This window comes from Eleutherodactylus coqui, chromosome 13, assembly GCF_035609145.1.
Source record: "Eleutherodactylus coqui strain aEleCoq1 chromosome 13, aEleCoq1.hap1, whole genome shotgun sequence".
Taxonomy (NCBI): domain Eukaryota; kingdom Metazoa; phylum Chordata; class Amphibia; order Anura; family Eleutherodactylidae; genus Eleutherodactylus; species Eleutherodactylus coqui.
This window is the reverse complement of record NC_089849.1, coordinates 47,036,647-47,325,004: the sequence shown is the minus strand read 5'-3', so window position 1 is coordinate 47,325,004 and position 288,358 is coordinate 47,036,647. Positions and strand designations below refer to the sequence as shown.

The following is a 288,358-nucleotide window of genomic DNA, read 5'->3' as shown; positions in this document are numbered from 1 at the left end:
CTATCCTCCTGTAACATATATAAAGGTTTCCATCATACCCTCCCTCTCCCTTCTTTCCTTCTGTAACATATATAAAGGTTTCCATCATGTCCTCCTCTCCCTTATCTCCTTCTATAACATATATAAAAGTTACCCTCATGTCCCCCCTCTCACTTATCTCCTCCTGTAACATATATAAAGGTCTCCATGTCCCCATCTTCCTTATCTCATACTGTAACATATATAAAGGTCTCCATCATGTCCCCCTCTTCCTTATCTCCTCCTGTAACATATATAAAGGTTTCCATCATACCCACCCTATCCCTTCTTTCCTCCTGTAACATATATAAAGGTTTTCATCATGTCCTCCTCTCCCTTATCTCCTCCTGTAACATATATAAAGGTTTCCTTCATGTCACCCTTTCCCTTCTCTCCTCCTGTAACATATATAAAGGTTTCCATCATGTCCCCCTCTCCCTTCTCTCCTCCTGTAACATATATAAAGGTTTCCATCATGTCCCCCTCTCCCTTCTCTCCTCCTGTAACATATATAAAGGTTTCCATCATGTCCCCCTCTCCCTTCTCTCCTCCTGCAACATATATAAAGGTTTCCATCATGTCCCCCTCTCCCTTCTCTCCTCCTGTAACATATAACATAGAAAGGTAGTGTCACGTCTATCTCCTGAGATCTGTTGTACTACAGGTTCTCTAGAGCTTTCCTGCTCAGGTGTGGGGAATTGTGCTTCCTGGGCGTGTATGTGTCTCTAGTCAGCCAATCACTCTAAGACAGTACACATAAAAGCTGTCTTCCCATGTGGGGGAAACAACTTGTGCATATGTTATAGCCAATGTGATAACTATCAAAACTGAAAACCATTATACCTAAGATTACATTTTTATTCTGAAAAATCCTTCCAGAGTACTGGCCACTAGGGGTTTCCCTTCCTTCTAACTTGCTGTCCAGAGCATGTTATCAAGTAAATGCCATCTCTAGTAACAGAGACACCAATGCAAAACCTGAAGTGGAAGTGGGTATTGTGTCATGCTGTCCATAGAAAACTATGAAGGAGGAGAAGGAAGCAGCTGCACAGGGAAAGAAAAGAGAATTGTACAGACGTGTTGCCTTAAAGGGGTTGTCCGCCGCCCAAACTGATTTTTTTTTTTCCCCAAGAATGCCCTGTAGAGTAGAAGCATCACACACAACAGCCTTTCCCATAAAAATCGATATTCTGCTTACCTTTTTATTCCTTTTCTTCCTTTTATAAAGTTTGCCTGAAGAATTTTTCAAAGATGGCGCCGCTGGGTAGTTCCCATGATGCACTGCTGCCTCTCTCTCCTCAGCGTGCGCGCTCCCGATGACACCGGTCACATGACTGGAGGACCGGCGTCATAATGCAAACGCACGCTTCACTGCTTTGAATGGAGCCGGTAGCCGTCCGGCCCCATTCAGAGCAAGGAGAGGGCAGGGAGAGCAGTGCGATCTCCTGCTAGAGCTGTGACAGCTGTTAGCAGGAGATTCCTTCATCTCCTCCTCATCATGTCCCCTCATCACTGGACACTGTGACAACAGTGTCACAGTGTCCAGTAATGAGGGGACATGCTGGGGAGATGAAGGAATCTCCTGCTAACAGCTGTCAGAGCAGTAGGAGCAGATCGTGATCTCTAGCAGCACTTTCAATAGCAGAGAATCGCGATCCTCTGCTATTGAAAGTGAAAGTAGCACCAAGCATGCCACACACACACACACATGCCCCCCCTCACAGTGCCCACACACAGTGCCCCCTCCAGTGCCCACACACATGCCCCCCCCTCACAGTGCCCACACACAGCGCCCCCTCCACACTGCCCCCACACACATGCACCCCACAGTGTCCCCCTCCAGTGCCCCCCCCCCCACTGGCTGACAGCTCCGACCAGCAGCCCCCCCTCACCCGCAAGCCACCAGCTGACAGCTCCGACCAGAAGCTCCCCCCCCCCTCCCCACTGGCTGACAGCTCCGACCAGCAGCTCCCCCACCTTCCCCCTCACCCCCATCCCGGGACTACTGACTGACAGGTCTGTCACCCCCTACACCTCCCCACCCCCACCCCTGACTACTGACAGCTCGCAGCACCCCTCCCCCATGAGAGACCGGCACTCCACTCCCCCTCCTCCACTACCCTTACCTGTCAGCTGAAGATCCCGCGGCCGCGCGCCCCCTGCAGGCAGACCAGAGCTTCCTGAAGCAGCCGGCAGAAGAAGATCTACTGCGCATGCGCGGAGTAGAAGAAGCGCGTCCCCGTGCAGAGAACACCTGGAGCTGGCCCGACAAGAAGAGGACAAGAGACTTGTCGGAACCAATGGCAACCGAGGAGCAACACAGGGGGGGGGGGGCACTCCAAAAGGTAAGTGAATAACTTCTGTTTGCCTAATTTACAATGCACAATGTATATTACAAAGTGCATTGTATTGGGCAAACAGAAGTAATGAGATTCATTCTTTATAGCCGGACAACCCCTTTAACTAATAGTGTTTACTGTGTCACAGTTACTGGAATCACATTTCCACTGCTCAGTACTGCTGTATAATATCCTCCATTATGCTGTTATTTTTCTCTATGCTAAAGAGAGTTGGAGCAGAATCTGCATCACAGTAGCTAGTTTCCACCCACTAGTTCAGGGACAACTCAGAGCCTGCAGAAGTAAAAACAGGTGAAAAATACATGATACAAGTTTTATTTTAGTCAAAAATAGTGTTATTCCTCATGTATTCTGAAAAGTCACCTTTTTGAAAAGTGTGTGCATGCTATACGCTTTAATTAAGCAAGAACTACAACTAAGTAAGATGCAGATGCAAATCTGAAAAATGAAATGTGAAAAACAGGACCCTGTACATTGAAATATTTACAACCATATTGTATTTAGGGTACACCTCTACCTTAAAATTTGGTATTGCATATAAATGCACTAATTTCATTGGTAATGAATAATAAAACAAAGACAAAATTGCTCTGTGTGCAGCTGCAGGACATTGAGATCAAGTGCTCTGCGTTTCAATGAAGGTGTCATGATGAAGTGCCAGTCATATGTCCTTCAATAGGCTGTCTTCTTAAGTAGTGCTAAGAGAACCAGAACAATCGAATCCTTTCTTTCGGGTCAAACTTTGCTCAAAGTTCCATTTCGTGCGAACCTTAATCTTGGTGTTAGGTTGTGCGTCTTGGACCTGTGGTTCCACCTGTTTTATATGAGAACACAGCTTCACAGGTGAGGGCTAATTGAGCTGCCTGGGTGTGGTGTTTCTCCAACCAATCCCCTCTGGTCTCCTGCACTTAAATACCAGCATCTCTTGGTAGAAGATGCTGGTCATTTTATTAATTTGACTGTTTTACTCTATTGTAAACCCACTCAGAGATGGTGTTATGCAGACTTATCTGTAGTGCCTCTCTCACCCTCCCTGAGGATGGTCTGGACACCTGCTGTTCCTCCCCTCCATGTGTTCTTGGGTGCGTGCATCGAGTAGCGTGTGGTATGGTGAATGCACAAGTGCATAAACCCGCAGGTTTCTCCCTATCCCTTAACAGGTGTGGCCCCCAGACGTCTGATGTCTTATGTGTGTGTCAGGTAGGTGATGTCTGACACTAATCCCTGTTATTTCAGCATGGTGGCTGACTATCCACTTGGTATGAGGACACTTGGACTAGCTATAATTTGCTACCTTTATGCATGTGCGTTCTGCATGAGGTTCCTGTTCTATGTGGTATGCATAACCTTGTGTGTTGGTGTGAACAGTGACATATTTTGTATGTCTGTGCTGGTGGCCAGACATCTGGTGTATGTGCAGTTCTGTACTGTGTGGTATGCATGACCTTGTGTGTTGGTGTGAACAGCAACTTGTTCAGTATGTCTGTCCAGGTGGCCAGACATGAGGTGTGAACTGTCATGTTCTGTGTTTTGTACTTCTCTCCAGGTTCAGGAAAAGCCATGTCCCAGATGAAGACAGTGGGGCTGTCCTTATCGGGACAATCATCCTGCTTTTAGGCAGAGGTTCCCCACTTTCCCTGATGAGTAAAGGGACAGGGATCCTATCATCTTTACCTGGAGGGATGTAATTGGCCTATGCAACATTATGAGAGTTGTGGTTTTACTAGGACACCATCTTGCATCCGTTCTGAGGTGTGGTGCTTTTGTGAGCTGCATGAACATAATACTTGGGTCGTTCATTTCAGCTGAACTCTCTAAAATGGCATCTGCTAAATGGCAGAAAGGAGAAGGGTAAAGGATCGCATGTAGAGATGAGCAAGCACGGTCGTTTAAGGCAGATACTCGAGTGAGCATCGCTCTTCTCGAGTAACTAATTACTCGTCCGAGCAAATGCGAGGGGGGGGGGCAGCGGGGGTGAGCTGGGGAGGAAGAGAGAGAGAGATCTCTCTCACGCTCCCCCGCATTTGCTTGGATGAATAAGCAGTTACTCCAGAAGAGCGATGCTCACTTAAGTATCTGCCTTATCTACCTTAAACGAGCGTGCTCGCTCATCTCTAATCGTATGACCTCAAGGTCACCCATAATGCCTTGCAAATAGTTTTTCCTCTTCTTCCACTTTTTTCCCCTTTCTTCTTATTTCTCTTTTTCACTAACATTTCCTTAAAACCAGCTCAAAAGAACTTGAATAACCTAAGAGTTTTATATATTTTTTATGGCTCTTAGACAGTGTTATGCACCAGTTTTCATGGTATTGGTGAAGTTATGGTTCAAACTAATTTGAACTGGACCAAAAGTTTGCCAAAATGCGAAGTTCGCTCTTCACTAATCTTAAGCATGGGAGTGCCATCCAAAGAAATCCAGACGAGTGGGAGATGGAGCTTGAAAACTGAGGACATCAAATCACCATTACAATAAAGACTCTTTTAGTAAGTAACATAAACCCATGACGCCCACATATTTTTAAAGACTCTTCTAAAAGTGGCCAACCCTGTTAATGAGCCAAAGGCTGAAGAACCATATATGCAGCAATGCACATTAATTACTTTTGAACTATTTTAGTCCACATATCTCTGCATGTATGCTCCTTTACGGAAGAGTGCCCAGTTTTGAAAAATATTTGAAAGCTAGTCAGAACAAGGGTGAATCTCACCCTTTATGTCCAGCCTAAATCGGCTCATTAAAAATAAATAGAAAAAATGGAAAGAGATAAGGCAGTACGGAACGATTGGGCTCTTGACACCAATAAAACCTGTGAGCCCCATACATGCCAGTGCTATCCTGTTACTTAGCATGCCTAAATGGTATAATTATCTTTTCACATGCAATTATTTTCCCCCAAAGGCAGGAAATAGTTGAGTTCAACTGATGTAGTCATTTATGGTCCACTGAAGTACTATAAAAGGAATTTTGTTTCAGTAACTGCAAACTGCAACACTTCAATTCACAAAGGAATAATGCCAGCTATTTATTTCTGGCATTTGTTAAACGAATGTTTATACGTAAGTCTCTAATTTGTAATGTTAAAAAAATATTGAGCTAATTTAGTGGGCATAAATCCTAGTGGAAGATTAAAATACTAATATTATGTAAACGAAATCGAGGCTTTATTGCAGTCATGTCCGTGTTTTCTCTCACTCTTCTTCACTTACAGAAGTACAGCCATTCTCCGTAATGATGATCTAATTTGGCTTCTCCCCTAAATCTATCTCTATTGATTTCTTACATCGCAGTATATGTGAATTTGAGTCTGAGTTAAGAGGGTTTTCCAGCATTTTCTATAACCTCAGTATAAAATATATGCAACTAAAAATAACAAATTCACACAAACCCACTGACCGGAGATCCACTGTGCCAGAGATTGGTTGGGATTTGGCCCTTTAACCCCTTGAGTGGCGGGTTTCCTACCACCCTGTCGTGCCCACCAGGGCAGGTTTTTTTAAAATGGTCTAATCATTGAATTTCAACTAGTTTTGCAGTTGCGTCTCAAGAGCCATAACTTTTTCATTTTTCCATTGACATGGCCATATAAGGGCTTGTTTTTTGCGGGACAAGTTGTGATTTTTTAAACAGGGGGGAGGAAAAAAAGAAATGGGGAAAAAAGAAAAAAGGGGCCATGTCATTAAGGGGTTAAATAATGTATTAACTTCCTTCTCTGGGTCATTACGACGCACATGGATACCACATGTGTGATTGTATTTTTGATTTTTTACAAAGTAAAGAGAGACAAGTGTTTTTATTATTTTTTTAATAATTTTTTTACTTTTTTTTTTTAAAAATTTTTTAAAAACTTTTTATTTTTTTTGGTCCCTTTAGGGGACTTCCACAGGGACCCATCAGGACCCCTGATCACATTCCAGGGGTCCGATGGTGACAGCCCTTTACATGCTGCAGTGACAGCCCTTTACATGCTGCAGTCACATAGACTGCAGCATGTAAAGGGTTAACACAGCAGAGATCGGAGGTTTTCTCTGATCTCTGCTGTAAGAGCTAGTACCTAGCTGTCCTCTGACAGCTAACAACCAGCTCTCCCTGCCACAGAGACCATCGGCTTGCTTCTGACAAGCCGATGGTCTCTATGGCAACCTGTAAACAAAGCAGGACATTGCCGACATGTCGGCAATATCTTCTGCTGGTTTTTCAAAGCCCTTGCTTTGTTCTCTGTGGGTCTGTGCAGGCAGAGCACACTGTCACAGCTTGTGGCATTGTGCTCTGCAGCTCCCATAGTGATACATAGCCCGGAAATCTTCCGGGGTATATCACTATGGGCAGTGGAGCTCGTCATGGAACTTTTCCGGGCGTGCCACTCAAGGGGTTAAGTGCACACCTGCATAGGAGAATAGGACATGCAATGATTAGATTCTAGGATGCAACTTGTATACAGCAATCTGAATTCAACCTAGCACTGGCCTAAGTTTGTTTAACCACTTCCTAACCAGGAGCTTTTCTACCCTTCATTACTAGGCATGGGCCATCTGGCTGCTTAGGGAATGTTCATAATTGGCAGATTTGGTGCAGATTTTCACGTAAACATCCACATTATTTGCTGCAGATCCAGATGTGTATCTGCAGCATACCTCACCCCTTCAGTTGAAGGTGGGAAAATGGCTGTGAATCTTGAGTTAAAAGCAACGCTAACGCCACATTTTGGCAATCAGGTAAAGCTAGAATCCTCTGTGTAGAACTGCAGTTTCTTTATGTGCCAGGCATCTTACTCTGTATGTGCATGGAGTCTGGCTTTGCTTTTAATTCCCAGTCATTGTTACAAGGCTCGTATAAAAAGTCTGACTTTGGCTTGAAGGAATGCTGCCTTCCAATAGGTGGCACTGTAGAGGTTTTATTCCATCTCCCTTATTTGCATATTACCCAGAGGAGCGTGCATGGCCATTTGAGTCTCCTCACTCACCGTCTAGGTGCTCTCCTTAAGGAGAAAAGATAGCGTTTTTGACCCCCGTCCCAAGCCTCTCATTAGCAAACCCAGACTCCTACTGTACACTGAAGGGCAAAAACCCTGAAACAGCTGTCTGTACATGGAGTCTGGCTTTGCTTTTAATTCCCAGTCATTGTTACAAGACTTTTATAAAAATATGACTTTGCCTTGAAGGAATGCTGCCTTCCAATAGTTGGCACTGTAGAGGTTTTATTCCATCTCCATTATCGGCATCTTACTCAGGATACCCAGGAAATGGCTGTCTCTTAAGCTTAAGTTTATATACGTTGTATATGATAATCTTGCTAATATAAGATGCACAGTATACGCATGTTCAAAATGAAACATTCATATATATATATATATATATATATATATATATATATATATATATATATATATATATATATATAGTAGGTAATAAAATTAAAAATGCAAAGTATGGGCTCACCTCTCTCACAATGTCTTGGTAGTTTTAGAAAGATACAATGGAAGCTGAATCCTCAAATGACCAGTTGGCCGAAATGCGTTCAGTGTTTTTAAATACAATGTTTGCAAGCAGATTGCCTTTGTAATTGATTAACAAATAAAGAAGAAATAGTTTTTCATGGTTAAAGCTGTTCTCCACCTTTTTTTCTTCGGTATTTATATATATAGTAGGTAGCACAGGATAGGCCATTCATAGTCAATCTGCAAGGGTGTGCCGCCCGGGACTCCCACTGAACAGCTGTTCACCAGCACAGAGCTGATTTTTGCAGAAAGCAGACAGCTCTGTTTCCACTGCAGTGCTCAGACTTGATACCATACCCATGCATTTGAAAGGTAGCTTTGTATGTAATACTAAGCTTGGCCACTGCCGTGGTAATGGAGCTGTCTGCTTCCTGAAAAAATCAGCTCAGTGCATGAGAGCACCAGCCCCACAAACAACTGATTGGCAGGAAGTCTGACGTGGCAGGCCCCCACTGATCTACTATTGATGAACTACAGATACTACTACTCAATAGTTTACAACGGGACAACCCCTTTAATTTTTATGGCAGGGGAACTTGCTTCATCTCCATCCCCTGTAGAGCTATTGTGCAACTTTTACCATAAGTGAAACTATAAATTTTTAACCGCTACATGGTTGCCCCTGAGAGACTGTGAATTAATATCGCACAGAGTACTTAGGCAATCTTTTGTAAGAAGAAGACTGAAAGACACTTTGTTACAAGAGTATTGTATACATTGAATCACACAAACTCAGTGAGATCAATAAAGCGCAGTGACTCTCCGGATTGTGGAATGTGTTCTTTCGTGACCTTTGTTTATTTTTCATTATTCGGCTCAGAAAGAGGAAGGAACAGGTAGCGCTTGGAATGTCAAGGACATGTCCAGAATGATGAGTTGATACAGTCCTGATTGAATCTGAATTCAGTTATTTCATATTGCCTAATACTACAAAGTCAAGAGGCATCAGAGATAGCCATCAGAACAACGATAATGAACATGTATGACAAATTCTTGAGTGTTTTCTTAACCTATTTAACCAGAGTTATCCACACACGCAGTTCTAGGAATCTCAGACCTATTCAAATATAAAGACTGTGTACACCTCTGTACTATTGTTTCTCTTAATTAATGCGGTTTGGGAAATTAAGACTTCCTGTAATTGGGTTTCATTAAAAATTTGATTGTTTGATTTCTATTCTTGTATTGTTTTTCAATGCTCTGAAATCTTAACAGATTTTGTCAGTCACAGACTGACCCCTCCTCTAGCCCGCTCCCTTTTTGTAAATGTGCATTCACTGTCTTTTCACTGAGCTATTACAGAGGGCTGTATGACAGTATTGATGGATGGTGGAGAAAATTAGGAGGACAGAGAAGGGAGAAAGCTACCATTACAGAGGGCAGTAATTCACTCTAGGTGAATTTTATGCTCCTATCAGTAGTACAAGGAAGCAACCTGCAGCTATTCAGAGAGAAAATGGAGAGATACCTGTGTAGTATTGAGTGGATGTGGTTATGCAACACAGTCGCTGAAAGAGGACAGGGAAGGGAGAGCTGGACTTGTGTCCTTTCATGAGAGTCCAGCTGATAAGAGTCAGAAACTTCAATGTAGGAGAGCTTACAAACCAAGTATGAAGCTTTCTAAATGCATGAGATGGAAAATGAAATGCAAAAAAACCCAAAAAAACAGATAAGTGCATCATTTTTTTCTGCAGAGACTAAAGGTGCTTCTAGATGGAACAATTATTGTTCAAAAAAATCATTCAAGCAAGCAAATGTGAACAATAATTGTTTGCTCTAAAAACGAGGCAATAGCCAAAGGATGAGTGATAATCATTCAAGTTTTATTCATTGTTCATTTTATGCAAGAATAAAGATCATGGTTGACTCGTTCACTTATCATTTGGTTTTAAACAGCAATCGTTTTGTCCCTCTCATTCACTTATACAGCGAATATAAAAGACTGAATGATTCTGAACGATTCTCTTTTGAATGAGCCAACAATGTATCGGCCTGTCTAAACAGGCTGCACCAGAGTGAATGAGCTATCACCGATGTCACTCACTTGTTTGCTCATTCAAATGATAATTGGCTCATCTAAAAGCACCCTTAGGGCTCTTTCACACGGGCGTAATGATTTTTGGCTGGCAGTGTTATGGCCACAGTGTGGCCGAAAATCATGTGAACGGGCGTTAAAACTCCCATTTTAACGCCTGTTCAGGTGGCTCGAGTCTGGGCATAAACACCGCACCCGAGATACCATCAGGAGGGGGGAGACAGCTTAGCTCTGTTAAACTGCCTTTCCCTTTTGGCCCCCTTGTCGGCTGCCAGCAATGGGAGGGGGTGGGAGCTTAGCAACTAGCTCGTACCCCACCCCCTCCCATTGCAAACAGCCGGCAGGGAGATACGCTGTTAAACTTCCTCCCACCCCCCTTCTCCGTTAGCCACCATAGGCTCTTATAGGAGTCTATGGAAACCGCCACCATATTCCTGCTAGAAGATAGTTCCTGAACTATCTTTGTGGGCAGGCGTAGAAGTATCCGGCTGAATGCGCTATCTTAGCCAGCAGGGTGCTTTTACCCTGCGGGAATACGCCCATCTAAACTGATGCATTGTAAATCAATGCATCAGATGGACAACATATATCGTCCGGGCATGAAAGCACTGGCCAATATACGATTGTGTGAATAAAGCCTTAGTAAGATATATGTGCATTGATTTTTCATGCACATAGGGTTCCATAGTCTTCAGGTGAATGTTCAGTAACATCCAAATTGTTCACTTTAGAAGTAGCAGTGAATCTAACACAGCACAGTACAGCAGGGTTCGCAGGAAAAATTTAATTCCAGGACTGGTAAAGATAGCAGGCTATATAAACAGCACTTGATGAGTGTTATACACATGACAAAAACTCTTCTGGACACTCGACAGTCATATATTTGCACTTTGCACTGCCCTTAAGAGTCCCCGCCACCATTGATTATCCCAAGCTCTGTGTTACGTTTGTGTGGACAAATAAGCACAGGGCCAAACAGGTTGGGTATAACACAAACAAGGGAACCTAAAACAGAATTAAGACTGGACGTGCTGAGAGAAACACCAACTGGACAGAAAACTGCATACTGCGGACTGGACCGATGGACAGGCATAACATTGGGAAAGACAAATAACCAAAACACTCACCTTGCATACCTGTACACATAAGCAGATGATATAGCTATAAAAGTACAAGGTAGTGGTTCGTATATTGGCAAAAATACCTAAGCCCGCAAGCCACGATCAAGGCTCCTCGTTGTCTTGTGGGTCCCTACACTAGCAAGACAGCATGTACCAGAGGACTCTAAGGGCCACCCTAGCCCAGAAATGGCAAACAACTTAGCAGGACAAAGCTGAGAAAAACTGACAGAGAATAAACGTAAGAACGGACATGAACCAACAAGACACCAAACACACAGCAAGCTGCAACGGACAAGGACACATGACTGCTCACTCTGAACACCAAACAGATACTGACAGGATCTGGGTATATATGTGAGCAAATACCTGGGAGATTGGCTAGCAGGAAAACACCATACCCAGCCAGCGCAAATCATTCCACATCTGATGGCTGCTAGAAACCATAGTACTACAGGTCCCAGCAGCACAACCTCACACTCTGTTTGTTCAAAAAGAAAAGAGCATTGCAGTTTTGAATGAACAGAGCACATTGTACTTCAAATAATTGTATCTCCTGTTACAATCTTGGCTTTAAAGTGAGACCAAAAGTTTGCCTGTAGACATGATCTATATGGAACTAAAGCCGTTTGAAGTGCAGTTAGGAATACTGAATTTATTGCTCTCACTTCAGTCTATATGCAGAGCAGAGAGGTAGCAAGGGGAGTGAGTGGGCAGCAGAGATGATTTGTAATTCTCATGCCTGCCTTTCTATCCCATAGGAAGGGTGACTTGAAATTTTGTTCATGTTATCACTCCCCCCTATCAATTAAAGACCGTATTTGCTCTCTGATTGTCACATATGGGGGCCTATTTTTCCCATAAAAGGAGTGAAAAGATGAGAACTATGTGATTATTCTCATTAATAATCTTGTAGGTATAATACCTTTTAATGGCTAACAAAAATACTTGATGTTACAGCAAGCTTTTGAACCTACGCAAGATTCGTCCTCAAGCATAATGGAACAGATTTAAAGACGCATTTATATAAATACATATACACATGCTCACATGAAGGGGTACAGACATGGTGTGAGTAGTTAGCACTTAGATAAATAACAGAAAGGGATGAGCAGAACAGTAAATAATCCAGTGACAAGGGATGTGAAAGTTTTATGGTCTCTAAATTGATGTTACAGGGTCACCAGGCCAGCGTGTTACCTCTGCTCTAGGTTTCTTATATTCTCCACTGATGCAAAAAGCCCCCTCCGAGATTTTCGTTTTTGATGGGGACTTGCTTATCTAACTACTCTTCCGTGCTGTTTAACCCCTTTGACTCCTTAATGCCTCAGGGAGTATATGTACGTCCTGTGTACATGCATGTGGTTAATATGGCACAGGCTTAGAAGCCAATCCTACTGTATACTTGGTTTTCATTGACAGCTGACACCCAACTGCAATAACTTTAATCACTGTTTTTTGCCTATCATGGCTGTTCACCATTTAAATCCCTCAGTCAATTCTGACAGCAGCATTTAAATCTCATGATCAGCGATTAATGACTTTAATTTGCATTCACTTTTTCAAGCTAATTATTTGGTCAATGGGCATCTCATGTAAAGGTACGCTAAAGGGGATATTGGGGTTACCTGACGGCATAGCTGAATTTTCAGGATATAATAGGAGTTGGACCTTTTCTTGCTCATGTAATAAATCCCTTTAATAAAATGCAATGTTGGGCAATTTCTAATGTCAAAGGCCATATGTGGAAAAAATTGAAAAACATAGCAAAAGTTGGATAAAAGATGTAAGAGGAATGAGGTTCATGCTAGCCGTGTGCAGAGATAATTGTTATGTGGAGGAAGAAAATAGTGGTACATTCCTTATAGATAGAATTAAAATAGGAGACACTGGGTGCTCTCCATAGTCCTGAAATAACAATTGAAAATAGTTATGACGAATGGACCGACTAAAGATAATATTCTCTTAGCATACATGAGATTTTATTTCCTCTTGTTGGATTTGTGACAGCTAAGCATTTACAAACAATCCAATCATCACCTTAGATATTCCTAATCCTCCATCGCAATCCCCTGATTATTTTAGGGCTCATTCAGGACTTTCAGTACATGGACTTTCATTGATCCGTTCACATTAGTGTGTAAACACTGCATGTAGATATAGTTTCACCAGGTATCACGAAACGTGAGCTCTATTCTTTTCTGTGGGTAGTGTATGCAATGCTGTCCATACACAATACATTGCGTATGGGCGGCGATACATACACAACTCCGCTATAAGACAAAGCAGGGAATTAAAAAAAAATACATAAGTCACTCGCTGACATACGTGTCGACAGCCGGCTCTCCCCCAGCTTACACATGCGGTCGTGTGAATGAGCCTTTATTATTCTTCGTAAGTTTGGACAGGCGATTTGTTATAAATTTGTCATACATGTTAGATCAATATTGGCTCAACCTGCCAAACTCTGCAGGATCAACCAACCATCTAATGTGTATGGGGGGCCTCTTGAGTCTCCCACAACAACTGATATCAGGGTAGAGAAGGATCGGAGGGTTGCATTTAACATGCTCGATCCTTTTGTTCTCAGGTTGGGAGCCTCCTCTAGAGGAGAACGCATGCATGCTTGGCCAAGCATACATGTGTCCATATATAAGCGGGTTAGAAGAGATAGCTGAGCATTAACAGCTACCTGAAATGTATGGCCAGCTAAAGAAGCAGTTGCCTCTAACACTGCAGATTTTTTTTACCTTGTAACATGGAGTTGGCATAATTTCTGTCAGAGGAATTTTATATATTTTTTTTAATAGATTTTTTTTATATTTATACTTTGCTATATTGTCTTTTCTCATATTTTACTGATATCTCATTCAGGGATTTAATTGTATGCTATCATTTACTGATGGATGGAGTTTTGACTTTTCCTAGAAATGAGTGAGCTATAGCACTAGCAAAGCCCAGTGGCTCCTTCAATAATCTCTTTTTTTGAATACTGTTTTTTTCTTTGACCATAGCCTGATCAGGAGCTGCATTATATAGAGGAAAATCTAAAGAACCTGCCACCCCTGTGCTTTAGGGATCAGAGGGTTGGACCGCCACCAATCACCAAATAATGGCATAGACTACCAACATAGGATGTTTTTTCTTGGTCATACCAATCTCTATATATTCTCCCTTACAAAACCCTACACGGTTGGCCATGTATAAACTCCCGGCCCCGGCTAGTCTAGGACCGATGACCAGGCATTGTTGGAAGTCACTCAAATCACTGGATTCCTCCCATCTAATGTGAATAGACACTGAAAATGATCCACGGAAAACTTGCTCACGTAATTTTTGCACTTCAGGGTCACGGGTCTAAATTTCATATATGGAAGCTCCAATCATGAAAGGGCTGAGGCTCTAATAAAATGACTAATCTGAATATATTTACCCATGAAGCTAGATTTGGGGTTTGAAAATATTTTCAAGAAATGCAAAACTCTAAAAAATGTAATTTAGCTATGCTGGTTATTGCTAATCTAAAAAGAGAAACTGATTGAAAAGTCAAAAAGTAATTCCACAAGCTTGTTCTGCCCTGTGTTACTATATCTTTCTAGTTCTGTCATTTTTTGATGACTACAACACCAGTAATTGATGAGCAATAAGGGATACTTATAAGGATTACAAGCTTGAAAAAGCAAATGTATCTGGTTCCACTTTCAGCAAGTAGGCCGATTAAATTTCCACTGTCGTCATCAGCCATGATAGCATCCAAGAATTCCTGCGGCTCTTCATCAAGCACACTAAAAGTGTCAGCACATTTAATATGCTCAGAAAGTTCATTTACTGCAATTCTTCCAACAAGTTTTATTTCGACCAAGTAGAACCAAGAATAAAGCTTAACATTCATAATACTTCCATTGTGCACAATTATCACACACATCCAGCATAAGACATGTACCAGTAAATTCTCCACAATTATCAAGATCTATGCTTGCTGTCAATGAAAATATTTAGTGTTATATCACACCAAAATTTGGCACAAATCTTGGTGTAAACTGTAATTTCGGTGCAATTTTTGCTTATTTTACAGTCCATCAGCATAGCAACATTTTTAACAGTTACACAGCAGATGTTTGTTACAGAGTTTCGATGTAGGTGACATCTGCGAGGATGGAGTCCAACACAGCAAGGCCTTGAAATACAAAGTATATTAGAAAGTTTAAGAACTTCGCATTACAGAATTTCAAAAAGTGGAATAATAGCAGAAAATGCATAAAACTAATAAAATAATTATTACTCCTCCATTAAATGTTACCCTTGCTCCAGCGTCACTGCTCACGTGGTCCGCATTGGTTTTCCAGCGATGGCATTGTGTACATCTTTCACATGACCAAGGCCATCAACCACTGGCCTCAGTATTGATGTACTTGACTGGATCTGTAAAGACCACTTGAGCAGCAGTGCTGAAGCAGCAGGGTATTTAAAGGGGTTGTCCAGTTGCAAATTATTGATGGCCTAGCCACAGGGTAGGCCACCAGTATTAAATCAGCAGGGGTCTGCCACTTGGTATCCCCGACATCTAGCTCTTTGATAGGCCAGTGCGCTTGGGCACTGAGCGGATTTCTGCAGGAAGCAAACACCTTTATTCCCACTGCAATGGGAAGTTTGGTATTACAGGCAAAGGTCCCTTTGAAGTGAATTGAAACTTTGTCTGTAATACCAAGCCTGGCCTCTGCAGTGGAAATAGAGCTATCTGCTTCCTGCATAAATCAGCTAGGTGCATGAGTGCATCAGCCTGATGAACAGCTAGTCAACAGGGGGTCTGTTCTAGTATTGGTGGCCTATCCTGAGGATAGTCCATTGATGGTCTACAAGTAACAACCCCTTCAACAAGCAAGTAAGTAATGGTTAATTTATTGTTTTAATACATTTTCTAGCATGAACCGATGTTTTTTGTTAAATCTTAGACAATAGCTTTATATATTTACCTGATGCAGTTGTTATCCTGTATGGACAGTAACATAATTAGCAAAGCAAGGTTGTTCTATATTCACAAATTTGTGAACTGTACAGCTGACCCTATAATCTATCCATAGTATGGACACTAATGTTATACACTTCTGGTATCTACAGTATAATATAGGTCTCCAGTCATATTACTACAAGGAGGCGTTTTCACTTAAACTATAGAGTGAAACATTTTCTTTTTTCTAATTTGTTTTTATTTTTTGATTGTAGATTTTCTCTTTTCTATACATGACTATGAGGAATGGCTATCTTGCCTTAGCTGCTGTTAACTGCATGCAGAGATATGATTTACAGCAGCTACATGGACCTTAGAGACCTGTAAACATGACTACTGGCAGCTAGACTTACTGGTATACTGATACAAAATACAAAGACAAGTATAAACACCACATATAGCTATATGGAGGAGCATGCACAGGTGCTAAATGCTGGTGAACAACCACTCACCCACCTACTGCATATTGAGGGAAACGGCTGCTTAGTATTATACTTGCACATAGATAAGGCACATAAAGAGTGTCAGACCAACTGATACGTGTAGTGCACCATACAAGCTTATATAAGCCACATATAATTCAACTTGGTTGGTTGCCTTGCACTTTCACAGTGAACCACACTGTCACTGACACCCTAGGTCCCCTGAGCATTTAAAGCCAGACTGCTTGCTGCAAAAACAATAAATACAGATAAATATGGGGTATTAGTTAATATTTTGCCAAAAATACCCAAACTTGGAAACCGCGTCAAGGCTCCTTATTTTCTTGCAAATCCCCACAGTCAGGGCCAGATTGAATACCATAAAGAGAAAAAGAAATAGAGAAGCTCACCTGTGCCTAGGAGCCCGCACTACACCGCTGTTGCAGATACACTCCCTGTATCAAATCCAACCTGCCCAGTCCTGGCGGCTTCCAGCAGGATAATTCACAGTAAAAACACTTTGATATGACCCTTGGGAAAAAGTGTATTTCTGCTTTATTGAAGAAGTGCCTTTTAAAAAAGGAACAGAGAACGCGTTTCGAACTACGCAGAGTTCTTGTTCACCTTCTTGTTCAGGAGGTGAACAAGAACTCTGCGAAGTTCAAAACGCGTTCTCTGTTCCTTTTTTTAAAAGGCACTTCTTTAATAAAGCAGAAATATACTTTTTCCCAAGGGACATATTAAAGTGTTTTTTTACTGTGAATTATCAATATTGAATATGGTGCAAATGCAAAACTTTTTCCTGGGCCCATACGGCAGTCCCCCTATGTTCAAGGAAATTCTGAACTGTCTGCTTTTCAGCAGGCTGAGGGGGCCCCAGATGCTGGCTTAGCAGATCCGGTGGGAAGGAATCAGCCCGAATTTTGCGGTTGTATAAAAAACACTGCATACTCCCCTCTCACATAGTGTGCCCCCAATCCACTTTGGATCGGTCTTCTTCTCTGTCTCACTGCCTTCCTGTTACTGTTTACCTACCACATATTGATGTGAGTGGTTGGTTAGTTTAATACTTGCACATAGAAAGCACACACAGGGTGCCAGGTCAACCAATATGTGTAGTGCAGCATGAAGGATGCCAAGCTGAATTGTATGTGTGGAGAGGGTTGAGTCATTGTGTTTATTGAGGTCTATAAGAGCAGAGGGAAGGGAGGAAGAAGGAGAGACACACACATATGCTGCCTGCCAGAGCTTATGGTGGGTTAATTCCTGCTATTTATTCACATCTTCACTGCGTAATATTGTTCTACAATGTCCTACATAATGATGTTATATGTGTGTGTGTTACAATTAGAGACCAGAACTGAAGTTCTCTGTGCACAATGTATAGAAGACAACACAACAGCCAGGCTCCTTCCTCCAGTTCTGAGAGAATTGAGAATCCGATGTACACCCTGCAGTGGGCAAAAATGGGGGGGAAAATGCAGGATACTGGCCATAATGGCCAGAAAGAGTGCTATTTCAAATGTGCACACACTGCAGCTTATTCTCAAAAATCATCTGAAAAATGATGTATGCTTCAAAGAGTGTTGAATTATGATGTGGGTTAGCAGCCACACCAGAGACACTTATAGACGGTACTGCTTTAATGTCTTTGTTCCTCATCAGTACAGTGTACGGTTCTGATGGCTGTGTAACATGTTAGCAATCTGGAGATTCTACAACTAGGGATTCTTTAAAGATGACCTGTCCTGAAATACGCAATTCGCCCATGTGGAAAAACCCTAAGAGAACACATGTGCATGGCTCAGAGTTAAATGTACGCCTCTTTGTTCACGTATTACTTTTCTAAATTCTTGCTTGAGGAACTTTGGTGTCCTTAGGAGGCCATGCACTCTATGTAGCAGAAACTTTCCAAATTAGTCTGCCTCAGTCACAGGGCTTGTCACTCGGCCTTTTGATATTGGAGCAATCTATCATTCTACCAGTCTATATTATGATGTATTTTGCTTTTCAAATTCATCATTTGCTTTATTTGGCATAGATACCAATTTGCAGCATCATGTAGGCTACCCTGGGACCGTAGGTCAATGGGGTTATAATCCACCTGGATTTCTTGGTGGCTAAATTGTGTGTTCTCAAGCCACGGTTGCACTCAAGCCTTGGAAACCCTCCTTCCTACGTCAATAAATGCCTTATGCCTTGCTCCCCAGTGGTCCTACATGCTGATTGAGATATTGCTGCTGTAGCTTTTAACTGGAATGCCGACTTTCACATGTGGGAAGGAGAAAAGGAAAAGATCCATTAAAGGAGATGTCCCGAGGCAGCAAGTGGGTCTATACACTTCTGTATGGCCATAATAATGCACTTTGTAATGTACATTGTGCATTAATTATGAGCCATACAGAAGTTATAAAAAGTTTTATACTTACCTGCTCCGTTGCTAGCGTCCTCGTCTCCATGGTGCCGACTAATTTTTGGCCTCCGATGGCCAAATTAGCCGCGCTTGCGCAGTCCGGGTCTTCTCCTCTTCTCTATGGGGCTCCGTGTAGCTCCGTGTAGCTCCGCCCCGTCACGTGCCGATTCCAGCCAATCAGGAGGCTGGAATCGGCAATGGACCGCACAGAAGCCCTGCGGTCCATGAAGATAGAGGATCCCGGCGGCCATCTTCAGCAGGTGAGTATGAAGACGCCGGACCGCCGGGATTCAGGTAAGCGCTGTGCGGGTGGTTTTTTTAACCCCTGCATCGGGGTTGTCTCGCGCCGAACGGGGGGGGGGGTTTAAAAAAAAAAAAACCCGTTTCGGCGCGGGACATCTCCTTTAATGTGCCTGGGCTGTGATCACACCAGGATCAGACCGTGTGTTTCCTGGAATGTGATTGTCATTGATGTATGATCAGAGTGAAGTTTTCACTTTTGCAACACATCGTGTTAGCGGTAAAACATCATGCTGGATGATATGTAATACATACATGTATATACATACAGAAAACCATACTGGAATATTTATCTTAAATATTATGCTAAATCCCTTACACTTGTGCCTCGAAGCTTCTAAGATTCGCTTCTTTTTATAACTGTTGAACTCATGTCAACTGTTTCATGACACAAAAGCCAGATCACATTATACTGCTGTTCCGAAACCCTTGCTGTCACTTCTTTTATTTTAATATACACTGAAGCGCCAAATGTCATGGGACATGACCCCATTTGGCCCGGCGAAGTGGAGCAATTCAACATGGCATCAATTCCACAAGTGGATGGAAGATGTCTGGAGGGATGTTGAGCCATGCCATCTGCACAGCCTCCCACAGCTCCATGTATTTGTAAGCACAGGATCTTGAATGAAATGGACCTCTCCACCATATTCTATAACTGCTTGATTGCGCTCATATCAGGTGAACATGCATGCCACAATATTCATAAAACCTCTTCAGGATGCTCCTCAAACCAATTCTGGACAAATTGGGCTGATGGAATATCCCATCATTGTGGGAGTACATGGAGGGCTGCACATGGTCATCAAACAGTGACATGTTTGGGTGGACCAGTGGAGCCAACCCATGATATGGGAACACACCCCACACCTGTATGGAACGACTACCAGCCTGCACAGTGCTTCGTTGACAACTGAGGTACATGTGAGGGTCTGGGTCGCACATGGACCCTCACATCAGCCCAAAACAATTGGTACCGTGACTCATCGGACCATGCCACATGCAAACTCATAAGCCTAGATGTGTCTCGTATTGTCGTGTTAACAGAAACCCTCTGTTAGTCTTCTGCTCCCATATCCCATTATGAAAGCTTAAGAACACCGCACTGGCCTGTGGGATATCCATGTGGGGCCTCCTGCATCAAATATGGATGTGATTTGTGCCAAAGTCTTCTGTTTGTTCGCAGAGAGAGTTCTACCCAGATGCTGCCATTTAGGATCATCAAGCATCTGTGAGCACCTGTCCACTTTAGGTTGTAATGCCTTAAATGATGTTTTCCAGAATTACATGATGCTGTGGATTGAGGAATATTAAATGCCTGCACAACATTGGAAATGGAATGGCCCATCTCTCTAGCACCCACTATTATGCCTAATTCAAGCTCCAATAATTCCCGTTGCCTTGCTATGAACACACTGGATAGTGTTTAACCTCACAAAATAACATCTCACAACTTATACAGGTGTGGGCAGTCCCAAGCTGTCAGTTAAGGTAACGCCTCTTCATAATTTACACACTCCTGTCCCAGGACTTATGGCACATCAGTGCTTTAATGCAAGCAGTGAAACACATTTTCTGTAGATTGAAGACATATTGAAAAAGTCTGGATTCATTTCAATAGAGTTCTGCGATCTGGACAACCTTTACTCTAAATGTAAGAAGACCTTCTGATCCAATCATTATCCTTTTGATTAAATTGCCATTTAAACAAAAGGCTAACAATTGCCTCTACAGTGGGAGATGCTCTTTGCAGTGGTTCTCAGCTCTACCTAATTGGGCATATGGACAGGACCTGTCCAAGTGGAGCAACCTCTTTAAGGTCTCATACACACAACTGTGTGCATTTTTTGTCCATAATATGGTGTACATGGTTAATACTGGTTATCATCGAAACCATTTTGCACCACATTTTTCCATAGAAGAACTGAAGATGGTTCTTCTAGGTTAGAATATGGTTTCTAATGGAGCATAATAATATTTTATTTGTAAAAACTCTGTTTTAAAATCACCATCTTGTACCACCATATGAAAATATGGTAGTGTGCATTCCTTAACTAAAATGTATGGAAGCCATATTCAATGTGCCTGTGTGCAAGAAGCCTAAGCACCAATTAAAAGGAACCGGACACATCTTTTCGACCTACTAAACCATCCCAACGTGCTATGAGTCACCAAAGCACCTTTCCTAATGCAAATCCATTATTGCCAATAACACCGCCACGCTTTAAAAATGTATTAAAACTCTGGCTGCATATTCTAATAAGGGCTTAATAGTCTGGTGGGGGTGCCTGGACTTTGAAGCCATCTAAAGGATTCTTTGAAATCCCACCTCTCTGGCCTTTGATTGATATCGATGACGTCCTATATGTCATCACATGGCTGTGCAAATCTCAGGGCCACATAAAATCAGTCTCATGGCTTGACCCCAGGACCTACTGCACTCTAGTCAGCAGCTCTCTCCACTAAGCCATCCAGGACAGCTCCTCTTCTGAACACCTAGCCATGCTCCAACATTCCCTGTGTTTCCCTGCCTGGCTCCACCCACAGTTTTCCTGTTCTGGTTCCACCCTGCTCCTAATCAGAGACACTATTTAAACCGGCCCTGTGTCTCCTCGAGCGCGCAATTATTGTGCACCACAGCCGTGATCTAGCTCCTCTCCTCCTCCGCCACAAGTAAGTTGAAGACTCCTGATAACGTCTCCTGATTTTCCTCCCAACAACACTACTCACATCCTCCATCTGTACCATGACCCAAGACTTCTGAAAATGACTCCTGGCTATCTTGACTACTCTCTAGTGACCTGCACGATTACTACACCTGCGGCTCCTATTCAGTGCCAGAAGATGCTACAAAATAATTGCGCCCAAATATGGACATTGCTACGCTTTCTGAGGTATTATGAAAAGGGGTTGTCTTATGGTCCCTTTTACAAGGGCAGATAATGAGCTGTTTCTTATAGTTGACATCTGCCTGCAACAGCTCCACTCAGCATTGCTGCTAATCGGAGCTGTTAACCCCTTGAATTCCACTGTCAATTCTGACAGTGGCATTTAAATGCCCCCAATCAATGTTCAGGAGTGCTGTTTGGTTGCTATTGTAGCCATGGGGTGGCTTGATTGCCTGTCAGATCGCAGTATAATGTAATGCTGTTGTATTATGTCATACTGCAGGACTGATCAAACCCTTGCAAGTTTATGGAAAAATCAGTTTTAAAAAAAAGTTTTATTATTAAAAAAAAATAAAAGGTAACAAATTTTTTTATAAAAAATCTTTTTTCCATATTTGTAGAAGACAAAAAATCCTCCTGCGCTCTTTGTTTGGGGCTTTTTGCAATCCGAAATAGGGACTTCCAAATCACCAAAATATACAATCAAGTATATTTTATTTATACAAAAAGGACTATAACAGTCTTGCAACGCGTTTCGACGCTATTCAGAGCGTCTTTTTCAAGCATGAAAAAGACGCTCTGAATAGCGTCGAAACGCGTTGCAAGACTGTTATAGTCCTTTTTGTATAAATAAAATATACTTGATTGTATATTTTGGTGATTTGGAAGTCCCTATTTCGGATTGCAAAAAGCCCCAAACAAAGAGCGCAGGAGGATTTTTTGTCTTCTACAGATTGTATTTTCCCCATTGTAAGGTGTTATCACCCACTGGGGTTTTTTCCTACTGCTGCATCTCCTTTAAGGATCACTGGGGATCTTTTTTTGCAAGAAGAAACATCTTTATTTCTACAGGCAAACGGGGATCATCGGTGCAAGCGGGTTCTTTGCGTTCACGAAGAATCCCGCTGTGCACCAGGTGAGTAAAAATCCCCTTTACTTCGGTTCATCTGTGTGGTGGCGCGGATCTATATTTGTGATTTTTTCCATATTTAGAATTTAAAAAAATCTAAATAAAACCCCCAAACATATTTGGTAGTGCTACATCCAAAAAAGCCCAATCTATCAAAATTACACTTTAATTACCCCACGTGATCAATGTTCTCAGAAAGGTAAAAAATTTGAGAATTGCGCTTTTTTGTTCACCCCCATCTCCAAGAAAAAAATGTGATAATAAGCATTTAAAAATTTATATGTACTCCAAAATTGTACCAATAGAAACTACAGGATACCCATCAAAAAATGAGCACTTGCACAACTATGTCAACGGAAAACGTTATGGCTGTCAGAAGATGGCGGCAGAAAATGTTATATTTTTCTAAAGACATTTTATATTTTAACAGTATTACAACATAAAACTATATAAATTTGGTATCATAGTAATCGCACTGACCCACAAAAATAAAATGATTATGTTGCTGTTGCTGCGACATGTACACCATACAAATAAGACCCCGCAAAGATGGCGGAATTTCATTTTTTTTTTCCATTTTACTCCACTTACAATTTTTAAAAGGTTTTTCAGTACATTATATGGTACATTAAATAGTACCATTGGAAAATACAACTTGTCCCACAAATAACAAGCCTTCAGACAGCTACGTTGATTGATGAACTAAAAGAGCTACGATTTTTTTAAAATAGGGAGGTAAAACCAAAAATGGAAAATAAAAGAGCTGAGTCCTCAGGGGTTAGAATGTTAGTAAACCCCTTTGAATTTAACAGTAACACTGAGCCGCCAGTGCCTACTTCTGCCTGAAACGAGACAGACTCATTTTTTGGGTGCTTTCACGTCACCAATTTGCTGCAGATCTGCAGCAGAATCACCCTTTTAGGCCTCGGTCAGACGGGCGTTTTTTTGCGCGATTTGCGCATGCGCATGCGTCAGGCGATTTTTATAAAACCATTGCTTTGCAATGGTATCGGACACATGAGCGCTTTTTATGCGCTCGTCCGATAAATTATAGGACAGAAATCGCAGATCGCACCTATCTGCGATCTGCGATTCCTGTTCTCTTCTCTATATGCGCTCAATGGGGCCGGCGGCAGCAGCGCCGACCCCATTGAGAACATAAAGTAGACAAATCATTCTTCTTTGCCACAGCTGTAACAGCTGTGGCAGAGAAGAATGATGTTTGCCCATTGAATTCAATGGAGCCGGCAATACAGCCGGCTCCATTGAAAGCAATGGGCTGCCGGCGATCGCACGATGAATTTTCGGGAAGGGCTTAAAAATATAAGCCCTTCCCTGAAATTCATCCAGAAATGTGTAAAAACAAAAAAAATATATACTCACCTTGTCCCGGCAGACGGAGTTCAGCCGCGGCCGGCCGGCAGTTCTCCTGAACTGCTCTGAGTAGTATTCAGCAGCGGGGGATTTAAAATCCCCGCCTGCTGAATGAGCTGCCTCTGATTGGTCACAGCCTCAGCAATCAGAGGCAGCTCTCACTTACCCAATCATGAATTCATGAATGGGTGAGTTAGTGCTGCCTCTGATTGGCTCAGCGCAGGGACTAATCAGGGGCAGCTCTCAGCTGAATGAACGATTTTTTGGCCTCGTTCACGCGATTTGCGGATGCGCATCCGTCATGCGATCTGCAAATCGTGGGAAAAAACACCCGTGTGACTAAGGTCTCAATTTGAATTCCGTTAAATGGGTGAGATCTGCACCAAAATCTGTCACATGTGAACACATCCTTAGATGTTTTGCTGGCTTTGCACTACATACACATACATTACTCAGGTCTACATATTACATGCACATATATTACTCATATTAGGGCTCATTCTAGTTAGGGCTAAAGGATTAGTTTTTCCTTTTTGTTTAGGGAGTAGCATTCCCCGACCAAATGCATCAACCGAACGGACCCCACTGACTATAATATGGTCTGTGGGGTTTCAGTCTTGCATTCTACAGGAGGCTGCCGTGTTGCCAGGAGCGTGGTATTACATGATCACTCACACATGTGTGTGAGATGCCAAGACTGCTGATGCCAATACTGTTATCCTTTGTCTAGCAATATCTATTGTCTGACCATTCGTGGGCAGGAGCAGAAGGTGGACTTCAGGGCACAATGAAGGGACGTTCCTGGAGCTTTCATTGTCAGTAGGATACATGGAAGAGAGGGGTCCTCCTATTATGGTCCTGAGGTTCAATACCCAGGATGGAAGGGCCTGGTGTTTGTTTTTCCTGAATGTCCTTTCTGTAACTCTTACAGGGGTTCTTCCAGGATTGAAAGTTATCCTCTGCCCACAAGATAGGGAATACATTTCAAATCACTAGGAATTTGACTGCTGGGGTGTCACCAATTCCCTAAACAGGGGTCCCGTGCGTCCACTAATGAACAGAATGGCAGTCACTCATGTATGCTGCTGCTTCATTAATTTCAATGGGACCATTGAAGATAGCAGAGTTTAAGGGCTCAGTTATCCATCTCTCAGTTCCATTGAAATTAATGAAGTGGCAGGGTGTGTAACGTTCTGTGAGAGAAGCCAAAATTCTTGTAACAACCTATGGGAGGCGCTATATATATCAGTGTCACAAAGAAGTGGACACTGTGGGTATGGCCGGAGGCCTAGACCTTGACACAGTGCTAGCAAGTGGTAACACAGGGGTAATGCTTATGGAAGTATATATGTATATCACGTCATGACACCACCGTCCCCACACCGTTATTTGACATTGACTTGCATTGGCTTGTCCTATTTCTTATTCGTAGAGCAGACAGGAATTTGACATCCCATGAGTATTTCCATGTGAACCATTGGTCCGTCTAAAAAGTCATCAATATCCTCATAAGTATATAGTGGGGCAGTGCGTTGTTTGTGGATTGCCATGAACAACACAGTAATATGGATGACACACAGCCCAAAATACACTAGTGTGCACGGGGGTCTTAGGGGGCTTTCACGTGTTACGGAATATTCTGCAAGATGTTGCAGAATTAACCACTGTCAAAATGCACCCCAAAATACAGATGTCTCCAGGAATATTTTGATACAGAATTGCTGGCATGCGAATTTTATCACACACAGAATATTCCAGTATATGTGAGAGCATCCTTAGACATGAGTAATTCTGTCAAAAACTGAGGTGCAGCATTATCAACCAAACGTCAACATTTATAGTAATGTCCACCATAGTGCATCTCTAATAACCTGAGCTATAATGTATACACAGTCATGGGGAAAACAAAGTGCAAACCCCCCTGCCCCCTCTATTCTGTACCTTTATTTCTCATGGCCTATATAACAACATTGTTCTCCTCCCCAACATCTACAGTAGATACAGAGGAATAACCTCTAGGGACATCAAAAAACAAGTCTGATTTCCCCATGTAATCATTTATCCCAAAGAGTAAGTCTAAGCATTGTGGCAAGTTGGGGTCTGCTTGCCACAGGATCACTCCACTTTGGGATACCCGAATGGCCACCTCAGATGAATTATGCTCCAGAAACAGAAGTTTTTATTCAAATCTGGCTCCTGTTAGCCTTTATTTCACAGCACACAAGGAAATTATATACAGTCCACAAAAGTAAATAGGGTTCGCAACTCACAGGGCTCTGTCACTAACCCCTCCTGGGGTGTCTGGAGGGCATCTCTTCCTCTGTCAGACGATGTGACAGACCCAACTGGTCCACGCTGGACCTCAGCTTGCAGCCTGTCCTGCACTGCCAAGCTGTAACTTCCCCCTGAGTTTGTTAGAAACAGAGCTTTTATCTAGTTCCTGCTCCACCCCTTGGTGTTAACCCTAGCACCAGAAGTCCTGTCTGCAGCCCTCTACAGGCCCTTCTGTGTACTGCACTACTACAACATTCAGAAATCAGGTGGGGAAAATAAGTGCAGCCAATAATTCAGTCACCTGTAGAACCATTATTAGCAACACTGGATGAAATTTCTTGAGGTACTAGTACCAGATTTCTGGTGTAATAAGTTAGAAAGTTTGGCACACACCTTTTTTGTGCAAAAATGTGCACCTTTTTTGGATTTTTACACCACGCTTGGCACTTTTCAAAATAGTGGGTGGTAGGAGTGTGGCCTCCTGTGATCCAAAGTAATTTGCTATAATTTATGGTAGAAATAAATTAGAATGCAAATCTACCCCATCTTATAGCTTGAATAGATCTAATTTTCTGGCATACAAGCAACCCAAAGATGTTCCCAATTTATTAAAGGACCTCACTGGAGTCTGAAATGGCGTCTGTTTTTATTTCAAGGGATTTTCTACTTACATGCCTGCTAGAGTGTATGGTAACATTGTCTGTGTTTGTCCTCCACAGATGTTATCCATAGTTTGGCTCCTACGATCAGTACATAACATCAGAGAGTCAGTAGGGCTTGAAGAAGAGAACACCAGTGCCAACCGCAGTACAGAGAGAGAACCTAATACTACAAAGCAAGAACAGCTTACCGCGGTGGTCATCAGTCTCTCCTCTGCAGCCTCCACAACTTTTTAAATCTGGAGGCTAAGACAACCTTTATTTTTGTGCCTACTGCTCTGCTACCCCTCAATTTGCTCTGGACCTCCAGTCTTCTGTTTACATTGGCTGCAGCGGTCATGTTGTTGATTAGGAGTCTCCAAAAGGGACGTAATCAGTGGTGTCCTATAAACCTACTGGGGCTTCTAAATTACAAGCCCGCATGACATGTTTACAGGAGGCACCAGATCAGAAGACCTTGTAGATACCTCTCAGATGCTGTGTGACGATACGCTGGTGAGTATATTGCTCCTATTAAGTTTTGCGCACTATGGTGCTCACCCAAATGCGGCAGCCACTTCAAACAGCTGATTGGCGGGGGTCCCGAGCAGCAGACCCACATTGATCTGATAATAATGGCCTATCCTGAAGATAGGTCATCAACATCTTAGTCTCAGAAAAGCCATTTAAATTGCTAGAAAAGGTCCTGTGAACAAGGCTTTATAAGGTTAATGATCATAATGAGCAATGTGGTTTTAGGCCAGATAAATTGATTGATGATAATATGTAGTATCAAGGCTTCTCTACAATAAGGGTGATTGTCCAATTCCTTTACGTGAGTCATCAAAAGCATTTGATTGCATGGAAGGGAAGTATTTGTGGCTTGTAGGAAATATAATTCACTATATCATAATTAGTAGTTTTTAAAAATACGACTCTTTTTCTGGTCTATCAGTTCATTGGCCGAAATCTGTCTGGTCTTATCCCAACCCTGGTACACCCCCCTCAGATGTTCCCCTACAAGATATATCACCAAATGCATCTTTCAAGTATTTGGAGGTAATAATTACCTGAAGGGTGCAGCACTAGTCAACACTGAAGAACCGCTCTTGTGAAAATTGAGCGATTGCTGCAGGTGATCTTTATCCCAGCAAACAGTCCTATCTGGACCCCACTGAAATTTTTTAAAACCTTTGTCCATCAGCAATTTTATACCGGAGAAGATTATGGCCTCAATTATATCCCATTCTGTTAGGTGAAATGATGTCATATAATGGGAGGAGCTGGGAGGGCGCAGTTTGTCATACTGAAGAAATCAGAATGTCCCCGACAAAATGACACATTCAGACTTCTATCCTGAAGACAGATATGGGAAATCTTATAGTCACCACACACGTCATCCGGGAAATAGCAGCGTCTCCATAAATGACGGAAGGTTTATAAAGTAGTATTATTTATACTGGCCATATATCCATTATCAGCCCCCTTCATATGTCATCTATTAGCTGATATACCCCACCTGAGTTAATTTGGAATAGGTGTTTACCTGTTGTTCGCATGGAAAATTTTACAAGTATTAAGTCATGGTTACTTCAGAGGAATAAAATATGTATACATATAAAGGAGAGTTAGATTCTCCTCAGACTGCATGTACTGATGTCCCTCTGCAGAATGTGCCATCCCTCCCACTCTCCTCACTTTTTACGATTAAAGGTAACACCCCCCCTTTTTATTCAAATTTACCCCCAGACTGGAGGTTGCAGCCCCTTCTTAGGCTTAAAGGCTGCAGTCCATGGCTGCTTACTTATGTACTTTACAACCTTTCAGTATATGCACCCAAAGGTCAGTTAGATTCTCCTCAGTATATACACATAGAGGTGAGGAAGATTCTCTTCAGTATATACATATAGAGGAGTGTTATAATGGATTAATCAACCCTTTTTCCCATTTAGGATCTAAAAAATGCTCATGTCAAATTATACATTTGTGTGACACCGTGAAGTTAGAGAGTTAGATTAGGTACATTACATAGGTGGTCATTTACTTTGGTGCTTAGAATTGAATAATCAAGTTGTGACCCTCTTTACTTTTCCTATTTAGGACCTAAAGAATGGTTATGCTAAATGTCATGTTTGTGGAGTACAGATGTGTGTTATTAGTTACATTACATATGGGGTCATTTACTTTTGCGCTTAAAATTGAATAATCAAGTTGTGACCCCTTTACTTTACTTTTCCTATTTAGGACCAAAAGAATGGTCGAGCCAAATTGTACGTCTGTGCGACATCAGGAAGTTAGAGAATTACTGGTGAGTCAGTCAGTCAATCCAGTGTTCTGCTCTATGCACTTTTTATCCCCTCGGCATATCTGAGTGATTATCGTGGATCCATCAGTGTTATAATCACTAGAAATGACCACACAATTAGTCTATAGAAATAATGACATTGTTACCCCTTGTACAAAGTTTAGGTGGCTGAGGGGGGAGATTTAGAGACTATTTTATCTATACAGAATATGATTGGCTGCTTGGGCTGTACTGGTCCCTAACAGCTACAATGTGTGATGTCACAGAATATCGTGGCTGTTGGCCCCCTCCGCACATTATCACATTATGATGACGTCTCACAGGCTATATAAGAAGCTGCAGCACCAACATTCAGTAAAGGGTTTCCTTTTTCTTCTGACAAACATCCAGTAATTACATGTGATAAGTCTGGAGTGTGATACTGATCGACCAGCTACAGATAGTAGGGGGTAAATCACCGGCCTATGATGCCAGCAGTCAGGGTGGAGTCCAGAAACAGATTATGATTGTATCTATTTTATGTTTTTTTGTTACTTAGTGTTATATGCAGTATTTAGTAATACAATATGTCTAGAATACATAATTGTAGCAGTTTGCTTATTTTTATATCCCCTATTGCCTAATTATAACATCTGTTACTATATTATTATGCTTTGGTTGATTCAGATTCTATTAGGTTGCATTCACACTTGGCAGATTTAGTGTGGATTTTCAAATCCATATGAAAATGTGTGTTAAAATCCATACTGCTTGCTACAGATCCGCAGCAGATTTTAACCCCTTCAATTAAATTGAATGGCTGAAAATTGCTGCCAATAGCACGGATTTTGACATGGATTTTGATGTGGATTTTCTGCTATTCTTCACTGTCTAAGGTAAAATAATGGATTTATTTCAGCTGATAAAAGTGAATCCGACCTCAATGGAAGCAACAGGGTTTGTTTTACAATTATTAACATATCACATTTTAATGATCATATGCCACATTTATCTTCAGCATTTCTAATGCTCACTACGCAGCGGGTAATTACATGGCTTGTCAGGCAGCTTGGTTATTAGGTTTTGGTAACTAAAGTGAGTTACGATGGCCGGACTTAAAGAACAGATAAACTGGATCTCATATTGCCTGGAATTAATCAACCAAATACTTTCTTTTCCTTGATTACTGCTTAGTTGACTGTAATCTATAGTTGTACTGGGGGACGAACATCTTACTGTGTAAGGCTTCATTCACACGAGTGTGGTTTTAGCATAGTATAGGTGCACGAAAAAATTGTGCCTATATTGCGTTAAAAATCATGTAAATGGGCAGCTGTTCACTGGAGCAGCTGTGATTACAAAAGCACAGCTGCTCCAGGAGGAGAGAGAGAAGAAGCATTGCAGGGCTTTGGTATTTCCCTATAGGTCTGTCTCTAGCTGATATGGGTTAATCCCCCATAGCCCAGCTCTCTCTCTCTCAGCTATGAGGGATTAACCCATAGCCCCGCTCGGTCTCTTCCTGCTCTGGGGATCCTCGAGAGATATCCCTATAGCACAGAGAGAGTAAGCAGGGCTAGAGAGAGGGGGTGATGCTTTAGGGATTCTCACAGGGATCCCCCATAGCAAAGAGAGGTGGCATGGCTAGAGGGTAGATCCCTCTAGCCCTGCCATCTCCTCTCACGCTCTCGGGGAAGCCCTGTAACCGCCGCCCCCCCTTTTTCTCCCTGCTATAGGGAAATCCCTTGGGGAGAGAGGTGGAGGGAATGCCCTACTGCCTCCCGCTGCTGAGGGGAATTGCCTAGCAGTAGGGCTGGGGGAATTCCCCAGAAGCACATTTTAAATGTCCCGCTGTAAATCTCTGTTAGTCCCCGCAGGGATTAAGGGAACCCTCAGGGCTTCCCCTCATCCCCGTGGGGACTAACAGGAATTTACAGTGGGACATTTAAAATATGCTTCTGGGCAGCATGTTTTAAATGTCCTGCTGTAAGCAGTAGGGAATTCCTTCAGTCAGCAGAAATCCTCCTAATGAGATTTGTAATCTCATTTTCCTGAACAGCAGTTTACTTAGACCCCTGCTCGCATAAGAGTCAATGGAAACTTCTGCACATCGTGCACCAAATATAGGTTAGGTCTAGAGATGAGCGAGCACGCTCGGATAAAGCAGTTACTCGAGCGAGCATTGCTCTTCCCGAGTAACTGCTTGCTGGCCTGAGGGGGGGGGGGTGAGCGGTGGGCGGCAGAGGGTAGCGGACGGGGAGAGAGCTCACTCTCCCCTCCCTCCGCTATCCCCCGCCGCTCACCCCTGCCGCCACCCCGAGCACGCTTGGACCAGTAAGCAGTTATTCGAGAAGAGCGATGCTCGCTCAAATAACTGCTTTATCCGAGCATGCTCGCTCATCTCTAGTTAGGTCCTATCTTTTCTCGCAGCTCAGACCTTAGATGCGTCATTGTAGCCATGCATGTCCTATCTTTGATTGGTGTATTTATTGCGCCAAAAATTCCTTCATGTGAACGCTCCTAGAGGAAACCATTGGTTCTTATAGAAGTGCACTTTTCACGCACCTCTAATACGCAAAAACACCACTCGTGTGAACGAGGCCTAAGACGGTTTTATCTGCCATTTTGGTCAAAGTGAGTTATTGATAATCAATTTTTTAACCTCTTAAGGACATAGTCTATTTTGACCATGAAGACTTAACAATTTTTGTGGGAGTTTCATTTCAACTGTTCAAAAGCCACAGTTTTTTAAATTTTTCTGTCAGTATGGCCAGTATAAGGGCTTGTTTTTTGCGGGGCGAACTATAGTTTTTATTGGTACCATTTGTGTATCCATATAATGTATTGTAAAACTTTTAGGTTTTTTTTTGAGAGCAAGGAGAGAGAACACATCAATTCTGCCATTGTTTTTTTACATTTTTTTTTAACAGCGTTCATTATACAGCATAAACGACACAATACCTTTTTTCTGCTGGTCAGTACATTTATGACGATACCAAAAATATTATAATTTTCTTAGGTTTTTCTACTTTTGCACAATAAAGCCCCTTTTTTAAAAATTAAAATTATTTTTACATTGCTGCATTCAAAGTCCCATAACAATTTTTATTTTTCCATGGACTGAGCTATGTGTGAGCTTTTTTGTGTAACGAGCTCTAGTTTTTATTTGTAACTTTTTGGGGGTACATATGCCTTTTTTGATCACTATTGTTTTTTTTGTGAGGTAAATTGAACAAAATAAGCATTTTGCCTTGTTTTTTTTCACTTTTCTTGTTGTGCATGATAAATAGTGTGTTCAATTTATAGTACATGTTATTATGGACACGATGATACCAAATATGTGGGGGTTTTTTTGTTATTTTTTACGGGAGTTTTTTTTTACACTATTTTTTTTACACTTTTTATATCCCTGCAGGGAACCTGAACCATAGCAGCTATGATTACTACGATAAGGAATTGTAAGACTTATGTAGGACTTATAGCCGGGACGCATGTATCTGTTGCCATGGCAATCCATCATCCATCACGGGGTACGATAACATCACGGAGGTAGCGCCATCCATTCTACATAGATCCTGCGCGATCCACAGGGCATAAGTTTACATCCAGTTGTGTTACGTACTCTGCAGCCAGGACATAAACCTACGCATTGTGGCGTTAAGGGGTTAATGATCATATGCAACATTAGTCTTCAGCATAACTAAAGTGAGTTACGATGGCCAGACTTAAAGAACAGATAATCGAGATCTCATGTTGCCTGCAATCAATAAACCAAATACTTTCTTTTCCTTGATTATTGTTTAGTTGACTGTAATTTATAGTTGTACTGGGGGACGAACATCTTACTGGTGAAAGTGGGCTATTACTCCTCATCAATTATTATATGGTAGTATTATTTATAATGTACAGTCCTATAAACCTGATATGTATCAATTATCTTGATATCCATCATCTAAACATCCAACATCCCCTCATCCATCCTCCACAATTACATTGTAGAGAAAGGACAATGTGGCCCCTTGTACAGGGTGGAGCGCGGTAATTTGCTAATTTGGGAGTGAAATAAAACAATAATGAACTTGTAAAAACTTTATTTTATATTTTATTTACATTGAACAGTAGTGGAATTTACAAATTGTTTGGTTTTAAATATTGTATCTGGCAAATGTTGACCTTCGCTATCCACACACTGCTGCATACGTTGCATTGCAATGATCGAGTGGTTATTTGAAAAATACGCTTCAACACAAAATGAACGCTCCTCACGTGTCCACTGCATGATGGCAACTGAAAAGCAGCTGCCGACAAACTTCCCGTCAGCCACTATAAGCAACGCCCACTCTCACCTCTCTTCGACCAACAGCGCTGCCACAACCTGCAACTCAAAAAAGCAACACCCTGGAAGACCTAAGGAACAATATTGACACTGAGATTGCCAGAATACCAGTCGACATGCTTGAAAGAGTGCATGAGAACTTCAGAAAACGTATGCAGCAGTGTGTGGATAGCGAAGGTCAACATTTGCCAGATACAATATTTAAAACCAAATAATTTGTAAATTCCACTACTGTTCAATGTAAATAAAATATAAAATAAAGTTTTTACAAGTTCATAATTTTTTTATTTCACTCCCAAATTAGCAAATTACCGCGCTCCACCCTGTACAAGGTTCAGGAACCTGGGGGAAGAATTAGAGACTATTTTATCTATCTACGAGATTTAATTTCCTGCATGACCTTGTCTCGTCCGTAATCGCTGTCGCTTGTGATGTCACCAAATGTTGCAGCAGCTCTACCTATTGAGCCATCAGCCCTTTGGACAGCTCCCCTGCATAACCTTAGTCTTGTTCCCTTTTCCTGCAATCCAGTCCCTATTTTAGCTATGCCCTTTTAATTGAACATGGTATAAAAGCCTGGCCCTTCCACTTCCTCTTTGAATAATTATTGTACTTGCTGCCTTTAGTCTAGCTGTGCTACTACTGCTCCTCTCTATGGAATTGCTGATATGTGTTACCGATTTCTGGCTTTTTTCTGACCACGTTCCCTTCCTGCTCCCTTTGTACTGCAACCCATACAAGTTATTACCTGCCCATAGCTAATCCTGACTACGCAATTTGTCTGCTCAGGTTACATTAGGCTCCAAACCCGCTCCAGGTTGTTACAGAATAATCACTCCCAAACATGGAGTCCATTGTGGCCACCCTGACGAAACAGGTTGCTGTGCTCCAGGTGATGTGTACCCCCTACCAGGGAAAAGTGGGGGATTTACAAGGAGAAAGGGCTCAGTCAGACAGGCGTTTTTTCGCGCGATTTGCGCATGCATCCGGCGATTTTATAAAACCATTGCTTTGCAATGGTATCGGACACATGAGCGCTTTTTATGCGTTCGTCCGACAAATTAGAGAACAGAAATCGCAGATCGCACCTATCTGTGATCTGCGATTCCTGTTCTCTTCTCTGTATGCGCTCAATGGGGTCGGCGGCAGCATGTTTCCCCATTGAATTCAATGGAGCCGGCAATACAGCCGGCTCCATTGAAAGCAATGGGCTGCCGGCGAGCGCGGGATGAATTTTCGGGAAGGGCTTAAAAATATAAGCTCTTACCTGAAAATCATCCTGAAATGTGTAAAAACACACAAAAAAATATATACTCACCTGGTCCCGGCAGACAGAGTTAAGCCGCGGCCGGCGGCAGTTCTCCTGAACTGCTCTGAGTACTATTCAGCAGCCGGGGATTTAAAATCCCCGCCTGCTGAATGAGCTGCCTCTGATTGGTCACAGCCTGACCAATCAGAGGCAGCTCTCGCTCACACCCATTCATGAATTCACACCCATTCATGAATTCATGAATGGGTGTGAGCGAGAACTGCCTCTGATTGGTCAGGCTGTGACCAATCAGAGGCAGCTCATTCAGCAGGCAGGGATTTTAAATCTCCGGCTGCTGAATAGTACTCAGAGCAGTTCAGGAGAACTGCCACCGGCCGCGGCTGAATTCCGTCTGCCGGGACCAGGTGAGTATTTTTTTTTGTGTGTTTTTACACATTTCAGGATGATTTTCAGGTAAGGGCTTATATTTTTAAGCCCTTCCCGAAAATTCATCGTGAGATCGCCCGCAGCGCATTGCTTTTAATGGAGCCGGCTGTATTGCCGGCTCCATTGAATTCAATGCGCTGGACAACTCCGGCCCGTTTCTATTGAAACGCGGCTAGGAGCAGTTTTTTCGGGCGATTTTTCGGCCCCGGTCACACGATTTGCGGATGTGCACCGTCATGCGATCCGCAAATCGCGGGAAAAAACGTCCGTGTGACTAAGGCCAAATAGACGAGTTACAGTGGCAACTCCTGGAAGTACGCAATGCAGCTTTAAACCTCCGCATACCACTGCCAGCAAAATTTGGTGGAGATCGTCGCCAATACCAAGGATTCTTTAACCAGTGCCGTATCTATTTCTAGATGCAACCTACTCCATTTACTAGGGATAGAAATAAGGTATTTTTTTATCATCAACCTCCTCACAGATGAGGCGCTTGCATGGGCCTTACTGTACTTGGAAATCAACAGTAACCTCCTCAGCAGTCTTGATAACTTTACTACTGCTGTGGATGAAGTTTTTGATGACCAAAATCACTGCGCTATAGCAGAAGGTAGATTACATAATCTGTGACAAGGGCGACGCTCTGTTGCCCAATATATGACAGAATTTCCTTGCTGGGTGACTGACTAATTGTCATCCTTTTATTTAAGCATAGTTACTCGAGAAGAGCGATACTCGCTCAAGTAACTGTCTTATCCGAGCATGCTCGCTCATCTCTAATTAAGATGTGCATTTTTTTTAAATTACATCATTTGTGGGGATATCTTTAATTCTGATACCTATGAGCCTGTGCAATATTGGCTTGGTGTAGGAAAATAAAGTGTTCCTCAAAATGTTAATAGTTAATGTTAAATATGTACTTCTCCTAAATGGTTTTAAAAAACTAAAGCTTTTCCAATGTTCTTCCAGAATAAAGTAAACAGAGGGAAATATATACCTAATCAAAAAATAATGTTTGCACATATTTTACACATTGCAGTTGAAAATGTGAAAAAATGACAATTTTTTTAAATGTTCCCAATTTAATACACAAATTCTATCCGTCTATTTTTACCACCTAAATGAAGTACAACATGTGGCAAAAAAACAATGTCAGTCACTTGGATATGCAATATCTTTATGGTGTTATTCTATGTTAAAAAGTGACGCATGTCAGATTTCCAAAATTTGGCCTGGCCATTAGGACAAAAACAATCTTGGTCACTAAGGGGTTAAGACATGCCCTATTTTTATTCTCTTCATTTACCTGATGTGTTTTCCTGCTCTAGTGGTTGTATATTCTGTGCATTACATTTTTAATGTGTATTTTAGGTCTGTTATATATTTCATGTTGTCCTCGTTTACTATATCAAGAATGAATTTAGAAAAAAAAAGAGTAATTTAAGAGGCAGAATATATTTGTCTTCAGTTTGAACATTTTTATTAGTTTTGCCCATGTTCTTAGAAAAACAATATCTTTTCACACCTTTTATTATGCTAGTGTCGTGGGATTTTTATGTTTCTCATGGTTAAGTTCATATGGTCCTCACAGAGGTTTACTACATCTCTTGAACAAACAAGTACATTTTACGCAGGAAATGACATAGACACGTTAAAGTGTACATAAGATTTAGGATCACATTCACTTGGTAATGGGAATGTATTGTTTAGAGTGCCATACTGTGTGCTTTTACGTTTCTAAATTCAGAGCTTGCCTTAAGCCAAATACAACAGACATATCTGTTTTGCTGTGTTCTGCTTTTTTGGAATAGTTCCCTTTCTAATGGCAAGCTATGAATGCTAAAGATCACAAAATGCCAAAAAATACTCCGAAGGCTACACATAGCTATTAAACTGATGTGTTACTTGATGCACAGTAGCTATTTTGAAAAGCATCGGACTTTACCGAGGCCTGCAGTACACCTAAAGCAAGAAACTGAGTCAACAGACAGTCACATGGGATCAACAACCACTACAGCCACAGTTGTTGTTGATAGGATCACCAATGTGCTCGTTTCATGGTGTTTGTGCAAGAAAGTGATTGGGCTCATGGGAGCTGCTTCAAGGTATTGCCATTGGCTTAGGTTTGAAATGTTCTTCTTAGTTGGTTTGATTACTAGGCATCTTTTGCATTAAAATATCTCATGGTAGAGTAGCAAATTAAATACTGTGTTATAGAATGCTCTGTGCTTCTTTATGTACTCCATTGTAGAGATAAAGAAAAGTCTTTAAGCCTATAACGAAGGTGCTCCTCAAAGAAATATAGCATTAGTCCTGAGAACCTGAACTGTCACTGATAGCCGGCCTCCCGCTGTTAACCCCTTCCCTGCTGCGATCTATGTAGATCGCGGCATGGGAAGGGTTCACAGAGGGAGCGCGCTTCCTCTGTGACATTACCGGGATCTCGCGATATAATCGCAGAGAGCCCGGCTGGTTGCCATGGCAACAGGATGCCAGATACCGGCATCCTGTATTGCCAGTGCCTAAGCTATAAGGCATTGCAGGACATAAGTCCTGCAATGCCTTATCATAGCGATCAGAGCTGGTAAGTTCCAGAGGGACACAAATGGTGTAAAAAAAAAGAAAAGAAAAATATACAAAAAATAAAAATGTTAAAAAAAAAAATGTTTAAAAAAAACCCTTTTTTTTCTATTAGCATAAAAAAAACAACATACCACATATTTGGTATTGTCATGCCCATAATGACACATTCAATAAGTTGAACATGCTTTTTATCCTGCACGGCAAAAAGTGTAAATAAAATTGCTAAAACAACTGAGGCAAAATGCTAATTTTTAGCATTTTGCCTCCCAAAAAATGCAATAAAAGTGATCAAAAAAGCTGTATGTACCCCAAAATGGTATCAATGAAAACTACAGCTTGTTTAGCAAAAAATAAGCCCTCACAGAGCTCTGCCCATGAAAAAGTAAAAAAGTTATAGGACTTTGAATACAGCGAATTAGAAAAAAAGATGTAAAAAAAAGGGGGTTTTATTGCAGAAAAGTGGAAAAACCTAAAAAAAAATAAGAATTTTGGTATTGTTGTAATTGGATTGAACTGCAGAAAAAATGTATTGTGTCATTTATGCTGCATAATTAACGCTTTTTAAAAAAACCAAAAATGTTATCGTTTTTATGTGTTTTCTCTCCCTGCGTTCATGAAAAAAATTATAAAAGTTTTATAATATAGTCTATGTACCCAAAAATGGCACAAATAAAACTACAGTTCGCCACGCAAAAATCAAGCCCTTATACGGCCGCATCAACGAAAAAATAAAGTTATTTAAGCTTTTTAGCTTTTGAAAAATGGAGATGAAAATCCGTCAAAAATTGTTGCGTCCTTACGCCCAAAATAGGCCATGTCCTTAAGAGGTTAAAGGGGTTAACCGTGTGCGGTTTACCTTGGTTGATTTGTCACGGGTGACGCCACCTTTCCATCCTCTGCGGTGGCTTCTTGATATTGGAATAAAAAGGTTAAAGGCAGAACAGGTCGGTAAAGCCATTCACTTGAACACAACTTGGAAATACAATCCAACATAGTCCACAATTGACATCCACTGGCAGGGTACTTAGTGCACGCGAACATGTGGTGTGATAGGGAGGAAGCACAGGAGGTCAGAGTGACTTGCACAGGCTAAGTTATCTGTGGATCTCTGTTCCCAGACACTGTCTCACCAACACTAACCACTCTCTACTGGTATACACTCACGGAATTGATGAATGCACCCAGCATTGCACAGTGGGAACTCGTACTTTTTGCGGATTTTTGCTCTCACTTAATCTTCCAGGAGGGAAAGAATAAGGTGTCCAAACCACTCATTCGCTATCCTTTCAGCCTCTTCCATATTCACCACACACAGAATTAAAGGGGTTGTCTCGTGAAATCAAGTGGGGTTCAGCACTTCTGTATGGCCATATTAATGCACTTTGTAATATACATCGTGCATTAAATATGAGCCATACAGAAGTTATTCACTTACCTGCTCCGTTGCTAGCGTCCCCGTCGCCATGGATCCGTCTAAATTCGCTGTCTTCTGGCGTTTTTAGACGCGCTTGCGCAGTCCAGTCTTCTCCCTGGTGAATGGGGCCGCTCGTGCCGGAGAGCTGGTCCTCGTAGCTCCGCCCCGTCACGTGTGCCGATTCCAGCCAATCAGGAGGCTGGAATCGGCAATGGACCGCACAGAGCTCACGGTGCACCATGGGAGAAGACCCGCGGTGCATCGTGGGTGAAGATCCCGGCAGCCATCTTGGTAAAGGAAGAAAGAAGTCGCCGCAGTGCGGGGATTCGGGTAAGTAATAAACTTTTTTTTTAACCCATCCCTTGGGTTTGTCTTGCGCCAAACGGGGGGCCTATTGAATTAGAAAAAAAGCCGTTTCGGCGTGAGACAACCCCTTTAAGGTGTCTGTGTGCAAACCGACCCTTCTCAGGACAGTCCAAAAGACCATCTGACAAGAAAATGACCCACTCATGCACCTTGCATCCACATATATAAAACAAGGTCACATGACATACAAAGAGATACTTTTCCAGACATAACCCAGACAGTAACTCATTAAGTGCTGCAGCTATGCAATACACATCGTACTCACTCACGTGAAACACATTGAAAATACACGGAAGCACAAGACTACATAGACCATTCAGAAACATCCAGAAGCTTCCACACTTTAACTTCTGTACACTACACATTTATATGAATACTATGGTTTTCAGTCATACCTTTCACGGATGACACTCAAATCTCCCTCTACGACCCAGATGTTATCTCTTTTCTATCCAGAATCCCTAAGTGTCTATTAGCTACATCCTTCTCCTCTCATTTCCTAAAACTTAACATGGAGAAAACTGAACTCATCATCTTTCCCGCATCTCACTCAACACCCTCATCAGACTTATCAATCACAATCAATGGCTCTATTCTTTCACCAGTCACACAAGTTCGTCTTTGCAAGACCTCCTTCTCTACTCTCCTCTAATATGCTCTTCACATCATCGTCTCTAGAAATTATCCCGTGCATCACCTACACTTTGGAACTCGCTACTTCAATGCATCAGACTCTCCACCACCTAGAAAAACTTCAAAAAGCACGGAAATCTTCCTGTTCAGATAAGCTTATAATCTACAGTAACTTTGCTCCACCACAACAGGAGTGTCTTCTACCCCGATCTACTGTACCTCTGTACATTGTAGGCCCTTGCAGGGTCATGTCTCCTTCCGTATCAGTTTCATAGTCATTTAGTAGATGTTTATCGTTCCTGTCATTGTATATGTAATGTGGTTATATATGTAGTAGTATATATAATTTATATGCTGTTCAATGCCTATTTTTTATTTGTACAGTGACCTGGAAATAATGGCGGTTTAAAGGAAGTAGTAGTAATAATAATAATGTGACAATAATCTTTTCATAATTTGTATTACTTTAGAGACAGCATGTCTTTCCTTCTAACGGCTAGCAAATGCCTCCTTAGACGAGCAGAGAAATATCAACAAACAATTTTTAGGTCATCATAAAACATTCGCTCAACCATAAACAAGCAACTTCTGACCGATTGTGCAACGCAGCACGTTTATGCTGGACAATGACTGGAAATATATACCTGATATAATGATTTTTTTACACTATAATTGCTCCATGTACAAGGCTCTTTTCAAAGCAGAATGTCATTTCACTACTTAGTAACATGGTTATGTCACTAATAGGGATGAGCGAGCGTACTCGGAAAAGCACTACTCGCTTGAGTAATTTGCTTTATCCGAGTATCGCTGTGCTCGTCCCTGAAGATTCGGGTGCCGCTGCGGCTGACAGGTGAGTCGCAGCGGGGAGCAGGGGAGAGCGGGCGGGAGAGAGGGAGAGAAAGATCTCACCTCCGTTCCTCCCCGCTCTCCCCTGCAGCTCCCCGCTCCGTGCCGGCACCCGAATCTTCAGGGACGAGCACAGCGATACTCGGATAAAGTAAATTACTCGAGCGAGTAGTGCTTTTCCGAGTACGCTCGCTCATCTCTAGTCACTAACCATATGAACATACAATGCAGAAGCCAGTGAAAATATGTACAGGATACATTTGATATTTGTAAAACAGGCATAGCATTACTGCTATTTTTTACTTTTTGTGTTGTAAATATGTGTTTCATAGGGCACCATTTTTTTCAGTCTTTTTTCAGGGTCCCTGCACTATCTTTTTGTATGAAAGGAATACTAAACAAAAGTGCCATAAGTTAAATGACAAATCATCAATCGATCTCAGCTATGATCTGTGGCCTGTTCTGGGCATTTCTTGATCGAATACAGATCCCACATGAGCATCTTTTTAATTACAGCAACAAAAAAATTAAACTGTGTAGATCAACCTCTTAACAAATATCTGCCCTTGGTTATCTTTTCTTATTTGTGCTATGAAATGATACAAAATCTTGAGTGCACAGCCAGCTACGCTCCAAAGTAGATGCTTTTGGGAATCTGGCTATTTATTTAAAATACATATTGCTGGATAGGAAAAGTGTTTCAATAAGTATTTAGTCCACAACCTTTTGCATTATTGCCAAATAATAATAAGAACCTCACTTTTATTCCAACAAGTTAGAATTCTCAATAACGCAATGCCAATTAATATAAATATTATCAAACATGTAAATGAAAATGTTAAAGGGGTTGTCCCGCGCCGAAACGGGTTTTTTTTTTTTTCAACCCCCCCCCCGTTCGGCGCGAGACAACCCCGATGCAGGGACTTAAAAAAAAACAGCACAGCGCTTACCTGAATCCCCGCGCTCCGGTGACTTCTATACTTACCGGTTGAAGATGGCCGCCGGGATCTTCTTCCTCCGTGGACCGCAGCTCTTCTGTGCGGTCCATTGCCGATTCCAGCCTCCTGATTGGCTGGAATCGGCACGTGACGGGGCGGAGCTACACGGAGCCCCATTGAGAACAGAAGAAGACCCGGACTGCGCAAGCGCGGCTAATTTGGCCATTAGACGGCGAAAATTAGTCGGCTCCATGGGAACGAGGACGCTAGCAACGGAGCAGGTAAGTAAAAAACTTTTGATAACTTCTGTATGGCTCATAATTAATGCACAATGTACATTACAAAGTGCATTAATATGGCCATACAGAAGTGTATAGACCCACTTGCTGCCGCGGGACAACCCCTTTAACAATATCCAGTCCCCTTGGCTGTACTTCCTTGACTTTCTCAATAACAGTCCAGTCAAGGTGATGATACTCAAACTTTAAAGGTGCTAAACAAATATTAGTTTGAAACGATTGATACTAGTAATGATAATGATCATAATGATTATGACCAGTTCTGGGGTTTGGGGAGCAATATTAAAGCTTTAGTTAAAGATCGCCACACAGATTTGTTAGACGTAGGCATCACGTTCGCACCTGAACGTAAGACTCCCCACATCCCAGAACAAACATAAGGTTGTGTTCACACTGGGTGGAGACTTCGGAACAGAGTAAAATATCATATAATCTAAACAAAAGGAGGAAGAGACATCCTGACTACTGAGACAAGAACCGCCCTGCCTCAATTTAGGCATGCCCACATCTCGTGCCTCGGCCACTAAATCTCGCAGCTGAAAGAAGGAAAACACAAATGAACAAACAAAAGCTTCACTTAAACTTACAGCAGAACTTTTATTGCCATGAACACATCTTTTCTCCAGCAAGACTGAGAAAATAGTCAGCAGCAACCAGACTAAGAAGCAGATTTAAATAATGACTTAGGCAATGCAATTGGACAAACAGAGTTCCACAAACATCAGGGTAAAATCCACGAAACAAAAGGACAATATCAATGACAGGGGAAACACTGTGTAAAAACAGACAAATGCCCAAAGTAACGTCTAAAGAAATGAAAAACCACAAAAACATAAACATCAACCTATCGGACAGACTGGAACAGCGCAGCCAGTCCATCTCCACATCAAGACCATAATGCGACGCGTTTCGGCTTGATAACAAGCCTTTCTCAAGCTTTTATGCATGAGAAAGGCTTGTTATCAAGCCGAAACGCGTCGTATTACAATAAACGACTACTTCTTTGCTATACCTGCGATATTGCCTGCTTTCTGGGACTCAGGGGTGCCTTGTCCTCAGCACCCCTGTGAAGTAAGTGCTTACATTTTTACAATACTCCTCTTCTGTACACCTGCACTGGAGCTCTGGTAACTTTTGTTTACTTTGTTGTTACCTATTCACATTCCGTGGCTGTGTTTTTACTCCTGGAATCTACCATGACGCTCTCCTGAGGATGTCTTAACTGACCAGTGCCTATTGTTATATTGGATATTTGGATCCTTGTGAAAGATCCAGTGACCTATTGGAGTTATACGCTATCCTGGATTGTGACGTACCGGCGCCTCTTATGGTGCCCCGGTGACGTCAGGTGAGTCTCTTTTAGTTTCTTCACCCTTATATCTCGAATTTATCCACCCTCTGGAGCGCTATCCACACCTTACTGATTATAACCTAGTATTAATGATACCCAGATGACCCGCTAGAACAACACTATGCATTTCAAGCAGTAACTGGAGTCTTAGATATATTGAAACAAAAAGCTTTCCCTCTGAAAGGTTTGAATGTGCAAAATCTTGTACCTTACTGATCTGCTCCTCCAGATCCAAAAAAACGGAAGATACAATGACCCCTTCAGACAAAATGGGTGCAGGAGGTTCGTCGGAGACTACCGTAACAAAACTCCTAGAGAGAGTATCTGCTTTGACATTTTTACAACCATATGTGGGCGATATGTGACAAGAAAGTCAAAGTAAGAAAAGAATAAATCATAGAAAGGGAAATAAAACAGACAAAAAAAATCACAGAAAGAGGCCACATACTTACTGATATACTGATACCAGAGGGCAGACACATATACCACTTATCCCCCAACATGTAGACAGCTAGACTGCTAAATGGAGGAGTAAATAACACATGGCCGTTTTCTGTGAATTTTTTTTGTCTGTTTTATATTTCCCTTCCGTGATTTTAACTGATGTTAGTGTAGGGACTCACAATAAATGAGAACCCTTTTTGCAGGATGTGAGCTCACGCATTTCGGCTAAAATATCAACCAATACCTTTTATTTATCAGTATTTGTCAATAACATGCAGTGCGGTTTTGAATGCTGGGAGAGCTCAGGTTGCCAGTACCAGTTTGGTTCACCTATGGGATGCAGGGCAACCCACTGGATTCAAATATGGCATCAGTAATGGGTTGTAAGCCTGCATGGTGCACTACACGTACCATGAGATCTGACATCCGAGCCTGTCTAGGGTAAAGTCTTTTAGCAGAGTCCAAATACACCAGATTTTGTTGTCAGTAAAAGCTGTCACCTTATCTTGAGCTCCCTCCAAAAGATGCCAATCCTCAAAAGCCCACTTAATAGCCAACAGTTCTCTCTCCCCAATATCATAATTCTGTTCAGCTAAAGCAAACTTCCATAAAAAGGAAGCACAAGAATGGAGATTTTTTCAACTCATTAGTGACCTGAGACAGAAATGCTTCCACTCCTACCTCCGAAGCATCCACCTCCACCACAATCAAACTACTAATGACCATTTGTTCATGAGTATGTATGTATGTGTGTGCGTGCTTCTCAGGCTCCGCCCCGGTGACATCATCGCTCTTCCCCCTGGTAATGTCATCACAGGTTTTATGATGTATATAAAACACAGAGCCTGACCAACAAAACAACAGCTAGGGCTCTTGGAAGGGGAGGACAGAAATAACAAAATGAGAATGCAACTAAGCCATTACTATTTCAGACACAACTCAGCGGTCCTGACAGGAGACATCGACCTACCGCCAGCATAGAGATCCAGTGGGCTGAAGGACCTGCGGTGACATCACTGCGGTGGGAGAAGCCATTGTGCAGTTTGATAGAACGTACTGAATACTGGATAAACCAACAACAGCCACCAGGACCTGTGATGATGTCACCCTCATGTGATCACTTGTGTGGTTGGAGTCAGGGATCACATGACAAGGGGCTGATCAGTGTATCCAGGAGTCTGCTGAGCTGGTGATGTCTGGAAATTAGCATGGATATACCACAGCTGTGTGTGTATGATGTGTGTGACTCAGTATGCATGTAGTAGAGCTGAGTGTGTGATGTTTGTGGATCATAATGGATGTACCATGTAGCACAACTGTGTGGAGCATTGCACCACCAGAAACACTGGTACTATAATTTCCTAATAACTACTACCGGTAGTAGGTTTAGAAGAATCAGGTTGAATACAAACAGGAACAGAAGAGAAACACACCTTCAGAGTATTGAAAAAGTCCACTGTGCTGGAGGAGCATTCTGAAGAAAATGATTATATAGACTCAAACAGTCTGAACATATAGATTACCTATTAGGTGTATATACACTTTATTAGGAATGGTGGAGTTAGCGCTCACTCCACTGACTCCAGCACAATGGCTTATGCACACTGAGTCATAGAAACCAATATGACCATGTAAACTAGTGCATATATAACACTAGTCACTGAATGGTATCAGTGGCACTAATATACTGAAAGCACCACAATCAGTAGTGAGGGGATAATTGCCTACAGCACGGATATGAAGTTAAAACATAAAACTAGAACTGCCCTGACATGTTTCGCCAGACAACTGGCATCCTTAGGGGTACATAGAGCTATTGAGGACCCCTGAGGATGCCAGTTGTCTCGAGAAACATGTTGGGACAGCTCTAGGTTATGTTGGAGGGGTGCAAATATACTGAAAGCACCACAATCAGTAGTGAGGGGAAAAAAATTCATACAGCATAGATCTGAAGCTAAAACATAGCACTAGAGCTCCCCCAACATGTTTTGCCAGACAACTGGCATCCTCAGGGGTACATGGAGCTACAGAGGACCCCTGATGATGCCAGTTGTCTGGCAAAACATGTTGGGGGAGCTCTAGGTTCTATTGGGGTCCATGCTAAAGCAACCAAAATGCACCTCACAAAGGAAAATGAAAAGCTGATTATTCTGTAACGTTTGCCCCGAGCGTAGGATGCACCACACCTAGGACGAACGTAAGGTTGTGCTCACACAGGGGGCAGATGGTAGAATGGAGTAAAATATAATCTAATCTAAACAAAAGGAAGAAGAGACAACCTCACCTTGACTACTAAGACAAGTACCGCCCTGCCTAAATATGAGGTTATTGCCTCGATAAAGACGGCCCCACATCTCGTGCCTCGGCCACTAATTCTAGCTACTAAAAGAACAATGCAATTGGACAGACAGAGTTCCTCAAACACCAGGGTAAAATCCACATATGAAACAAAAGAACAAGATCAGTGACAGGGAAAACTGAGGGATTACAAAAAACCAAAGTAACACATAAAGAAATGTTAAACCACAAAAATGTAAACATCAACCTGTTGGACAGACTAGAATAGTGCAGCCAGTCCGTCTATGCATCTAGACCACAGTGTCACAACCCTGTTGCAGCCAACAGATCGTGACAGTAGGTTGGTGCATGACTTTGGGCCCATGGATGTATTTCTCATCCATGTGCTGTTCGTGTATTTCACAGACAGCACCCTGACCCAATATAGCCTATTAGGCTATTTACCCAAGTGTTTTTTCACCTGGACTGATGGTCCGTGTAAATAAGACTTGCAGCGTGTCCTATTCTGGTCTGTATCATGGACGAGAATCAGACATGCAATGTCCTTTGCCCACAGGGATTGGGCAGCACATAGACAGTCCAAAGCAAGTTGTACCTGAGAATCTCAAGTGCAACTCACATATGCTAAAGTAAATGGTCCCTAACTGTTAAACTGGCCAAACTGTAAATGGTCAATGGCAACAGACAGGGGTGTAGCCAAATGTTCAGGGGCCCAGGTGCAAAACTTTAGTTTGGAGCCCCCCAACTTCACTTCACGGCCATGTCTATCTTAAAGGATCCAGGTCACAAGCCTCTACACATATGTTTTACTCACCTCACAAAAAATTATATTAAAAAAAAAGATAGATACACACACCTTGTGCAAGTGCTGAGTGCTTGCCCCCCCCGGCTAAAATTTGCCAACCAGCCCCTGCATTAGATTTTGTGTCCCAGTTGAAAATTTAGCAGCAACCATATGTCATCATCAGACATTTAATTCTTTATGGCTGACCTTTATGTTCATTGCACAGTGGTTGTGAATACTGAGATTATATATAAACACTCTATCAAAAAAAAAAGAAGTATGTAGAAGAAATTGCCCTTTTGCTGCTGCAACTCGATATGCAGTTATATCTCAGGTGGATATACAAATGATTAGAGTTGTAGTTCGATTAGATGAATGGTCTTGCCACCTAAGGCCTTAAAATGGTTCCTCGCTTGGCTTTATAAAAAGGCTCTCAGAGACTACTTGTGTGTAGTGGACCTCTTTTTTCTTCTTTTGTAGATCTTTTTGACCACTAGACGCCTCTACAACGCAATCAATAGATTTTGCCTAGTGAACAGAGTTTGAGAGGGGGCGAATTATTGGAATGTGAGAAGCTGGATGATCGTATCAATGAATTGTCTGCCACCTGGACCATTCTGATCAGACAGTTAGGAGGTGTTGGGCCAGTGGATGCATAAGGGCACACAAGGTGACCGGGCTCAGGTTGTCCTCGACAGACCACAATTAGTGTCTGACTGTCTAGTCAGCTCCAACTGTTTCGTTGTCTGCCATCCAGAGACAGGTGACACCATCTGTGTCTGTCGGAACCATTTCCAGGAACTTGTTTGAAGGACATTTGGTTTGACGGTTTCCATTACGTGTATTGCCTTTGACACCCACCGACCATCGCCTCTGATTGCAGTGGTGTCGTGAACCATGAAACTGAACTACTACAGAGTGGAACCGGGTTGACTTCAGCAATGAATCCAGGTTTTGGGCACTGATGTTGGCCATGTTCATGTCTAGAGACCTAGAGGTGCCTATCCTGCTTTTGCTATGGAGCAGCACACTGTCCCCACTACTGGTGTGATGATCAGGGGATTCATCGTCTACAACTGTAGGTCATACTTAGTAGTGGTACAAGGGACAATGACATCTCAGTGATATGTCCAGGACATCCTGTAGCCACATGTGTTCCTCTCATGGCGGCTTCCAAAAGGCATTTTCCATCAGGATAATGCTCAGCTGCACACAGCAAGGGTGTCACAGGAAGCCTCTACAACATTGCCACGCTTCCATTGCCTATCCGGTTGCCAGACTTAGCCCCAACAGAACATATATGGGACCATCTGGGATACCAACTTCAACAGCCTACGAGTTTGCATGATGTAGGGGGTTAGTTACAGCAAATGGATACCATACAAAACCTGTATACCTCCATGCCTGCCCGTATCATATCTTGCATCCTAGCTAGAAGCGGCCCAACAAGGTACTAGAGCCTCCCTTCAAGTGTCCCGTTTTCTGCAATAAATTTTCCTTTTGCTCTGATGTTGTAGTCACATATCAACATTACAATCACACAGAGAAAGTTTGATTTGATTCCGACAACTCCTTCTAGGTGCTTGATTTTTTTTTACAATAAGTGTGTGATAAGGAAGATGGAAAAATACCTCTGCAGCACCCCTATTGGATGACAGCATTCCTTCAAATCAATGTACAACCTTTTAAACAAGTCTTTAAAACAATCCTTTGGAATAGGAAACGAAGCCAGAAAACCTATATATATACACACATTGGAGACATAATATAATAATAATTTACACAATGGAGACAACATAAGATAACTTTTATAGCACATCACACTCCAATATAGCTCAGCTTTAGTATACATCTAGTAGTGAAATTAGCAGATGATAGTCAGACAACAGCTCTACACAGTGATGGTGATTCGGTGCATTTAACACCAGTGAATACAGGTGATGTTGTATCTGTTTATTGTTGTTCACTTTTGGTCTTCTCCTCTATTTGATCCAGAGTGACATGACGATTTCTTACAGCCACCACTTGATTTTGCAGAATTTGCAACACAGACATCTTTGGCTCCATGTTTTCCAAGCATATGCCCACACTATTCACAACCTCCCCCCCCCCCTCATCCACCTACCCCCTCTCATCACACATGATGGCCATTATGGTTCTGCCCTCCCACATTTGTCATGCAGAACGCCCCTTAGGGTATGTTCACATGTAGCAGAAATGGTGCATTTCAGCATCAAATTCATGGATTTTTTTGTGGATCTACAGCAGACTTCATCCCTTCTGCTGAAAGTGCGAAATCAGCTGCAGATTCACACTAAAATCTGTGTCAAAATCCACACCAATAGTGCGGATTTTGCTGCAGAAATGGTACGAATTTTGGTGTGGATTTCCTACTGCAGATTTTCCACTACATGTAAATTAACTTCTATAGCTCTTCCTCTCCCCTATCACACACAATGCCCCTTACAGTTCTTCCCTTCTCCCATCACACAGGATGCCTCCTATGGTCTCCCCTCCCCCCTTACCACATAGGCTACTCCTTCCTGGTTTTCCAGTTCCGCTGTCACTCAGAATATTAATTTTGCCCCCCACTTCTCCTACCACCTCATGGTGCTCTCCCCTTCTCTCCCATGTCACACTGCTTCTCTCAGACAGTGTAGGCTACTACTTACACTGCCTGTTGCATTGACACTGCAGTGCCTAGTACCGGGGAAGCATCCTCACTTTCTCTGTGTCTGAGTGATATGAGCGCTGCGCTGTGCTTGGTGCTGTGTCGCAGCACTCATCGGTCATTGCAAGACACAGACCACAGCGAAAAAGGTCAAAATGGGGGACAGAATGGAAACAAATGTTTGACTGACTGCATGGTTTAGCACTATAAGCAGGTCCTCCATGCAGCACGGGGAGCTTCTCCTGTGCTATATTGGCCGGCCAGATGCTTTTACACCGTGGGAATATGCCCATGTGATCTGATGCATTGGAATCCAATGCATCAGATGGTAGTGTATATCAGATGGTTGTGAAAACAGTGGCCGATATACGCTTGTGTGAAGAAGCCCTAAGACTAAGCAAGTTTGACTAACTTAAAGCAGCTCTGGCCAATCAAACAGCAGGCATAGTGCATTGGTAGCCTAACACTACTAATGCATTGTGGGGATTAGGTAGTCTGAAGATTGTGTCGACTATCTTGGATGGCTGAAAATGGGACCTGGAATAGATGCAACAGATTGACAACAGAGACGAACAACTGCAGGTAACATAGCCCCCACCTCATACCATCCCGGTACAAAATGTTGTCCCATATTCAGAGGGTTGCTTTAATTATTTGAGTAACAGCAACTTCAGTACATAAATGTAGCTGTTACTGAACAGTGAGGAGAGTAAGGGGAGGGGGAATATCATATATCTCCTCTGCTATTTTGGCATGTCTTACATAAGCCGTTTTGGTTAAGCGAGTATTAAAGGGGTATTCCGTCACAAAAGGGAATTTTAAAGTTTTCCCCCATCACTGGATGGGTGAAAACTGATAGATTGGTGGAGTACTCTGACTGCTTGGACCTCACTGATCCTGAGAATGGGGGTCCCATTTGTCCTGTCCCCCTCACTTCCTGGTTACTTCTCCCATGTCATTGAATGGAGGGCAGATGACTCTTGTGCAGTGCCACTCCATTCATTTTTAATGGAACTACCAGAGATGGTCAAGTATAAAGAGCTCAGCTCAACTGAAAAGAATACAGTGGCATCTATGCAAGTGTGACCAGCCCTCCATTCAATGATGTGGGAGAAGCAACAAGGAAGTGAAGATAATTGGAAAAACGGGAACCCAAGTCTTGGGATTGTTGAGGATCCCAGTGGTTGGACTCCCAATGACCTATCAGCTTTCACCCATCCAATGAATGGGGGAAAAGTTGAAAATTCATCTCATAAACAGAATATCCCCTTAGTAATTTGGGAAGCAATTTCACATTTTTGGCAGAGTTTTGGTCAGTGATCTAATGTATATGGTTGCAGCAGACTCTCACCTAACAGAAGATGTTGGGGAAAAAAGAGAATTTCAATAGGCCTGATTCTTTGATCGTACAGGGAATAAGCTGCTGTAACTGGGGTCTTCCTATTGGTGAGAAATAGCTATGAACTGAACAACAATTTGAAAGACTGCTATCTCACATGTATTTACAGCTTTAGTTCACAGTGGGAAGGAAAACTATAAGAGAAAGGTTTGCATGGTAGCCCAAAAGCATGACACAAGCTAGGATTTCCATTTATTTCAATGGAGCGCAAAGCCTGAGCATAACTCACTATAAAATATGGTAACACATTTAATAAAAAAATACAGCCTTTTAATTGTGTACCCTTAAGCATATCTCTACAAAAAGTGATGAAATGACAGAAAATACCAATACAACTACTGTAAAATGAATATATTGACATACTTAATAACATCTCTCCTTGAGAAGCTTATTGCTGTAAACTTCTGAGAGTTTGAATAATACTTTTATTTTAATTTTTTTTTTACATTTTATTTTACAGTTCTCAAAACTTTTATCTTTTTTTAGGAGGATGACAAACACCATTATATCCACAGTAACAATTGAAGAAGTATATATGTCGGCACTTTATAATAATTTATCGTATTCCTTCAGACAATTATATGAAGTCAAATCATTCTAAACCTATGAACTATAGTCCAGCCTTACAAGCTGCTAAAAGCAAATTTACAAAAGTTTTCTTGTGCTTAAAATATCAGTTTGTTTAAAATGCAATTTCGGCTTAATGGACACATCCCGTACTCTTTGCCCCTTTTCATTAAGAGTAGTGGTTCCTTTTTTAATATGAACTAGTTATAAGATTTTCTTTTCTTAAATCCCGACTCAAATCTTAACTGTGAATGTCCAGTATGCCCCATTACCAAAGTGCTGAAGACAGTTTCTACTGACAGTATTAAGCCAGTAAAATTCACAATTAAGCCAACTGAGGCAAAAAGTTAATAGGAGTCTTCTACTTTTGGGTAGCCCCTTCATAAAAAAATACAGAAGATGAAGACAAAACCTAATATTCAGCCCAGCTCCATTAATTACATTGATCAGCATCAAAATAGAATTAGTCCAGCCGCCATACACACAGCTCAGCACTTTAAACGATCCATCCCCTTATCCGATAACCTCTTCCTATTCAAAAGTGGCCCTTAATGTCCAATTTTAGACAACCTCACCATGTAACAATGCATTTCCTTTGAATTCAGCATGATTTTTGAAATAAAAACAGACAATTTCAATTTTATTTCTTGGCTGAAGACATTAGCTGATTCAGTTATCAAATTGCATCCAGGCACTCAAAAATTGCTACGCAATAGAGAAATACTAGCGCTTAGATTTGAGCTAGAAGATAATCTGGCTCTTAGATTTAATTAGAATAAGTTTTAATAAAAAGGAGTTAAGATATATAAAGTGTCTTTGAATGAAAATTACATCATGTTAATTAGTAAGGGCTATTTTGTACTATTATTTATTCATTTACTATTCACTATTCGTACACAAGGTTGACATTGGGTTTCAAAATTTGGTACAGAATCCAACAAATATATTAGTAGTCATGGTGGATTTTTTTTTTTGCTCTGTCAACACTGCCCTCATCCGTGACACAACCATATTGCAACCAGGTTTACCGGTCAATAGCGCAAATTTTCACACAAAATTATGAAAAAATCTAAAATCCAAACCTTCTATCACTGCCTTCAATCATGGAACAACAATGATGCAACTAGTTTTACTGCTCAGTATTGTACATTTTCACAACAAATGTCAGACAACCTCTAAAATCTAAGCCTACTTTCACAAAACAATAGGGTGACTATTGTTGACTATTCTCATGGGATATCTTTTTTGAGGAATTTTGGCAAATTTACAGACAAATTCAAGAATTTAAATACATGGTAGCTACATAAATCTTTTAGATTTTTTTCATTGAATTAGTTGTGAAATAATTAGTTTTTTTTAACCCAAATACTCTAATCTAACTCCTTCCTATTGAGTACCCTAACAAGGCGCCAAACAATTGACATTTTTTACATTTTACTTGACTTCGTGCAATAAACATTTCAAGAAAAACAATTTTTAGAAATTATTTCACTTGGAAAACATTTCATTATTTATATTTTATGTACACCTTCTTACACAAACTGAACCAGAACATTGATTACACCATTATCATCTCTACATATTCCTTTATTGTTTGAAATTGTTGTAAGTTCATTTCTTGCTTTGTGCACAATTCTTAACAAAGTTACTCCCAAAGATTTTTCTTTTCCAAAAGTTTATCCATTTATTATATTTTCATAATATGGAATAATTGTTCAATATGTCATATGGATTTTGTACAGTGGTAATTTTAATTCAAAGTGCGTCATATCCCTTGCACCCCAGTTTTATGATCCTCTCATTTGGGTTAGTCATGTCCTGTAGATGCATATGCTGTAACACGTCTCGCTACCTGCAACCACAAGACTCAACAACCATGTCCTCATATTGCTTGTAGACCACATTGTTGGCAGAGTCTATGTATAGTATGCTAATTGGACTCAGCCTTGTTGGAACACAGCATGTAGGAGGTGTCGTTTCTGGGTCCATTGAGTTCATCAAAGTTTGGATTACTGCATGGTTTGTTGGTTCTAAGTGAGATCTCAAAGGAAATTCACAAAGACCTTCACAATGATATGCCTCATACTCCAAAGGTGCAATAATCCAATCATCCCACCCCATGTCCTTGAAGTTCACGTGAAGGGGCTTTTTGCTACATCTGGCTTTTGAATTCTTGTTTGGCCTCTTTCTCGCTGGAAATGGAGCCCTCCTCTTCCTCCGTTGGTTGAATAAATACTCATAGACAGTTTTATCGTCTTGGCCAGACCTGGCTTTAATTTCATTAAAAAACAAATCTCTCTTCTTTGTCCTACCAAAGACGAGAAAAATAGCTTTCTCATTAGTCTGTCGACCAGTCCTGTTAAACCCTACGTTTTTTAAATCAACAGCTTTTCCCTTTTCCAATACTTCTAGCTCAAAACACAATTGAGCGGAGTTCTTAAAGTTTTTGAAAAGTTTCCATATATCAAAAACTTCCCACTTTGGTATGTCGCTATTGCTGAGAGCCCGGGAATCCAGGAGAGTAGCTGGCTTCTTGTTTGCTGGACAAGTATATAATTTTATCTGTGAAAATTTTCCAGACAGCTGAAATTTAGAATCTAATGTTCTTTTTCTTAAAATACGGAGTTCTGCACCCAGCAAGCCATCTTTTTCCAGAGCAGTGATGTCAAATACATATTTTTGTCTTCTGGTCACTATCATTCGTTCATCTTGAAGAAAAGACAACAATATTAATGGGGTAAAGTTAGACAATGTTTATAATGGTTCTTTACTGAAAGGACTTGAGAAGTCAACGGTAATACCACATAACAGACTAACAAGAATTACTATGCACACATACTTTAGTTTTTGTAATATATATATATATATATATATATATATATATATATATATATATATCTGTGTTAACTTTGAGCTAGGAGCTTCCATCCTTTACTGACCAATGACTACACCTGGTTTTGTCACATTTTTAAAATTGCTGACTTTTGCCAATTCTACAGATAGACACTGTGATATTAAGTACAGTCATTAGAAAATGAGCCATTTGCCTTTATGGCCATAATGTAGCGTTATTGGAACATCAATTTCCTCTATAGATGGGGCACCAAGCTTGTGGAATCTGTTTGCTTGTTTTCACTGCTATCATTAAGGACTTATATAATGGGGAAATTCACTTGATTTACTGCACTGCAGGATCCAAAGTGCTTGACGCTTTATTAGCTACAGGTGTTTATAATATGCAATATACAATACTTTGCTGAAAATGCCTCCATTGAGTTTTAACATGTCCTGCACACTAGCGAAGTACCTAAAATTGATTGTAATTAGAAACATGATGGATCATAATATCCTACAGAGACTGCGGAATACAACCTTTCGTTATTGAGGTCTTTTACAAGTAACTCTTACAAAAATTGTAAAATAGGCAAAATGTGGGTTCTGGCTTAGCAAGTCTTCCCTTTAAGCCCATAGCACAATGTTTTGTCTGTTTCAGGAGTTATTTTCTTTGCTATAAATCTGTTAGATTAGAGGAGCAGACAATTTGTTTATTTTGACTTGGAAGCCGAGTGAGTTTCTGTCAAGCTATACAATCACACACAGTTCCTGTGCAGAAAAACCCGGCAGCTCCTAATTATATTAGAACGAATCAACATTTAGATGATTACATCTTGTTAACAATTCTAAATCTAGAGCTGATCCACAAGATGAATATTTGCATAGTTGGAACAGTGGCAGAAGCTTGGGGGAATAATAGCAATAAGTTAATATGTAAGTTTAATTAATGGAATCCTAAAAAAAATGCAATTCCATTCAAAAAAATTCAAAAAATTATTGCATAACAATGCTAATATCTCAGCAAATTTGAGTCTAATTATGTGACTTTGAAGGAAAAATAATATTGTGAATATAGCAATACATAAAAAAAAAATCCAAAACGCAGAAATTAATAGAAAACAAGATGCATTAGATAATAGAAGAATGATAACAGGTGCAAAGAAAATTAGAGCCTTGCTGCCTGAAAGCAATGACTGATTTTCTTTGCCTTCAGAAAATCTTGATCTGAATCTTAAAAAAAAAAAAAAAAAAAAAAAAATACATATTTTAATGTAGGACTCATAATAAGGACCAATTTAGGTCTAAAAGAAACTAAGGCAGTAAAACTGGAGGAGATAAAAAGCAGGTGTCATGCAAGATTCTCTGTTCTAGAAGAGGTCGGTGCAGGTTTATGCTTTTACCCTTTCTACTGATAAATAATATCAAAAAGTCCCTCTGGAACTGGCATATTCTTACCTTGACCTTTGTCTATAAAACTGGTGATAGTGTTCGCTAACCCTGCTTCAAGTTTCAGGCTCCCATTCATGCCTTTTCTTTCAGCATCAGAAAGAGTTCTGTATAGTGAGAGCATGTACTCATGGGGAGTGATGAGTGGATGCTTAAAAGAGTCCTTTTGCTCCTTCTCAGCAATGGGAGTTGAAGGCTTTTTTGGTTTGAATCCAGCAGAATCTGCATGGACATTGACAATTTTGGTAGAGGCCTTTCCACCGAGAAGTAGTGGCCTTGCGTTCACAATTTTCGCTGCAGGTTGCTTATTCTCAGTGTTTCCATTCTTGTTTTCTGAAGTAGGTCTTTTTGGAGCTTCCTTCTTTGGTTCCTCAGTTTTAGCTTGAACAACCCTCGTTTGAACAACGGGACTCTTAGCTTTAGCCTTTGCAAGACCAACTCCATGACCAGCAATTCCAGCTCTAGTTGCGTTGAGCTTCAGTAGAGGGATCTTCTCCTTCCCTGCTGCTACAGGAATCCCTATTTTAGTTCCGGGATGGGTATGTCCTTGTTCAGAAAGGCCCAGTACCAAAGGGACTAAATTGAAATAGTCCCAAGTCAGATACCAAAGCAAGTAAGGGAAAAATCTCAGTATTTTCATGTTCTGATTTTCCTTTGAACATCACAGAAGAAAAAAGAAGCAAAGGGTCCACCAAACTGGCATGCGAAAACATGAAACAAATGAAACATCGGTGTTAGCAAGAACAGCTTTCTTCTTAGTTTCCTCTTTAAATCTGTTTGCTTTATGTTGTTATCCAGTCCCATAGTGGAAACTAACATGAATTCTGCTCTAATCTTTTTTCTCCAGTGAGCAGCTGTGAAGAACTTGCTCCTGAAAGGTAAAGTTTACCTCCCGCTTTTCTGCTTCAAAACTGTCTGAATACTTGAAGGAGTCTTGTTTAAATCTGAGAGTTTTTTTTCCAAGGAGGAAGAATGGCGTAATGCTCTGCCTCTGTGTAAAACCCTTTTTTAAAGATTTGAATCCTTTCCAGTGAAAATATTTCACACACAGCGTCTTGCAGGTGCTCAGAAATCTTTTACAAACCTGAACTCAGGAATTGGAACCGGAATTCCAACCAAAACCAACTTAATTACTCTCTGATGTCATGCTGTCTAAACTAATTTAAGTGCGATATATTTCTTAAAAAAAAAAAAAAAAAATCTTTAACCTTTCCATTAACGTGACTCATGCTCTATGTGAAACCATTCTGTAGGACCAAAACGTCAAATTATGTCATTTAAAGAGGCAAAGGGTCTGTATTAACCTTACGTGAACCTTGGGGGAATTACAATATAAATAGAAGTAATCTTTGCATGCGTTAATTAGAACGCTTTTAATACGAGAACACTTAGCAAGTACTTAGTCTCTCAGAGACACAGATAACAAGCAGTTATGTTATTAGTATTAATGACTTACAATTTTTTTTATTATTTCTCCAGAATATTTTGGCTTGGCGCTTTCATACTATTAAAAAGCGAAGTGAAATGACATGTTAATGTGGTAATGCTGTAGCACTTTCAAAATACTTTATAAAATGATCTATAAAATTAAGTAACGCAGCAATGAATAAATGAGAATTTAAGAGGAAAAATGTCCCTGGTTCTTATAAAATGCACTCAGGATTTTCCAGATGTTTTCTTCCCCTGATCTTGAACAGCAGTGTCCCCTGCAGTTTGCATTTAAAATAAGAACTCCACTAAAAGGTTCACCTATTGTGCGTCTGCTAGCGGATTAGGGAAGTGCATTATTAGCAATGTCCCTTCTCCTATCTGCATTGATCAAAGAGCTGATAGAAGTACTGGTTCTGCATAATTACTTGCTGCTGAAGTGGACTATTGCAGGACTTAAAGAGACTCTGTCACCTACTTTTAACCCTATAAGCTACGTTTATGGGCTAAAAGTAGGTGATCCCGAGTCCAGGGATGTAAGTGTTATACTTACCTACCCCGTCATTCTCGCGGTGTCAGAGCTGGAAGCGGCCGTTCAGTGCGTTGAGCGGTGCTGCTAAGTAGTCCGCCCGTTCTAATTTTATAATGGGCGGACTACTTAGCAGCTCCGCTCAATGCATTCACTGGCGACTTTCAGTAGTGACACCGAGAGAACAATGAGATAGGTAAATATAACACTTACATCCCTGGACTCAGCGAGTCACTTACTTTTAGCCCGTAGGTTTAGCTTATGAGGCTAAAAGTAGGTGACAGAGTCTCCTTAAAGGGGTTCTCCGAGACTATTAGTGTTCATGACCTATCCCCAGGATTGGTCATCAGTAGTTGATTGTGGAGGTGCAACACTGGGCTCCTCACTAATCAGCTGATTCCCTGCACTGCTGTCACTAGAGACAGCTCTGGAAACAGGCAGCACTTTCCGTATTGCAGCCCCTGGGAGTCTCATAGAAAATAAATGTAAAGAGGCCACACGTGCAAAAGCCACTCCATTCAATCTCCTCCTCGCGGTATTGGGGGTGCAGTGAGCTCGCAGTGAGAAGGGGGAGGGACACAGGACCCCATTCTTGGGATTGGTGGGATCTCAACGGTGTAACCCACACTGATCAAACTTTTATCACCTATCCAGTGGGTAGGTGATAAAAGTTGATTTTAGTACAACCACTTTCAAGAGGTTGTCACATCTGGAAATCCTCTTCTCTAACTGAGGACACAGTTAGCTGACAGTCAGTTGATGATAGCTATAGGCAACCTTTTTTTTTTCCATTGTCCTCTGTAGGAGAATTTTGCTATATTACATGATCTCCAATCAAATAAATAGATGATACATTCTCATACTATCTTCTTCAGAATAGAAGCTAAAGTAGATATCTCTTCTGGGTAAAAAAGAGGGTCCCAACTGGGATACTTCCCTCTTGGATATGCATATGTCCTTACAGGGCATATACATATGGCTTGTCCTAATGGGACCTGTGTGTCATTAATAGAAATACCCCTTCAATGGGAAACACCATTACAAAATGGAGTTTCTTCTGGTAATTACTCATTAGTGATTGTGGTAGGCAGAGCCCAAATGTGGCAACACACCCAGCCATAAGAAGGGACTACACTGGATCTCCTATTTTCTCTCTGACTAAAGTGAGTCCAAGTGAGTAATATTTCTCCTTGTGGAGAGCACTACACATAGTTGTAGGAAGTCTTATATAGGCTGTGCAATGTTTGCTGGGAAAAAAAAACATGGAAATGAGTGAAGGAATAATTCTTCACAGCGCCACCTATTGGATTACTAAAGTGGTAGCCACAGATTGCTGACATAGGAGTAGCACTTTCAGGCTGTGCTTTTTTAGGAGTTTTTGTATTTTTAAGGGGTACTGTCATTAGAAAAAAAAAAATCAATACTTACCTGTTCCTCCCCAGGCAGGCTTTTTACCACATCTTCTCCTTACTGTTCTTCTCCAGTCCCCTGGGTCATGTCACCACAAGCCATGCGATTCTTCTATTTCCTGTGATGTAGCATCCATTCGCTGCATTCTGCTTCCTGCAAGGCACTGTACGCTATGTCACTAGTGATGTAGCATTCACTGCCTAGCAGTAAATGTCAAATGCTCGGCAGTCTGTTTTAGTGCGTAGGTGCAGCATAGGAACACTCGCGGTGTGACACTACGCCTGCGCACTAAAACAGGCTGCCGAGGATTCGGCATTTCCTGCTAGGCAGTGAATGCTACGTCACTAATGACCGGGTACACTGACCTGCAGGAAGCAGAGTATGGCAAATGTGCGCTACATCACAGGAAATAGAAGATTTGGCTGGCTTGCTGTAAAATGACCCAGAGGACTGAAGGAGCCAGGAGAAGATCGGTGAGAATATGCGGTAAGAAGACTGACGGGGGAGGAATAGGTAAGTATAGAATTTCTTTTGTCTAATGACAGAACCCCTTCAATCTGTTTTTTAAGATTTTTTTTTAAGGACTTCATGTAATGCCAATGATAAAGCATACATGTTAGAGTACAAATATGTATCCATACAGGCACAATCATGGGAGCAGTTCATTCGGAGGATCATTGAAGGAATCACAGCTTATGCTGCAATGGTATTTTCTGTGAAAACTCCTTTAAATAAAGGCCATTTTGAAGGTATCAGCTCCTTTATTCCTCTCTCTGAGCTTGCTGCATAATTCGACAGCCTGCATTAGTACCGCTTTGTCATATGATTTGAAAGTAGTAGCACAGTGACACCTAGTGGACAATGTGTGAAAAAGGACAAATGTCAGCAGTGGTTTACTTTTAGTGTTGTATAGCAATGCACAAAGTCCATATGGCTTGGCATTATAGAGCTGTAGGTGCACCATGTGCTGCAGTTTGATGCCTCTATATGGCATTATATAGATGGCATTATAAAGTGCAGGAGTTCTTCCCTAGAAGTGTTTGGAAATAAAATTTCAATCAATTTTGCCATCATTACAAATATCTGATTGTCCAAGATTTTTTTAAATGCTTGCCAATAATATTTTATTTCCCATTGAGTTCTTGGCAGGTGGCACCTTACAGCCTTAGACTAACCTGGCCAAAAGGTACACATAGGCACCTAACCTTATCAACACTGCAGGTTATCATTGAATTGCTTAACCCCTTAAGTACATGCCCCTTTTTTTTCCTTTATTTTTCCTCCCCCTTCTAAGAAATTGTAACTGCTTTATTCATCCATCGATGTCGCTGTCTGAGGGCTTGTCTTTTGCAGGACGAGTTGTATTTTTCAATGGTCCTATTTAATGTGCCATATAATGTACTGAAAAAGTGGAGTAAAATGGAAAAAAAGCACTTTTCTACGGCGCACACACTGCAAAATCTGACATGAAAAATTTATTCTATGGCTCACTGCGATTACTACGATACCAAACTTATATAGTATTTTTTTCTTTTGCTGTACTACTTTTTTTTTCAAAGATATTTAATTTTTTTCAATTATTTTCTGCCGCCATCTTCTGCGCACAATAACTTTTCTATTTTTCGGTCGACATAGTTGTCTAAGGGCTCACTTTTTGCAGGATGTCCTGTAGTCTGCATTGGTACCATTTTAGAATATATGTGACTTTTTGATTGATTTTTATTGCATTTTTTTCTTGGAGACAGGCCGACCAAAAAAGTGCATTTCTGTCGTTTTTAATATTTTTTTCTGATGACGTTTATCATGCGGGGTAAATAATGCATTACTTTGATAGATCGGACTTTTAAAGATACAGTGCCAAATATGCATTTTTGTTTTATTATTTAGATTCTTTTATTATAAATATAGCAAAAGGAGTTTTTTTTAAAACTTTTATTACTTTTTTTAATAATTAGTAAAACTTTATTTTTATTTTTTTTTCTTAGTCCCCACAGGGGACAACAGCTTGCAATGCTTTGATCGCTCCTGCAGTGTGATGTAATGCCACACCATTAGATCATACTGTGATCGAGCAGGCAGTCTATCAAGGCAAGCACAATCGCCGTAAGGTAGGTGCCTTTGCTGTAAACCCTAATAGAATGCAGTGTGTCAGACTATGATAAGTGTGACTGCTGCCTCTGATTGGCTCAGCGGGACCAATCAGATGAGAGGCAGCAGTCACTCACCCATTCATAAATTCATGAATGGGTGTGTGAGTGGAATCTGCCTCTGATTGGTCAGGCTGTGACCAATTAGAGGCAGCTTATTCAGCAGGCGGGGATTTTAAATCCCCGGCTGCTGAACACTACTCACAGCTGTTCAGAGCAGTTCAGGAGGACTGCCACTGGCCGCGCTGAACTCCGTCTGCCGGGACCAGGTGAGTATATATATATTTTTTATTTTTACACATTTCTGGATGAATTGCAGGGAAGGGCTTATATATTTAACCCCTTCCCGACAATTCATCCCGCGATCGCCGGCAGCCCATTGCTTTCAATGGAGCCAGCTGTATTGCTGGCTCCATTGAATTCAATGGGCTAACATCGTTCTGCCGGGACAAGGTGAGTATATATTTTTTTTAATTTTTACATATTTCTGGATGAATTGCAGGGGAGGGCTTATATATTTAAGCCCTTCCCGACAATTCATCCCGCGATCGCCGGCAGCCCATTGCTTTCAATGGAGCCAGCTGTATTGCCGGGTCCATTGAATTCAATAGGCTAACATCGTTCTTCTCTGCCACAGCTGTTACAGCTGTGGCAGAGGAGAACGATCTGTATGCTGACAGTGCGGGGGGGGGGGGGGTGTGTGTCTCACTCTTGCCACTATTGTGGCTTAATAGTCAGACCTGGGAACTTGAGATGCAGCCCAACATGTAGCCCCTCGCCTGCCCTATCCGTTTCTGTATCGTTCCCATCACTTTCTTGAATTTCCCAGGTTTTCACAAATGAAAACCTTAGCGAGCATCGGCGATATACAAAAATGCTCGAGTCGCCCATTGACTTCAATGGGGTTCGTTACTCAAAACGAACTCTCGAGCATCACTGAAAGTTCGACTCGAGTAACAAGCACCCAAACATTTTGGTGCTCGCTCATCTCTACATGTAAGTTGACCACCCAGTCACAGCCTTCTTCTAACCAGGTCTTCATTATTCCCACTATGCTATAGTTTTCCTCAGACATTGCTACTTCAAGATCATCTACTTTATTGGTCAGACATCTAGCATTAGCCACCATACAGTTTAAAAGGTTTTGGTTTATTATATTTTTTATTCCTACTAACTGTTCTGACAGTTCTAATTGTACTAACCCCTCCTACTGCTCTGCCCTGATTCACATTACTTAGTCCCAGGTCACTGTCTACACTGTCTTCCCCCTATCTCTGTGGTTGCCTAGTCCCTAGTTTAAACACTCCTCCAACCTTCTAGCCATCCTCTCCTCCAGCACAGCTGCACCCTCCCCATTGATATACAGTCCATCCCTACGGTTGAACCTGTAGCCAACAGCAAGGTCAGCCCAGTTCTTCAGGAACCCAAACCCCTCCTTCCTACACTAACTCAGGAGACACTTGTTTACCTCCTGCTGCCTTTCTGGTGTTGCACGAGGAACAGGTACTATTTCAGAAAATATTACTTTGGGGGTCCTTGCCCATAGCTTGCATCCTAGCTCCCTGAAATCGTTTTTAAGGACCTTCCACCTACCTCTAGCTTTGTCATTGGTGCCAATGTGTACCATGACCACTGGATCCTCACCAGCCTCTCCTGGTAATCTGCCAACCCGATCCGCAATGTGTTGAACTTGAGCCCCAGGAAGACAACACACCTTTCCACGATCCTGCTCTTTGCAGCAGATTGCCCTGTCTGTCCCACTAATAATTAAGTATACCACTACCAGGACCTGTCTAGCCTGCCCTGCACTTCCATTCCCCTTCTTACTGGAGCAGACTTCCCCCTGCTGGTCAGAGGTTATGTCGTGCTGCAGCAGTGCTAATCCTGTAATGGCATGCCCCTTATCTGCCAACTTTACAAACTTATTGGGGTGTGCCAGTTCAAGACTAGCCTTCCTGAATCTCTTTCCTCTACTCCTCCTTATAACTGTCACCCAGCTAGCTGCATGCTCATATAAAGGTTTCCATCATGTCCACCCTCTTCCTTCTCTCTTTCCTGTAACATATATAAAGGTTTCCATCATGCCCCCCCTCCCCCTTCTCTCCTCCTGTAACACATATAAAGGTTTCCATCATGTTTCCCTCTCCCTTCTTTCCTCTGGGCAATACAAATTACATTATTTAAGGCTTTCCTGATAAGTTTTGTAACTCAGTTTGCCACCACTCTCCAATAAAAGTCGGGAAACAGAAGGAGGAAATATCCAACTTCTCTTTTATTAAATTAATTAAAAGCCAGAAGAAGATACGAGTTTCAGGGTGAACCTCTTCATCAGTCAAGCTGGTGTAGTGTACAAGAGTTGCACACTCCATAATTGCAGTGTGGTTATCTCCTTAATGTATGTATGACTTTAAGAGATTTATTGTTCATTTGTTTGTCACTCATATTTGCCTTTGCAACCTAACCCTGTGTCCTAATGGTTGTTTCCCCTAGTAAACTATCTAGGCCATCATTCACCCAAATATAGCCCAGGTATTGGCTAGCAAGTTGAGAAGTTGTTAGCAGACCTGCAATTGGCAAATAAGACCTGCACGCAGATTGGTTTAGAGTAAGCAGATAAAAGGAGAGAGTGATGTGACAGTAGTTAGTGAGTGCAAAACAAGAGTCTAGACCAGAACAGAGAGAGAGAGAGAGAAGAAGTAACATCAGGAGGAAGCCAGTGTGGTGGGAAGGAGGAAAGTGTGAGAACAGAAGTTGCATAATACTTGAGAAGGAAAGAAAACAAGATTCAATATAATAAAGAAAGTTAGAGAAGGAACTTTATTAAGATGAGAAGGATATAAAACAAAGGATTGTATTAAGAGTGGAGCTATTAAGACAAGAGTTTATATATATATATATATATATATATATATATATATATATTAAAGAAGGTTAGAGATTGAAGATTACAGAAAGAAAGTTAGAGAAAGATGAATAAATAAAGGAAAGAAAGTAACATCCTAAAGTAACAGTAACTAACTAATGGAAAAGCTTCATACTTAAAGAAATAGAAGACTAAGAGAGAGAAAGAAGCAGGACGGCAAAACACAGTGAACAGAAAGGAGTCTCGTGCTTCTTTTTACTATTATAGAGCCAAAAGTGTACAGGTATGATTTCTGCACTTAATACCTGAATATGTACGTATATATGTAACTGTATTTAATAAAGAAAGTCTACCTTAAGATGTAAACTAATGCTATGTGTATGCAGAATGGAAGATCCTTTTCTTTACGGAAATAAAACTGGTTTATGGTTTCACCATTCATCCCAATTCCTGGAGTCCCTTCCCACCACCATAACATCTGCACTGAGGTACCACACTACACTCCAGGGAGAAAGGAGAATTCCCTTTTTATTTTATTTTTCCCATTTCTATTATTACTTTGTCCGGCACAGGTCTTGGCCTGTATACAGACTGCCATCACGAATATGACAAATTTACCATTGTAATCTATTTGACTCTACGGGTAGCCTTATCACCCCTTAACATAGTCTGGCAAACTGCATTCTATGAGGGTCTATGACGATTGTGCCAGCACTATGGTGATTTAGCCTACCTTACGGTGATTGTGCCTATCAGGTATTGCATTTTCTGGCTCTTTCAGTGAATGTCTACGGGTAGCCAAAAACGAAATTATTATTTTTACAACTGCATACTGCCGTCCAGTCATGAGGGACAGCCTCAGAGCCACCGTGACTACCACCATTGCTGCCACCTCCATCTATCCCCCCCCCCCCCACACACACACAGTCTGGCATGTTGCACTGGGTAGTACATCACTCAAGCATCCTACTTGCTTTCATTGCTGCCTACCGCACTGTGGACTCTGATATCCTATAACCAATTGCAAAGCTACCAATCAAAGAATTAAGTCCAATTTTTCCATAAGCTCTTTATGTGGAACTGTGTCAATGGCTTTACTTAAATCCAGATAGGTGATATCCACAACACCAACTTCATCCACTACTTCTATGACATGGTTAAAGAAATCAATGAGATTAGTTTTACATAATTAGCCCTCAGTAAAGCTGCACTGTTTTGGGTCCAACAGGTTGTTGGTTTTTAAGTGGTCAAATATCCTCTTTTTCAGCAGAGTTTCCAATAGTTTAACCCCTTAGTGACCACCCTATAGTGTTTTTACGTCCTGCAGCTGCAGGACGTGTATGGAGGGAGGTAGCGCCGCTATCTCCCTTCACACAGCGCGGGCGTCAGCTGTTTATTACAGCTGACACCCGCGGGCAATAGCCGCGCTCGGCCATTCAGCTGATAGCGGCTATTAACCCTTTAAATGCCGCTGTCAATTCTGACAGCGGCATTTAAATCCCCCGAACGCTGTTTGGGGGTCCCGCACGGCCCCCCCCGTGGTGAGATCGGGGGATCCGTGCAGGTGTCATGGCAGCCGGGGGCCTAATGAATGGCCCCAGGGCTGCCTTAGCAGACTGCCTATCAAGCCATCCACACAGGGTGGCTTCATAGACTGCCTGTAAAAAAGCAGTATGACGTAATGCTATAGCATTATGTCATACTGCAGGAGCGATCAAAGCATCGCATGTTAAAGTCCCCCAGGGGGACTTCAAAGTAAAGTAAAAAAAAGATCAATAAAGTTTTTTAAATTGTAAAAAAAAAGTTATAAAAGTTTAAATCACCCCCCTTTTGCCATATCTATTATTAAAAAATCTAAATCATAAAATAAAAATATGTATTTGATATCACCGCGTCCGTAAAAGTCTGATCTATCAAAGTAGTGCATTATTTTTTCTGCACGGTGAACATCGTCCGAAAAAAAAAATAAAGAACGCCAGAAATGCATTTTTTTAGTTACCCTGTCTCCCATAAAAAACGCAATAAAAAGCGATCAAAAAGTCGTATGTATTCCAAATTGATACTATTGGAAACTTCAGGACATCCCACAAAAAATGAGCCCTTGCTCAACTACGTTGACGGAAAAATAAAAAAGTTATCGCGCGCACAAAATGACCGCAGAAAATAATTGAAAAAAATTAAATATCTTAAAAAAAAAATACAAGTACTACAGCAAAAACAATACTATATAAGTTTGGTATTGTAGTAATCGTACTGACCCATAGAATAAAAATATAAGGTCGTTTTTGTTGCAGTTTGTGCGCCGTAGAAACAGGACGCACCGAAAGATGGTGGAATGTCATTTTTTTTTTCCATTTCTTTCCGCTAAGAATTTTTAAAAAGTTTTTCAGTACATTATATGGTACAATAAATAGTGCCATTGAAAAATACAACTCGTCCCGCAAAAAACAAGCCCTCATACAGCGACGTCGATGGATAAATAAAGGAGCTACGATTTTTTAAAAGGGAGTAGGAAAAAACAAAAATAGAAAAAAGCAAAAAAGCCCGGTCACTACGGGGTTAAATACTACAAATGTCAAATACGCTGGTCTGTAGTTCCCAGCTTTTCTCTAATACCCTTCTTATAGATGGGAATGATATTGACCATTATTCAGTCATCATGAGCATCACCAGTTAGAGTTGAAGTTCTCTAAGAACTATGTGGTGGATGTCACCTGGACCCATCACATTATTCAACTTTAAACGTGCAAGTTGACCTAGAACATCAGCCACCCACAGTCTCTATCAGCCTTGTGATCACATCAGTGATCATAAGAATGGGGATCCTGTGTTGTAAATGCATGGAGCAGTGGCTGAGCATGCAGGTTGCCACTCCATTCTTCTCTATGGGACTGTTGAAGACAGTCCGAGTACAATGTTTAGTTATCTCCTGGAGTCCCATAGAAGTGAATGGAACAGCAGTATGCATGCATAACTACCTTATTCAAATTTTCTCACACGGAGAACCCCTTTGAAACGTAGTATTTCCAATAGGAATATTAAATCAGGTAATTGCTAGTTAGGTAATGCTTAAAGGGGATGTCTCGCAGCAGCAAGTGGGGTTATACACTTCTGTATGGCCATATTAATGCACTTTGTAATGTACATCGTGCATTAAATATGAGCCATACAGAAGTTATTCACTTACCTGCTCCGTTGCTAGCGTCCCCGTTGCCATGGTTCCGTCTAACTTCGGTGTCTTCTTGCTTTTTTAGACGCGCTTGCGCAGATGCATCTTCTCCCTTCGGCTGGTCTTGGAAGCATCGGCGTTTTGGCTCCGCCCCCTTGTACGCATCATCGCGTAGCTCCGCCCCATGACGTGTGCCGGTTCCAGCCTCCTGATTGGTTGGAATCGGCACATGACGGGGGCGGAGCTACGCGATGACGCGAAAAGGGGCGGAGCCAAAACGCCAATGCTTCCAAGACCAGCCGAAGGGAGAAGATGCATCTGCGCAAGCGCGTCTAAAAAAGCAAGAAGACACCGAAGTTAGACGGAACCATGGCAACGGGGACGCTAGCAACGGAGCAGGTAAGTGTATAACTTCTGTATGGCTCATATTTAATGCACGATGTATATTACAAAGTGCATTAATATGGCCATACAGAAGTGTATAACCCCACTTGCTTTCGCGAGACAACCCCTTTAAATTGGACTCAAAATATGAAACCAAAGCTTAGTCATGAGTGAGGGTGGCTTCACACGAGCGTGTACGTATATAGGTGCGCACCCCTGTATGCGCAAAAACACACATGTGTGAAGGTCCGTGCATTGCCTTAAATGGAGCCGCTCCATTGAAGGCAATGGTGTGCCGGCACCCCTTAATTGTTTTTCAGGGGAGAGCTTTAAGCATAAGCTCTTCCCTGAAAATAATCCCTTTTAGTGTAAAACAAAAATAAAAAAAATATATATATTCTTACCCTCCGCCGCTGCCGTGTCCCCTGCTGGAATGAAGAACACATCTGCCACATGCGGCAGACGTTTTCTTTATCCCCGCGGGGAATAAAAAATTCCCTTGTGCAGCTGTCACAGATTACAGCTGCGCTAGAGGATCCAGCTGCCGGCACCTCTTGTTTTTCAGAGAAGGGCTGTAAATATAAACCCTTCACTGAAAAGCAAGGCAAACTAGTGTAAAAAATAAAAAAAACATACCCACCTTTCTTCAGCTGCCGGGGCTTAGCGGCATCATGTCTCTGCTGTCCCCATTTCTGCACTAAAGTCTTTCAGCAGGCGGGGAATTAAAATCCTGCTGAAAGAGCTGCTTCTGATTGGCTGAGACGCTCAGCTAATCACAGGCAGCTCTCGGGCATTCAATCATCTGGCTGAGCGGCTTATATTTAAAGCTCTTCCCAGAAAAACAATTAAAGTGTGTCGGCAGCTGGATCCTCTTTCGCAGCTGTCATCTGTGAGAGCTGTGCTAGAGAATTCTTTATTCCCCACGTGGATGTAGAACTGCTTTGCCGCATCTGTCACATGTGTGGCAGGTGCAGTTGGGAATTCTTATTCCCCTCAGTGATGAAGAAAACATCTGCCGCATGTGGCAAATATGTTCTGCATCCCCGCGGGGGACACGGCAGCGGCGGACAGGTAAGTATATATATTTTTATTTATTTATTTATTTTTACACTAAAAGGGATGATTTTTAGGGAAAAGCCTATGCTTAAAGCTCTTCCCTGAAAAACAATTAACGGGTGCTGGCAGACCATTGCCTTCAGTGGAGCCGCCGGCAGCAGCCACTGCTCAATTGAATGCAAAGCGTGCATTCTCTATGGTACATGCATGTCCTATCTTTACAGGCGCACGCCTGTAAGGGCGCCCACCCACTGGCGTTTGCGTTTTTCCCGCGTTTTTCGCCGCGTTTTTCGCCGCGTTTTCGCGGCTTTTCCATTAATTTCCATTGACTTTCATGGGTGCATTAGGAGAAAAATAAGGACACATATGCAACTGACAGTTCCTATGTTAAAAAACGCAACGCAACGCAAAACGCCAGTGGACAGGAGTACATTCAATTCTAATGGCTCTGCAGGAAAAACGCAAAACGCAAAGAAAAAAAAATCGCCAGTGGGTGGGCGCCCTTAAACACGACTATGTGAACACACCATAGGGAATGGAGTGGTTATAATAGGTGCATGTTTTTTTTTATGCACGAACATAAACACGCTCGTGTGCAGGCACCCTCAGTGCACCCTCATGAATGCTCAAAATGTGTAGGATGTTACCAAACTGACTTTTAAAACATACACTAATAAAGCCTTGATGTTTTATACTATATTTTTTTTCTTCCCAATGATTTTAATTGGTATTTTCAATAACATAACATACAAGTATATTTATCGTAGCGGACTATTATGAAGGATAGACTATACATTCACATACAGCATATGGTCTGTGAATACAGATTTTGTACATAAGTTTATCTGTAACCTGTAGTGTTCAGATTGTTTTATAGGCCATACTTGTTTTCAAGCAAAATAATTTATCAGCTATTCACAGGATAGGAGATAAATAATTAATTGTTGGGGGTCCAACTGCTGGGACCCCCAGGGATCATGAGAACAGCACACCCTGAGTCTGCAGTTGAATAGAGAGGTAGTGTCTATGGAGAGAGCTGACCATAATGCTCGGCTATCTGTGTCAGCTCTACTGAACTAAATGGATGGTGGTTACGTATGCCCTCCACTGCTCTGTTCACCTGGCAGACTTGGGGGTGTGCCATTCTCACGATTGTTAAGATTGGCAATGGTTAAACTCCCAACAATTAATCATGTTTTACATATTCGGTGGACAGTTGATAAATAAATTTAAATTTTGCATTCAAATGATAATACAACTGCTGATAAGAACGAGTCACATTCGGTTGCTTAACCCCTTAACGACCAGCCCATTGCCTTTTTACGTCCTGCCCAAGTGGGCTTTATTCTCTGAGGACGTAAAAACATGCGTCCTACAGAGAATAAAGCCCCGTGGGCTATAGACGTGACAGCTCCATGCTGTTGGTGCCCGAAGGTAGCCGACAGCATGGAGCTGTCATCCCGGGCTGCGGGCAGTCCCCCTCGGCATTGCGATCGGCACTATCCATGCGCGCCAGACGAATAACGTCACGTGCATGGGCAGAAAACTGGGAACTCCGGTGAGTTTAAAATATCATGGTTTGCGGCTCCTGAAGGTAAGAGAAGATGAAACTTTTTAACGGAGGCCTCCGTATATGCACCCCGACGCGATCCTCCTCCGTGAACTTACCCGGATTCTGCACATGCGACCGCCGGCAAAATGCCGGACACATGCGCAGGAGTTGGGAAGCCCAGGAAACTTAAAATCTCCTTGCTCAAGGCGACCAATGGTCGCCGAGAGCCTGGAGCAGTGACGGGTGGCCTTGTTGAGCGGTCCCCAGTCACGTAATAAAAAAGTAGCGATCTAATATAGATTGGTCTCACATGACCGGATAGGAATTACGGATTCCGCATGCATCTGATCCGCGGTATTACGCAGATCAATCGCATTGGATTACACAATTCCGCTCACATTAGTGGGTTGGAATTGTGTAATCCACTTGCAGAAAAAAGAACGCAGCAGGTTCTATTTTACCGCAGCTATCCGCAGCATAGAGCCTATTGTGCTCTATGGTCGTGGATATACCTGCTGCCCAATCGCAACTACGTTGTGTACGGGCTGCGGGTACCCGTGTCATCGCTAAGCGACGGTGCAGGAAATACAAACAAACAAAAAAAATTTGTACTGCGAATGACCGCCTGTGTGAGTAGGCAGTTATGCGCAGTACATTACGCGGCCGTACGCAGGGTCACAGCCTGGCTCACAGATGGGATCCGCTGTGGGCCTCCGCAAGCGGATTTCGCCTACGGCTGCGTGAGCCGGGGCGTTATTCAGACCGCTACCTGTAATATGTATTTTACAAGAAGCCCCGGGAACACTTGCCTTCCTGCAGTTCCAGGAGCAGCTTGTTGTGCGTCTTCTGTGCGAGACCGCCGCACCTCCGCAAAAGTACAAAGACTCACGAAATGCTACTTTTTACACCCCATACCCGCCACTGAGGTCAAGAAATGACCCCCAAAAAGCATGAGAGGAGGGGGGATACCGGTTTTATTGTCCCATGTGCCCATTCCTACCAGCCTCTGTAATTACCCCTGTCTTCGGAAATACCACACAGTTCCCATTATTACTTTTATCTAAGATTTGGGGAACACCGAAAAGGGCGTGGAGGGGGGGGGGGGGATATTTTTAGGGAGTCAATTTTTATTCAGTACAAAGGAGCAATGGGGCCTTGAATTTATTCAGTTGTGCCCTGCAATCCAACGGGTGTTCCCTCCATTATGGGCCTTGCCATGGGCCCTGTAAGTAAATTAGGGCCACAATGGGTATGTTTCTGAACTCGGGACAAATGGAGGTATCCATTTTGGGGTAAATGTCTTCATTCCTATGTACGCTGTAGAAAAAAAACTGTTTTTAAATTGAAAAAATTGCCAAAAATATTGAAAATTGTAATTTTTTCCTTCTGCTTTGCTTAGATTCATTCAAATACTGTGGGGTCAAAATACGCAGTACACCCCTAGATGAATTCGCTAAGGGGTCTAGTTTTCCAAATGGGGTCATTTGAGGGGGTTCCTTCTCGTTTTGGCCGCCCAATGGCTCTATAAGTGGGCAATGGGGCCTGGGATTTATTCAGTTGTACCCTGAAATCCAACGGGTGTTACTTTCATTATAGGCCTAGCCATGTGTCCTGTAAGTCTATTAGGGCCACAGTGGGTATGTTTCTGAACTCGGTACAAACGGGGGTATCCATTTTGGGATGAATGTCTTCATTCCTATGTACGCTGTACAAAAAAACCTGTTTTTAAATTGAAAAAATTGCCAAAAAAATTGAAAATCGTAATTTTTTCCTTCTGCTTTGATAAGTTTCAGTCAAATACTGTGGGGTCAAAATGCGCAGTATAACCCTAGATGAATTTGTTAAGGGGTCTAGTTTTCAAAATGGGGTCATTTGTGTGGGTTCTTTATCGTTTTAGCCGCTCAATGGCTCTACGAGTGGGCAATGGGACCTGGAATTTATTCAGTTGTACCCTGAAATCCAATGGGTGTTCCTTTCATTATAGGCTTAGCCATGTGTCCTGTAAGTAGATTAGGGCCACAATGGGTATGTTTCTGAACACAGGACAAACAGGGGTATCCATTTTGGGGTGAAAGTCTTCATTTATATGTGTGCTGTACAAAAAAAACCTCTTTTTAAATTGACCCAATTGCCCAAAAAATGAAAATCGTAATTTTTTCCTACTGCTTTGCTTAGATCTATTCAAAAATTGTACAGTTAAAATACACAGTACACCCCTAGATGAACGTGTTAAGGGGTCTAGTTTTCAAAATGAGGTCATTTGTGGGGGTTCTCTATTGTTTTGGGTGCTCAAGAACTCTACAAGTGTGCTATGGGGCATAAAAGGCCTTCAAGCAAAATTTATGTTCTAAAAGCCACCGACTGCTCCTTTCATTTTGGGCCCTGTTGTGCATCCAGACATAAGATAAGGACCACAATGGGTATATTTCTGAAAACAGCACAAACAGGGGTATCCATTTTGGGGTGCAAGTCTTCATTCACATGTGTGCTGTACAAAAAAAGCTGTTTTGAAAGTGACAGAATTGCCAAAAAAATAAAAATCACAATTTTTTCCTTTTGCTTTGCTTGAATTCATTCAAAAACTGTGGCATCAAAATAGGTAGTACACCCCTAGATAAATCCGTTAAGGGGTCTAGTTTTCAAAATGGGGTCATTTGTGGGGGTTCTCTATTGTTTTGGGCGCTCAAGAACTCTACAAGTGTGCTATGGGGCCTAAAAGGTCTTCAAGAAAAATCTATGTTCTGAAAACCACCGATTACTCCTTTCATTTTGGGACCCATTGTGCATGCGGACATAAGATTAGGGCCACAATGGGTAAATTTCTGAAAACAGCACAAACAGGGGTATCCATTTTGGGGTGCAAGTCTTGATTTATATGTGTGCTGTACAAAAAAAACTGTTTTGAAAGTGACACAATTGCAAAAAAAATGAAAATCACAATTTTTTCCTTTTGCTTTGCTTGAATTCATTCAAAAACCGTGGGGTCAAAATGGGCAGCACACCCCTAGATAAATTCATTAAGGGGTCTAGTTTTCAAAATGGGGTCATTTGTGGGGGTTTTCAATGGTTTGGGGCGCTCAAGATCTCTACATGTGTGCTATGGGGCCTAAAAGGACTTCAAGCAAAATCTATGTTCTGAAAGCCAACGATTACTCCTTTCATTTTGGGCCCCGTTGTGCATCGAGACAGAAGATTAGGGCCACAATGGGTATGTTTCTCAGCACAGGACAAACAGGGGTATCCATTTTGTGGTCCAAGTCTTCATTTATATGTGTGCTGTACAAAAAAAGCTGTTTTTAAAATGACAGAATTGCCAAAAAAACGAAAATCACAATGTTTTCCTTTTGCTTTGCTTGAATTTATTCAAAAACTGTGGGGTCAAAATGGGCAGTACACCCCTAGATAAATTTGTTAAGGGGTCTAGTTTTCAAAATGGGGTCATTTGTGGTAGTTTTTAGAGATGAGCGAGCATACTCGTCCGAGCTTGATGCTCGTTCGAGTATTAGGGTGCTCGAGATGCTCGTTACTCGAGACGAGCACCACGCGGTACTCGTCTCGATTAAACGAGCACTGACCATTGAATTCAATGGAGTCGGCAATACAGCCGGCTCCATTGAAAGCAATGGGCTGCCGGCGATCGCGGGATGAATTGTCGGGAAGGGCTTAAATATATAAGCCCTTCCCTGCAATTCATCCAGAAATGTGTAAAAATAAAAAAAATATATACTCACCTTGTCCCGGCAGAATGATGTTAGCCTATTGAATTCAATGGAGCCGGCAATACAGCCGGCTCCATTGAAAGCAATGGGCTGCCGGCGATCGCGGGATGAATTGTCGGGAAGGGCTTAAATATATAAGCCCTTCCCTGCAATTCATCCAGAAATGTGTAAAAATAAAAAATATATATATACTCACCTGGTCCCGGCAGACGGAGTTCAGCGCAGCTGGCCTGCAGTGGGTGTGAAGGGGGTGTGAGTCAGACATGCCCCTGATTGGCTCAGCGCTGAGGTGTGCCAGCGGACCATTGTCTTCAATGGAGTCGCCGGCAGCAGCAGCGGCTCCATTGAAGAGAATGCCTGCATTTTTATTCTTTTTTACACTAAAATCTTTCTTTTTCAGGTAAGGGCTTATGTTTTTAAGCCCTTCCCGAAAATTCATCCCGCGCTCGCCGGCAGCCCATTGCTTTCAATGGAGCCGGCTGTATTACCGGCTCCATTGAATTCAATGGGCTAACATCGTTCTTCTCTGCCACAGCTGTTACAGCTGTGGCAGAGGAGAACGATCGTTATGCTGACAGTGCGGGGGGGGGGGGGGGGTGTCTCACTCTTGCCACTATTGTGGCTTAATAGTGAGACCTCGGAGCCCGAAATGCAGTCCTACATTTAGCTCCTCGCCTGCCCTATCCATTTCTGTGTTTTTTACATGACTTTGGTGATTTGCTAAGATTTTCACAAATGAAAACCTTAGCGGAGCACCAGTCATATACAAAAATGCTCAAGTCACCCATTGACTTCAATGGGGTTCGTTACTCCAAACGAACTCTGGAGCATCACTGAAAGTTTGACTCGAGTAACGAGCACTCGAGCATTTTGGTACTCGCTCATCTCTAGTAGTTTTCTATGGTTTTGGGCACTCAAGAAGTCTACATGTGTGCTATGGGGCCTAAAACAACTTCAAGCAAAATTTCTGTTCTGAAAGACACTGACTACTCCTTTCATTTTGGGCCCTGTTGTGCACTCAGATATAAGATTAGGGCCACATTGGGTATATTTTTGAACACAGGACAAACAGGGGGATCCATTTTGGGGTGTAAATCCTCATTTTCATGTAAACTATAGAAAAAAATATGTCTTTAAAATGACATATTTGCAAAAATATGAAATTTTAATTTTTCTCCTCTAAATTGAATTAATTCCTGAAAAAAAACTGTGGGGTCAAAATACTCATGACCCCCCTAAATGAATACATTAAGAGGTGTAGTTTTTAAAATAGGGTCATTTATGGGGGTATCTCTTATTCTGACACCTATGAGCCTTTGCTATCTTGGCTTGGTGCAGGAAAATAAAGTGTTCCTCAAAATGCTGAAAAGTATTGTTAAATTTGTATGTCTCCTAAATGGTTAAAAAGACATAAAAGTTTTTCAAATGTGCATTCAGAATAAAGTAAATAGATGGAAATATATATCTTAGCAAAACTTTGTACAGTATGTTTGCACATATTTGATATATAACAATTGAAAGTGTGAAAAAACGATATTTTTTTCAAAATTTTCCCAATATTGGCACTTTTAATAGATACACAAATTATGTTGGACTATTTTCACCACCTAAATGAAGTACAATATGTGGCGAAAAAACAATGTCAGAATCACTTGGATATGCAAAACCTTTACGGAGCTATTCTATGTTAAATTACTCATGTCAGATTTCCAAAATTTGGCCTGGTCATTAAGGCGCAAACAGGCTTGGTCACTAAGGGGTTAATATACAAGCCTTTTTTCAGTCAAAGAAATATTCATATATCCATATTATGCTGACATCTAGTGGTCATTTTTAAAACGACATATAATGAAGAGGGAAAGTAGCTGTAATCTTGGTTTTCTGAAAAAGCAGAATTAGGATAATAAGGAATAGGCAGTTTACGGATTCTCATGCTACCATGCTTTCCCAATACCACAACATTCACTTAAACCCCCCACCCTAAAAAGAAAATGAGTCATATCCTCTGATCCGGGGGGCGACTGCATATCTTTGCCCCACGGACTCCATCAAACCTCTTCTTTTTATTCGGCTCTGTTTTCCTGTTCCAACCTCAATTACATTTGGCTCCCGGTGCTGTCAATCAGTCAAGTGTCTGGTCTCCTTTACTGTCTGTGAGTGACGTCATGTTTCCAACACCCGTTTACAGCGAGCGGTGGAGACCGTCCACTTGGCAGATTCAAAGTGACAAAAGACAAATCCAAGCAATGCTTCTGGGTGCGAGGGACATAGAAAAGACAAGTTGAGATAGAATTAGCAGGATAAAGATGTGCAGCCGGAATCCTGCTATAAGGTCATTAATAGAGATGAGCGAGCGTACTCGGATAAGCACTACTCGCTCGAGTAATTGGCTTTATCCGAGTATTGCTGTGCTCGGGTCGGAAGATTCGGGTGCCGGCACGGAGCGGGGAGCTGCAGGGGAGAGCGGGGAGGAACGGAGGGGAGATCTTTCTCTCCTTCTCTCCCGCCCGCTCTCCCCTGCTCCCCGCTGCGACTCACCTGTCAGCCGCAGCGGCACCCGAATCTTTAGCCCCGAGCACAGCGATACTCGGATAAAGCCAATTACTCGAGCGAGTAGTGCTTATCCGAGTACGCTCGCTCATCTCTAGTCATTAATAAATGTATTAAAAAGAATAGAGCCCAACATAGAAACTCTGGAGGTATTGGCCTATCAGACTTCAAAGCATATTACAACTCTGTACACTTAGCCTGAATAACCGAGTTAACTCATCTCTCCAATAACAAACTCTGGGCCGAACTTGAACACCATCCTCTAGGGACCAAAATCCATTCATTATTCTAGTCAACCCCATATAATAAACCTTTGCTAAAAGAGATCAACAACCCCCTTACTGCAACTTCCTTTAAAATATGGCATAAACTAAATAAGAAAAGGCGACTTATACATTATATAAGCGGATACACCGCCCTCTTAAACGTAATGCAAAACAAATTGAAACGTCTTAAAAGCTACCTTTTCATTTCATTACAAGACCTCCAAGAGACGTTAGGTTTTCCACAAATAAATAAAAGAGATTATGGGGCAATCACAGACTCGATATCTCTGTTCCAGACTGATAGGCTTAATACAAATCACGCTTTGCTTATTCATAAGATCTTGGAGAAATGCTTCCCCTTTAAGGGAATCATCCTCAAACTATACCACACACTCACACAAGATAATAAGTACCCCTCATATATCACCAGCTGGGGAAAAGATCTTGAGGGTGCATTCCCACGAACGTATATCGGCTCAGTTTTCACGCCGAGCCGATATATGTTGTCCTCGTGTGCACGGGGGGGGGGGGGGAGGAGGCTGGAAGAGCCAGGAGCAGGAACTGAGCTCCTGCCCCCTCTCTGCCTCCTCTCCGCCCCTCTGCACTATTTGCAATAGCGAGAGGCCGGGCAGGGGCGGGGCTAATTATCGGAAATTAGCCCCTGCCCCGGGTCCGCCTCTCCCCATTGCAAATAGTGCAGAGGGGCGGAGAGGAAGCAGAGAGGGGGCGGGTACTCAGTTCCTGCTCCTGGCTCTTCCATCCTCCCCCCCCCCCCCCCTGCACACGAGGACAAAGTATATCGGCTCGGCCTGAAAACCGAGCCGATATACGTTTGTCTGAATGCAGCCACATAGTGTATTCTCGCAAAACGAAATTAAGGCTATCTTAAAGAATTAGCACTCAAATTAAACATCAATACTATACCAAAAACTATATAAAAATGATCTCCTGATGCTACAAAACCCCAGAGCTCCTACATAAAATTGATCCAAAATACCCTTCAATTTGCAGGAGATGTCTCAAAGTAGAAGGTACACTATTACATATTTGGTTCTCATGCTCATATCTCCACACGTTTTGGCCTGAAGTACAAAAGATACTAAATCTCATCTCTAAATATGAAGTAATACTCACACCTAAACCTTTCCTACTCAACATAGTCCCCTTGACCGATACAGGAAAGAGAAACACCGCTCCCATTCTTCTTAAGGCCTATTTAGACACAACAATTATTGCTCAAAATTCGCTCAAAAGCCATCTTTTGAGTGATAATCTTTGTGTGTAACTGCACTGAAATCGTGCAGTTTTTGTTATCCCATTGCTCATTGAAAGACAACAATGAGTCTTACCAGGGATTCACAGCGGGACAGCTGATACTATTGTTTCAGCTGTATCCCGCTTCCTGATGACAGCAGGGTATGAAGAACAGAGCGGTCCAGCTCTGTTCTCCATACCTGGCACGGAGCGCTCGGCTGTATAACAGCTCCTTGCAGAAAACATCTGGATGCAGATGACAAGCTGGGACACCCCGCTTGTCTTCTGCATCCTCCACTCTGAGCACCGGGCTGTATAACAGCCGGGCGCTCAGAGCGGAGAAACAGCTGTATGCAGTAGACAAGCGGGGACACCCCGCTTGTCTTTTGCATACACCGCTGGCAGTGCAAGGTGATCGCTCATCTTGCGCTGTAAATGGCAAAGCGATGATCACTCAAAAGTCGTTTGAGTGACATCTTTTGAGCGATTATCGTTGCATCTAAACCATCCTTTAGACGCAGCTAAAACCTGAGTTCCTAGACACTGGAAGGATACTACTCCCCCCCCCCCCCGGGATTCAAGAGTGGCTTAACGAGATCTGCATACTAAGTAGTCTCGAAAAAAGCAGATATCTCCAAGAAGGAAAATTGGAACAATACCTTAAGCATACATGGTATAGAGCAGCAACGGAGGTGCAAAAAGAGGATGAAGATACTCACATCCAATCCTTCATGATACAAACTTTATTCTAGACCTCAGTCCACTGCATCACCTGCAACGTTTCGACTGGGCACTCTAGTCTTTGTTGAGCCCAGTCGAAATGTTGCAGGTGATGCTGTGGACTCAGGTCTAGAATAAAGTGTGTATCGTGAAGGATTGGATGTGAGTATCTTCATCCTCTTTTTGCACCTCCGTTGCTGCTCTATACCACGTAAGCATTTGGGCCTGTATTTTATGGATCTTGAAGTCCGGATCCTGCCTTAGAGCGTGCAACTCTATATATTTTCTTGCCCTCCCAGGAGGGATTGGATTGTGGTGCTGCTGTTATAGTTTTTTTGTGTGTGTGGAACAATACCTTAAAACATGGTCTGAATGGCTATCTTACTGGAACAAATACTTCCCTTCACACACTTATGCTTACCTGTCAGGTGGTATATATCTTTAACTTAATGCACTTAGTACATAACTTTGTTAAAAGATCATTGGAAGAAATGACAACCCTGTTGTGCACTTGTACCCCACCTGTTGTTACTTTTATGAGATCTGCAGGTTTCGGCTTCCCAGTTTATATCCGGATAGTTAAAGTCCCCCATAATTATCACCTCATTGTGATTTGCTGCTTCATCTATTTGCTTCAATAATAGATTTTCAGTAGCTTCTGTTATATTTAATGGCCTATAGAAAACCCATATGAGGTTGTGAGATCTGCAGGCTTGACCAAAAAATTGCAGATTTATTCTAAAAAAAAAGAGTAGCAGTGCAAATATATATACAAAGGATATACAAAAAGGGTATAAGGGCACACACAACAATACAGTAGATTAATCCCTTAGTGATGGCCCCATTGCCTTTTTACATCCCAGCTAAGTGGCCTTTAATCCTCAGACATAAAAACATGCTTCCTCTGAGGATTAAAGCCTCGTGGGCTGTGGACGTGACAGCTCCTGCCGAAGGTAGCCGACAACCTGAAGCTGTCATGGGGGGCCAGGATATCGAACCCCCGGTCATGCAATCGGCGCTAACTAATGGATAGCGACGATAGCATCAAAATAAATAAAATGTGAAAAAAAATTAAAGTTTCAGCTCCCCTCACGGAATGCATCCATGAGGGGTATGTTACCATGCAGCGGCTGCCGAGCCGCGGGTGGCTGGTCAGCGCAGTGTGCACGCTCGTGGGTCCGGGCAGCGACGTGCGCTCGTGTGCCTGTGAGTGCAGTTCTATGCACAAGTCCCTGGTTATGGGATTCTGCTGGGAGGTGGTCACCTCCCTCTCTCCGCCCCTAGGCGGAGGCTTCTGTTTATAAGGCTGGCAGTGGGGTCCATTCACTGCCAGTCATTGGTTTCTGTTCAGTGTGTTTGCATCCCGCCTCTGTCAGTCTCCTGTTTGTCAGCTTTGCTTTATCTGCCAGGTTATCCCATCTGCCTCCGTCTGCGTGTATTTTCCTTTTGGTTCTCCATCTGCCCTTCCTGTCGGTATTCTACCTTGTTACATCTTGGTACGCCAGTCCCCCCTCTCGGTTCCTAGTGAGAGCAGGGATTGCCACCCAGTTGCCCGCCTGGGGTTAGCCAGGAGTGGAGGCAAGCAGGGAGGAAAAGGGGTTTCAGGTAAGTTCTAGGGCAATGCAGACTGGCGTATCATTGGGTAGGATACCGTAGCAGGGTGCTGAAACTACTCACCCCCGTCCCACAATGATCTGGTCTGAAAAGAACCATCGTCCGTCTTCTGCGCACCAAAAAAAGATTGGCGACGCATGCGCAGAAGACCGGATCATCACGGGACATTTAAAATCTCCTGGCTACTGAAGGATAACAGTGATTATGTAAAAGTAAAAAAAAAGTTCAAATTTCACCTCCCATCACGGATCCGATTCATGAGGGGAGGTGAAATTACTTACCCAATGCCTCTGGCAATGTCACTCGATAGGATCTTAATCGGTGGACTTTTCCCCAACTTCGGCACATGCACCCATCAGCAAAATAGTGGACGTAAGCACAGAAGCTGGGGAGGGCCCAGAAAGTTTAAAATCTCCTTGCTACGGGTTACTAAAGGTAGCCGAGAACCTGGAGCAGTGACCATGGGCCACGGTGAGCGGTCTCTGGTCACGTCATCGCCATTATCCAACCGATAATGGCGATCACGTAAAAGTTAAAAACAGTTGAAATGTAATGCTCTTTTCGGTTTGGTCCCCATTATGCATACAGAAAATGTTAGGGCCACAATGGGTATGTTTCTGAACACAGGACAAACAGGGGTATCCATTTGGAGTGAAAGTCATTATTTTTTTCCCTCCTGCTTTGCTTAGATTCTTTCAAAAACTGTGTGGTCAGGATACGCAATACACCCCTAGATGAATTCGTTAAGGGGTCTTGTTTTCAAAATAGGGCCTTTTTTGGGGGATTCTCTGTTGTTTGGCCGCTCAAGAGCTCTACAAGTGTGCAATGGGGCCGAAATCACCTCCAGCAAAATGTCTGTTCTGAAAGCCACCGGCTACTCCTTTCAGTTTGGGCCCTGTTGTGCATATAGACATAATATTAAGGCCACAGTTATCTGCAAAAATATGAAATTTTATTTTTCTCCTCTAAATTGCATTAACTCCTGAAAAAAACTGTGGGGTTAAAATACTCATGGCACCTCTCAGTGAATACATTAAGGGGTGTGGTATTTAAAATGGGGTCATTTGTGGGGGTATCTATCATTCTGATACCTATGAGCCTTTGAAATCTTGGCTTGGTGTAGGAAAACAAAGTGCTTCTCAAAATGTTGATAAGTATATTAAATTTGTACGTCTCCTAAATGGTAAAGAAAAAAAACCTAAAGTTTTTCAATTGTGCTTCCATAATAAAGTAAACAGATGGAAATATATATCTTATCACAAATTTGTACAGTATGCTTGCACATTTTCGAGATGTTACAGTTGAAAATGTGAAAAAATATATTTTTTTCAAAATGTTCACAACTTTTGCACTTTTAATAAATATACAGAAATTCGATTGGTCTATTTTTACAACCTAAATGAAGTACAATATGTGGCAAAAAAACAATGTCAGAATCACTTGGATATGCAAAACGTTTACGGAGTTATTCTACGTCAAAGGGACACATGTCAGATTTCCAAAATTTCTGATTTATGCAGAGCCACTGCAGCAATGAGAAGGTCCTTACGCTGGGCGTATCTCCGTAGGTCTCTCTTAGTCGCTTAGTTTTAAAGTTTTCCCAGAACACACTTTTGCCCGCCCCCGCTGAGGTCATGCAGAGAAGGGTGGGGTGAATGTGTTTGGACCTGTGGAAAACAATAATTCCCCATTTCGGCCATATCTTCGCAGGAGATTCTCTGATCAGGAATATATGCCTGTCAAATCTCCGGTCATGATTTTATTTATTCAGCATTAATAAGCATGACACGTAAACTCTAACCAGGTACAGAGATATGCCACTTGTGGGTATTCTAGGCCCCGCACACTAATGAGTGTAGATGCATTTTGTTCAGCTGGCCTGCCCAATCTGAAAATATAATTCATATTAGGCTAGGACCTTCACACAACTAATAATCTTTTCTAAAAGATTTTTCCTTAATTTGCATCCTGGCTCCACATTGTCTGCGAGAATCCAACTAGGTGAATGATTTTCCTTAGATTTCATTAACAAGCAAATGGTCACACAATTTAGTTTGCTCATGCTAATTCTACACCAACAGATACAGGTGGGAGAAAAAAGTTATGGTGTTATTTACTCACATCACAGCTATTATCCAGGGAAATGTCAAGCAATGGCCTTTCTAAAAGTGTATATCAACAGGAAGGCATAAGGAACTGGGTGAAAGGTCGACTGAAAGCTACAAATGCAATCTAACTACACACAAAATGAATAACAATATAGCCAGACATCAGACAAGAATAATGGTGTGGCAACACACAGGAATCCAATAATCCTTCAGATAGTTTTCATATAAAAACCCAGACTTTATGCAAATCCAATACATTCCAAGATGTGACACACATATAACCAGACGTAACACATGCAAAATGGCTGACAGCCTACCAGTCTCTATATCACAATGTGTATCCCTACTAACTATTCTGCCACTTCTAACTGTACTAAACCCTCCCACAGCTTCACCCCATTTTCATTACTTAGTCCCAGGTCACTGTCTACAGAGTCTAGCTTTTTGATTATGACATGTAAGAAGTATGACTTGCAAGTACATTTAAACTTTTCTACTAGGCTGAACAGAATTCAGGAACACTAGTATAGCTAGGGAACACATACATAACTCTTCTCTCCACAAATAAAAGGAATGAGACAAGTGGAATGACCATCACTTTCTCAGTAAAGAACTGAAACACACTTATACTAAACTACAGAATAGAGAAGGGTGACTGGCAGGAAAAACAAGAGACGAGTGGAATGACCATCACTCTCCCTGAAAAAGTAGTAGTCTACGGTACAGTCAGTTGCTTACGTCTATACTGATGCCTGTGACCAAAGAGAAAAATGAAAGGAAGGCCCCGCCTACTGGGACAGACTAGACAGAGGGCAAACACTGAGACAGCACATGGGGACACAAAAAACCTCCTGTCATACACATAAATCATGCATACCATACACACAGTTTCACTCACGGTGACATATTTAAATTAAACATTACTTTTACTTTTTAGGGGAATCAACTTTCAGTATGAGAAGAGCATTAGAGCAACAAAATAATAGGCGCACTAGAACAAACTTCATCCTGCACATAACTTGAACATTATAACATTGCAAACAGTACATAACATTTTCAATATGAAAAACATTGTAAACAGACTATAAAAAAGGGGACAAAACTGTTGAGCCCTTTTATAATAAGGGGCTCAACTGGGGAAAAACACAGGTGTCTCTTACGCAAAGAGTCCATTATTACAGGCAATGAAAGTGGTTAGCGGGCACCAACAGTCCACCGTTTGAGATTCTCTGACTTTCAGCGCTCTCTGAACCTGTCAACGAGATAACGGATGAGGGTTGGTTACTCACGGGTACCTCCACAACAGAGCCTTCTGACGAGCTGCTCTGCAGAAGCTGGATGACTTCCTCATCACACTCCGATGTCACAAAGCTGGTGGTGGAAGGAGAGACTTGCACGGAACTCCCTTCTGAGGATGAAGTGTCTTGAACAGTGATCGGAGACATTATGGGTCTCCTCAGAGGTAGTCGCAGGGATGGGTGGGAACAACCTGACATTTTCACATAAAGGGAAAGGCAAAGTTTTAGTCCTCAAATTCTAAAACAAAGGACCTCAAACATTCTGGGATGTAGTTCTTCAACACTGAATTACGATGGTGGATGAGTATCCACGGAGGGTACTCCGTCTGGGCAATAACATTGTCTCTCCTGAAAAGGTAGAGGGGATGCAAGGATTCTGTAGCATCCCCAGTCGCCACATCAGGTAGTGGAACAGTAGCAGAATTGGTGGGCAACCATATAAGCTGGGGATCCTCTTCCCAATACAAAGGTTGCTTCCTGGGAGACGGTCTGGCTGCAGCATCTGAGGTAGGGTGTAGCCGTAGGTGTCTGCGCACTGGATCCATCTTGCCCAGGTGAAGTCTTCTGACTGACTGACATAAGGAATCTGCCACTGCAGTTAACTCCTCCCCTTGGGGGCTGTCTCGAGGTTGATTCTCAGCACCGCTGGCAGGGGCAGTCGTCCCCCCTACTTCGTGCTCAGCTAAGGCACGGTCCTGTTGGCGCCAAACATCTGGCGGGAATGTGGGAGAGAGATGAGAGTGATTGCCGATGGGCTCCATTTTGAGCAGTTTTGGCAGGAACATGAAGTGCAAATATTTGTAATTTTCTGAAACACTGTCCAACTTTGCATATTTTCTTTTTGGGTAGTATCTCTGTGATATCGCAGGCAGGATGATGCTGCACAGAGGATGCTATCTTGTTCATGATGCCAAGAAGAAGTAGGCTGCTGCAGCATCCCGCAGGGTGACTCCAGACACAAGGCACACGTTCAGCAGCTGGGAGGGTAGAGTGGTCACTTGTTATGGTGGCACTTACCAGAGGGGCACACGTAACCTCAGCCAGAGCAGTCCTGGGCCTCTTCCGGACACCCTAGGATAGGGATGCCCAATAAACTGGAGGACAGGGGTAGCAGATGTCACGGGTGATACCACCATTCCATTACCCACCGGTATGACCCTCGGCGGTAAATAATGGAGCCATAGACAAAAGTAACATACCTCAGGTCCTAGGAAAGGTCAGGATCTGGCAAAACTTTACTAAACATAAATTCCAGCTGATGGTACAGTTTACACAGAATTGGCACTGCAGGTAAAGAAGTAGACTTAAGAGTACCTCCACCCGGTGATCCCAGACTTCAGGACGGACGGATGGGAAAAGCAAATGGATGTACCTCCACCCGGTGATCCCAGACTTCAGGATGGCCGGATGTGAAAAACAATTGGGTGTACCTCTATGCGGTGATCCCAGGCTTCAGGACGGCCACGTAGAAAAAATAATCACGTAGTACCTCTGCACTAGGCCTGGCTGTATGCACCTTCTCTTGCTCACACTCTCTCTCCTAAGGGACTCACTCTGCCATGGTTGCTGTCACACAGGTAAATGGGAACCACTCTTCTGCCTCTATTTTTCACCACATGGGAATTGTCAGTTCCCCCGTGTGGCTGGCACTCTCAGGAACCCAAAGGAATCTCTCTTTCCCGCTCTCACACACACCTATTTATATTCTCACTCATACCATATGACAAGACAAATTGATACATTGCAAGCATCACCCACACTTTTGCAGACACTTAAAGGGGTTGTCCAGCGCCGAAACGGGTTTTTTTTTTTTCAATAGGCCCCCCGTTCGGCGCGAGACAAACACAAGGGATGGGTTAAAAAAAAAAACAGTTTAGTACTTACCCGAATCCCCGCTCTGCGGCGACTTCTTTCTTACCTTAGCAAGATGGCCGCCGGGATCTTCACCCACGATGCACCGTGGGTCTTCTCCCATGGTGCACCGTGGGCTCTGTGCGGTCCATTGCCGATTCCAGCCTCCTGATTGGCTGGAATCGGCACACGTGATGGGGCGGAGCTACGAGGACCAGCTCTCCGGCACGAGCGGCCCCATTCACCAGGGAGAAGACCGGACTGCGCAAGCGCGTCTAATCGGGCGATTAGACGCTGAAATTAGACGGCACCATGGCGACAGGGATGCTAGCAACGGAACAGGTAAGTGAATAACTTCTGTATGGCTCATAATTAATGCACGATGTACATTACAAAGTGCATTAATATGGCCATACAGAAGTGCTGAACCCCACTTTCTTTCGCGGGACAATCCCTTTAACTCTTCATTTGCTGCAGCTGTGCAATACACATAACAGAATGACAAGACACTTTTGCACAGCGCATCACAAGACATTACATATATGACATTTATGGAGGGGGCTAGGAATAGATGTACTGGGCCATTACATAATATTTATCAAAACATGGTTTTTTAGGTGTGCTGAAATTTTCCTTAAAAAAAGGTTTTATATTGCTATGTGGATCTAACAATGGCACTTTGTGAAAGCTCTCCTACTATGGCAAATAATGATGAGTGAATTTTTCAAAAGTTCGATTTGGCTACTTCATTGAATTATGCCAAAAAGTTCTGTTTGACCCAAATTAGTTTGAACGGAACTGGAACTTCACCAATACTCTTAAAACTGGTGTAAAACAAAAGTAGAGGAAGAAGTGATAGAAGAATAGAAAGAAGAGGAAGATGAGGATGAAGAAGAGGAAGATGAAGAAGAGAAGGAAATTTTAGTGGGTTCGGCCAAAACAGACCTCCCAAAGCTCGGGTTCATGTCAAAACAAATGTTTAGCAAAGTTCAACCAGCCTGTAGTGGCATCACTTGACCAGGATCATCTAATTAGCAGTGCTGCACCTGACCTGGTTGCTGGGAACTGGAAGTCATGGAGCGCTGACAGCGGGAAGATATGCAGCTGATTTCCAGTCAAAATCCACACCAATGGTGGAAATGCTGTGGAATTTGCAGCAGAAATTTCAACTAAGGACATTATGCAGCATTTCTGCCACATGTAAACATGCTAAATTGCTTGAGGTTTGCTGCCATGTGCAGAGTGGCCTCAGTATTAATCGTGTCCTCTATTTTAGCCCCAGTAGTAATGGTGTTCCCTATATTGTCCTCTGTAGTAATGTTGTTGTTGTTAGCCGTTTAATTGTTCACGACCTTTGGCGACTCTAAAGGCGAGCTTCCTCCAGCTAACCTAAATAAATTCAAGTCTCAAGGTCCAGATAAATTACTTCCTAGGATACTAAAGGAAGCAGTGGAGGTAATTGCTGAACCACTCGCCATAATCTTTGAAAAATCATGGAGAACTGGAAAAGTCCCAGAAAATTGGAAAAGGGCAAATGTCTCTATCTTCAAAAAAGGGAAGAAGGTTGATCCAGGAAACTACAGGCCTGTGAGCCTGACTTCTATACCAGGAAAGATCTTTGAACAAATTATTAAACAGCATGTATGCAAGTACTTGGATAAAAATGGAGTAATTAAACAGAGCCAGCATGGGTTTGTAACAAACAAGTCATGCCAGACTAATCTAATTTCCTTCTATGACAGAATCACCAACTGGGTTGATCACGGAAGTGCGGTGGATAAAGTATATCTTGACTTTGATAAAGCATTTTGACAAAGTATCTCATACCATACTTATTGAAAAAATGACCAAATATGGAATTTACAAGGCAACTGTTAGGTGGATTCACAACTGGCTGAGTGATCATACTCAAACAGTGGTCATAAATGGCTGCACATCCAAGTGGAAGAATGTATCAAGTGGGGTACCATGAGGCTCTGACCTAGGCCCAGTGTTGTTTAACATTTTTATAAATGATCTGGAGGAGGGAATTGATCGGAAATTGATCAAATTTGACGATGACACAAAGCTGGGAGGAATAGCTAACACTAGGGAAGAGAGGGAGGGTATTCAAAAAGATCTAGAAAAGCATGCACAGTGGGTGGCAACTAACAGAATGGTATTTACCAAGGAGAAATGCAAAGTCCTACATCTGGGCAAGAAAAATGAAAAAAGCACATACAGAATGGGAGGAATTAGGCTAAGCAGCAGCACATGTGAAAAAGACTTGGGTCTACTAATAGATCATAGACTGAACATGAGTCAACAATGTGATGCAGCAGCCAAAGAGGCATACACAATTCTGGGATGTATTAAGAGAAGCATAGACTCTAGACCACGTGAGGTAATTATTCCCCTCTACTCTTCCTTAGTCAGACCTCATCTGGAATACTGTGTCCAGTTATTGGCACCCCACTTAAAAAACACAAAGACAAACTGGAGCAAGTTCAGAGAAGAGTTACTAAGATGGTAAGTGGTCTGCAAATCATGTCCTATGAGGAATGGTTAAAGGATCTGGGAATGTTTAGCTTACAAAAAAGAAGGCTGAGAGGAGACTTGATAGCTGTCTACAAATATCTGAAGGGGTGTCACAGTGCAGAGGGATCAGCCCTATTCTCATTTGCACAAGGAGAGACTAAAAGCAATGGGATGAAACTGAAAGGGAGGAGACACAGATTAGATATTCGAAAAAACTTTCTGACAGTGAGGGCATAGGCGTACAGGCAGGGGGTGCCAGGGTCGCAATGGTGACCCAGCCCCTGCGCTTGAGGGGGCCCAGAGGCCGCCCTCCACCATACACTTTCACTTCACACTGCACTGTTGGCGGCCGCATGCATATTGCGGTCAGGCCGACAGCACGAGCCAGGGAGGACAGTAGGAGAAGGGAGGAGGAAGGACTTGGAGAGACGACAGGGGAAGAAGAGGGGGGATGGGGGAAGGAGCAGAGAGGACAGAGATACAGACTCACGGGCACAGCACAGCACGGCATCCAGTGGACCAGGGATGATGATGTCATCTCCCTGCTGCTTCCCTCCTGCTGACACAGCTGCTCTGCTCACAAGAGAAGTAGTCCGGGCACCAGGGTATTTATCTATCTATCCATCTGGTTGTCTGCCTGTCTGTATGTCTTTCTATGTGTCTGTCTCTCTATCTTGCCTGGTCCCATATCTATCTATCTATCTATCTATCTATCTATCTAATATCTATCTATCTATCTATCTCATATCTATCTTTATATCTATCTATATCCTATCTCATATCTATCTATCTATGTATCTAACCATCCATCTGCTATCTATCTATCTATCTCACATCTATCTTTCTATCTATCTATATTCTATCTCATATCTATCTATCTATGTATCTATCCATCCATCTGCTAGCTATCCATCCATCTGCTATCTATCTATATCCTATCTCATATCTATCTATGTATCTATCCATCCATCTGCTATCTATCTATCTATCTATCTATCTTATATCTATCTTTATATCTATCTATATTTTATCTCATATCTATCTATCTATCTATCTATCTATCTATCTATCTATCTATCTATCTATCTATCTATCTATCTATCTATCTATCTATCTATCTATCTATCTATCTATGTATCTATCCATCCATCTGCTATCTATCTATCTTTCTATCTCTGAATCTCTCTCATATCTATGTATTGATCTATCTCTTTCTCTTAGACCTCATGCCCACTTGCACGCACGGATTTCACTGCTGAATCCCACAGTGAAATCCGTACATGCCCGCAGACATGGAGAGGGAAAATACATTATACTCACCTCTCCGGACGCTGCGGGGCTCCACTCTATGCAGGCCGGATTTTCTTTCTTCTGGTCGGCGGATGTGCTCGGCACTCCGGCAGTGGGCTGCGTGCATGCGCACCAATATTTTAAAAAATTTCCTGTTCTCCCGCGTATCCGCGGCACAGCACAAAAACAGCTGCGACTGTACTGCGGATACGAACGGCTTCCATTGGCTTCAATGAAAGCTGCAGGAGCCATCCATGCGGCAGATCTGCAGAAAAATGGAGCATTCTGCGATTTCTTCCTGTGCGTGTGAACAGCACGCTGGGAAGGAATCCCGTATGCAAGCTTTTAGCTGCCCTACGGATGCTAATGCATCCCTATGGGCAGCAAGATGCACAAATCATTTGTGCGGGTGCCACGTGCAGATTTTATATATAACATCCGCACGTGGATATTAGCCCTCAGGCATAGGTATGAGGCGAGGGGGAAAAAGGGCCCGGGGTGGGCACGAGCTGAACTTTTGCACCTGGGCCCCTGAGCCTTTAGGTACGCCAATGAGTGAGGGTGATTATTAAGTGGAACAGCTTACCACAGGAGGTGAGGAGTTCTCATTTATAGATGAGCGAGCACGCTCGGATAAAGCAGTTACTCGAGCGAGCATCGCTCTTTTCGAGTAACTGCTTACTGGTCCGAGCAGGCTTTGGGGGGCTGGCGGGGGTGAGCGGGGGTAGCAGGGGGGAGAGAGATCTCTCTCACTCTCTCCCCCGCTAACCCCCACTCCCCGCTGCCTTCCCAAGCCTGCTGGGACCAGTAAGCAGTTACTCGAGAAGAGTGATGCTCGCTCGAGTAACTGCTTTATCTGAGCGTGCTCGCCCATCTCTATTCTCCTTCAATTGAAGCTTCAGATGAGCTTCTGTTTCTTCAAGCAGAGTTGTGTCATCCACATAACGGAGATTGCTGATGTTTCTTCCACCTATTCTCACCTAGGTTTCCAATTTGTCTAGGTCCTTTTTCCACATGATCACTTCCGCATATAGGTTAAACAAGAAGGGTGAGAGGATGCAGCCCTATCGGACACTTTTGCCGATCCCAAACCAATCTGTGTCCCCATTCTGTGTTCGTTCAGTTGCTTCTTGATTGGTATAAAGTAATTTTATCAGCTTGACTAGATGTGCCGATATGGCCAGCTCTTGTAGGGCGTGCCCCAGATTGCCATAGCCAATGCAATCATAGGCCTTAATGTAGTAGATGAAGTAGATGTAGATATTCTTTTGGTATTCTTTAGCTTTTTCTAGTGTCCATCGCAGGTTTGTAATATGGTCACGGTGCCGCGTCCTTGCCGGAATGCTGCCTGCACATAAGAGAGTGCCGCTTCAACTACTGATCTCAGTCTTTCCTGTATAGTTTTGAGAAGGATCTTGCTTGCATGTGGAATGAGGGCTATTGTTTAGTAGTTGGAGCAATTCTGGGAGTCCCCTTTCTTTGGTAGAGGGGTGAAGACAGATCTTTTACAGTCCTGTGGCCATTGTGTGTATGCCCATACTGCCTGGCACAGCGCTGTGATGGTTTTCACTGTTACTGACAGCAATAGCTCTGCCGGTATGTTATCTATGCCTGGTGCTTTATTTTTGGCAAGTTGTGTCATTGCCATAACCACTTCTGACTCCATAATTGAGGGCTCCAAGTCCAAAGACTCCACTCACGCAATGGTCCAGGTATGTGGTTGCAGGCATATAGTTCCTCTGAGTATTCCCTCCACCTATTCTTGATACTCTGCGGTCATTCAATTCCATCCCATTTCTGTCTTTGATTGTGCCATTATGTGCCATGAAAGGTTTTCGGGCCATCTTGACCTGTGAGAATAGGCCTCTAATGGCTTTTGCTGCGAGTTATTTCCAACATTGATTCCAGTCCATTTCCTTGTCTTTCCTTGCTGCTTGCTGAAAATCGGCATTTAGTTGCTGAACTTCGTCTTTGTTGCCAGACGCCTTTGCTGCTGTTCTTTTATCAGCTATTCTGAGGGTTTGCTCAGACAACCAATAGCGTAGTTTTTACTTCTTCTTATGAGATGCTTACTGGCTCTTTCCATAACTGTGGACTGTACATTGTGCCATGTTCCTCTGGATGCTTTTCGATGTGTCAAGCAGTTCGTATCGGTTTGCTACCTCAATAGTGTATGATTGGGGGATTTTAGAGGTGTTGAACGTTCTCAATGGAGCACCTTTCTTAATTTGATCTTGATCTTAGCTGCAAGGAGTTAATGATCAGTGCCGCAGTCGGCGCCAGGAAAGGTTTTTATTGCAATGACTGAACTTCAGCAACGATGATGGCACAGGATGTAATCTATCTAATTTTGATGGAGGCGATTGGGAGGTGTCCACCTGTACAGTTGGTGTTTGGGTTGCATAAACCATGTGTTTGTTATCCTGGGCCCATTTTCTTGGCAGAACTGTACCAGGCGATCACCGGCCTCATTTCTTTCACCAAGCCCAAATCTTCCTGTGATGGTTGCTTCTGGCTGGCTGCAAACTTTTGAATTGAAGTCGCCTATAATGTAAATGATGTCGGCTATTAAGACGGCTGGGTTAATAGTACTAGTCAGTAGAATTAGTGTTCCCTATATTGGCCTCCGTAGTAATAGTGTCCCCTATACTGGCCCCAGTAGTATTAGTGACCCCCCCCCCCCCTCAGTGGCCTCAGTAGTAATAGTGTCCTCTATTACTAATAGTGTTTTCTATATCACCCCCAGTATTAATAGTGACCCCCACAGTTGCTCCCCTGAGACCGATATACTTACCTTCTCATTTTTGTCTTCAAAGTACCACTGCTTCTTTGCCTGGCACTGCTGCGGACAGAAGTGTGTGCGCCCAGATGCCTCCTCCCTTCTCCTCTCCTACTGTAGAACCAAGGAGAAAAGGTCAATGGAGAAGGATCCTGGGTGCACACACTGCCGTCAGAGTGTGTATCTCACAGCAACAGCGCTGAGTGATTACCAGCCGGGAAGCAGTGAGACCCCAGCTGGTAATCACCTTCACCCAGCGAAAGTGAGACAAAAGTCTTTTCTGCTTTGGGACCTTGCAGAAAGCAATCAGGACACAGGGTACCAAAGTGGGACTGTCCTGTCTAGATCGGGATGTCTGGTCACCTTAGTAAAAGTTTTTTGTTACTGGAATCGCCCTTTAAGCGTGTTATAAAAAGACACAAATCTTAGACTTGTGATAGTGAACTATAACATCATGCCTTAAGAATCTCAGAAGAATTTAATGTTCCTTTTTGTATCCGCTTATCACGCCTTCTAACATTGAGATATCATTTTGGGATGTTGATATCTGCTCTGTGACACTCCAAATGACAAATGCTTGACTGAAAGGTGTAGCTGATCTTGATATTACACAGACTGGTAGACACTTAAACAAGCGGCACATTCCAGGACAAAAAGGTCACCACCTGACTGGTAAAACTAATGCACGACAATTTAAGTGGAATGTTGATGGTTGAGATGCAGTATCTGCATTCTATCACTAGATGGCGCCCTAACATTTAGTTATTAGACTGCTGCATTTTTTTTGTAATGAGCATTTTCTTTCTTCTTGCTATAAAATTGGATAGTTCTGCATCTATTTGTACCTTGCAATCTGTGGCAATTTAGATCCGTTAGATAATATACACGGGAATGGCCAGGTGACCTATACTTATCCTCTTATCAAATGATAATAAATGCAATGAAAAGTGACTACAGACAATCCTTTTAAGGAGATACATTGGATATAAACTCTACACACATCTGTTAAAATGCCATGATTTATCATGTTCAAAAATCCGACAAAGATGAATCATTTCAGATGTATTTCCACCTTGAATGCGACCCATTGTCTGTACAATTCCATTGAAAAACAGACCGATAACTGCTAATGTGGAAAAATGTATTTAAAAAAATCTAAAGTAATGTGGTAACATAAATATGCACACTCTAAATCTAATACTTTGTTGATGCACCCTTTGACTTTACGACAGCATTGAGTCTTTTTGGGTCGGTGTCTATCAGCATGGCACATCTTGTCTTCGCCCACTCTTTCTTGTAAAAGTCTTTGAAATCTGTCAGATTGCAAGGTCTTCTCTTGTGTAGCGCCCTCTTCAGTCACCTAGTTCTTCAATGGGATTCAGGTCTGGGCTCTGGCCGGGCCATTCCAACACTGATCTTTTGGTAATGCCATTCTCTTGTTGATTCGGAGATATGCTTTGGGTTATTGCTGTGCTGAAAGGTAAAATTCATCTTCAGCTTTTTAGCAGAAGCCTGAAGGTTTTGTGCCAAAATGGGTTAATATTTGGAATTAGAGATGAGCGAGCATACTCGCTAAGGACAATTGCTCGACCCAAGCATTGTCCTTAGCGAGTATCTCCCCGCTCAGGAGAAAAGGTTAGGCTGCCGGTGGGGGTGACAGGTGAGTTGCGGCAGTCAGCAGGGGGGAGAGAGGGAGAGAGAGATCTCCCCTCCGTTCCTCCCCGCTCTCCCCCGCCCGCCGCCGGCAGCCGTATCTTTGCTCCTGAGCGGGCAGGTACTCGCTAAGGGCAATGCTCGATCGAGCAATTGCCCTTAGCAAGTATGCTCGCTCATCTCTATTTGGAATGGTTCATAATTCCCTCCACCTTGAATAAAGCTCCAGTTCCATCAACAGAAAAATAGCTCAAAAGTATAATGCTGCCTCCACCATCTTCACGGTCGGTATGGTGTTCTTTTGGTGATGCACAGTGTTGGCTTTGTACCAAACATATCTTCTGGAATTATGGCCAAATAGTTCCCCTATGGGCTTATAAGACCATACCATGTTCTCCCACAAACTGTTGGCAGACTTGATGTAGGTTTTGGCAAAACATAGCCAGGCATGGTTGTACCTCTTTGTTTGAAAAAAGCTTCCGTCTTGCCCCCTCTACCCCACGCCCCAGAGATATGGAGAATACGGGAGATGGTTATCACATGCACTACACAACCAGTACTTGCCAGAAACTTCTGCAGCTCCTTTAATATTACTGTAGGCTTTTTGGCAGCCTCCTGGACCAATTCCTTCTGGCCTTTTCATCAATTTTTGAGGAACGTCCAGTTCTTGGTAATGTCACTGTTGTGCAAAAACTTCATCCACTTCTTGATGATCGTCTTCACTGTGTTCCATGTAGATGTAATACCTTGGAGATGTTTTGGTCCCATTTTCCTGACTGATACCCTTCACCAATCAGATCCCTTTCATGTGCTGTAAGCGCTTTATGGACCAACAGGAAATTCCTCCTAGAAGATCTGAACTTTATATGGGGGAAATCAGAATCCCTGTAAATAATGGCAGCAAAGTACTGACTGCTACCCTGTTTCCCTAAACATAAGAACTACCCCGAAAATAAGCCCTTGCCTGATTTTTCAGAGAGACTTGAAATATAAGCCACACCCCGAAAATAAGTCATAGCTACACTACATTTAAAAAGAAAAAAAAGGAATACATTACCTAGCAGGCTCAGTTCAGGTCCCTCCAGCTGCTCTCCGGAGATCCATTGGTTTCTGCAGTCCTCAGCTACTCGTACAACATCCCTTCCTGGTTATGGGATTCATAACTCCCTCCTCCAGGAAGTCATGACTATGATTTGGTTCTTCGAACGCTGTTCAGCCAATCAATGCAGCGCTGGATTAACCAATGTGATGGCTGTGATTGGTTCATCCAGCTCTGCATTGATTGGCTGAGCAGTGGTCGAAGAACCAAATCACAGCCATCACTTCCTGGAGGCAGTATTTGTGAATCCTGCAACTAGGAGGTGATGTATGAGCGTCCGAGAACCACCGGACCTCTAGAGAGCAGCGGGAGGAACCTGGACCGAGCCTGCTAGGTAAGTATAATAAGACCTCCCCCGAAAATAAGACTTAGCTCACATGTGTCAAACACAAGGCCCGCAGGCCGAAACCGGACTGCTGCCTCATTTTATGTGGCCCGTGGCATGCTGACGGCCCCACAGCACTGTAGCGATTACCAGCTGGGGTGCCGCAGCTCCCCACTGTTCATCACGCTGTTAGCGCTGATCCAGGCGCACACTCTGACTGTGCAGCCAGGATCCTCCTCCCCAGAGTCCTCTGCTCCTCAGTTCTGCAGGAGAGGACTCAGGGAGTAAGCGTTCCAGGCGCACACACATCAACGTCATTGTGCACCCGGGCTCAGCGCGAGCAGAGGGGGAGCGGTGCTGACAGCAAGGAGGAGGTAAGTATATGGGTTGGGGGGGGGGGGAGAACTATTATTACTGAGGGGGGTTATTATTACTGAGAAGGGTTCCTATTACTGAGGGGGTTAATATTACTGAGCGGGGTTAATATTGCTATGGGGTTTTTATTACTGAGGGGTTTAATGTTACTGAGGGGGGTTAATATTGCTATAGGGGTTAATAATACTGAGGGGGGTTAATATTACTGAAGGGGGTTAATATTATTGAGGGGGGTTAATATTACTGTGGAGGTTAATATTACTGAGGGGGGGGTATTATTGTAATGGGGTTAATATTACTGATGGGGATAATATTATTACTGAGGGAGGTTAATATTATTACTGTGGGGGTCGCTATTACTACTGGGGCCACTGTGGGGTACCCTGTTACTACTAGGGCCACTGTGGGGTACCCTGTTACTACTAGGGCCACTGTGGGGGTCGTTATTACTACTGGAGCCGCTGTGGGGGTCGCCATTACTAAGTGGCCCACTGTGGGGGTCTCTGTTATTACTGGGGCCATTATGTGGGTCACTATTTTTTACTGGGGCCACTATGAGAGTCACTATTTTTACTGGGGCCACTATCAGAGTCACTATTACTACTGTGACCACTATAGGGGTCACTATGAGGGCTCATTCACACGGGCGTAATCGTATTTTGGCCGCACAAATACGCTGCGTATTTGCACAATCGAAAATTGCTTATGCCTGCATATTTGGGTACGCAAAAAAGAATGCAGATGGGCCCACTGAAATGGTGCACAAATATGCAGTGAATACATAGGTTTCCTACGCATTCACCACATATTTGCGTGGCCCATTCACTTCAATGGCCTATCGGGGTGCGTAGTACGCAACAAAATAGGTCATGCTGTGAAAATATACATCATGCGAATGAACTCATTGAAATCAATGGCTTCTATTCACTGCATATTATGTACGCAAGTAAGCATAAAAATGTTCGTTAAGGCCCATTTAGATGGGACGAGTGTTGGGCAAACGATGCCCGACACTCATCCCCGCACATACTAGCTCCAGTGTACCTGCACGGGAGCTAGTATCGCTGGCTCACAGCGGGGGCGGCTGGAGGAGATTTCTCTCCTCACTCTCCCCCACCCCTCTCCATTGACTTAACATAGCAGCATAAAGGATGAACGATGAGCTGATCGCTTATCGCTCAATGTAAATAGCAGCCGTTCAGTACTGAACAGCCGCTATGTTAAGCCAATGTAGAGGGGCTGGCGAGTGAGAGGAGAGAAATCTCCCCCAGCTGCCCCGCTGTGAGCCAGCGAAACTAGCTCCTGTGCAATAGCACGAGAGCTAGTATGTGTGGGGATGAGTGTCAGGCATCGTTTGCCTAACACTTGCTCTGTCTAAACGGGTCTTTAGTGGCAACACATCTACCTGTGTAAACACAATGATGTGCTACTGCCGAATGTAGTCCATATGGATGGGGATGAGTGATCGCAGTAATGATTGTCATCAGATTACAGATCATATGCCAATAGAAGGCCGACTGACACGCTCATAGTCAGTCATTGATCATGACCACACAAAGATGATCTGCATCTGCCCATGTAAAACCATCATGTAAAACACATTCAGATGGCTGTATGTGAGTTGTGCCTGAGATTCTAAGGGATTTGACAGACAAACATATGCGCAAATACGCTCCCCGCAATGGAGTGTAATTGCGCATCTCCAGGTCACAGCCTTCGCCTTGTTTTTTTCACCTGCCACAGACTTTTATGACAGCTTTTTGGAGGAATATAGGTTGAGTCCTATCTTTTCTTGCGTGCAAGAATTGTGTACAAGAAACACGCTCATGAGAATAAACCCCCTGAAATCCATGCATTTACTTTACCATGTTTTGCAAGTGTGAGCTTCACGCACACAAAAACATGCGCAAATATGTTAGTCTGTTTAAGCCCTAAGGTGCAACTCGCATTGAACAGCACATTGACATGTGTCTATGTGCTGCATACTTTCTGCGGACAGTAGACATTACATGTCCTAATGTCGTCCAAGAAACAGACCAGAATAGGACATGCTGTAATTTTTTCCATACAGACCATTGAATGAGTCTTTTATATATATACATACTGTGGCAAGTCGGGGTTATTCACCAGTGGATAGCCAACCTCTCGGTTTGGAATGGGCTCGACACATGTAAAAAACACTCCAGAAACGTGTTATTCTTTAAGTCTGGTGCCTGCTAGAGATGAGCGAGCGTACTCGGATAAGCGGTACTTGCTCAAGTAATTGGCTTTATCCGAGTACCGCTGTGCTCGGGGCTAAAGATTCGGGTGCCGCTGCGGCTGACAGGTGAGTCGCAGCGGGGAGCAGGGGAGAGCGGGCAGGAGAGAAGCAGAGAAAGATCTTACCTCCGTTCCTCCCCGCTCTCCCCTGCAGCTCCCCGCTCCATGCCGGCACCCGAATCTTTAGCCCCGAGCACAGTGGTACTCGGATAAAGCCAATTACTCGAGCGAGTACCGCTTATCCGAGTACGCTCGCTCATCTCTAGTGCCTGCCAGTTTTATTCCACAGTAAACGTATGTGCACAGCATATAACACAGTTCATATTCCGCACGCCACCTGGGTGAGGGATCCTAGGGCTGTCGTCCCTGTCAGACTTCAGGCCTTCACTATGGGGGTATGAGTTTAGGGTCGCCCCTCCCTTTCAAATTCGAGGCCTCCACTGGTCCACACTGAACCTCCAACTTGCAGCACTTTCAGCTCTGCTGTGCTGTCACTTCCCCCTGAGTGTGGTAGGAACTAATCCTTATTTCTTTAGCTCTAGACATGCAGGTGCTTTCTCTCACCTTTCAGGTTAGCAGAAAGCCTGTCTATGGCCCTCTGCAGGGCATGCTCTATACTAGTACCCTATTGGGCCGCCTTTAGCTTTGAAGCAAGATGTGATGCAAGCAAGCATGGAGGCTCTAGTACCGTGTTGGACCACTTCTAGCTTGGATGCAAGAAATTAAATGGGCAGGCATGGAGGTATACAGATTTCATATGGTATCCTGCAGCATTTGCTTGAATTGAGCCTCTAGAGTCTAGACCGTGCAAACTCGTAGGCTGTCGAAGTTGGCATTCCTTTTGGTTCCATACATGTTCTATTGGTGATAAATCCGATAACCGGACAGGCCACAGAAGTGTGCCAATTTTTTGGAAATATTGTGTGACCCTGTTGTGTGTGGCCTAGCATTATCCTGCTGGAAAGTGGTTCTTGGAAGCCCTGCTCTGAGAGGCAACATATGTGGCTGCAGGATGTCCTGAACATATCCTGAATTACCATTGTCCCACTACTAGGGGTGACAGTCTGTTGTAGACGATGGTCCCCCAGACCATCACACCAGCAAGTAGGGGCAGTGTGTTTCTCCACAGCAAGGGCAAGGATTGAGGTCTCCAGACATAAACACTGCCAGCGTCAGAGCCCAAATTAAACCTGGATTCTTTGCTGAAGACAGCCCGGTTCCACTCTGTAGAAGTTCAGTTTCATTGTTCATGACACCATTGCAAATGAAGGCAATGATGGGTGTTAAAGGCAGTACATGTAATGTGCCCCATGAGACCAAATGTCCTTCAACCAAGTGCCTGACATACACAGGGGTATAATGATGGTGCCACTTGCCTCTGGATGGTGCACATCAAAACAGTTGGAGTTGCCTGTGCTTGCCAGACCCTCTCTACTGGTGGTCTGTCAAGGACATCCTGAGCCCGGTCACTTTGTTTGCGAGCTCTCAGGCATCCACTGGTCCCAACACCTCCTAACAGTCTGGTCAGAACGGCCCAAGGGGCCGGCAATTCATAGATACAACCATCCAGCTTTTCACATTGGGTAAATTGTCTTTCATTGCATCGTAGAGGTGTCTAGTGGTCAACAGGCTCTACACAAGTGTAAAAAGAGGTCCACAACAAGCAAGTAGCCCCTGAGAGCTTTTTTTTATAGGCCAAGGGTGGAACCAATTTTAGGGTCTCAGATGGCAAGACCGTTCACCTAATCAAGCCACAACTCTAATCAACTGCATATCTGCCTGCGATGTAACTGCATGCTGAGTTTTGCAGCAAAATGACAACTCCTTCTAGGGGCAGGATTTTTTTTTTGACGAAAAGTGCTTATATATAATCCCATTATTCACAACCACTGTGCAGGGAACATATAGGTCAGCTATACAGAATTAAATGTCTCATGATGACATATGCTTTGTGCCAAATCTGCAACTGGGACACATAATCTAATGAAGGGGCTGGCTGGCAAATTTTAGCCTGGGGGTCAAGCACATGATCATCGCCCTATCCGTAATCTGTTTACCTCTGTCTTCCGAAACATAAATACAGAACCAAAATAACCTCGGTGTGTAAATAAGCCACAACTCCCAGAGTAACTTTAAGAATGGTAAGGGTATGCTGGGAACTCTTTTTTTCACAAACAAGAACCTTACAGCCATGACTCTGGTGATTACAGTACTGCTCAGACACAGAAGGACAATAAACATTTATACTAAAGTGACTCACAGGTCTTCTCTGATTGGAGCTCTTCTCCTTTTCCTCTTCATCCACCATGACGACTTCTCCTAGTCATGACTCCTGTTTACAGAGTTTGGTGTCCAGATGTCTTCTGCTACTTGCTAATGCAGCACATCTCCAGACTGTGCCTTTGGAAATAACAATGTCACATATAATGTCCCATAATAAAAGTATGCCCTACCCTGTGAGCCTGAATAAGAAGTCCCTGCAAACTGCTCTCTTACATAAAATTATGGCCCACACTGTGACGGTGAAGAAAATCTGCCCCAGGCTGTGCCTTAAGAACAAGAAAACTTGCCTCTTACTTCTCTCCTGGATGAAAATAAATAGATTAGGATAGCGCTCCACTATTCCAAATAAATACGTAAATAAACTATATATATATATATATATATATATATATGAATAGGGACTCACCTCCCGGATCCTCCACTAGCACCTCCACATCCCGGTGTGCATATATAAACGTCGTACCTCTATCGTGTATCCAGGGGAGCTGCCGAGTAACTGTGTCCTCTAACATAGAAGACCCAAAGCACGAATTGACAGGGACAGAGAAAACACTCCGCGCTCCTAGGGACAGACTCCAAAAGTTCCTCCTTATTAATAAAACACCACCATGTCATCACGCTCCGTGGAACGCAGCGCCACATTGGGGGCCTGTTTGCGTTCCATACTGAATGTGATCACATCATTCATTCGGCTCTATACCCGTCAATTACAAATATGCATTGTGGTGTTTCTGGGTTCACGGTGCGTACACCACCACTGGTACACCACCACTCTCTCCTGGATAAAAGTATGCACAACATGTATGTGCCCAATGAATAAATGTGCCTCCCTCTGTGTACCAAAATGACTCGCTGTAAGAAGGCCATGTGAGAGGAGGAAGGGACGTGGTTTGTGCATGGCGCTTATGCGCTGTGTCAGCAATGCTATGGCAAGTACTAATGATAGACACAACACCGTGTGACTAAAACACCCCCAAAAAAGTGCTCCACCTGGTAGCCCCAAGCAGCCCCTGGGAGACTGTCCCTGCTTAGGCACATGGCATTATGTCTACTGGCCCAGCCTGCCCCAGATCTAGTGATGCTCCTTTTGTATATCGAAAAAGGTTTGGTACCGTGTTAGCTAGTAGAGCAAAATGTGATTGTTCTCAGTAAGAGAAACCAAATAATCTTGTAGATATGATAGCTTTTAATGGCTAACAAAAATACATATTGTGAGATTGAGCCTTTGAACCTACTTTCACATCCTTTATTAGTGGACTAATTAAGTATTTACTCCTCTGCTCATCCTGTTCTGGGATTGTCTTAAGTACAAATTAATAACACCATGTCTGTGCCTTGTCATATGTATGTGTATATATAAGAATGTGTCTTCAGATCTATTTCATTAAGCTTGAAGAAGGACCCTAAGTAGATTTGAAAGCTCGCTATAACATAATAATAATATTAATCTTTATTCATATAGTGTCAACATATACCGCAGTGCTTACATAGACAGGGGGAATACAGAAAGTCAAAAGTACAGAAATTACAGAACCACGGTTACATAGTAATCAGTTGATGGAAACAATTGGAGCAGGACCCTCACCCCTACGAGCTTACATACTACAAGTAATGGGGTGATACAAAAGGTCGAGGGGCTGGAGATGTGCACGGTATGGAGAGGTGGAGAGTGAGAGATGCTGTACACAGACAATGGTCAGACATTTTTGTTAGTCATTAAAAGATATCATATCTACAAGATAATATTTTGTACATATATGATCATGCTCAATATCTTCCTATACGTGGCTTATCTTATTCTCGATCCACCCTGTCAATCGGGCAAAATACTTGCATTAGACCCAGGGGCAGATTGAGAACTAACAATGTCCTTGGAAAAAAAATCTAAAAATTCCCTCATGTGGTAGGTGGCTCCAAATTATTAGCCTAGGGGGCCAACACAAGTATTACCTAATGCTAAATCTGAACTTTGTCATCTATTTATTGCCTATTTTTCTGGGCCTGGATGAGCTGGGCGTAGTACACACTTGCACCAGCTCTTTGTCGTGCCAAATAGGAAGCAAAGGGGGATGTTGAAATTAGAAGAGATGCTACAGCCACCTGATGATGACATAAATTACAGCCACCTGATGATGATGTAGGTGCTAGCAACACCTCCATATTGCCTAATAAAAGGTCCACCATAGCAGAAAGCCTGCAGAGATCCATCTTGCATCAATCCTAATTCAGCTACAGTGAGCCCACTGCCAAGCAGTCGGTACGGGCATCTGCGTAGCTGCACACATCAGCCCTGTCTGACCAGACTGGTCCATGACCTGACCAGCCTACTGGGATTTTTCCCAGTAGGTGTTTGGATACCTAGATGCAAGTCATAGACATTACACCTAGAAAACAGAATTGCTTTTTCCACTCGGCACATAACAATGCAGTCATCTGGGTTTAGTTATGTGACATATGTTGATTAAGGTACTAAAAGAAAACTATGTGCATATGTAATATAGCAAGCTATTAAACATTTGCTCACTCACTTCCCTGACTTATGTAAGGGGCTAGTTAAAAGAAGATCCTCCGCAAATCTCACACTATATAACCTTTCAGGTAATTGTACATTTCCTACAGAACTGAGTCATCAAGACTCCTTTGGCACAACTAAGAGCTCCTCAAGCTTTTACCTGGAAATGATTGCACTATGCTTATCTCTAGAGACCGATATCCCAAGTGATTCAAAGTCATAAAGTGAGTAGATGCCAAGATCAGTAGATGCTCAGCCGTAGATGTTACACTTTGAAGATCATTTACACAATAGCAACAGACATTTACTAGTATGAGCTAAGGCTTATTCAGACATTACAATGTAACTTTGGTGTATATCACCATTTCTCAATAATGCTACACCAAGTACTGCTCAAATAATGTACACCAAAGTACCCTCAAGACTATGAAGATACACATTAAAAGCGTAATATGAAGACTATTTTAGTGCCCTCTACAGCGGGAGTACTCAACTGGCAGACCATGGCCAGAATCCAGACTTTTGCTATCCAATGCCCTGCTGTCTGGACATGGAGTGCGGTGATGAAAAATAGGGGAAGAAGGAGAGGACTTAGGAGGACAGTGATCCAGAAGAGTAGGGAAGAAGGGGAATCGAAGAGAAAAGAGAAAGGTGCCAACACTCAGGGGTGAGCAGTAGGGACAGAGCAGCTGATCTGAGTGTATTTACTCCTTGGCTGTGTGCTGAAAATTTTGCATCAGCCATTCCCTGCCAGCAGTACCCAGCCTCTTTTCATTACAGCTCACTAGACCACAAGTCCACTATTGCCCAGTTAGGGCCTATTCACATCACCTATTAGCCCCAGGAGAAGCTCCTTGCAAATATGCTAAATATATCCATAGGGCTCAATTCATCCAATGGAGGTCAGACAGAAATGTCCCTTTAGCCTCCACTAGGTTGGTGTACACTAGTATACCTTTTTTCTTACTATTCAGAAAAGCATAGTCAACATAGGTATATATATATATATTTTTATATTGGGAGTCTATGAGGTCCATATACAACTTTGTGCCTATTTAGTGGTATACATCGGAGCCTTCTATCAGGGGTATACATCAGACAACACTCCTGAAATATGACTGTCTACAGGTCTGGCATGTTGTGAATAGGTCTTTAGGCTAAGCATTGCCCTTTTAGCCAAGCTACAATCTGGCCTAAGAATTGGCGTTCAGCTGGCACCGTCACCTGATGGCTGATCTAGGTAAATGGACCTTTACTGCAAGCCATTGAATATCTATCCAGAAAGTGAGTGTGGTTTTCTTTGACTTGTAAGTTACATATGTGGACCTTAGGGATTGTCCACTGATTAAGGCCTCCATGTGCCTGATAGGCTGGGGCGCAACTTCCATCGGACACCACATGGGCACCGGTCAGCGTGCTGTCCAATACATGGACATCCCGCACATTGACATGCATTTGCTTGTCCTAATTCTCATTTGTGATATGGACAAAAATAGGATATGTGATGAGTTTTTTCATACAGTCCGTGCCTGCGCGAAAAAACTCGGAAGTATGTGCTGCTTCATTGAATATTACAGGTCCGTGTGCTGATCATGTGTCATTCCTTTTTTTTACATCCAACACAAATGGATAAAAAAATGCTAGTGTGTTGCAGGCCTTAGGGCAATGAAAAGGTTTTTGAAACCTTTTAGTTTTGGAACCTATAGGGATCTCTAAATGGGCGGGGACCATTCACTTTGGGGAGACCCTGTAGATGGGGAAGGTGCCTCCAATGGAAGTTTCATTTTGCTAGAAAAAACAGATGCATTCAGATTTTCATGTCCATCATAATGAGTCTTCCATAGACATAGTTTGATCCATTAACCCCTTAAGAACATGGCCTATTTTGGGCTTAAGGACGCAACGATTTTCATCTCCATTTTTCAAAAGCCATTTTTTAATTCTTCCGTCGACGCGGCCGTATAAGGGCTTGTGTTTTGCGTTGCGAACTGTCGTTTTTATTGGTGCCATTTTTGGGTACAAAGATTATATTGTAAAACTTTTATTATTTTTTTATGATAGCAGAGAGAGAAAACGTATCAATTCTGCCATAGATTTTTTTTTTACAGCGTTAATTATGAAGCATAAATGGTGCAATATATTTATTCTGAAGGTTGGTCCTATAATTTTTCCATAGACGGAGCTCTGTGAGCTGTAGTTTTTATTGGTACCATTTTGGACTACATACGGCCTTTTTGATCACTTTTAGGGCTCACACCCACTTGCGTTTTTTTTAACGCTGCAATAATGCTGCGTTTTTTTTTTACGCGCTTGTCAATGGGACTTTCTAATGGTAAAAACGCATCGCAAATTGGTGCTTTGCAATTTTTGTGTTTTTAACATTAGAAAGTCCCATTGACAAGCATGTGAAAAAAAACGCAGCGATATTGCGTGACAAAAACGCGCAAGAAAAACGCAAGTGTGCAGGAGCTCTTATTGCATTTTTTGGGAGGCACAATGCTGATTAGCATTTTGCCTGTTTTTTATCGTTTTTCTTTACACTTTTTGCCGTGCAGGGTGTTCAACTTATTGTACGTGTCGTTACAGACGTGACGATACCAAATATGTGGGAGTTTTTAAATTTTTTAATGCTATTGTGAGGAAAACCACAAAAAAGTATTTTTTTTTTTACATTTTTAAAAAATATTTCTTTTTTGTACATTATTTTTATCTTTTTTTTACATCATTTGTGTCCCTGTGGGGGATTTACATCATAGCACTGATGATCGTTATGATAAGGCATTGTAGGACTTCTCTCCTGTAAAGCCTTATCGCTTGTTACAGCGATCATAGGTACAGGCAATACAGGATGCTGGTAACTGGCAACCACTGGGGCTCTCCGCGATTATATCGTGAGAATCTGATGATGTCACAGTGTGAACCCTTCCCATGCAGCGATCTACATAGATTGCGTCAGGCAAGAGGTTAACAGCTGGGGTCGCTGCTCCGATGCACCCCTGCTGTTGCAGCGAGAGGTCTCTTCTGATCTCGTGCTATCCACAGGACGTAAGTGTATGCCCTGTTGCGGGAAGGGGTTAAGGGTCCTTTTATACGAGCTGATTCTAGTTTGAATGAGCCAGTGACATCACCGCTAACTTGGTTGCACTTGTTTGTTGCCTCGTTCAAGTGAGAATCCCTCAGTCCCTATATAAACGAATGAGAGGGACTGAATGATTGCTGTTTAAACCGAGTGATAAACAAACAAGCCAACAATGATTTTTATGCTTGTTAAGGCCCCCTGTGCACGGATTTCAATCACGCCGCGTGAAGCTTTCCATAGCGTGGCTATGGAAAGCGCCGGCCTCGTGTCCACAAGCAAAGAATCATTGCGATTCTCCACTCACGGACGGCAATACGCAGCATGCTGCGAATTGCAGCGATTCTCCGTGTTCAGTCTATCTGTCAGATAGGCTGACCGGCGGAGATTCGTCTGCCGGCTCCTCCGCCACGGGGTACCGCAACGCCCGTGGACAGGGGGCCTAAAATAAATGAAGAATGGAATATAATTTCATTCAGTTTACCATTCATCATTCAGTCGCTGGCTCACGTTTAGACTGAACGATTAACATTCATTTTTGCTCGTTTGCGCTTTGTTTTTCAACCATAATTGTCCAGCGATGACCAAAGAGTTACACTAGAGCTCCAGAGAAGCTTATGGGTTTCACATTACAGCTCAGTACAACTCAGTGGCTGTAGAGCTATAATACGGCCATGTGCATGAGGCTTTATAAAATAGGCTTACATGTGAAGGCTTACATGTAACCGGCATTCCACTTTACAATACTGTACACTTTTTTAGGATCCTTATTTCTTCAGAGGTCTTTGATGTACAGTAAGACGTGCTCAGGAAATGCCTATGACACAAGGGCAAAAACTGTAAACATTAGCAAAAGTAATTATTGTGCATGACTCCTGCATGATAAGTCCGGTGACTCACCAACGACTAAGACGTATTCTGAAATACTTTAATCCTTATAAACAGAATAGAACGGAAGCGAGAATTCCACAGAACAAACTCCTGACTGATAAACTTATGTGCCTGATTTCAAAGGAAGCAGAAGGAAATTTCTCTACAGTCCATGGACCCATATATGACCACTAGACATATTGTGTTGGTATCTCGTAGATTAGATAAGTAACTGATCTCCAGTCCCATTGCATATGTGTAAATATCCGTACCTCAAAGGTTGTCCATTCACCCATGGATGTACTCTAAGGGACCTCCCCATAACAGAATTAACAAATTAACTATCACATGGGTGTCCTCAGCTGAACTGCTAATAGCCTGCAGATGTTGGAGAGCAGCGGCTGGACAAACTGTTTGGGTGTTTAAAGGCGTTGTGGGAGTTATGCATCCTGTGTAAAATGCATTCTCCATGCAGTAACATAAGGGATAGGCTTGTATTCACCTCTCGTCATTCCGGTTGTGGCCTGTGGCGTGTCTCAGTTGTCCGATCCGGTGTTTGTTTAATGGCTGAAGTCTTGCCCGCTTTACGGGACGTCACAGGCACTGCAGCCAATAACAGCTCAGCAGTTGATTGCTGAGCTCTGTTATTGGCTGCAGTGCCTGTGATGTTCCGTAAACCGGTTGGAGCAGCCTGTAAACGTGACGTCAGAGGGGACATAGCAGGACATAGCGGGAACAGGGAGAGGTGAGTGTATTATACATAGGATCTATAATTCAGACAATCCTTTTTAAGGCAGGGGTTTTAGACTGCAACACCACTTCCCCTGCTTCATGACTCCGAGAGAACCCGGCATATTTAGCTTCCATTTTTTGGCCTGTTAAACAATCACTGAAAACGGCCATATACCTACTGATACAGGAGGGCAGATATCTGCACCACCTCAGCATGCAGGCAGCCAAATGCCAAATGAGGGAGCCAATTACATCTGTGGAGGACACCGATGAGACAGCTACGTCAAGGCTAGTCGCTTTTTGCGAGTCTCTACACAAAGCTTGTGTGAGTGGCTATCTCATCGGTGTTATCCACAGGTGTAACTGGCTCCCTCATTTTGGCAGTTTGGCTGCCTGCATGTTGAGGGGGTGCAAACATCTGCCCTCCTGTATCAGTACGTATATGGCAATTTTAACTGATTGTTTGTCTGCTTTTACATCTCCCTTTCAGTGAAACATTTTTATTAGTGTAGCGAATCTCAAAAAGGGAGGAGCCTTGATGTTGGCTTGTGAGCTCAAGCATTTTGGCCAAAATCCATCTAATACCTTGCATTTATTATCTATTATTCACATGCAGTGTGGCTTTTAAATGCCGGGGGAGCCCTTAGTGCCAGTACCAATGTGGTTTACCTTTTGGGGTGCAGGGCAGCCCGCCGAAGTGATATTGCATCACTAATAGGTTGCTAGTCTGCATGGTGCACTACATGTATCAGAAGATCTGACGCCCTATATAAACTAAGCAGCCACCCCCCTCTATATTAAGAGGTTGTGTGAGTGGCTGTCTCATTGGTGTTCTGCACAGATGTAATTGGCTCCTTCATTTGGCATTTTGCTGCCTGCATGCTAAGGTGGTGCAAATATCTGCCCTTATGTATCAGTAAGTATATGGCTGTTTTCATTGTTTGTGTGTCTGTTTTTATATTTCCCTTTCAGTGATATAAAGAATGTATTAAATCACTTTTTGCTCTGGGGGTATGATTGTAACTTTGGGTTCTGCAGGTTTTGGGTTCAAATCATAGCTGAGGGCTCGTTTCTAATGCATTTATCCCTTTCCAGTTCCATGAGTTGCATGAAGTTATGTTAAGGACCGCTACACATGACCGGTCACATTAACCTTTCAGGCCTTGGGGTCCAAATTAATTTGTATCCGGTGCACCACGGAGGCCAAGAACCACACAAAGAGTCGGTTTCCAGTTCTCCTCATATACGTAGAGAGAGCCCCGGCAAGTATATAGCTCACTCTGCTTAAGGCGTACGTACTCTGAGTGTTTATTGACTTGCTATATAGTTCTAATACAGGAAAGGAATACGTCATTAGTCACGGGGTTAATCTTATTGGGTTAGAAAAGCATTAAGAATCATATATTGTTCAGCAATCAGCGTAGTGAGAATATATCTGTTATGTTCTCAAGTGTCTGTTTCTCCCAGCGTTATCTGGTCCTCCCTGGTCCTCCTTTGTATTCACTTTGTTATTCAGGTGGCTGTAGTACAGTCAGTTCCTATGTCCAAGTCTCGGAATGGAGGTGTGGGAGGACTTCTTCTGATAACTGTGTCCAGACTTTGTTCTCATGAAAAAGAACAGAGACACATCATTAGACATTGCACCGAATCTTCTGCTCTAAAGTTATTTCTGCTTGAATTATTGTTTCACTATGCACAAGGTTATTTATATATTATAATGCTCCATTTTGTATCTAGCGGCCATTTTGAGACAGATTCTTCCATTTTATGAGCCTGTACCTTCTCAATTATGCCAATAAACGTGGTATTGGCAAATCATGTTTCCGCTTGGCTTGTTGGTCTAATGCTATGATTCTCACTTTAGGTGCGAGTGTGACAATGATTTAGGAAAGCTTAATTTAGCTTGGAGCCTTTGTGAAGTCTGATTCTGAGAGATGCCATCATGTTCTTCTTTGAAAATGCAAGCCTCATTGCTTTGTTGATCTAGCAGGGTGATTCTTGCTTCAGGTGCAAGAGGTCCTGGGTTCAAATCACTGATGAGCCCTGATAGGTGTGAGTTTGGCTTCCCTTTCCCTCACTATGTGTAGCAATGTATTTTTGCTGGTCTGCCATATGTCATGGACAGAAATGTTTCTTGAGAAGCATTGTTTTCAGGGCACCTTAGTTCAACTCTCTCCACCCAGTAGTGTTGGATTGTTGGTCTAGTGATATGATTCTCACTTTGGGTGCAAGAAGGCCTAGGTTTTTACACTCCAGATGAGCCCTAATTTTGAAAGCATGTAATTTCTTCCAGCTCCATGAATTGCGTAGTTTTTTTCCTCGTGCCTTTTCTGACACTAATGTCAAATTTCTGTTTTGCTCAGTTGTTCAATTAAATGTGATGTTGGCGAATAACTTTTCTACTTGGCTTGCTAGGCTGCGAACATGAGATACCCATTGAGCTCTTGCTTTTGAAAGCTCCTGTTATATTTGAGCTGTTCTGCTTCTGCTATGTTTTTGCATCTGTAGCTACCAAGGTCATTGGGTCATTGTTCTGGGGATGTGATTTTTGGTTTAGGTGTAAGAGTTGTTTTTAGGAAACCAAATTTACATTGAAGCCTTTCTAAAGCATAAATCAGAAAGAACCTGGCATATTTGTCTCCAAAGCATACATTTTGTTGGCTTGTTGGTCTAGGGTATTAATCTAATTTAAAGTATGAGAGGTCTTGTGATCAAATCCTGGATGAACATGGCCATGTATGACTGCCTTCTCTTGCCTTCCTTATAGGTGGCAATGCATTTTTCCTGGTATTTACCAGAGTTGTCTGCCATATGTTAAGGACAGAGTTGTTTCTAGAGAAACATTTTCTTTAGAGTACCTTAATTCAACTTGGAGCTTTTTGAAGTGTGACCTTGAGAGAACAGTATATATTTGCCTCCACACAACATACATTGTCAGTATGTTTGTCTAGGGTTATGGTTCTTGCTTTGGGTATGAATGGTCCTGGGCTAGATCCTGGAAGAGGTGAGATTGTTTTTTTTTTTTATCTTTGGCAACTTATTTTACCTGGTTTACTATATGTCATAGACAAAGATGTCTCAAGAAACATTGTTTTTATTTTATTCAACTTAGAGACTTTTTGAAGGCTCCTTCAGACTATGACCTTACTTAAAAGTTCTTTACCTGCTACAACCTACCTGCATTCGTTATCATGAGTGTATATCATGTCCAGGGTTTCCAATCTGCTTTTTTCTTTTCTATCTGGACAATTTATCTGAAAATCACAGACAGCCGACACTTTTTATGGACACATTGTAAAACCATAGTTTATCATAAAGATTGTGAGTGATATATGTCTACAGATCAGAATATTGATATAAATACATCACCAGCATTCACTGTGAGCTATAAAATGATGATAATTACAATCAAAATAACTTACACAGACTCAGCCAGTTTAAAGAAATCACAGATGCATCTATTTGTTTACGAACAGAGGAAAATAGTGCCCTATTTTTACGGACTGTGCAGGAATTTGCAGACAGTTGGCAGCTTTGCTCATGCCTGCCTTTAGCCAGTGCCAGCCAAAATTACATTTAAAAAAATCCACTACATCTATGACTAATGATTTTTGTTTCAGCTCCTTGCTCATTTCAATGTCTCAACTTCCTTTCATTGAATTGTAATGTTCTTGTTTACTTCCAATGACTGAAAAATACTTTATACAGACCTAATACTTTTCACAATTGAGTTTGCAAATAATTGTATTCTGCAGCTGCAACAAGATAAATGCATGGCCAACTGAATCTTCCCCTGGCAAAATCGAGGTTTTGGGATTGCCAGTTCATCATCAGTAAGGTTGTATGGGTTACTTGTAGATTAGATCATGATTAATAAATCCTAAAGGGTATTCCAGTGATATTAAGTTATACTTTATCCATAGGATAGGTGATGACTAAATGTTTGGTGAGGGTCCGACTGCTGGGACCCCAACCAATCACCATAACGGGGGTCCCGTATTCTTCTGAGAGACTGACAAAGTGTGCCACTGCTCCATTCATTTTAATGGGAGTGCCAAAAATAGCTGAATTGAAGTGCTCAGCTATCTTCGGTGCGCCAATTCATTTTAGTGAGAGCATCGGAGATCGCCAAATCTTTGAACTCAGCTATAGTATAATCAGCACTTCCATTAAAATGAATGAAACATTGGCTGAGCATTAAAGCTGCTGCTCCATTCAGTTTACCAGTCTCTTAGAGGCATATGGGACTCCTGTTCTGGTGAACGGTGGAGGTCCCAGCAGTTACAGTCTCACCGATCAGCTAGTTATCCCCTATCCTGTGGATAGAGGATAACTGAATATCATCAAAATACCCTTTTAAGGTACTTTCAAATTGGCCAATCATCAGGCCCGAATGTTCCTCTAAAGGCTCATTCACCTCACACTCAGGTTATGTAAAGGGACCAATGATCAGCTGACAAATGAGCGATCGAATACTCATCAACATGCGTGTCAATTGACACTCGTTACATAGGGCCAAGAATAGTTAGTGATTGGCTGCAAAGTCAGGTCCAAATGTTTTTGACTGCTTCTAGACTTTTTGGGCCATATTGTATTCAGGATCTAGTTAAACTCTGTGTTTGAACATAGGCCTACTTCAGGATTCTCTGGAACGTTTGTAGGTCAGTCTGACTCTGAATGTATACGTAGCATAGGTCAATCTCCTCTATCAATTTGCCAATGAACTTCTGTAAGCAGTGGCATACCTAGAAGAGATGTGGACCCATAGCAAAATTTAAATGGGACTCTCATTATGGTGTTCAATTTTGTCACCCAGGACAGGAGGATCTTGTGATTGTTCTCCATTCCAAGACCTTAAAATGACCCTTGGATAAATTCTCTACCTTCTAATAATGTAGTCCCTATTTGGAAGTCTTTGTAGGAAAGTCCTGCATATGTTCTTGCTGCCCAGCAGCAAAGGGGGTTGATGCACTCATCTCCAAGGACCCCATAGCAGTATCATGGTTTGCTCTATGGTATGTACATCCTTGTCTATAAGATATTAATATTCAATGTAAAAAGAATTCCTTCCCTAGAAGGAGTTGTCAGAATTGAATGAAACTTTATAGGTGTAATTCTAACTTCGATATAGGTAAGTGATTACAATATCATAGCAAAAAATAATTTATTATGGAAAACTGAACACTCAAAGGGAGGGGCTAATACCCTGTTGGGCCACCTCCAGCTTGGATATAAGATGTGATATGGACAGGCATGGAGGATCTAGTACACTGTTGGGCCGCCTCTAACTTGGATATAACATGTGATATAGGCAGGCATGTAGGCTCTAGTACCCTGTTGGGCCACCTCTAGCTTGGATTAAGTTGAGATACATGCAGACATGGAGACATAAATGTTCTGTATGGTATCCTGCGGTAAATTGAACCACATTTTCTGTAACAGCCTCTAGATAGTGTAAACCTGTAGGCTGTCAAAGTTAGCTTGACAGATCATCCCATACATGTTTTATTGGTGATAAATGTTTCCACTAGGAAGGCCACATAAGTGTGACAATATTGCAGAAGCATTTCTGTGACCCCCTTGTTTGTGTGGCCGAACATTATCCTGCTGGAAAATGCCTCTTGGAAGCTGCCATGAGAGGAATGCATGCCACTGCGAGATGTCCTGAACATATCACTGAGCTGTTATTATTTCACATACCAATAATAGGGGTGAAAGACTGGTGTATGCGATGGCCCCCCCAGACCATTAAACCAGCAGTGGGGAAAGTGTGCCGCCACATAACAAAGGCAGGATTAAGGCACTCACTCCTAGGTCTCCAGACACGAACATGGTAGTCATTAGTGCCCAAACTAAACCTGGATTCGTCACTGAAGACAACCTGGTTCATCTCTGTAGCAGTCCAGTTTCAACGTTCACGACACCACCGCATATCGAGACAACGGTGGGTGAGTGTCAAAGACACTACATGTAATGAGCACTGTGAGAACAAATGTTCTTCAGCCAAGCGTCTGGAAGTGGATCTAACAGACATAGGAGGCTGTAACGATAGTGTCACCTTTCTCTGGATGGGGGACAACAAAACAATTGGAGCTGCTTGTGTTTATCGGATGTTCCTCTCTTCTGGTAGTCTGTCAAGGATGTCCTGAGCCCGGTCACCTTGTGTGTGTGCTCTTATGCATCCACTGGTCCCAACACATCCTAACAGTGTGGTCAGAAAATCCCAGGCAGTAGGCAATTTATCGATATGACCATCCAGCTTCTCACATTCCAATAATGTGTCCCCTTTCAAACTGTTAATGGGGCAAAATCTTTTCAATTGCATCCTAGACGCATCTAGTGGTCAACAAGCTCTAAACAAGTGGAAAAAGAGGTCCATTAGTAACCTCCGAGAGCCTTTTTATAGGTTGAGGGTGGAACTACTTTTAGGCCCTCAGGTGGGAAGACTGTTCATCAAATCACACTATAACTCTACTCATTTCCATATTAGATGTAAATGCATGCCAAGTTTTACAGCAAAATACAACCTCTTCTAGGTGCTTGATTTTTATTGACAAAGAGTGTATTTGACTAATTTATAGTATTGTCTAGAGATTGTAATCATGTACATCAGTCCCTGTCCCCAATGGTGCTCAAACTCTAAATTTTAAGTTAAATGATAAGTTTCTTATTGGCGTGTGGGAAGAAACCTACACGAACATGTGGAGAGTATACAAACACCATACAAAAGTTATCTTTGGTCAGATTTACACCCAGGATCCTAATGCTAACTATGAAACCACCGTGCAGCCCTATCCTGTTACTAAAGGGAACCTATCATCAGCTTTGAGCCCCATAAACTATGTTATGGGGCTCAAAGATGAGGGAACAGGGAGTCTGAGGAGTGATGCTTCATACTCACCAGGCGCCCCATTCCTGCTCTGTGCTCCCATGAAGTTGGTGCGCGCACACAGCATAACTCTTTTCGGTCGGTTGTGCGCACACGCTCTCCCATAGAAATGAATAGGAGAGAGTGTACAAACAGCTGGCTAAAAGATCTCTTCAAACTCCCCATTCCATTACCTTTGAGCCACATAGAGTAGTTTATGTCGCTCAAAGGTGATGACAGCTTCCCATTAAACACAGCCATGGACGCTTTCTTCTACTATTCAAATTGCTTGCAGTAGAGATCAATTTTGGCAATGATTTTACAATGTAACTGTTTAATAGATTATTTAAAGCATTTACGCAGTTAAGGCTTTATACGTGACGTTCCTTGTACTTTCCCTGAAAGAAGTTATTCATTGGGAGATGTGGGCAAATGAAGAAACATCCCAAACTACTTAACTGATTTAACATATTTACCTCCAGGGTGTCAGCATGCACCCACATGCAGTGGAAATAAAGGATTTTGCTGTTCTTCTAAAGAGTCAACCTGGCAGTAATTTTTCCCTATTTGGTTGTTCTGCAGTACTCTTGCTAGTACATAACTCCACCGGATATTTACAAATTAGAATATGTAACAATGTTGTGTGCGGGTTCCAAGAATGTGTTCACATTCATAATACTAGATTGACGCGATGTTTACTACATGAACATAAAATGAGTTCATTCACATTTGCGATGTTTTCCTCCATGGCATCACGTTGTGATGCTATGCAGGGGAAAAAATCGCAGCATGTCCTTTCTTTTTGTGATACCGCCCATTAAAAACAATGGTAGAACATCGCGATCCCCTGCCACAGCTGTGACAGCCCCGCAGGGATGTGAAACTGTTTCCATGTGAAAACGCCTCTCATCCAGGGGTTTCCACATGGATTGTGAGGGCGATATTAGACTGTGAATCACGGCCCGATATCGCCTTTGCCAGTGTGAAGGAGCCCTGACTCCTTGGCTGAAGCACAGCAGCACCGCTAGACTTAACATAGGAACTTTGACCTTGTCTCACAGGTCACTCAATGTATCAGACTCAAATTTTATGATTTTACGGCAGTGGTGAGGATGTCACAAATCTAATGACATCAAAATCATCCACCAAAGGTCACGCAAGGCGGTCAAACTGTGGTGCACGAAAAGTCTGTAGACTTTTTTTTATATTAGATGTTGTTATCACTCCACTTTTTGTCTCTCTGTTTTGTTTTTGGAGCAGTAAAAACAGAAATGAAAGAGGAATAACACTTTTCCATTTCCTCCCCTCATTGACCTTAATGGGTTTAAAAAAAAAAGGAATGCTTTCCGTTTGCTTCTGTTTCATTATATTTTCTTTTTTAACAGAACAAATAGAGCACTATTTGTTCTGTAAGAGAAACGGAAACAGACACAAATAGAAATGACATCACTGGGGAGGAGATTAGAGTGTAGATGTGAATAAATAATGGTAAATAGCTCTAACAGCACATCCATGTATGTCTCTGCTTCACTTCCTGTTCTCTCCCTCCTCTATATTGACTTCTATGGGCAGCATAAGTCATCACCCTGTTCAAATTCCTGCTCTCCATCCTGCTATTTCTGCTACTAGGGACGGACATCACTTGACAACAGGCAGTGGACAGCAGATTAGACTTTGCAGGTTTCGGTTGTGTAAATAAACTGTGCAAAAACGCAGCATATACGTATGCACAAGTGCGTGTGTTTTCACTCAGCATTTATATATGCTTCAAATACTTAAGACAGTATTTCAGCGCGTAAATATGCACAAAGATAGGACATACCGCTTTTGTTTTACGCAACCAAAATACGCCACAGAAATACACAGATATGAATGAACCCATTGAAATCAATAGGGTTTCTCTGTAGCAGAAGAATCATTTTTGAATCCTATGAGAAAATTTCACTGTGTTGATTATTTTCTTTTTATATTAAAATGTACATTTTATTAGTGAGTTTTATTAAAAAATATAAGAGCAAATTGTCAATTAAGGGGAAATATTCACTCAAACCCTCCAAGAAGGTAATGACTTCTCGCAATTGACAATGTTTTCTTGTGCAAACTATCACCTCAAATGTATGAGGAGGACATAAAGAAAACCCTTTTGGAACTATACCATAGATTCTGACTCCCCTAACACAGGTAATCAGATAGAAAGGGTCAAGAACACATTTGTGCGCATCAATTTGAAAGTGCACAAAAATACCTAGAATCCAATTAGCTCCAACTAAAACATCACGCTAGGGGGGTTATGATTATAAAAAGGTCATTCAAGAATGTAAAGGAAAGATAAATCCCCAGTTTCCGAGGAAACAAAGAATGATGGGGAGTAGTTTACCAATGACCAAAATCCAAATTGTTCTAGATAAAGCAGTGGATGAAACTCGTATTAGTTTTCTAATTCCTAATAGTACACTGGTTCAACGCGTTTCTCTTGTAGTGACACAACCTCCTCAGGAACCAAACTGATAAACTTCATAGATTCTTTAGAACGATCCCTTTCCGTTTTTGCAAAAGGAGTCCCCAAGAACAATCATTATTGCTGAACTATGGTGTGGAGGTATAGTTCAATGACTTAGAAATCACTAGTAGAGATGAGCGAGCATACTCGCTAAGGACAATTACTCAATCGAGCATTGTCCTTAGCGAGTACCTGCCCGCTCGGAAGAGAAGGTTCAGCAGCCTCACCAGCCTTAAAGGTAGGCTGGAGGTTCGTCTTCCCTAATACTTCGCTGCCTCAGACACCAACATAAACGATGGACGATGAGCTAATCGCTCATCGTTCAGTGTAAATAGCGGCCATTCAGTACTGAACGGCCACTGTGTTAAGGCAATGGAGAGGGGCGGGGGAGCGAGAGGAGAGAAATCTCCTGCAGCCTCCCCACTGTGAGCTAACGATACAAGCTCCCGTGAAGGTGCATGAGAGCGAGTATGTGCAGGGACGAGTGTCAGGCATCGTTTGCCCGACAGTCATCCCATCTAAAAGGGCCTTTATGTTCCCAAGGAGATAAGCCAGAGCTGTCTGGCTGCGGCTTACCTCCCTAAAAACATGGAAGCTTGGTTAAGTCAAATGTTCATGCGTATGTGGCAGCTGGAGGAAACAATTCTTGGCCCCATGATGGCTCGGCCGAGAACTGTCAAAGGTGTATGGGCACTTTAATTGTGCCAGTAGTGAAGGTGCTAAACTTTAAACTGAACCACCAGGAACCACCTTCTTCAAATATAGGCAAATTTAACTTGACTTTCAACATATAAAATAACTTTTAATGTGACAATTTGTTTACTCTTTCAATAATTTTACAATGGGTTTTATTGTATTACGATAACAATAGTTTTTCAAAGGCAGAATTTGTCACAGAATGTTATTGCAGTTGGGTTAAGCTTGGCTACATCCATATGGTTTATATAACTAACTATCTATAGAATCATTAAATGGTACAGCTGGAAGGGACCTCCAGGGTCATCGGGTCCAACCCGCTGCTTAATACAGGATTCACTAAATAATCACAGACAGATGTTTATCCAGCCTCTGTTTGAAGACTTCCATTGTAGGAAAACTCCCCGCCTCCCGTGGTAACCTGTTCCACTCAGTAATCACCCTCACTGTCAGAATTTCTATTCTAATATCTAATCTTTGTCTTCTTCCTTTCTGTTTCATCCCATTGCTTCTAGTATTTCCTTCCTCCAGCTGCTTAACTCAGTTCCTCCAATTCTGTATGTACTTTTTCCATTTTTCTTGCCCAGATGTAGGACTTTGCATTTCTGCTTGTTAAATACCCTTTTGTTAGTCGCCGCCCACTGTTCAATTTTTTCTAGATCTTTTTGAATACTCTCTCTCTCTTCACTAGTGTTAGCTATTCCTCCCAGCTTTGTGTCATCGGCAAAATGATCCAGATCATTTATAAAAATGTTGAACAACACTGGGCCTAGGTCAGAGCCTTGAGGTACCTCACTTGACACATTCTTCCAATTGGATGTGCAGCCCTTTATGACTACTCTTTAAGTTCGATCACTCAGCCAGTTGTGACTTCACCTAATAGTTGTCTTGTCAATCCCATATTTGGTCATTTTTTTTCAATAAGGATGGTATTGAGGTACTTTGTCATATGCTTTACTAGAGTCAAGATATACTATGGCTAACGCATTTTCCTGAAAAGAGAAGTCAGTGATTCTGTCATAGAAGAAAATTAGATTCATTTGGCATGACTTGTTTGTTACAAACCCATGCTGGCTCTGTTTATTTACTCCACTTTCATCCAAGTACTTGCATATATGTTGTTCAATAATTTGTTCAAAGATCTTTCCTGCTATAGAAGTCAGGCTCACAGGTCTGTAGTTTCCTGGATCCACCCTCTTCCCTCTTTTTTAGAAGATAGGGACAACATTTGCCCCTTTCCAATCTTCTGGGACTTCTCCTGTTCTCCGTGAATTTTCAAAGATTACAGCGAGTGGTTCAGCAATTACCTCTGCTGCTTATTTCAGTACGCTAGCACGTAATTCATCTAGAGCTGAAGACTTGAATTCATTTAAATTAGCTAAGTGTTCCCTCACCATCTCTCTGTTTAGATAGCCTGCATTCTTTATTCCTACAATAGCAAAGGGAAGGTCAGCTGATGTTAATTTACTTTCTGAGAGAAAACAGATACAAAATAGGAATTTAAAAGTTCGGTCTTCTCAACATCATTTTTAACCAAATCAACCTTTTCCAACCTGTAAACATCCTATAGCATCTTTGACTTTTGTTTTCTTTAGACATACCCCCCAAATCCTTTTTATTGCTTTGGGCATCTCTTTTCAATTCATTATTAGTTTTCACTTTTCTGACACTTGCCCTACAGTTTCTGCAGACCACATTATATTCTTCTCTGAATATTTCCCCCAGTTCCATTTAATAAACATATTTTTCTTCCTTTTTAGCATGTGTGTAAGTTCTATGTTCATCCATTCTGATCTCTATAAATGCTTCCCAATCCTCCTTCTTTTAGGGATTGTTAACAATTGTGCTTTGAGAATCTCATTCCGCAATATTTCCAAACTTTCTTGGACATTTCTGCCCCTAAGAACATCCAGCCATTGGATCCTTCCTACCCTTTTTCTGAGTCCATTAAAATCTGCCTTTCTGAAATTAGTTCCTCCATATCTTCTGCTTATCCAGGCGGCCTATAGTAAATGCCTACAATGGTGTCCTCTCTGTTGTTCTCTCCTTGTATTCTTACCCAAACAGTCTCTATAGAACTACCATGCTCTGAAGCTTGAATCTTTGTAGATATGTTATGTTTTCCTGTATTATCTGAGCTACAATGAGCACGTGTTTCCAGTTGCTGAATGCTAAGTTAACCTGACACATGTCAGATATGTTTTTAAGATAGTTCTTATACAAAACTCAGATTTAATCTGCCCCAAACACCCATCAGCTAATTACCCTTTCAGAACGAATTACACTGTCATGGTCTAATAAGCGAATCTTCCCAGCAGCACTGGGTGTAGCTGAAGGTTATTATGTTGTCCAACACCTGGCTCCATTATTGTAATGTTCCAAAGATAAACATGAAAACACCTGCTTGGCATTTTGGGGTCATTTATTCCACAAATCATAAACACCAAAAGAAAACACTTTTAGTATGTTTAAGATGTGGAGAAGGGTGGCTCCATGGAAAGACTGCTTACTTTATGTGCTCCAAAATGAGTAAAGATTTCTTTATAGAGCTTTCATACTAAAATACTAAATAACCCCCCTGAGAATTTCAGGTTGCAAGACCAGCACCAGTGTACTTAGACACTTGGGTTTACTGAAGCCGGTGGATAGTCTGTGATGGCACAGTGGTAAGAGACAGACCGGGACTTTAAAGGGGTTGTCCCGCGCCGAAACAGTTTTTTTTTTTTTTTTTCAACAGCCCCCCCGTTCGGCGCGAGACAAACCCGATGCAGGGGTTAAAAAAGAACACCGGAGAGTGCTTACCTGAATCCCCGCGCTCCGTTGACTTCTTACTTACCTGCTGAAGATGGCCACCGGGATCTTCTCCCTCGGTGGACCGCAGGGCTTCTGTGCGGTCCATTGCCGATTCCAGCCTCCTGATTGGCTGGAATCGGCACGTGACGGGGCGGAGCTACCAGGAGCTGGTCTCCGGCACGAGCGGCCCCATTCAGAAAACAAGAAGACCGGACTGCGCAAGCGTGTCTAATCCGGCGATTAGACGCTGAAAATTAGACGGCTCCATGGAAACGAGGACGCTAGCAACGGAACAGGTAAGTGAAAAACTTCTGATAACTTCTGTATGGCTCATAATTAATGCACAATGTACATTACAAAGTGCATTAATATGGCCATACAGAAATGTATAACCCCACTTGCTTTCGCGGGACAACCCCTTTAAGCAAGAAAAATAACCTTTACTAAACCATAAATAATATACATAGCACTTTATAGGACGGCTCACATTTTACACTACCAGCTATAACCCTTCAGCTGGCATACCGTACCGCCATCATTTCATGGTTCCTCATAAAATGGCAACAGCAAAGCACATGGCATTCCATGCCTTTTCCACTTACACCCGATCAATCTGAACTTTGGCAATGCACTTTTAACTGGTTCTGATAAGTCTGCATGCAGGGCTCTAACGATACTTTCACTCATCCTGGTAGCTGCTGGGATTCCACATCCTACTCCCTTCTGCCATTGTTGTGTGGAAGCTCATTACCTGCATACGCTTAGCATGCCATAGGCACAGCACCAGGGGGCATTCCATGTCCCTGACACCCTTTTAGCACATAATACATACAAATAAGCCTTCACTTAAATATGTGCTTCTGATTACTTATTTCTGTTGAATGTCTCAGCCCACATTGATGGAACCAAACATAACAACTCTTCAGTAGTATGCGGAAGCCCCGTCCTCCATGTCGATGGTCGTGGCTTTATCACTATGACACGTATGACTTAAACCATGCACTGTTACTTGCCCCAGCTACCTTGGTGTGCCATATCCATTGTAATACAACATATCATACTAAATCATCATATCTATCCTCTAACTGCACAAGGACCTGCACTAAACTATGTTGCCAAATTTAGCTCTGTATGCTAACATCACCTTGTTCAGCCAGTTCCACAAGTCCATGACCCCAACCCTGGCCAGGAATTTTACAAAAAACATAACTGTCCTGAGGGCAAGAGTGCACTCACAACCAGAGTCATCATCCACTGCTGGTCTTTGTCTGCGTTGCACCCACTGCACAGACCCCTTCAACACTGCCACCTCAGTGCTGAGTAACAATGGGGAGAGAGACTGCGGCGGGGTCTTCGACCCTGGTGGTCCAGCTGGTCCTCCATTTCCTCGTGACGCTGGTCCGCCTGCTGTAGTAGCTGCTCTGGCAGGTCTTTTCTTCATTGCTGTGCAGACCTTTCACAGGCGCTCTCTGGCAGCAACCTGACATTGGGAAACTGCCACTATGCTGCTGCCTTGAAACACAGCCTCTGCCACTTTAAATGGCCTCTGCTCTGTTGCTCATTGCTGCGTCACACCTCTGTTAGTGGCGCTGTTAACAGCCTTTTATATGGTACCCATCCATGCCTACAATGTTCTGATGTTCTCCAATGCTATTCCAAGGGTTGGGGCTTATCCCCTTCACATTCTCTAATGTGTGATGAGCTAACCATGTCACCACTAAATCACTGAGGGGGCGGAGCCTCCTATCAGCTCTCTCAGTGTCTCTGAACTCTCCCCTGCCCGGCCACCTTACTGGGGTCATGGCTTAGCGTGGCCAATGTCAGAGCGGCTCGGGCGCGCTAAGTGTGGAGGGAGCGGAGGAAAGCTCCCTCCACCTTGCTACATTACCCTATTCTTAGCTTGTCAGGAGCACGATTGTCTTGGACCCTACAAGTTCAGTGAGCCTTGGCATCTGTCCAGGTTTTCCTGGTACCGAATCTGGTCCATTTAGGTTGTTAAATGCTGTAACCATAACTTTATAATATTTGTTTGTGTTAAGGCCTGTTCCATATGAGAATATTGAAATGTTTCTGTAATACGGATCCGTATTATGGACATGTCACAGATTTCATCAGTATTTGATCTATTTTTCCCTCTGTATATTTTATTTCCTACTGGGCAATTACTCATCAGCATTTGCCCAAAAGAACAGAATTCAAACACAAAGATAAAAAGGCAAAAAATAGGTCTTGCTGCATTTTTAAAAAAACAGCCATAAAAAATACAACCATGCGAATAGATACAGAGATTTACTTAAGTCCACAAAACATGGGCCAAACACGGAGTGAAAATACATTAATCTAAAAGCAACCTAAAGCTGTAATACAACCAATATAGTCACCATTACAACTTCCATATTAGGTTATCACCCAACTGTTAAGAATCCTAACCATTAACTCTTTTTCTGCCAAAGACAAGTGTAATAGTATCACCTCTGTGCTCCATACAGTAAATGCCCTCTTTCTACCTCTATAGAGCAATAGTGCCTCCATACAGTAGGTACTTTCATACAGTATGGGGATCGAGTTGAAAAACGGCCAGTGATCCAGGCAAGCCACATTCCCCTCTATTCATGGCACAGCCTCCTGCACATTTACTAATACTGGCAAGCCAAGCTGTATGCCAGTAAGTTATTACAGCTATAGTATATGCTATAGTCCCAGTTCAGTGCACATCTACAGTATCTGGAAAAGTAGTGCATCTACTGAACTAAAGAAGGTCACATATACATTATACCAGATAATGTGAGCATTGCAGGTGCTTGTATAATGTCAGAATTCTGTTTAGTAAAGGGAGTGGCTTTTTTCCAACAGATACTGTTATTGAGCAGCTTGAACTGTAATTGTAAAATCAATGGAAACAACAATGGAGACCTTCCAGTAAAAAGTGAGATCACTTATGAAATTTGATTGCAATTATAACATCAGTCTAAGGCCTTAGTCAGACGGGCGTTTTTTCGCGCGATTCGCGCATATATAGAACCAATGGTTCGCTATGGTATCGGTCACATGTCTGCTGTTTATGCGGATATGCGATAAATTATGGGACACGACGATTCGCAGATCGCGCCTATCTGCGTTCGGCGTTTTATGTGCGCACCAAAATCATTTTTTTCGCCGGCCAGTCTAAGTTTCATGCGCATTTTGATGCGCACGGCGATTTTTCTCTGGTCAGACGGGCGTTTTGCTGCGACGATTAACGCGGCTAGGTGCAGATTTTTCCCGCGATTTTTCGCCCCCGGTCACGCGATTTGCGCATGCGCATCCGACATGCGATCCGCAAATCGCGCGAAAAAACGCCCGTCTGACTAAGGCCTAAGTGATGTAGGCATAAAAAGTTGGAGGACTTATCATGTAGCTAACTTCCCAGAGGCATGGTGTCATAGGATAATGCTAAAGGCACAATACACTGCAATACTGAATTCCAGTGTATTGTAGAAGTTATCGTGAGAAAAAAAAGTAGATAAAACCAAAACTTTATTGAATGTTTAAAAATAGAGCACACAAGCCCCGTGTATATAGTGGGTAGAACATTGTTGTTTTTTTCATTGTTGTATGCCCTATCACCCCAGTAGAAATTGGGGAAGAAAGGGTACTGGTCAGTATGTCTGAGACCTACTATAACTGCAAGATGGACAAATGGTGGGTGGAGCAAAATACAAAAATCAAGACTTTTATGGATAGATCCTATGGTATCGCTGCGTCTGTAAATGTTCGAACTATAAAGGGGTTGTCCCGAGTTTTTAAATTTTTATGTAAACAGGCTTCCCATGTGTAAAAATAACGAACAAGCCTATATGCACCTCTCCCGACTCCCCGCTCTGTCCAGTGTCATAGCTCCAGATTTTCTGTCACTTATTGTTTGCAGCTTGCAGAAGATGGTGTACTGGACATCATAGGCTGCTGCCAATCATGTAGCTCAGTGCTTGATTGCTCAGGTCTGTGCGCAGACTGCTGGACCTTATACAAAATAATTCATATGGGAGATCTAGAGCTGTGGTGCGGGACACAGCGGGGAGTTGGTAGAGGTGAGTATAGGTTTGTTTGGAATTTTTACACATGAAAAGCCTGTCCACATAAAAATAAAACAACTTGGACAACCACTTCAATATATTACATACAATATATTATTATATCCTACGTTGAATACTCAATGCCAGAATTTATGTTTACTTTTGACATCTTGACATGCTAAAAATGGAATTAGAATTGCTAAAAAAAAAAATTAATCTGTACCCCAAAATGTTACCAATAAAAATGAATGTTCACCATATAAAAAGTTTCGTGGACCGCACAGAAAAAAAAAGTTATGGGAATCAGAATGGCAATATTTTTTTATAAGTAGTAAAACATAAAGGAAACTATATAAATGTAGTTTTGCTGTTATCGTACTGACCTGCAGATTACATTTGACATTTAATACTTACCACACAGTGAATGCCATAAAATGAAAACCAAAAAGCAACAGCGGGTGGATGTTGAAAATCAAGGTCCTAGAAATGTTTCCTCTGGAGGAGATTCAGTGTTTATTCACCAAGACAGCATGAGTGGAGAAGTACATGGGTACTCCTAGGCAGAACGATGTTCACAGATGTAGAATGAAAACAAAGGTTTGGTACCGTGTTAGCCAGTAGAGCAAAATGTGATTGTTCTTAGCAAGAGAAACGACGTAATCTTGTAGATATGATACCTTTTAATGGCTAACAAAAATACATGATGAAATGATAGCGAGCTTTCGTAAAAACGCAGGGTACTTCTTCAGGCTTATGTGTAGATATGATACCTTTTAATGGCTAACAAAAATACATGATGTAATAATTGCAGAATTCCTTTTAAGTGCGAACCAATCACATCCATATCTGTGCCTTGTCATAAGTATGTATGTTATAAGTGTGTATAAATATGCATGCCTCTTCAGATCCAATCCATAAGCCTGAAGAAGTACCCTGCGTTGGTACGAAAGCTCGCTATTATTACATCATGTGTTTTTGTTAGCCATTAAAAGGTATCATATCTACAAGATTACGTGGTTTCTCTTGCTGAGAACAATCACAGATGTAGAGACACAGAAAGGAGTTGTGATGGCAGCAGACTTTCTTTATTACAAGGGGTTGAAACTTTTACACAAAGGAACAACAAATTTGACATGATTAATTGACTTTTTCAGCAATTTCTATTCACGCTATTCTTCTCTATACAGGTCTTCAATATAGGTTGTAAATATGCCAAAGCCTGTGATGTATGACTAGCTCAGTGACATATATTGCCATCTAAGTTTACATGACACATTAGGCAACTTCTTTGGCCTTTGATAAGTCAAGAGGTCCAGTAATTCTCTTTTTAAATCATTGCTGAAGAATGCTTAGTTAAAATAGAGATACAATTACTACACAAGAATCTTTGTTAACTCATTTGGTTGTCAAAATGGCCGACCAAAGACATGATGGCTAAATTAAGGAAAACCTGATTCTCTTTCAGCGGAATTGCATTTTATTTCCCATTCTTCCCCACAAATAATAATAATAATCAATTGATGGAAACAATAGGGGTGCGGGTCCTGCTCCAACGAGCTTACATACTACGAATAGTGGGGTGATACAGAAGGTAAAGGGGCTGGAGATGTGCACTGTATGGCGAGGTGAAGAGTGAGCGATGTTATACACATAGACAATGGTCAGATGTTTAGCCGTGTGACGGCAGAAACGGTATGACTGCAGGAGCGGTTTATGATGGCTGGCAAGGATTGCAGTCAGTAGGTCAGGGAGCATGTTATCAGGTGGCGTACAGAGGGGTTTGTTTAGGGAATGCGGTATGCCTCCCTGAAGAGGTGCGTTTTTAGAGCAATTCTTTATACATATCTCAATATAGTACTTAAATACAAGGTGCATTCAAGGTCTCCTAAATTCTTTCCAAAAAACTACTTACCCCAGAAAGCTGAAAGTATTGTCACTTCTCAAAATAATCTCTATCTTGCCGTACACATTTTTCACAACATCAATGCCATGATTGCATGAACGTCGTGAAGGCTTCTTTAGGGATTTGCTTTGCTCAGAAATAAAAAAAAAAAAAAAAAAAGAAATCGCTGCTGCAAGAACTGAAGCAACAACTGGAAAATGTGCGACCACAGAGCGTGTCCTTTATCATTAAAAGAAAGCCCAAAACTGCTAGGTGCAAAGTCCTGTGAGTAGGGAGCCTGATGAACCACTTTTAAGTTGTCATAAAGAACCCCCCGAATAACGGCCGCCCAAAGATCAGGAACATTGTCTTAATGGATTCGTGGCACCCACCTGGATGAAACTTTCCACACCTTCAGATCTTCATGCAAGTGAAGCAAACGGATGAATACACACTGTTTTTGGAACAAGAATGTTGTCATTTTAAATATTGAAAGCCGCTGTCACATGGGTTCTATGCACTGGACGATGCTGCCATCTGTCTCACTCATCCCCGAAGAATGCCCACGTCTTCTTAAATGTGTCCCCATGTTTCTATCTGCTCCTATTCCCAAGACAAAATAAGGAGCCCTTAGAACTTGAAAGCAACTTGTAGTATAATTTCATATTACAACTTGTCCCACAACAAGCCCTCATATGGCTAGCTCAATGGAAACATTAAAAAGTTATGGCTTTGAATGACGAAGTTGAAAGAATGAAAAATGAAATAAATGGAAATTGGCTGTGACCTCAAAGGGTTAAATGAAAGCGATATCAGTTATTGGCTAATAGGATAGGTGGTTGTTTCAAGCTTATGAGATAGATAGATAGATAGATAGATAGATAGATAGATAGATAGATAGATAGATAGATAGATAGATAGATAGATAGATAGATAGATATGAGATAGATAGATAGATAGATAGATAGATAGATAGATAGATAGATAGATATGAGATAGATAGATAGATATGAGATAGATAGATAGATAGATAGATAGATAGATAGATAGATAGATAGATAGATAGATAGATAGATAGATAGATAGATAGATAGATAGATAGATAGATATGAGATAGATAGATAGATAGATATGAGAGATAGATAGATATGAGATAGATGGATAGTAAATCATGACTTCTGGAGAGCAGTTTGTTGGCCCAGTTAAAACTGAACTCTATACTTCTTAAGTTGAAAAGGTTGCCAAAAAAAAATTCCAGAATCTATTTACAGAAATATACATTTTCTTAAGGGCTTCTCAAAGATTACAAGAGATAAAATAACAAAGCTTGAGACGCATGCAATTTAACAAAAGGGAAAATTTAGAGGGGTTATGCATTTTCGACAACGCATTTTTATGAAGCTGGTTCCTCAGCAACTACTCAATTGATGTCCCCCTCCTTTAGCTGTTATCATACGATGAACTGCTCAATAAATTTGCATTTCCAGGGAAACTTAGAGATTACATGGCATGCATTGACATTATTTATTGAGCGTGGACAGTGCAATTTCCTAGCATTCATACCGTATAAAAAGACTCCTACTAGAGTTGATGTGGAGCCACTAACAGATTTAGCGTAGGGCTAAACCAGGAAGCAAAGTCTTAAAGATTGTAGTTCTTACATACTGTATGCATATGACCCTGCGTATATGTACCACTAGTATTGAGTAACTACCCAAAATGAAGGCCAGTGTGTCAGATTGGCAGATGTAGATCAGTATTGCCATACACCGGTTTGACTTAGGGCAATATAGGGAGGCAACACTTAGGAAGCCCCGCTTTTTACGTTTGACCTCTCCAACTGGCATACACTTTTTGCTCCAGAGCCCCCAAGCCGTTACCTATCCAGATAGTCCCGGTAGTGTGGATGCTGATGCTGCACAGAGCTAAGATGCAATACTGCATGTTGTGAACTGCAGTACAGGGGTGAGATATGTGATGGTCAGAACGGATGGCATAGGTGCAGGAATGAAGTCCAGATAAAGTCAGGGCAGGCAGTAAGCAATGGCAAAGTCTAGAGCTGAGTTCAGGGAGCACTGAAGTCAGCATTCTCAGAAGTCAAGCATGAGTTAGAACTGGAGCTAACACTATCAGGGGCTTTGTCACAATGGCTGGTGCAGACCAATTGCTTAGGCATCTTTCTTAGGTGGTTGATGCCTAATAGGCAGAGGTGAACTGAAATTAGTAGGGGACCAGAATAGTAATCACATGTTGGCCTTTTAAAGAATGGAGCAGGAGTGCTTGTGCACTCTATGGTCAGCGAAAAGTGAGCGAGCAAAGGCTGCATAGCATGGAGTGGACAGAGCCTGGTGTGCAGGTCAGGAGGAACGGTGGCGCCCAACTGCGACTCCAGCAACAGGTCAGCCGTGACAGTTGTACGTTATGACACTACCTCCTTCGCAATCACCTTGATATTTTTAATGCACTGGTAAAGCCAGTAGCATCTGATTTCCGATAGACAGTTCCATTCTGTAGCCAATATTCAGTGATAGGTTTATGTTACAGCTCATTGTTTACTATTTAGTTACTTTTTTGACATTTTCTTATTGCTACTTGATGACCTAATTGCTTCAAATATTGGAGATCTAGTAAGATAAACGCAGAGTCTTAGGTGCTGGTGTCATCCGAGGTTATTACACTTCCAGTAAGTGATGGAAGCACTTCTAAAATGTGCTTGCAACTACAAGATCGACTAAGTGATGTAGGGATAAAAACAAAATAGAGTACTTGACATTCATTTTGCTTCCCAGAAGAGTTGAAATGTAAGTGATATCATTTGTTGGCTAATAGTATAGGTTATAGTTACAGATTTTTAGATGGCTTCACCTGGTATTCATTTATTGTACCACTGATTTGATCTCTCACAGTAGGAAAACTAAGGTATTGTAGGATTTTGAGTACTTAAAGGGGTTGTCCCGAGAAAGCAAGTGGGGGTAAGCACTTCTGTATGGCCATATTAATGCACTTTGTAATATACATCGTGCATTAAATATGAGCCATACAGAAGTTATTCACTTACCTGTTCCGTTGCTGGCGTCCCCGTCTCCAAGGTGCCGTCTAATTTCAGCGTCTAATCTCCCGATTAGACGCGCTTGCGCAGAAGGGTCTTCTCCCTTCTCTTGGGTCTCGGCACGAGCTGAGTTCTGGCTCCGCCCCTTCTACGCATCATCGCGTAGTTCCGCCCCATCACGTGTGCCGATTCCAGCCAATCAGGAGGCTGGAATCGGCAATGGACCGCACAGAGCCCACGGTGCACCATGGGAGAAGACCCTCAGTGTATCGTGGGGGAAGATCCCGGCGGCCATCTTGCTAAGGTAAGGAAAAAGTCACCGCAGCGCGGGGATTCGGGTAAGTACTAAACGTTTTTTTTTTTAACACATGCATTGGGTTTGTCTCGCGCCGAACGGGGGGCCTATTGAATAAAAAAAAAACCCGTTTCAGCGCGGGACAACCCCTTTAAATCTTAAAATGTAAAGCAATGACTTACATAAATGTATTATACTACAATCTCTTTAGGAACCTCAATGGGAACCATTGTACCTCCAGAGTTCTTCAGGGCTTAGAGCACCATTTATTTTGGACAGTGAATGTGAATGACTGAATGATTTATCTGCCTGTATAAACACTCTGCACGATCGAACTCTGACATCATTCCCTCATGATAAATCATTACGTGTAAAAGCACCCTAAGGGTGCCCACCCACTGGCGTTTTTTTTTACTGCGAAATTCGCAGGTTTTTTTTTTCTGCAGGGGGTCTATGGGACTTGTAATGTAAAAATCGCGATCGTGCAAAATCGCGATTTACCGCGATATCGCGATCGCGATTTTAGCTTTGCATGTCCCATAGCCCAAAGACCCCTGCAGAAAAAAAAAACGCTGCGAATTTCGCAGTAAAAAAACGGGGGTGGGCACCCTAATGATTCAGATTGCATAGTTTATTACAAAAACGAAATACAACCTTAACTGAATGATCAAAAATTTAAATAAATGAGTAAATAAAATTACAGAACAGGTCAGAGGAATGTATAAATTAAAGGGGTTCTGTCATTAAAAAAATCAATACTTACCTATTCCTTCCCTGTCTTACTGCATCTTCTCCTTGCCGATCTTCTCCTGTCTCCTGCAGTCCTCCCAGGTCACGTCACCTCCAGCTGGCCGATTCTTCTTCTTCCTGTGACGAAGCATACATTGTTGGCTTTCTCCCGTATGCAAGGCAATGTACGCTACATCACTAGTGACGTAGTGTTCACAGCCTAGCAGGGAATGCCGAGCTATTGCCGAGATTGTGCATGCACGCTCTCTCGCTGCAATAGTATGTGAACACTCGCGACAACACAGTGTGCATGCACAGTCTCGCTAGTAGCTTGGCGTTCCCTGCTCGGCACTGAAAGTTACGTCACTAGTGGTGTAACCTACACTGACCTGCGGGAAGAAGAATTCTGTGAATGGGCGCTTCATAACAAGAAGAAAAGGATTCAGCTGGCTTGTGGTAAGGTGACCCGGGGGACTGCAGGAGCCAGGAGATGATCGGCGGTGAGAAGATGTGGTAAGAAGACTACCTGAGGAGGAATAGGTAGGTATTGATTTTCTTTTTCTAATGACAAAACCCCTTTAAGTTCAACAACCTGAATCTACCAGCCATATAGTAACGGGTTTTCTGGACAGTGACTCACAATTGCATAATGAGAAGTGAGACCTAGTTGAACTTGAATGTTTTGGAAGAAATTTAGCAGCAAGATAGAGAACAGTTCTAGGAGACCATTATTTGGTTGACGCAGGCTAAACCGAGGTGCAGAGAACAAGATATCCTCAGTTCTTCACCTTTAATCCCCACAAGGAAGTGTTGACTTCACTGGTTGGATACCCAAGTTGCGGTCCCAAGTATAGTTGCAAATAGACAGTCAAACAGTGGATATCAGGTCAGGTTAAAGATGTAGTCAAGACAAATCCAGGTAGGCAACAAGCAGGAGACCAGTCTTGGTTCAAAATTGGTATCTGAAGGTCAGAAGTTCAGGTTAAAGTCTGTGCACAGATAGTTGGGTCAAGTGAAATCAGGTAAGTCGGAACAAACACAGAAAATTGAAACTAGAAAATAACGAGAAGATCACCATAGAGCTGAAAACAAAGCACTGGAAGATTGCAGAAGGTCCTTTTAGGGTCCTAGGAAAATGACATCATAAGCTGCACTGAATCTTTTTCCTGAGGCTGGAGCCATGCATTGCATGTAAAGAGCCATAGCATTAAATTGTCATAATGACACCATGGCTTTTCATGGGCCACGGGACTACCTGATAGCCAAATAAAGCACCATGATGGCTCATAAATTCCACTTCATAAGTCATAACATGTACAGACCCCCTCAACTAAGTTGTTTCAGTTTGACAGCCTCTTTAATTTGACCTATTAAGGCATATTGTTGCCATAGTGGGTATGCACCACTTGGGAATCCCCACTATCAGTCAGAGGAAAGACACACAAAGTGGCTCTCTTAAGGTGCTTTTACACGGAAAAATTATCTTTCAGATTCCCACAAAACAGGGAGAATCGGAATGATTATCGTTCAGTGTAAATGCATGTACCGACTGAACGACAAACAAGAAGTCTTCCACTTCTCATTCATAATTTAATTTCTGCATGCAGAAAACTCAACAACGTATTGTTCCATGTAAAAGGGCAGTTGTTCACTTATGAACGACTGCCTGCTTACTGTGAATGGAGGCGGCCAGCTTGAACGATCTCTGGCTCGCTCCACCTCCATTCAGTCAGTGATGCTTGTTCATGTGTAAAAGCGCAGGAACTATTATCGCTGAGTCAGCCTGTGGTGCATCTGTTGCCCCACAGATTGCCCCATGTAAAAGCAACCTTACGCTGCCCTTTCCAATCTGTACAAAAAAACTATGGCCAGTGGTAATGCTCCATGGCAATAGCAGCTAATTACCAATGGTTTCTGAAGCCACACTCAAGACATTGAAATTGAAAAATATGGCTTTGCTATGAGACAACCCCTTTAAAAATATTTAGTCGATATTTTGGACAATACAAATGTTCAGTCAGGAAGATGTTCAGTATAATCAGAATGATACTGAAATCATTGTGTAATGGAATTAGAGTCACAGGAAATCTAAAGTTGGAGTCTTCCTTAAGGATGGAATCATAGGACAAAGACATCCTCTCTGCCTTAACCTAAATTTGGCCATACATGATGAGATGCTTCACCAACATTTATACTTCCGCGTTCTATTTCATAAGAAATTAAGATTGATCAGATATTAGCTAAGATTTTCTAAGCATAAAAGTAGCTCTACAATTCGACCAATATCTATTTCTTCCGATTCCCCCATACACATACACACTCGGTCAAAAGGGAGAGAGGAATAAGCCGCTGCCAGGCACCTCTGACAGTGGCTTAGCTCCCTTGAGCACAAAAGGATCAGGTTTATTGAAATCCAGCATGCCCAGACCCTTCTTTTTCCTAACATCTGCTGTCAGGGGAGATTCGGGATACCCTTGTACACATGAGATGGTTGGCTGGTTCCTGCCAAAATCATTAGGTTTGGGCAACATGCGTCTAATATGTATGACCATTGACCACCTTATTACTGGGTTTTCCCCCATACATGTCCTAGAATCTGGCTGTAGGAAGGCTGCCTATTAGGGTTAACTTGGCAAAACAGAACCTAGCTGTGAATAGTATTGATATCTTGTTTCATCAATGTCTGTACAAGATTAAGGACGGAACAATAAGCTATTAACAATGAAACAATGCTCTACATCTAGCTTTGGTTACATCCGATGAATGTTCTCAGCTTCTCTACTATAATAAATAATGTTGGCATTATCAAAAGAAATGAACGGATGAGAACATTTACAACAATAGGATTCAATTTTACATAGGATATCATATCACTTTTCCACATCAGCGGCTCAGTATTTCATTCTAATATCTAAACCCAACAATAAAATCAATTTGAGCTTGGTGAGTTACTGAACTACAGATGCCAACCCATGCTATTTACTGACTAATGTTCATCTATCGGAGTTGTACAGGCAATAGAAAATGATTAAAAAGTAGTGAGAAAAAATGTGGCACCCAATACAACAAATCAGATTAAATGGATAGCAAACTACTAGCTGAATTCTAATGCATTGTAATGGCGAGAGAGTTGGTGAATTGTTTAACACTGGGATTTTCAGTATTTAGACTCAAAATCTACTGCACACTGATAAGGGGTAAAACCCCCAAAACAGTCTGTCTGTGCATGGTTTATCCTTTTCTTCTGGAGAAAACTCTGGCTTTGGCTTATATTCTGAGTCATGTTACAAGGATTTTTAAAAGGTCTAACATTGACTTGCAGGAATGCTGCCTTCCAATAGGTGGCGCTGTAGAGGCATTGTTCCATCTTCCCATTTGCCCAAATTTGTCATGGAGCATGCATGGCGTCTAAGCCTCTTCATAGGAGGACCCATACCCTTCCTGAGATAGATCATATGTCTCTCACCTACCGAAGCCAGCAACTTACTTCACAACAATGAAGGACAAAACCCCTAAAACAGCTGTCTGTGCATGATTTATCTTTTCCTTCTGGAGAAGGCTCTGGCTTATATTCCCAGTCATTGTTATAAGGCTTGTTAAAAGGTCTTGACTTGCAGGAATGCTGCCTTCTAATAGGTGGTGCTGTAGAGGCATTGTTCTGTCTTTCCATTTGCATAGAGTCAAAACAGTAAATCTCTCTTGAGTTTCTCTATGGTAATGATAATTTTCTTTGGCCATTTAGGTTTCTTCCACAGTTTAAAAACAAGACCCTTCTGAAGCATCCTATACTATTATTTGCCCTGACCACAGCTAATATTGTCATTTAAAGTTACAGGAATTTTGCCATTCACTCATGTGCTCTAGTCCTTCTCTAAATTATTTAACCCCAGTCAGAAAAAACATTCCACTAGATATGTCATAGATTTTACCATGGAAATTGATCCTAGCCTAGCAAAAATCTATTTTATAAATTGCTTGCCTTGCCTGTCATCAAAATTCAATTTTTCGTTAAACATTATGCAACTAGCTAGCAAGAAACAATTTTATGCACATTTGTCAGAATTCCCTACACATAACTTTCTGCCTTTTAGTCTAAATGAGCTGAAAACATTCTTTCTTCACAGCGTGCTGTAACTCAAGAAGGTCTTGCCTTACTAGTCTGTGGTATAGTCAATTGTAATCAATAGGAAAACTGCTAGACTCGTAATTTGATGTCTATATGCATAGAATCTGATTAGAGTTTACCTTTTACCCCTTAAGAACGCAACCTATTTTAGGGCTCAGTCAGATGGGCGTTTTAACGTATGAATTTATGTGTGCAAAAATGCATGGCAAAAAAAATTTGTGTGACCAAGCGGGCGCCATGCAGAAAAAAAATGCACTTGTCTGCGTTTTTGCGCACATAAAGTGCACTGCCCGCTGTCCTTGGATGTGAAATCCCTAAATGCTGTCACATCCAGGGGTTTCACCTTTGGCCAATGGAGCTGACGGCAGTAGCGGTGGCCCCATTGACATACAGAGAACATTGCGATCCTCTGCTACAGCTGTGACAGCTGCAACATGCGGAGAGTCACCTTGACACTGAATACTGTGACAGCATTGTCACAGTATTCAGTGACAAGGGAACTCCCCGCGGAGGTGAAGAAATCCTCTGCCACAGCTGTGACAGCTGTAGCAGAGGCTTGCGATGTTCTCCCATTGAATTCAATGGAGCCGGCGCTACAGCCGGCTCCATTAAAAGCAATGGGCGGCCGGCAAGCCCTGCAAACCCATCTGGGTTTTTTCCTTGCACTGCTCTTAAGTGCTTTCAGCAGGTGGGGATTTAAATTTCCCCCCTTCTAAAAGGGCTGCTTCTGATTGGTTACAGTGCTCACCCAATCAGAGGAAGCCCTTTCAGCAGGCAGGGATTTTAAATCTGCAAGGACTGGCTGGAAACCACAACTGATGCACATAAAAAAATGGAGAAAGTCCAGCGTTGGGTTAAATAGAATATGAATAAGACCCATTCCTGATTCAGGGGTCTTTTTGGATTCCAGGGAATCTAAGCTTTCAGTCTTCATTAAAAGATTCAGGCAAACATAAAGCAACATGTCCTTTGTTCCTTTATGTCTGCCTGGATGATTTAATAAAGACTGAAAGCTTTCAACTCAACGCTGGACTTTCCCCATTTTCTTCTATGCAATTTAGTACACATCCTCCAGGAGCGGATCGGCCTGGAGAACAGGAATAAACACCGCTGTTGGTTTTGTATAAAATAAGTGATGTTACAAAAACCAGTCAATTACACCCAAACAACTCTGGGTATATAGAACAGACAGGGATGGAAAAGATGGAAGGGGGAAAGCAAATAAGGAGGACTGGAGACTATCTAGACATATCTATCTCTTCTTAACCTAAGATGGAGTATAATCATTATAGGTCATTCGATACTTGACTTATCCAACTTTGAAATCTCTGTGAGGTTTGAATCTGTACCCATGGCTGCCAAATGGTACAGAAACCTGGAAAGAGTTTTCTTCATTAGCTCTCCTTTCCTCATATCTCAGGAGGGTGTTCAGGGTTTCCACCCATGTCGCTCTAGAGGGAGCAGTTGTGGTGCGCCACAATGTGGGGCTAATCTGTCTAGCTGCCAAGACAAAGAAGCGTAACAGACCTTTTTTGTTTTAGAGATGGATCTGGGGAACACCAACAATAGGGTCAACTCTGGAGTCAAGTCAGATGACAGACCACAAGTGAGATTATATAGGAACATAATATCTCTCCAAAGACTGGCTACCGAAGGATACTTCCACCATATGTGAAGCATGTTGCCTACCTCAGCAGAGCACCTCCAACTTAGGGGGAAAAGCTGACTATATATTTTATGTACACTACCGTTCAAAAGTTTGGGGTCACATTGAAATGTCCTTATTTTTGAAGGAAAAGCACTGTGCTTTTCAATGAAGATAACTTTAAACTAGTCCTAACTTTAAACAAATGCACTCTATACATTGCTAATGTGGTAAATGACTATTCTAGCTGCAAATGTCTGTTTTTTTGTGCAAAATCTACAAAGGTGAATAGAGGCCCATTTCCAGCAACTATCACTCCAGTGTTCTAATGGTACAATGTGTTTGCTCATTGGCTCAGAAGGTTAATTGATGATTAGAAAACCCTTGTGCAATCATGTTCACACATCTGAAAACAGTCTAGCTCGTTACAGAAGCTACAAAACTGACCTTCCTGTGAGCAGATTGAGTTTCTGGAGCATCACATTTGTGGGGTCAATTAAACGCTCAAAATGGCCAGAAAAAGAGAACTGTCATCTGAAACTCGACAGTCTATTCTTGTTCTTAGAAATGAAGGCTACTCCATGCGAGAAATTGCTAAGAAATTGAAGATTTCCTACAACGGTGTGTACTACTCCCTTCAGAGGACAGCACAAACAGGCTCTAACCAGAGTAGAAAAAGAAGTGGGAGGCCGCGTTGCACAACTAAGCAAGAAGATAAGCACATTAGAGTCTCTAGTTTGAGAAACAGACGCCTCACAGGTACCCAACTGGCATCTTCATTAAATAGTACCCGCAAAACACCAGTGTCAACATCTACAGTGAAGAGGCGGCTGCGGGATTTTGGGCTTCAGGGCAGAGTGGCAAAGAAAAAGCCATATCTGAGACTGGCCAATAAAAGAAAAAGATTAAGATGGGCAAAAGAACACAGACATTGGACAGAGGAAGACTGGAAAAAAGTGTTGTGGACGGATGAATCCAAGTTTGAGGTGTTTGGATCACAAAGAAGAACGTTTGTGAGACGCAGAACAAATGAAAAGATGCTGGAAGAATGCCTGACGCCATCTGTTAAGCATGGTGGAGGTAATGTGATGGTCTGGGGTTGCTTTGGTGCTGGTAAGGTGGGAGATTTGTACAGGGTAAAAGGGATTCTGAATAAGGAAGGCTATCACTCCATTTTGCAACGCCATGCCATACCCAGTGGACAGCGCTTGATTGGAACCAATTTCATCCTACAACAGGACAATGACCCTAAACACACCTCCAAATTGTGCAAGAACTATTTACAGCAGAAGCAGGCAGCTGGTATTCTATCGGTAATGGAGTGGCCAGCGCAGTCACCAGATCTGAACCCCATTGAGCTGTTGTGGGAGCAGCTTGACCGTATGGTACGCCAGAAGTGCCCATCCAACCAATCCAACTTGTGGGAGATGCTTCTAGAAGCGTGGGGTGCAATTTCACAAGCTTACCTCAACAAATTAACAGCTAGAATGTCAAAGGTGTGCAATGCTGTAATTGCTGCAAAAGGAGGATTCTTTGACGAAAGCAAAGTTTGATGTAAAAACAATGTTATTTCAAATACAAATCATTATTTCTAACCTTGTCAATGTCTTGGCTCTATTGTCTATTCATTTCACAACGCATGGTGGTGAATAAGTGTGACTTTTCATGGAAAACACAAAATTGTTTGGGTGACCCCAAACTTTTGAACGGTAGTGTAGTTTCTCCGGCATTCTGTACCATCCGGTTAAAATCTTAAACTTGAACTCCTGCAGCCTAAAGGCTACTGTTAACTTCTGTGATGGGAAAAAGGCCTTTTGTTAAAGTTGCTAAAGTTCCATAGAAAAGCTTCTACCTATTTCCATCTTCCATACATCTACATAACCCGTCCAGGTGTCCCCTATTTTCCAAGTAAGCAGCATTCTATAGATCACTGAAATGGTGTGTCTGGGTGATTTTGAGGCTATACACAGTACTTTCATGGGTGTCAGGGAGCTCACAAAACTTCTCAACTGAAAATATTGTAACCATGCCCGAAGGAAGCCCCTGGTTCTCTATAGAAGTCTTGAAAGGGCCACAATCCTGAATGGGAGAAACATCCCTCAGGTGAGGTACAGGAGAACTAGGTAGAGACAACAAAACAGAATTCTGGTAACTCTGAATTGAAGATTTCCTAATAATCGGGTAAGAGGTCCCGGAGAGCTAACTAGACTTTGTGATTCAGCGAATCCAGTCCAAATTTGCAGGATCTGCTCCCCAAGTGGTAGGGCGACCCTGAGATCACCGAAACTTCTCCTCGGAATTCAAAAAGACCCCTGAATCAGGAAAGAGTCGTGTTCATATTCTATTTCTACCCATAGCTTACTTCCCCGATGATGTGGAATAGTGTTTCCCAACTCCAAAACTCATAAAGGCTCAACAGGTCATGTTTTCAGGATATCCTATAGTAAGAACAGCTGTTGCAATGTCTGAGGCGCCGACAATAATTACATCACCTGTGCAACACTGAGAAAATCCTGAAAACATGACCTGTTAGGGCTCCATGAGGACTGGAGTTAGGAAACACTGATGTAGAATATCAAGGACACAGTTGCTGATACAAGCCCTGTAATATAGGGCAAAGTCAGGTAAAACCATTCCCTCCTGGAGCCTCTCCCGTGTCAAAATAACATGTTTTCTTTACATTTTTTATGTCCTTGTCCTTGTAGAGGAACCTGTGATCTTATGATAGCTCATATAATATACTGCCTTACTTCTATACTACAGTGTATTATCACTATTCCTGCCTTTGACAGATCTGGATGTCAATCACATTTCATGGAAGGCTGTTGGCATCTTAGAGGAAGCACCCTCCTATTGTTAACCTTGTAAATGCCACTATCAACATTGATTGTGGCATGTAAGGAGTTAACAGAGGGGATCGATGTTCCTGTTGCAGCGGGAGGCCGGCTGTCAGTCACAGTCGGATCCTGCTTCAGATGTTTGAGACCACACCATCTGCATACTGTAAATATATGTCATTTCGCATTAACCTCCCACCTCCACATATATGTATGGAGAACAAAGAGGTTAAAGGTGGCCATACACATGAGATAATAGCTGAAATAGTCTATTTTGGTCATTTTCGGCAACCATTGCTTGAGAAAGTAACAAATAATAATTTCTGAAGATCAGTATCTTAAACTGCTGAAGCTATGGACAGCTAATCTATTCCATGTATATTATGAGCCTCTTAACATGATATAAATATCGGGTTGGCATGTACTCAAAGCCTACCTTCCTTCCTAGTGTATGCAATGGGTCTGAACATGAGAATAAGTATCCACATAACCAACCCAGCTGAAATATATGCTGCTTTTCAATATAGTGTGTTGTTGTCAAATCTACTTTCTCATTCTATGACTATTGTGTTTTTTGCATTTCATACTGTGATATCTTCAGATTATCAAGTGGCTGTCTTAGTACTGAAGGCTTATGTTCTTTGTACAAACCTTAGGCTGGAATAACCTGGCTTTCCACCAGGATTGTGGGTGAGTAACTTAGGAATTTCTTCGAGGCAATGAATGACAGCCATGCAATTTAATGAAAACCACAACCATATGCACTGAAACCTGACAAGACCTTTTCATTTTTATTTCCCAACAAAAGGCTGAGAAGCTCAAAACATTCTGTATGAAATATGAATTTTTCTGCTTTACTACATAACCATATAAAATATACACACAGACAATAAAAGCCCCTTCGGTTCGAGGGAAATCTCCAAACATAACTCATAGATATATTTTGGTCTTTATTGGGGTAACTTTATCAGTGCTCCTTCCCAGTACATGAATCATACTATATAAAGCACTACCATATAGATAACCTAGTGACTAATGGGACATATTTTGGAGGGAAAGTCCATAAACAGAAGTTTTTTGGACTCTGTGGTTTGGTTTCACCCACCTTCCAAGTATTGTCCTTTTCCTATGCACTGTTGGAAACACTGCCAAGTGGAAATTCAGCTTAGCGGGACTTAATGAAGGTTGTGGAAATTCCTCGGGCATACTCTTGTGCTGTGTTTTACTTTATATGTACGTCTACTTTTTAATTGCAGCCAAGGACATTGCTGTCTGTTTGTGCTGCTGAATGTTTAGGAAGCTCCATATGATTCTATGTTCTCCATGTTGTATATTGGGTTTTTCGAACATTGCATGTACGGATATCAAACAACTAAAAGAGGAAGTGCAAAACCAAAAAATATGGAGGGAGCTTACCTTTAGGGTCGATGAGGGTCGTGAACGACTAAATGGCAAACAACAACTATATACGAGTGTACACTAAAATGTTAAAATGTTTTCAATCCCCCTTAAAGTGACCCTTCTGTTTTGGGACAAAATTCTGCCTTGGAACCGCAGGAGGCCAGTGGTGTATTGTCTGTACTTGTTCTTCTCTCCCATCAGTCTGTTCTGCTGGTTATAGGTCCCATTTTTGGTTACCTAAAATGGCCAGTGCAATCTTCAAACTACCTAATCTCCACAGTGCATTTGTAGTGTTAGACTACTAATGCACTATAAATGCTCTCTGATTGGCCAATGCTGCTCACATGATCAGCACTTGCCAATCAAATAGCAGTGCACAGCGTACATTAGCTACAGATACTTCAAATGTACGTTTGATTGTGATAGCGTGGCACAGAAAGTCATCTAATTCTAAGGTCGAATTTACACGGACGAGATTCCTCATTGTTTTCAATGGGTGTATTTACATGTGTGATTTTTCTCCTGCAGCGATACTGCAAGACAGAATAATCATGGCATATTCTGTTTTTCTGCAATTTGGCAGAAATCTCACCCATTATTTCCTATGGGCAAGTTAAAAAAAAAATTGCATCTCACTCGCATGTACATAAGAGTATGGTGTGATTTCTTTACATTTTCTTATTGCAAAAAAATGCGATTTTCCCGCTCGTGATTTTTAACCCAAATTTTCTCACAAATCGCATCATTACAAGCGCAATATCGGTCTGAGTATGTGTAGGTAGAAAATTGAAGCTGTTTGCTTGGACAGCCAAAATCTGGGAGCAGAACGGGCAGACTGACTGGATGGCAGAATAGAGCAAATGCAGGCAATATACTCCCAAACGTTCCGGTCCTAGGATAGAATTTTGTCTTGAAAACATAGGATTACTTTAATTTGTTTATGGAGAGCATTTGTAGAGCTGTTATTACATTTGTTGTACAGCAGGCACCTGGTTTTCCCTTACTGATTGGCTTGATGGTATTTTGGCATCCAGTTGCAACGCTGACCCCACAGAAAAAGACAGCCCTGGACGTCAGTATTAATGGAGGTGGTCTTGTTAGCTCAGGGCCTATAAGGGAGCCCTGTAAACCTAGAAAACACAGAGGCATTGGGATGCTGTGCTTTGATTGGCTTGGAGGTGGAATCAAAGAGAATAGAAGTGTAATGAATGGCAATGGAAAAATGCCTGTTGTAGTTAAGCGGTCCCATAGATAAGAACAGGTCAAGAGTTGTGACACAGTTAAGAGGGGGACTGTGGGAATAACCAGAGAGCAAGGACCAGTTATTCATCCGTAAGGGAAGGTGGGTAGAGATGTTCTAAGCAGCACAGTTTCTATGTAGGGCGCTGAGCCAAGACATGATTGTTAAACGAGTTGTTTAGTGTGCCCTAGAAAGAAAAAATAAATGGAAAGAGGGCAGCAAAATATGGAGCAAAAAGCATCCACCAGGATGTATCTTTATTACCTCATTGGCATAAAAGCAGACGACGTTTCGACTCCTGTCTGGAGTCTTTATCAAGCTAACATTATATAAAAGACAACCAATCACATACAAATACATAATTAAAAACATCACTGATGCAGGTTTAAACCTACCTAATATAACCATAGTGTGGGCTGTGGCCATCACCATGCACTGCTCCATTCTGAAGATCCAAATCCCAGTGTCCCGTCTAGCCAACTGAGCATGCGCGATACTCACCAAGTCTCGCCTTGCACCTACGTCACTCCAGCAATTGCCAACACATACGAAGCCCATTCCCTGGACCGGGCATGCGCAGGATAACACAAATCGCGTGTTACCTGATCCATATCTGTTGACAGATACAGAGTAGCGGTATAAAACACAAACCCATTCTGTAGAGCATGCCAATACATATTGGGGACTAAAACGGTATCCTGTCTGCCTAAAGATTGTAGACCGGGCTGCTTAGATTATAGCCCCATATGTATCCCTCATCTTAAATAGGAATAAAGGTATTCCAGGCAATAATGAGAAAAATGCATCAGATATGATTGTATATATATTTAATAGATCTACCAAGCATTTCTTATTAATTATTATTTTTATTTTATATCTTTTATTGTTTACCATTTATTATTTGGGCCGTGTTAGAGAGATCTTGCTGTAATCACACAGAAAAAGGGAGTTATTATTACATGGCATACTATTTGACAACATCATGAGAGTAAAAATACATCCTATATCTATAGCTATGTATAAACATATATGCGAACAAAAATCTCAAAGTAACGCCATATGGCATATTATATTATCCCACGTATCTAAGGTAATCCAGATATGATACATCCATGGATACAAAATATATAAAGCCATATATAGGCAGAGATCTATCACAAACCAAAATAGCAATTAGTATAGAGAACATTTCCCACCATTATCCCCTATATATAACCCTAACAATGTGGAGCCGTTAACTCATTTAGTGCATATATAGGCGAATTTAGACCATTACCAATCAATCAAATTATATATATAAACACAAATAATATTGCTAAATTGATGATATAGGCAACTTGATATTTGAAAGAGAAATCTCTTCAAACACATATGTATGACACCAGATCACAAACAAATGCCAAAGTTCCAAAGTGATTAAATCATAGCGTGATTCGATTACAAGTACAAGTATCAAAGATGGAGCAGAAACATGGATGATACCACAAACCCTCTAACGAAACAATGGTTCCAATGACCTAAAAAATGCATAAGAGAAAAAGATATATGTCAAAAAACACATAGATCTAGTAGACAAATAATTTGGTCTTTATATGTATTAAAACCAGTGATGCAAACGTTACTTCTACTACAGAAATGGGAGTGTGTTGTGTTCTAAATTAAGTCAGTGAGGGGAGAACACATGTGAAAAAGACTTGGATATACTAATAGATTACAGACTGAACATGAGTCAACAATGTGATTTAGCAGCCAAAAAGGCAAGCACAATTCTGGGATGTGTTAAGAGAAGCATAGAGTCTAGATCACATGAGGTAATTATCCCCCTCTACTCTTCCTTAGTCAGACCTCATCTGGAATACTGTGTCCAGTTCTGGACAGCCCACTTTAAAAAAAAGACATAGACAAACTGTAGCAAGATCACAGAAGAGTTACCAAGATGGTGAGCGGTCTGCAAATCATGTCCTATGAGGAATGGTTAAAGGATCTGGGAATGTTTAGCTTGCAAAAAAGAAGCCTGAGAGGAGACTTAATAGTGGTCTACAAATATCTGAAGGACTGTCACAGTGCAGAGGGATCAGCCCTATTCTCATTTGCACAAGGAAAGATTAGAAGCAATGGGATGAAACTGAAAGGGAGGAGACACAAATTAGATATTAGAGAAAACTTTCTGACAGTGCGGGTGATTAATGAGTGGAACAGGTTGCCACGGAAGGTGGTGAGTTCTCCTTCAATGGAAGTGTTCAAACAAGGACTGGACAAATATGGCCGCCTGCAGACGGGCGGGTCGGAGTCGGCGGCGAGAATTCTCGCCGCGGGACCCGACCCGAGCGCCTGCAGGGACCAGCGGGTACTCACCCGCGCTCCGCAGCTCCGGCTCTTTCATGTGCTGGCTGCCGGGCAGCCGGCGTATGCGCATACCGGAGCCGGGTGCATGACATTTCAGGACATGCCGCAGTTTGTTTGTCGTGCGAGATTTCGTGCGGCCAAATCGCGGCCATCTGCATAGGATTGCGTTTGTTAACGCAATCCTATGCAGACTTTGAGCAGCGGAAATCCCGCGGGAAATCCCGCTGCGGGATTTCCGCCTGTGTGCAGGCGGCCTATCTGTCTGGGATAATTTAGTGAATCCTGCACTGAGCAGGGGGTTGGGCCAGATGACCCTGGAGGTCCCTTCGAACTCTACCAGTCTGAAATCTCCTCCAGCCGCCCAGCTATGAGCCAACGATACTCGCTCCTGTGTAACAGCATGGGAGCAAGTGTATGCGGGGACAAGTGTCAGGCATCGTTTGCCCGTCAGTCGTACCATGTAAATGGGGCTTTACTCCATGCAATTACCCTTTACTTCGACTTTAGTGTTTATAATCCGTGTAGGATGTGATAACATCTCTTGTGACTGTCCTTTGTGTATTCTCCCTGTGTTATAACACACTGTGACCAGCACAACCTCCCTCTGTGAATCATTCCTTTATGCTGACATCATGGGAACTTTATTTCTGTTTTTCAATATCACTGTGTGCATTACCCTTCTGCTGTGATATCCCTGTGACTACTGTACTTCTGCTGTTACTTCACTTTGGTTATTAATCATGTGCTATAGTATCACTATGTTAAGGTGACCAGATTTTCCGAGGGTCAAAGCGGTACACCCAACTTGAAAAAAGACATAGACAAACTGGAGCAAGTTCAGAGAAGAGTTACCAAGATGATGAGCGGTCTGAAAATTATGTCCTGTGAGGAGCATTTAAAGGAGCTGGGACTGTTTAGCTTTCAAAAAGAAGCCTGAGAGGAGACTTATTAGCTGTCTACAAATATCTGAAGGGCCGTCACAGTGCAGAGGGATCAGCCCTATTCTCATTTGCACAAGGAAAGACTAGAAGCAATGGGATGAAACTGAAAGGGAGGAAACACAGATTAGATATTAGAAGTGAGGGTGATCAATGAGTGGAACAGGTTGCCACTGGAGATGGTAAGTTCTCCTTCAATGGAAGTGTTCAAACAAAGGCTGGACAAATCTGTCTGAGATGATTTAGTGAATCCTGCATTGAGCATGGGGTTGGACCAGATGACCCTGGAGGTGCATACCAACTCTGCCATTTTATGAAATCAATGAGAGTGTATCAAGATCAAAGATCCACTTTGTTTCTTTGCTTTTGAGTAGATTCCCCACCCCCGATGGTATAGGATGCATGTTTCGGAATAGGAAGATTAACATTTTTGGTTCGTATTGTGCTCGTATGTTTGACAATACGGGATCTCATTTCCATTGTTGTTTCTCTCACGTACAGGAGACCACAAGGACAGGAGATCATATGAATAACAAAAAATGATTTGCATGTATATTTATGTCAGATATGGAACACTTCCCTGGTCATGGGATGGTAAAATTTGTCTCCCCTGCTGATGTTGCCAGAGCACGAACAGCTGAGGCCTAAAAATACTTGCCAACCAACCAATCATGGGTCTATATGTTGATATAAATGGTATTTTTAGGTGCGAGTAACTCATCACGTACCATAAAATGCGCCTTATTAGATGTCGTGGCAATAAGGTCAGATGGATAACCCCTGGACAGAAAGCTTTGGCACATCTGATTAAGTCTTGTATCAATGTTTTCATAATTTACGATGTGGCGAACCCTGAGGAGCTTGCTCCACAGAAGGGATTCCAGCATCCTCTGTGGTTGATAACTATCAAATACAAGTAGGTTGTTTCTGTCCTTGGGTTTGACAAATCGCTCTGTGCCTAAATGTGTCCCATTCTTATAAACAAGAACATCCAAGAATTGAATTTCATTGGTCGAACATACCAATGTAAACTCGCGCTCAGGGAGGATATTGTTTAATTCAGCATGAAACGACAACAGGTCCTCCTGTGACCCCTCCCACACCACAACAATATCATCTATATACCTCCACCATCTTTGGACATTCTGCCAAGATGAGGAGGTATATATATTTATATGTTCTCTTGATGAAATCTATGTAAATATTGGCATAGGTAGAGGCCACATTAGACCCCATCACAGTCCCCCAACATTGGCGATAAAACATTTCACCAAACATGAAAAAGTTGTTATTCAGGACAAATTCCAACATCATCAGAATAAATTGAATAGGAAAAATGCCTGTAGTAGTTGAGCAGTCCCCTCGTTAAGAACAGGTCAAGAGCTGTGACACAGTTAAGAGGGAGACTGTGGGAATAACCAGAGAGCAAGGACCAGTTATTCATTGGTAAGGGAAGGTGGGTAGAGACATTCTAAGCAGCATAGTTTTCTGTGTATGACGTTGAGCCAAGACATTATTGTTAGACGAGTTGTTTAGTGTACTCTAAAAAGAAAAAACAAGACCAGAACAAGTTCCTGAGCAAGGTGGAAACCACGTAGAGTGGAGACAAAGTCTAATTGAGGGGAAGTCAATGCAGCCAACCAGTTGTTGTCTGATCGAACTAAAGTTGTATTGCCTGAAATCTTAAAGGTAGTGTGCCTTGCCTTCCAGTAGAAAGACTGCTGAGGCCTTCTGAGTAAATTGCTGTTCAAGCAAGAACTGCCTATGGCTATTTGTTCCTGCCTATGGGTATGTGGAAAATTTCACTACAACCACCTATTTAGGTGAATACCCTGAGTTTTAGCTCTTGTATTAACACCTGATCTGATTGTTTTGCTGTGATGGCATGATCAAGGTTGGTGGAATGCTCTAGGCCAGTGTTTCCTAACTCCAGTCCTTAAGACACCCCAACAGGTCATGTTTTCACGATTTCCTCAGTATCGCACAGGTGATGTAATTATCATTGCCTCAGACATTGCCACAGGTGATCTTACTATAGGATATCCTGAAAACATTACCTATTTGGATGCCTTGAGTACTGGAGTTCAGAAACACTGCCCTAGGCAAAAAATTTGATGCAGACCCCTTCTTCAGTAAAATTGCTGTATACCGAGCCACATCTCTGCAATGTCAACAATCCTATTTGAATGGCAGACATACGTCCCTTTAAGGTCACTGTTAGGGAAAACAGAGATCAGGAATATTGTATTGTAATAGGTTTGTTCATAAAGGTTTGTACAGCTGACGTTGTTTGGTAGCCACTTATTCCCCTCCCCCATTGAAAATAAACTGGAACACCTGACTACTTAATTTCTTCTAATTAGTAGTGCAGCCACATAGGCCATTGGTGACCTGAAGAAAGAGAAAGGGGTTCTAACTCATAAGTCTTGCAGCTAGGCACTGGGGCTCAAGCGCTGGATGGGGAGCCTCTGCCTACTTCAGAGGCTCCCCATCCAGCGCTTGAGCCCCAGTGCCAACCACTTGGAATTCAGAAGAAGCAGGCTGGTGGTCACGTGTCGTTCATTGTGCATGTGACCACTCAGTCAGTCAGAGGCTTGAGTGGTGAGCTGTCACATGCACAATGTATGGCATGTGAATGCCTATCGGTTTGTTCTGGGGAGCTTCTGAAGTAGGTGAGTATTACATCTGAGCTGGATGCCAAAACAATTCGTCTGGATCAGATGTAATAGTTGTCCAAAAGTACCCGGAGTACAAAACTGACTATAATGAAACTAAACAATGGGGAAAGAAAACTCAAACTGTCTAACTTATACAGGAAAAATTTGCCTAAAATCAGGGCAATCGACCTGACGAGGGCAACCCTACATCAGGAACCTGGGAGCTATCTAAGCTGTCCCTTATTTGGAAAATGGAATGACAATTATAACTGTTATTAACATCTGACAGCAACAGTATAAGGAAACAGATATAACACCGGAATATTAAGAATGCACAACTGGGACTTATCTGATTGTGAGGTGGCACCGGATCAATGTGGAAAGGACCAGACCTCCACATACAGAAGAGCACTCTGAGTGTAGGAGCTGGAATAATATATCTAATATAATAGTGGCTAATTGGCTGGCTGGGGACAACATCTCCCAGTTGACCAATCAGACCACATACCACCAGATGATGTGCACTGGTCAGTGCCCAGTGCTGAATGACAGGGCACATTTGCCAGTGCTTCTGGGCTGACATCACATGCTTACATTGGCAGCCTGGGCCTGCCTCCAGGTAGTAGATGTCATTCTGCGATATTATCTTGGCTGGCACATCATGACAGTGAGTATGCATCTTTTTTTCTTTACACAATTTTAAGCCTGGGAAATTTTTTAAGCCCCAGAAAATCTCTTTAAAGAAACTGGGTGTGTAGGTTCATAGGTGCCGGGGGCCCCTGAACAATTGTCCTCATTGTCCTCCTATAATCTGGTTTTCTATAAGAGTATTAGATGTATCCCACATCATCTTCATGGGATGTGTGTGTGTTTGTGTGGAAAGAGGGTTTATTAAAAAAAAAAGTTGAAAACAATTGTCCTCTGCGCATTTCCCCACTGACTTCTCTCCAGCCAGTCCAGCTTGATTGATGTCACTCTTTAATACAGGGAGCCATGTAGGTGTTAAAAACTATGACTTCTTTATGTTTTGTAACCAAGGTATCTTAGCTGAATTTTTGACTAAGTGGCCAACAACGTCATATCAATTATAACACAAACATCAGAGAATTCTCAGTAAGGAATAAGATGGTGATGGTAAGTATTGCAATTGTGTAATATTATTTCAAGCTGTTGAAAGACAATTCCGTGTCCGTAAAGTACATGAAGCTTTGGAATTTCCCTTGGCTCTTAATTGCTACAGAAATTTGCAGATCTGTAATTCTAGGCAATAATGACAATACTTTAGTTGCTTCTTTTCTGTGGTTGATTATATCACAGTTTTCCATTTCAAAGAGAATACCGACAGTTTACTGGAATGTATTTCAATAGACTTCTGACTTTTCATTTGCCCTATTACACTGCAAAACTGTATGAAGTGCCCAGGGCATACTGTATATATTCAACTAGATGTTTGTCTGCTTTAAACCATGCATCGATGTCTGAAAATCTTCAGCAAAATCTAGATGAAGCTGGTCACATGCAATGGATACTGAAATTCACTATCTAATGTGCTGACTATATGCTGAGCAAGTTGGGCAAGTTGGACTTTATGACTATCACTGTTCTTGGAACACTGTTATAAACTTACTGTAACTGTCTATTGCTTAGATCTTAACCTATGCTGGAGGTGCATCTAATCTAGTCCCACCACTCTCCTAGATGATCAACATTAGTAACATTAATGAACCCCAAATCTCTAGACCATGAAATATTTTTTCCCTTTTTTTTGTTCTGTTTGATGGGCCTTGTGTGGCACAGAGTGTAAAGGCAGCCCTAATCTCTTGCTCATGACCTTGGTTGCAAGATCATTCTCTGCATGGTTCAGGTAGCTGGCTCAAGGTTGACTCATCCTTCAGAGGTCCGTAAAATGAGTATAAATAAATTACCTGAAAGCGTAGTGGAATACGTTGGTGCTATACAAAATAACAGGTCCCTGTTGTCTAAACCTGAGAGCATTCTAGTCAGATACCTCTTATAGTCCGAAAAATACAGGCTCACCATAGGGTTTCCTGGTTATTTATGTCCAGTTCAACAGAAACATGGTCGATTCCAGTCTTACAGTTGTAATATAAAAGTTTAAATTATTCTGCTACCCTAGGAAATCACCTTTATCGTTTGATGCAAATTATAAACGTAAAGGGAATACTGTGTAGTATGTGATTTAGTGTAATTAAATCACTTTGTCGGGAATCATTATCATCAGGAAGTTCAACGCCACTTACAGGAACACAAGTTAAAAAAAAAAGATGCTAGCAAGTCTGATCATGATATTATCCTGTTCCTTGATCCTGTTTCAAATTGGAATCCAAAGATGAAAAATGAAGGAAACGTACATTATTTTTCCAGATTTTATTTCTATGGAGGCATTCATCTTATCTCCTTCTCATCTGAGCTTAGACTACGTGAACTGTAGTGTGACTTAGAATATTGTTTGCTTTTCTAGGCTGCAGAAGCCATTGTGGACTGAAGAATTGGCAGGTGATTGCTTCTGAGTTTTTTTGTTCTTCATTCATTACTAGTTTTAGGGCTCATTCCCATGTAATATTGGTCTGCATAAAAAATTCAGGCCTGAATACACCAATTTTATTCAATGGGTTAGTGTGCTGTCTGTATTAAGTCAATGAAAAAATACTGACTGAAAACAAACAAAAAATCTGCCTGTGTGAATGGGCCCTTAAAAAGATTGTCTGTTGTTACTTATTTTTTTCCAACAGGGTGACACAGGTGTAATATGAGAAGAGAAGCCTCCACAGCTCTGGTCCTCTCAGGCCTCCATATACTTCCAGTTAACATGCTCACATTGTCAGGAATTCAACCAGGGACATCCTGTGCTCCAGTCAGTTTGCCCTCACTAGTGAGCCATCCAGCCTGTGGACAGTTACCCCCCATGACTCTCAACCTTGTTCCCTGATCCCAGTTATCTACTTCCTGTCTCCTGGTCCTGATTAGGCTCATTATAAAAGCCTGACCCTGGCAACAGCGCGTGATTATTGTGCTCCACTAGCCATTAAACAAGCTCCACTTCCGCCTGATCCTCTGCTATTCAACTGAGACCTTCTGATATCGACCCCTGGCTTTCCTTTTGACAATGCTACCCACCTCCTCCATTTGTATCATGACACTAAGACCTTCTGATACTGACCACGGCTTCCCTTCTGACAATGCTATTCGCCTCCTCCATTTGTACCACAAAACTGAGACCTTCTGATACTGACCTCTGGCTTTTTTCCTGACAATGTAACCCACCTCTTCTATTTGTACTGCAAACAAGACCTTCTGTCACTGACTCCTGGCTTGTCCCTGACTACTCTCTCCAAACCTGCAGCTACTACACTTGAGGCTCCAACCCAGTGACACGATCTGTCGAGGCTCATGATCGCTATGGTCAATCACTGGCCTCAGCGGTACTGACATTGGCTAGTGATTGCTTATGAGTGTAGATAAAATGTGACCACTCTACCTGGAAATATGCAGAGGCCGGAGGGGCGTGGAGCATTGGGTGCGTGGAACAGGTGAATATAGCTGTATTCATTAGAGTATTTTACAGCTGTGCTAGCCTGTAAAATAAAAAGGGCTCTACCTAGAGTTGTCCAGGGAGGGGAAATCCTAAGGTGTTGGAACCTTCACTTCTGACTGAAAGATTCTCTGGTAGAATACTGCCAGGCTCCCGTGTACCTTGGGGCGTTTTAACTCTGCTATCACTCCACTCCTAGAAATCTTTTATCCAATTAAGCTCTGGTACTGATAAAGACAAAGCTTCCATGTTTCATTGCATCTGAAGACTTTACCTCTGTTCAGAAACTGTTTGCTCTTGTTAATACAGGAGTCATCTTCAAGCATTATGTGGAGTGGACGGGAATTCTTGAGCACATTGGCTCAGCCTAAGATAGAGGAGAAAGCCTGGGGAGTCGTAGTGTCTCTCTCTGACTACATCTGGACCCTGGTCGGACCCCAGCTGCTCACAACTCTAACATCAGACAAGGTGGGCCCTTAGCTGCGGCTTAACCCTTAGGGTTCAAACCAGCATGTGAACCCCCTTACATACTTAGCTGTGAAGTCCTAATAAACATATATGATCTGCGATGAGTTCTTAGCTGGGACAGAAGGGATTTATTGATCTGTTGAGAAAAGCCCAGTACAAGATATGAGTCTATTTATACTGTCCTGTGCCTCTAGCAAAGGTAACCCTACAATGCACTGATCACATGGCTGTGCCTATGGACTGTTAGTGTCTGCTTACTCTTACCACTGCAGCATAGCTGGAGAGCAGAGGTTCAGTACAACACTTTTCATTCCCAACCATCATACTGATCAAAATAGGATGAGGAGAGGTCAGTGTGCCGTTTGTCTGACTTATTCCATGAAAGTCATCTTGCAGCTCAAAACTTCCTTACGTCTATGTGTGGTGGAATGCGACGTCACCTACGTGATATCCCCGAGTACAGCGTGTGACACTCTGCATCCATCACAGTATCACTACAGAGATCAAGTTAACTGAATTTTGCACCAGACATCCCCGTCAAGAAAACCCACCCAGCTAGAGTGCACAGCGACTTTGGCTTTAACATATATTATTTGGCCAATGATCGCAGTATTGCCATGCTACATCACAACCTAATGTAAGCGAATGCAGTCAGGTTGTGACTTGCAAGTTACCACAACCCAACAATCACTAGAAATGCAGATCTGCTGGATTTCTTGCAATGGCCGGGTCATGGCAACCTGCGAGCTGCAATGCAACACGCTACTTACTTTCACTGGTTTGTAGCTCGAACCTTTAAGCGGCTTACGTGTGCATTTGTGCGATAGGTGTTGCATTTTTGCTAGCTTCAGTGCGTATTGTACTGTTATTGCGCACTCGCCCTGCGTATTTGCAAGCATGCTTCCTTTGTTTTTAATGGCCAATTAAATTTTATATGGGCTAATTGATTCATAATATGCAGCAAAATAGTACATGCTGCTGGTTTCTTTTGTGTGCGAATGAAATGTGCGTACAAGGCACGCACATGTGACCGAACCCATTGAAATCAATGGATTCTATTCACTGTGTATTGCACGTGCAAAGTTTGCATGTCTAATATGCAGCGCAAATGCATTCTTCCGTATAGGCCCTAAGGGCTTATTCACACAAATGCATTGGTGCTGTGTTTTACACGGTAAACAGAACCCAATGACTTCAGTAAGAGCTACGCCTGCAATTACAAGCGCTGACCACTACACAGGAGTTGGAGCACTGGCTTCTGCCCCGACTCCGGTGCATTTTGGCGGGTGCTGCCTGGAAAACCCCTCTAAATTAAGCTATCAGAATTGACAGCGGAATTTAGAGGGTTAAAAGCCTCGATCAGTATAAATGCCCATTGCAGCTAGGTGACAGCTGACAAAGGTACCACTCCATGCACCCTGTGCACCCAGGAGGAACATATACGTCCTGGGGTGTGAAGGGGTTAACACTGAAAAGCCATCTCCACCCAAATGTGGGAAGAAAACATTCATTGTGGATGTTGCCTAACTGTAATACAAAGGACAAATATTACTCACTACTTCTTCTGCAATTGACTGTTACGTACTTTGACAATGTAGACGCCTAAGGGGCAACGGTTTATAGATACTTACATTATTTTTGCAACAGAAAGGGAAATATTTTCTTCATTATTTCAATAAAGCCCCTCAGACATGGGGCATGTAAACTACTCCGACCTGATCCAATCAGCACCTACAGGAAGGACACACCCGATTGGACAATAGAATCATATTACCCAGTAGGCAATTTATTTATAAATTCCAAAGGGTGGTAATAGAAGAACCTTATATAGGAGAGCGTTGGAAAATACATGGCATGTTCTTTATGTCTACAAGCCAGTAACTTGTCTGCCTTTTCCATGTCATAAACATTTAGATGGGGGTCACTGGAGAAAAATGCTTCGCTGACAACTACTTTATGTGTATGGCCAATTTTATGGGATCACCCAGAATAGAAAAAGATGGCTGCTTCCTTCCAGAAATAGCGCCACCCCTTTCGGTAGGTTCTGCCTGCTATTGCAGCTCAGCTGAACTGAAGTGAAGGGGCAGAGCTGCAATATCACACACAATCTGTGGGCAGGTTTGGTGCTGTTTTGCAAAAAGGTGGCCATGTTTTCTTAATCTTGAACCCTCCCCCCCCCAAGATCTATGGATATGTTGAAAAATGGTAGGAACAGAGCTTTAGAATCCATGAATGGACACTGTATGATGGCCCAATGAGTTCAAATGGGTCCATATCACAAACCCATATGCAGCAGATGGTCAGCCTCAGGCCTCATTCATGCAAGCGCTTTTAGTCGGCTGTTTCTCCGTGATAAAACGTCACCTAAAGATCACGACCAAGTGAAGCATTGGATTCCAATGCATTCATTCACATGGGCGATTTTCAGTCATGTGAAAAAAATGGCAGCGTCAAAACGTCAAATTGCCGGCGTAGAGTCGCAGCGCCCATGTGAACGAGGCCTCAGAAAGATCAACAATTTCCCATGTACACGTGAAAGGGTTATTAATACTAGGCTTGGCTGTTAATCCATGAAATACACTGATTGTTAAGACTTGTTATTGGATACCAAAGTTTCTGAGAAACGTCTAGTAAATAGATATCATGTTTTTCTTTAATCCTCCCGACAATAGAGATTAACCCTCCGTAATGTAACTAGGTATTATTAGTCAATTTACTTAAATCTATTCAGCACTGTCCAATGATAAGGCTGCGTTCACATTCTGCAGTTTAGCTGCTATCTATTGCTGCACCTTTATGGTTTTGTACATAAATGAATAGACATATGCTTTTCTTATCCTAAAAATGACAGGGGTTGAATCCCCCTCCTTGGGGGAAGGGAGGGGGGGTGTACTTCCCCTTTTTTTCCCTTCTCTATTCCTTGCGTCTTTTCTCCCCTTTCAAGTCTGACTTATTGCATTTGCTACATACCCCTTGGACACTGATATAGCACACCGCCCTATTGGTTGACAAGACATAACCTTACTGTCAACTGTGGGAAGTGCAAAAAGTGGTGCATCGTGGACACCTTATTCGGCTCGCAGCCAGGCGAAAAAGAGAACACATGGCCCAACAAAAAAAGCTGGAATTAAAAGTCTCCTAATTAGAGGAAAAGGCCAAAACACACCCCACGCTACCTAATATGTAGGCCTTCTCCCAAGCCAAAACTGAATTGGACCTATGTCTCACAGACACTATAGAATGTAAAATACGATGGTCACAATAACGCTATTTTACCTTGAGCAACAATGCCTCTACACCATTGGCTCGGAAACTCCGCTCAGACCCTCAAACAAGCCCATTCTATAAGTTACATACTAGAAATGGTACAATTTCTGCAAACCCAGTAACAGTAGTAGCGGAATTCAGACAACTTGTAACAAAGTTATATTCTCAGACTAACTCAATACCCTCAGGTCCGCTTGATTCGTAATATTTAGACATCTGCAAATAAAACACTTTGTTTCAATCCCCCTGAAGAACACTGATTCCCCACTATCCCTAACTCCCTTTAAGACTTTTTACCTCAAATACCCTCAAGCTAAAGATACCATCTCGAAAATTTACAATAGCTTAGTCCACTCCTCCTACTGCACCCAACTAAATGTATGTAAGTGGGAGAGGGACATTGGTAACGCCCTTACTGACGACAAGTGGTCTCAGATTTGGGAGTCAACCAACAAAAGCACATGCAGTACTTTAATGCTGGAAACATCCTAAAAGGTATTATTCAGATGGTACCTAGTTCCCACCAGAATAGCTCATGCGGTTCTAGGTTATTCACCACATTGCTTCCGAGGTTGTCAAGTTTCTGGAGGCACGTTTGGTGGTCATGCCCCAGAGTCAAAAGGTTATGGATCAATGTTTACCAATTGATTTTTTCAGTGACCAGATGCAATATCCAAAAGAATCCTTGGGAAGTTCTTAATAAACGCATAACAAATATCTCTATAGATTCCCGGAGACTAATTACATTCTTCTTTCTAGCCACCAAACAGGCAATAGCCCAATCCTGACGAATGGCTTCTTTGGACTTTTTTGAGGAAAAAACATTACATTGGTATCTTCTAAATGAAAAACTAACCTCAATATTGTTAGATCGCCGTGAAGCTTTGCGGAGAATCGGGAACCCATGGGTGAATTCCCATGAATTCCATCCTATTCCAGTTTCCCTATAAAGATGCGAAAGAGGCCCTGGCCAGGCCACTAAGTATTCAGATGTCCCATAACACATATAGAAAACTCATGCTCACTGATCACAACAAAAAGGGATTTGTTATTCGGTGACAAACAGTTTAATTGCTTAAAAAAACGAATTATTTGTTTGGCACCTGTATTAAGTCAAGCTAAGAGTATATTAGAATGTATTCGCTAAACATTTAGGAATACAATGCTAAATTAAAATCAATGAACATTGAAAGTAAAACAACCTCTCACCAGATAGTGCCTCTATAAAACCATAGTACTGCTGGTGTTGGAGTATGCCACGATTCTCTGTATAATGGGAGGTACGGTGTGGCCTGTACCAGACTATGGCCACCGTACCTTGTCCTTTTTAATAAATTTGACCAATATAGTGGAAGTAAGCTTGTTATTTGCTACCATACATCTGTGCCATCAGATTGTATGCATTAAACGCAATGGGGGTTATTTGCTGGTCTAAGTAAGCCCCCAGTTCAGCTCCGAGCAACAAATGTATTAAGAGGCACAAGCACAGGTGCCGATTAGGCTGCTTTAACTCGGGTGACAAAATCGCGCAATTTTCTTGCGATGCAACAGTGCTACAGATTGCATGTATGTGAAGCCCATTCTTTCCAATCGGTTCCTTCACATTCGCAATGTTTTCTCTGATGCTATGTTGTGGGGAAAAAAAGCGCAGCATGCTCAATATTTGAGCAATTTGTGATTTTTTTTTTTGTAGCCCATGTTTTCCTTTGGAACTTCCTTGTTCATTGCATCACAAACTAGCGATTTTCATGCGATGTGATACATTTCCCTACCTCTAACATAAGCCCTAGCTGTATTCCCAGGGAAAAAAAGGAATACTTACTAAGCAGGCTCAGTCCAGGTCCTCCTGCTACTGTCCGGAGCTCCACCAGGCATCCTGCAGTCCTCGTTTGCCCACAGAAAATCACAGAATATCCCATCTCCGGGAAGCGATGGCTTTGATTGGTTCATCCAGCGCTAAACAGCGAGTGCTGTGATTGGTTCATCCAGCTCTGCATTGATTGGCTGAGCTGAGTTTGAAGAACCAATCCCATTGTGGGCGTCGGGATTTATGAATTGGCCAATCAATGCCGCGGCTCAGCCAATTCATAAATCCCGCCTCCACAACATGATTGGTTCTTCAAACTCAGCTCAGCCAATCAATGCAGAGCTAGATGAAACAATCACAGCCCTCGTATTGGTTCCTTGAGCATTGCATTGATTGTCTGAGTAGCGCTGTGTGAGGGTATATGTATATATTACCATATGTTTTTTATGCTTTTATACCTGTATGCAAGTTCTATTCAATTCTAAAATGAGAAAAACTTAATCTGTCGCCTTACATCAGATATTCCAAAGGCCCTGCAAGGCAAAGACAAAATTTATCTTGAACATCGCAAGGAAGAACCAGACACGAAGGCCGTCTGCTTGGCTGTTTTCCCAGAAGCGCCGTATCTAGATAACGACTGTTCAACTACGTATATGATTATCACTGTCTTAGGCGGAAATCCGGACTTTACATATATGGTTATGCGGTGAATTTGAGCCAATGAGACCATTACCCATTCCTATTGATGAGACCAAAGGGTATAAGGCCCCATGTAATCTGTAATAAAGTGCGCAGTTATGCTCCCGTGTGAGGAACTATACCAGACCTCCATGTGTGGTGTCTCTTCCTTACCGCCGGCAGCGGGGCATTGGGGTGGGCCTGATTGGTGCCGTACGCAGAAATTTCCCTGACAGCTGGATGAACAAATCAGATCCATCACTTCCTGGAGGCAGGATTTTTGAATCCCGCTACCAGGAAATTATCTTCTGTTGTCAAACGAGGACTGCAGGATGCCCGGCAGAACTCCACACAACAGCAGGAGGACCCGGAGCGAGCCTGCTAGGTAAGTATTCCCTTTTTTTTTTAGGGAATGTACCTAGGGCTTATTTTAGGGTTAGAGCTTAGCCCCTTAGTGACCAACCCTGTATGCGCCTTAATGACCAGGCCAAATTTTGGAAATCTGACATGGAATAATACTGTAAAGGTTTTGCATATCCAAGTGATTCTGACATTGTTTTTTCGCCACATGTTGTACTTCATTTAGGCGGTAAAAATAGACCAATAGAATTTGTGTTTATTTACTAAAAGCGTCAAAATTGGGAACATTCTGAAAAAATTGTCATTTTTTCACATTTTCAACTGCAATATCTCAAATACATGCAAATGTAATATAGAAATTTTTGATAAGATTTATATTTCCATCTGTTTACTTTATTCTGGAAGCACATTGGAAACACTTTTTTTTTTAAACGATTTAGGAGACGTACAAATTTAACATTAATTTTTAACATTTTGAGGAACACTTTGTTTTCCTGCACCAAGCCAAGATTGTAAAGGCTCATATGTGTCAGAATGAAAGATACCCCCACAAATGACCCCATTTAAAAAAAATACACCCTTTACTACATCCCTATTCACTGAGGGATGTCAGGAGTATTTTGATCTAACAGTTTCTTTTTAGGAATTCATGTAATTTAGAGGAGAAAAAATAAATTTTCATATTTTTGCAAATATGTCATTTTAAAGACAGGATTTTTTTCTATAGGTGCACATGAAAATGAGGATTTGCACCCCAAAATGGACACCACCGTTTGTCCTGTGTTCAGAAACATATCCGTTGTGGCCCTAATCTTGTATGCACAGTGGGGCCCAAACAAAAAGGCACAGTCGGTGGCTTTCGGAACAGAAATTTTGCTTGAAGCCGTTTAGGCCCCATTGCACACTTGTCAAGCCCTTGAGCGGCCAAAACAACAGAGAACCCCCACAAATGACCCCATTTTGGAAACTAGACCCTTAATAGAGATGAGCGAACGTACTCGGATAAGCACTACTCGTCCGAGTAATGTGCTTTATCCGAGTACCTCCCCGCTCGTCCTGAAAGATTCGGGGCGCTCCGCTGCTGACAGGTGAGTCGCAGCGGGGAGCGGGGCAGAGCGGGCGGGAGAGAAGGAGAGAAAGATCTCCCCTCCGTTCCTCCCCGCTCTCCCCTGCAGCTCCCCGCTCCGCAGCGCGTCCTGAATCTTTCAGGACGAGCGGGGAGGTACTCGGATAAAGCACATTACTCGGACGAATAGTGCTTATCCGAGTACGTTCGCTCATCTCTAACCCTTAACGATTTCATCTAGGGGTGTACTGCGTATTTTGACCCCACAGTTTTTGAATGAATCTAAGCGAAGCAGAAGGAAAAAATTATGATTTTTATTTTTTAGCAATTATGTCATTTTAAAAACTGTTGTTTTTTTTTTGTATAGCACACAGAAGAATGAAGACTTTCACCCCAAAATGGATACCCCCGTTTGTCCCATGTTCAGAAACATATGCATTGTGGCCCTAATATTATGTCCGTATTCACAACGGGGCTCAAATCGAAAGGAGCAGCCGGTGGTTTTCAGAACAGACATTTTGCTTGAAGGCGTTTTAGACCCCATTGCTCACTTGTAGAGCTCTTGAGCGGCCAAAATGATGGAGAACCCCCACAAATGACGGAATTTTGAAAACTAGACCCCTTATCGAATTCATCTAGGGGTGTACTGCGTATTCTGACCCCACTGTTTTTAAATGAATTGAAGCAAAGCAGAAGGAAAAAAATTACGATTTTCGCTTTTTGGCAATTGTGTCATTTTAAAAATAGGTTTTTTTGTACAGCACACAGAAGAATAAAGACTTTCACCCCAAAGTGGATACCCCTGTTTCCCTAATCAGGGACCTAAGGTACCTAATTTCACCTCCCCTCCAAGAGGGGAGATGAAACAAACTTTTTTCTTTGACACTTTTTAAGATTTTTACATGATCGCTGTTATCCATTGGATAGCAGCGATCATGTGTCCCGGGAACCACATACAGCAGCTCTTAGTGACAGCTCCGTCATGCTTGAAAAAGAGGCGCCACTGTCCCAAAACGCACTGCATCGTGTAGGACCATTTGTTTTTTGTTATATCATGTTTTTTTTGTATATCCAATAAATTAGCGTTTTGTTTGGAAGAATGTGATTCTGGATATCTTGTCTAAGGAGAAATCTCAAGGCTCTGTTCCAGAAGGGGGGTCTTCAGGAAGGGGATTTCCCCATGAAGAAAGTGCTTCTTTCTTAAATTTGAATACGCATCCCATCCATTAAGGAACGCAGAAGCAAACACACTTTTGTTTTTTTCCTTTGATCTTATATCCTGGGTTCCTGTTATTGTGGACCTGGTGCTTGCTTTTCTGCAGCTCACCAGAAGGTTTTGTCTGGTTATCTGTGTGCTGGAGGATCGACTTCTGAGGTGCAGCGGTCAGTTTCCCCTTCCTGGGGTGACGAGACCGCAAGCACCAAGTGAGTCTCCTCTCCATATATATCATCCAGTAATATTTCGTCTGACATTACACCAGCTGGACAAACACAATCGGTCTGGCATTGTTTGGGTGCGGAGCACGACGGACTGCGCCATTTCAGTGTCTTCATTGTTCAGCTCTAAGAATGAAGTTGAACAATGGCAGCCACATGGGAATCGGCACACGGATGTGATTGAAGTCTTACAGACTACTCATTGAGCAACTACCCAAATAGCCAGAAACAGAAGCATAACCAAAGTGAAGCGAACTGACAGCGTTCTGGTTTTTAGAAAACACATTGAAATTAATGGGGAAAAGACAGAAACATCCAATTGTGGTTTTCTGCTCCAAAAACAGAACAGAGAAACGGAATTGTGCCTGAAAACCCTAATGTAGTTATTAATTGGCCCAAAGTTGGTATATCACAAAAACAGCCTTAACCCCTTTCCCACCCCATGTTGTAAATAGATGGTGTGGGCTCACGAGCCGAGCCCAGGGTCGCTAACCTGAATTTTTCTTTTTTCTGGACAACTTAACCAAAAATCAACTCCAGTTTTATTACCATTGTTCTCAATTATTCCTTAGCCATAAGATAACTATCACTACAATAAGGTTTGCTATTTCTGCAATTCCCAGATATAATTGTAGAAGCAATCAATAACCGCATGCTTGCATTAGTTAATCCCTGTGTGAATATAAAACACTTTTGGTACGTGTGCCTGCAGGAAGCACATGCTTTGCCAGACTGATGTAATACCGCTCTTTCATCACATTTTAATTTGTTCTTTTGAAGACAGGCACCATTTATTATCAGTATTACACACCTCTAGAGGCGCACGTATGACTGCATGAAGTGTCCTCCAAAGCAAACAAACAGTATACTTCACAGGATATTAGCTTTTGGGAAGAGTTGGATGAGTTTGATCTTATCTTAAAGGGACTAGATCACCATTTTTTTATTAATTAAAACCAGATATAGAAACATTTTCCATTTTTCTAATCTGATTTATATTCTGATTTTTTATACGGTTGGCTCTACATGACTATGGGGGCGGCCATATTTTCTGAGCTGCATTTAGCAATGCTTTACAGCAGCCTCATGGGCCATTCACACAGTGGACAAGAGGGGACCCATTGACTTGTGTGGGAGACTGTTCTAGGCAGGTTCTGTGACCTGTGCAGAGGTCCCTGTGCGGGGAGGAGGAGTAGATAGTCGCAGCTTATCATCTGTTATGGATGGTGTTATCTACATATAGGTGTTATTATTCTTTGTAATACTGCCTGTTATTAGTGAGGTGATGGCTGCAAAGATTTCTCTACAGATCAGGAAGTGCTAGACTAGTATTAAGGCCCTTTTACATACAAAGATTAACACTAAAACGGCCGCACAACTGAACAAACTGACAACATTTTTGCATAAAATTACATGTACAGATAATGGCTTTTAATCATCTCCATTTTCTCATTAGCTAAAGTAAAGGCAGTAGCTGTTGTTTACTCAGCTGGGTGTGTGTTTTTGCAAGGGATTATCTGGCCAGCAGGATCCCATTGTCTTTTCCTGGCATGAGTAAACATTGTACTTATTGTGTATGCAAGGCAAACAAAATGGAGTACATTCAAGTTGGCAAGCCGCTCAAAAGACCGAACGAATCCCAATCAAATGTAATGTCTTTTGAGTGGTAAAAGGTGGTTTTTATACGAGCTAAAAACCAGCACTTAATGACAATTGAACGAATAGTGCATGACTGCCTGCATTTACATGTAACTTATTATCGCTCACTTTTGGTCGTTTGAACAAATTTTAAACGATATAATAGTTGCATGTAAAAGGACCTTCAGACTCTGTGCTCAGTGGGGAAAATGCAAGATTTTAGGATAAAGGAAAAAAATACACATTGTGACCAAAAATGTTAAAAATACGCATAACACAAAAATGTGTTTTTTTTAATAGGTCAATTTCTGGTGATGACACAATCCCTTTAAGGGCCTTTTACTCAAGTATATGAATAAGTGAATGTTCATGTAAATGGGATGTGCTGCCAAGGGCAATGAAACACTATAGGGGACGAACAATCACAAAAATGATCATTCATCCCTCATAGTGTCTAAATTAGTTTGTGTGAAGGCTAGATAAATGAGTGCCAACCAACAAGATCAATCAAGATCCCAAAGAGAGGTATAAAAGGTCTTTAAAGCCACTCTCTTAGCCTGGAGAAACAAAGATGGCCACACCACTTCTCTGACTACCTGGTGCACATTGTGCATTAGTATGCATTCATGGCCTAAGATACTGCATGCTTATCTGACTGGTCAGTGCTGTACATGGGGAGGGTTAAGCCCAGAGACCACCCAAGCCTCCTCTGCTTTGTTCCTGTGTATTTTTGCCTCCCAACCTCTGAGCTTCTGCCTGTACCTCCTGCTGTGAACGTACCTGTAATTACCTGTTTGCAACGTTTATTCAAGTAAAGTTTTACTGTGCATCATACCTTGCCGAGGTATGATACACTTGTCCAGTGTTTATTGCTCTGCCGCATAAAAATAACGGTGTTTGAACGATGGCGTCACGACTTGACATACATATATACTTCCATAAGCATTCCCCCTGTGTGTTACCATGCAGGGCGGCGCAGGGTCCCGCGGTCAGCGTGCGCCGCTCTGGCATGGGCTCCAGCGTCCTGGAGCTCTGACGTCGGGGCTCTCCCGGCGACGTGGAGCGGCTGGTGTGCGGCGGCATGGGCGTGTCCGCCCGTAGGGCGCCGCCCGCACTCCTCCACCTCTCTTGTGCAGTAGTGGGGGGGCTGGCTCCTCCCACTCTCTGCCCCGGGGCGGAGTCTTGTACTTATAAGGCTGGCAGTGTCCTGAGCTCACTGCCAGTTATTGGTTCGGTCAGCATCTAGTAGGTCCTGTCTGTGGCTAGTCTCAGTTCAGCCTCTAGTTTGTTTGTCAGCTCCTTTTCCACAGCTTTGCTTATGCTCTGCATTTTTTGTCGGTCATTTCCATCTGCCTTTCTGTTGGCACTCTGTCCCTTACTAGTTAGATCCGTTTTGTGCAGTCGCCAGGTCCCTAGCTAGGGTAGGGACCGCCGTCCAGTTGTCTGCCTGGGGTTAGCCAGGGCCGAGGCAAGTAGGCAGGGACAGTGGGGTGCGGGAAGTTCAGGGCACCCCACCTGGCGCTCGGGGGGCAGAGTGCCGTAACATAATAACTGGCCCTTAAAACTGTTTACATGGAGGCGATCAGCTCCCTTGCGAACCAGCTGCAAACCCTGGTGCCGGTGGTCCAGGATTTATCCACTCGCATGGCAGCCCAGGAGCAGTGGGGGTTGTCGCAGGGGCCGGACGCCTCAACCAGTCCAGAACCCAAGTGCCCTCTTCCCGAGGAGTTTTCGGGGGAGAGGAACGGACTTTTTGTTTTCCAACAGGCGTGTCGCTTGTTTTTTCGGATGCGCCCCTGTTCGTCCAGGTCGGAGGCTCAGAGGGTCGGGCTGATCATGTCCCTGCTGCGGGGCTTTGCCCAGACCTGGGCTTTTTCCATTCTCGAGGGGTCCCCCTGCCTGCAGTCCGTGGACTCGTTTTTTCAGGAACTCGGGGGTATCTTCGACGAACCGGACCAAGCGGGGTTGGCGGTTTCCCGGCTGCTGGCGTTGCATCAGGGGTCGCTTTGTGTGGAGGATTATTGCTCCAACTTCAGACGCTATGCGGGTGATACAGCATGGAACGATAGCGCTCTGAAAGACGTTTTTCTGCAGGGCCTCTCGGACGCTGTAAAAGACCTGTTGATTTCTCATCCCGTTCCCGGGTCCTTAAAGGAGGCTATGGAGCTAGCGGTGAAGGCAGACAGGAGGCTCAGGGCTAGGAAGCAAGATAGACAGGCCCATAGAGTCAGGGAGGTCGTCTGTCCTGGTCCTTCTTCGTCCTTACCAACCGCTGTCCCCGAGCCGATGGAGGCGGACCCGCTGGACCCCGAGGAGCGACGCCGGATTCGCTTGTTGCATCATCTCTGCCTCTACTGCGGGAAAGCTGGACATCGGGTGATCACCTGCCCCCTGAGGCTTCCGCCCTCGCAGTCTGAACCGGCGGAACTCCAAGTCCTAGGCGATTGTAGGGAGGATCGCCTAGGACTTCAGGCACTTCCTAAACTTCTGGTACCGTGTCAGGTGAGATTCCGGAATTTTTCCCGATCAGGGCAGGCGTTTATTGACTTCGGAGCAGCCGCTAACCTGATAAGCCTGTGTTTTGTCAGACCCCTGATGGCTGAATTTGTGGCGCTGAAAATGCCAGTTCATTTTACTAGTATTGATGCTACCCGTCTCTCTACAGGCCTGGTACGATGGAGGACCCCAGGATTACAGTTCACGGTGGGGGTCCTCCACTCGGAAGAACTGTCTTTCCTGGTTATGGAAAAGATGTCGGTTGATGTGGTGCTTGGTATGCCCTGGTTGGCACTGCACAATCCCCAATTTGATTGGTCCACCCAAGAATTGACTCATTGGGGATCATCCTGTCACAATCACCTATCTACTATAGCCATGTGCTCTGTAGATACTGTGCTTATTCCGGAGTATTTGTCAGACTTTCAGGATGTATTCTCCAAAAAAACTGTCTGAGGCTCTGCCTCCCCATAGGGAGTGGGACTGTGGTATTGACCTAATTCCCGACAGTCCCATCCCTAAGGGAGCCGTTTTCAATTTGTCGGGCCGTGAGCATGAGTCCCTCAAGTCCTATATCTCGGAGGCTCTGGCCAAACGACACATCCGGCCGTCCAGATACCCTGCTGGGGCAGGTCTCTTCTTTGTAGAGAAGAAGGACGGGACATTGAGGCCTTGTGTGGATCATCAGGCCTTGAATAAAATTACAGTGAAGAACCAGTGCTCCTTGCCCCTAATTCCTGACTTGTTGAATCAGGTGGTAGGGGCCCACTGGTTCTCCAAACTGGACTTAAGGGGGGCTTACAATTTAATTCGCATTAGAGAGGGAGATGAATGGAAGACGGCATTCAACACCCCGTTAGGACATTTTGAATGTCTGGTCATGCCTTTCGGACTCTGTAACGCTCCCGCTGTGTTTCAGGGGTTTATGAACGCGATCTTTCACGACTTCCTGGGGGTATTTCTGGTCATCTATCTTGATGACATTCTGGTGTATTCTCCTGACTGGGATACACATGTGCGGCACCTGAGGTTGGTTCTGACCCGTTTGCGCGAGTACCAACTTTTTGTCAAGTTAGAGAAATGTACATTTGGTTCTAAAAAAGTATCTTTCCTTGGTTATGTGATTTCACCCACAGAGATTCAGATGGAGTCTGATAAAGTAGCTGCAATCTCCCAATGGGTCAGACCAGACAACCTGAAGGCTCTCCAGCGGTTCTTAGACTTTGCAAATTTTTACCGCAAATTCATTAGGAACTACTCGGTTATTGCTCAACCCCTGACCGATCTGACTAAGAAGGGGGCCGACTTGGTAAAATGGTCGCCTGCAGCCCTTGAGGCCTTTAGTCATCTAAAAAGGGCATTTACGACTGCCCCGGTGCTAATACAGCCGGACGCACGACTACCTTTTTTCATTGAGGTAGATGCGTCTGAGGTGGGGACAGGAGCAGTATTTTCGCAGGAAGTCAGTGGGAGATCTGGGTATAGCACATGCGCGTTCTTCTCGCAGAATTTTAATTCAGCAGAACGCAACTACGACGTGGGCAACCGTGAATTACTGGCTATCAAATGGGCTTAGGAAGAGTGGCAACACCATCTTGAGGGTGCTAGACACCCAATTACCGTGTATACTGATCACAAGAATCTGGTATATCTCGCCAATGCTAAAAGACTCACAGCTCGTCAAGCCAGGTGGGCGTTGTTCTTCGCCAGGTTTAATTTTTTCGTGACATATATCCCAGGTGAGAAGAATGTGAAGGCGGACGCCCTGTTATGGAGTTTCGGGGTGCCGGAAAGTGAAACTATGACTCCCGAGAATATCTTGGCACCTGGTGTGGTGGTGGCAGCTGTAGAGTCTAGCTTTGTCCCCCAACTACCGAAGGCTCAGCAGGACGCTCCTTCGGGGGTGCCGGGGGCAGAAGGTTTGTGCCAGAGACCTTACGTCTTCGAGTCATGGATGAATCTCACTCGTCGGTTCTCGCAGGGCACCCAGGGTTTCAGGGAACCCTGGATCTTTGTTCCAGACACTTCTGGTGGCCAGGCATGTCTCAGGAGATCCGCAACTTTGTTGGGGGATGCTCAGTCTGTGCTCGCAACAAGAGTCGACGGCGTCCTCCGGAGGGTCCCCTGAGACCGCTACCGGTTCCTTCCAGTCCATGGTCGCAGTTATTGGTAGATTTTATCACTGATCTACCAGAATCCCAGATGTGCACCACTATCTTAGTGGTGGTCGACCGGTTCTCTAAGATGGCACATTTTGTGGCGTTAAAGAAGCTACCTTCGGCAAAAGAATTTGCCAAGATTTTTGTAAGAAATAATTCGCCTACATGGGGTTCCCCAAAATATTGTATCTGATCGCGGGGTTCAGTTTGTGTCGCAGTTTTGGCATGCCTTCTGTAGAAACCTGGGAATGTCGCTTTCCTTCTCTTCAGCATTCCACCCGCAAACTAATGGTCAGACTGAGCGGAAGAACCAAGATTTAGTGCAATATTTACGGTTGTTTGCTAGTGAAAAGGCTCATCAGTGAGCAGAGTTCCTGCCGTTGGCAGTTTGCACTAAACAACCGCCCTTGTTCTTCCACTAGGGTATCTTCATTCTTTTGTGTATACGGTCAGCATCCTCGCTTCCTCACAGCAATCCCTACTCCTTCGGTCTGTCCTGCAGCGGATGTCGCCACAGATACGCTTCGGGGAGTATGGAAAGAGGTACAGAGAAACTTGGAAGCAACGGGGACTCGTATGCAGCTGCGTAGTGGGAAGAGTCTGTCTGTATCTGAACCGTACAGGGTGGGACAGAAGGTATACCTGTCTTTTAGAAATCTCAAATTGAGGGTCCCATCCTTGAAGCTAGCGCCACGTTACGTGGGTCCGTTTGTCATCACACGTGTGGTGAATCCGCTCGCCTACGAACTGGGTTTGCCAGCTACATGAAGGGTTCACAGGGTGTTCCATAAGTCTTTATTGAAACCTTTTGTCCCTTCAACTCCGGCGTCCTGGAGCTCTGACATTGGGGCTCTCCCAACGACGTGGAGCGGCTGGTGTGTGGCGGCGTGGGCGTGTCCACCCGTAGGGCGCCGCCCGCACTCCTCCACCTCTCTTGTGCAGTAGTGGGGGGGCTGGCTCCTCCCACTCTCCACCCCAGGGCGGAGTCTTGTACTTATAAGGCTGGCAGTGTCCTGAGCTCACTGCCAGTTATTGGTTCGGTCAGCATCTAGTAGGTCCTGTCTGTGGCTAGTCTCAGTTCAGCCTCTAGTTTGTTTGTCAGCTCCTTTTCCACAGCTTTGCTTATGCTCTGCATTTTCTGTCGGTCATTTCCATCTGCCTTTCTGTCGGCACTCTGTCCCCTAGTAGTTAGATCCGTCTTGTGCAGTCGCCAGGTCCCTAGCAGGGTAGGGACCGCCGTCCAGTTGTCCGCCTGGGGTTAGCCAGGGCCGAGGCAAGTAGGCATGGACAGTGGGGTGCGGGAAGTTCAGGGCACCCCACCTGGCGCTCGGGGGGCAGAGTGCCGTAACACTGTGCTACCACTTGGTTACACCGTGACAAGGACTAGGCCTCCAGCCATACCCTCAGTGTTCATTTCTCCATGACACTGATAAATGTAGCGTCTCTAATAGGGCGTTACAATTCTTTGGCATCCCATGAACAGGATCTGACCTGATGTGCCTAATTAAGTTAATGGATGCTCATACAAGTTTCAGTGTGGCCACCCAAGATGGCACCCATCATGTCTTTATGCTCTTCTCTGTGACTCACTCTGACCAAGTAACTCCCGCCAAAGTTGCTTGGCGCCAAAATGACAAAGCCCTGCCCTGATGCAAAGTCTATGTGCTTATGCTCTCTCTTAAAGTCACCTTTCTCTTAAAGGCATTTTTCTCTTAAAGTCAATTATTCCTGCTTAAAGTTTATCTTATATGCTTAAAGTCATCGCATATTCATGCTTAATTAATGTTTAGTATAATCTAGTCAATTTCATGCTAATTTTATGCAAATCCTAGTAAGTCACTGTGTGTATGAGCCTGCATGTCTGAATGAAAGATCAATGTGTATGACTGGAGGTCTTTTGTGTCCCCCTTAGTCCACTCTTCTGTGTTTGCAGCTCATCATCAGCCTGTCTTAGGGGGCGGGCCTTCCTACCACAGACAGCGGTATGGACTGAAGCTACTGAGTGTTCTGATGATTTTTTCTCTTTTTCCAGGATATTACCTATGTTCTTTCTCTGCCAGTCACCTTTTCTAATTTCTGCTGTAGGTCAAACAGTGTGTTCCATTCTCTTAAAGGGACAGTGATGTTTATTCCACTGATCTCACTTTTCACTAGTCTTTGGAACAAAGAGTTATGTATGACAGTCCATTTCTCCACGACACTGATATATGTAGCGTCTCTAACATAGCGTTACACTCACCACTCCATTCTCCCGTTGGTCTAGTGTCACCACTCCTGTGCTCCCTACCAGTCTTTGTTTATATTGGCTGCAGCAGCGGCATTCCATAGACACATGTGACTGCTGCAGCCAATCTCAGGCCTCAGGAGTCTTGAGACAGATACCGTCAGTGGCTGCAGCTGTGTAAGGAATGTCACCACTGCAGCCAATGTCAGCACAGACCAATGGTGAGGATGGGAGTGGTGGCGCTCAAGCAACAGGGGAACACATGGTGAGTGTGCTTTAATTTAATATTTTTAACTATTGGATTTACTTTGCCACATTTTTCTTCTTAAATCCCTTTAATAGCAACTCTGGTCTTTCCATACTGATCACAGTCAAATAGTTCATGCATTGTTTTCCACGTGGATAACGCTATTGCTGCAGTCAGTATAGACATGCCAAGGAGGGTGAAATGTAGAAAGAGGTTACATCACTGTGCATGAACCCTTTGCTTTATTGCACATATGCTGTGATCATTTCTTCTATACTGTGTACATTTGCTTGTATTATGACTACTCTATTTATTATGCCTGATATGTGATATCACTGTAGTCCCTAACGGGTTTGTCCAAGGTGATTTTTTTTCTTCCAAAGCTATGTTTCTCCTGCAAGAACATAAACCGGCATGTACTCACCCTCCTGGCTCCCTGCTGCGGTCAGTGTCACTGCTCCTGGTCCCCCCTGTGACATCATGTTTACAGACTGCAACAGCCCATTTACGGGACGTCACAGGCTGCTGCAGCCAATGACACAGCTCAATGCTTAATCTCATTACTCATCACCAAGTCCATAATTCCCTAGTTTTCTTCCCTAATGGACCTTTCACACAGGACAGAATTTTCCGTAACAGCATTGCAGAATATGCCTTCCCGAGGAACATTCAGCCTCAAAATCTGCTATTGTGTGGATTTTGGTGCAGAATTGAGAATAGCTGGAATTCAGAAATGGCATAGTCTGTAACACTGTTGCGGAGTATGCCGTCTCCTTGGAAAACATGTGATTATTGGAATAACTTAAATCTGTGTTCTCTCACTCTTTCCACCCACAGAGGGCGGTTGTGTGCAGGGTTGATAAATACGAGTATAGTTTTTGCATTTGAGATTTTTTTATATTTTGTTTCATTGCATATTGAAAATAAAAAGGGATTTAACAAAAACAACCAATACTGCGGTATTAGAATACATTCACACAAGAGAGAATCTCACCAGAGTTTTCTGCATTGCGAGATTCACAAAACTCGCACAAATATGAACTCCATTATTTTTAATGGACTTATTCCCATGATTGTTTTTTTTTTCCTCGCTCACAGCGATGTTGTAAGGTTAAAGATTGCAGCATGTTCTATTATTGACGTTCCCTTGGAACACTCGACTATTGTTTTCAATCGGACATTTAAAGTCATTGCATGGCACATGCATACCGCATGATGTGCATGCAACTGTGATGTGATGTTTCCCATTGAAATCAATGGGAAACACTTGAGGTCCTCTTCGGGGCGTGAAACACACACCTGAGGTTTGCAATTTCACAGAAGCGATGTAAGGCGGTTTTGAATTAAAAATGCCTCGCATCCATGTGAAAAACGCACATTGGCAAGTGTGATTTCAGGAGTAGTTTCTAGGCCTGACATCGCGCTCATCAATATGAATCTGGCTTTAAGGGTTTATTTAAACGAGCGTATATCGTCCAGCGCTTTCATGGCCGGCCGATATACGCTTACATTTCAGCAGTCCCCCCTTCCCTCCCCCTCACCGGCTCTCTGCTTTTCTCCTCCCCTCCAAGCGGTTTGCAATGGGAGTGGGCAGGGTGGGGGCGGAGCTAAGTTGTCCATAGCCAGCAATGGGAGTGGGTGGGAAAGAGCGGAGCAGAGGGAAGGGGAGACTGCTTAGATGGAAGCGTGTAAATAAGCCCTATGGCCAATTTAGACACAACGAATATCGATGAAAATTCACTCAAAAGCCATCTTTTGATATCATTGTGTCTAAATGCGCGGCCATCGTGCACTGTTTCCTGCATTATTCATTTCATCCGTGATTTCTAACAAGCTAGAAATCACCAATAACTGTTATCAGCGTTGCACATTGGTTTTCTCAGCTGGCAGCACTGATAGCATTCTTTCAGCTAGTATCCCGCTGGGACTTCTCAGCAGGATACCAGCTTAAAGCTCAGAGAACAAAGCAGCTGTCAGCGCTCCTGCTGTTCTCGGCACTATCAGCTCAAGGGGTTGTATATGCAAACTGCTGCTTTGTTCTTGCAGTTATCAGCGGTGTCCCGCTCCGCCCGCATTTAACTCTTTAAGTAGCTAATTAGCTACTTAAGAGTTATGGAAACATGATCGCTCAAAACTGTCACTCAAACTGCCATTTGAGTGATTTTTGAGCGATCATCTTTCAATGTAAATGCACCTTTATTCTGTGCAATTACCCTTTGCTTCAACTTTAGCAATTATAATCCATGTAGGATGTGATAACATCTCTTGTGGCTGTCCTTTGTGCATTCTCCCTGTGTTGTGACACACTGTGACCAGTACAACAGTACTGTGACCTCCCTCTGTGAATCATTCCTTTATGCTGACATCATGGGGAACTTTATTTCTGTTTTTCAACATCATTGTGTGCATTACCCTTCTGCTGTGACATCCCTGTGACTACAGTACTTCTGCTGTTACTTCCCTATCATTATTATTTATGTGCTATAGTATCACTATATACAGCACCAGATTGCCAAATAGGCAGAGTCAGCACCGGCCTATGACCCTGAGCACTGGGACAATGGATCAAAATAACATTGAGGTAAAGGCAAAGTCCCCTGGTGCAAGCACTGAGTCATGACTGACCCCTAGGGTGACGTTACATTGTGACGTTTTCTTGGCAGACTGTTTTTGGAGGCCCTGTGACAATTGTTAGTGCACATAAATCTATTTGCTATGTGGTCCAAATTCAGTTAAGGGATAGCCGAGTCCGAGAAATAATTTTCACCACAACACAACTGGACATGATCAAAAGTTATATATCCTTATTGACAGGCAGCAGTTTTTATAGGCGCACATGCTTTGATTATAATAATCCAAACTTATTATAATTCATTTATTACCATTGGTCGATAAAATATAAACACAAATATGAATATGCAAGATAAAGAATTTAACATCTAAAATGCCAAACCAATGCATGCAGGCGCAGTAGAATCATACATGACTGGCTTCTCCAAACACAGGGACACAAATAAAAAACAATAGAATGTTTAGTACAATCATTTTGGAACATATGTGAACAGCGAGGAACATGTCATCTCGTCACGGGGGCCAGTCCGGAGGCCTTTTCATTATCTTTTGGTAGCTCCGGCCTGGGACGTTCACTCAAAGCTTTTTGAACTATTGTGAAGGAAAAATGACAATGTATGAAGGATCATACAAGATGGAGTCATATTCATTTCACTAAGGGCTTATTTAGACGACCGTATATCGGCTCGGTTTTCACGCCGAGCCGATATACGGTGTCCTTGTCTGCAGGGGGGGGGGGGAGGATGGAAGAGCCAGGAGCAGGAACTGAGCTCCCGCCCCTTCCCCGCTCCTTGCCACTATTTGCAATGGGAGGGGTGGGACGGGGCGGAGCTAAGCGCCGGGACTTAGCTCTGCCCTGTCTCGCCCCCTCCTATTGCAAATAGTGGCAAGGGGCGGAGAGGGGGCGGGAGCTCAGTTCGTGCTCCTGGCTCTTCCATCCTCCCCCCCTGCAGACAAGGACACCGTATATCGGCTCAGCGTGAAAACCGAGCTGATATACGGTCGTCTAAATAAGCCCTAACACAATGGATCAAAATAACACTGAGCAAAGCTGTAATAAGTAAGACATGGGGGGAAACATCCACTTATTATACATTGATCTCGTGCTTCTCAGATATATTAACCCCACAGGGCATATATTTACATCCTGAATGTGCAAAGTATATATGGAGCATAACTGTAATCCGATCCCACTCCATAAAAGGCGGGTGTCGGCTGTCTGTTATAGCAGACACGTGCCTGCAGCAATCGCTGATCATGGCTGTTAATTCTCTAAATGCCCCGATTGTTGTTCGGAGGTCCCAAATGCCCATCCCACCCTGGGTGTAATCCCTTTCCCAGATGCAATCCCCCCAGGGCTGCAATATAACTGTGAAAATGGCTATACTTGTCAAACTGCAGTGTAATGTAATACTGTGGAATTACCCTATGGGGACAAAAGAAAAAAGTAATTAATTATTGGAAAAAAATAAATGAAGTTTAACCCCCCAACCCCCCTTTTTCCATATGAATAATAAAAAAATAAATAAAAGCATACTCATTGTTGCTGCTTCCATAAAGGTTCAATCTATCAAAGTACCACATTATTTATCCCACACGATGAATGTTGTCAGAAACAAAAGTATAAAACAACACCAGATTTGCACATTTTTGGTCACGTTATCTCTAATAAAAAAATGTAATAAAAAACTATCAAAAAGTTATATCCACTCTAAAATGGTGCCAATACAAATTACAGGGTGTTCTGCAAAAAAATGAGCCGTCACACAACTACGTAGTTGGAAAAGTAAAAGAGATATGGCTGTCAAAGATGGCAGCAGAAAAGGTAATTTTTTTCAGACATTTAATTTTTTTAAAAATAGTTCATAAAAGTAAAACTACATAACATTTGATATAAGCCTCAATAACACGGCACACATGGATTCCGCGTGCCTGCATTTTTCTTCATTCTCTGTACCACGGATGAGCATTCCGGTGCACAAGCGCAGTAAAGTCTCCCACGCGCTGTCGCTAGACGATGACGCAGGTCCCACGATCTTTCTGGAATTGACATTCCGGTAACGCTGCAGGTCAGATGGCTTCCGTTGACTTCAATAGAAGCTAGTCATGCGGAAAACGCATCGAAATGGAGCAATTTTTCCATGCGTGGAAGAATCACTTTTACATTGCACGCTATGGATGGACATTGCTATGGAACCCGCAGGCAAGTGCCTGCCGCGGATTCCACAGCAAACACCCGCCGTGTGCATTCAGCCATAACCATAATCGTACTCTTCCACAGAATAAAGTTATCATGTCATTTTTGTTGCAGTGTGTATGCCATAGAAACAAAACACCCCCTGCCACCCTTCCAAGGATGGCAGAATTGGTTTTTTTTCCCATTTCACTCCTCTTTGGAGTTTTTCAGTAAATAATGTGGTATATCAAATTGTACCATTGAAAAATACAACTCATCAAAATCAAGACTTCATACAGCTTCGTGAAATGGAAAAATAAAAAAGTTATGATGTTTTGAAAGTGAGGAGGAAAAACTGAAAATGAAAGAAAAAAAAAGGCTGTGTCCTTTGGCTTCCTCCACACAAGCGAGCGCAACATCAGGCTGTGAAACTCGGCACGATATCACGCACATGGATATGGAAGGTGTTTTTCTGTCAAAAACACCTCCCATCAATTCTAGGAAATTACAATCCTCCAGCCCGGGTTTCAGCCACAGCGGGGAATTGGCAAGTGTTTTCCATTGTTTTCAAAGGGAAGCCTTGCTTGCGCATCGCTGCAGATCATTTTCTACACGCAAGAAAGGATTGGATCTGCCCTATCTTTCTGCACGTTATGCAGAAAGCTGCCATCGAAGTCTATGGCAGGTTAAAAAAAGCAAGGGGAAGGGTGTGACCCTGCGGACAACCCTTGCTCATGCGCAAATATGCTTCGTTGTGGCAAGCGTATTTGCACATATGTTCGTCTGTCAACGCCCTTAATACATGCAGCGTTTTACGCATACACTTGTGTGAATGAGCACTTACTCTGAATGGAGGCCGGCGGCCAGAAGAGATCTCCAGCGCACTCTGCTTCCAATCAAGGAGCTATCATTGTGTGAAAGCACAGAATCTATAACATTGGGGAACACAATTGTTTCTGACTGAGATGTTAGACCTTTTTTGGGGTTATAGATTCTGAAAATGACATTAGCTTTTCTCGATCAGGTCTGTTTATCAAGATATGACATATGTCCATATAAATGTACACATATTGTATTATACATGCACTGACTGCCAATCCAAAGCTGGCGGTATAAAGATAAATCCCAAGAAGCCTAGAACACGAATAAAACAAAATTTTCTTCATTGAGACAGGTTGATGAATCTACATTTTTGTGATTTCCTGCCATGAGATATTCTTGGACATTCGCGCTGGATGTTTCACCAGTAGTCCGCCATCATATGTGTATCCCATCATCCGCAGTCCTGTTCTTCCACAGTCCTTATTTCCTGGTGAAATTCTTCACCCTGTTCATCTCATATTCTTCCAAGACAATCTGGAAATCCATCTAAATGACTGCAGGTCCTGCAATCTGCTGCTCATGTTACACCCAAGTGTGCAGAAGTGCGCATATTCAGTTCCCAAGGAAATGCTTTACAACTAGAGATGAGCGAACGTACTCGTCCGAGCTTGATACTCGTTCGAGTATTAGCGTGTTCGAGATGCTCGTTACTCGTAACGAGTACCACGCGATGTTCGGGTTACTTTCACTTTCATCTCTGAGACGTTAGCGCGCTTTTCTGGCCAATTGAAAGACAGGGAAGGCATTACAACTTCCCCCTGCGACGTTCAAGCCCTATACCACCCCCCTGCAGTGAGTGGCTGGGGAGATCAGGTGTCACCCGAGTATAAAAATCGGCCCCTCCCGCGGCTCGCCTCAGATGCGTTGTGAGATAGCTGAGGGACAGTGGTATCGTGTTGGAGCTGCTGTAGGGAGAGTGTTAGGAGTTAGTGTAGGCTTCAAGAACCCCAACGGTCCTTCTTAGGGCGACATCTAACCGTGTGCAGTAGTGTGGAGGCTGCTTTTAGCAGTGTTGCACTTTTTTTTTTTTGGTATATCGGCCGTGCAGAGCATTGCGCCCTGCAGTAATAGTCCAGGGACAGAAGTGTGGAGGCAGGGAGAGCGTTAGGAGTTATTGTAGGCTTCAAGAACCCCAACGGTCCTTCTTAGGGCCACATCTAACCGTGTGCAGTACTGTGGAGGCTGCTTTTAGCAGTGTTGCACTTTTTTTTTTTTTTGGTATATCGGCCATGCAGAGCATTGCGCCCTGCAGTAATACTCCAGGGATAGAATTGTGTAGGCAGGGCCAGAAGACATATATTATAGATTGAATATACGCAGTGGTCCTTTTGAAAAAACATATTGAAAAAAAATCTATTTGGCCTGCCTGTCACTGTGCTCAGTGTTCTGGGTCCATGTCTGCTGGGGGTAGTAGTTCTCCAAATAAATACGCAGCCAGCTAAGTGTTACAGCAGGCTTGCGCCAAATTATTTCCTGGCTCTGAAATCACCGGTCTGTTGCAGTTAATAACAGTGCAACACTGCAGTTCCGTGACACACTGCAGGGACAGAATTGTGTAGGCAGGGCCAGAAGACATATATTATTGATTGAATATACGCAGTGGTCCTTTTGAAAAAAATATTGGAAAAAAATCTATTTGGCCTGCCTGTCACTGTGCTCAGTGTTCTGGGTCTGTGTCTGCTGGGGGTAGTATTTCTCCAAATAAATACGCAGCCAGCTAAGTGTTACAGCAGGCTTGCGCCAAATTATTTCCTGGCTCTGAAATCACCGGTCTGTTGCAGTTAATAACAGTGCAACACTGCAGTTCCGTGACACACACATCAGGGACAGAATTGTGTAGGCAGGGCCAGAAGACATATATTATTGATTGAATATACGCAGTGGTCCTTTTGAAAAAAATATTGGAAAAAAATGTATTTGGCCTGCCTGTCACTGTGCTCAGTGTTCTGGGTCCGTGTCTGCTGGGGGTAGTATTTCTCCAAGTAAATACGCAGCCAGCTAAGTGTTACAGCAGGCTTGCGCCAAATTATTTCCTGGGGTTTCGTAAAGGAAGTCAGCCTCCAACCACAGGCCAATAAGCGGCACATTTAATTACAGAGTTGTGTTTCTGCATTCCTGGTAATACAGCATGCTGAGGGGTAGGGGTAGGCCTAGAGGACATGGGCGCGGCCGAGGACGCGGAGGCCCTAGTCCGGGTGTGGGCACAGGCCGAGCTCCTGATCCAGGTGTATCGCAGCCGACTGCTGCGGGATTAGGAGAGAGGCACGTTTCTGGCGTCCCCACATTCATAGCACATTTAATGGGTCCACGCGGTAGACCTTTATTAGAAAATGAGCAGTGTGAGCAGGTCCTGTCGTGGATGGCAGAAAGTGCTTCCAGCAACCTATCGTCCACCCAGAGTTCTGCGCCGTCCACTGCTGCAACTCAGAATCCTCTGGCTGCTGCTCCTCCTTCCTCCCAGCCTCCTCACTCCATGAAAATGAGACATTCTGAGGAGCGGGCAGACTCCCAGGAACTGTTCTCGGGCCCCTGCTCAGATTGGGCAGCAGTGGTTCCTCTCCCACCAGAGGAGTTTATCGTGACTGATGCCCAACCATTGCAAAGTTCCCGGGGTCCGGGGGATGAGGCTGGGGACTTCCGGCAACTGTCTCAAGACCTTTCAGTGGGTGAGGAGGCCGATGACGATGAGACACAGTTGTCTTGCAGTGAGGTAGTAGTAAGGGCATTAAGTCCGAGGGAGGAGTGCACCGAGGATTCTGAGGAAGAGCAGCAGGACAATGAGGTGACTGACCCCACCTGGTTTGCTACGCCTACTGAGGACAGGTCTTCAGAGGGGGAGGCAAGGGCAGCAGCAGGGCAGGTTGCAAGAGGCAGTGCGGTGGCCAGGGGTAGAGGCAGGGCCAGACCGAATAATCCACCAACTGTTTCCCAAAGCGCCCCCTCGCGCCATGCCACCCTGCAGAGGCCGAGGTGCTCAAAGGTCTGGCAGTTTTTCACTGAGAGTGCAGACGACCGACGAACAGTGGTGTGCAACCTTTGTCGCGCCAAGATCAGCCGGGGAGCCACCACCACCAGCCTCACCACCACCAGCATGCGCAGACATATGATGGCCAAGCACCCCACAAGGTGGGAGGAAGGCCGTTCACCGCCTCCGGTTTGCACCGCTGCCTCTCCCCCTGTGCCCCAACCTGCCACTGAGATCCAAGCCCGCTCTGAGGACACAGGCACTACCGTCTCCTGGCCTGCACCCACACCCTCACCTCCGCTGTCCTCGGCCCCATCCAGCAATGTCTGTCAGCGCAGCGTCCAGCCGTCGCTAGCGCAAGTGTTTGAGCGCAAGCGCAAGTACGCCGCCACGCACCCGCACGCTCAAGCGTTAAACGTGCACGTAGCCAAATTTATCAGCCTGGAGATGCTGCCGTATAGGGTTGTGGAAACGGAGTCCTTCAAAAGTATGATGGCGGCGGCGGCCCCGCACTACTCAGTTCCCAGTCGCCACTACTTTTCCCGATGTGCCGTCCCAGCCCTGCACGACCACGTCTCCCGCAACATTGTACGCGCCCTCACCAACGCGGTTACTGCCAAGGTCCACTTAACAACGGACACGTGGACAAGCACAGGCGGGCAGGGCCACTATATCTCCCTGACGGCACATTGGGTGAATTTAGTGGAGGCTGGGACAGAGTTAGAGCCTGGGACCGCTCACGTCCTACCCACCCCCAGAATTGCGGGCCACAGCTCGGTGGTGGTATCTGCGGCGGTGTATGCTTCCTCCACTAAACCACCCTCCTCCTCCTCCTCCAACGCAACCTCTGTCTCGCAATCAAGATGTGTCAGCAGCAGCAGTACGTCGCCAGCAGTCGGTGTCGCGCGGCGTGGCAGCACAGCGGTGGGCAAGCGTCAGCAGGCTGTGCTGAAACTACTCAGCTTAGGAGATAAGAGGCACACGGCCCACGAACTGCTGCAGGGTCTGACAGAGCAGACCGACCGCTGGCTTGCGCCGCTGAGCCTCCAACCGGGCATGGTCGTGTGTGACAACGGCCGTAACCTGGTGGCGGCTCTGCAGCTCGGCAGCCTCACGCACGTGCCATGCCTGGCCCACGTCTTTAATTTGGTGGTTCAGCGCTTTCTGAAAAGCTACCTACGCTTGTCAGACCTGCTCGGAAAGGTGCGGCGGCTCTGCGCACATTTCCGCAAGTCCCACACGGACGCTGCCACCCTGCGCAACCTGCAACATCGATTTAATCTGCCAGTGCACCGACTGCTGTGCGACGTGCCCACACGGTGGAACTCTACGCTCCACATGTTGGCCAGGCTCTATGAGCAGCGTAGAGCTATAGTGGAATACCAACTCCAATATGGGCGGCGCAGTGGGAGTCAGCCTCCTCAATTATTTTCAGAAGAGTGGGCCTGGTTGGCAGACATCTGCCAGGTCCTTGGAAAGTTTGAGGAGTCTACCCAGGTGGTGAGTGGCGATGCTGCAATCATTAGCGTCACCATTCCTCTGCTATGCCTCTTGAGAAGTTCCCTGCAAAGCATAAAGGCAGACGCTTTGCACTCGGAAACAGAGTCGGGGGAAGACAGTATGTCGCTGGATAGTCAGAGCACCCTCCTGTCTATATCTCAGCGTGGTGAGGAGGAGGAGGAGGAGGAGGAAGATGAGGAGGAGGGGGAAGAGACAGCTTGGCCCACTGGTGAGGGTACACATGCTGCTGGGCTGTCATCCTTTCAGCGTGTATGGCCTGAGGAGGAGGAAGAGGAGGAGGAGGAGGAGGATCCTGAAAGTGATCTTCCTAGTGAGGACAGCCATGTGTTGCGTACAGGTACCCTGGCACACATGGCTGACTTCATGTTGGGATGCCTTTCTCGTGACCCTCGTGTTACACGCATTCTGGCCACTACGGATTACTGGGTGTACACACTGCTCGACCCACGGTATAAGAAGAACCTTTCCACTCTCATACCCGAAGAGGAAAGGGGTTCGAGAGTGTTGCTATACCACAGGACCCTGGCGGACAAACTGATGGTAAAATTCCCATACGACAGCGCTAGTGGCCGAAGGCGCAGTTCCGAGGGCCAGGTAGCAGGGGAGGCGCGGAGATCAGGCAGCATGTACAGCACAGGCAGGGCAACATTCTTTAAGGCCCTTGACTGCTTTATGGCTCCCCAGCAAGACTGTGTCACCGCTCCCCAGTCACGGCTGAGTCGGCGGGAGCACTGTAAAAGGATGGTGAGGGAGTACGTAGCCGATCGCACGACCGTCCTCCGTGACGCCTCTGCCCCCTACAACTACTGGGTGTCGAAGCTGGACACGTGGCCTGAACTCGCGCTGTATGCCCTGGAGGTGCTTGCTTGTCCTGCGGCTAGCGTCTTGTCAGAGAGGGTGTTTAGTGCGGCTGGGGGAACCATCACAGATAAGCGTACCCGCCTGTCAACCGACAGTGCCGACAGGCTAACACTCATCAAGATGAACAAAGCCTGGATTTCCCCAGACTTCTCTTCTCCACCAGCGGACAGCACTGATACCTAAGCAATACGTAGGCTGCACCCGCGGATGGAAGCATCGTTCTGTATCCCCATCAAAAACGGGGACCTTTTCGCTTCATCAATCTGTGTATAATATTCCTCCTCCTCCTCCTGCTCCTCCTCCTGAAACCTCACATAATCACGCCGAACGGGCAATTTTTCTTAGGCCCACAAGGCTCAGTCATATAATTTTTCTAAACAATTTTTATACGTTTCAATGCTCATTAAAGCGTTGAAACTTTCACCTCAACCAATTTTTATTTTAACTGGGCTGCCTCCTGGCCTAGTTACCAATTAAGCCACATTAACCAAAGCGATTAATGGGTTTCACCTGCCCTCTTGGTTGGGCACGGGCAATTTTTCTGAGGTACATTAGTACTGTTGATACAGCAATTTTTGTGGGCCCTCGCCTACAGTGTAATCAAAATAATTTTTAGCCCACCTGCATTACAGCTGACGTTACATCAGCTGTGTTGGGCACTGCAATGGGATATTTCTATGTACCGCCGGTGGCTTCCTGGCACCCACCCATGCTGTGGGTCCACAGGGAGTTGTAAATGCATCTGTTTCCACTTCTAAAGAACCCCAGTCTGACTGGGGCATGCAGTGTGGGCCGAAGCCCACCTGCATTAAACATGACAATAGTACCTCAGCTGTGATGGGCAATGCAATGGGATATTTTTATGTACCGCCGGTGGGTTCCAGGGAGCCACCCATGCTGTGGGTCCACAGGGAGTTGTAAATGCATCTGTTTCCACTTCTAAAGAACCCCAGTCTGACTGGGGCATGCAATGTGGGCCGAAGCCCACCTGCATTAAACATGACATTACTACCTCAGCTGTGTTGGGCAATGCAATGGGATATATTTATGTACCGCCGGTGGCTTCCTGGCACCCACCCATGCTGTGGGTCCACAGGGAGTTGTAAATGCATTTGTTTCCACTTCTAAAGAACCCCAGTCTGACTGGGGCATGCAGTGTGGGCCGAAGCCCACCTGCATTAAGCACGACATTACATCAGCTGTGATGGGCACTGCAATGGGATATATTTATGTACCGCCGGTGGGTTCCAGGGAGCCACCCATGCTGTGGGTGCACACGGAATTCCCATTGCGGAGTTGTACCTGCCTGTGACTATATATAAAAAAACGCGGTCTGACTGGGGCATGCAGACACCTTGACAGAATGAATAGTGTGTGGCACATAGGTTCCCCATTGCTATGCCCACGTGTGCAGCTCCAGATGGAGGTGGCACAGGATTGGATTTCTCATTGCTTCTGTACAGCATTGTGGGCTATCGCCCTGCCCCTTTTAAAGAGGGTCGCTGCCTAGCCATGCCAACCCTCTGCAGTGTATGCCTGCTTTTCCTGTGGCAGACGCACTTATAAATAGACATGAGGGTGGCGTGGCATGAGTGCAGCTGAAGGCTGGGCAGGGACAGTTTGGTGTGCGCTGTGGACACTGGGTCGTGGGGGGGGGGGGTTTGACAGCATGTAACCCAGGAGAAGTGGCAGCGGAGTGTCATGCAGGCAGTGATTGTGCTTTGTTGGATGTAGTGTGGTGCTTAGCTAAGGTATGCATTGCTAATGAGGGCTTTTCAGATGTAAAGGTTGTTGGGAGGGGGGGGGGCACTCTTGCTGCTATTGTGGCTTAATAGTAGGACCTGGGAACTTGAGATGCAGCCCAACATGTAGCCCCTCGCCTGCCCTATCCGTTGCTGTGTCGTTCCCATCACTTTCTTGAATTGCCCCGATTTTCACAAATGAAAACCTTAGCGAGCATCAGCGATATACAAAAGTGCTCGAGTCGCCCATTGACTTCAATAGGGTTCGTTACTCGAAACGAACCCTCGAGCATCGCGAAAAATTCGTCTTGAGTAACGAGCACCCGAGCATTTTGGTGCTCGCTCATCTCTATTTACAACCCTACAAACCAACGACCGCGCCTCAAAGTGTCCACTGAATCTTGGACATGTTAGTCTATCATACGTTCCCAGATTTGTGGTCTATCAAATTAACCTGCTTTTAGCTTCTCCATCCTCATTGCAGGAAATGTTCTACATTTGTAGCTCAAACATGTTCCATTTCTCTTCAATGTCTTTACCCATTGTTTCATCAAACCAAGCTCGATGTGCAGTGGTGGCAATATGTACCATACGTACTAACAGTAAGCAAATGTTGGTGGGAAAATAAAGTACATATAACAAAAATAGATAATGACATCAGGAATATCTCAAAAACTAGAGCTCCTAGAACAAAAAGGATGGTATTTTTGGAATCAGGGGCCCAAGAATATCCAGAATTAGGTATACAATTCCAGGCACCATGAAAACCTTTTTTTTGCTCCCCAGTGTAATCGTTGGGACGGCTGTTGGGCACTCAAACGCCCGACAGCCCTCCCGTGTAAAAGTACTTTTACTTTCCACTAATTCTAACCACCTGTTTCAGTAGTTGAGAAGATAAGATTGTCATCTATACCTTGTAATTTCACCTGACCTGTAAAAGCCTATTATTATCTGGTCAAAAGGCTATCGCATGCAGTGTGTGGGAACACTATAATAGTCTGTTCACACCTTCAAAGAGAAATGCTTTCAGCACTTTATTGATTCCTTTTAGAAATAAGCAGCACGGTCTAATAGGTGACAGCGCTTGACATTGGTAGACTGTCATATGTTTTCAAGGCGGCTGATCTTTGTTGTATAACATGTGTAACGACCTCTAACACCCAACAAACAATGGTTCAAACTCTACAGCAAGGTCATTGGTTCCTACCGACATTGATTGAAAATAAAGTATATGAATGAGCAGTGGGAATATAAATGTTTTCAGGAGAAAGTAGAGTTTCCGTGCTTGATTTAGTGGACAATAACTATTGATTAACATGCTAGCCTTTCTTATATTTGTTTTAAATCTGGTGCCTTTGACTGTGGGAACATAAAGTAATCATTAACTTCACACTCCGCAGTGAGTTGAAGTTTGAAAGAGAATGTAGCACTGATTTGCCTCTAATTGCTTTCATTGTGTAATGTTACAAAGGGTCATAAATAGAGGATTCACAGTGGTTTAATGTAAGGTATTGAGGTGAGTCTTTCTTTTCAGTAAGGTCTGACTTAGGGGTATATCCAGTGCTTGGTTCCTACGAACACATATTTCCTAAATGAATATAGTGGTACCTTGGTTTACTAGTGCCTCAGCTTGCGAGTTTCTTGACTTGTGAGCAGGCTGTCTCCCGAATTTATGCTCTGATTTAAGAGCAAAAAATCGGGTTACGAGCCTGTCCACAAGTCAAGAAGCTTGCAAGCTGGCTCGGGGAAGGAAGGTCTAATACTCACCTACCGCCAGCGTTCTGGTCCTCCCGATGGTCGGTGTGAAGGAGGACACGGAAGCCTGCAGCAGCGATGGAGACCCGCATGAGGACCGGAATGCCGGCGGTAGGTGAGTATTGATGTTTGTTTCTTTTACAAGTAGTCTAAAATTTTCCCCATTGAAATGAACTGGAACGCATTAATGGCGTTTCAGTTCATTACAATGGGGAAAATTGATTTGACTTACGAGTGTTTAGGGTTAAGAGCTTTGTCACGGAACGAATTAAACTCTAAACCCAAGGCACCACTGTACTGTGTTTTCCCGAAAGTAAGACTTACTCCTTAAATAAACCCTGCCATGATATTGACGGGGGGAGGTGGATTGAAATATAAGCCCTACCCCGAAAATAAGCCCTTGCTACACTATGTGGAAAAAGAAAAGAAATACTTACCTAGCATGTGCTGTTCGGGTCCTTCCCGTTGGTCTCCGCAGTTACGGGCAGGCTTGCTTGCAGTTCTCAGCGCCGACAGAACATCGCTCCCTGCAAGCGACTGCTCTGATTGGTTCTCAAGCGCCGCAGCTCAGCCAATCAGAGCCAGCGCTCAATGAACCACTTACAGCCATTCAATGAATAAAAATAAGACCCTGTGCCTCTTTTGGGGTAAAAAAAATAAGACAGGGTCTTATTTTGGGAGAAACATGGTAGCACCCAACCAATAAATACTATGGAAACAGTAAAAACACCAATTTAAAGAGGACCAGTCGTCTCTCCTGACATGTCTGTTTTAGTAAATACTTGCATTTCTCATGAAATAACAATTCTGGATCATCTTTCCTTAAAACTCTGCATTGTTTTGTTCCTCTGTAATTACTCCTAGAAATGTATGAATAAATTGACAACTGGGTGTTACCATTCTCCTTGTCAAGATTCATGTCCCTATACTGTCTGATACTGTCAGCACTGATTGCATAGTGTTAACCCCGAGTGGTTGAAGACAGCTGTAGAGATTTTTATACATCTGTGGAGAGGGACGATCTATGGTCAGAACCAATGAAATTGTACCAAAGGTATAATATGGAAAGACGCCTAAAATCAAATATATTACGGTGTGTTCTCAGAACAATTAGGCCTTATGTCCACGGGGAAAATCAGGTCCGCCGTGGATTCTTCATGTAGAATCCGTAGCGGGTCCCTACTGCCCCGCAGACATGAGGCTAAAAATAAGAATAAACTTACCTCTCCGGACATTACAGATCTTCCCTAGGTCACGGCCGGATCTTCTTCCTTCGGCCCGGCGGATGTGCTCGGCCCGCCGACGGCATGCCTCGCACATGCGCCGGGCCGAAGAAAGAAGATCCGGCTGCGAAGAAGGGAAGAACCGCATCGTCCAGAGCAGGTGAGTTTAATTCTGGTACGGGTCTCCCGCGGATCCGAACGACTTCCATAGGCTTCAAAAGAAGCCTGCGGGAGCCGTCCCCGCAGGAGACCCGCACTAAGGCCTCATGTCCACGGGGAAAATCAGATCCGCTGCGGATTTGTAACGTGGATTTGGGCTGCGGATGCACTGTAATTGTCTTTTATTTTTCATGCGGGAGATCAATTGAGCTATGTGCTCTATGAGCTCCCGCATGCGTGATCTGCACTAAAATGGAGCATGTCCATTTTTTTTCATGCTCCAGAAATTTTTTTATTACCATCCGCGGGTATTTATCTACTGGCGGGTGATCAATGCATTCCTATGGGGCGCGGATCTGCGTGCGGGAAAAACGCTGCGGATTTTAATTCTTATTTTCCCCGTGGACATGAGGCCTAAAATGGAGCATGTCTATTTTTTTCCCGCAAGTGGATCCGCGTCTGACGGGAAAAATGACATCCGCAGGTATTTAACCACCTGCAGGTGTCCAATGCATCCCTATGGGGCGCGGATCCGCATGCGGAAGAAACGCTGCGGATTTTAAGCTCGTGGACATGAGGCCTTACAACTGACTGGTGTGTCAAAAGTCATGGGTTAGCAACATGTAAATTGATAATAAAGTGGGGTTACCTCAGGTGACAGTTTGGGAACACCCACACCTGTATAAGTTGTGAGGTGTTACCTTGTGAGTGAGGTAGAACACTGGCCAGCATGCTAATGGCAAGAGAAAGTGAATGATCATAGTTCAAGCAAAGCATGATAGCGGGTGCCAGATGGATGGAACATTCCATTTCCAGTGTTGTGTGGACATCTAACATTCCTCAATCCACAAGTGTTATGCACATCATTTGACCTTTCAGACACTGATAACTAGACCTTAGAGGACTAGCAACATGTGGTGTGGTCTGGTCTGATGAGTCACGGTACCAATTGTTTTGGGATGATGGTATCGTCCACAAAGCCATGGACCCCAGTTGTCAAAAAGGCACTGTGTAGGCTGGTGGTGGTTCCATACTGCTGTCAGGTATGTTCTCATGTCATGAGTTGGTTTCAATAGTCCATCTAAACACATTATTGACTGTTGTCCGCTACGTTTCACTGCTCGGTGACCATTTGCAGCTCTTCATGGACCTTATTTATTCCCACAATGATGGGACATTTCAGCAGGATAATGAACCATGCCATCAGGCCCAAGTTGTCTAGAATTGGTTTAAGGAGAGTTATGGGAAGTAGTGGAGAGGTCCATTCACACCGGAGATCCTGCACCTACAAATTCATGGACCTGTGGGTGGCTATCCGGACGGCTCGGCTCAGCATTCACTCAGATGTCTTCCGTCCTCTTGTGGAATCGATGGTATGTTAAGTTGCTGATCTTTGCTGAGCTAGATAGGGTCTGACACAGTATCAGTTCCTGTCCCATGACTTTTGGCATGTCAACGTATGTTCAGAGGTAGACTTTTAGCAGTCTTGCTGACCTTTTCTGGAAATGTATAAATGGTTTGGACTGTGGCCAATGTGTATTCCTCTGACACATAAAAAAGAGCCTCCTCTGGTTCCCTTTTTCTGAGAAATGTCAGTATAATTTGTAAGATATTACATTTTTACAGATACATATAGGGGGTTTTATTGTTACTGTTTAATGTGGTTATCTGGTTAACTGAAATGCTGACGTGCATATTCTTTTTTTTGATTCGTGGTCAGGCTACACACTGCAGAGGAGTCTTATTCTTTCCCTTATGTTCACGGAAGCTTATTATTTCTCCACTGCAGTTGGGTAATTGGTTTTGTAAACCAATTCTGTCATTTCAGCATGACAGGAATTATGACTTCGGGTCACAAGTTTCTTGTCATGTGGTAACGATGTGGGCTCATAGGAGTTTTTTGAAGAAATCTTCCAACAAAATGGATTGCAATTTCTGTACTGCGCCTACAAACTATATTTTAAGGTTATTAGAAAGGAATCTAATGGAAATATTAATTTTTCAATCCTTTTTCTAGGTAGTAAAATTGTTCCAATTGCAACTATTTATAGGAAAGTTCTCTGCACAAATATCGCTTGTGTATGCAACATGAACAGAATAAGAATGACCCTCTCCTTCAAATCACACATCAAAGCCCTCACCACCTCCTGCACCCTTAAAGTCAAAAACATCTACCGAATCTGCTCATCCATCAACATTGAATCAACCAAATTGCTAGTACATACTCTCATCATCTCCCGCCTAGACTACTGAAACATCTTACTATGTGGCCTCCCATCCAACAGTCTTGCTGATTGATTCTAGCTCTACTGCCTAACTAATCACCTCTCCCCTCTACCAATCTCATTACTGGCTCACAAATGCCCTGTGAACTGAGTTCAAAATATTAACAATGACACAAAAAGCTGTCCACAATCTGTCCGCTCGATACATCTCTAACCTAATCTCCCGATACCTCCCTACATGTAATCTCCGCTCGTCACAAGACCTCTATTCCTGTTTTCCTGTAGTCTGTTTCTCACACAACAGTCTCCAAGATTTCTGTTGTGCGCCCTCCATACTGGAACTCACTACTCCATATAAGCAGCCCCTCCCCACCTTTGAAACCTTCAAAAATGACCTGAAAATCTACCACTTCAGAAAAGTTTACAGACTATGATAGCTCTGGAGCCACCACACTACCAAAAAATCAGCTTCTAACCTCAACTACTAGCTCATTTCCCCCTCCCTTGTGTAAGCCCTCACGGACAAGGTCGTCTCTCCATCTATACCAGTCTGTCACTTATGTAGTCATGTTTTTTTTTTTTCCAAATCAATTTTTATTAAAGGATTTTGATACATACAAAGGTTACAAGACATAGGTTGATCTTAGGCCCATTACAACTGACAAAAACTGATGGTCACAAATAGGAAGGGAAGTGATACAGTCTCACTGTCATCTCGCCATGACTGATGATGGGATCAATTAGCGAGCTGCATAAATGACCATAACTGAAGGAATGAAACAGGACTAAATATCCTTAATGTGTCTAAGCTTAGCTTGGAGGCCTCGATCAAGACAAACAGGGGGGGGTACAAAGACAAGGAAACATTAGGGGAAACCGACTGAGGGGAGGAGGGGGGGGGGAGGGGAGGGGAGTCAGAAGGAAGGGGTGCTGTTGGTATTGGGCGTGAGTGTTAGAGATTCTTCCAAGAGTAGATGGACATCGTCTCAAGAGTCCGGGCACACCAGTTGCCTGAGTCTCACCCATGGCTCCCAAATTAGAAGGAATTTGTCATGAGAGTTTGTAGACCAACTGTGTAACTCTTCTAGATTGAAAAGGTTATTGACTCTCTCTTTCCATTGTCTGGTCGATGGAGGTATGTTTTGCATCCAGAGAGAAGGTATTAAGGACTTCGCTGCATCAAATAAAAAGGCTAGTAATCTGTCCTTCAATGGGTTGAATTGAGATGACGGTCTCCACAGGAGGACCATATCTGGTGAGATGGATAAATTCGGGGATAAAATCTGAATAATCTTTTCTACCTCTCTCCAGAAGGGGTCTATTAATGGACACGTCCACCAGAGGTGTAGGTAAGAACCAACGTCCCTCCCACATCTCCAGCAAGAACTCTGTGTAGCGAGGTTGTGGTCGAATAGCCACTGGGGGGTGCGGTACCATCTGGCTAGCAATTTATAATGTGATTCCTGCGCAAGTATGCAGGGCGAATTCCCAAAGGAGGTTTTTAGGATCGCCTCTATTTCACTTGATGAGAATGTGATGTTCAACTCCTTTTCCCACGAGGTAATAAATGCGGGTTTGTAAGATGAGGGGGGAGTTATAAAGTTTTTCCGCAGGAAAGAGATTTTCCTGAGGGAGGCTTTATTTTCGGTTAGGGCCTTCTCAAAGACGGTCCGTGGCCTGGTGGATCTAAAAGTTAGGAGGAATTTCTCCAAGATCCCCAGTACATGTGCTCTGTGTAGAAAGGAGAAGTTTTCAGATGGTAAAAGTCTGTTTAAGATGGTTGTTGGCTGGAGATGTGCCAAGGCTTGAAGGTCCGCTATTGAGAACGATTTAAATCTCTTCCAGACAGAGGCAGTACTCGGGTCCAGAGGAAGACCTAACGTGGTGGTAATATTGTGTAGTGGGAGGTTGGGGGAGGGAAGCGGCGCAAGGTCCGCTCTCAGCTCATCCCATATCCCACAGGGGCCCCTGAGTAACGGGTTGAAAGTTTTCGCTTTATACCGGGACCCAGACGGGAGCCAGAGGTCCTTTGACAATGTACTTCCACTGTAACCCTCCACCAACGCAGATAAGAGAGTGTCTCTGCGGCCCTGTGACAAATCTATCCAGTAATGTAACTGGGACGCTCGGTAGAAGTCGTATGTGTCTGGGAGGGCGATACCACCCTCTGTGCTTCTCCTAGTTAGCAGTTTATGAGCCAGTCTTGGTCTCCTCCGTCTCCACACAAAGCTCGAGAAAACCGAGCGAATTGTCTTAAAGAAGGTGGCTGGGAGGTGAATTGGGAGCATTCTGATTTTGTATAAGATGATAGGTAGTATATAAGATTTGATAATATTTTTTCTACCAAACCATGATATGAAAGGCACATCATAAGTTTTGAGAAGTAGTTTAATTTGGCTCAGCAGGGGGGTGAAGTTTTCTTTATATAAATCCTCTGCATGTTTGGGCAGCTTAATGCCGAGGAAGTCCAACGAGGAGGTTGACCAAGTAAATGGGGAATTGGCTCTCAGGGGCCCACATTGGCTCTCGGGAATGGATATATTCAGCACTGTCGATTTTGCGAAATTGATCTTAAAATTAGATACGGCGCTGAATTCCTTCAGTAGATCAATAAGGCGTGGAAGGCTCCTGTGTGGGTCAGTTACGAGAAAGACAATGTCATCGGCAAATGCCGCTGTGTGGAGGGATTGGCCGCCAAGGGACAGTCCGCGAAATGTCTGGTCTTGCCTGACCTTCAGTAGCATTGGTTCCAATGCTAAAATAAAGAGGGAGGGAGAGAGGGGGCAGCCCTGCCGAGTACCATTCCTTATATCAAAGGGAGGAGAGAGGATCTCGTTGATTTTGAGTCTAGCGTAGGGGCACGTATATAGTGAGAACACCGCTCTGATAAACTCCGACGGGAAATTATAATGAAATAAGACTCTTTCCATATATCGCCAGTCAACACGGTCAAAAGCTTTTTCCGCGTCTGTGCCTACTAAAGCTAGTGGGATCTTATGGAATTGAGCATAGCGGGTCGCGTGGAGTAACCTAATGCAGTTATCCCTCCCCTCCCTTCCCCTGACAAAGCCTGCCTGTTCGGAGTCGATCAGGCTCGGCATGAGAGGTTCAAGTCTTCTGGCAAGTAACTTAGCCCATAGTTTCATATCCTGGTTGATTAAGGATATTGGGCGATAGCTACCACACAACTCTGGATCCTTATTGTCCTTATGGATCAGGGTTATGTGTGCCTCTTGGGATTGTCTCGGCAGGGCTACCCCGTCCAGTAGGTTATTAAAGAGGTCCGTCAATCTTGGCTTCAAGACGGGCATGAAGGATTTGTAGTACTGGATGGGAAGGCCATCCGGGCCGGGGCTCTTGTTTGGGGGACATGAGGCTATCACTTTCTCTACTTCAGATTGTGTGACCCGAGCAGTCAGGGCTGAAGCCTCTGAAAGATTTAGTTTGGGAATGTTTAGATGGCATAGGAATTTATCTATCAGGGTAACTGGGTCTTCCGGGACTCCTGCTTGCGGGGGACCCTTCAAATTATAAAGGTTGGAATAATAGCTCTGGAATGCTGATGCTATGTCCTTAGAAGAAGACATTGATGCGCCGGAAGGAGATTTAATGGAACTGATCTGATTCCTCGCTCTGGATTTTTTAATTAGAGCGGTCATCAGTTTGCTCCCTCTGTTGCCCTGCGCATACACTTTATGTTTAAATTGCATTTGTTTTTTGTTAAATCTTGTTGTTAGGACGAATCGCAGATCGGCCCTTAGAGCCGCTAGAGTATTTAAGTTTTGTTTTGTTTGCGAGAGTTTCGCCGACAATTCCATTTTTGCTATCTGCGATAATTTATCGTCGATTTCCTTTTGAAGGCGTTTTTTGATGCGCGTGCCCAGGGCAATCAGAAGACCTCGCATGTAGGCCTTGTGAGCCTCCCAGACAATTGGTGTCTCTATCTCGTCAGATGAATTCAAGAGGAAATATTCCTCGAGTAATTTGGATAGATGCTCCCTATCCACAGGTGAATCTAGTAGGGAGGCGTTAAGAGACCATCTCCACTCCCGAGGGAGCGGGGTTGGCACTCTAAGGGTCGCATGTACTGGCGCGTGGTCAGAAATTGATATTGTATCAATGTCAGCCTTTATCAGGGAAGTGAGGAGATCAGAGGAGACCAAGACATAATCCAGTCTCTGGAACGAGGAGTGCACCGGGGAGAAGAAGGAATAATCTCTAGTCGACGGGTGTAATGTACGCCAAGCGTCGACGAGTCCCATTTCCTGTAGGGTTCTACCGAGTTTTCTTAGTCTGGACTGTGAAGTCTGAGAGCGGCCGGAAGAAGAATCCAGCGCAGGATTGAGGGTTACATTGAAGTCGCCCGCTAAAATTGTCTGGCCTATTCTAAAGTGTTTTAAAATCTCCAATTGTTTTAGAAGCCAAGGTATCTGGTCGGTGTTCGGGGCGTATATATTGGCAAGTGTGAGTTTGACATTATTTAAGGATCCCCTGATGAAAAGGACTCTACCCTCTTCGTCTCTGAATTGAGCCTCCTCTACGAAATTTATCGCTTTGTGAAAAAAGATGGAGACTCCCTTCGAGGCCGAAGAGGGGTGAGTACTATGATATGCCCTAGGAAATTGTTTTCCTGGAAGGTCTATGTGTTTGTGGCCCTTGAAGTGCGTTTCTTGTGTGAAAAGAATTTTAGTGTCATACCTTTTCAGAAGAAGCGCCAGGTTATGCCTTTTGAGTGGTGTATTCAGGCCCCTGATATTGAAGGACGTGAGACGGAGTCCATTCATACTGAAGATCTTGAGCTATCGGCGAGGGAAATGAAGTGTCAGATAAAGTTACACTGTACAGAGAAACAGGACTGATATGGACAGCTGTCTATTACTTCACGCAGCACCTAGGGGTATCAAGAGGGGATGGGTTGGTAGGGGGAGAGGTAGGAGGGGGGTGGGAATTAGTTACAACACAGAAGGTTACAAATATACGATAATAAGCGAGATAAGAAGTGAATAACTCTAAGTCAGCAAAAAAGAAAGAAAAACAATATGACTTATTAACGTAAACAGACGTGGGCCAGGGAGGGTCAGAGGACCCAAAAGCCCGGACCACTTGGGGGTGGATTACTGAGATCCTACAGAGTCGCGGACCCTGAAGGGTTTCAGAATATTTTTTTTTTCACTGCCTGGACAGCCAGGCGAACCCCCTTAACCCATAGGGGAGAGAACAAGAACGACTGGGTGGACACCCCAGTCGCAGGCTGCTATGGCAGACAGGTTCAACAAGGAACAAATCGTGTGAAGCTTCCAAAAGGAGAGTTTTTGCACTACTAGAGGGGAAGAAAGAGTTAACAGGCAAGAGACAAAACGTTCATGAAGTGTAAATCTTTGGTTGAAACCCCCTGCAGGGGGGGATGGACGACTTGTCTCCAGTTCGCCTCCGGCGGAGTGGCACAGACTGAGTAATTAAGTGTCCTCGGGGTTTCCAGGGTCTCCTTTGGTGATATTATAAAAACTGGAAAAGGGAGAGCATAACTCAGTCGATGCGTGATCCGCAATGATTTGGATCCCTTCAAATGAGGGACGAACTGGGTCCATTTTAAACAAGTGACAAGACTGACGGTTCGCGCTCTCAGGGATCTTCCCTCGCCTTTTTCTTCTTGCCTTTTGGGGATTTGGAGCTACCCGCAACCGACCATTTCCCGGGGTTCTCCAGCTGTAACAACTGAGGAGGATCAGGGAGCGGCTGCCAGCACGGGAGCTCAATGGGGTCAATGTCCAGCAATTTCCACAAGTTTTGGAGATCTTCGGGTGTGCGTACGCTCACTCTTTTGCCGCTGTGCATGATGCTAAGGCCGAAGGGAAAGAGCCAGGCATACTTAATCTCCAAGGATCTGAGTACCTCCAGCAAGGGGCGAAGAGCGCGGCGCTTTGCTAATGTGGAGGGTGCTAAGTCCTGGAAAATTTGTATCGGGGTCTCCGCATATTTTAAATCTTTGTGGGATCTGGTGGCTCTCAATATAGCTGCTGTGTCAGGGAAGGCTAGCAGTTTACAAATAACGTCTCTGGGTGGTTCAGACGCATTAGGCGGGGGCCTGAGAGCTCTATGTATTCTTTCAATGCATATCGTGGATGCTCTCTCTGCGCCAAGTAACGTGGTGAAAATATCTTTAGCAACATTAGAAAGGCACTCACCCGTGAAGGTTTCCGGAAGACCCTTGATACGCACATTGCTGCGGCGATTTCTGTTTTCCAGGTCTTCTTGCATCAAAAGCACCCTATTCAGGTGTGAGTGCTGGTCTTTCACCACTTGCTCAAGTTGCAAAGCATGGGTAGAGATGGCTGCTGATGTAGATTCCAGGTCTTCAACTCTATGCCCCAGCTGCCTGAACTCCTCTTTGATTTCTGCTAAATCAGAGCTCATGGGACGAAGTGCCTGTGTTATCAGCTCCTTCATGAAGCCTCTTGATACTCCCACGCTATCCTCCTCTTCTGACAGGGTCTCTTCTTCTTCTCCTCTGCTAGGAGCGGGAACGAGCTCACGAGCCGGCGCCATCTTAGAGGGGGGGCGCGGGGACCGAGCGCTCCGGTCTCTGAAGAAACGCTGCATGTCCGCTTGCCCTTTAGATGTCCGGGGGGTTCCCTGGTGTTCTGCAGCTTTATCCTTGATGACTTTGCCCATGCTGATGCCTGTCTGCCGCTGTTATGGGTCTCGGAGGAAGCCTGGTATCGGGAGCGCTGCTCTCACACAGCCATGTCGCTCGGCGTCCAGGCTCCGCCCCCATGTAGTCATGTTTATTGGTGTTTTCCTTGATATGTACTGAAACTCTTTTCATATGTACAGTACCCTAAAATTAACGCGGGTTTGAAAATTAAAAATGAGTCTGCCCTCACCGTATTTTATTCTATATTCTATTGTGAACACATATTCGAAGGTGAAAGTGAGAAGTAAAGCAGGTGGGCTGAGAGTGCAACACTTCTAGTCAAAAAATGTTACAAGAAGGGAATTACCGGTTCTTCATATTCATTTTTAAGAACAGCCTTAACGCATTTCGGGGACGCATCCCCTTCTTCAGTAAGCATGCAGGAGATGTATAAAGATGAGTCTGCTGCCACAGTGTGACAAAGAGGCACCCCTGATATGTGACCTGCAGTTGTGTTCTCTGCTGCCCCTCTGATTTTCCGGTTTCAGGTCCTGTTTTCCGCTGTCCAAGATGGCTGGAGCAATTTTCTAACTACCTAATGCATATTGTGCACTGCTCTCTGATTGGCAAGTGCTGATCACATGAGCAGCTCTGGCTAATCAGAGAGCAGGTACAGTGCAGTGGTAGTCTAACATTACCAATGCACTATAGTGATTAGGTAGTCTGAAGAATGCATCAGGCATCTTGGATCACCAAAAGTAGGACCTGGAATCAGAGGGACAGCAGAGAAAAACAAGTACAGATAATTTTCCCCATCCGGGACAAAATTTTGTCTCAACACTGGAGAGTCGCTTTAATCACAGGACAGCCACTTCAACATTTGTTGTTGCGTTCCCTAACAGATTCAGCTGATCGCTGGGAGTCCCAGTAGTGGGACATCCTGTGGACTTGTCAGACATCATTTTTTTTTTTAAATAGCCATTCCTTTTCTATGTCCATGTTACTATTCAGTTAGCAACGGATGATTCTTTTTATATTTCCTTTGTCGGAAGTTTCCTGTTGAACAAGTAAAAATTTAATATGATTGTAATGAATGCAGAGTTCGCTGCCACTGTAAACGCCAAGCTAATGTCTCTGTACTCTCAACTGCAGTAAAAACATTTGCACAAAGCCAACTCCCATGATCCGTCCAATGAAACACATCTCATGCTCGAATGCAGGAAGTAGTAGTTTGTTTTTCTTTTTCTTTCTTTATTTTTCCATTTGATTCTTTCCCATTTAGCTTAAAAATAACAACATGAGTAATAAAATGGGTAAAAGGGCCCAGTGGATTTAAATAAACAACTCCAAATTTGAAGGATGAAACAGCTTTGGTTTTCTTGTGATTCTTCTCTCATCACTCTTTGGCAGTACATCAGGCTTCTGAATGCCTTGTAGTAACTGGCACAAGTCACTGTAGGCCTCTCAGTCTCTTTGTATAAACTGGCTGATGGAATGGAAGGCGGCACTCTTATTTTAGGCTGGTATATGCCAGGACTGATGTCTTAATGGAAAGTAGCAAGTGATAGGTTGGCACATGCCATTTACTAATTTACAAATTGGCCTAGAGTTGGAAGTTTTTTCATTCCCTGGTGCCTATCACAGTGCCACTAAGTATATATTATTTGCATATAGAAGGGAATGTGTTTGGGAGATTTCATTTTTTGGAACAGATCAATCACCACACTAAATGATTATGATTTCATTATGACCACTGCTAGTCCACACAGAGCAAAATCACTCATTGTTCCTGGTAGATAGAAACACTAAATGGCCACTTTATAAAGGCCCTTTTAGACGCAACGATTTTCACTCAAAAATTGCTCAAAGCCATCTTTTGAGCGATAATCGTTGTGTCTAACTGCACTGACATTGTCCAGTTTTCGTTAAGCCGTCGCTCATCGTTGTCTTTAAGCGTGCTGAAAAATCAGTGATCAGTTATCAGGTATTCACAGCGGGATACAGCTGATACTATTGTTTCAGCTGTATCCCGCTCCCTGAAGACAGGCAGGGTATGAAGAAGCAAATAGGCAGCCAGCAGCACACTGCAAACATCCACTTAGTGGAGGAGAAAACAATGCTAGGTGCCAGCAACACAACTGTTTACCCACCGATCTTCTATACGCACTCCAACAATAAGAACAGGTGTGCGGCACTCAGGAACTAGTATCTTACTCCATATGGTATTACGTAACAATTCAAACCATTTATTGTGTCTCAATGGTATCCATCAGATATACGATGTTTTGACCTATGTGGTCCTCATGATGACCTCCAATTTGCAGCAAATACAAGAAGCTTCCAGTTTGCATGGGCCAATATTCCTGCAGAATGATTTCAACACCTGGTGGAATCTACTACAAGGACCTGCTGCGATTTGGAAGGCTAGAGAAGGTACAATATACTACTAGATGGGTGTCTAAAGCCTGGTTTAGACACAACGATTATCACTCAAAAAACCTTTTGACCAATTTTTGAGCGATAACGTTGTGTGCTTTTTTACAGTACAAGGTGATCGCTCAAATGTTGAGTTATCACCTTGCGCTCCGAGCGGGGGGCTGCTTGCCTTCTGCATCCAGCTGTCACCTGCTCATAGTACCCGGTTTTTATACAGCTGAGCACTCCGAGTGGGGTATGGAGAACACAGCTGGACAGCTGTGTTCTTCATACCCCGCCTATAATAATAACAGGTGTGTCAAGCATGACAAAGACCGCATAGGTCAAAATGTTGCATATCTGATGGATACCATTGAGACACAATAAATGGTTTGAATTTTTTCATAATACCATACATAGTAAAATACTAGTTCCTGAGTGCCGCATACCTGTTCTTATTATAGGCGGGGTATAAAGAACACAGCTGTCCAGCTGTGTTCTCCATACCCCGCTCGGAGCGCTCGGCTGTATGATATTCCCTATCCGTTAATCAATGAATTGTTTACATCCGCTGGATCCCAAGTCACTGGATATTTTTCACCATTACATGAGAAAAGCTCACACGGTTGTCAGTGTATGAAATCCTGGCCCCGAATATCTCAGCACCGATTAGAGAAGTCGCGTTCAAAAGTTGCTCAGCTTGTTGGATTATCCCATTCTAATGTGGATTCACATTGAAACTGATCTACAGATCACTTGCTCTCTTGATTTTAGCTGCAAACTGGGGTCACGAGTCTAATTTCTATAGAGAAAAGCAACAATCATGAAAGAGTTGGGAAGGGGGGATTCTAATAAAGTGCCCATTCAGTGTAAATATTAGGGCTCCCACCCACTGGCGATATTTTCTTTCTTGCGCTGCGAGAGCACGAGAAAAATCTCACATCGCAGCGCAAGAAATAGGCCGGTATAGAACCGGCATATCGCAAATAGTTTCAATGGGGCTAGCGACAGCAGCACTAGCCCCATTGAGCATAGGGAGAATGCCACGGACTTCTGCCACAGCTGTGACAGCTGTGGCAGGAGTTTCCTTCATCCCCTGGGGACTGCAGGGATGAAGGAATCCTCTATATTCTATTGCTTTTAATGGGATCGGCACAGCTGCCGATCCCATTGAAATCAATGGTTTCAGCAAGGCCTGCGGAATGATTATCGGGGAAGGGCTTGAAATATAAGCCCTTCCCCAATAATCATCAATAAGTGTGAAAAAAAAATAAAGAAAAATTATACTCACCTCTCGTGCTCTCAGCCGTGTCCTCCTGCTGGCTCCCCGGCACTGCTACTGAGCTCTTTCAGCAGTCAGGAATTTAAAAATCCCCGCCTCCTGAAAGGGCTGTGCAGATTGGCTGAGGGCTCAGCCAATAGCAGCTACTGCTTAGCTATTGGCTGAGCGCTCAGCCAATCACACATAGCTCTTAGCTATTCATTCATGAAGATATAGCTATTCATGAATGAATAGCTAAGGGCAATGTGTGATTGGCTGAGTGATCAGCCAATAGCTAAGCAGTAGCTGCTATTGGCTGATCCCTCAGCCAATCTGCACAGCCCTTGCAGGAGGCGGGAATTTAAAAAAAAGTTTTTCACACTTATTGATGATTATTGGGGAAGGGCTTATATTTCAAGCCCTTCCCCGATAATCATTCCACGGGGCATGCCAAAGCAGTGCTTTCAATGGGATCAGCAGCAGTGCCGATCCCACTGAAAGCAATGGAATAGAATTCCGGGGACTTCTGCCACAGCTGTCACAGAACTCCTTTACAGCTGTGGCAGAAGTCCCCGGCATTCTCCATGTCTTTTCAATGGGGCTAGCGCTGCTGCCGCTGGCCCCATTGAAAAGACTGGCGGTATGTCGGCGTGATGCCGATATCCCCGGTGTCATGCCGATTTTTTTTCTCGCATTGCGATGCGAGACTTTAACTTTAGAATCGCATCGCAGTGGAGAAAATATCACCAGTGGGTGGGAGCCCTTACTGTTATGCACACATTCAAAAAGATAGCGGTGTTACTGACAACAGCCAATCAGATTCCAGTTAACATTTTATTTGCGAGTTCCCAAGCTCCCTTGCAGTATTAACCCACATAGGATAACATGGCTTTCACTTAAATGGAGAAAATTAGCTGCTACCTCTTTGGATCAACATTGGGTAATATCATGAACTGGATGGACCCATGACTTTTTTCGGCCTAACAAACTATGTTACTGTGTATTCTACTGGATGACTTGGGACCAGAAAACACTGCTGCATTACTCCAAAATGCCAGCCTATAATTGCAACTTGCTGTCTGACATTGATTTTAGAACATCAGCTCCAAAGCACAAACTGCTGCTCTAACGGGTTCAAAAATGCATGGACTAAAGGAGATAAATTTTAGAGAGCACGTTTAAGTTTAGTTATTTGTAGGAGATATCATTTCATAAAGAGAACTTGTCTCTGTAGTCATCATTTCAGAAAGAAAAACATACTCATTAGCGCCTAGAACGTACCAGACTCCAAAAACCTACATTATTTATTGACATTTGAAAGCTGTGTCACTTGGCACTGCAAGTCCCCAACATGGAGGAGTAACATAAACATTTCTTCTTCCCCAGAATGAAACCTGGCATTCACGTTCAGGACATCATGTTTTCCTAATTTGTATTGCGTGTTTCGAAGCTGAGAAAAACAATTGCGCCAAGAGACGGTCTTACTTGTTGAACGGGTTTGGTAAATATGAAACTGTAATTCAAGGAGTCTAATGCTATTCACAAATGATAAACGAGAAAAGTTAGCAAGGTGATACCGGTGTTTGAAATGTAGAGTAAACGAAGAGTCTAAGATGAAGGCAGATGGTACACAAAGATAGAATATGGTGTGTACGAGGTGCAGTCAAGTTCCAAGGTCTCTAAAAAACTTCTCACCCAGAAAACGTAGTGTCACTCCTCAACATAATACCTCCTTCGATGTGCACATCTTCCACATGATTGCATGACTGCTGGGGTCAGTTTTGCCCACCGGAGAATCTCTGCTGCAAAAGGCAAAACAACTTTGGTTTTAGAATTTAAAAACGGTATCCGCCTCTCCTCCACTGTGACAATTGGTGGAAAGAAGGCACCATTCATGCCATCATCACGTGTCAGGATCACCTGACACATTGCCACGTGCACAGCCTTGGGTTCATCTATCAGCATTCGCAGCATCCACATATTGCAAAATTTCTGCATCTTCAGGTCTTCACGCAGGATGGTGTGCACAGATCCTACAAAAATGATGACTTTTCAGGCACTCTCTTTCACAGTCAACCGGCGGTCCTCCAAAACCACTTGCTTCACTCAAGCAATCATGTTGCTCGACTCACTGGTAAGCGTCCGAGGTTCCTTTGGTTCATTCAGCCTTCTTTGAACTGTCGCACCCATGAATGCATATTTTTCACACCCGTGACACATTCATTGCATGTTTCACTCACTTGACAATGAATATCGATGGGTGTCATTCAACACAAAAGAAAAAAAAATCGGATGATTACACGCTGTTCTTGAAATGCCAACATGGCCAATTGAAACATTGAAAATGCTTCTAACTCAAGCTGTTGTCAAATGGGTTCTATGCCCTGGATGATGCTGCCACCTGTCTCACTTATCCCCAAAGTAATGTAACCCATGTATATCTGCTCCAACACCCTCCCATACCCCGCATCCTGAAAAAATTATGTGACCTTAGAATTTAAATGCACCTCGTACTGTGCAGGCTAAGAAACAATACAGAGCAAACTACTCGAAGCGAAAGAGTATAACATAAGCACATAAATCTATACAGCATGCATCCTGCTAATCTAACATTCTTGCATATTCAATAAATCACACAACAGACAGTAAAGCAAACAAGACAGCAACGTAAGGTGGGAGACTGGAAAAAGGGAAGGGAAAGGGAAAATCACGGGCCTGAAGTTTTATGGAAAGAGTGTCACATAAATTGGAGAAAGAGAGGGGAATCAATTCTACTTTACGCTGATGTCAGGACTGGCCGTGATGTTAACGTCTCCTAGTAGGCTGTGGATAAGCCAGTAATAGTCCAAGAAGAACATGCTCTGCCATTTCAAAATGGTGTCCCTTAAACATTTCTTAAGGCATCGGGCCTGATGATAGATTGTTTCTAAAGACATAGTCTATAATTAGAGATGAGCGAGCATACTCGCTAAGGACAATTACTCGATCGAGCATTGTCCTTAGCGAGTACCTGCCCGCTCGGAAGAAAAGGTTCGGCTGCTGGCGCGGGTGAGAGGTGAGTTGCAGCAGTGAGCAGGGGGGAGCGGGGGAGAGAGATCTCCCCTCCGTTCCTCCCCGCTCTCCCCCGTCGCTCCCCGCCCGCTGCCGGTTGCCTCTGCAAGGTATATGAATGAGCACAGACACTTAGCATACATGACAATCCAGGGAGTCTGCCTTAGAACTTTAATGTATGTCTATATTCGAAGAACTGGCTTCGCAACACCTTTTGGCAGTGTTCTTTTGCTCAAGGTCTGTTGGGTGCCCTAGAACATGAACTCTGTATCCAGGAAGAGCTATCATTACCACTGAGTAATTATAGATAGAGATGAGCGAGCATACTCGCTAAGGGCAATTACTCGATCGAGCATTGCCCTTAGCGAGTACCTGCCCGCTCGGAAGAAAATGTTCAGCTGCCGGCAGCGGGCGGGGAGCGACGGGGGAGAGCGGGGAGGAACGGAGGGGAGATCTCTCTCCCCCGCTCCCCCCTGCTCACTGCTGCAACTCACCTCTCACCCGCGCCGGCAGCCGAACCTTTTCTTCCGAGCGGGCAGGTACTCGCTAAGGGCAATGCTCGATCGAGTAACTGCCCTTAGCGAGTATGCTCGCTCATCTCTATCTATAATTACTCAGTAGTAATGATGGCTCTTCCTGGATACAAAGTTCATGTTCTAGGGCAGCCAACAGACCTTGAGCAAAAGAACACTGCCAAAAGGTGTTGCGAAGCCAGTTCTTCGAATATAGACATACATTAAAGTTCTAAGGCAGACTCCCTGGATTGTCATGTATGCTAAGTGTCTGTGCTCATTCATATACCTTGCAGAGGCAACATTCTCTACTGTTTTAGCAAGGATCTTTCAATTGCACCAGTTGGTATACCCTCACAAAATCTAAAAAGATTTCCATATCACAGAAGTTTTTCAGTCATAACCACTGTATGAAACAAGAGGGCTCTAAACTTGGCTGCTGATAGTGGCTATAGTCAAAAGGTAGTAACATTGCAAATGTTCCCTTAACAACCCGTAAAAAGGGGTCCTCATGATGATGCAAACCTTGCAGTTGAACAATTAAAGGGGTTGTCCCGCGAAAGCAAGTGGGTCTATACACTTCTGTATGGCCATATTAATGCACTTTGTAATATACATTGTGCATTAATTATGAGCCATACAGAAGTTATTCACTTACCTGTTCCGTTGCTAGCGTCCCCGTCGCCATGGTGCCGTCTAATCTTCAGCGTCTAATCGCCCGATTAGACGCGCTTGCGCAGTCCTGTCTTCTGTCTTCTGAATGGGGCCGCTCGTGCCAGAGAGCGGCTCCTCGTAGCTCCGCCCCGTCACGTGTGCCGATTCCAGCCAATCAGGAGGCTGGAATCGGCAATGGACCGCACAGAAGACCTGCGGTCCACCGAGGGTGAAGATCCCGGCGGCCATCTTCACAAGGTAAGTAAGAAGTCACCGGAGCGCGGGGATTCGGGTAAGTACTACCCGTTTTTTTTTTTTTTATCCCTGCATCGGGTTTGTCTAGCGCTGAATGGGGGGGCTATTGAAAAAAAAAAAACACGTTTCGGCGCGGGACAACCCCTTTAACTTTTTTAAGCAGTGGCATCTTTCCCAATGCTCCTTAATGTGGGTTTGGGACCTTACCTTACGCCGGAGGCCTCATCAAGTTAGGTTATGTCAAAGTGGCTATTAACTCTTAATCTGTCCAACTGTGCCTTTGTGAGTCTCGGAAAAGCTACTCTCTGCCACACCACTCATGGAGTCGCAACATTCACTTAGTATGGAGTTACTGCCTCTACTAAAGGTCTGTTGGCATACAGCAGCCCATTGGCCATTGACTACAGAAGTCAAGATAGGCATACATTATGACAGAAGCAGTAGTGACGGCTCATTCTTCGGATCTATCCTTTATATGTATTGTTATTGCCATTAATATCATGGCAGTGGGGGGTAGAGGGCGTAACGTGGTTCATACTGTTCTGGTTGTATGTGATTTTTCAAGCAAAGTGTGTGTAAAGTTGGTTCCACACTGAGGGTTTTTCTGCTTAATCTAATGATTGAAGCTATAATTATGCCATTTAGTGGAGGTATGGGTTTGCTATCATGCTTTTACTGACACAACCCCTTAGACTGGACAAAGAATTTCCATGTGCGTCAATGGAAGGATGCCTCTGTTACAATTTTACATGTGAACTTTGTCCCATTTTCCAGTAAACTTTTGTTTTAATGTCATTTTGCCAACTTTTGGATGTCAAACATCAGAATAGATATCTTTGGCTGAGTATTTTAAGTCTATGCCTACCTTTTCACATTTCAATAACCAGGTATGTTAACATTAAAAAAGGAGAGAAACAAACAAAAGGAATATAAAAAAGTGTCTGTTATGCAATAGACAAAGAAAACGTCAGATATGATCTCAATCAGTAAATGCAAAAGTGAGGACTAATTAGACATGGCTGCATGCACATAATTGTATGAGCTAAAAAGGAACCGGATGATGTTGTTGGCCACAGATATCTTAACACAACCAAGCTTTACAACCAAATTTGGAGAAATGAAGCTTTCTCCAGCTAAGCCACGTAAAATGAATGGATAGCTTAAGAGAAGTGGAGCGCATCGGGACGAGAGTTTAATACAACATCTTACAAATTCAGGAATTTATGATATTACAGATAGAATAAAGTGACTTCTTAGAAACAATCCAAGCCTATCTGTCCGGTTCTTCTAGCCATGCCCTGTCTGTGCAATGCAAAGCCTATTCTCATGGCATGTAACAAGGGTTTTCATGGTAACAACATCTTTGATTTAGTTGCAATAGGATGTAATACATTGAGAAGCAGCTGTTGTAGAGTTACTTTCAGGAAATACATTTCCTATTTATTGATATTATTCAATATACTTCTGTCAGCAGCTTTAAGCCATCAAACCATTATGCAAAGTTGCTGTGGGAATCTCCAATTCCCTGTGACATCCATCCCCACTATCTGTCAGCAGGCCAAAGATTGACTTATTGCAGCCAGTAGATTCCCATTCAATGAATAAAACCTGCAATTAGAGATGAGCGAGCACACTCGGATAGGGCAGTTACTCGAGCGAGCATCGCTCTTCTCATGTAACTGCATTCTCGTCCGAGCAGGCTCCCCGTGGAGAACTACTGATGAAAGCGAGTGACGATTTTTAGGTTGGACTGATTTTAACGATCAGCAAAAAATCAGATGATGGGCGCACATTTACATGCACCGATTATCGCTAAAACGATCGCCGGTTAGCGATTTTATTTTATTTTTTTGGCGATAATCATCCAGTGTAAATGGGCCTTTAAATACAACAAATTTTTGTGACGTGTGATGTGACGTTGGAATAAAGTGTTATCTTTGAAGTGAATGTTTTTGGATGTTTTTGAGTGAGTTTGTTGCTAATGACACAGTAGACGATATGGAAAGTGGATAACCAGTCTTGCCTCAGTTTCTTCAGAAAATGGATAGAAGTAATTTTGGAAATCACCTCTTCTATTGTGCCCCATTATCATACTTGCTGATTAATTATGGGCAACTGCTTTATGTAAATGGACCTAAACTGTTAAGTCTCAATCAACAAATACAAGGTGTTTCTAGTGAACACATTTTGTAAACTATCATAACTAACTGTCATGGCAGCTCGTTATCGGTCCAACACTTCAGGAGGCCATCAGGTTAGCAAATAATCCTTAGAAAGGTGAAGGATGTTAAAACAATAGAACACCTTTATACCCCAGTACACAGGAAACGTAAACATTACCAGGAGCCCAGCGACAATCTTGTGTCTTGGAAATGTACATGAAACACACAATGTAATCCGCTTTATAGAGGAGGGTTATTTTCATACTTGAGCATATTATACTAGAGTAATGCAAATATATCCATTTCAGAACAGTTTGCAGGACTACACTTACCAGATAGGTAAATTAGAAATGCAAAGGAACAGACGGTTTACAGCAGCGGTATAGACACCATGGTCTTGTTTAGAAATGCTGGGGAAGCCTGGGGTGTCACTACTGGTGCGGGTCACTTGTGAGGTGCAGGGTTTTATTGCATGGAGTGTCATTAATAGGCTATGAGCCAGCATGGTGCACTACATGTATGCTTTAGACTGGCAGTATTATTGTATCTTATCACCACGTGGGATCTGTAATCAGGGAACACACCACTGCTATTCCCTGATTACTTTTACTTTGATCTGCCAGTGGGGCTGACAGCTGACACAATGTTATCAGCTGTAATCAGCTCTCCATGGGCAGAACACAGCATGCGGTCCTGCTTATCAGCTGTTCTGCTGAACGATGGTTTTCAAGCAGAACTGAAAACTGTTGTTTGGCAGAAAACTAAAAGATGGGCACATCTAGACACAAAGATTATTGCTCAAAAGACGACTTTTGAGTGAATTTTGAGCACTATCGTTGTGTCTAAATGGGCCTTTAAAGTGAGCATGTCAGTCAGGCCTCGTTCACATGGGCGACACGGCATTGCCGCGAGAAAATCGCTGCAATATTGCGTCGCTGATGCGTGTGATATCGCTGCGGTTTCTCGCGGTCATACTGCGATTTTGTCACGCAGCAAAGTCGCATGTGGTGCTACAAAGTCAGGTGACTTTGTAGCACCATATGCAAGGATTTTCGTGGGGTTTAAAAAATATAAGCCGTACCTCGAAAATAAACTCGAGCTGCAGAAAAAAATAAAAAATAAGTATATATCACCTTAGAAGTGCTGTTCAGCTCCACTGCAGTTTCCTCCCGTCCCCGGCACTATTCTTCTTCATCTCTTCTGGCCGGGGATTGAAAAATCTGCACCTCCTGAAATTTTAACATCAAATGATTGTTTCAGCAGACCGATGACAGACTGAAATTTTAATCCATTGAATTTTATTCATCCAAGGATTTTTCGTCTTTCAAAAAATCTTTTATCCATGGGCGATCTGTTTTCGACAGAATGCTGCATCCATGCTCTGCATGCTACTCTTACTCCTCTGCTCGCTCCCAGGCCTCTGCCTGTAGAGTTCACACAAATCCCAGCCCCTTTTCTTAAAAGCCAGTGCATGCTCCTTAAACCTGCCCCCCTCAATCCTATCTTTGCACCTCCTATTTTGCAACTGCTTTTATTAGCCATTGTAACAAATCCCCAGTCTGTGTGTTTTCCTGGTTCTGATCTTTACCTGTTTACGGACTATTCTAACTTCTGTGCTCCCTGACCTTGCCTCTGTATTTTGGACTGTGCTTTTGTTTGCTGCCTACCCTGACCTTCAGCTTGGACCTCATTAACCAACCTGTGCTGCCATCCCTGACTTCAGCTGGTTTCCTCTGTACACACTTGTTCAGACCTACAGGTACCGCCCTCGACCCGATGCAGTATCAACAGCTACATAACCCGGACTATCTCTGTGAGTACTGGCTTGGAGACCCCCCGGCAAAGCTAGTTTTTCATTGGGAGGAGTTAAGCATGAAAACCATGGTTGCTCAAGTGCTGCCACCTCGTATAGCCCAAAGCCAAATCGGTGTGTGCAAGGCAGATCCACATTCATCTGCCTTACATCACTCATCCTTTGTTCTGTGTTACTAAACATGAGTGACCAGTTTGAATGACCATAATGACCAAAATGAACTAAAATGTATACGGTTGCACAGAACGATCGTTCATCAGAAGAACGCTTAACATTTGCTCAACCGCCAACCAACTTCTATCTACTGTAGTGTATATCGCCACCTTAATCTCCAACTCTAAAGAGTGATTGAACATAAGAGGAATGTAAAAACCATACACACAAAATAAGACAGTTACGAGAAACAAAGCTTATAAACTTTCATGGGAAGAATGCAAGTGCTGCATGAGGCTCGATATAAAAAAGAGAGGAGAGCTGTGCTATAAATGTAAAATTTACATTCCACATCCTGATGTTTGCTTTGTCCCTTTCTGCTCGTTCCCCAAGAGCTTTGTCCTGAAAATCCTCCGTTCATCGTGTTTTGTTCCCAGAGAAGATCTATCCTGCACACTGAAACCCATACACGACTTTGTTTTTCTTATGTCACAAACGACCCCAATGGTTACGGAATATATAATTTACTATATTCTAATGCAAACATTTACGATAGCTTGTATGAGTCCGGATGGCTCACTGAATCGTTAAGCCATTGAATCTAAACATTTGTTAACATGTCTACATGATTTAAACGTTAGCTTTTTTAGATTACGTGGTTTCTTTTTTTCTGCCATATGTAATAAAAGCCTTATTTCCCTAAACAAGAGATAAGCATAAGGGCGCCTACCCACTAGCCATATTTTTTCTTGTGATGCGAGAGCGATGATTATGAAATCAATGATTTTCAGTGGTTTCATACTTATTTGCGGGTTTTTTTCTCAAGCCTCGCAACACACAGAAAAAAATATGCAATATTACCCAGTGTTTTCAATGGGGCCGGTGGCAGCAATGCCGGCCCCATTGAAAACATAGAGAGTGCATCGCGGCGCGGACTCCTGCCACAGCTCTGACAGCTATGGCAGAGGATTCTTCATCCCCACAGGGATGAAGGAATCTTCTGTCACAGCTGTGGCATAAGTCCGTGATGCTATTCCATTTCCTTTAATCAGGGGTGGCGCTTCTGCAGCACCATTGAAAGCAATGGGCTGCTAGCAACTCCCGCAGTGATGATTTTCAGGGAAGTGCTTGAAATATAAGGCCTTCCCTGAAAATCATGGCTAGCTGTAAAAAAAGGAAACAAAAAAAATTATACTCACCTAAAAGAGCCATCCAGCTCTTCTCTCTGGCACGGCAGTTGTCTTCTGTGTTCTTTTTCAATCCCCGCCTCCAGAAAGTGCTTGTCTCATTGGCTGAGCACTCATCCAATCCACAGGCGAGGGCTGAGGCAGTAATTGACAGCTGAGTGAATGGCTGAGTGCTTCCTGTGATTGGCTGAGCACTCAGCCAATGACACCAGCGCTTTCTGGGGGCAGAGATGTACTCTCTATGTTTTTAATGGGGCTGGCGCTGCTGCTGCGGGCCCCATTAAAAACAATGAGCGATATCGCATTTTCTCTGCGCTGCGAGGCACTCAATCTCATATTGTTGGGAAAAAACCGCTAGTGGGTAGGCACCCACTGCTTGAGAAAGATCTTTTGTAGAGGATCCAAACGTAGCTGTCTTGCTAGTGTTTGCACAAGAATAAAGAAAGCTCTGATGGGCTAAATACCACTGAGGGATGCTGCCTAACCATCTTCTTTGCTACATCTGAATTTTGGGGTGTCTTGGATTCAACCCCTGGACGTTTGGTGTGCATCTTATCTGGGGTGAGCAGAAATACAATTTTCTCTACTGGTGGGTGCTGCTGGTCACTTCTCTTTTACTGCGGGTAGGCACCCTAAAACATGATTCCTGGCCATTCGTCAAATGGAAGTGAAAACTTCTCCGGAGTATTATATTGGAAACAGCTGAGTGTTTTATATTAAACAGGTATTCTAAGCATTTTCTATTGATGACCTACTATTATCAATAGCTGATTCGTAAAGGTCCACTGCTCTAGCCCCCTGCCAACCAGCTGATCCTCTGGCCTGCTGCCACTGCAGAGGGCTGGATGACCACATCAGTGGTCAGAGCCGTTAGTGTAATAGGAGGCTGTGACTGCGATGAGGAGCTGGAAGTTTAATAGAAGGCATTGCTTCCACTGATCTTGATCGGAGTAAAATAGTCTATTAAACTTCCAGATACAGAAATAGCGAACTTCCAGAACTTATAAAATTCCAAATAGCAAACTTTATTACAAAATGCTTAAAATGTCCTGGATCATATCAAAACCGGAGTGGTAAGACCACACTCACTTCAATGCCGTGATAATCGCAGTGTAAGCTCCTATTGATTTAAATGGGGCCTCGCAGACATGCACTCGGAGGTGGCGTATTTTAGCGCTGTGATATTTGAGCGCTGTATGCTCTATTTTACCACATTTTCGCATTTTTAATGCACAATGATGGGCTGCATTAAAAACCTGAGTCTAAAAAAGTATCCTGCGCTCCAAAACGGCAGTAAAATCGCTGTACAATGCTGCGATCAAAATTTTCAGCGTTTTGCTGACGCTATGTGTGAGAGCGGCCTAAGTCAACGTGTTTCACTCTAACACACAGTCCTTACTCATGCCATGTATGATCTCAATGATACAAAAGTATTTGACTAGGAGACAGCCGGGGGAAGAGAGTGGGACGTGAATCATCAATACGCCAGAAACTCTTCATGCAGTCAATGGAGATTCCTTTCTCTTCCGTCATAACACTTCCAGCTCTTTCCACTGATAAACATGTCCGGCCACACTGCATTGACAGCGTACCAGAGGATCAGCTGATCGGTGGAGATCCCACAAATCAACTAATGATGACCTGTCCTGGTGGCATTCAGTTTTATTAAAGAACATGAATTGGAGGGCTAAGTACATGCTGTGGTAATCATATGCAGTGGAAATCCTGGCCACTATGGTAGCCAATGGACGCATACTCTTGCCAGTGGTATGTGCAAGATCGTGCGGCCATTGACTGATGATGGTGGGCAAGGTTTCAGATGTATATAGTTACCGTAGCGTGGAACCTCAGGAACGCAATTTACATCGCTGTCAGCCAAATACTCTTTCAGCTGTCTAGCTTTTAGGCAGGAGAAAAAGTGCTGCACGCAGGGCTTCCTCTTCCGGTATTTTGTGCCGGATCTGCGACGGAACCTCCGAAGTTCCAACGCAGATGTGAAGCCACACTTACAGACATGCTTCTGCTGTTGATATTATGGGCACAGACGCAATTAACTTAAGGGGGCCTTGTTTGGCACAGTGTGTTAAGCTCTCCCTCATGACCTGAAGGCTGTGGGTTCAATCCCCGCATGGTTCAGTTAGCCGGCTCAAGGTTGACTCAGCCTTCCATCCTTTTGAAGTCGGTAAAATGAGTACCCAGCTTACTGGGAGGTAAAAGATGACTGGGGAAGGCAATGGCAAACCACCCTGCAAAAACAGTCTGCCAAGAAAACGTCACCCTAGGAGTCAGTCATAAGTTGGTGCTTGCACCTGGGGACTTTACCTAATTGCACTTCAAGGTGATGCAGTTCAAATTGGTGCAGGGAGAGATTAAAGGGCCAAACCTCTCCTGAGAGGGGCAAGAGGTGGATCGATTTCCACAGCTGTTTTTTTTTTCGTAATCTGTTACCAACAGACATGCTCCAGACATTCGCACTTTGTCCGGAATCTGTTTTCATAGTTGAGTGACCTAAAACACATTTGAAAGTCAATAGACATTGTGTATTGCCAATAGTTCCACAGGTCACAATCATTTTCCCTTGGAAATCTGTGTTTTTTATTTGCTATAAATTAAGGTTACGGAACGGCTACACAGGAGTTCTGCTCTTGTTTTCAATCCATGCTGCAGCTAATACCTTAATAGGTATTGCCTATGACAAAGCTGAAAATACTTTAGACTCATTTTTGCAAAATACCTTAGGGAGGGGCATAAATAACAACTCCCTAGTATATTAACCCCTTAACTAATTTTGCTGTTTTTTTTCATCGTCACATTCCAGAAGCCATGACTTTATTTTTCTGTCGACATAGCCATATGAGGCCTTGTTTTTTACAGGACAAATTGTATTTTTTAAGGACATCATTTTGAGGGCTTATTCAGATGACCGTGTATCGGCCGGGTACTCACACGTGGCCGATATACGGTGTACCTCTCTGCAGGGGGAGGAGGCTGGAAGAGCCGGGAGCAGTGCACTGAGTTCCCGCCCCCTCTCCGCCTCCCCTCCACAACTCTCTCCGCCCCTCGGCACTATTTGCAATGGTAGGTAGGTTCCACCCCTCTCATTGCAAATAGTGCCGAAGGGCGGAGAGGGGGTGGAGAGGAGGTGGAGAGAGGGCGGGAGATTAGTGCACTGCTCCCGCTTCTTCCAGCCTCCTACCCCTGCAGAGAGGGACATTGTATATCGGCCGGGCATGAATACCCGGCCAATATACGGTTGTCTGAATAAGCCCTGAGGTAGATATAAAGTATAACTTTTATTTGTTTTTTGTTATATTAAAATGTTATATTAATTCTTCAGGACAGTAGGAATATATCAATACCTAACTTATGTAGGGGTTTTCTTTTGCAATGTATTCATTTTTTTTGTAATCTCTGCATTAAATGACCCCTAACATTTTTCCCTTTTTTTTTGTCAACCGTGCTGTGTGAGCGTTTTTTTTTCTGCTGGATGAGTTGTACATTTTAATGGTACCACCTGTTGATTCATATGACATTTTGAGAAATTTCTATTCCATTTTTTGTAAGGTGAGTTAGGCAAAATTAGCTATTTTTGCTTTTTCCTCACTTTGCCCCATTTAGAAGTTTTGAAAACTTTTCCAATGCATTATATTGTACATTAAATGGTTCCCTTAACCCCTTCCCGCTGCATGGCGTAAGTTTACATCCTGGCAGCGGGGTACTTCCCGCAACAGGGTGTAAACTTACGTCCTGGGGATAGCGCGGGATCACATATGATCCCGCGCTATCCCGCATCGGGAGCTGGCTGTCAGTCACAGCCGGCGTCCCGCTGCAACAGCTAATTTTTAGCATTTTGCCTCACTAAAAACGCAATAAAAGTGATCAAAAAAGCAGTACCCCAAAATGGTACCAATAAAAACTACAGCTTGTCTCGCAAAAAATAAGCCCTCACAGAGCTCCGTACATCAAAAAATAAAAAAGTTACAGGACTTTGAATGCAGCAATTTAGAAAAAAAAAAAGATTTCCAAAAAAAGGGTGTTTATAGCAGAAAAGTGGAAAAACCTAAAAAAATGTAAGAATTTTGGTATCGTTGTAACCGTACCGACCTGCAGAAAAAATGGATTGTCTTATTTATGTTGCATGATTAACGCTGTAAAAAAAAAATCTATGGCAGAATTGATGCGTTTTCTCTCCCTGCTATCATAAAAAAAAATAAAAAGTTTTACAATATAGTCAAATGTACCTAAAAATGACGCCAATAAAAACTACAGTTCGCCACGCAAAAAACAAGCCCTTATACGGCTGCGTCGACGGAAAAATAAAAAAATTATGGCTTTTGATAAATGGAGAAGAAAATCCGCCAAAAATTCTTGCGACCTTAAGCCCAAAATAGGCCGTGTCATTTAGGGGTTAAAAAATAGAACTCGTCCAACAAAAACCTGACCTTCGTATAGATATGTCACTTGAACGATAAATAAGTTCAGATTTTTTCCCAGAACAGCAGGATGTGACCTGGACACAGGAGCATCAGTGACCCTAGGTCATGAAAGGGTAACTGCAGGAGCAATGAAATAATAATATGCAGCACTGACAAGGGAAATAGCGACTCCTGTGTCTTGCAACCTATTAGCAGATTGGGTGGAAGTACGGCAGTAATGCAGAAAGTGCGAGGAATTCAAGTGATTTCGTGATGATGCCACCAGGAATTTCAAGTCTAAAGAAATGGTGGCGTATCAAGTCCAGGTGAGAGCGTCAGCACAATAATCATAGTTGTATCCAGTGTCTCAAGATGTCAAAGCTATATACTTGTGAGCATCTAATACAGTAGACTAGTCAGGTTCTAATCTTATTACGTAAAGGAACATACTCCAGTTGTTATCAGAAATATTTTTGAAACTTGCAAACACAAACCTAATCAGATGATGCAAGGCACCTATCAGAAAAGACGTGGAGGTCAGAAAAAAATAACCCAGAGGACGTTTGTTGTCAATGAACATTGTAGAACCACGTAGTAATTTTCAGGCCTCACTCACATGGGCGTATGTACATATGTATTTTCCATGTGCATAAAATATGCACTACACAGCAAATAAGCATGTACATGCATATTTGCCGTGTATGTTAAATTCCCATGGCCTATATCGGTGTGCATTACTCACCAATACAGGACATGCTGTGTTTTTATTTCATGCACGCAAATAAAAAGCAGATGTGATTGTCCCAAACCAAAGCAAATTTTGGTGCGGGCTTTGCTGCTATGGATTCTTCACTGTAGAAATTCCAGAGGACCTTTTCTGTATAAACATATGTTTAACCTCTTAGTGGCCAAGCCTGTTTGCGCCTTAATGACCAGGCCAATTTTTTGAAATCTGACATGTGTCACTTTAACATACAATAACTCCGTAAAGGTTTTGTATATCCCAGTAATTCTGACATAGTTTTTTTTGCCACACATTGTACTTCATTTAGATGGTAAAAATAGACCCATAGAATTTGTGTATATGGCAGGCGTGGTGGAGGAGTAGCTGTTCTCCTCTTGCCAAAATGCATCTTCCAGATCATCCCACCAGCTCCTTCCCTCTCCTTTTCGTCATCTGAAGTCCATACTCTCTGACTATTCCGTCAACTGTCCCTGCATGTCGCAGTCATCTACCGGCTCCTGGGTCCCACATACCTGTTCATGGACCATTTCGCTTCCTAGCTCCCTTACTTCCTATCCTGCGAATTCCCAACCCTTATCCTCCGTGACTCTTACATCCCCACTGATGACCCCATCTCCCAATCTGCCTCCCAGCTTTTAATGCTCACCTCCTCACTCGGCCTATCACAACTCTCAGACTTCCCCACTCACAGAGACAGCAACACTTTCAACTTTCTTTTCCTCCGCCTCTGCGCTGCCCCCCACTTCACTAACTTCCCCCTCCCACTCTGTGACAACAATCTCCTCTCCTTCTCCATTAGGCCCCCATGCATCTCCCCAGACTTTCCCACCTATTGCACCTCTAGGAACCTCCAGACCATCCACACCCAGCAGTTTGCTGAGACCCTTCAGTCTTCCCTGTCCCCCATCTCTCTCCTCTCACACCAAACTGGCTGTCGAATACTACCCCACCACCCTTAAATGCGCCCTGGATAAAGCAGCACTCCCGGTGATCCAAGCCATTCACCGCAGAGCACGACAACCTTGGCTCACGCACCAAATGCGCTTCATCTGGCGATGCTCTAGGTGTGCTGCATGTCTGTGGCACAAATCCAAACAACCCGCAGACTTCACCCACTTCAAATTTATGCTCAAAACCTACAATCTCGTCCTGCACCATGCCAAAGGTTTATTTCATCACCCTTGTCGCCTCACTATCCCACAACCCCAAATGACTCTTCTATACCTTCCACTCCCTCCTCAGCCTCAAAGAACAGGCCCCCGTGATGGATCTCAGTGCTGGAGAGCTAGCCGCCCACTTTAAAGAAAAAAATCAAAAACGTCTGAAAAGAAATCGCCGAACATTACATGACAAGCCCTGATCCCGGTCTCTTCAGCACTGCATCCATCGCTCACCCACTATCTGTACTAGAACCAAGATCAGAGGAAGAAGTCTCCAGACTCCTGTCTGCTGCTTACCCCACTACCTGTGCTAGTGACCCACTCCCCTCACACCTCCTCTAGTCCCTTTCTCCGGCTGTCATTACCCACCTCACCACCATCTTCAACCTCTCCCTGTCCTCCAGTATTTTCCTCCCCTAATTTAAACACTACATCATACCCCCTCTGCCTAAGAAACCAACTTTTGACCAGAGCAACACTTCTAACTACCGAGCCATCTCCAACCTCCCCTTCATCTCCAAACTACTTGAACAACTGGTCTATTCCTGACTCACATGCCTTCTCTCTAAAAACTCTCTCTTTGATGCCCTCCAGTCTGGCTACCACCCCATACATTTGACCAAAACCACCCTTACAAAAGTATCAAATGACCTGATGATGGCAAAATTGAGGGGCGACTATTCCTTTTTAATCCTCCTTGACCTCTCCGCTGCATTTGACACTGTTCACTATAACCTCCTTCTTGCTATGCTTTGCTCCATCGGCCTAAAGGACACTGCTCTCTCCTGGTTCTCCTCCTATCTCTCTTTCGGCATCTCCTTTGCTGGCTCTCTCTCTCCTCTCCACCCCCCCCTCGCTGTTGGGGTCTCCCAGGGCTCGGTCCTTGGCCCTCTTCTCTATCTCCACAGCCCCAATCGGACAAACCATCCGCAGATTTGGTCTCCAATACCACCTCTACACTGACGACACACACTTATACACCTCTTCCCACAACATCTGTGCACTCTCCCTCCAAAACATCACTGTCTGTCTGTCGTCTCTAGCACAATGTCCTCCCTTTTTCTCAAACTTAACCTCTCAAAAAATGACCTTGTCTTTCCACCCTCAACCAGTTGACCTCCCCCCAACATCTCCATATCAGTATCTGGCAGCATCATAACCCCCAGACAGCATGCCCACTGCCTTGGGGTCACACTGGATTCTGACCTCTCCTTTACGCCCATATCCAATCTCTGGCCAAAACATGCCACCTGCACCTAAGAAATATTGCTAAAATCTGGCTGTTCCTCACCACAGATACACTAAAGACACTCGTTGTCGCTTTCATCCATTCCTGACTCGACTACTGCAACTCGCTGCTCATTGGCCTTCCCCACACCAGAGTTTCCCCTCTCAAATCTAAACTAAATGCAGCAGCTAGATTCCTCTTCCTATCCAGCCACGTCTCAGATGCCTCTGCACTATGCCAGTCGCTGGACTGGCTGCCCATACACTACAGAACTCAATTCAAACTCATCACCCTCATTCACAAAGCTCTCCATGGTGCCACGCTGCCGTACATCGCTTCCCTCCTGTCCATACATCAGCAATCCCGCGTGCTCCACTCTGCTAACACACTGAAACAAAACACCCCTCTAATATGAACCTCACGTGCCCATTTTCACAAATGTCTCATCAGTGAAAACTGGGGAGATGTGCACCAGATTTTATAGCACAATTTTTTTTGTGTTCAGCAATGCCCTAATTGTAGCCCCAATCTGTTTACAGGACACATAGCAAGGCCTATAATAGAGGTAGTGATCTAAATAAGGTAGATTGCTACCTTTTTATACCCTGTTTCCCCTAAAATAAAACCTAGCATGATTTTTCAGGATTTTCAGGGAAGCTTGAAATATAAGCCATACTCCAAAAGTAAGCCCTAGTTACAGTTCATAATAAAGTCAACAAAAATGCTGTAAAAACGCAATTTTTTAATAGTGCTTTTTATTCAGGTCATCCGAGTCACTTACACAGTAGAATCAGTCCAGATCCTTTCCGCTACTTTCCGGAGCCACTGCGTGGTTTCCACAGTCTGTGGCATAGACAATCAATGCAGCTCTCTAAGAATCAATCAAAGCCATCGCTTTGTGGAGGCGGGATTTATGACTCCTGTATACTCCTAGTCAGAATACGCAGTGAAAACGCCAATAACAGCAAAGGTCTGAGCACTTTGAGCGACAATAAGGGTTGGAAGTGCTGGGCGATCACACACAGATCAAGTAGTACTGCTGTCATCAAAATTAGACATCCCCTGAAAATAAGCCCTAGCGGAAGTTTTGGAAACATGGTAATATGGGACAATGGCAATCACGTGACCGGGGCCCACTTACCGGGGCCTCTGGTTACTGCTACAAGCTTTCACCTACCTTTGCACAGAAGCAGGGGAAGGTCCATGCAAGACGATTGTGTTGTGGGACTATGCCAAACTCCTTAGGTAAGTAGTTTCATCTCCCCTTACAGATCGGATTAAAAAAAGTTGTTTTTTTAACTTTTACATGATTCATTAGATATTGTTGATCACGTGACTGTGGAAATTAGATTAGTCTGTCATGACTTGTTTGTTACAATCCCATGCTGGCTCTGGTGAATTACTCCATTCTTATCCAAGTATTTGCATATATGCTGTTAAATTATTTGTTCAAAGATCTTTCCCGGTATAGAAGTCAGGCTCACAGGCCTGTAGTTTCCTGGATCCACCTTCTTCCCTTTTTTGAAGATAGGGACAACATTTGCCCTTCTTGAATCTACTGGAACTTCTTCTGTTCTCCAGAAATTTTCAAAGGTTATGGCGAGTGGTTCAGCGATTATCTCTGCTGCTTCCTTCAGTATCCTAGGATGTAATTCATCTGGACCTGGAGACTTGAATTCATTTAAGTTAGCTAAGTATCCCCTCATCATCTTTCTGTTTATAGATTGCCTGCATTCTTTTATTCCCCCAATAGCACAGGGAAGATCAGCTTATGTTACATTTACTTTCTGAGGGAAAACAGATACAAAATATGAATTTGAAAAGTCTGGCCTTCTCAACATCATTTTTAACCAATAGACCATTTTCATCCTGCAAACATCCTATAGCTTCTTTGACTGTTCTTTTGCTGTTGACATACTCACAAAATCATTTTGTATTGCTTTTAGCCTCTGTTGCAAGGCTCAATTCATTATTAGCTTTAGTTTTTTGTGACACTTGCCCTACAGTTTCTGCAAACTGCATTATATTGTTTTTAGATATTCGCCCGTCTTTACATTTGCTAAACATATTTTTCTTCCATTTTAACGTGTGCAAGTTCTGTGTTTATCTATTCTAGTCTCTTTAAATGCTTCCCATTCTTCCTTATTTTAGGAATTGTTAATGATTGTGCTTTGAGAATTTCATTTCGTAATATTTCCCAACCTTCTTGGACATTTCTATCCTTAAGAACAGCCAACCTCTAATCTTTCTGAGTCCATTAAAGTCAGCCTTTCTGAAATCCAACCTTGAGGTCTGAGTCTTTTCAAGTCTTCCTCCCCTTGTTATCCAAAATTCAAGGATAGCAAGATCACTGCCTCCTAAGGTCCCGGCCACCTGTACCCTCAACCATTTCCTACCTGTTGGTAAGAATTGGGTCCAAGCTAGCAGATGCCCTTGATTTCTCTTCTACCTTTTGGAAGTTGACAGCAAGAGAGGATAAGAAATTGTTGGACCCATTACTTTTGCCTGAAACATTCCTAACAAATGTCTGGATAGTTAATATCTCCCATTATCACTATGTTGTGCTTTTTTGAGAGCTTGGCCATCTGATGTAGAAAGAGTTCATCCATATCTTCTGCTTGTCCAGGCGGCCTTTAGTAAATGCCTACAATGGTGTCCTTTCTGTTGTTCACTGAAGCTTGAATTTCTGTGGAAATGAATGTCTTCCTAACATACAACACAATACTTCCTCCTTTTTTATTAGGTCTGTTTCTAGTATAAAAAAAAAGTTGTATCCTTCAGGCCTTGTATTCCAATCATGTGTATCATCCCATCAAGCTTCCGTGATGTATGACATCATATTTCCTGTGGTAGGAGCTTCAATTCTCCTTGTTTGTTTCCCATGCTCTGTGCATTTATGTAAAAACATTTTAGTTTGTGATCGGTGTCTCTTGCTCCTCTACTGTCCTTCTGAACTTTTTGTCTTTCTTTCCACTTCTAATAACAAAGTTCTCAATTGTATTCATTAGCTGTATATTTTTACCCGGCATTTTATTTCCCTTCCCATATTGTTCTAGTTTAAATCTTTCCTTATGAATGTAGCAAGGTGTCTGCCAAGTATATGCTTACCTGTCTTTGTAAGGTGCAACCTGTCTCCAGCAAGGAATCTATCATATAGGTAATTCACTCCATGATCTAGAAATCCAAATGCTTGCAGATGGCACCAGCGACACAGCCAGTTATTCACCTCTAAAATTCTGTTCCACCTCCTTATTCCTTGGCCATTCACTGGGAGGATAGATGAGAAGACCACCTGTGCTCCTAGTTCTTTTACCTTCCTGCCAAGGTCTTTAAAGTCTGTCCTTCTGAACTTTTAGTAGCAAGGTCTTTTTTTGCAGTGTCATTTGTCCCTATATGTATTAGCAGGAATGAGTAGTATTCTGTTGGCCTGAAGAGTGTTAATAGGCAATAGCCTATCAGACACATCTTTGATTTGAGCACTGGAAGACAGCAGACCTTTCGTGAGGTTATGCTAGATCTGCCAACAGTTGCCTGTGTTCCTCTCAATAGGGAATCCCCACAACCAAGACTCTCTTTTTCTTTTTCACAATAACATTTCTTTTTCTCCATCCAAGAGGATTCTGAGTGTTAACTACACAGATCTTTGTGGGAAAAGTCATTTCTTGATGTACCTCTTTTCATTGTTCTCCTGCATGAGAGCCTGATACCGGTTCCTGAGCAGTATGGGGGCTGGCTGACTCCTGATCCTCCTGCTTCTTTGGGTCACATGCTTCCATCCTGTACTTCTGCAGGTACATTGAAATTTTCTTTTCCGTCATCATTTTGAAGACTTTTTTCTGCTCTCTCAAGGAAATCCTCATCTTCTTTAATAAGTTTCAATGTAGCTATTCTCTCCTGATGTTATTGAATGGCTGTGATTGGTTAATCCAGCGCCGGATTTTATTGGATGATGCAGCGCTGAGTTAACCAATCAGAGTGTTAGCTTGCTGGAGGCGGGGCATTCAAGCCCCACATCCCGAAAGTAATGCTCTGTCAGCATGGAAGAGGGAGCAACAGTCTGCAGCGCCGCAGACCATCGCTAGGACGAAACACCAGAGATAGGTGAGTATAGACTCCCCCCTGAGATTCAGCTTCGAGTTTTTTGACTTGCAAGCAGGCTCATACCCCGAGTTTTTGCTCGTAAATCAGAGCAAAAATTCAGGAGAGAGCCTGCTAGCAAGTCAAAAAACTCGCATCCCGAGGTACCACTGTATTGCATCTCACCATATGGCTACTCAACCTTTCCATGCTGTCAGTTGATGTCCACTTCCAAAATTCTAAAAGTCAAGAATTCTAGTGATGATACATAACTTATAAAATGCTACAAAGTGTAAAACTTTGTGTGCCACTGGGAATATGCAAATTATCTTCCTGGAGCTCTAATCTCTGTTCTGGCAATGTCCTCCGAACAGCTAGACTTGGATAAACGCAGTGATCTTCCTGCTCACAGTGAATCTTCCCAGAATGCACAGATAATATGCAAATGATATTTCTGGAGCTTCAATCTTTGTTTTGGCAATGTCCTACGAGCTGCTAGACAAGACTAAACCCAGCAATCTTCCCACTCACAGCAACTCTTCACTCTTCCCAGAATGCATCATTAATATGCTAATTATCTTTTTGGAGCTCCAATCTGTGTTCAAAAGGCTGAAAAGTTGCAAACTTTTTGCACAAGCAATCCTAGCACAAAATTGTGCAACTTTTCTATGCCAGAAAATGCATAAAGTCTTCTCAAAATGTCCCCCAATGAGTTGTGTGTTCAGAAACCTTAGTTAGAACACCAGCGTTGTATTTGGCTGCAATTTCCTTAAAGGGGTTGTCCTGCGCCGAAACGTTTTTTTTTTTTTTTCAATAGCCCCCCCGTTCGGTGCGAGACAAACCCGATGCAGGGGTTAAAAAAGAAAACCGGATAGTGCTTACCTGAATCCCCGCGCTCCGGTGATTTCTTACTTACCTGGTGAAGATGGCCGCCGGGATCTTCACCCTCGGTGGACCGCAGGGCTTCTGTGCGGTCCATTGCCGATTCCAGCCTCCTGATTGGCTGGAATCGGCACGTGACGGGGCGGAGCTACGAGAAGCCGCTCTCCGGCACGAGCGGCCCCAGTCAGAAAAGAAGAAGACCGGACTGCGCAAGCGCGTCTAATTTGGCAATTAGACGCTGAAAATTAGACGGCACCATGGAGACGAGGACGCTAGCAACGGAACAGGTAAGTGAATAACTTCTGTATGACTCATAATTAATGCACAATGTACATTAAAAAGTGCATTAATATGGCCATACAGAAGTGTATACCCCCACTTGCTTTCGCGGGACAACCCCTTTAACTGTACAGTGTGTGTCAGAAAAATTCTTGACATGCCCTTCTGCCCCCTTTCGTTAAGGAATTGCTTGTGTCCATACGATCTCCATTCACTGGATATTTTACTTGATCATGCTATTTTCGGTTCCCTCTCCACACCATCAATGTTACCTCTGTTACTTGATAAAGGGGCCCTAGCACCCAAACACTTGTAATCAAAGTTTAAACAAAGTCATATCAATATTCTCCAAACCAGCAAGTTCTTGGGATCTTAATGCACAGGAGTATACCACTTTAGTGATTCATTTGACATCTTGGGGCCTCTCGTATTATTCACCTAAGAGATGAGCCTTGTAAATTCCATGGTCATGAATCTATCATGAAATAGAATAGCTCTGACCATTCCTAATAACTGGAAATTCAGACTTATGAACACAATAGGTGACTGCAGGTGAAATTCCACTGACTGCGCAATAGGACTGCAATATATTTGACAAACATGGAAATGAAAGTCAGACAAAAGGGCTCTTGTGAGACATTTTAATAACCCTGGTTGGACTTTCCATATGGAAATTCCTTGATTAGTAAAATACAATAATGCACGCAGCTCTTCCTCTTGTATGTTCTGCTATCCTAGACAAGGGCATGGCGTCACAGATTAACAGATTTCTCTGCGTGGCTAAATGAGCCATCATACTTCCTTCTTGCTGAGCTAATTACTATTTATGTAGCATTACATAATTGTGGCTGGGGAATACTTATATAGGAAAGCAATAAAACCACAAGAAGAAAATGAAGAACAAGAAAGCTGTCAGTCTTCATATATCAGAAATACATATCAGTTTAGTAAGAGGATAATACTGCTAGGAAACTACTGATATCATCAAGGCAAAGTGTGGTCACACCATGATGATACCAACATCCCTATTGCCTCCAAGACATGTGGTTCAGTGAGATAATAGGGAAGTCAAATAGTTCAAGGACTTTGAAAGCAGCATTGCTATAGACGTCAGGTGTAGTCATACATGGAAATGCCACTACTTGTTTTATAGTGTCCGGTTTGACACTTGCATCCTTCCTGTCACTTGTGTGGTCAGAAGTAGAAACCTTTATGAAGATGGTCACAGCAGAATGCACTTTATTTTGCAAAGCATTGACCAGACTACCCATCAGTCTGTAAGGGGTCTATCCTGTAAAATGATGGAGAACGTTTGCGATTAAAAATTAACTGTATGTTCTTCCAACAGTGGTACAAAAATTACTGAGCAGCCCTTGACTGGGGTCTTCACTTTACTCCTGAGGTCCCACTAGTGTTACATTGTACCAAGGTGGCTGACAGCTAATCCTACTATGCTGCTGGGGGTCTCCTGGATGCTACTGCTGCACCACAGCATGTTGCTTTGTGAGTAGAGAGGAGCAAGTACCAAAATGCTTGGGTGCTCGTTATTTGAGTCGAGCTTTTCGTAATATTCGAGAGCTCTATTCGAGTAACAAACCCCAGTGAAGTCAATGGGAGACTCGAGCATTTGTGTATTGGACCCGCAGGGTGCGGAGCATTTTTTTCTCTCTCTCTCTCTCCTCCCCCTCATCCCTGCCAGCCAGCCACATACTGCTGTGGACGTGCGCACACTGGCATGTCACAGCAGGAAGTGGTAATGTAGGGAGGGGTCAAAATGGGGAGGGGTCTAACACGGCGTGGTACTCGCTCGAGTAACGAGCACCATCGAGTATGCTAATACTCGAACGAGTATCAAGCTCGGACGAGCATGTTCGCTCAACTCTATTTGTGAGTCCTCATGGTCTCTACGCCACTATTTTTCATGGACAACCCAAGGCTGTGAGAATGCAGTATACATGTCACACAATGCTGGTATTCTTGTATCTTGTCACCCCCAGGCTGATGGGTGGAGAGGGGCTGAGGTGAAGAGAACGCCAAGAGCTTCTTATTGGCAGCCGCATACACACCCTCACTGCTGTGCCCAGAGCTCTGTGCTACCCTGTTTCCCTGAAAATAAGACATACCCTGAAAATAAGACACAGCATGATTTTCCAGAATTTTTGAGGATGCAGAACGATTTTTCAGGCTTTTTGAGGATGCTTGAAATATAAGCCCTACTCCAAAATTAAGCCCTGCTAACAGTTAATTAAAAAATTAAATTTAAATAGTGTCCAGCCAGCTATACATGTAAAAACATTAAACCTTTTGAACAAAAATTAATATAAGACACTGTCTTATTTTCAAGGAAACACGGTAGCTGCTGATTGGCTGCTTTTATACACACCTTCAGCCACCTTCAGGGAGCTGCAGAGAGCAGCAGCTCAGTGAAGAGGCTTCACAGAGGGAGGGAGCTCCCTCTGTGTCGCTGGGTTGTCATGGCAACATGACGCCAGATACAGGCGTCCTGCTCTGCCAGCGACCAAATCAATAGTGTACAAGGAAACCTCAAAAGCTTGTTTTTTTTTCTTTAAAAAAAAAACTTCTCTTTTTCTCTTCTTTCCCCTTTTTCATGAAGCACATTAAACATTTCAGTTAAACCCCACATAGGTGATATCGCCGCTACTCCCCTTTACGGCAGGATTTATGGAGCGGTTTCCGCAGTGGCATGGTGCTGCCGTGGATTTACGCTGTGGGAAAATAATCGTGGCATGCTGTATGTTAGCACGTTTTTTCCGCTGCGTGAGGTCTCCATTAATATAGTATTAAAGGAGACCTCCCGGACACCCCAGAAAAACACACATTTTTCTGCTATCACTAGCAGAGACTTTTTGGTTATGTCCACTAGATTCCCGCAGTGTTAAACCGCGGGCGTATCCCACTCTGTCTGTGGGCAGAAGCCCTTAGGCCGCAGATTTAGGGCTCCTGTCCACGGGCATAGCAATATCCCACGGCAGATTGCCGCTGCGGGAGCAGCCGCTGGGTAGCAGGGGAGGGCTGACGGCTCTCCGCGCTGAGCCTATCTGACACATTGCCTCACCGTGGAAAATCGCTGCAAATCGCAGCATGCTGCAATTTAAATCTCGCAAGCTGAGAATCCCTGTGATTCTCCGCTCGTGGACAGCGGGGTTGCGCTTTCTATAGTATACTATAGAAAGTGTTCACTGCGTTCCCCTGCGTTCGCCACGCAAAACGCAGAGAAAAATCGCCCGTGGACAGGCAGCCTTACAGTGCGGGCAAGAAATCGTGGCATGTTCTATTCTACCGCGTTATTACAGTATTAATAGAGTCCTCCCAGCGAATGCAGAATAACGTGCGTTATTCCGTGATGGCCAGTGGCGATTTTTTTTGTTTATCCTCGCTGGTGATCGCGCGTAATACCGCGGCAGAATTCCGCTCCGGTTGTTGGCATCCGGACTAATAGTTCACTGTTCACGCTGCAGAATTCCGCAGCATGAAAGAAACTGCGGCATGTTCTAATTGCCGCAGAAAACCATGCGTCCGGCTTCCATTGTAGTCAACAGAAGATGTCCGTCACGTGATACTTCCGCTGAGCCCCGCTGGTGCATCATGTGATCCGGATAGGTGAGTATGGGGTCTTGTGGGACTCCACCGCAATATTCCGCTGATGGAGTGCGCCACGGCCATGGGCATGAGGTCTAAGGGCTCCTGCCCACGGACGGAGCAGGATACGCCCGCAGTTTACGCCATGGGAATTCTGCAGACATAACCAAAAAGTCTCTGCTGGTAACAGCGGAAAAACGCTATATCATGGAGAGCTGCTGCTCTCTGCAGCTCTCTGAAGGTGTGTATAAAAGCAGCCAATCAGCAGCTAGCACAGAGTTCTGGGCGCAGCAGTGGGGGTGTGTATGTGGCTGCCAATAAGAAGCCCTGGGCGTTCCCTTCACCTCAGCCCATCTCCACCCATCAGCCTGGGGATGAGAAGATACAAGAATACCCACAATGCTCTACACACCAAAGTGTACAGACTGAGGTCATCAGGTGGCCAACACATTTTGGGAGGCACCATCTCTTTAACCCCTTACAGACCAGAGTGTTTTGGTCCAGACTCTTTTTAGGGATTTTACATTTTATGTCCTTTTATTTTAACTTTTCGCTACCAAGATTATTTTAGCTGCGCTATTTTTTTCAGGAAATATAGAGCGTTTTTTAAATACCTTTTTTTCACTAAAATATTTTTTCCATTTTTTGGTTTTATCAGGGGTAATGTGTATAAAAAGTCACAAATATTTTTTAATGTATAGTTCTTTATTTTTTTGTTAATTATTATATTATACACTAAAATAAAGTGCAGGAATAGGTTCGCCATTTCTTTTCAGACGCTCTGGTACATAATTTGCATACTCTCGGATTGCAGGGTGGATATGGTGATGGTCTCGGTTAGTGGGGGTTATGGATTGCTTTCTATTTTTTAATACATTTGCGTTTTATTCTGTACTTTTTTTTTACTATTTTTGTAACTATTTTTTTTAGTTTCAATGGAGTTTATCGTGTTTTAATGGCAAACATGAAATAAGCTTATATCCCCTCGCAGGTGGCCAATTGTTACTTCTGTACTTGCTGTACAGTAGATGTGATTCTTCTCTCTCGTTAAGATGGTGGGTCGGGGAAAAGACCTGGTTGTTCGGGTGCAGCCAACCCAATGATAGTCGCTCTGGTAGGTGAGACTATTCTGTATGTGGGAAATTTTGAAAATAAATGTATTTACTCCAATCATAAATGGCATGAAAATATTACATTTTATAAATGCTATATAGATGATCTACTGTTTCTATTGGATGGTTCAGATTAAGAAGAGTTTCAGGAGTGCCCACCACAAAAAAAATTGAAAAAGAACAACCCATATGGCCAATTTAAGGGAATGCGTCAAAAATGTACTAATAAAAACGACTTTATAGAACAAAGCAACATTATAAACACAAAGACTTAGACGAAAAGGATATCCACACAGCCTCATTACTGCAGCCTTTAAAAACTTAGACAATACGACACAAGAAGAATGTCTACAAAGAAAACCAACTCCGCCCACGGACAAACTTCAACAGTATAACCTCACTTTAGTTACCAATTACAATCATTTACACTCCCTAATCAGAGAAATCCTCAACAAATATTGGCCTATCCTGTCACAAGACCCCCAGCTGACCGATAATATTCCAAAATAACAGTAATTATCTTTCGAAGAGCAAACACTCTTAAAAACAGTTTGGCACTAACCAAAATCAGATGAAACCAAGTTTTTTCCAGATATAGTGGGCTGTTTCAAATGCCACGTAATGAAATGTAAATGCGGCTTCAATATTACCAATAGAACTATTGAATGTATAAGCTTCAACAGGGGAGAATTTTAAAATTAAACAATTTCTCAACTGTTCTTCCGAGTATGTTATGTGTCTTACTATAGGCCCACTTACCAGAGGGTTGATCGCTCAAAAATTGCTAAACAGCGATCGTTTGAGCGATAATCGTTGGTCTAAACGTGCGGCCATCGTGCACTTTTCGTGCAATGCTTGCTGATCGTTAAATTCAGGTCAACCTAAAAATCATCATGCAGTCTTATCATGACCGCACGCTGAGTTCTCTGTGGGTAGTGCTGATTGCATTGTTTCCCGAAGGAGAACAAAGGAGCAGAATGGAGATAAGAGCCCTCCGGCTATTAAATGCTTTCAGCTGAAGGCTTCATTTACACGCTAATAAGCTATTAAGCAGCTGATTAGCTACTTAATAGTTTATGCAAAATGATGCTCAAAGCTGTCACTCAAACTGTCGTTGAGCGATCATCGCTTCGTGTAAATGGGCCTTATGCCCATGCCATTTACAATGCATTGTCTGCATCACACAAGCTTTAAGGTGCAGATGCAGAATCAACAACCACAGATTCCATACAACTCATGGATTTCTGAAACACAGTGTATCTAGGCATGCGGGCCATTGAACACAATTCCAGTTTTGACAATTTTTAATTTATAGCCCTTTAACAAATCCTAAGGAAAACCTGGATAGATTTGAAACACTCAGAAGACGTGAGATGTATTAGACCTTTAAGTTAAACACACTGTTTCCTGTAGGCCTAAATGAGGCGCCGGAGAATTTTGATATGACCAATATATTTTTCCCGTTTTTTTTCCCCTTTTCTCTCTATTTGCCCTTTTACCTACTTTTTATGCACTATAACTATTGTACGCACGTCTTTCCTTTTGGAATCTGTTATCTGTAATAGTTTATCTCCAGCTATAATTGAGGAATCGGCGTTGCTCAGTGACAGCCTACTCAGCCAATCACAGACAGCGCTGGATGCTCCAATCACATCCATTTATCCATTAATGGATGTAATTGGAGCAACCCAAGAATGGCTGTGGTTGGACAGCAAGATCATGTGGGCAGGTGTCCGCTGGTGAAACTAGAAGCAGGCAACGTAAGTAGAGGAGCAATTCTACATTGAAGAATCAGTGAAACTGGAAACTGGAGAAAGAAGAAAGCGACAAAAGTAGAGGTATGACTGCATTTCGATCAGTGTACACCTCCCTGCAAAGTTGTTGGGTAGTCATTGAAAGAGAACAATTACCTGTTTACCCCAGACAATAATTAATCAACTAGCGACTATTTTTAGGTGAGCTAAAATGACTAGTGACTAGTGAATAAACTCCCGCTCACATGTGCCTACATTGAACAATAGTGAACTGCATTCACACTATAAAGTGACTATTTAGATGTCATCAGTCCTGTGTAAAGACAACCAAAGGCTATGTAATATAATACATCTTGCTTTTGGACCCTCAGGACTGCTGTAATTAAATTGAAATTACTCATTAAATGGTTTTCCCACCAAAGACTTGTGAGCGTGTTCAAGTGTTTCCCATTCAGTTGACTAAAAAGGTATCAGGAATGCACTACTATCAGCCAATTTGAGCTTATCTGGAGGACAAATCTAGACCCTTATGCAGATACCCAATATACATTTAGTCTTTGAAGGTCTTTCTGTGACTCCAACACGGCTTACCCATTATTTATAGGTCTGTGGCATTAAATACATTTTAATGGGGAAGTGACATGTTGCAAAGAGAGATCACTGTTTAAAGTTGTGACTCACAGATTAATTTGTTCTTTCAACTCTGGTTATCACTAATTTCATGTAGAAAATTACACAACCTGCAGTAATTCTAAATTCATTTGTAAAATGTTTGACATATCATAGAAACATGCCAAAGGTTTTCATATTTGTGGTTCCTGGAACTAAAACCTAACTGGCCTTTAGAAATCTGTAACCCTGACACTTTTCCAAGCAGCATGTACAGTGAGAAGGGCCTACATATCCAACCATAATGCAGGGCACCCACCCAACCTACATCCAGTGGGATAGTACCGGTTTTCAACCATTGTCTCGCTGTTCTGGGCGATGTGTTGAATGTCCCCTCCGGCTTGATCATCCGCCCTTGTCGTCATGCCCTCATCACATGCCCAACACTGAGTGCCCAACGTGATGACATCCCGCTCGATGCTGATGTGAATCTGTGTTATCCATCTTTGAGTAGTTAGTCATTGTCTCCTCTGCCCTAATTCTATGCGATTGCAGTCCTTCTGAGTGGGACAGAGAGTATCACCCTCCATCCTGCAGCATTTGGACCATGGACGTAACTATAGGGGATGCGGTTGCGCCCGGGCCCAGGAGCCTTAGGGTGCCCATACTGCCTATCTTCTCCAGATAGGGAGCCCAGTACTATGAAAGCATTATATTTGGGGGGCCCTGTTACAGGTTTTGCATTGGAGCCCGAATCTTCACGTACACCTCTGATTTGGACTTTGGTCTTGACTGATTGAGAGTGCCACTCATCACTTCTTAGTTGAGTTAAGTTACAGTACACATTTTGTCATCCTGAAGTTCCATATTTGGCCACCGAAATGTCCTTTTTTTTTGGTTCTGCCTCATCCTATTGCTACTACTCCCAGCATGCCCTGGGTCTTTAACTCTTAGTACAAATTGGAAGATGTAGTTCCATCAAATTGTAGGCATTGCAGCTCAAGTACCAATCGCCCATTAGTATCTGTGTTATGGTCTTCCAGCTGTTGAGAGCTTAATAGAACTACAAATTTCAGTATGCCATGTGAGTTGAAGACCATAAAAGCAGGCTGGGAGTTGTAGTTTTACCAAAACATTTTGTGAGACCAATAAAGTGACCTTCCGGGCATATTCTGCCATTGCCTATTCAGACATCAGGCATGGAGAAAGGTGATGTACGACACCCAGCAACCATAGTCTTTGGGTCTTTTCTATTGATAGAACCTGTGTCAAACACTTCCTGAGCGTCGTGATGTTGCATCAGCGACTGTAGCGCCTGAAGTAGAGCTACCCGTTTCCATATCCGATATTGGTTTGTAATTGGGATTGTGTTGGGAGGGACACTTTAAAAGTTCTGTTTCTTAAAGGGGTTGTCCCGCGGCAGCAAGTGGGTCTATACACTTCTGTATGGCCATATTAATGCACTTTGTAATGTACATTGTGCATTAATTATGAGCCATACAGAAGTTATCAAAAGTTTTTCACTTACCTGTTCCGTTGCTGGCGTCCTCGTCTCCATGGTTGCCGTCTAATTTTCGCCGTCTAATGGCCAAATTAGACGCGCTTGCGCAGTCCGGGTCTTCTCCTCTTCTCAATGGGGCTCCGTGTAGCTCCGTGTAGCTCCGCCCCGTCACGTGCCGATTCCAGCCAATCAGGAGGCTGGAATCGGCAATGGACCGCACAGAAGCCCTGCGGTCCACCGAGGGAGAAGATGCCGGCGGCCATCTTCACCGGGTAAGTAAGAAGTCACCGGAGCGCGGGGATTAAGGTAAGCGCTGTCCGGTGTTCTTTTTTAACCCCTGCATCGGGGTTGTCTCGCGCCGAACAGGGGGGGGGGGGTTGAAAAAAAAAAAAACCCGTTTCGGCGCGGGACAACCCCTTTAATGTCCTAAATGCTACAGACTCTACTACAGTTTCCGCACGGAAGGATAATCCACAGCATTTGCAATAAAAGCTATGTGGATAAGATATTAACAATTGTCATCCATGTGGTGTGGGAAAATTTAGTGTGGAATTGACATAATTTTTTTTACATTGGTAAGACCAAACATAAGCAGTTGGAATATACTCATACTGTTTGGAGGACGGGCTGAACATGATATCAAGTAGACTGGGTAAGATTAGGGTCATGGCTTAACAAAATAAAAATCACCACGGAACAGGCAGCGTGCCATCCATACTTTCCCTCTTTCCATTCTGAGAAAGTTGGTAAGTATATGCATAACGTTTGTGACCTATCAATAGTAAAGGTCACAACATTGATCAGTGGGTCTCCGCTGCATCCGAAGAATAGACCAGCTGAGTCCCATTTGTTGGAAGATGGCAGAGAAAAATATCATAAAAACATGTCAGAAATTCAGAATAAACTGCTTCTGAGAGTCTGGGCAATGGGGAATGTGTTACTTGGAAGCAATAATAGGCTTTAGTGCTTATGTAAGGTGCTACCCTAAAGGGTTAAAGTGTTGCTACGAAAATGGACTGAGAGATGCGCCAAAATTTGCACCAAATTTTGGCATAGCAGAATTGAACGTGCCTAGTGGACTCTTACTGACTGACTGCTGCCTGGCACATAAAATTATAATTTCTTGCTGCTCTACAGGAAAGCGCAAGTTGTGTTGTAGTAAGCTGGACGTGCTGCTGGAGATGACCAAGGAGAGGTGCCAAACTCTGTAGAGACCTGCTGCCTATGGGAGAGAGAGAGAGGAGCCGTAGCGGAGTCCAGAGATTGTAAAGAGAAGGGACTGCTTGGAGAACACAGAGAAACCGGAAATGCGGAGGAAAGTAGTTGTGTTACAGCCAGAACCTAGTGGGAGACAGCTGGTCAGGACAAAGAACCAAAGAAGACAATGTGGTAGAGTGGCACTGTTGACTTGGGAGAAGCCTGAGTTGGTAGTGGTGGCAACTTCCGTACAACATCAGGTATACAAACTACTAGAGATGTGAATAGTCAAGCAATAGGTACCATGCTAAGGAACTTGATCTGTTTAGCAAATTGCCATTATTCATGATTATGGGCTGTGACAGTGTTAATGGGGTGAGAGTCTATTTAATAGACTGGAGTGTAAGCGCTGTGTTTCTAATCCACATTATTAATATCAGTAGAGTGCTAACCCTTTAAAGAAGAACTGTGCCTTGTCTTTCTGTTCTACAGGACTAATCTTTGTACAGCATTATTGATACTGTGCTTCCAGCACTACTTTGTATTGTGCACAAAGTAGTAGCATTCCTCGGATTCAGTTCACAACAAGGTATTCAAAGACAAAAGTTTAATCGCTTAACCATTATTGCCATATTAAAATTGTTCACTTCTATTCCGGTGTTTATAAATACAGTAAATATTGTAAACTTTAGTTACTCCATCTGCTGTATCGTATCCTGAATCGCTATACCACCAAATCTCACTATGCTCTCAGCCTCTCCATGGACCTCAAGTGTGCACACCACTGAAGTCAATAGAGAGTCAAACAACATACCCCGAGGGTAAAAAAAAGGCGAATTCTGCAGCTCCTTCGTTTTGACAATCAGTATTGATCTCGGTACTGAAAATGTGCACAAAGAAGTACACTTGCCTTTTAAGTACTGATGCGACAGAATTGTTATATCGTTTAAAACATCTGAATTTCCTTTTTTTTGATTAGCACAGCTGGAATCCTCACAGATCTGCAAAATTATCTTTGTGTGCATCTCCACTTTTTACTTGTACACTTGCAATCCCCATTGGCCAGTTAGATTTTTTTGTTTGGCCTACCGTAAAGGCCTAATTGTTTGACTTGTAACAGGAAGTAAACTGTAAACAAGCACGGAGCTAAAGCTGTTTTCCATTAGCAGCTGCCTCTTATTTGTGTACTTTGTTTTTCCATAGAGAAGTGCTCTTTGTTGAAAGGTTCGTGCTCTTGTGAGGCCATGTGACATATTGTCCTAGTACATCTAACAAGTAAATGATCTACATTACAGCAGTTATATGACTGTGAGTAATCTCCTGAAATGCCCAAACTTTTTTGGTCACTTATAAGTTTGAGGAAGTTTTGAAACACGAGGTCACATGTTACTGTTCCTGTTGACCTGAAAAAATGTGACAGCCAAAGTTTAGAAGCTTGCCTATCTATCACAAGTTTAAGGTATCTTTACAAAGGGCAATTATCAACCAAATTATCACTGGAAACAGCAAATTCGAGTGATATTGTCTTGTGTACAGGCGCTGAGAAGGAAATCACTCACTTGCCGGAGTTGTTTGGTAAGGCAGTGTAAACGGAGGCCACTCAAGCTTTGAACGATCTCAGGCTTGTTCTGCCTCCATTCACTTGAACGACTATCGCTGCTGTGTAAAGCACTGGAGTGATAGTCCTTCTAACTGCTCACAGGCGCTAATGCACCTGAAAGTTGTACCGTGCAAAGGTACCTTTTAAGATGAACCAAACATAATCCTCTCAAAATTAAAAGATTCACCCAAAATTCTGACTTACCATGAGAGAAGGGAAGAACATCTTGTTGTACTCTTCTTCGTAGGGTTGCATGGGTATCACTCAGTAGTGTGGGACAGTGACAGAAACAGCCACATTCGAATGCTCAGGAATGGCTTATTGAACATGTCTTTTAACAGTCTTCAGTCTTGAGTGACAACCGGTCAACTGGCAGCACACCAGCAGTGATGGAGCGTCCTTGTGCAGGATACTTCAGGAACAATTGGTAGCCACCAAAGCATCCAACCATAGAAGGCTCCACTGTGCTTTGCTTTCGTGGTCCACAACACCGAGAGCTCACAAGGACACAAAGCATCTTCCTCCGCTGCACTACTTTTTAAAAAAAACACAGATAACATAATATCTGTATAATAAAAGGCTCATAAAAACAAAGCTATACAAAAGCGCCCCTCACACCTACGTTTATGAAACCTCTTGAGGGTAAAAACACCCGCAGCAGCTTAATCTATTCATTTCTACTCTGTACATTGATAGTTATGTAATTACAACGGCAATAGGGGAGGGTATTTCCAATAGAACTTACGGCCTTCTACAACAACGGTCCTACACATACAGAGCTTGCTCTTTCTATTTGTATTACATGGTTTATAACACGTGTCAATAGGAGCCAGGAGCCGTACAATCACCTCCTCAATTTGTAGTATAGAAACAAAGTATTTTAGGCTGAAAAAAGGCCTGTCCATCCAGTTCAGCCTATTACATGCCCCCGGCCTTAATGTTTATCCAGAGGAAGGCAAAACCCCCATTGAGGTAGAAGCCAATTTTCCTCATTTTAGGGAAAAAATTCCTTCCAAGTCTAGAAATTGGATTACATCCATGGATCACCGCCCCTTCTGAAGTAATCAGTGACTGTGCGGCACAGTACCAAATGCTTTGGAAAAAATCAAGATATACAAGATCCAATGACTTTCCCCAGTCAAGTCTAAAACTTACCTCCTCGTAGAAGCTGACCACATTAGTTAGACAGGAGGGTCCCCTCATAAACCCTGCTGATATGGAGTTATACAGCTATTTTCCTTGAGGTCCTTTAGGATAGGATCTCTAAGAAACTCCTCAAACATTTTACATAAACAAAAAAAGTTAGACTTGCCTGGCTGTAGTTTCTAGGTTCACTTTTTAAATTCTAGCACTACACTTGCTATGCGCCAATCCAGTGGAACACACCCAACCATTATAGAGTCCTTACATATAAGAAACAATGGTCTGTCTATTACACTATTTAAATCCCTTAGAACCCGGAGGTGTATGCCATCGGAACCTGGTGATTTGTCTATCTTAATCTCTTTAAGGCCTCCTTCACACGGGCGACAAAATCGTGCTGCTACAATGCTACAAATCGCATGTATGTGAAGCCCATGCTTTCCTATGGGTTCCTTCACACATGCCATGTTTTGTAGCATGCAACAACTCAACACAAAAACCTTGCGGGTCCGGCAATATGCCTGTGACATGTGAGGCTTTGTAGCCGATGTTTCCCTATGGAGCCTTCCTCTCTGTTGCATTGCATCGCACAAAAACGTGATTTTTGTGCGGTGCGATGCAACTTTTACAGTAGGAAATCCCACTGTAAACTCCCTAACCAAAGCCCTAGATGCAGAAAAAAAATGTAAAAAAAAACACATACATCACCTAAGAAGAGCTGTCAGCCTAGCCGTATCTTCTTCTCCCCTTTATCTATTCTGTCCAGGGTTTTGAAAATCCCCGCCTCATGGAAGCGCTGGCTGTGATTGGCTGACACTTAGCCAATTACAGCCATTCATCGAGCACTGGCTCTGATTGGCTAAGCATCAGCCAATCACCGCCAGCACTTCCAGGAGGCAGAGATTTTTAATCCTCGGCCAGAAGAGATGAAGAAGACAAGTGCCAGGGACTCGGGGAGAAGCTGGAGCGGAGCTCCTTACAGCGCTTCTAGGTAATGTATGGTTTTTAAAAAAAATCTTTTTTTGCAGTTAGGGTATATTTTTGGGGTAGGGCTTATATTTTAAACCCTCCCCGAAAATCCTTGCATGTGGTGCTACAAAGTCACGTGACTTTGTAGCACTACAAAATCGTGGTATTGCCGCAAGAAGACGTAGCGATGCCGTGTCATCCACGTGAGGGAAGCCTAAGCCCACTCTGCACTTATTTCTGGGTTAGAGTGGTGACATTTAATGGAGAGTTTACTTTATAAGGGCTTCTACACACTAACTTTTTTTTAACGCTGCGATATCACTGCATTTTTTCGCACAAAAACTGCAAGTTTGTGCTTTTGCGATTTTTGTGCGATGCGATTTTTAACATTAGAAAGTCCAATTGAAAAAAAACGCAGCAATATTGCAGCATTAAAAAAACGGCTGGTGGGTAGAAACTGCATTTCACTTGACATTTCATTTTTCTGAGTGAATACATGAGAGAAAAAATTATTTAACAGATTTGCTTTCTCCTCATCACCCTCTACTATTTTTCCTACATTATTCTTTAAAGGGTCAACACCTTCAGTATTAAAGGCTTTCTGTCATTAAAAAAAAATTCTATACTTACCCATTCCTCCCCAGGCAGTCAACTTACTGCATCTCCTCCTGTCTCCTCTCATTGAAATCAACTGTTCTGCCAGTTCTAACTGTATTAACCTTTTCCACCTCTAGTCTCATTACTTATGGCCCTTTTACACGGAATGACAGTTGGCTAAACCGACCGATAAGGTTGTTAGCGCCCATGCAGAGCATTTAGACAGACAGACTTTGCCGCTGGAATGCTGGCATCTTGCTCAGTGCCTAACCTTCTGTGTGGAGTGGGGAGCATTTACAAGGAATGAGGATCCAGCGATAGTTTTTATGGCGATTGAAAGTCAGTGATAACGACTTGTGAACGAATAGGGAGCCTTTTTTTTTTTTTGCATTTACATTGCACGATTATCGCGAATTGTCCAGTGTGAATAGCCCATTAGTCTCAGATCTCTGTCTACACTTTCTTCCCCTCTATCTCTCTGGTTTTCCTCCCCACCCCCAGCCCTTCCAAAGTCCCTAATTTAACAATGTCGATATTACATTTAAACATGGTCATATTTAAATGTAAAAAATACATTCAGCTACAAATTGTGTTTTGTGCGACTTGGCCAAGATGGTTTGTGGGCAAGAAGTAGACTGAATTCAGTAGTTGATATCAATGTCGAGAGTCGCTTGGCCTGTGTATTGATCTGTGTGTATATAAACAGCTCAAAGATAGTATACAAAATGTAATAAATACACTTTCTTAAAATGTTGCCAGTTCTTGAGTCTTAAATTGGTTTCCGATATCCAAGGTTTTTCATTCATACTATGCAATGATGGAACATATAACACCTTCATATCGCTACATGTGCTTCTCAGAAAATCTAGTGTGTCTACGCTTGGACTGGACTGAGCATCTTCTCATCCCACATACAGATATACAAGTCTCCACTTCTATTGTTGTGCACATGCATCAGATGGTCTTATGAGTGCAAATAGCATTATGGATGAAGTGGTCATGTGTTCTATCAAATGACTATGATGTTGACATATCAACCAAAGGCCTTGGCACTATGGACAGTGCTCATTGTGTACTTGCAATGTACTTATGTAAGCGGATTGACCTATCCCTCAACTCTATTTTGTTTCTAAAAAGTAACAAGAAAAGTCTGTGACGTACATCTGCATATCATCCTGTGATAGTTTAAGTCTGATTTACAAGAAAAGCAGGTGGCTTGGATATTGGCGCTTTAATATCTACACCAAGGGCTCATTCACACAGGTGGATTGTCAACGTGTATTACACACATGCATTTTCCGTGTGTAGCACACGGTGAATGGAGGCAATGAAAGTCTATGGACTTTATTCTTCCATTCACACCTGCATTGGAGCTGTGAGGGGACATCCGTATAAAGCGTAGGAGAAATAAATCGCAGCATGCTCTATTTCTCCCCGTTTTATAGGGAGACTTTGAAGCGCTGCATATTGAAACGCTGCCAATTGGCAATGTCTGCAACAGGGCAGTGTTTAATGAAAAAAAAAAGTCACACTGCGCATGTTCGTGACGTCATAGTCTCAGGCATGTGCAGCGCCTATTGCAGCCCTCACGCGATCTCTATCTGCAGAGCATAGGGGCTGTGATGACTGATCTACCATGGGATGAGCCCTGCAAAATGGCGTTGTCTCTGTAAGGTACATTCTGAAAAGTGGACTGGAGGTACAGTCCAACCTGTCCAGAATCGCAGTGGATGTCTGGGAAAATTCTAAAACCACCAGCGACAGGGAGTGTGCCCATTCTGGTTCAGTGATTTGAGAGAGCTGCATGGAAGGGGAGCCAGTAGAAGGATCCATGGCCGCCTGCTGTGATGAAATACAGTTAGGACAAACGACTATAACGGTCCACATGTAAACTTTGTTTTACACTGAGAGCACACATAATATATGGCTCTAGCTGACCCCTGTCTGGATTATTCTGCTCTGGTGTCGGACATGGTGCTACAGAGATGCTATGGACAGTAAACCAAGTAGCATCATACACTACAACTGCAAGCTGGTACTACAGGAGGAGGTCACAGGCAAGGGAGCTAGCTGCCAGGTAGAGCTTACCCAAACCAGAGCTGTTCAGTGGAGCTGAGAAAACCACAAGTTTGATGCTGAAAAGTGAGTGGATCAAAGTGTTTTTGGCTTCTGTGGTGTGGAACTACAAGTCCCAGCATGACACGCCATCCTAGTAGTCATGCTGAAGAGGTGGACTTTTGCAAGTAAAGAGGCATGCCTCCGGAAAAAGGAGTCCGAGACCAAAGGGGAGCATTGTTCAAGCAGCACGAGCAAGGACTACATTAGTGGTGACCCTGCTGCACGCAGAAGCCCCCTCATCTGCCCCAGTCCACCCTTGCCTGCAAGCTAAACCTGCAGAAGCGGCGATGCCGGCTCCGCCCCCTCCCCCCAGACACACACCTCCTCTCAGGAAGACCGAACAGCATCTCGAGCCCCAGAAGAATCCAAAGCACCATGCAGGAGGGCTAAGCCCCAAAGACGCCCCCTGCAGCAGGGTATCTAAACCCTCCTGCATGAGATGGAATCCCCCTTTTTTTTTTACGGTGACCGACGGGAGAGGGAACAGAAGATAAATGATCAATATTTACCTCAGTCTGGATAGAAAGACCCTACTTGCCCTTTAACCAGACAGGATGCTCACCTATTTCAGCAGAGTTCCCCTAGCGCTTGCCTGCCTTTAGTGAGGAAGGGAGCGTTCCAGTGACAGGGAGGGGGAACAGTATGCCTGGTGGGCACATTCAAGTTAATGCTTGAACGTGCCTCCTTTTCTTCTGAGGTTGGGGCAGATAACAGAATGGCTAACTCCGTTCTGTTTGCCCGCCTCAGTGGGGTAACAGAGAGAATCCTGCCTCCCTGTTATTTCCTAAATCCAAACTGTGCTTGAAGACGGGCGACAAACTGGTCTGCCTCCTAAGGACACTAAGCTAATACTCAAGAAATGCAATAACTTCAGGGAGCTTGGACTTTGTAAAAGTAACTTCCATGCTTTATTAATAACGTGCTTACAACATCATGGGTACTAGGTGCTCACGGAGTACGCGTTTCGATCTTAACTAAGATCTTACTCATTAGCTTGGTGCCTGTAGGGGAGGATTAGAGAAGTGGGAGGAGCTAACACTTTTTTCTGCTTAGTGTCCGCCTCCTAGTTGCAGTACCCATGGTCTTCAAGCTGTGTCTCCCAATAATACGGATGAGAAATAAAGTTAACCTATAAACTGTGTTGTTCCATCTACACGAACAATGTACATTGCTTGTCTTGTTCTTATCCATGAAAAGGAATGAGAATAGGATATGCCATCATTTTTTTCATACAAACCATATGAAAAATCATGCATGTGAATAGCCTCACAGGCTATGATAGGGCTGTGTGATATCCATGGAAGCAAAGTATGCCTATGTGCCTGTGACCTAATAGCTGTCTGTCCAGCTGACTGGTGCACCACCAGAGATATTCCTTTGAGTTTGCAGACCAAAGACAATCAGAAACAAAGTTTCTGCTAAGTATAAATAGAAACTTTGGTAAACGGAAAGTTTATCAACTTCTAAGAAAAGGGCAACTCTGTTATTATTTCTTTATTTTTTTAACAGGAAATGCTCGTAAGACAGAATTTCCTTTTAGAAAAAAACCCTGCAAATGTAAGTTTCTATTCGGACTTTTCTTTCCTGTATTTCTTTTTACCATACCTGAATATATTACGGTATAGTACTCACCTTTTCCACACATTTTCCTTGAGGTCCTTTAGGATAGGATCTCTAAGAAACTCCTCAAACATTTTACATAAACAAAAAAAGTTAGACTTGCCTGGCTGTAGTTTCTAGGTTCACTTTTTAAATTCTGGCACTACACTTGCTATGCGCCAATCCAGTGGAACACACCCAACCATTATAGAGTCCTTAAATATAAGAAACAATGGTCTGTCTATTACACTATTTAATTCCCTTAGAACCCGGAGGTGTATGCCATCGGAACCTGGTGATTTGTCTATCTTAATCTCTTTAAGGCCTCCTTCACACGGGCGACAAAATCGCGCTGCTACAATTCTACAAATCGCATGTATGTGAAGCCCATGCTTTCCTATGGGTTCCTTCACACATGCCATGTTTTGTAGCATGCAACAACTCAACACAAAAACCTTGCGGGCCCGGCAATATGCCTGTGACATGTGAGGCTTTGTAGCCGATGTTTCCCTATGGAGCCTTCCTCTCTTGCATTGCATCGCACAAAAACGTGATTTTCGTGCGGTGCGATGCAACTTTTACAGTAGGAAATCCTACTGTAAACTCCCTAACCAAAGCCCTAGATGCAGAAAAAAAATGTAAAAAAAAACCACATACATCACCTAAGAAGAGCTGTCAGCCCAGCCGTATCTTCTTCTCCGCTTTATCTATTCTGTCCAGGGTTTTGAAAATCCCCGCCTCATGGAAGCGCTGGCTGTGATTGGCTGACACTTAGCCAATCACAGCCATTCATCGAGCACTGGCTCGATGAATTTTAGAAATTTAGCTTCTACCTCATTAGGTTTTTTTGCCTTCCTCTGGATCAATATTGGGGGGTAATAGGTTGAAGTGGATGGACATATGTCTTTTTCGGCCTTACATACTGTTACAATATTGTCTCTTGTAAGGCCGGGTGCACAGAAACAGATTTTTGCCAGGGAACCCGCGTCGGGCGTCCACAAAGAGGATTCGCAGCAAATATCGTTCAAAGCATGCTATGTAAAACAATAAAAAAATCACAGAGGTGAGGGGGAACACAAAAACATATTTCACTGGAAAAGAGACAAAAATGCAATACCTGATATGGTGCAGAGCAGGCACAATCACCATAAGGCCGGCCCAATCGAGATAAGGCCGGCACAATGGCCGTTGGGTAGGCACAATGGCTGTAGACCCTAACATTATGCAGCAAGCCAGACTATAAACCGGAGGAGCTAAATTGTCCACTGCAGACTTTTATGCAGTCATCCATTCAACCCAGCCCAGATTGGGGAGGAGCGACTGCAGTAATACTCCTGTATTGTGGAATGCACCCATCTATTGGCTGGCTTCTGTTGTATTGTTCACATTGCGAATTAAGTTGTCTGCAGTCACTCCTCCTGCATATTGTTGGGGTCTACAGCCATTGTGTCGGCCTTGTGGTAATTGTGCCTGCTTAGTGGCGATTGTGCCTGCTCTGCACTTTATCAGGTATCCCTTTTTCCTTCACACTCGCGGAAATGAATTGCAATTTCTGTGAGCGGAGGAAAAATCGCAGCATGCTCTATTTTTGTGCTGAATCCGCACGGAAGGCATTGAAGGCAATTAAAGTCGTCTGACCCGCAGCCCATCTGCAAATGACACTGCAGATAGACTGTGGGTACCCGCGTCATCATCTAGCGATGCTACAGGAAAAAAAAAAATAGTACTGTGCATAACCAACGGCGAGCGTCCGCGGTCATGTGCAGTACAAAAGAAACAGGTACGTGGGGTCGCCAGCCAGGGTCAGAGCCGGAATTATCTGCGGCAACTCGCATGCAGAATTTTGGCTCTGTCGTGAGTAGGAGGCCTAAATGGGCCAATAACTCAGCAGGAGAGCGACTTGTGATTGGTTTTGTTATAGGAGGAAATTCTCTTTCTGATATACATTACAAATGATTAACCTGTTAGGGGGGTTACAAGTACCCTTAAGTTCATTAGTGCACAATAATGCCTCATTTACTTCTAAGCATATCAGTAATTGTATTGCTTCCAACCTGATTGTGTGCTAACGGAATCTAGATGTTACATATCACAGCAGAGGGGGATTTTCTTTTGTTATCCTCCTTGTGAATTGTTTGCTGTGATCCTGCAATGGCCATGTCAGTGAGATACTTTTTTGGTAGAGTCTCATAGGCAATGGGCCATTTACCCCCTTACAAGCTAGTCTCAGTCTTTGTGAGCCCTCAAGAATCAAACCCAATGTTACTATAAAATCATCATTTCCCCTTGACATCTGCTGTCCTATACCACCAAAAACCTTAATCGGGGACCCACACCCTCATTAATTACCCTTACAGTGAGCACACAACCAATTTAAAGTGTTACAGAATATATATTAGGAAGAATTGTCTGAGCTTGCTGATTTTGAATGATGTCCGGGGAAGAAGGATTGGGCATTTTAAATCCTATAGGAGTATATGAAGGTTTTATGTACCTCCTTCAGCAGGATCGTGTCACGGTGCGTCACCACTTCTTAGGACAAGCACAACACATTGTGCTTCAGACAACGCCATCATTCCCATTGCCTGTAATGAAGAAACATCACTGTGTTAACATGAGAATGAATTAAGTTATGTTACAATGTAGCACTCCATTCTCTGCTAGTCTGATGTATCACACTTAACTTCCTATTAGAAAACTTAGAGTTGAATCCAAGATGGTGGCATTCAAAAGGGGTACCATGGCTTAATAGGTTGCTAAACTCCCTCCCTCTGCTCTCCTCCCCCCCGTGCAGGCTCATCTCTGCTTTTCTCCCCGCTCGTTCTTTGCAATTGGAGGGGGTGGAGTTAAGCGTCGGCCCGTCCCGCCTCCTCATTTTGCTGGCTGAGAAGGGGTGAGATGTGGGCGGAGCTAAGCTGCCCCTTGTCCATAGCTATTATTGGGAGGAGGAGGGATGGGCCAGCGCTTAGCTCCACCCCCTCCCATTGCAAAGAGCCAGCGAGGAGGAGAGCAGAGGTGAGCCTGCGATGGGGAGGGAGGGGAAAGGGGTGACAGCATGGTAGTCTCGGCGTATATGCGCCAGGACCCATGCCATCTAAACGGGTGCACAAACGTTTGATTTGTGCGCCCGTTCACCAGTTTTATCTCTCCCAACGTAGCGTATATCGTCCGGCTGTTAAAACGGCAGCCGATACACGCTCGTGGGAATAAAGCCTTACCGCTATATGTAAACATACCCTTATGGGCCCATTCACACTGGTCTATTTTCTGTCCATATTTCATATTGACTGAATATGGATAAAATACAGATCCATTGAATTAGAATGGTGTATTTAGACAAGCTTTTTTTAAACAGACAAATGTTGCGTGTAAAAATACAAAACAACGCAACATATATTTTGGTCCATGTTCACAGACCAAAATCACACATTAAAGTCTATGGGTGCGCAAAAGCCGCAGTGAATACGAATTAGCATCCATATTCACTGCATTTTCTTTGTGAACCGTTTTCTGTCGGTTGCAAAAAAACGAACAGATCTTGGGGTTCTTGTGTTTTTTGTGTATGCATGAAAAATGCGGTGAACATGGGTACAACATGGGGTAAAAAATGCACATATACGCACAAAAATGTGGATGGGCGTATGATTTTTTTTATTCACACTGGTTGCATTAATGAGTGAGGGATTTCACTTTCAGGGTGCTTAAGACAGGAAGATTCTCGTTTGCACGTGCGAATGAACCAGTGATGTCATCGCTAGCTCATTATTCTCTCGTGCAGCCTGTCTAAACAGGCAGATTCATTCAGCGAGAATCGTTCAGTATTTCACATTCGCTGTGTGAAAGACTGAATGATCAGTATTTCATAGAATCATAAAGTTGGAAGGGACCTCCGGGGTCATCAGGTCCAACCCCATGCTCAGTACCGGGTTCACTAAATCAGTGTTCCCCAACTCCAGTCCTCAGGGACCGCCAACAGGTCATGTTTTCAGGATTTCCTCAGTGTTACACAGGTGATGTAATTATTGTCGGTGCCTCAGGCATTACCACAGGTGTTCTTACCATAGCATATCCTGAAAACATGACCTGTTGGTGGTCCCTGAGGACTGGAGTTGGGGTCCCCTGCACTAAAACATCTCAGACAGGGATTTGTCCAGCCTTTGTTTGAACACTTCTATTGAAGGAAAAGTCACCCCCCTTCTGAGGCAACCTGTTCCACTCACTGATTAAAAAGTTTTTTTAATATCTATAGAATCATAGAAAAAATGCAACTGCAAGTTGTGGTAGAGCCACACTCCTAACATTGGCAGATCGCGAATCGTTATTAGGACAGAGATCGCCAATGTTATCGCATGGGCTTATCCGGGATTTGACCCAAGGACCTCTCGCACCATAAATGAGAATCATACCCCCACACCAACGAGCCAACCAAGAACAAGAAGTGAATAAGCCAATGATGATTTTTATTCCATGCTTAAAATGAATGATGAGCAAGAAGTGCACGATTCTTCTTTGTCATTCAGTTGTTGGCTCGGATTTAGAACAAATGATTATCGTTGACTTTTGCTTGTTAGAACGAATCATTCTGTCTACAAGCACCTTCAGTTACTTTGTTTGATGAGGTTATCAGTCATTTCAAGAAATGCTGACACAATATTGCTACTTTTAGGTATCAGATACAAGTATTCAGGGCTGACAGTGACCACAGCGTGGTACAGACATCCTGGTTTCAGTAATCCCACGTTGCTGATGACGTCATCAGATAACATCTAGAGTGCTACAATACCACAAAACACCAGGAATTAAATTGAGGTGTCATTCTCTGAAAGAAGAGGCAGTTTATAATGACGGCACTGCTTCAACGTGGGGGAATTCAGAAAGGAATTGTATTTAAAGGGGTCATACAGGATTACAACTATATGGCTGCTATTTTCCAGAAAAAGTGCCACATGTGTCCGTGGGTTGTGACTAGTATTGTAGCTAGTTTTTAAATCAGGTCCACCATAAATAATGTGCTACATGCAGTATAATAGGGTTATGGGAATACTAACTATGTTTGTGTTACTTGTTGGTGTTTTGCACGTTTAATAAACGTTTCTTTTTAAATGCGTGTACAAAAATTTACACAAGATTTTAAAGTGACTCTCCAGTCGGGAGCTCAAAACCCCTCATGTAAGAGTGGCTTTACACAGGACAACTATCTCCAAATAGTCACTATATAGAGCGCAAGACAGTGACAGTTGTAAACGCATTCCAACGATGCCATATGAGCGATAATCATTGCGTGTAAACACTGCCATCTTTCACTCTTCAGGTGAATGATGATTTTAACATAAGCTTAAAATCCATCAGTCAGCCGGAGAGAGATAACAGGGACCGCAAGCTGTCTTCTGCATGGGAGTCAGAGATTACATTGTATTCTGCTGACAGCCCGTGCGAGATCAATGGAGCTGGGTGCAGAGCTCAGACCACATTCTGTGCTCTGCAAACAGCTCCTGGAGGCCCTTTTACATGCCTATTAAGCTGATAAAGTGTTAATGGACATTAGTGTCCATTAACATTTTATGCAAAACGATTGCTAAAACTGTCAATCTTTCAATTATTTGAAAGATTGTCTGTGCGTGTAAATGAGCCTTAAGTGATTACCTGCAGGGGATGGTTACTTTCATTACTTGCTATTTCTTTCCCTCAGTTTTTGCTTCTTCGCAGCTTTCTAGCTCATCTCTATTTTGGCCCTTTTACAGGGGCTGACAGTTGGGGAAAACGACTGCACTAGCGCTGACATCACGGCTAAGGTCATCGGCGCTCGTGCAGAGCATTTACACAGAAAGACTTCACCGCTGGATTGCTGGGTTCTTGACGGCTTCTCACTCAGTGCTTCATCTTCTATGGGAAGTGCTGAGCGGGGAGAATTTACACAGAATGACAAGCTAGCGATCCAGCGATGGCTTTTAAGCTGACTGAAAAGTCAGTTTCACAACCTCTGAAAAAAGTGAGCGATTTACACACTGAATGATTATCGCTCATTTGAACAAATTTTGAGTGATCATCGTTAAGTGTAAATTGGCCATTAGGACAGAGCCGTGATCTGTGACTACAGTTTAACTAAAGCATCTAATCTGAAGTAGTCTGTGACACACCCCCTGTCTCACAATTGGTTTGGGCTGCAGAGGAGGCAAACCAAGGGTGTGTCAGAGACTACTTCAGATCAGGCACTGAAGGGCCGACAATCTTCTTGACGACTGCACGACTTTAGTGGTGACATCAGCACTTGCGCAGAGCATTCAAACTGAAATACTTGCCGCCAGCTCGCCGGCTTCTCACTCAGCGCTTCACCTCCTATAGAAAGCACTCAGCGGGGAGCATTTACACGAAACGACAAGCCAGCAAGCTAACGTGTTTTTTTTCAGCTGACTGGAAAGTCAGCTTAAACAACCGCTAACAAGTGAGCGTTTTTTTCTTCGTTCATATTGAACGATTATAGCTCAAATTTGTTTGAACGAATTTTAAGCGATCATCGTTACGTGAAAATGGGCCTTAAGCTATAGTCACAGATCACAGCTCTGTCCTAAGAGGAATGAGCTATAAAGCTGCCAAAGAGCGAGATGTGAGGAAGAATAAACAGCAGGTAATCATCCCATGTAATGGTCCTTGTACACGGGACAATCAGCCCAACGATCATTACTCCTCTGCTTTCACACAGGAGCGAGTATCGTTCAGTGAATGCAGGCAGAGCGTGCTGCAGATTGCCCACAGTAAACAGGCAGTCGTTCATAGATGAAAGCCTGCCTGATTCATTTTTAGACCTGCATAAAGTGAACAACAAACGATAAGTGAATGAATTTCCATTTGTCATTCATTCGCTGGCAGTGTTTACACTGGACGATTATAGTTCAGTTTTGCAAGATCCAATGATAAACTGAATGATATTCGTTTCATGTAAAAGGGCCCTAAGTAGTGATTTCTATATCAGTTACACTTTTCCACTGGAGGGTCACTTTAACATTATTGGAACACAGTGAATTCCATATTAGCACTTATTAGCACTCTGTAGAGTTGTAAATTAGCTATCAGGGAGGCTTTAGTCGGTGTGAATATATGTAAACATAGGCTCCATTTAAGTGGTAAAGGATAGGGGATAACTAGCTGATCGGGCTGTGCATGAAGCACATGTCGGGCAGGCGCACTGAGCTCCATTCATCTCAATGAGAGCGACAAAGATTTCCAAGTGCTTGACTCAGAAATCTTCACGCACAACCAACCGGCACTTCATTCATTCGGGGTCCGACCGGGACCCCATTCTCGTAATCAGTGAGGGTCCAGCGATGGGATCCCCACTGATCCACTAGCTATTCCCTATCCAATGAGTAGGGGAAAAGTTCTAGGAACTATAAAACTCCTTTAAGCTGGCCAAAGATAGCTATATGTCCATCTAAATCTTGCTGTGCAAAGGGCAAAAGATTTTAAAGTCCTCGGCATGCTCTTAAGTGTGGGTTGTTTTTTGTTGTGGCATGTGAATGGGGTTTTTAAATCTACTCCAGAAATCATATGCCATATGTTAATGTGACCTAGTACTGTACAGAGGTACCTCATGGGAGCACGCTGCTGGAGGTTAACTTCCGACAAGGGCTGATTCACATGGTGCAATCGAATCATACTTTTCTGAAAATGGTGAATAAGCCCTTAGTCTCTATTATCTGGTTTACGGATAGCAAATAGAACCTAAAGCAAAATTGTAAAAATTTTGGCTATAGTTCAGAAATTATACACCCTACATTCAGGGGCGGGCTGGATTGGGGGGCAGGGGGGCATGTGCCTCCCAGGCCAGTCCCCCCAGTAGACGAGCAGGGCTACTCCCACTGACAGAGCCCCACTGACTTGAACCTGTCGCGGGCCGAGACACGGCCTTTACTGGGTTTCAGTACAATGCTGGCGCATGCGTATGTTTACACTACAGGCAGTTTGGTTGGCTGTCCGTCAACAGGAGTTCCCAGGAAGCCCATGGCCGCCCGAACACTCAACAGATGTCCTGCCCCTTGTAATTGAAATAGGGGAACCATGGCTCTCCTGTCGCAGCTGTCAGCCATGACCCACACTGACAGCAGACTCGGGAAAGGAGAGGCCAATGCAGGTATTCCTGATGGCGGTAGCTCATCCTCTCACCAATCAAGAAGAAGCAGCCGGCCTCCAGGCTCCATTGCGGATAATGCTCTACTGTGGACTAGGTAAGTATTAATATTTGCATGTATATATGATGATTAACCATTCAGTCATTGCCGACTCTGGGTCACCCTACGGGTCAACTCTTACCATCTTCGTCTATCCAGTACAGCTTCTTTTAACTGGCAAATAGTCATGCCAGTGTCTGCCATGACTGGATCTATCCAGCGAGTTCTTTGACGACCTCTTCTTCATGAACCACATGAACGTCGTCTTTAATAAAAACACTCCCTACCACTGTACGGATGCCTTCATTTATTACCCTTCAACATATTATCACCATTTTGACAATTTAAGTAGGGAGAATTACCTGATCTAGGAGGACAAAGAACTGTCTGGCTTGATTCTCGTTTTCTCCTCATATCCAACCTAATCAATTTATTTCTCAAGTTACTACTCTGTCTATGGGCCATAATCAGGAGGGGGGGGGGGGGGGAGAACTCTATGGCTCCAGGTAAATGTTGATGATACACCACTCAGATTTAGGGCTTGTTCAGATGAGCGTGGTTTTAGCGCAGTATAGGCGTGTGAAAAAATCGCGGTTATACTGCACTAAAAATCGCATGAACGGATGATTTCCAGCTATTAATTGTTGAGCTTAATTAACTGTGAAATTGCCCGTTCATACGATCGGAGGTGCGTGTTATCCTGCTCCCACAGGAGTCTATGGAAAGCTCATACATTATGTACCAAAGATAGGTCAGGTCATATCTTTTCACGCACCACAGACCTTAGATGCGCACATTGCAGTCGTACGTTCTATTTTTGTTAGATACGAGTATTTTTTATACCTTCCTTTGAACGCTTCTATAGGAAACCATTGGTTCTATTAGACGCAATCTTTTCACCCGCCTATAATGCACTAAAACTACGCTCATGTGAACGAGGCCTTAATAATATCCACTATCTGAATACTCAACTGCTAATAGGCTGAAATAAACGGGATACTCTGTGCTTGTACCTTGTATTACCTCTTTATCAATAGATCTTTTCTATCTATCTCCTTCAGGCTTTATTCAAACGAGCGTATATCAGCCGCCGGTTTCACGACCGGTCAATATATGCCAGCATCATATGCATTGGATTCCAATGCATCAGATCAGATGGGTGATTTTATGCCACGTAAAAGCGCCCGGCCGGCCAAGATAGCGCATTTCGTCTGGGCGCTTTTACGCCGGGCAGGAAAGATAGACCTGGAACTCTCTTTCTGGCCAGAATACGACGGCTGCTGCATAGACTCTTATGGGACCCAATGACAGCTGCCAGAGAAGGGAGGTGGAAGGGTGCTTAGCAGTGTGACTGCTAAACTCCCTTCCCCTTCTCTCCTCCTTTCCACCCCATTGCTGTTTGCAATGGGAGGGGGCGGGAGCTAGTTGCTAAGCTCCCACCCTGTCCAAACATCTCCCATTGCTGGATGCCGACAAGGGGCGCAGAGAGGGTGGGAGCTTAGAACACTAGCTCCCGCCCCATCCAAACCGTTCCCTTGATGAGAGTCGGCAAGAGGGTGGAAAGGGGGAGGCTGTTTAGCAGAGCTAAACTGTCTCTTACACTGCAGGCTTCTACATGCGGAATCCAGCCTGCCTGTGTGCAGCCGGCCTTAATCTCCCCATAATTTCAAACTTGGGGTCCCTATTCATACGTTCATAAACCTATTCATCTTTTAATTATCCCCAAACCTCTGCTCCATGCTTCGCTGTGTCCATTACCACAAGTACACCCCCCTTATCAGCACTCTTGTTGAATCCTTAATCTGCATCAAACTCTTCAACACCTCTCCTCTTTTGTGTAAGGTTAAATTTGATTTACACCCAAGGAAGACAATTCTTCACTCCAACAGACACCAGTTCAATATATGACTCAACCACATGGTTATTCCCTGGAGGTAAGAGATCATTCTTGATCCTCCAATCAAGCTGTTTCAGGCAAAACACATTGTCCACATCCCCTATTACCTCCTCTATTTCCTTATCCATAAAGTATGCCTTTAATGTCAACTGTCTATAGAATCTCTGTAAACCCAATTCAAGATTAAAGCAATCCATTGCATCAGTAGGGCTTAAAGATAATACCTTATTCGGCACTTTATTTTCAGTATCGGAAACTGAAAGAGGAAATATTTCCAACTACATTTACTTCAGTTGATGTTTCCTTGTCACTGGTTGTGGTAGCTACTCCCATTGTCTCCAAGGGTTTTTGGCATTTTTTCTCAGACCGTTGGTATTTACGTCCGTCCCTTCTGTGCTTGCAATTGTTCCTTGGCCTTGCTGGCCTAAAAAAAAAAAAATAGATCTCATAGAGTCAACCGTAAAATCAGAATCACCTGTGATATAACCAAAACGTCTTCGCCCAGGTCTCTTATTTCTTCGTCTACCCACGGCATTCCTTCCTTGGGTACCCTGCCAATTGTATACTCTACCATTATTATAATCTTCCCAATCACAATGCTGTTTATCTCATTTCACACATTCCATCTCTGATCGATGTCTCTATAGAGGTTGTGTTACCTTTTCTTTATATGCTACAGAATCCCCCGGAGCAAGTAAAGCTTTAATCTGTTCTTTCAGCACCACATTAGCAGCATTCAATGTCTCCAGATCCTTCTGTAAGTATTCCACATCAAGCAAAATAATCTTGAATGCATATTTGTTCTTAATCATTTTGAACCACTTGCAGAAATCTTCATTCAAAAAGACGTTATGACGTAAATGTGATCGCCTTCCTCTTGGTACTCTCTGCGCCTTTAATATTCTAATGAAGTGTTCAGGTGAAGTTCCACAATCACTGCAGGTTTGCAATCATTCTCATATCTCCATTTCAACAAATCAATAGAAGATGCGCTTAAAAAAGAAACCTCACCTTTCGCAACAGCAAACAGCCTCTATATATCCTCTTCTGTATGAGTTGATGTCTTACTTGGGCCCGTGTTACTCACAGATTCTCCTTGGTCCGAGGTCTTCATCTTGAACATGCAATAACCTCCCGCACAAGTCTCCTGGGTCATCAAACCGTACAAATCCAAGATTGGAAAAGGTACCAATGGACACCTTTACTTCAACACTTGAATGCAGTAGATCATCCAACATCACACAGTACTGCACAAGCAGGCAGATGGCAGCATGTCCAATTGATCTTGAAGTCTATTGAAGGCTGAGTTGCTATGGACCCCATAGTGGGTCACAGTTGTGCATGCGGATGTGCATTACATGTGCAACGGGTGCAAAGCGAGAAGAGGCCTGCACTCTCTGAGCGTTTTTTTAAGATGTGGCTGAGGCTAAAAGTGGTTTCAAGAAAAAGTAGAGCACTTGCCCCCAGTAACCAATCAGCTTCCAGATCTCATCCTTCAGATACCCCTCTATAGACAACAGTTCAACTTTTCTTTTGCACCATATTGCATCAATTTATTGTAAACTGTGTGACAACTTTATCACCCAGAGGACAGCTTTAAACAGTGTTTTTAGGGAAAAAGAAAACAAAACACTTTTTTAGGGTGCCTACTAGAGATGAGCGAACGTACTCGGTAAGGCCGATTTCGCAATCGAGCACCGCGATTCTCGAGTACTTCCCTACTCGGGTGAAAAGTACTCAGGGGCGCTGTGGGTGAGCGGGGGGTTGCAGAGGGGAGTGGGAGGGAGAGGGAGAGAGAGAGAGCTCCCACCTGTTCCGTGCTGCTACCCCCCCCCCCCCCCCCCCGCTCCACCACGCCACGCCCTGCCCCCGGCGACCCCGAGTACTTTTCACCCGAGTAGTGAAGTACTCGAAAATCGCGGTGCTCGATTGCGAAATCGGCCTTACTGAGTACGTTCGCTCATCTCTAGTGCCTACCCATTAGCGTTTTTTTTCTAGCGATGCGAGATCGAGTGCCTCGTAGAGCAGAGAAACCGCTGTGATATCACTCATTGTTTTCACTGGAGCCGGTGGCAGCAGCGCTAGTCCCATTGGAAACATAGGGAGTACAATGCGGACTTCTGCCACAGCTGTGACAGCTATGGCAGAAGATTCCTTCTGTGACAGCTGTGGCAGAAGATTCCTTCTGTGACAGCTGTGGCAGAAGTCTGTGATGCTATCCCATTGCTTTTAATGGGGTTGGCACTGCTGCGGCCCCATTAAAGCAGTGGATTGCAGGCAACCCCCGTAGAAATGATTTTCGGGGAAGGGCTTGAAATATAAGCCCTAGCTGTAAAAAAAAAAGTAAAAAACAAAAAATTATACTCACCTAGAAGATACGTCTGGCTCTTCTGTCCGGCACAGCAGTCTTCTTCTGCGGTCTAAAGGCTGGGGATTGAAAAATCCCCACCCCCAGAAAGCGCTGGTTTCATCGGCTGAGTGCTCAGCCAATCACAGGCAGCGTTCAGCCGTTCATTGATGAATGGCTGAGTGCTGCCAGTGATTGGCTGAGCGCTATGACCAATCATAGGCAGCGCTCAGCTGTCATTCAATGGCTGAGCGCTGCCTTCGTGTGGCAGAAGTCCGCCATGAACTCTCTATGTTTTCAATGGGGCTGGCGCTGGACACTGAGCAATATCGCAGGCAGCCTTAAGAATAAAAATCGCAAATGAGTATGAAACCATTGAAAACCATTGATTTCATAATCATCGCTGTTGCATCGCAGGGAAAAATATCGCTAGTGGGTAGGCACCCTGTTTTTGCAGCAAAAAAACACTAGCTATACCCCAATAGCGAGTTATGCCACATCCTACAAATTGTTCATTGTGGTGTTTTTCCTCACTTTGGATGTTTTTTTGTTGCTGTGCAGTGTTTTCTTCCAATTACAGAAGCTCTAGGTTTAGAGAGTTTTTTTCCAGATGTTTTTCCATTGACATTCTTAGGCTAACTTCTCACTGCCGACCGCAATATGGGGCCGTGAATCCCGCCACCATATCGCTCTCCCCACCATGTGAATTCTCCCAGGATGTGAGGCATTTTCATGTCAAAACAGCCTCCCCATCACTTCGGGAAAGAAGCAATCCTCCGCTGCGGATGTCAGTCCATTGAAAACAACGGGTGTTGTGATGCAAGAGCACGCAGGTAGATAGAACATGCTGCGATTTGTTTTCTGCATCGCGGTGCATGCAAGAAAACATCGCTCATGTCTATGACCCCACTGTGCCTGATTTTAAAGGGGTTGTCCCACGGCAGCAAGTGGGTCTATACACTTCTGTATGGCCATATTAATGCACTTTGTAATGTACATTGTGCATTAATTATGAGCCATACAGAAGTTATAAGAAGTTTTTCACTTACCTGCTCCGTTGCTGGCGTCCTCGTTTCCATGGAGCCGACTAATTTTCGCCGTCTAATGGCCAAATTAGCCGCGCTTGCGCAGTCCGGGTCTTCTTCTTATCTCAATGGGGCTCCGTGTAGCTCCGTGTAGCTCCGCCCCGTCACGTGCCGATTCCAGCCAATCAGGAGGCTGGAATCGGCAATGGACCGCACAGAAGCCCTGCGGTCCACCGAGGGAGAAGATGCCGGCGGCCATCTTCAGCCGGTAAGTAAGAAGTCACCGGAGCGCGGGGATTCAGGTAAGCGCTGTGCGGATTTTCCTTTAGGTCCCTGCATCAGGGTTGTCTCGGCGCGGGACAACCCCTTTAACGCCCATGTGATGGCAGCCTTAGCGCCTTCAAACTGGCGATAAAATTGCGCGATTTCCCTGTGCTGTGAGAAATTGTAAAATTAAGAAGTTAATTGTTTCGAATGGCTCATTTCATATTTGCGATGTTTTAACACTTGTGATGCTGCGTGAAAAGAAAATCGCAGCATGTCCCTTATTTTCGCAAAATCACTTACTGTCTCCAATGGGGCCGGCGGCAACAGCCGCATCGGCCCTATTGAAAGCCATGGGAGAAGATCGCGATCCCCTGCTGCAGCTGTGACAGCAGCGGCAGGGGATTCCCTCATCCTCGCAGGGAGTCCCCTCATCACTGCTGTCACAGTGTTCATTGATGAGGGGACTCCCCACGAGGATGAAGAAATCCCCTGCTGTTGCTGTCACAGCTGCAGCCGGGGATCGCGATCTTCTCCCATTGCTTTCAATAGGGCCGACGCTGCTACCAACCTATCAGAAGCAATGGTGATGTGAGGCTGTTTTCACATGAAAACACTTCGCATCCAGGGGTTTTTAGAAGGTTTGCGAGAGGAATATCGGGCGTAAATCTTAGCCCAATATCGCTCTCGCCAGTGTGCAGAAGCCCTAATGGGGAAGAAAAGCCAGAAAAGCTGTAAACAAAAATAGTTTGTAAAAAAATTGAAAACTGGGTGAGAAGGAAGCCTGAGGCCCTATTCCCATGGTGTATTTTCGTTGCGCATTTCGGATGCAAATCCGTAGTGAAAGTCACAACATTTTAGCATTATATAGAAGTCAGCACCGCAGTTTAAATGGCACTGATTTTTTTGTCAATTCTTAGGGCTTCTACCCACTAGTGTTTTTTCTAACACTGCGATATCGCTGAATTTTTTCAATGGGACTTTCTGATGTAAAATCGCATCGCACAAAAATCACACGCTTGTGCTTTTGCGATTTTTGTGCGATGCGATTTTAACATTAGAAAGTCCCATTGAAAAAAACACAGCGATTTTGCGTAAAAAAAAACACTAGTGGGTAGAAGCCCTTAATGAGGTTTCCACACTTAAATCACATCAGATGATCACACACAGATTTGTCCCATTAAAATCTCGTGCCCACGGGTGTATGCGTAAAACGCTGCGGAAGACCCATACCTTCTGCCGGCAGGGATTGCGTATGGGCTGAGTATGGCACTGCGCATCCCCGGGAATCTAACGACACGGACATGCGCAGTGTGTTTTTTTTTTTTTTAATTCCCCATTTCGTTCAGAGCAGGAATGCATATCGAAACGCTGCCCATACACAATGTACTGCATACCATACATACTATTTATTATACCTATTATTTCTCTTGCGTATGAATACGCTGTGTCCACACGCTGATGTGCATGGAAGAATGAAAGTCCATTGACTTGGCCTCTATTCACTGCGTATCACACATGTGTGCAACGCACGAGTAATACACAGTGAGAAACTGCCAGTGGACATGAGCCCTAACTGGGGTTACATCTGTGTGTGGATCTGCATAAAACCGTGGCTGAACTCCAAAGCTTGGGAAAAAAAGCATCACTGACGCTCAGACATCTCATGAGCAAAATTGTGATTTTGCAGCGGTTTTCTCACTGCCAGTGTGAAGGAGCCCAAACACTTCAAAGGCCATGTAAAAGATGGAATGATTAAAGTTCAAACGAGTGAAAGTGAACAATAATCGTTCGGTCTAAACTCGAGACAACGACTGAACCACGAATGAGAATTGTTCGCTTTTCGCTCGTCGTTCATTTTATGCTGACATAAAAATCATCGTTGGCTCGTCTGCGGACGCCAACTTCATGGAACAAAGCCCAGGAATGGGGCGCCCGGTCAGTATGAAACACTGCTCCCGGACTCCCTGTTTGTTCACCTTTGAGCCCCATAACGTAGTTTATGGGACTCAAAGCTAATGACAGGTTATCTTTAAAGGGAACCTATCAGTATTTCCGAGCACATCAAACCGCCTACAGCGACAGAACCCAATGTACAGCTGTTTCCAAAAGTTTTTGGTAATGGTTCCTGAAGAAAGCATACTTTGAGAAACATCATTTGAAATTTTCCTGCTCTGCATGCTCATATGGGTGCCACCTGGTCCAGTGGGAGGGACGGACTGTCTACTGTTCGGAGTTTGCCCCATACACCAGCCCCCCCACCCGTGTGACGTGGATGACATATGAAATATCAACCAAAGGGTGATCGAGGTTTCACGCCAGGAGCTTGGAGACCAGAACATGCTCAGGTCATTTGGCCCTTTTGTGGGCAGACGTGGCACATTCTCCTCCTGTGCATGTGGCAGCCCACCATCTCTGGCTGCATGCATGAGATTTTGATCGCCCTGTGAATAATGTCTCCTACATCATCCACGTGAGAAAGGGGTGAGTTTATGGGCCAAACTCCGGACAGCAGAGACAGTCCGGCCCGCCCACCGGACTGATCAGCATCCATTGTGTGCGTCGCTTTTTCTCAAGGTTTGCTTTCTTCAGGAACCATAACATCAGAGTTCTGTCGCTACCGATGGTTCTATATGCTCCGAAGTGCTGACAGGTGCCATTTAATCTTATGTGCATGCGCTCCTTTAGGGTATGTTCATAGACAAAATTCGCCACAGAACTTTCTGCGTGAAATACGCATCAAATTTTTTTGCTATAGTTTTTAGTCAATGGGCAAAAGCTGCAAGTGGAATTACGACACGTAAACGTGCGTCACTTCTGCTGGCTGATGGCCACGGACCACTGAATGGCCGAACTCTGGCTAAGGCCGCTTTCACATGGCCGGGAAAATCATGCAAAATTTTTACGTTGCGAGATGTGAAGAATATGAACCCATTCTTTTGAATGGAGTTGTATACATGAGCGATTTTGTTTTTTACCGCATCGCAGTGCAGCAAAAAAAGGCAGCATGTCCTACCATTGGCCGTTCCCTCGGAACACATCGTCCATTGTTTTCAATGCGGCCGACAAAAGCATTGCACGGTTTTTGATCGTGGGGAAAATGCACGTTCCCGAGCACGATACTGGGCCAAGTTTCACAGCCCAATATCACAGTTGCCCGTGTGAAATAAGACCGATGCATATCTCACGTGTACGGGCAACTTCAAGAAGTATTCCCATCTGGGCTTTTCATTACCAAGATGGGAAACTGCTGCCATTACTATCAGCCACTTGCCCCGAAATTACAGAAAGCGCCAAGTTTAGTGCAGCGCCGTTTCCATAGCTCTAATTGAAGTGAACGGTAGCTGCGGAAATAGCGCAACGCTCTGCGCTACTCTGATTCTGTAGCCCCGATTCACGTCAAAAAGAACTTATGGAAACGGTTCTTTGCGACAAGTGTTGGCGGCAGGATGTCCGGGTTTTCCCCTCTTGACCGTGAAGAGCCGAGATGGGAATACTGCTTAAAAAGGATATTCCCATCCTGGATTTTCATAACCGCCGCTACAGTCACTGGCCACCTGGCCAGTAACTACGAAAAATGCCAAAAACAGTGCCGTTTCAGTAGCTTCCATTCACTTCAGCGAGTTACAGAAACAGCGTAGCGCCGTGCTTAAAAATTTCTGTAACTCTCATTCACTTTAATACGTGCTGCGCTAAAGTGCTCGGATGTTTCCAGCAAGTGATCGGAAACAGAGTGGGGTTTTTCCATCTCGGCTATGAAATAGCCCTGTAGTAGGTACCCCACTAATGTTAGTACTGGGGCCATGAAACACCTTCTGTAATAGATACGGTACCCCACTGATAGGATTGGGACCATGAAACACCCCTGTAGTAGGTACCCCACTAATGACAGGACAGGGACCATGAAACACCTTCTGTAATAGATACCTCACTGATAGGATTGGGACCATGAAACACCCCTGTAGTAGGTACCCCACTAATGACAGGACTGGGGCCATGAAACACCCCTGTAGTAGATACCCCACTAATGACAGGACTGGGGCCATGAAACACCCCTGTAGTAGGTACCCCACTAATGACAGGACTGGGACCATTAAACACCCCTGTAGTAGGTACCCCACTAATGACAGGACAGGGACCATGAAACACCCCTGTAGTAGGTACCCCACTAATGACATGGCTGGGACCATTAAACACCCCTGTAGTAGGTATCCCACTACTGATAGGACTGGGGCCATGGAACACCCCTGTAGTAGGTACCCCACTAATGACAGGACAGGGACCATGAAACACCCCCTGTAGTAGGTACCCCACTAATGACAGGACAGGGACCATAAAACACCCCCTGTAGTAGGTACCCCACTAATGACAGGACTGGGACCATGGAACACCCCTGTAGTAGGTACCCCACTAATGACAGGACTGGGACCATGGAACACCCCTGTAGTAGGTACCCCACTAATGACAGGACTGGGGCCATGAAACACCCCTGTAGTAGGTACCCCACTAATGACATGGCTGGGACCATAAAACACCCCCTGTAGTAGGTACCCCACTAATGATAGGACTGGGGCCATGGAACACCCCTGTAGTAGATACCCTACTAATGATAGGACTGGGGCCATGGAACACCCCTGTAGTAGGTACCCCACTAATGATAGGACTGGGGCCATGAAACACACCTGTAGTAGGTACCCCGCTAATGACAGGACTGCTGCCTCCCAACTTCAGCAAACTTTTCCTTCAGGGCTCCTGTACATTTGCGTTTTTTTCACGTGACATCGCTGCCTTTTTTGTTAATGGGACTTTCTAATGTTAAAATTGCATCCCACAAGAATCACAAAGCACAAACTTGCCATTTTTGTGCAATGCACTTTTACATTAGAAAGTCCCAGTGACATTAGCATTAAAAAAAATGCAGCGATTTACCGCGTGACGCGCAAGAGAAACGCAAGTGAGCAAGAGCCCGCATTATTGCCCCTCTGTGCCAGAAAGGACACTTTGTATTTGGATCTGCAGAGTTGGAAGTTCCAGTCCCCCGCCGGGACCCATCACTGCAGCCCGATACACATGGAGCCTGCAGACAGCAACAAAGTAACTTTCTAGTCTCCCATTAGTCAGGCAGTAAATGTGAAAGCCGAAAGCGAATCCGTGAAGCAGCGCCGGCCTCAGCGCCTCATGTCACAGGAAACAAAAGAACGAGGGGAAGAACAAAAAATTCCACCAAGTCAGTAGTGAAACCAAAGCCTCTTATGTCATTTCCCCTTTAAATGAATTAACTCCAGACAGGGAAATTCCGGTAATGTCGGGGGGAGGGGAGCGGACTGTGTAGTCAATGGGAGGAGACATCTTATAAAAAATCCTTTGAAGGTAACTCACACTGTAGAGGAGACTCGTAAACTTCTGGGAGAGCGTCGGCCAGCTGCTGAGGACAGACCGCGGCTATCACAGAGGAGGACTTGTTGGATTGTCTCCGCACAGGACTACAGCGCCATTAATCATGACCATGAAGCTGCTTGCACTGTTTCTGCTCGGGGCGCTGCTCGGCGCAGTTGCCGCAGAGTCGGTAAGTGGCGCAGCGCAGCCGCACAAAAGCGCGGGGAGACGGGGAGGGGGCGCATAGCTGGCATTCCTCGGGCTACATAGCTGGGTGTTATTGTGTGGGGGGTACAAGCCTCTGCTGAACGCTATGGAGGGTTCTACAGGAGCAGGGTTACTGGGCACTACTAGTCCCAGCAGCGGCTAGATACTTTCTCCATAGGAATATTTTTAATAGTTCCAAAAGTGTTTGGGGTTTAATACCTGTGGGAAATCTTGTAACTGCTTTACTACTATATATGATGACTTGTGTGGTGTGAGGTAAATGTGGGGGGCAGTTGGGCTCGCTTTGGGAATGGCCGCCTTGGCTGAGGTAAATGTGGGGGGCAGTTGGGCTCGCTTTGGGAATGGCCGCCTTGGCTGAGGTAAATGTGGGGGGCAGTCGGGCTCGCTTTGGGAATGGCCGCCTTGGCTGAGGTAAATGTGGGGGGCAGTCGGGCTCGCTTTGGGAATGGCCGCCTTGGCTGAGGTAAATGTGGGGGGCAGTCGGGCTCGCTTTGGGAATGGCCGCCTTGGCTGAGGTAAATGTGGGGGGCAGTCGGGCTCGCTTTGGGAATGGCCGCCTTGGCTGAGGTAAATGTGGGGGGCAGTCGGGCTCGCTTTGGGAATGGCTGAGGTAAATGTGGGGGGCAGTTGGGCTCGCTTTGGGAATGGCTGAGGTACATGGGGGGGGGGGGCAGTCCGGCTCGCTTTGGGAATGGCTGCCTTGGCTGAGGTAAATAAGGGGGGGCAGTCCGGCTCGCTTTGGCAATGGCCGCCTCTGCGGAAGGTAAATCTGGTGACAAAATAATGAATCCTTATTACCACAGACTCGCTTTGGGAATGGCCGCCTTGACTGAGGTAAATGTGGGGGGCAGTCGGGCTCGCTTTGGGAATGGCCGCCTTGGCTGAGGTAAATGTGGGGGGCAGTCTGGCTCGCTTTGGGAATGGCCGCCTTGGCTGAGGTAAATGTGGGGGGCAGTCTGGCTCGCTTTGGGAATGGCCGCCTTGGCTGAGGTAAATGTGGGGGGCAGTCTGGCTCGCTTTGGGAATGGCCGCCTTGGCTGAGGTAAATGTGGGGGGCAGTCGGGCTCGCTTTGGGAATGGCCGCCTTGGCTGAGGTAAATGTGGGGGGCAGTCGGGCTCGCTTTGGGAATGGCCGCCTTGGCTGAGGTAAATGTGGGGGGCAGTTGGGCTCGCTTTGGGAATGGCTGCCTTGGCTGAGGTAAATAAGGGGGGGCAGTCCGGCTCGCTTTGGCAATGGCCGCCTCTGCGGAAGGTAAATCTGGTGACAAAATAATGAATCCTTATTACCACAGACTCGCTTTGGGAATGGCTGCCTTGACTGAGGTAAATGTGGGGGGCAGTTGGGCTCGCTTTGGGAATGGCTGCCTTGGCTGAGGTAAATGTGGGGGGCAGTCTGGCTCGCTTTGGGAATGGCCGCCTTGGCTGAGGTAAATGTGGGGGGCAGTCCGGCTCACTCTGGGAATGGCTGAGGTACATGGGGGGGGGGGGGGGGGTCTGTCTCACTCTGGGAATGGCTGCCTTGGCTGAGGTAAATAAGGGGGGGCAGTCCGGCTCGCTTTGGCAATGGCCGCCTCTGCGGAAGGTAAATCTGGTGACAAAATAATGAATCCTTATTACCACAGACTCGCTTTGGGAATGGCTGCCTTGACTGAGGTAAATGTGGGGGGCAGTTGGGCTCGCTTTGGGAATGGCTGCCTTGGCTGAGGTAAATGTGGGGGGCAGTCTGGCTCGCTTTGGGAATGGCCGCCTTGGCTGAGGTAAATGTGGGGGGCAGTCCGGCTCACTCTGGGAATGGCTGAGGTACATGGGGGGGGGGGGGGGGGTCTGTCTCACTCTGGGAATGGCTGCCTTGGCTGAGGTAAATAAGGGGGGGCAGTCCGGCTCGCTTTGGCAATGGCCGCCTCTGCGGAAGGTAAATCTGGTGACAAAATAATTAATTCTTATTACCACAGGCTGACCATTGGCCGGTATAGTTTGTCATCAGGTACTTTGGCTGCTGAGGCCTCATAATGCTAGTAGCCATTGCATGTGGTGGTGGTCTGAGGGTCGTTGCCCCCGGGGAGGTGACCGGCCATGTGAGTGGAATGTCTCCTTGTGTCTAGTCTGTCTGAGGCTCGCTGACCTGCCCCATTGTTCCATTGGCATTCCAGCACCTTTTCCCTGGTGGATGTAATTGGCTTGGCTAACGAGCTGCAGATAGTTCTGGCCCCGCTTTCCCTCCCCTGTGTGTGACTTGTGGAGTACAAGTGGCCTCCATTATGGCCCCTAATGTGTGCAGCTTCAGATGCTTAAGGGAATTGGCACAGGAAATGGTGAACATTATTCACGTTTCTCCTCTATAGGACGCTCTAATCCTCATTTATTATTGATGTGTACAGGGATAATGGTGGTGGTGTCAGGTCGGAAATCGCTGCCGGTGGCATGGATGTTTGAGAGGGGGGGGGGGGGGGTGTCTTTGTGACCATCCTCTAGAAATGGATTCAATCCACAGTATTGGGGCTGCTGGGATATGTCTCTTGTAAGGGAGTGTACTTGGGTCTGTCACTTCACTATTCCTTATGGAGGTTTGGTCTAGGCCTTTATTGGACATGGCATAGGGGGGTCTAAGAAATGCCCCTGTTGGAGTATCACAAATGGTATTACATGAACTTAACCAGTAGGATCCTGTTCTGGGCCAAAGTTTGGTTTGGCACAACCTTAAAGTGAGTTTTTAGCACAATTAGACCCAAAACGGTGGTGTTCTGGTTATAGCATCCCATTGAGATGTATTAGCATCCGCAAGACAATTTAAAGCATGTGGATGTCATGTATTTAACCATGCGTGATCCGCTATACATGCTGCGGTTTTTTTCTTCGCAGGGCATCCACAAAGCACATAAAAATCAAATCCGCAGGGTTTAAAATTTAGTTGCAGACACCTCATTATTTCCTATGGGCGGCTAGAGCTGCGGATCTCCCATGCGGGAGATCCGGTGTGGATTTAATGAATCAAATCAGCACATGGATATTGGGCCTTAGAGCTATAAAAGCTCTCTAGAACATGAAGTGGCTACAGTGGTGTACACAATTCTAGGGGCTTCTATTGAACTTCGATTTCAGTTTGAATTAATTCAGACTTAACTGAACTTTTTGTAAAAGTTTGACAAGCCAACCAAACTTCTATGAAGTTCACAATCCATATTTACCGTTGATATACAGCTCTGTACTTGAAGCTGTGATTACTTAGAGGCTGCCTTCACACAGCACACTTGCTGCAGGCTTTCTGTATCAGACAATCTACAAGTGAATGATCTGGATTTTGCCTTTCAAAGGTTGACATCCATAGATGGAGTCTGCAGCAATGGGCATTCTGCGGGATTGGCAGCTTATTTCCAATGCCTTGCTGATTCTGTGATATTTTCCACTCCATATTTACAACTGGAAAGCCACAAGTTGGAAACCACTGAATTGGGTCGCCTTCACACATGCCGTAAATGCTACGGAATTTCTTGCAGAAACTTCACAGAATATACAGTACAAGCCATGTGGATGAGATCTGCATGAGCAGAACATGTAATGCCGCTTCCCTAGCATGCCTAATTATGCTGAAGATTCTGACTAATCTTGAAATACAAGGAATGAAACCCGCAGCAGAATGCAGCCTGCTGGAGGTCGTAGTCTCCTTACAGCAGGTCGGAGATCACTGGTTTTAGACAACAAACCACTTGTGGTGTAATGTGAAGATTCTTTCTGGCTGCGTCAGTGACCTCATATCCTTATGATCGTTGCGCCAAAGGCCCCAGGAAGTTTGTTTCTACGTCACGTTCATTCTTGCTCTTTAGCCAAGTAACTTTTTGGCAAGGGACTAACTTTTCTGTGGCTAAGAAGTTAATATTTAGATTCCAGCTCGCTTTTGGAATTTTCTTGTCTGTGGGCTAAAGCAACCTCTCGACTGTCTTATTAGCAGATGTTGCTGGCATCACTATTACTTTGTCAAGTAGTTATGTAAAACAAGGCGCTTGGATAAACATGGAAGGATTGAGGGAGACAAGGTTTCCGTAACTTTCTTTTAGGGGCTCCAGCTGTGACTTTGCTCAGCTGACATTGTTCTATGTGTTTGAAACATGTTTTGCGGGGCGTCTGAATCAGCCGTAGCACTTTTTCCTCATAGATGCCTGGATTTGTTTGACTTTGTCTCCACATGTCACGGTACGTGAGTGTTGCAACATGGACCCTCCTGTCTTGCATAACATCAAACTGCCTTTCTGGGATTTTTTTTTTCTTTCCCTTTTTAAGAAAGGAAGGATGCCCATTTTAGGAAACTATTTCCTTCGGTCTTCCAGTGTAAGAACTGGGAAAGTTCTGAGGGGAACATTAGATTTCTAGTGAAGCTGATCTCATGGATAACAGTATGAGCACTCTTCAGTCGGGGTTACTGACCTCACAAGATTGGGTTGTAAGAAGGAATTTCAACTTTAAACTAATTGAAGGAAGAAAAAAAAAAGCTCGTTGGGAAGCTTGCAGTCTCTTAGGATGCAGTGAACTATGGATGGGGGTTTATTCCTTGACATGTGGTTGAGAAGAGAAAAAAAATTAAGCAGTTCAAAATAACAACCAGACTGCAAAGTCAGTCTGCCAGGTCAAAAAGACAAGTGTCTATAGAGTGAGGCCCCTCTGGGGTAATTGTTCTCATGGGGCCGTCTCATTTGCATCTAAATTATATTGTGCTTTATGAGGTAAGAAACAGCAACGGAAATTATCTTTTAAGTAGAACAGAGATTTGATTACCTTAGTTCCTTCTGCAAATGTTGGCTCCCTGATGTATCTAATCAACAGTCAGATTTGTGTGTTAGATGCTCCTAATAAGGCATTTGTGGTCTTGGGATGGAACTTCTTGTCGTGATTTGGATTGTGTGCTACATGTCATACAGAAGAATTATTAGACTACCTGCTGAGTTTGACTATATGGCAGTTCTAGGCTGGGTTCACACGGGACAGCAATTGCAGCTCCTAATCCCTAGATTAGCCAGCAAGGCTTTGCAGAAATCTCGTTCAAACGCTGCGGCCAAGCCGCACGAAAACTGACATGCAGCGCAGAATTCAATTCCGCAGCATGTGAATTATTTTCTGTTTTCCACAGCGGCCTCTGCGGAGAGAGCCGCAGAAGAATGACGATGGCGAAACTGCTACAAAATCCGCAGCTAAGGGCTGCGTGTTTTGCAGCTGCGCTATTCCTGCGGTTTTTCAGTGCGGTCATTCCACGAGAATTCCAGCAGAACTCTGTCCCGTGTGATCACATCCTCGGGGTACATGGGCGATTCTTGTGCAACTTTTAGATCGAAAGAATTTGTCGGAAATCACATGGGAATGGAACCCATTCATTTGGGTATATACAACTGTACAGTATTGCACTGCGTAAAAATTGCAGAATACCGCTGCGGAATAGCGCGGCAGAAATCCGTCCGTGGGCATTGGCCCTTAGTTTTTAGCTGTCCTAAAAACAGTGCCTATTGGTCCATGTAAATGGGCAGTTGTCTATGAAGACTTGTCTGTCTGCATTGAATGGAGGTGGTTGGCCGGAGGGGGTCTTGGGAGCACTGTCTCCCTTCTCTGAATGACTAGCACTCCTTTGTGAAAGCACAATAATGATGGTTGTCATCCACATGGAGTCCCACCAGTTGCCCCGTGTAAGGTACCTTTTCTTGCACTAAATGAGAACTTCTTGACTTTCAGCGGTTCCTTTCTGGCATTGGCAGATCTTGGACTATGATTGCCAGCACCCCTTCAGCTACCTGTAACATTCCCATATAAACTAATGGGGTTTTACTAGGTCCGGTCCTAGAAATGTGCTCATGTTGGTGAATGCTGCTACTCCTGGAGTACCTCTTCTAGGTGACCTGATTGAAGGCCTTAAGCCTGCACCTTGTGAAGGTTACAGAGTCCTATCAGGACTATTCTTATAATTGGCTCTGTACTCTCGGTCTGAGACTTGGAGGTGACATTCTCTCGTCTGCGGTGATCTACTCTAGTGCTTCTCAGTGTTGTATGCCAGTCACCTGCATGCATTCAGGGCAGGTAAATGGCATTTTAGTTTCTTGTAAAGGGCCCCTTTACCTATTGCTTGGCCCTCATTCGCCTCATGTGGGTGCTTTTCGCCTGGCATTGATTCTACAAATATGGGCGGAGCAGCCATGTACGTGTCTATATGCATACACCCTTGAGGTGACTAATGATGACTACACAGGTCAAGAACTACAAAATGTGGCATTACTACCAATGTACATCACATACCTGCCCCTGGCCTGTCTTCTGGCAACTTCAAAGGAGCACAACTATCTCCACTGCTGGTGAACAGCTGAATTATTCATCTAGGCCTCTTGGAAAGTGTGTGTGTGTTTTTTTTTTTCTTCTCTCCTTTCCCTCCTCTCCTTGTGTTTTGCATGCAGAAACTGAAAATTTTCATTGAGTCGCTACATGCATTTACACGGGACGATTATTCAAATTCCTGCAGGAACTTGAATAATTCTGAATAGAAAATTCCATATAAATGGGCGATAAAGGCCCTTTTAAACATAGCAATTAGCATTTGAAAATGCTAATTGTTCTAAGTGTGTAAACATGGCCAATGACTGAACAATAAATTGTTTGCTCATTTTTACTCTAAGGCCACCTGTCCACAGGCGTTGCAGTATCCCATGGCAGATCTCCACTGCTCGGGAGCAGGACCTGGCAGATGGATCTCCGCCAGTCAGCCTATCTGACAGATGGGCTGACCAGAGAATCACGTCAATTCGCAGCATGCTGCGTCTTTTTTTTTTCCGTTTTTTTTCCCGACCACAAGCAGAGAATCGCTATGATTCTCCACTTGTGGACAGGGGGGCTGCGCTTTCCATAGCAACGCGTTCCCCCGCGGCTGGATTACCGCAGTGGGGAACGCAATTCAATAACGCCCGTGGACAGGCAGGCTTACGCAGCTATAAAACAAATCATTTTTCATAATTTGCCAGTTTTTGTGTGTAAAAGGTAAGTTTACAGTTGTTTGCAAACTGTTCCTAGGCATTGAGTACTTCTTCCACTAACACAGAATTTAACAAGCCGTTATCTACACATGTAAATGGAACAAAGTAGTTTGCTTTCAAATTATGCCCAACGATCAATTGCTTCTTGTAAAAGCCACCTTATGGTATGTTTACATGGGGTGCAGTGGACATTCTGCAACGGATCCGTAGCTGGAAGTTTGACAACATTTGTAAAATGGATATTGTTGCGTAATTCGTTTTGGAAGAGATGAATTTTGCGACATATCCGTTACTAAAATTGACATGCTGCAGATTTAAATCCCGCACCGCATGTCTGTTTCTACTCTGGTTCTATGTGTATCTTTTCTAGAGTGAAGATTTCGTAAACTGCATCCACTTTGCTGTAAATGCCACATTCTTCATATAGGGTGAACATGCCCTTTAGGACCTCTCACGTGGCTCGTTTTAATGATTGAAAGTGAAATGAGTTTTTCTTAGAGCAATTAAACAACTTGGTTTTTCTCGTGCGTTTATTTTCACGATTGCTTGTTCAGGCCATTGTTGGCCTATCGGGTGAGCCTGGAAATGGCTTGTAAACCATTAACAATCGCCCTTTACATGAGACAACTGGTAAACGAAAAGGTTTAACGTTTTGCCTGTATAAGATAAATGACAATTAAGCAAACAATCATTCCATGGTAGGTTTATTTTTACACAGAATAATCCTTTTTCTTATGATTTAAAAGATTATTCTGAATCAACCGTTCCATGTAAAAGGGCCCTTATTACTGTGTATACATGTTGCAGAACACAGTGCAAAACTTCTAACTTAACCTTATTGCAAAATACATGCATTTAAGTGAGGGGAAAACCCTGCTCCCTGGCAGTTGGCACTAAATGCAGGCATTACCAGTAAGGCCGCATGTCCACGGGCACGTATGGTTTCCAAGTGTGGAATCCTGCAGCGGATTCCAGCTATGCTCGCAGCCGTGAGGCCTAAAGACATTTACTTACCCGTCCTCCTGCAATGAGGTCTTCTCCTTAGTGGCTGGCTCTTCCTTCTTCTGCATGGCGGATGTGCTCAGCAGCGTGCCGCTCTCCTCGTCTTCATTTTAAAAATTATATATTATCTGCTTTCCCGCATTGCTGCGGCACAGATGCAGTGTCATCTGCGTCTGTGCCACAGATCGAACGGCTTCCATTGACTTCAATGGAAGCCGTCCATGCGGGAAACCGCAGAAAATGGAGCGTGCTGTGGGTGTTTTCCCACGTCTGCCATCCGCATGCCGGGGGAAAAAATGACATCTGCAGGTATTTAATTACCTGCAGATGCCCACTGAATGTCTGTTCATATTGAACTGCGGTTTACCTGTGCGGATTCCACAATTCAACTTTGCCCATGGGCATGAGGCCTAACAGGTAATGTACGTGTTGTAGCACCGTCACAGTGGGTGGTCAGTATTTAGTAAGACATCCACTGTATTCTATTGGCCATTTTTTTGACAGCATGGCTGACAAAAAATGCAATATGCAGCATCTGGAAGGTGCGTACTGACTTCTAAAATAAAATGGCCCTATGGCTTGACACTTAGGCCTCCTTCCCACGAGCGTGACGGGGTCCGCCGCGTAATATTACGCAGTGAAGCCCGTCACGGCGCCCCCCAGAGCCCCTATACTTACCTGCGGGAGATAGCGTGAAATCGCTTCCCCGCCCACCACCGCCGCGTCACCGCCCACCACCGCCGCGTCACCGAGCGTGTCACGTGACGCGGCCGGCCGTGTCACGTGACGCGGCCGGCCGTGTCACGTGACGCGGCCGGCCGCGTCATTTGGCGTCAGATGACGCGCGGCGGTGGGCGGGAAAGCGTTTTTTCACGCTATCTCCCGCTGGTTACAGCGGGAGATAGCGTGAACGGACGGCTTCCATTGACTGCAATGGAAGCCGTCAGTGCGTACAGCCCGTCCTCACCCGCAGAAAATAGAGCATGCTGCGGGTGAGGACGGGAGAAATCGCGGTGCGTAATTCCGCGCTGGAATTACACATCGTGAGCATTGTGCTATTAGGTTCAATAGAACCTAATAGCTGCGGGCAACGCAGCGGATTTTCGCCGCGAATTACGCGGCGGAAATCCGTTCGTGGGAAGGAGGCCTTAGCAGATTAGATATCTATACAAAGCCATGTAGTAAATACAACCAGACATGTCATGTTGGCACGTATAGTTTTTGACTTTTCTTCTGATACTTGTGTTGCTTGGCTGTATGAAAAACCGAGAAAAGAGTAAATTGGCCTCTGTAGTGGACTTGGTGTTAACAGTAATTTTTCCACTAAGCAAACTTGGGTTAGAGTATATTAACATGGGTCTCATCGTCCCTCTGGGCCTGATGGTCCACGTTACAGAAATTACTGTGCAGCGTCCCGTAGGGTGACTCCAGACACAGGGCTTGCATTGAGGAGCTGGGAGGGTAGGGTGGTCTCTTTGCACAGTGGCACCTACCAGGTTCCCTCCCGGAGGGACACGCGTAGCCTCAGCCAGAGCAGTGCTGGGCCTCTTCCGGACGCCCCCAGGAGGGGGATGGCCAATAAATGTAAGAACAGGAGAAAAGATTGTCAGGGCGGTAAATGAGCCACATTACTGTGTATCGAACCTCAGGCCCTGGCAAAACGTTACTTGGAACTTTATCAGCATTCACTTAAGCATACACTGGTGCAGGTAAAGAGAAGCTTAGAGGTCAGGCAGGAAATGCAGGATGACACCAGTCCTGCAGTCGCAGTTATCTGCTAGGAACCGCTCCTAGAAGGGGAAAGCTCTAGAGGAGCATAGGGGTAGGGTCACTCCAGACTCTTTCGGAACAATACCTCTGCATCTCTTCTCGCTAATGCTCAATCTCTTACTTATCCTCACTTACTGTTGGCTCCTGGCATTAGGGTACTTGGGGAAACCACTTTTTTTTTTTTTTTTTTCCTTCCGTCCTTCACTACATGAGGGTTCAAGGTACCCCCATGTTGCTGGCACTCTCTCAGGAACCCAGAAGACTCCTTAGCACACCCAAATCGCTCATATTTATAATCTCACATACCACATGACAAGACATAAACTGATACATTTGCAAGCATCTCTTAGGCCCCCCTTCCCACCTTGCACACGGGTGGAAAGTGTGCAGCGGGATTTCCCGCAGAATTTCCACCCGTGGCCGCTGCCATAGGATTGCATTGGAAAGCGCAATCCTATGCAGATGGCCGCCATTTGTCCGCGTCAAATCACATGCGGAAAAAAATCGCAGCATGTCCTATTTTTGTGCGCCTCTCGCAGGGGCCCGCACAGAAACGTCAGTGGTGATGGGCCGGCTTCTCTCTGTGCATGTGCCTGCAGCTGGCACAGAGGAGATGCTGGTAATAGATAATCCACAGGCCTCTGTAGGGGTACGGGACCGCATCCCACTGCGAGAATTCTCGCAGCGGGATCTGACCTGATCGTCTGCAGGCAGCCATAGTCTCATGCGAACATTAACCTCTCGCTTGCTGCAGCTGTGCAATACACAACATGACTAGACAACTTTGCACAGCACATCTACAAAAGACATGACATTTATGGAGGGGCCAGAAATATGCATTCTGGGCCACTACAACTGTACATCTTATTGTAATGCAGGGTACTATGGGGGGGGGGGGGCACATGGTTTTACTGACCAAAAGTGCACTTGCCTGTGTGAATACAGCTTTATGTTCACGTCTGCTTTGCATTTTGCACTATTTCATCCAGGAAAACGTCACTTGCAAGCGGTACCAACCACTTTATAGTCTGTGGAGTTTGTCTGGTGCTGCCTAGTTCCAACACACGCCAGATCTAGTTTTCTTGACTGGCTCCTAGGATGAAGCTGAACAGAAACTGCTAATGCTATTGTGAACTTGGCCTTTAGATGTTGCAAGAAGCTGACCATTAAAAGCAGCAATGCCACTACAGACATTGGGGTTGTAGGCAGATCTAGCTGGAAGCAGATGGATCTGTTGGTGGCTTTGGTCTAAAAGAATATATTCCGATTGTATTTACAGAATGTGATATACATAGTTTGTCCCCAATTTTTCTGATGTTACTAAGCACAACCAAGGTTAACTTGCTTGTATGAGGGTTTTTTTTTTTTTTTTTACAGCTGAGAACCCCTGAGAAGAGGAAAAGCGTTTTTTACCTGCTTCTGCCTTCTCCTTTCCTCTGTATATAGTGCTCATTGAGGGCTATCTACTAAGTAGAATTGTTTCTTCCACTACGTAACCCGGCAATCGTGTGACTCCAGGAGCCCCCTGTTATAGTAGAGCTTCGGGGTCGTCCTGACCCTCATCGGCCCTGTAGTGACTATTGTCACTACTGGGGCATGTTTTGTCTGTAGCTGGGGCAACATAAGAAAATTTAATCTTAGTAGCTGAAGGCGAAAAATAAAACCGTAAAACCACTACATGGCTAACAAAACAACCTGGTCCTTAATCGGGTTAAGGCTCTAAAATGCATTATGGGGTCAGATGTCCAAAGATGTGTTTTTTCCTGTGCATGGAAGAGTCCACTACAGTACTTGTGACCCTGCTGATCCTGGTACCCTGCTTGCCAGGTAAGACATGGAGTGGTATATTTCAGGGCATTTATTTGATGCCACTTCTGGCTTGTTTTCCTGTCTTTCTTCAGCTTTTAAAAGGCAACAAGTTTATCAAATGTAGCAAGATGCTGTAGTCACATATAACCTCTTTGAACATGGCTCTCTTCACATCTGCAGCAGGGGATTCTGGTTTCCTGCTCTGTTCATTCAGGAAAGAGGAATCCTCTAGCCAAATGGGTCCAGCTTATGATGGACCCTATTGACTATAGTTGGTTTGATTTCAGCTTAGCTGCACCACGTTTTATCAGGAAACTCTGCGTGCAGCACTAGTCTGCCATGACACCGGTAATATACCTGCTCCGTGGTCTTGTAGAACTCTTCAAGAACTGATTTTATAGTGTTTTTCTTTCAAACCTTGCCATGCGGCAGTCCTTGCTCTGAGGCTTCAAGTGATCTCCTTCACATGCAGTTTAACAAGCCTTGTATGACTTGCATAAAAGTTGTAGGTGTCTGGTTACGTTTTTGAAACAAAGTACATTTCTATAGCACCAGCTCCAGATTGTGCAAGCTAACACGTTTTAACTGTCATGAAGAATGGCTCCATTGTGCTCCTGGCTTTTGTTAGAACAGGTGCCTGTCCCCCTTATCTCATGGAAAACTCCTGTATGACTTGTATTTGACTGCATAGCTCTAAATCTTCTATATACAGTAATGTTCTCTGGACTCTTCGCTGTTTTATCTGAAGTTAGTTTAATAGTTTCACCTTCATCCTGTTCATGTGTCCTAGAATTTTGACTAAATTTGTCACACGGGGCAGACCTATTTTATGGTCAACATGGTCTGGCTGTTGGGTGAAAAGATGCCTATTTTATATTAGAACTGGTAGTATGGTGCACTCCCAGATCCATACAGACAAATATAGATGTCTACAGCTGTTACTACAATGTTGCTCAATGAGCTTCTTCCTTCCACGTTTTTTGTTATCTCATTACTATTGTACATGGTATCCGGTTTTTTTTTGTTTTTTTTTTCCTCATCGGCTTTCAATGTTATGCCAAGAGCACTTCCGAATGTTACAGCTTCATTCAATCTAAACTCAAGACAGTTGCTTCTTGACCTGTCACCTGATATACTAGACATACTGAACTCCGGTGGGGTTCATCTTTCCATATAGATTGATATGCCTAGAAGCTACATTTGTCTGGTCCCTTTTTTTCTTAGGAGCAAACTTAATAGTTTATGCACCTTCTGTTCTGGCCATAAAAATTGTTAGCCAATGAAATGAAAAAGTTGACTATTTACGCTGGAACACAGATGTGAAGCCAGTACATGGTGGTGGGGGAACAATCCACTTCTCTTGTAAGCTACATAAAATCAACAGATGTTCACAACGTTCCTGGTGGCCACAGGAGGAAAACGTATTTTACAGCAAAGCTAATAGCCAGGTGGGAAAGCTACATCCTGGATAAAGCATACTGACTACACAGGGCCTGTCCTCTCCAGGGAGTGGTCATTGGTGTGCAAATGACTTCACACTGTAATCAAGAATCTCTGCATGCATCTCTTACTGGGCATACAGCTGATTCATTACTGATAGGTACAGTCAATAGTGTGAAGGGCAGACAATGCTTTGGATTTTCTACCCAAGACACCTTATTTACTCATTCAATTAGTGTTAATTTCCATGGAGGCAAAATTAAGATCTGTTTGCTGAGCAGTTGTGTATGGCAAGACAAGCATTTTTTAACTTAGATCTTATCTGTGGATTTAGCATCTCTAACATAAGGACAGTTTTAGATAAACTGAAAGGGGCAGTGACAGTGATTGTATATTGTTTGCTTGGTGAGTATTTACAATGAACAAGAACTGGGTAGTTTGAAATTGTTCCTTGTATCATAACAGTCTAATCAACACTTCTGCCACTGTCTAGTCAGTAAAAACTGACACCTGTTTAAACCAAAAGATTTGCATTAAGGCCCATTTACACAGACTATCTTTTAAACAATTGAAAGATTGACAGTTTCAGTGATGTGTTAATAGAGACTGATGTCCATTAACACTTTATCAGCTTCAATTGCATGTAAAAAGGCCCCAGGGAGCTGTTTGCAGAGCACAGCATGTGGTCTGAGCTCTGCACACAGCTCCATTGTTCTCGTACAGGCTTTCAGCAGAATACAATGTAAAGGTCCATTTACACAGATCGCTCAAAATTCGTCAAACTAACATTTTTCAACGATCATTTTGCAATGGGCTAATCAGCCCCTTAGTAGCTAACTAGCTGCATTTACATGTATTTAGAGAACAGCAGGTGGTCTGTTCTCAAAATACATCACTATTCACCAGGGGGACAGCTGCTGAAAGAATGTTATCAGCACTGCCTACGGAGAACTGTGTGGTGTGTGCATGCAGTCAGTCCTATCGGTCACTATGGATTTTTAAGCTAAGATAAACTCGGCAATGGGCACACATTGCCGAGTTCAGCAATACGATAATTGCTCAAAATATGGCTCGCCTTAAAATTATCATTCAAGCGAAGAGTGAACAATGGCAGCGTTTACACACGTTTATTGCTCATATGCCATAGTTTGAAGAAATCTTGAGCGGTTAATTGTTGTGTGTAAATGGGCCTTAAAAAAAATAAAAATAAACACTGCATGTCTTTAGTCCTACTTGTTGCTTGTTCACCCTGCCACTTTTGGCTTCCATTGTTTGGCTCCATTTTTGATGCTACATAGGATGACTGTCAAGCACTTAAGCACCCAACCTCTAGACAACTGTTATCAATCGCTCACTGAATGGAGGCAGAGTGGGCCCGAGAACTCTTCTGGCTGCTTGCCTCCATTCACAGCAAACAGGCAGTTTGTAATAGATGACTGACTGCCTGTTTACATGAAACCACTGGTAGGTTTTTATGCCTGCATAAAATGAACTATAAGCAAATGTATTACCGTTGTTCCAGTCGATGGCTGTACTTACACTGAATGATTACCATTCAGTTTTGCATGATCCAATGACTAAGAATGGTAAAAAAAAAAATTTTTGTGTAAAGGGCTCTAGAAGAGAATTGCTACATCCTGGACAGTGCCAGGTAGACGCCATCGACTTGACACTTTTTTTTTTTTTTCTTCTTTACCCCTTGCTTGCATGTCCATGACCAGGGAGCATTGCATGGCTTAAAAAGGTTGCCTATGCTACAGTCTCTAAGGGGCAATGGTACTTCACTAAGTTAAAATGAACATTGGAATAACCAGAATATGGTTGTTAACCCAGTTGCGCTTTTTTTTTTTTGTTTGTTTCATTTTCTCCCAGGCTTCAGAGTGGAGCTTTTCTACCACTTTTTTTTTCTCTTCCGTCATGGACACAGCTCCTGGTGGAGGTGGCCGTTTGCAAACTAGACTTCTCTGTCTATTTGGTGTACACTACACTATACTGTGGTGAAGCCACTGGCACTGTGTCACATTACTTCATGCAGGAAATCATATTGGATTAACCTAAAATACCCTGTTGGTGGTTAAGTCCTATTTACTGTTCCTGATGTTCAGATCATAAACTTGATGCGCTAATGTGGCATTTTCATATCCTTTCTAGAGCAAGTACAAACAGATCTCTCTGAGCTTAGTATGCAGGCAGGAAGCGGTTTCTCCCCAGGCTCGGATTCTCTCTTTACAGTTTCTTCATCCCTGAAGACGGCTCTTTATGACAGTCAAGAATGAAGACAAGGGTTGGCTCGGGAAGAGTTCTGTCTCTCAGAACATCTCTGATTTCAGCGCTGTGATCCCAACTTAAGCAAAAACAATGCATGAAACATGGTTTTGTGGAAGGATACAGGCTTATTGCTTGTCCTCGCCTATGGTGGCACTCAGCGTGCAGTTAGTGGCACCATTGAAGTCCGGCCACATTCTATGACTCTAGTGTGAATTTTGTAGGGCCAAGGCAACAATGAATAGGCCATCAAATAAAAAATCTTCGACAGCTGGATGTATGTGACTAGCACGTCCGACAGAAGTATACTGCTTCAACACATGGAATCCAAAGAAGGCAAATGGAGTCCAGCAAACATTTCTCTTTGAGTAGTAATGTTACTATGTGCATATATAAAAACTGGATGGAGAAGCTTCCGTGTTTCAGACTCATACAGACCGGCACGTGCCATACATACTCATGGCATGCCATTTCAATGGCAAAATTAAGTTCTGATTGGATGAGCAATTGCATACAAGGGCATTTTAATGGCTCTAATCTGAGGATAAATCAGGCTGAGATGGATGGAATTCACACTGAACACTTATCTGCCCAGCTCCTCCTGCTGTATAACCTCCTACTTGCAGTTTGGAGTTGATGGGTTCCCTTTAAAAGAGATGTGCCACCTCTACCTGTTTGTCTGCAGGAAGCAGATAGCTCTGTACACTACAGTGGCGCAGGCTGGTATTGCAGCCTGAGTTCTATTGAAATGAAATGTACAAAGCTGCCTCTTGCTGCAAAACATTGAGATGGGACAACCCCTTTAGGGAAGAAACATATGCTGGCCTCCAATTCCCCTTTCCTTTGCATGATGTGTAATACAGCAACACACGGTAGGATCTTCTCAAATCAATAGTTGGGATATGAGTGCCCCACTTACATTGGAAATAGTTCGTGTCCTGTTGAGTTTTGACTTGGTAGTTGGAACATCTTGATCTTTGCTGGCTAATGGCTGATGCAAAGGGAACAAGTTGAATTAACTTATTAAGGGGACATGCATGTCTTTTAGAACACATGGGTAATTGGTGAATGTTCTGCCTTCAATAACGACATTGGAACTGCTACAAAAAGTTCCTATATCATGGGGAGCCTGTGGCTTTAGCAGCTTGCTTTGTAACTTAAATCGGCCATTATGTTCCTTCATATTCTATTGCTACGGGTCTGTATGTAATAAATGAGCTGCTTTTATGGTAGCAGACTTCAACGTTATGGAAAAAGCTCAGACCTTTTTATGGAGTATCTTTTCAGACATTTGTGAATTCCCTCTGATTTTTATTTTGTATGTTATTTTTATAAGCTGAGATCGCGGCTTTCTGGGTGTTCTCAGAATGTGATATATGGGTTCCATGGTAGGCTGTGGCAGTTTCTCCAATTTTTTTTTTTTTTTCTTGCACAATTAAGAGACCCTGGAAAATAACACTGGTTTTGAGACCATGTCTTGGGGCTTTACACAGGCTGACTAATCGGTCAAACAAGCGATCTGTGACAGTTAATCCCTGTAAAAGAGGGTCTCAACAGGGTACTGAGAAAAATCACTAATGGGTCACTAGCAGCGTCGTTTCAGCAAGTAAAGGGAAGCTACTAATGAGCAACTTCTTGCTCACTGTAAACGGGCAGTAGCTCCTCTTTGAACGACTGCCTGTTCACTGTGAATGGAGGTAGGTGTTTGGACTTTGTCTCCCGTCACTGAATGACTCATGTGGAAGCATAGGAACAATGGTCATTGGAATGGATATGAGGCGCTGAAAACCATTCTAGTTTCAGGACAAAATTCTGTAGGGGTGTAACTGCTGGCTGTCATTGCCAATCTCTTCCTGATCTGCTGGTTCAGGATCCTGGGTCAGCTGTCCAGGGTGGCCGGTGCAACTTACTAGCTACTTCACACGACACGGCTCTGTCCATTAATCAGAGCAGGTATAGTTCAATGGTAATCTAATACGATCGATTCAGTGTGGGGATTAGGTAGTCTGAAAACTGGCAGATGAGGGGCATGAGCACAGAAGACAAACGGCAAATAATATAACCACTCACTCCGGTCTCGGGATAAAATTTTGTCCTGAAATCTGAGGGTCCCTTTAAGCACCCAACAGTTCTGTGTGAGAGCACCTTTAGTCTTGATGGCTACGATCCTTACAAATTTAATGACTGAAAGGCTTTATATGTCCTCGAACTGAGGACCACTGATCAGAGCTTGGAGAGTGGTGAATGGTGCAGTGTCCACTCAAGCTAATCGATCCCGGGGACGCCAAAGCTTAATGCATTGTAAAGGCTCACTGTTCCCTGATTGTTGTAGTCTTATGATTTCTTATTGATGGAAATGTTGACAGAACAGTGAAGCATTGTGTATTCATTATAGATGCAAAGTACCTGTACGTGGTACAGCTGGACTAGAGCCACCGGCTGAGCAAACAAGTGGCGGCTTATGAACTATCTTTTGTATCTGCTCCTTAAAGTAAACAAACTGGAGATTTTTGTCTTTGGGTCAACAGATGTGGTGTACCACTGAGACTTGGCAGAGCACAAACATCGCCATTTACCTGCACAGGTGTAGTAATGTATGGAGAAGCATTTCTGCAGGGTCAAGGCAAAGGACTTCACTATTTCATGCAGCTGCTTTGAGCTCTTCACTGTTTAAGACCTTCAAAAGGAATGGCTTTCATTCGGCCGTGTCCATTCTACTTTCGTTATTGTAAGTGGAGTGCAGATTACGTTCCTGTGAGACTTTCCTCTTTTACAGTTCTTCCATGATCCACAGGGTACTTTGCTTGAGATGGTAAAATTTGAAATCTATTGATATACACAGGAAGAAATGATTACTCAGTATTGTATCTTGACAACACCGGAAGCTAGGGGCTGACCTGGGTTTGCAGGAGTGATTACCTCCTGACAAACCCCCTAGCTTTCTATTGGCAGACAGGATTAATACAGCTGGCTTGACATGCAGGCTGACGCCCCCGAGCCTGTGATTGCCTGTCCCCGTTTCCCACTCAGGCCAGAAGTGCCTTGCTGTCCCCTGCTGCTCTGAGTGCTCAGAAGTGGCATGCAAATCTGTACTGCTGGGCCGCCGGCAACACTGTCCTCTCACCTGGTGTGGTGTGGAAGAGCCTGTCTTGCACTCTCCCTAGCCTCAGCAGATGCAGCCGCTGACTGCTTCTCTGCTCCACTGCTTTCAGCAACCCTGCCCCCCTTAATTGGAAGCTAGGGGTTTGTCGGGGGCATTAACTCCTGTAAACCCAGGTCAGTTCCTAGTTTCCGGTGGTGTCAAGATACAATCCTACCTGATTACACTACTGGTTAACCATAGTGATGTGTCTTTTTTTTTTTTAATTTTTTTTTTCTTTCCTTTATAAAGGAGTTGTCCAACGATAGGACATCAATATCAAATTGGTGGGGGTGGTGTTGCTTGGGACTCCCACTGATCAGCTGTTTGAAGTGTCCGCAGCACTTGCATGAGCGCTGTGGCCACTTGCAGCGCATACCAGGCACAGCGGTTTAATCCCATTCACTTGAATGAGACTGAGCTGCTCTCTGGTCTCTTGACAAATTAATGTGATATCATGTTTGAGGAGGTTGTGGCGCATTGTCACAGCCTCTCCAAACCATTGGTTGTGGCGTCTGCTCATTTGTTGGCTAGCATACGTAGGAGTGATTGGCCAGATTATCGGGCCTGCATAAAAGGATCGTTAGTCCTAGAATAACTCTTTTCAGTACTCCTGTTGGCGATGGTCCTCCTACCTGTTTTGGCACAATGTTTAAATGACAGAAAAGTTATTTTTGCCAGTTTCTATATGCAGAGGATGTGAAACTCCCATATAGGAACTACTTGGAAAGCTGGAGAAATTGTCTCAACTCTTTTCTTTTTCTGCTGAAGAGAGAGGAAGACAACTGGCATGGATTATACTAACTTACTTCCCCCCCCCCCCCCCCCCCCCCTCCACAACTTCATTTTTCCAGCCTATTAAAGGTTAATTGAATCTGTGCAGTTCTCTCCACTTCCCTGGCATGTGATGTTTAATGGGTCAACCAGACGCACGATGCATGGACTTGTTTGCAGTAACTCTCAGCATTTTGAACAGTGTCCCAGAACCTGACCTTGCTGAGTAGTTTTATCTCTCATTAGGGTTAAATATTATCCCACTGATTAAAATATACACAGAAAAACAAGTACGTGTTTACATTGTCATCAAGTCGTTAAGGAATGGCTGTTGTAAACGAAAAAATACAGCTCTCCTCTAGTTTTCCCTCTGGAAAGTGTTTCTCCCCCCCCCCCCCCCCCCCCCCTTTTCTGCTTAGATTTGAGGCTTCTCTAACCTTGAGTGCGGATTCTGCTTGATTGTGGTATTCCTTATCAAAGCCCGGCTTCCGTCTTGGTGGGTGACAATGGGGGAAGTTGTTGTGTCCTTTAATAGGATTATATAAGGCTTGGGCTGGCTCCACATGGATATATGTGTACGCAGTGATTTCAACAGGTTCGTTCACATGCGTGTGTTTTGCGTGTGCATTTTGGGCCACGCAAAAGGATAAAATGAATTTTAATCGTTGCATGTAAACGGGCCTTAACTGAAATTGCACATATCTAATGCCTTGTAATGGTAAAGAAGCACATTTGATGCATAAAAGCTTACAAATTTCCAAACTGTTTATTCTTGGTGATGTCTACAGTGAGTAATTGGTTATTTCAGGGGATTATGGAGACTCTCGAAGTCAATGTTGGTGAATGTTTCCTCCATGACAGTTTTTGTTTTTATGACATTCTAGTTCCTGGAATAGGAACGTAACGCTAATTATCATAATTACAAACCTTTTTAGGACTTTCTATGGGTGCTCAGACCAGTTCTCATATTGTGCAACCAGCTCACTTGGAAAATTACCAGGAGTTTCCAATATGTAGCAAGCCAAATGTTGACTAACTCTTCAGGCAATGCAAATATGAACTGTCGGAATGCTCTGCTAAAAAAGCTGTTGATTTGCAAAATGTTTGTCTTCTAGTGGGCAAGTAAATATTTTTGCCAGTATACAGGGCATGGTGTACAGATGTGGACATGTTGAAATGTGCCATTGTTTGACTCGGAGCTCACGAGGTTTCACAGTGCAAAGGGTAACCCACCAGCCCATCTTTGTCATCGGATACCACCAGAGTTGCCCACAAGCAACTTATTTCACAGAAAAATTCTTGCAACATCATAGTGTCCAGAAGGTAGTAGAGTGGGGGAGATTTGCTCAACCAAATAGGCCAGAACTCTGACTCAAACTGCTGTATGCGCCGTGACACTCAGGTGGGGCCACAATAAAATGCGCCAGCGTTATTGATGACATGCACCACAAATCTTAGAATAGTATTCTGCTTCAAAAAGTAGGTGGTGGCATAAGTTAGAGAGAAGTGACAATGTCCTATACCACAGTGGTGCATCTGGTTCATCTTCTGCGTCTCGTCTAGGTTTGTGGGCTTATTTTGGGCCAATATTAACTCTGCTTCAATATTCCAAACTAGAGCAGGATTATGATCCTTATATAGCATCAAATGCTATCTGTTCATGGCTGTCCTTGTTGATCATGGATGAATTGCCATGTGCCTCCCTGTCCAGTAAGTTGATCATGAACATGTTCCTCCAAAGTAGTAGTGAGGGTATTAGTATATCTTGACACCACCCGAAGCTGGGGGTTTGCCAGGAGTAAAGCCCCTGTCACACCCCCAGCTCCTGATAGGGGCAAGGTACGAAGGTCCTTGATTTGTCCGAACGCTGCAGCCTCAGGCTGAGGGTGAGTGTACTTCATAAGGCAAAGAAGAATATTGACCCTCAGCCTAAGGCTGCAGCGTTCTGACACATATATGCAAATGGTGCAGCGTGTGTTTCACTCCCTTCCCCAATTGCAAGAATGCCTGTTTTGCTCCCGGGCTGTTGCTCACCTCTCCGTCCTGGGCGACGCTTCACGCCTCAGTTCCAGATGCCAAATCGCAGCTCCCTTTAGTGCGGCGGCTGTTATCTCCCTTCCGCTGGCCGCATGAATGTTCCGTTACGGCTGTGGCGGGGAAAAAGTTACTTGTGTGTTCCCTGCTGCGGACGGGGCTTCTGCCCCTCCGCCGCCAGAAACACTGATGGTCCTTCCGCCTTCTGTCCCTCCAGCGGGGAACTCCCTTCATCGTATGGGTGGACGGCTGCAGTACCGCCGGCTTCTCTGTCTTTTCTCATCTTTTTTTAGTGGCCTTGAAGGACCTGCTGGCTTACACCCTGTCTAGCCAATCAGGTACAGGGGGTGACAACTTCTGTCAATCTTGACTCCACCAGGGATTCCTGGTGGCGTCATGATGCACTAATACCGTAGTGAGTCTCTTTTGGATGAAAGATGCCTTTTTTTTAAACTGTATTTGGGCCAAATGTAATAAGGAACACGGAGCAGAATATTTCCTTACAGCTGTAAGCTACTGACTAGTCACATTTTTGGACATCAATCACCTCATTCATAATGTGTACACTTTCAGCAACATGCCCCTCTTTTACATGCAACACATCTAGGTGTGTCCAGCAGAGTAGGTGTAGCTCGCTATTACACACTGCAGTTAAACTACTACACCAACCTGTTTTAATTATTGCAATAAAATCTCCTTGGGAATAAACTGTATTAACCGTCTTATTGCCAGACCTTAGGGCCAGTCTTGCAGGTGTTTGAAAACACTTTACAGAATTCCGTAAACATGCAGCCTTTTTAACGCACCCTTGCCATGGGTGGTGAGGAGCATTTAAAAAAAAACGCCGCGACACTCAAATAAAACGGCCAGCGTTCGATTAGTGTGGCAGTAGAAACTCTGTGCTAAAACGCCCGTCTGAGGAGCCCCACTGAAATCGGTAGATGCTCAGTACAGTGATGGTATCGGGCTAAAATCCTCCAAAAAAAGCCTGTGTGGTCTAAGACTTTTGACACACTGTTTTGTATCCCTTTGATCATGTTGTCTCTGTTCCTTCCTCGAGTTGTGGTTCATGATTTATTATAATGGTAGGTTATTGGAGATGAGCTTGTCTATAAAACAATTTTATTTATATATTTTCTCCTTTTTTTTCTTTTAGATAAGAGAAACAGAGTTGATGGACCCAAATGTAGTAATCGAGGACTTGATTGAAGCTTCAGGGTCAGATGATGAAGATATATATACTGACTACTATGATGAAGAAGATTCAGATTCGTCTGAATCGTCTGGTTCTGGTGATTCAGGTAATTCTTTCATGATGCTCTCCTATCGAATGTCTGTTTCTTAAACTTCTATGCTTGGGCCACATTCGTACATGTGTTGTAGGGTCTGTTCGGAGCCTACGGCACAGATCTGGTACGAGATCCTAAAATGGCACAGCATGCTGCACTCTTTCAGCCAGTAAATTGCTGGTTGGAATACAGGAAGCTGGATGGGCTGCATTAGTCAGTGCCGTCTGGTTCTGGCATGCGCCAGTTAGTGTTTTCATTGTTCAGCTCTGAGAATAGTCGAACAAGGGAATGGGTTCTTGGGTATGTCATTTTAGAAGGTGACTTTGTATTTAAAAGGATTCTGTCACCAAGATCATGAAGTTTGACTTGGAGCTGAGCTGCGAGTCACAGCGGAGGCCTGTGCCAGCTTCTGCCTGGCTGCTTTCTCCATTCTTGTGTATAGAGGGAGAGTTGTCGCTCTGCATTATATTGGTGGGCGAGTCTGATGCGGCTCACATCCATGACTTGTAGCTTGGCATCAAACTTCACAATTCTGTCAGATTTGTGATCAAAAGAGATATATATTTATTTTAAACCCAATTATAGGCCTACAAACTCATTAACATAATGCTGGTTATTCACAGTACTTGTTGATCTGTGAACTATAAAGGACCTTTTACACACAACGATCGCTCAAAAGCCACAAACTATTTTGTGTTTGGCATTAAATCCATAGTTCAGCAGAAAAGCTGATCAGAAGGACCATAGGCTGTGTCCTGGGGAGCGCTGATTACATTGTCTCAGCTGTCAGCCCCATGGCAGAACAAATGGAATGTATTCAGAGAACCGACCACCCGCTGTTCTCTGAATATAGCTCCTGGCTGCTTACATGCATTCATGAGCTACTAATTGGCATTAGTACCAATTAGTAGTTTATGCAAAATGATCACTCAAAAGCCATCTTTTGACCGACTAGCTGTGTGTAAAAGGGCCTTAAGCTGCTACAAAGCAGTCATATTTGCTGATGAGCCTGCAGAACAACAATAAAACTATAAATTGCTGTAGAGCAGCAGGTAGCTATATGCAAAGGAGGCGCGTTGCCTAGAATGGAGCGTCTAGAACTTCAAAACTGTACATAACACTTGGCTTATGCTTTCCATTCTCCTTGTGGAACACGTACTCTGCAAATAAAATTGGTGTAGACGTGTTTAAACATATCTACCGCGTAAATACATAGGAAGAATAAACAAGGCGTGGTTATAGAAGACTTGGGAAAACAAGAGGTTCGTCTACTAGAGAAACTTGTGTGCTGAGTAAACATACTAGCTGCCTGAAATTTAAAAAGGAAGCCTTTCCCTTTAATGTTCACGTTTACAGCGGGCTACTAGCCTTCCTGCGTGGTGAATTCTGAGTTATGATTGCACATACTATGGTGGTTATTGCACTATACTATTTTCTGGCTAGTGTTTTGACATATTTTTTTGCAACCTTGGTTAATGAATGTAGCACAGGCTTTGAAATTCATACTGATCTTAATCTTCTCTGCAGATGATGAAACTGACGTTGACCTTGATTTCACCGACGACACGCCTACAGTAAGTATTGCATTTTACATGCCAAGTCCTAAACAGTAAGCTCCTTTTAAGCAATGTACATATTAAATGAGTTAACTCCGTAGCATTCTCTTGCTTAAGGTGCCCTTGCACAGTTTTTTTATTTATTTTTAAAAGGGGTTTTCTGGGACTTTTGAAGATAGATGACTTAACCTCAAGATGGGTCATAAGTAGTTGATCAACTGGAATTTCAAGTGGCAGGCCTCCATCGATCAGCTGATTGTTCAGCCCACTCTCCATTACAGCAGGCCAGACGTAGTCATCGCTGGTGAGCACTGCAAATGTAATGGCAGGGTCTCCTATTACACATCTGGCTTCTCGTTGGTCATAACCAAACATCTATCCTTGCCTGCAATGAGTCAGTTGGTCCTGACTACAGTGACGAGCTGGAACTGGAATAGGAGGCAGCCCTTTTGTTTTAATGGGAATGAAGCGGTCTAAATCTGACTGAGCGGTGATGATTATGTCCAACCTGTTGCACTGACAGCAGGTTGAACAATCAGCTGATCGGTGAGGAACCTAGGCAGCGGTCTCTGGTCTATACTACTGATTACCTATCCCAATTGGTCCTAAAGTCTCCGAATCGCCCTTTTTACAGCTGTCTGCTAAATAATTGGTTGCTGTTTGCCCTGAATTCCCCCACACGACTGTTCAGCTTGGTTGAGCATTCATATGGTTAAAAAAACGGATGCGCCTTCTGTAAACGCACTATATTCCATTTCATTTCAACAAGGCTGCTCTCCTGTAAGTGCTGTGATTAGCCTGCACTAGGAAAGTTCATAATGTGCAGACGGCCCCTGTGGTGTAGATTGGTGCCGTGTTCTAGACAACACTCCAGGAGCACAGTGGGACCTGGATAGGGAAGTGTAAAGCTGGGTTTGTTTTGAATTTGAGACACTATGCGCTTCTCAAGTTAGTACCGAACTAGTCTTCAAGTCAGTCATCAAGACGCTCTAATTCAAAGTAAAAACAAGTTTTTATATCAGCCGATCTGAGCTCCAAGTATTCACATCTTTGGAGATGTAGGCCACAGCTGTGAGGGTAGCTCATTCCTCAACTACAATTTTCAGTAACTCGCACGCTTTCTGCCTTCTGCATTTCAACCTTCTCTTTCTTGCACCCACAGACTACCCTTGGTAACCACATCGAAGATGGCGTCCGTAGGACAGACTCTAATAATGAAGTTGCGCAAAACAATAATGATATAGAGATAATAAGGAAGATTGTACATGACGAAACATCAAATGAAATCTCTATGGCCAGCACCTCTCATGGCTTCTTCAGCAGAACAGAAGTGGTAATTGGTAAGTGTTGCCTACATAATGCACTTTCAGGGTCATTTCCGACTTTTTTTTTTTTTTTTCTCATAGCCACCTGTTTGCTAAATTAAACCTATTTTAAATACCTTCTTGTTTTCGTGGTGTTTACCCATTCATTAAGAGGAAGGAACAGAAGCAATCTTATACATAGGCTTTTATGAAGAAGTTCCTTCCTCTTATTGTAATAACCTAAATTATATTTCATTCATACAGAAAAAACAACTTGCTGCTCTTACATCCTGCTGTGGTGTATTTTTGTATCTTTTTTTTAATTTTTATTTCTTTATTTTTTTTGATCTGGGAGGAAAAGCCTTTTGCATGCACTATACCAGACATATGCACTAATATAACTAATATTGGACAGGTATGTCTGTCTTTGGGCAGCTATTAAGGAACAGGTCTCTTAGAATGCTTTTTATAAGTGACAGACAAATCCGTATTCTTTGCAAGTAGATTTTGCTGGGAGCTCTGGAATTGCTGATTTCATGGTTGTCCAGACAAATCTGCATTTCTGCAAAGGTGTCAAGTATGAATGGAATTTTTTTTTTTGTTTTTCCCCCTCTCCTGTCCCTATCATGTGTAAAAGCACCCTTTAGGAGGAAAGGGGATTTTAGGAATGGCTATCGCTCAAAGATCTCATATGCGTGCACACAGGACTTTTCGCTCTGTTGTGCAGCACCGTAATGCGGCATTATTGTACCTCCGCATGCTTCCCAATTCCATATGGGGATAAATTGTTATGTGTTCCACTAGATTATATACCTATGGAGCTAAACTGCCTTCAAATGGCTTGGTACAGGTGGCACCTGATGGTCAATTAATATGCTGTGTATAAGCCCTGTGACCACATTAACCTGCCCTGTAGTTTTCCTTGTTTACATAAAACTTGTATAAAACTGTTCTTTTAAATATTAACTATATTAACGTGTTTTTTGTTTTGTTTTTTTTTTCCCCTCCACAGCTGTTGTTGCTGGTGGGTTGGTCGGCTTGGTGTTTGCCATAATCATCGTCTTAGTGGTAATGCGTGTTCGGAAGAACAAGAAAGGTGACCTTGCCTATGACGCAGTGAAAAAACCAATCTACAAGAAGGCTCCCACAATCGAAGCATAAGTTTCTCAAGGACTTCTATTTGACGGTTGAACAGACTTCTGAAATGCATTGCCGAACTGACAAATCAAGCCTTGTTGCATTACCCAATGCATTTCTGTGACCTATTAAAACAGCTACAGCTCGGCCAGATTAAGTATAGTGAAAGGAAAAATAAGCTTTTTAAGAAAAAAATGAATCCTAAAGAAATGAGATTTGCCAACTTTTCTACTTCCTATAGAAATTCCAGGTGCTTTCTGCCTAGAGACCGTTTTGTGAAACAAAATAAATGGTTGCTTTTAAGGAGTTAAACACTAAACATTGGGACTTATTTTGTTATATAAACTAATATGCAGATCTTCTGTCATTATTTAATATCTGCATAATGGAAAATTTTCTACAAGTCTTCCAGGATCTAGATTTTTTTTTTTTCTTCCCCCTCTCTTCCACATGCATCTGTATAAAGTTTAAGGCTACTTCTTTATGAAATGATTGCTCGTCCGACAGCTATTCCACCAGTTCTCTCATATAGTGGAACGTTTGGCTTGATCAAATGCTCATGTAGGTAGGTTACCTGCAGCCAGTCGGCTCTGGTAGTGGTTGAGCTCTTGGGGAGCAAAAGATTGAGCATTGACATTCCGAATCCCCAATCATCATCCTTCTTTCTCCAACTTCATTTTGCTTGGAGGAAAGTTGAGCTGCACCCATACATGTTAGAAAGTTGTCTGACTCTTCCGTTATCGGAGGGTTCAGACAATTAAAGTCTAATGTATATGGAGACCTTAACTACACCTCACCCAATCTCACTTGCAAAAACTAAGAAACTGCCAATTTTTTTTTTTTTACTTTTATTTTTTGATATATGTAAAGGAGGTACAGCAGCTTTATCCTTACCTGGTGCAAAGTCTGCTTCTGAGTGAATGTCCTTCAGATGTGTGGGAGTGTATGAGTCTGTCAGTATGTTGGTATGTATTTGCATAAACTGTCATTAGCCTTTATATGGGGGATGTTGAATTGTAGTCATAGAAATATTTGAAATATTTTTTTTGAAAGAATAATAATTCTGATATGCATTCAAAATGTATTTTATAGTAAATGTTAGTTTTGAATAGCATTTGTAATATTGATCGTAGAACCCGTTTCCTTTTTAATAAATGCTTTTTCTTTAATTTAAATCCCCTTTAATGTTTCACCTTGTCTGTGTACATATGTATTATATATATATTTGTATTTACCAAGGGCATTTTTTTTTTAAGTGAACCTGATGCCTATCGTGTTGCTTATAATTGGAAAATCTGTAGCAACACCTTCTCTAATTAATTACCTTGGTAGGAATGATCAAATCTCTTTGGACCAGTAGGTTAATATGTTCAATGAGTTTGTTCCACACCCATATGAGACATGTTTCCTAGCAAAACACTACAGTACATGTGGTTTCTCAATATTAAAGAGTTCGCTGCTCCTGATGAAGAGACCTATGTAGTCGTGAAGGCTTTCTTATGAACATTTTTTTTATTGGGCATCGTTAGGTGTCATATCTGCCACATTTTTTTTTCTCTTACTGACCACAGTAAGGCTTAATGTTGGTGACGGGTTCACTTTAAAAAAATATATATAGGACAGTCACTAAATTATATTTCCATTGGGTTCTGAATTGTATAATAATGGGTTCATTGTGTATTGACTGCTTTCACTTCGGACCATACAAAACTACTTCCTATTTTTTTGTTTTTTGTACCTGTACATTATTTCAATGTAGCAACTATTAAAATATATTTATATTTCACAACCTTTTTTTAGTAGCTTCTTTATTTATACCAAAGTATACATTGTATATCTTTACTCACCGATGCAAAGTGACTTTTCAGACAAACTTCTCACGTCGCTTCTGTAAATTTCCTATCTGATCGAGCAAGTTCAAGAGCGATAGTGGATTGGGACGTTTCCCATTGATTTAAATGGGGAACCTAGCATGTGAGAGTCATGCGATCTGGATTTGTATTAGCTTCTGGGTTTTATTACAGCATTCACCATTCGGTAAAAAAAAGTTTATCTGGATTGGCATGATTAGTGTGATGCCAAGTTTTTATATAGGTTTATTTTATTCAGATTTTTTTTTTTCCTTTTTTGTCCTGATTGGGGGCTTGAGGCGATTGTTCAGTTGCTAGGATAGCGTACTGCATCACTTATGTTGTGCATTTTACTAAGCCTACAGAAGCAGCCTATTGGACTCTGCAGGAGGCAGGGCCTAATAGGGCCATAACTCAGCCTTTTACACTGGGAACTTGTAGTTCATAATCCCTTTAAATTCCTGCGCTCATGCTGCATGCATTTACACGAGATGATAATCGTTCAAATTCTTGCAACTGAACAAGTCATTCAGTGTAACCAGCAGTCATTCACTTCCAAACAACTTTACTGCCAATGGAGGCAGGTGGGTGGAGAGGGCTCCCCCAGACCATCCTGCCTCTATTCTGGCAATGCAATACTGCGCTGTAGGAGCATAGGTGCAAACATCACTGGGATGTGCTACTAGGCATTGTTTGCCAGACAGCTTGTCCCATGTAAATAGACCACTACATTGCAGACATGGAGGCCTTTTGTTAGGCTGCCATGCATTGCAAGCTTCAGATAAGTGACAGAAGCAGCCCTCACCCTGTCATCTGCTTACATGCTGTAGTTGCTATTCTTGCATGTAAGAAGTTAAACTGCCAGGATCTGATGTTTCTCTTCCACTGGCAGTTAAAGCAGGAGCCTGGCTGTAAGTGGTCAGCCTAGCCACCACCTTAAAGACGTATGTGCAGGTTTAAGCCCATTAGTGAGGTCTGTTAAAAAAAAAAAAAAAAACTGTTGCAGTCTCTAACAGGTTAAAAAGGCACCTGCTTTTATCACTAAGCTAAGCATATGGGCTAAAAGGTGAAGCACAAAGTCCAGGGATGCATTATACTTAACATTCCCTGTCACTCTTCCCAGTGTGAGTGCTGAAAGCTGCTGCTCCATGCACTGAGTGGTGTAATAAGTAGTCCTCCCATTCTAATTTTATAATGGGTGGACTACTTGCATTAAAGGGGTTCTGACATGAAAAAAAAAAAATTGTACTCACCTTGCCTGGCCTGGCCCGATCGCCAGGCATGTCCCCTCCAGCCGGCATCTTCTTCTGTGCCTTTAAAGCAGAGCAGGAGCGGTCAAAAAGACCGCTTCCTGCTCTGGTCCGTCCGTCAGGCACTTCCGAGGTCAACGGACGGACCGCCACAGCAAGCACGTCACAAGCAGTGCTTGCTGTGGGCGGCCCGTCCGTCCGGCTGAACTCCGGAGTGCTGCGCATGCGCAGTGGAGACGCAGCCCGTCCTGACTCCTGTCAGAGGGCACCTCTCCACTGCGCATGCGCGCGATCCCGGAGCGGCGCGGCTGCTGGAGGAAGAAGACTGCCTGCCGGGAGGCATACTAGCACTTACTGCTTAGGTTAAGCAGCGCTGCTGATTAGAGCCACCTGATTGGCTCTTCGGCACCACGTGACTGCACAGCGTGCACCAATCAGGTGGCTCTAGTCAGGCTGCTTAACCAAAGCAGAAAGTGCTAATATGCTGCCGGGAGATGACCCCCCGATGTCAACAACAACAGGAGAACCGGTAAGTATAAGATTTTTATGCTTTAGCAGCCATTAACCCATGGGTTCCCTGGGTCCATTAGGCAGACCAGGGAACAATGGCTGCTAAAGCATAAAAACATTATTCATGTCAGAACCCCTTTAAGCTGCAGCTTTTAGCAGTGATCCTGGGGAATGGATGAGGTAGGTAATAGAGATGAGCGAACATACTCAGTTCAGGTGTTTTTGGACTCGAGCACAGCTTCTTCCGAGTAACTGACTACTCAGACGAAAAGATTCGGGGGGTTGCAGAGGAGAGTGAAGGGGGGGGGGGGGGGGGAGGGGAGACATCCCCACTGCTCTGAAGTGTAGCAGCATCAGTTAATATGTAGGAGGAGGAAATAATTTTGAAACCCCAATTTTGAATAATCAATCCTTGCGCTTGAAGGGCCGTGTACTGCATGGGTGGACTACCTGGTTATCAAATAGAAAAGGGTCTCGTAGTCTACGATTCTTGCTACAAAGCTGAGGAGGTAAAGGGTGTTAAATAGAGATGAGCGAACGTACTCGGTAAGGCCGATTTCGCAATCGAGCACCGTGATTT

General features: G+C 43.5%; 2 protein-coding genes and 1 long non-coding RNA gene across 6 annotated transcripts; 1 reads left to right on the top strand and 2 right to left on the bottom strand.

The window, feature by feature from the left end:
• Window positions 1-52,037: 52,037 nt before the first annotated feature.
• GDF5 (growth differentiation factor 5) lies at window positions 52,038-57,311 on the bottom strand. The gene is made up of 2 exons (XM_066586873.1): window positions 56,455-57,311; window positions 52,038-54,872 (listed from the first exon to the last, which is right to left on the bottom strand). Exons 1-2 carry the CDS (start codon window positions 57,083-57,085, stop codon window positions 54,013-54,015), a joined length of 1,491 nt encoding a protein of 496 aa, XP_066442970.1. The 5' UTR covers window positions 57,086-57,311; the 3' UTR covers window positions 52,038-54,012.
• Window positions 57,312-127,162: 69,851 nt separating this feature from the next.
• On the bottom strand, window positions 127,163-257,516 carry LOC136587927 (uncharacterized). 4 transcript variants are annotated; one of them, XR_010787518.1, is made up of 5 exons: window positions 257,427-257,516; window positions 248,636-248,835; window positions 240,844-240,934; window positions 232,128-232,454; window positions 127,163-127,527 (listed from the first exon to the last, which is right to left on the bottom strand). It is a non-coding gene; the product is annotated as an uncharacterized lncRNA (long non-coding RNA). The 4 variants fall into 4 exon arrangements; XR_010787516.1 differs by lacking the exon at window positions 127,163-127,527 and adding an exon at window positions 172,411-172,749 and having other exon boundaries at window positions 232,128-232,457; XR_010787515.1 differs by lacking the exon at window positions 127,163-127,527 and adding an exon at window positions 172,411-172,749.
• LOC136587926 (syndecan 4-B-like) lies at window positions 257,406-285,957 on the top strand. The gene is made up of 5 exons (XM_066586762.1): window positions 257,406-257,613; window positions 280,039-280,183; window positions 281,699-281,745; window positions 282,890-283,067; window positions 284,044-285,957. Exons 1-5 carry the CDS (start codon window positions 257,548-257,550, stop codon window positions 284,190-284,192), a joined length of 585 nt encoding a protein of 194 aa, XP_066442859.1. The 5' UTR covers window positions 257,406-257,547; the 3' UTR covers window positions 284,193-285,957.
• The last annotated feature ends 2,401 nt before the right edge of the window (window positions 285,958-288,358 follow it).

Coding starts and splice junctions, on each gene's coding strand:
- GDF5 (XM_066586873.1), bottom strand. CDS start 57,085: ATGAAAATACTGAGATTTTTCCCTTACTTGCTTTGGTATCTGACTTGG. Junction 54,873..56,454: donor TTTTATAGACAAAGGTCAAG/GTAAGAATATGC, acceptor CTTTTCTTCAAG/ATGAACGAATGATAGTGACC.
- LOC136587926 (XM_066586762.1), top strand. CDS start 257,548: ATGACCATGAAGCTGCTTGCACTGTTTCTGCTCGGGGCGCTGCTCGGC. Junction 257,614..280,038: donor GCGCAGTTGCCGCAGAGTCG/GTAAGTGGCGCA, acceptor TTTTTCTTTTAG/ATAAGAGAAACAGAGTTGAT. Junction 283,068..284,043: donor CAGAACAGAAGTGGTAATTG/GTAAGTGTTGCC, acceptor TCCCCTCCACAG/CTGTTGTTGCTGGTGGGTTG.